Source organism: Haliotis rufescens, unplaced genomic scaffold, assembly GCF_023055435.1.
Source record: "Haliotis rufescens isolate VD_foot unplaced genomic scaffold, xgHalRufe1.0.p SCAF_15, whole genome shotgun sequence".
In the NCBI taxonomy this organism is placed as follows: Eukaryota; Metazoa; Mollusca; class Gastropoda; order Lepetellida; family Haliotidae; genus Haliotis; species Haliotis rufescens.
The window spans coordinates 12,319,978-12,592,117 of NW_025963835.1; the positions used below are offsets into that span (position 1 = coordinate 12,319,978).

At 42.1% G+C, this 272,140-nt stretch overlaps 8 protein-coding genes and 5 long non-coding RNA genes across 14 annotated transcripts; 5 read left to right on the top strand and 8 right to left on the bottom strand.

Moving 5' to 3' along the window:
* Window positions 1–10,669: 10,669 nt before the first annotated feature.
* LOC124111349 (ATP-binding cassette sub-family C member 9-like) lies at window positions 10,670–89,369 on the bottom strand. The gene is made up of 32 exons (XM_048396151.1): window positions 88,173–89,369; window positions 80,882–81,061; window positions 71,510–71,566; window positions 68,859–69,065; window positions 67,380–67,523; window positions 66,389–66,544; window positions 65,383–65,517; window positions 64,029–64,191; window positions 63,299–63,339; window positions 62,503–62,757; window positions 61,540–62,111; window positions 60,841–60,936; window positions 54,438–54,522; window positions 48,791–48,871; window positions 47,696–47,833; window positions 46,546–46,670; window positions 44,895–44,964; window positions 43,235–43,352; window positions 42,373–42,626; window positions 37,577–37,737; window positions 36,436–36,505; window positions 33,729–33,886; window positions 32,522–32,614; window positions 31,260–31,362; window positions 29,720–29,833; window positions 29,226–29,346; window positions 27,807–27,937; window positions 26,372–26,559; window positions 23,304–23,407; window positions 22,893–22,942; window positions 22,359–22,508; window positions 10,670–21,355 (listed from the first exon to the last, which is right to left on the bottom strand). The coding sequence occupies exons 1-32, from the start codon at window positions 88,734–88,736 to the stop codon at window positions 21,215–21,217; spliced, it is 5,025 nt and encodes a 1,674-aa protein (XP_048252108.1). The 5' UTR covers window positions 88,737–89,369; the 3' UTR covers window positions 10,670–21,214.
* A 10,869-nt stretch (window positions 89,370–100,238) lies between these two features.
* Window positions 100,239–104,557, top strand: LOC124111348 (transcription elongation factor SPT4-like). Its single transcript, XM_046471006.2, has 4 exons — window positions 100,239–100,392; window positions 102,302–102,408; window positions 103,668–103,723; window positions 104,337–104,557. The coding sequence occupies exons 1-4, from the start codon at window positions 100,324–100,326 to the stop codon at window positions 104,453–104,455; spliced, it is 351 nt and encodes a 116-aa protein (XP_046326962.1). The 5' UTR covers window positions 100,239–100,323; the 3' UTR covers window positions 104,456–104,557.
* An 8,224-nt stretch (window positions 104,558–112,781) lies between these two features.
* Window positions 112,782–119,138, top strand: LOC124111318 (glycine N-acyltransferase-like). 2 transcript variants are annotated; one of them, XM_046470970.2, is made up of 5 exons: window positions 112,782–113,066; window positions 113,534–113,650; window positions 113,942–114,050; window positions 117,369–117,483; window positions 118,300–119,138. In XM_046470970.2, exons 1-5 carry the CDS (start codon window positions 112,989–112,991, stop codon window positions 118,709–118,711), a joined length of 831 nt encoding a protein of 276 aa, XP_046326926.2. In that variant the 5' UTR covers window positions 112,782–112,988; the 3' UTR covers window positions 118,712–119,138. The 2 variants fall into 2 exon arrangements, with proteins under 2 accessions (XP_046326926.2, XP_046326927.2); XM_046470971.2 differs by lacking the exon at window positions 113,534–113,650.
* Window positions 119,139–130,414: 11,276 nt separating this feature from the next.
* On the top strand, window positions 130,415–138,698 carry LOC124111347 (fatty acid-binding protein, brain-like). The gene is made up of 4 exons (XM_046471005.2): window positions 130,415–130,615; window positions 133,451–133,620; window positions 136,617–136,727; window positions 138,463–138,698. Exons 1-4 carry the CDS (start codon window positions 130,504–130,506, stop codon window positions 138,511–138,513), a joined length of 444 nt encoding a protein of 147 aa, XP_046326961.1. The 5' UTR covers window positions 130,415–130,503; the 3' UTR covers window positions 138,514–138,698.
* Window positions 138,699–140,997: 2,299 nt separating this feature from the next.
* LOC124111346 (fatty acid-binding protein, adipocyte-like) lies at window positions 140,998–147,946 on the top strand. Its single transcript, XM_046471004.2, has 4 exons — window positions 140,998–141,355; window positions 143,134–143,303; window positions 144,825–144,938; window positions 145,950–147,946. Exons 1-4 carry the CDS (start codon window positions 141,244–141,246, stop codon window positions 145,998–146,000), a joined length of 447 nt encoding a protein of 148 aa, XP_046326960.1. The 5' UTR covers window positions 140,998–141,243; the 3' UTR covers window positions 146,001–147,946.
* Window positions 147,947–152,665: 4,719 nt separating this feature from the next.
* Window positions 152,666–172,970, bottom strand: LOC124111299. The gene is made up of 10 exons (XM_048395915.1): window positions 172,680–172,970; window positions 162,335–162,467; window positions 161,222–161,364; window positions 160,576–160,675; window positions 159,976–160,100; window positions 158,633–158,723; window positions 157,120–157,283; window positions 156,527–156,638; window positions 154,285–154,466; window positions 152,666–152,911 (listed from the first exon to the last, which is right to left on the bottom strand). Exons 1-10 carry the CDS (start codon window positions 172,729–172,731, stop codon window positions 152,853–152,855), a joined length of 1,161 nt encoding a protein of 386 aa, XP_048251872.1. The 5' UTR covers window positions 172,732–172,970; the 3' UTR covers window positions 152,666–152,852.
* Window positions 172,971–195,003: 22,033 nt separating this feature from the next.
* On the bottom strand, window positions 195,004–210,950 carry LOC124111345 (protein GUCD1-like). The gene is made up of 9 exons (XM_046471003.2): window positions 210,752–210,950; window positions 209,060–209,165; window positions 205,131–205,196; window positions 203,289–203,388; window positions 201,204–201,295; window positions 200,537–200,639; window positions 200,053–200,098; window positions 197,512–197,589; window positions 195,004–196,709 (listed from the first exon to the last, which is right to left on the bottom strand). Exons 1-9 carry the CDS (start codon window positions 210,780–210,782, stop codon window positions 196,588–196,590), a joined length of 744 nt encoding a protein of 247 aa, XP_046326959.1. The 5' UTR covers window positions 210,783–210,950; the 3' UTR covers window positions 195,004–196,587.
* A 1,195-nt stretch (window positions 210,951–212,145) lies between these two features.
* LOC125380013 lies at window positions 212,146–213,066 on the bottom strand. The gene has a single exon (XM_048395980.1). The coding sequence runs from the start codon at window positions 213,064–213,066 to the stop codon at window positions 212,146–212,148; it is 921 nt and encodes a 306-aa protein (XP_048251937.1).
* Window positions 213,067–220,452: 7,386 nt separating this feature from the next.
* LOC124111317 lies at window positions 220,453–222,074 on the bottom strand. Its single transcript, XR_006857422.1, has 3 exons — window positions 221,954–222,074; window positions 220,948–221,077; window positions 220,453–220,527 (listed from the first exon to the last, which is right to left on the bottom strand). It is a non-coding gene; the product is annotated as an uncharacterized LOC124111317 (long non-coding RNA).
* Window positions 222,075–229,910: 7,836 nt separating this feature from the next.
* LOC124111316 lies at window positions 229,911–232,296 on the bottom strand. Its single transcript, XR_007220976.1, has 3 exons — window positions 232,162–232,296; window positions 230,391–230,520; window positions 229,911–229,985 (listed from the first exon to the last, which is right to left on the bottom strand). It is a non-coding gene; the product is annotated as an uncharacterized LOC124111316 (long non-coding RNA).
* A 5,393-nt stretch (window positions 232,297–237,689) lies between these two features.
* Window positions 237,690–239,895, bottom strand: LOC124111315. Its single transcript, XR_007220977.1, has 3 exons — window positions 239,746–239,895; window positions 238,174–238,303; window positions 237,690–237,764 (listed from the first exon to the last, which is right to left on the bottom strand). It is a non-coding gene; the product is annotated as an uncharacterized LOC124111315 (long non-coding RNA).
* A 23,874-nt stretch (window positions 239,896–263,769) lies between these two features.
* On the bottom strand, window positions 263,770–265,643 carry LOC124111344. Its single transcript, XR_006857429.2, has 2 exons — window positions 265,525–265,643; window positions 263,770–264,494 (listed from the first exon to the last, which is right to left on the bottom strand). It is a non-coding gene; the product is annotated as an uncharacterized LOC124111344 (long non-coding RNA).
* Window positions 265,644–267,761: 2,118 nt separating this feature from the next.
* LOC124111314 lies at window positions 267,762–271,686 on the top strand. The gene is made up of 3 exons (XR_006857419.2): window positions 267,762–267,919; window positions 271,010–271,130; window positions 271,624–271,686. It is a non-coding gene; the product is annotated as an uncharacterized LOC124111314 (long non-coding RNA).
* The last annotated feature ends 454 nt before the right edge of the window (window positions 271,687–272,140 follow it).

Sequence of the window (272,140 nt, forward strand, 5' to 3'; positions counted from 1 at the left end):
CTGGTAGCGGCACGATGTCTGTCCGCCATTTTCATCGGCGGCGTCCGATTGATCCGATTGCGGTCGGATTGTAAATCGAGGGTGACCTGACACTAATCTGACACTTCCAACACTCTCCCGACACATCGGTTACTATTCGTGGGTAATCGGACCCTGAGCCAATACTGGTCGGATTTGTCCCCAAAATCGTCAGTCGAGTATAAAAGCGGGCTGCACCTCCTGACAGTACTAGACATGGATCAACTTCTTTGCAACGCTGCAGCCCTGGGCTGTGTTTTTATGCTCCAGCAACAAACTATGCAACAAGATGCAGGGAGAGACGTGTGGCTGAGCAGTGATTGGGGCCTGAATAGGCCTATCCTCCGTCTCTGCATCTTCAGGAGGAGGCACAGAGGAGTCTTCTGGCACTCGAGATTGTTGAGGAGTGCTGGGAGGTCTCTTCTTTGCCTTCTGTCCTCCAACATGTCTGTTCTTTCTTGGAGCCATCTTCAGGATCTTGGTGCTGTAGTGTCCGATGAAAATCTGCGAAGTGAGTGTCGGCTGACCTTCCTTTCGTAGTCCGATATGTGTCGGATGGCAGTTGAGTTAATGAGCGATCACCCTCACAACGTCACAACGATGTCTCCGATGAGAATCGAATTGGTGATGGGCGGCTATCAGGCGCGTAGGGCACACCGCAGATTGCAATCAGATGAGCGTCAGTCCACTGTTAATTATCGGACACTCATCAGATTGCCGTCAGACGTCGGCTAGACACGTCCGATAGTTGCACATCACGATTCTGACACACATCGGACTGACTCGACATTCATCCGACACTGACTCGATTTGCGACCGGAAATGGCGTCCGATGGCGAACTAAGCTCTGAGCTTAGTTCCTTCATCGGACGATTTCGCCTCATCGGATCCCATCCGACACGTCGGACACTGACCTGACAGTCGACAAACACAAATCGGATTCATCTGAGTGTGATACGATACTCTTCGGTGGGTTACCAGAAGTATAAAACTTTGCTTCCGATGAGTGACCGATGAGCCAAAATTCTCTGTGGAATGGGGGTATAACGGATTGATCCCATTGCGTTGTCCTGCTGTAGGCCTTGCGAGACGCCGCAAACACAACCGGAATGTGTCTTGTAGCATCAGGACTTCCTCCCAGTCTTAGTACTCAGGAAAACTCCAGCAAAGAAAATGGTTGATAACACTCTTGTGATTCGCGGACTCACTCGGATGTGGCCGCGATTTTGAATGTTGTTTATGGTTGGTTTGTTGTTTAACGCCGCACTCAGCGATATTGCAGCTATATGACGGCGGTCTGTAAATAATCGAGTCTGGACCAGACAATCCAGTGATTGATATCATGAGCATCGATCCGCGCAATTGAGATACGATGACATGCATCAACCAAGTCAGAGAGCCTGACCACCCGAATGTGGATCTGTACCGAACTCTCGTTCAGAGTGTGTGGGTTTAACGCCGCTTTTAACAGTTTTCCAGTTATGTCACGGCAATACAGCTTACCGTTGGAAGAAAAGCCTGAAGTGGTGCACCTCTCAGACATTTACCACTTTGGTGAAACCAACGAGCACTGGCATTATGCTGACAAAACCAGAAACATAATCGGGAAGAACCGGGATTCAAACCCTTTGGTTCAGAAGAGGTAGTTGATTGCAAGCTCATCTATCTTCCCGAGGCAAAGGAAGTTAACTGACCATAAAAGTGAAAACTGGACTTTTATAGTCAGACAACTCCCTTGCCTCGGGAAGATGAAGCTCATGAGGATGAACCCACTTCTGTGTTAATTTACTGATAAGAGAATTCGTGATCACTCGTCATTGCGGCCTTAGCCGAATGGCGACTTGCAGGTTACCAAAAGATGCGAATGGTGACGAATGTGAAAAGGTTGATGACGCTGGTAACTTGATTTAAGCAAACTTAATTCGGGGAAGCAAATTTATCAAGACAGAACATAAACTTCCTCATAAACAATCTACGCCATTTCTCATGAACGAAAATCCCCAAATGCAGTATTTTGGGGGTTTCATACTGTTTATGAATGAAGGGCCCGTTAAAATCCTAAATATGTGTTGGTTGTTTAACGCCACACTCCAGCTATATGACGGCGATCTGTAAATAATTGAGACTGAGCCAGACAATCCAGTGATTGATATCATAAGCATCGACCTACGCAGTTGGGATACGATGACATGCATCAACCATGTCAGCGAGGTTGACCACCCGATCCCTTTAGTCACCACTTACAACACACATGGGTTGTTAAAGACCAATTCAAACCCGTATCTTCACTGGTGAAATCATAAATACATTTCAGAGATGAAGTGAGGTTACATGTCACATTCAAAATTATTGCAGTTATATAGTGCCGTGCATGCACGTGTATATGATTGCTTGTACTACTGGTCCGGACTTGTGCTGGTTTTATAGTGTCATTGCAGTTGAACATGGGAATCAAACTCAGACACCGTATACTGACTCCGAGCCGAGGACGGGATCGTCAAACCAGTGACGGAAAATCTCTATTGAGACATCACGACACGCATTCAGCATCACCTGAACGAGGTGACCGAAAAAAGGAAATGGCCACAACTGTTATTATCATGAAAAACAATTTATTCAAACATACCCATAAAACACCATACAGGACAGGTACCGTTTGAGACATCTGACAGTAATATGGACATATAAATATCGCAGAAGTCAACACAATATCTAAAAATAATAAACTATGTAAACAAACTAAAAACTATCAAGTTCTACTTGCGACCCTACTTCTAAGTAAGAAATATTTGAAAAGTGCACCTTTGATGAGGAATGGAACAAGTCGATGGAAACATACGCTAAAGACAAAACGAAAACAATAATTGTGTCACAGATTAGCATGCCCATAACAGATAAGAGTTGGTAAAAGGTAAAAAAACCCTTTGTGTTTGTTTTTACTTATTCTGAGTTACGTTGTCTGCCTGAGTGTCGGCACTCAGTAATATGACAGTGGTCTGTACATAATCAAGTCTAGACCAGACAATCCACTGATTGACATCATGAGCATTGATCTACACAATTGTGATACACTGATAAACCAAACAAGTAAGCCTGGCCACCCGGTCGTCGCCTAGTTTGCTGAAAACCAATTCTAACCCGGATCTAGAAGGGGTTCTTTGATACCTCTCATCACGATGATAATACGTCCCCCTCAAATATAGCCATTGAAGGGTGTGTACACTATTTCCTTACAACATACAAGCTACCCATCAGGGAACTACAGTGTACACTGTACCCTGAATGGCCAAGGAAGGTTGGCAATATATAGTTGTGTGCTTACTAAATATACTTGAACAGTTAATCTCACCAGGACGCTAAATATGTATGTATGAATAAACATACTGATTGAATTTACGGATATAAGGGTAGTTAACCAAGGCTTAATCAATTAAGGACAAAATTTATATATACTGCCATAATTTCATGCTTAACAGGGTTTTTAAGTAATATCCATCAATCAATGACAATCTTGTTACCCTACCAATGCCAGACAGCAATAGTTGATAGGTCAGTGGGATCCAATGACAATAGTTGATTGGTCAATGGGATCCAATGACAATAGTTTATTGGTCAGTGTGATCCAATGACAATAGTTAATTGGTCAGTGTAATCCAATGACAATAGCTGATTGGTCAGTGTGATCCAACGACAATAGTTGATTGGTCAGTGGGATCCAATGACAATAGTTGATTAGTCAATGGGATCCAATGACAATAGTTGATTGGTCAATGGGATCCAATGACAATAGTTGATTGGTCAATGGGATCAATGACAATAGTTGATTGGTCAATGGGATCCAATGACAATAGCTGATTGGTCAGTGGGAATATATGACAATAGTTGATTGGTCAATGGGATCCAATGACAATAGCTGATTTGTCAGTGGGAACCAATGACAATAGTTGATTGGTCAATGGGATCCAATGACAATAGTTGATTGGTCAGTGGGATCCAATGATAGACAGCAATAGCTGACTGGTCAGTGAGAACCAATGACAATAGTTGATTGATCAATGGGATCCAATGACAATAGTTGATTGGTCAATGGGATCCAATGACAATAGCTGATTGGTCAGTGGGAATCAATGACAATAGTTGATTGGTCAATGAGATCCAATGACAATAGTTGATTGGTCAATGGGATCCAATGACAATAGTTGATTGGTCAGTGGGATCCAATGACAATAGTTGATTGGTCAATGGGATCCAATGACAATAGTTGATTGGTCAATGGGATCCAATGACAATAGTTATTAGGTCAGTGGGATACAATAGCTGATTGGTCAGTCGTATCCCATTTCCAGCGGAACCTGGTAGCTAGTGGACACACCTTGCTATTATGCAGCACCTCAGGTTTGATAGTATCTAAGTGATACTGTAGAGGTGCTTGCTACTTGCCTCTACAGAGACCTGAATACTTTGACGTTTCGTGAAGAAACTTACATTGGACACCTATGGTGGGTTTAACATGAAACAAAGCAACAACAAGCATTACATTGTGGACCATGATAAAACATGTCTTCATGGTCACCTAGAGTAAGGGACATGAAGGTCAGGACATACAACCACAGGCACTTGACAACTATTGGTACATTTGAAAGACAAGAACATGAATCATCTGGAGTTAGTGAGGATGATTTATCAAAGCAACATAACCGCACGGTACACAAGAACTGAGTTTCACACACTGTACTCATTGTATCAGGAATTGAACCTGGCCTTCAATGTGAGGAGCGAACACTTTGTCTACTACCTGAAACTGACAGGACAGTACTAATCTAAGTAGTCGGACTAATCTGAATTCTTGTAACCTCTGTTATATATCTTCAGCATGGAAGCATTCATTCACATTGTTTATTGCTTAACACTGCACAGCAATATTCCAGCTGTATGACGGCGGTCTGTAAATAATTGAATCTGGACCAGATAATCCAGTGATTGACATCATGAGCATTGATCCATGCAATTGAGATACAATGACAAGCATCAACCAAGTCAGCAATCCTTACCACCTGATCTGTTACTTCTATTGACAAGCATGGGTTGCTGAAGACCTATTCTAACCCAGAACTTTCTTATTGGCTGTAGAGAGTGTGAGTATTATTAGAAAACTTCAACCTGTATTTTGTTGTAGTCCCAATTGAGTGGATCGAGGCTCATGATATCAATCACTGGATTGTCTGGTTCAGATTCGATTATGTACAGACTGCAATCATATAGCTGGAATATTTGCTGAGTGCGGCGTCAAACAACAAACAAACAAAACTTTGTTGAAGTCAGCACTATTTCAGTTACATCTTGATTCACGTAAGAATTGTAATAAAAGTTCATAATTAAACATAAAAATGTGATCAGCTTGTTGCTTTTCACATTGGAAAATCAATATGAAAATATGGAGTGTCAAGTGCTTTTGCACACACCTGTAGACAGAGACATTGGCAGACTGCACATCACATACAACTGTTCAGTGCTATGCAATGTTTTCCAAGAGTAACAACTAGAGCATTTCAATACAAGTGATGGGGCAATAATATGAAAATATGTGTTTTGCTTAATTTCTTAGAGTATCATAAGTTGATCTTCTCTACTTCCTCCTGTATGTATTGCATACTGAGAATGTCGTCAGCACCTGGTAACAGGGCAACTCATGGTAACACAGGGCAACACATGGTAACACAGGGCAACACATGGTAACAGAGTAACACAGAGTAACACTAAAACACATATGGTAACACAATGGCAACGTAACATATGGTAATATAGAGTAACACAAGGGTAGGGTGACAGAGGGAAAGAAGTGTAACACTAGAGAAACTGGACAACACTCTGTGTGTGTGTGTGTGTGTGTGTGTGTGTGTGTGGTGCTGTGTGTGTGTGTGTGTGTGTGTGTGTGTGTGGTGCTGTGTGTGCATCACTTTGTTACGTCTACCAGGTCAGGGCATCACTATGTTACATCTACCAGGTCAGGGCATCACTATGTTACGTCTACCAGGTCAGGGCATCACTATGTTACGTCTACCAGGTCAGGGCATCCTTATGTTACGTCTACAAGATCAGGGCATCACTATGTTACGTCTACCAGGTCAGGGCATCACTATGTTACGTCTACCAGGTCAGGGCATCACTATGTTACATCTACCAGGTCAGGGCATCACTATGTTACATCTACCAGGTCAGGGCATCACTATGTTACATCTACCAGGTCAGGGCATCACTATGTTACGTCTACCAGGTCAGGGCATCACTATGTTACGTCTACCAGATCAGGGCATCACTATGTTACGTCTACCAGGTCAGGGCATCACTATGTTACGTCTACCAGGTCAGGGCATCACTATGTTACGTCTACCAGGTCAGGGCATCACTATGTTACGTCTACCTGGTCAGGGCATCACTATGTTACGTCTACCAGGTCAGGGCATCACTATGTTACGTCTACCAGGGCAGGGCATCACTATGTTACGTCTACCAGGGCAGGGCATCACTATGTTACGTCTACCAGGGCAGGGCATCACTATGTTACGTCTACCAGGACAGGGCATCACTATTTTACGTCTACCAGGTCAGGGCATCACTCTGTTACGTCTACAAAGTGATAGCATCACTGCAATATAACCTCAAAAGAATGATGGCATCACTACTACATATCCTCTAAAAAGTGATGGCATCACTCCTACTTGACCTCCATTCTACATATCCAGGCCTACATAAAGAACTTATGAAGGAAGGCACAGTCGGATAGAAAATGATTTCATGTAAAAACGTATCAGAAGATGTTCCATTGACATGACATGATACACAAATGGGTGGCACCAGTCTGGCACCATGAAAATAAATTACTACACGGAGACATTATGTTACCACATCTTTCCAAGTTAAAATATCATGTTGCAACATCTACATACGGAGATATTTGAGATATCTTGTTACCATATTTTCCAAGGTTAAGGGAAATAAACTTACCAAGCCTACCTAGGTAGAGATATTATGTCACCAAGTCTGCCTAGGTAGAGATATTATGTTACCAAGTCTACCTAGGTAGAGATATTATGTCACCAAGCCGACCTAGGCAGAGATATTATGTTACCAAGCCTACCTAGGTAGAGATATTATGTTACCAAGCCTACCTAGAGAGATATTATGTCACCAAGCCTGCCTAAGCAGAGATATTGTTACCAAGCCTACCTAGGTTGAGATATTATGTCACCATGCCTACCTAGGTAGAGATATTATATTACCAAGCCTACCTAGGTAGAGATATTATGTTACCAAGTCTACCTTAGCAGAGGTATTATGTCACCAAGCCTACCTAGGTCGAGATATTATGTTACCCAGCCTACCTAGGTAGAGATATTATGTCACCAAGTCTACCTAGGTAGAAGTATTATGTTACCAAATCTACCTAGGTAGAGATATTATGTCACCAAGCCTACCTAGGTAGAGATATTATGTCACCAAGTCTACCTAGGTAGAGATATTATGTTACCAAGCCTACCTAGAGAGATATTATGTCACCAAGCCTGCCTAAGCAGAGATATTGTTACCAAGCCTACCTAGGTTGAGATATTATGTCACCATGCCTACCTAGGTAGAGATATTATATTACCAAGCCTACCTAGGTAGAGATATTATGTTACCAAGTCTACCTTAGCAGAGGTATTATGTCACCAAGCCTACCTAGGTCGAGATATTATGTTACCCAGCCTACCTAGGAAGAGATATTATGTCACCAAGTCTACCTAGGTAGAAGTATTATGTTACCAAATCTACCTAGGTAGAGATATTATGTCACCAAGCCTACCTAGGTAGAGATATTATGTCACCAAGTCTACCTAGGTAGAGATATTATGTTACCAAGTCTACCTAGGTAGAGATATTATGTCACCAAGCCGACCTAGGCAGAGATATTATGTTACCAAGCCTACCTAGGTAGAGATATTATGTTACCAAGCCTACCTAGGTAGAGATATTATGTCACCAAGCATGCCTAAGTAGAGATATTGTTACCAAGCCTACCTAGGTAGAGATATTATGTCACCAAGCCTACCTAGGTAGAGATATTGTTTCCAAGCCTACCTAAGCAGAGGTATTATGTCACCAAGCCTACCTAGGTAGAGATAATATGTTACCAAGTCTACCTAAGTAGAGGTATTATGTCACCAAGCCTACCTAGGTAGAGGTGTTGTGTTACCACATATTATGGTTACCTATGTACAAATCAGAAGTTACCACATCTTCCTGCACATATAATTTAGCCACTCTAGGACCAATCAAGAGGAAGAGGTCTTGATGCTTCATTTTACAATAATGCATTGAATAAAATGTTAAAATACTTCTGAAATAAAGAAAAGAAGAACCTTTAAAAAAATTCCAATATTGATCAAAATAAGAAAATAGTCTTGAATCCTTGATAAATTCAAGAAGACGAGCTCTCATAACAGTACAGCTCAGGGATGTCTATTGTCTGTGTCTGAATCCTACACACACAGGGTACTTCCTTGGTGTATCGGCAAATACACAAACAGTTCTGTTGCACTGTAGCCCAAGCTGTTCGGACACAAACCTGTTGGTGTAGTTGCAGAAATATGCATGGGGACAATGAACTCACCCCACTCCAGGAGGGTTAACATATATGTTCTTTTTTAATTCACTATGATAAGTATGAATCACAGCTGATAAAAAAACCCAAAACGGACAGATTTTCTCACCAAAACATTTCCCGTAAAACAATAAAAAATTATCTTTTTCCTCCACAGTGCCGTGCTGGAGTGAGTGAGTGATTTGGGTTTAACGCTGCTTTTAACAGTATTCCAGTTATATCGCAGCATGTCAGCTTAATGTGGGAGGAAAGCCCGAAGCACTTCAGTGAAACCCACAAACACGGGTATGGTGCTGACAAACCTAGAAACATAATTGGGGCGAACCGGGATTCGAACCCACAATCATAGGTTTCTGGTGTGCCCAAGGGACGAATTCTGCACAGCGAATCTCGGCGCCTTAGACGACTGGGCCACCCGTGCCCCCCCGTGCCCCCCCGTGCTGGAAGAACAATGGTTGGTCATTGTTAGTGGTTGATAATCTGAAAGGTTTGTATGCCAGGCAAGAAAATAATTCACGTCAGGAATTGTAGCATCAATTTACATAAATATCTTCACATAGCATCATAACAAAAGTATGCGTGGCAACAATACTGTTAGCATCATCAACTATCCAGTGTTTCTTGTAAGCAAGGATTATATCCTACCTAAATATTATCCTGGGGGAAGTTTTACTCTAGAGTTTAGTATCTATAGGATTAAACACACTGGTATGGGTTCAAATTCACTAGGGAGTATCATCCTGACACAAGAGAATTTCATCCCCAGGATAAAAAGAGGGTAGGATAATATTCACTCTTACATATCATACCTACATTCTATTATGATATGCATCTTGGACCCATCCAACAACTAGCTCCATTTTGAGGTCAGTTTGAAAAAACCGATGCTAAATCTAGAATCCAATCATATTTCACCATTCTTCCATAATCTTAAGCAGCAATATCAACAGTACTCAGCCTGACTTTAGCATGCCATCACAAACACAACATCGTGTAGCATTAGGACTTTCCTCCTGTCTTAGTACTGAGGGAAACATCCTTTCAAGTTATATTTTTTTTGTATGACAGTTCTGTGATTCATTTAAATATATTGAGGTGAAGTGAAATGCGGTTTAACATTGCATCCAAGATTATTGCACTTATATAGCGACGTGCATGGTCATATGTTTGTGTGGCTGCTCGTACTAGTCCGGACTGATGCCGATTTATAGTGCTAGCTCAATGAGATACCATGCCGCAGTTTAACATGAATACCCCACTCAGACACTGTATACTGACTCCAAGCCGACCGGTCCTTGTTTTAGCCCTTTAATACCGAGCGCAAGACAAGGTAACAACAAGTACCTTTTTTTAACGTCTTTTGGTATGACGCGGCCGGGGCTTCAGCTCTCCGGGAGGATGCTCTACTACCAGACCACTGAGGCGGTCCTTAAAATATATTGAGGGCATGATCGGATAATGTGGCCATTTTGAAAACAAATTTAAGCTGAACTCTTGTTTTGAAGCATCTTAGTTTTCCTTCGTTTCAACCAAATGAGAAACGGAAATTCTGTGCTAAGTTAGTGAGTGGCAATAGCCTGAGATGGATAGGGACTGGCAGGTTATGGAAAGAGGCTGTCGTGATGACTGTGATGAGACAGATGGCGTTGGTGACGTCACTTCTAAAACAAAGCTATAGTGTCGACTGGGTCCTGGGTATTGATCAAAATAGGACAGGGATACAATACACTGGATTGCTGAGGAGTGGGACATCAAAGTTGATATCAATAATTTTCCCCATCATTAACAGAATCCAGCTAAATGTACATCAAGATTTACGATACATGATAATCTCAGTTATTTGAAGAATCTATCTATGAACAGATGTTCTGTTTTCAACACTGTACATCTAAGGCAGCATCAGGCCCTCACACACACTATTCACCTATCAACATGCACTGAACACTATACTGATAGATAAAGGTCTGTAATACCAGCTGGTGACTGATAATAAAACAAAAACAAGATAGATAAGGTTGCAAAAACAAATATATTACACTTTGGACCGACCTGGTAATTTTGTATCGTCATTGCAACAGCCAAATTTGATTGGTCACAGCAGAGCACACGTCATTGAGATACACCTCAAATCTGAGGTATTAACAAAACATTCATTTCCTACTTCCAACTGTGACCCCATATGCATGTTAAACATGTTGAAATCTGTTGTTAGAGTGAAAGAAAGTTTATCATTCCTCCATGTAAGAATGATAAGATCTGATTGGTTCACATCATCTATATTAAATACTATGTATCCCGCCTTAAAGGGAAATAAATTTTCCGCTAGGGAGAATAAATCCCTTATACCCCGCCAAGAAGAACACAGGCTGCACGTGTATTTCTGGAAGGGGGAATAAATCCCTCATGCATGCTTTTTACAAGTCAATGAAAGTCATATGACATAGCACAAATTAACCTCAGCTCAATCAGCTGTTTTCTATCAATTTTGAATTTGTTTTAATTCTTTTACAATGTCAAATTAAAACATGTCAGTAAGATAAATTCTTTGTAGCAGTGTCACGAGGGGTACATGGGGTTTTATGCGTTGTCAGGTTTTATACCCTTGCCTCTGGCTCGTCACATGAAACCTAACAAGGGACACACAAAACCCCAGGTACCCCTCATGGTACTGCTACAACATATAGGGTGCTTGAAAGCTTTATTCCTAAAACAACTGATGGAGGAATGTCAACCTAGACCTCGCAAATAGCATGTACTTAATTGTCCATGATGTATCAAAACTGCTGGAATAAAATGTTGTAAACAAATGGTAAAATATTGTTCCATTGCACAATTCCCAGGTCCTGTCAGCATGCATACAAACCCCATACAGTGGGACCCTGCTTATCTGGACTCCTGTCTCCAACAAATCTCCTTATCAATGAATATGTTGAAGTCTGTCACTTATAACTGCTAAAACATGCTAACAATGACTCAACACTGAAGTCAGGGCAAAACTACCATTTTAGCAGAAAAGCAATTGCTTATACCTAAAAAAGCACATTTATAACACCTGAAATAACACAAATTTTTCAGAAGTAACCTAAGTTTACCATCTATGCAGTGAATTATTAATTCAAATTCTACACAGTCAAACATGATATTTATTGTCTAACTTATTCATTATAATGATAGGTCGGCTCACATTCAAATATGAAAAAATAAATAACCATCACATACTACGAAGTAATATTATCGACTGATTTTGATGTTCAAATTTCATTCGTCATCATAGCTGTTTCTTGAATGAAAGTTGATTTGGTGTTGGTGAGACACGTATATATATTACAAAAAAGGAAATTAGAATGAATAAATTACTGATATTTGTTACAAATAAAATCTAACATGAACGGTCCCAAAATGAAGGAAATAGCCCGTAAGAGCATCTAATTTAGTAAAGAATTCTCGGGGGAGCATGTCCCCAAACCCTCCTAGCGCGCCCTACACTTAAATTAGCCAGGTGCGCCCCTGGAAGTTTTGAATTTACGATTTTAAATGAAATTTTATAATGGTCAGATCACTTTTTGTCTTAATTATCTCATCAGTCTGATAATTTCCAAATGTATAAAAGAATTTAAATTTTATTATCGTGTTTGAATTTTGCTACAACCTTTTCGTAAGCTTTAGAAAAACAATTTCTACAAGCATCATCCAGAATACAGGAATTCTTGATAACAAAGTGTGGATATGTTGGCATGCGTAAGTATGGTTTTACACCGCTTTTAGCAATAATCCAGCAATATCTCGGCAGGGTCACCAGAAATGGGCTTCATATATTGTATCCATGTCAGGAATCAAACCCGGGGCTTCGGCGTGACAAGCGATCGCTTTAACCACTAGGCTACCCGACCGCCCCGTGGATAGGTAGGGTGTCACTGTGTATTGCTAGAGGCTGTATGAAGGCGGACAGGGCAGTGTAAGCAAATCACCTGGGGAACATTTCACAAAGCGATCTTAGCGCTATGACTGACATAGGTCTACGTTAAAGTATGGGAGTAATGACACCTTAGTACTAAGATCACTTTGTGGAACGGCACCCTGGAGCATGTGTGACGGCCTGGGCCAGACGTTCACACATCGCTCCCAAAGGTGATATACATGTTTGCTGGTGAGTGGTTCAGCTCCGAAGTGTGTCAACAAACACAGATTATGCACACAACCATTTCAGTGAGGATTTCATAATAAACAACCCGTCTATCTTCAAATATAGATACACCAAAATGCTTCATCTGACACTGACATTTGTGCTATTTTTTAAGCAAAAATAGCCTGGTTAAAGAGAACATTAAAACCCCATTGTCCCGGTTTTAACACACAATGATAGATATAGTACAGACAGCACAGTTTTGAGGAGAATAAAGTGTCTGTTACACCTACTCTTTGTGGTAGAAATATTCAGTTAGGAACTGACATACAAACTTTTGACACAGTCCCCGGCTGTAATGAATGTGTTCCACTTCACTCTCCACTCGGGAGGAACACATTGTGTTCTCACCCCAAGATGGAGTGACCCGTTTACAAGATTTACATCACAAATTAGGTTTAAATGGAAAAGAATATCACTAACAACTAATGTATACTAAATACATAATTAAGTTAACAATTGTACAAATGTAAAAGTATTAAAATGTCATGAAAAATGCTAAACTATTACGCTTTGAACACATCTCAAAACACAACATACTGAATGTTCAACAAGCCATCACAGCATAATTGGAGTTGGATTTCAAATACTGGATATATGAACACAACAGAGGCTCTATTTTCAATATACTTAACTGGCACTGTGACTGATACTATACACAGCATCAATCTACAGTCCAAGTCTTGTAGGATATGTTGTAGCACTTGTATATACACAGACCAAAGAACAGAGCCAAGCATCACTGCTTATACTGAGACTGAAGTATCACTGCTTATACTGGGACTGAAGTACCACTGCTTATACTGGGACTGAAGTATCACTGCTTATACTGAGACTGAAGTGTCACTGCTTATACTGGGACTGAAGTACCACTGCTTATACTGGGACTGAAGTATCACTGCTTATACTGAGACTGAAGTACCACGGCCTTACTGGGACTGAAGTACCACTGCTTATACTGGGACTGAAGTATCACTGCTTATACTGAGACTGAAGTACCACGGCCTTACTGGGACTGAAGTACCACTGCTTATACTGGGACTGAAGTACCACTGCTTATACTGGGACTGAAGTATCACTGCTTATACTGGGACTGAAGTATCACTGCTTATACTGGGACTGAAGTATCACTGCTTATACTGGGACTGAAGTATCACTGCTTATACTGGGACTGAAGTACCACGGCTTATACTGGGACTGAAGTATCACTGCTTATACTTGGACTGAAGTATCACTGCTTATACTGGGACTGAAGTATCACTGCTTATACTTGGACTGAAGTACCACTGCTTATACTGGGACTGAAGTACCACTGCTTATACTGGGACTGAAGTATCACTGCTTATACTCGGACTGAAGTACCACTGCTTATACTGGGACTGAAGTACCACTGCTTATACTGGGACTGAAGTACCACTGCTTATACTGGGACTGAAGTACCACTGCTTATACTTGGACTGAAGTACCACTGCTTATACTGGGACTGAAGTATCACTGCTTATACTGAGACTGAAGTACCACTGCTTATACTGGGACTGAAGTACCACTGCTTATACTGGAACTGAAGTACCACTGCTTATACTTGGACTGAAGTACCACTGCTTATACTGGGACTGAAGTACCACTGCTTATACTGAGACTGAAGTACCACTGCTTATACTGGGACTGAAGTACCACTGCTTATACTGGGACTGAAGTACCACTGCTTATACTGAGACTGAAGTACCACTGCTTATACTGGGACTGAAGTACCACTGCTTATACTTGGACTGAAGTACCACTGCTTATACTGGGACTGAAGTACCACTGCTTATACTGGGACTGAAGTACCACTGCTTATACTGGGACTGAAGTACCACTGCTTATACTGAGACTGAAGTACCACTGCTTATACTGGGACTGAAGTATCACTGCTTATACTGGGACTGAAGTACCACTGCTTATACTGGGACTGAAGCATCACTGCTTATACTTGGACTGAAGTATCATTGCTGAGAATAGTCAGGTAGAGTGAGAAGGCATAGTCAGGAAGAAGGAATAGGAAATTGTAGGGCGAGTGAGTGAGTGAGTTGGGTTTAACGCTGCATTGAACAGTATACCTGTTATAGCACAGCCTGTCAGCTTAATGTGGGAGGAAAGCCCGAAGTGATGCAGGTCTCGAACATCTACCACATCAGTGAAACCAATGAGCACGGGTATGGTGCTGACAAACCTAGAAATATAATCAGGGTAGCCAGGATTCGAACCCACAATCAAAGGTTTCTGGTGTGCCCAAGAGATGCAACAGTGAACTTAGATGTCTTATACGACTGGGCCATCGATGCCCATGGGTGGGGAGAGTCACTTCAGTCATTTAAATTCTGATTTTCTTCACATCCTTTTGAAACACATATTTAAGATATGAACTTCTGTCATTCTGAAGTTGCAGACCACTTCAAAATAGCCCTCTGTGCCATGACTGTTATTCATGACAATCAAATAATGCTGACTAACCAAGAAGAGGATGAGCAGCAGGACACAAGGGGGGAGGTCTCCAGCACCAAGATCCCCCATGTCCTAGAACGATGCTACTTAATACTAAACAAAACTAAACCTCTAAACTAATTAACACATGACCAGCAGTTCCACAGATAATGCATACCTTGATTATGACATTATTGAGTGACAATGTGTTATCTAGTACATAGGCGCCATATTTTGAAAGACATCAATCAGTTTGATTCTTAATCTGACTGGAGCGTCAATTTATAGCCAAGGGCACACAGCTGCAAATCCTGATACTATATAAAAAGACATCATCATACTAAATAAACCAATACCCAGATACAAAATGATTCTTTTTTAAACTCTGAGGAAGACAGCTTAATAAATTATAACATAAATATATTAGCTAAATAAATTATTTCTAACTATTTCTCAAGTTAAAAAAAGTTGTGAAAGTATAGTGGTCTTTAATAAGCGCAAAAACCTTGGTAAGATCTGTTTGAAAATATATTTGCCATTAGGAATATAAACTACATGTATATCAACTGTAGACATGTTTTCATTTCCTGGACAAATGCATTGGAAAATGTTTAAAATAACAAGAACACACTAACATAGTTGCCATAGTAACGATAAACATGAATTTGTACAGTACAACATCATAAAGTACAACCACAATAGAACAATCATACAACTAATACACAACAATACTACTTGTACAACAACTGATGAGTAGTCAGGTACAAATCAATACTACTTGTACAACAACTGATGAGTAGTCAGGTACAAATCAATACTACTTGTACAACAACTGATGAGTAGTCAGGTACAAATCAATACTACTTGTACAACAACTGATGAGTAGTCAGGTACAAATCAATACTACTTGTACAACAACTGATGAGTAGTCAGGTACAAATCAATACTACTTGTACAACAACTGATGAGTAGTCAGGTACAAATCAATACTACTTGTACAACAACTGATGAGTAGTCAGGTACAAATCAGTACAACATCCACCTCTCTCACTATCTCAAGAACACTATCAACTAAAACACTAAATATATTCTTGTACTGTTCACTACATATAACACTTTCCAGTAACATATTTAACACATATTAAGATTTGGCAAACAACATTCCGATGTCAGTGACAGAATTACTGTCACAAATTTTGGTTAATTCATTTTGTGCGGTTAGTGGAATATCATACTCAGATTAATTACTACAAATATCATAATCATTTGTATACTGCTCAAAAGAAGTTGAGGATCACACAATTCTTTCATATTACTATAATTAATCTGTCATGCCATGAGAGAATAACTATAACAATATGAAAATAATCACTGTCCTCAACTTCTTTGAGTAGTATATGTCGTATGGAAACATGTACATTTTGTGTAACTTCTCATATTCATAAAAATAGTCATTTCTTCAAGGGGAAATTGCATCTAAGTGATCAGTGATAACATTAAATGCAAAGAAAATGTCGGATACGATTGAATTTTTTAACTAAAAAATAGATAGCCAATTAAAATATATATTTGGTGTTAACACGTGTTGGTTACCATTGATCACATGCGTAGTAATTTACGTAATGAGAGCAGGAATTTAACCAGAATCGGACTTAAAAAAAAAGTTGTTTGTTGCATCATGAATAAATTATTGAACTTGTTCCAGAAAAAAGTAAAATGATTATCTCTGCTTGGTGAAGTAATCTTTCTTCATGATTGTGCTTTGCTATGATGCCATTATCAGAATCATCAGAGTCAGAAGCATCCTTGTAGGATAAATTAAGGGCAAAAAGAATAAGTCCCTTGATTTGCCACATAACAAGAGTCAGCTGTTTTTGAACTAGTAAATAGTTCCAGCATAAATTAACTCCTATATTAAATGCTGATACAAAATAGATACTCTACAAGTACTACATGATAACCGATACTCTCCTAAATCTACTAATAATGGATTTCTACATAGCACCATCGGTCTGAACTCCTATATAATTGTTACCATGGCAACAATGCCATGATAATATTTCATGATTATTATGTAATGGCATCACACATGCCCCAGGATTTCAGACTGTTTTCTCAACATACCTGTCAGTGACGTTGCTATGTATACCATACTGTGTCAGGTAAAGGATCAGCATTTTGAAGAGTTTCTCAAACTGTTTGCAATTATAAACATTTTGAGCCTATGAAATGGGTATACATGCACATAAATGAGTTAAAAAAATCAGAGATTTCTAATGAATTCTGAATTTTTAAAATCGAATTAATGCACAAACAATATCAGAGAATAATTTTGACAAGATATGTGATATATTTTATATTAGGTCCTCCAACTTTACTCGAAGTCATTAGCTATGTTTTGATTGAGGCTATCCTTTGATTGAAGAGAATTTTTTCCCCCTGAAAATGCATTCCTGTTAAATTACCAGCTAGATCATAATGAAGACTTAAACATATTTCCATGGTAACGTCATACATGTATCAATAATCTCCATGGATACCATGAAAACGTCAGAATGTGGCGACTGTAAACAATCAGCTGTTAGCTCGAGTACCAGGGTTAGTTGAAGTATCCTCGATGACCCGAGTCATCAAGGTTATCAGGTACACACCTTCGTTTCCGACACTACTGGATGTCCTATGATAGGTCTTCCTCGTCATGGCATACAAAATATACATAAATTTCATGAAGCCAAAACAAATTGATTATTTATTTTTTTTGCATACTGGGTCCTAATTGATTATTGAGGTGTAAATTTTAAATTGGTTCGCAATGTTTCTTAAAAGATTTCTCTTGTTCGCCAAATATATAAATATGTATTTTTTCTGTCCCTGGACATATTTATGAAACCATTGCCCATGATAAAATAGTGAGGTCTTGCACTTTCTTCCATTACAAGAAGCTTGGTGAGTGGGCTTCAATGATGAAGGATGTAAATTTGAAGCTTAAGATAAAACCAGGCACGCCATCCCACTTAAAGAAGAGTTAGTGAGTTAGGTTAAAAGCTGCTTTGAACAGTATTCCAGTCCTATGACGGCATGTCAGCTTAAAGTTGGAGGAAAGCCCCAAGTGATGCAAGTTATAGATGTTTACCACGTTGGTGAAACCCACAAGCACGGGTATGATGGTGACAAACCTAGAAACATAACTGGAGTGAACCGGGTTTCGAAAGCCATGACAATAGGTTTCTAGCATGCCCAAGGGACGCAACTCTGCACAGTTAACTGCAGCACCTCAGACAACAACTTTAAAGAATTGAAACAGAGACAGGGATGCTATGAATTAAATAATCAATTTGTTGTGGCCCAATACATATTTGTTTCATTAATCCTTGTTAAAGGCTTCGGTCATTACCTGATAGTGAATAAATGCAATGTATCTCTAAGATGAAGGGTGCTGTTTCACAAGGCGATTGTAGCATTTCAACTTTTGTAATTCCTATACTTTGGCATGGCTATATGACAATCGTAGCGCTTCGGTCACTTTGTGGAACACGGCCCAGATAAAGGTTGCATCATAATGAGTCAAACATGTTCACAAATAACTTCTTTGAGAGTCATTTTAGTTGGAGTACTAAGTAAGGATAACATTAATGGATGAACAACTTCTTTATTACAATTAGGAGCAACGTTTCAGTGTTGGTTCTAACACCGTTATTACCTTCTTGATAACCGTGTTAGAACCTACACCAAAACATCTCTCCTAATTGTAATAAAGAAGATGTTCATCCATAAATCTTATCCTTAGTAATGTTCACAAATGTCAAGCCAAGCCGCACATCCACAAGCCACACATCCACAAGCCACACATCTTCACAACGGCAGCTGAACATGTCGCACCATTCACTGTGAAGTACTTGACAGCAACACACTGCTGTCACTAACATTTGAAGCACATACTGTCCGTAGTCTACACCACTGTGATATTCCTCCACATGTCTGTGGTAGAAAAGCTATGACTGTCCTAGACACCCCTGTTTCCCACCTGTCCTAGGCAATCATGTTTCCACCTGTCCTAAGCAATCACGTTTCCACCTGACCTAGACATTGTAGGATTCGTCCACAAGTCTTCCTGTAGGCCCATGTTGTAGGATTCATCTACAAGTCTTCCTGTAGGCCCATGTTGTAGGATTCATCCACAAGTCATCCTGTAGGCCCATGTTGTAGGATTCATCCACAAGTCTTCCTGTAGGCCCATGTTGTAGGATTCATCTACAAGTCTTCCTGTAGGCCCATGTTGTAGGATTCATCTACAAGTCTTCCTGTAGGCCCATGTTGTAGGATTCATCCACAAGTCTTCCTGTAGGCCCATGTTGTAGGATTCATCCACAAGTCTTCCTGTAGGCCCATGTTGTAGGATTCATCCACAAGTCATCCTGTAGGCCCATGTTGTAGGATTTATCTACAAGTCTTCCCGTAGGCCCATGTTGTAGGATTCATCCACAAGTCTTCCTGTAGGCCCATGTTGTAGGATTCTTCCACAAGTCTTCCTGTAGGCCCATGTTGTAGGATTCATCCACAAGTCATCCTGTAGGCCCATGTTGTAGGATTCATCCACAAGTCATCCTGTAGGCCCATGTTGTAGGATTCATCCACAAGTCATCCTGTAGGCCCATGTTGTAGGATTCATCCACAAGTCTTCCTGTAGGCCCATGTTGTAGGATTCATCCACAAGTTTTCCTGTAGGCCCATGTTGTAGGATTCATCCACAAGTCATCCTGTAGGCCCATGTTGTAGGATTCGTCCACAAGTCTTCCTGTAGGCCCATGTTGTAGGATTCATCTACAAGTCATCCTGTAGGCCCATGTTGTAGGATTCATCCACAAGTCATCCTGTAGGCTCATGTTGTAGGATTCATCCACTTCTTCGCAGTGTGAAATATGTTGCCAATGCTATTGCACATCAATTGTTTTTAAAATGATCATGAATTTGACACTGTCCAGGGTAAGCCATCTCTGCCACCAGTAATATCAGAGAACATTCACTCACAGTAAGCTTACATCAGGTCGAACGACATCTCCTTGATCCAACCAATGTTTGGTGACAGTGTTGCAATAATCATTTGGTTACCTCACAGTTGCTCTCCCATCCAGGGACAAACAGAGTCACACAGTCCTCATACCACAATAGCGGGGAAGATGTTGTCACTGGCTACAGAGCGGAAACTGTTGTGGATGGAGATGCACTCAAATGTTGATGAAGATGATGATGACAAATCTTTGTCAACATGGTGCACGTCCTGGTGATGCCTCAGCAACAGATGAGTGTGTATCTTCTCGGTCTTCGTCTGTGGCTCTGGGGCAGCATCACTGCTGTCAGGGATTGAACTAAACATGTTTGTCGGTGAACTAGTACTGATGATGGGATGGGATGTCACAGACAAACATCACAACACGGCTGGGCTAGCATTGCATGATGGGATGGGATGATGTCACAGATAAACATCACTAGCATTGCATGATGGGATGGACGACAGAATCACAGACTGTCAGCATCACAACACATCTGGAAGTCTGTGTAGATTCAGTATGAGACTGCTTCTGAGGTATATGGAAAAAAAATTAACTTATTCTATTTACAGCAATTTCCCGTCTTGATCACAAAAACAACAATAGTGCTATAACACTACATCTCCCCACTGGGCATCCATAGTACCTTTGTGCTTGTATGGAATTCTATCAACACAAAACAACTTGTACACATGTACACTGCTGAGTGTTCTGTTGTCATGGTAACACACAAAAATATATTATCCCGCTTGACATTTCATTATCGGTGGATGGATTTCTAAAACGAATTGAGACATCATTCATAATATCTGATGAAGTCAATTCCTCTGTTGCCATGGATACCAAATGATGTAGTGATGGTTACTTGTTAGTTTGGTGTACAAGGGAGGCATATACACTGTCTTCCTCGTCCCTGAGTACATCTGGTTTATCAAACTCCACCAGTTGACCTTGGTCAAGAACCATAACTCTGTCATAAGAAGCAATAGTTGCCATTCGATGCTGAAAGAAAACAGAGTAGAGATTTAGGCCACAAATTCAACAGTTTGTTTGTTGTTTAACGCCGCACTCAGCAATATTCCAGCTATATGACGGCGGTTTGTAAATAATCAAGACTTGACCAGACAATCCAGTGATTGATATCATGAGCACTGATCCACGTAATTGGGATACGATGACATGCACAAATTCAACAAAAATGTGTCAGTATGTTGTGAGTGAGTTGAATTTAAAAGTAAGATAGAATAAGATAACACTATATTATCATAAAGGATATTTGGGTTACATCAGCACAAGGTCTCAGCCTATTGATAAACACACATTAAATAAACACGAAGATCACAAACGTAATTAACATTAAATGTGGCACTGGTGAGTAAGTGCTTAACGAGTGTTTATCACAAAACTTATTCTAAGACCACCAGGCCAACTGTGCCACTCTCAGCTGATGAAAAGTAAAGGAGTGCATCAGTGAGATTTCATTGTCAACCATCACACATACTCGACCGTGGCCGGCAAAGGGGGCAACTCCAGTAGACTTTATGAAGTATGAGCACCAGCCCAGGTAATCTGACACACAGGTCAGCAATGGTTTTCAATGGTCACCCATTCCTGCAGCCAATCATTTTCACATAGGTTGTGCTAATAAAAAAATCTGTTAACCTGGAGTGCCTATCTGACCACAGGGAGCACGGGTGTCCAAGTCGTCGCAATTCACTGTGAAGAGTTGTGTCCCTTTGGCATGCCAGCAATCGATGATTGTGGGGTCAAATGTTGCTTCACCCCTGTTATGTTTCTAGGTTTGTCAGCACCATACTCACATTTGTGAGTTTCACCGAAGTGGTAAACGTCGGATACTGCATCAAATTGGACTTTCTTCCACATTAAGCTGACATGCTGTGATATAACTTGAATACTGTTCAAAACGCGGTGTTAAACCCAACTCACTCACTTTCTGACCACAAACACCAGGAGCTATATTGCTGTTCTGCGGCAGGCTACTCACTGCGATGGTGAGGATGGTCTTGTCCTTGAAGCCGTTCTCATGAACAACCTCCTGCAGCTTGGCGTCCGTCTCCATATCTATCGATGCCGTGGCCTCATCCAGGACGATGATACGCGAGTCTCGCAAGAATGCTCGAGCCAGACACATTAGCTACGACAGAATCAACAAATCAAATGAGTTGCAGGATTATCATAGGTATTTGGAGTCTCCTGCTCTTACAATATATACTATTAGTCAAAAGTTAAGCACATTTGTATATATCTCAATCAAGAAGCTACGTTAACTGCACCTTAATAACAAATTATCAGCAAAATTTGGTTTCTTCAAACTGTGACATTCAGGCTAAAAAAGTGGTCTTTTGGTTCTAAGGTACTGCCCACATCATCATACAGTTAGCTGCATGTTTCGTTTTTATTTCCATTATAGAAAATACAATAAAAATCCTTAAATATTCCAAGTCCAATGGCAGTCAAATACTGTATTAAAGTATTTTTACTCATCAAGGAATACATTTATGAAACCATGGAAACTCACCTGACGTTGTCCCATGCTGAAGTTGTCTCCCCCTTCCGACACCTGAGCATCTGTCAATCAAGTGCGACTAGGTCAATACAGACACAGTACTTCATTTGGGAGAGAAACCTACTGTGTTTTGAAATTTGAAGGTGTCTCAAGGTAGATTCAATTATTTTTATTTGGAACCATGATGTGTAGCAAAAAACACATGTTCCCGTATCAAATGTATGTGTACAGTTCTGACAAATAACAGGCAGCCAATTTTGTATGGAGTGATAGGTAGGAGATCAATGTATAGGTTTTTGTGTGAAAAGGCTTAATTTAGAGGTATCAAATGGAAATTAACTGATTCATGTGTAATGCTTCTTCAATATGTTGTTTTTTAATATTTAGTTTCTTGCTCAACAGGCGCCATGTGTAACTGTTTACCGAGAGTTGCCGGCAGTGCTGCAACTGTCTCCCGGAGGTGGACGGTGTCCAGTGCCGCCCACACAGCCTCATCAGACTTCACCCCACTTGGGTCAAGGTTGTACCTGGAAAAAGAGGTGAGGTGAAATGGGTTTTAGTATTGTGTACAAGGTATTTTACTTATACAACAACATCACAAGTCACTAATGTTCCCATTTCTTTCTGACTATGCACCCATTCCTTCTGACTTTTATATGTTTGAATAAAGATAAAACTCCATGCAGTAAACTTTAGTGTATGCATGACCAGATTGTTTTACACATGTATTTAAATCCATTTTTCCAGGCCATGGTCAAACTTTTCCAAATCGTACAGTTTGTACCTATCTCTAAATATCTACAGTGGGTACCCGGGTAGGGTCGGGTAATAGGGTGGAGGGTACACGGGTAGTAAATTTGGACTCGTCCCAGCCCTAGGCTGAAGGCTTCCCAATGGTATGATGTCTGTAAAATTCTTGGAAATCCAATATAATGTGCCACATGAATTCCCTGTTTATTCCCAGGTCAATATCAATAGAAAACAATAAAATTACCATCCATAAAGCAAGGCCTGAAATATCTCATTACATAGCCTTTGATCCCAGTTCTCTCATTATCACAAACATTTTTATGACAATAATATCTAATTGATTTGAATTTTTATTAATAATGTCGTGAACATGAAACCATTTTATCATAAACCTATCCATGATGTAAGGCATTTTGCATTTTGAATAGCTGACCAATATCAGCTCAGTTGTTTGATAGGCATTACTTAGAAGTTGACAGATGACAAAAAGACACAATTTATGGATAACAACTTCTTTAATACTGTTACGGCAACGTTTTGGTATAGATCCTTATACCGTTGTCAAGCAAGTCAAGAAGCTGTTATCCATAAATTGTGTCTACTTTGATATCAGCTCGGGTGGTAAGACATGGAGTTATGTCCCCTGTTGTGTCATCAGCTTGGCCAGCTTTCCTGTGACGGGGTGTGCAAAATATGGTGAAAATATATTATTTACACTTGCAAATAGATAAACTTTACAATTTGATGTTATGGTATATGATATAGAGGTTATCACGCGAGTGTGTTTGGGGATGGTAAATATCCTGCATTAGGAATAAACATTGTATTTAGCGAGCCTTGGCAAGCTAAATACAATGTTTATTCCTAATGCAGGATATTTACCATCCCCAAACACACAAGCGTGATAACCTCTTTATCATATTATGTCATTCTTTAATTCCGTGCTTCAAAATCGCTTTCCCTCTCTCACAAACATTACCGAAACATTGCGAGTTTTCCTGGAATGCGCGCATTAATATTTATTACATCACAGGGTAAGTGATGTGTCAGTCGGACAGTGACAGTAGCCAATATAGTTCCAACTGAAATCTGTTTCTTATACAGTGGCGAAGCAACATATACGCAAAACAACAATTGTTTTTAATTGCCTTTCGAGGCAATCCATCGGTCTGTCCGCTAGAGTAACTGCCCTTTGTCAAAGGGAAGCTACTCTAACCCTAGTCTATGAGAGTGAGACGTCACGGCCACGGTCAGACGTTGTTGACAGTCGGTCGGTCCTGTCATAACGTTAAGAAGTGTAGTCAGATGTACACACAGCAGCAAAACCAAACAAGGTAACAATTCAAACATATTTCGGCCAAATCCAACTATTTTAATTTGTGGAGAAGGTTTCAAGCTGCAGAGGTCTACAAGCACAGATATTGCTACTGATCCCGCTTGGCTAGGCCTCGTGCCCTCGCAAAATTGTTTCGAAATTTATATCTCCAAAGTTGCCAAAACTTATAAAATGCCTTAGCTACGTCACAGTTATACACTGATTTTTAGCATATAAGACTGTTCTTTTGATAATGATAGCAATTATACCTGTAGTTTATCCAGATTCCCGATGGTTAATTCTGACTCGATTGCCAAATGACGAGGGCGACGCCATGTTTGTTTATAAACAGTGAAAGTAGTCCCTACTTGACCTTTGATATTTGCATCTCTATCTGCATATGACCTATGCATATAAGACTGTTCTTTTGATAATGATAGCAATTATACCTGTAGTTTATCCAGATTCCCGATGGTTAATTCTGACTCGATCGCCAAATGACGAGGGCGACGCCATGTTTGTTTATAAACAGTGAAAGTAGTCCCTACTTGACCTTTGATATTTGCAACTCTATCTGCATATGACCCCAACGGATATGGTTTTTATCCGTTGGCTTTATCCTGCCGAGAAACCTACCCATTATATGATAAATAAAGGTTATTATAAAGCAGTTTTCATAGCATCTCGTATATCAACCCTCAACCCTCAACCCCCTCATCAGAACTCTGGTCTTTGGCCCCCGAGCTGCTATGGGGGTCGAGGATTGATACTAGGGCTGGGACGATACACCAACTGTGCCATCTGATACGTATCATGATACCTTGCTCACGATCCAATACGTATCATGATACTTGCATATGCTCTTATCTGTGGTGCGTAAGCCATCTTTATTATAGACAGGATGGCCAAATACACTGACAAATTACAGTTTTCAGTGTAAAGTAAAGCGCAATGGATGAAAATATGTATGTTTTCACTACTCAATTTCACTGGTAATTAGTGCTTGGTGTAACATTTATTGAAGATTACATTTAAGGTAAGAATCGATATTTATTACTTTGCGTGTGACTGTGATCCATACTTGTATCAAGAAGTAACAAATCGTGTTCCACCGATGCATCGGTGTATCGTCTCACTACTAGTTGATATGGGGTATGATATGATCGTTTGTTTGTTTGTTTGTTTGTTGTTTAACGCTGCACTCAGCTATATTCCAGCTATATGATGATGGTCTGTAAGCAATCGAGTCTGGCCCAGACAATCCAGTGATTGACAACATGAGCATCAATCCGTGCAATTGGGATCTGCCATCTCATAAACTCAAAGTATCATATATCACATCACATGATATATAAATACATCAAACATACTGCATCCTTTATCATACACATGCTAAATAACTGAACAGACAAGTCTTCAGTCTCACCTCACAGAGCCATTAAACAAAACAGGATCCTGAGGGATGATAGACAACCTTGACCTCAATACACCAAGGTCAACCCGGGCAATATTCTGACCATCAATAGTTATCTCCCCTGATGACACCTCCAGCATGCGGAATAGTGCCAGAGTGAGAGACGTCTTGCCACTGCCCGTCCGACCACAGATCCCGATCTACAAGAGAACCAGTCAGTTAAGTGGGTCAAGTTATAGGAGAAGTTATATGCAACACTGAAAGGCCACAGGCCCATAGTACAGTTCTATTTTCGGGGGTGGTTGCAGATATGTTTAACAGTTCATATTCCAATTAACATAGCATGATAAATAAACATTGATAGTTGTTTAAGAGTATGATTATCAGTTGTTGACATGATCAATATATTTTTTTGCTAAGAGGGATGTACATAAAAAGGCAGTTCTATATATTTACTTTTCAAATCGTCATATTTCGGAGAAACTAACAGAAAATGAAACTCATCTTCAATCACATTTAAATCACATTGCTCACATATTCTCAATTCTCTGGCTGTTTCTGGGTCTGCCTTCTTCAATCCAAAGTCTAAGAGAGTTGCATCAAAATAGTATTCTGGGGAAATATTTGTCCTCCAAAGCTTGTCATAACTGCATTTTTCTAAACTTAAAACGTGCGATGACCATTTTTGTAAGTTGGTTTGTTGTTTAAAGTCGCACCTAGCAATATTCCAGCTATATGACGGCGGTCTGTAAATTATCAAGTCTGGACCAAACAATCCAGTGATTAACATCATGAGCATCGATCCACGCAATTGGGATCGATGACATGCATCAACCAAGTCAGCAGGCCTGACCACCTAATTCCGTTAGTCGCCTCCTACCACAAGCATAGTCACCTTTTACGGCAAGCATGGGTTGCTGAAGACCTATTCTACTTAAGTTTTTGGTGTATAGATACCAAAACTGTGGTGCAGGTCGATCTTTGATGTTTACCACTATGGTGAAACGCACGAGCATGGGTATGATGCTGACAAACTTTGAAATATTATCAGGGCGAACTGGATATTCGAACCCATAATCATAGGTTTCTGCAATGCCTAAGGGACTATAACAACTTGGCTATCTCTGCCCACACCAGCAGTATAAGCAACCGACAAGAGAGAGGTCATTCCATAGAGGAGTGAAAAATAAGGGTAGGCAAATAGACAAGGGAATTGCCAAAATATTTTCGATATTATGTTTTAGGTGTATGTCACACTTCATGTGGTGTCAGATTACACTGGCATTCCAAACACTATACAATAAAGTAGAACAATTTGGGATTGTGTATGCCTCGTATCTGAATCAGAGGCTTTGGGATTTCAGAGATGTTTTGATGGAAACACAAAATGCTGTTCAGGGTAGGAAAAACTAATTATGTTGATAGAATATGAAACAAAGCTTCCTACCTTTTCACCAGCTTTGATGGAGAAAGTAACATGATGGACGATGTCATCAAGGTGACTGTCATACCTCAAGCTGACTATGTCAAACTCGATTGCACCCTGTTCTGGCCATGAGTCTGACACCTGGATATTACCTGAAATATATGTGAACATCTGGTCAGTCTGTGAATGAATGGTCAGTTGGTGAACACCTGGTCAGTTGGTGAACACCTGGTCAGTCTGTGAATGAATGGTCAGTCTGTGAATGAATGGTCAGTTGGTGAACACCTGGTCAGTTGGTGAACACCTGGTCAGTCTGTGAATGAATGGTCAGTCTGTGAATGAATGGTCAGTTGGTGAACACCTGGTCAGTTGGTGAACACCTGGTCAGTCTGTGAATGAATGGTCAGTTGGTGAACACCTGGTCAGTCTGTGAATGAATGGTCAGTTGGTGAACACCTGGTCAGTTGGTGAACACCTGGTCAGTCTGTGAATGAATGGTCAGTTGGTGAACACCTGGTCAGTCTGTGAATGAATGGTCAGTTGGTGAACACCTGGTCAGTCTGTGAACACCTGGTCAGTCTGTGAATGAATGGTCAGTTGGTGAACACCTGGTCAGTTGGTGAACACCTGGTCAGTCTGTGAACACCTGGTCAGTCTGTGAATGAATGGTCAGTTGGTGAACACCTGGTCAGTCTGTGAACACCTGGTCAGTCTGTGAATGAATGGTCAGTTGGTGAACACCCGGTCAGTTCGTGAACACCTGGTCAGTCTGTGAATGAATGGTCAGTCTGTGAATGAATGGTCCTGTTGGTGAACACCTGGTCAGTCTGTGAATGAATGGTCAGTTGGTGAACACCTGGTCAGTCTGTGAACACCTGGTCAGTCTGTGAATGAGTGGTCAGTTGGTGAACACCTGGTCAGTCTGTGAACACCTGGTCAGTCTGTGAATGAATGGTCAGTTGGTGAACACCTGGTCAGTCCGGGAATGAATGGACAGTCTGTGAACACCTGGTCAGTCTGTGAATGAATGGACAGTCTGTGAATGAATGGTCAGTCTGTGAACACCTGGTCAGTCTGTGAATGAATGGTCAGTTGGTCAACGCCTGGTCAGTTGGTGAACACCTGGTCAGTCCGTGAATGAATGGTCAGTCTGTGAATGCATAGTCAGTTCATGAACACCTGGTCAGTCAGTGAACACTCTGCCAGTCTGTAAACATTACTGGTATTGAAAATACTATTTTGCTATCACCTTTTCATATTCTAAAAGCAATATTTCATCAACTCACTGAAATCTGTTTAGGTTTATTTATAACTGTAAAATATGCTACCGCCAAACACATCCGTCACTTTCAGGGAATACGATGACGTATTTCTTCTAAACATGCAATATAACATGCCATCAAAGCTGATAAATTAACTCTATAGAAAGTGCGAACTGACCATCCTTGTGTTTTTGGAACTCGGTGGTCAGCTGTGTGTATTCCCGTATCCTCTCTACAGCATTCATGTTCATCTCGACCTCCGCTGTCATCCGCACCAACCAGTTCAACAGTGCAGAGATCTGACCAAACATCAAAAGCATCACATGACCCACCATCTACTGATATGGCATCACTGTTCACTGACGTAACACCAAAAATCATGTAGTGCACTCTCTTAATAAAATACAAACACATTAACAAAAACAGACCCGTGAAGATCTGGGGTAGAATAGGTCTTCAGCAACCCATGCTTGCCGTAAAAGGCGACTAACGGGATTGGGTGGTCAGGCTCGCTGACTTGGTTGATGCATGTCATTGTATCCCAATTGCGTGGAACGATGCTCATGATGTCAATCACTGGATTGTCTAGTCAAGACTATTATTTACAGACTGCCGTCATTTCATATGAGTGCAGATACTCAGTAATCGTTGTTTGGAACGGATTCAACTCACCATGAGGGCATACATGATGCACAGCCCGATGAAGGCAGGGTTGGTACTCCCCAGGGCACCCGCACTCAGACTGGCGATGGCCGACAGAAACACAAGGAGGCAACCCAGATAATCCTGAAACCCAAATCTCCAAATCCTAATCGTGTGTGATATTATGAGCACTGAATGTTAATGACTGTACTCACTCAAGTAACCACTGCTGCTCAATTTAAACGAAATTAGGAAATTAATTTTAAAGGTAATGCAGCTCTACTTTGAAAAGGCAGTATGTTTATCTCCATTCCACCGTGACTGAATCAAACGTGAACTCTTCGGTGATATTGAGTGATATTTATGAAATAAAGGACAAAAGTATGCAATAACAGTCAAATGTTACTAAAAAAGTTCAAAATACAAAACAGACGCCGGTTAAAAAATACACAGTTGAATTTAAGGTCAAACGTACGCAATATAATAGTCAAATGTTACAAAAAGATGTCATATGAAAAGAAAAAACAATGTGTACTAAAGAGCGTCACACTACTAAAGGACACTGACAATAAAGAACGCCAGACGGCATTGCAATTTGTAAAACATTCTGAGTTTAATCGGCTTGTTCCAATGTGTATATGATAACTGCATGCTGAGATCCACAATGGATTACATCATTTTCATGACATCTGGAAAGTGAACGTTGTGCGAGAATTGCGCTTACGCTGTACTGTGCCAACCTAACACACGTTAAAACTACTTTCCTGCCTGATGGTGTGGTATAAATGTAACTGCAAGTATTAAACCAATTTGAAAAAGAGACACTAAGTGTTTGAAATTTTGTTATGCGTAACAAAACAGCAAATGTCACCACTTATTATCCTACATCGATATATGTACTGTGCAACATTTGTTTTATTTCACAGCTTCTCTGAAACTGTAAGCAAACAATATGCTGCCCTATTTCTTAACACAAAAATATATATCAATTGGATTTGTATGCATATGTATAACTTTGTACATTTGATAGGAAAAATAGCTTGCCATAAATGATGTTGAGACAGTGCACAATTCTCCCACAATGTTCACATTTCAGATGTTATGAAAATGTGCGTCTGAAACATAACTCTGCATCATAACACCCTCGTGTTGCACCAATTCAAAAAGGCCCTTTCCCGGTGACGATGCATAAACGAAACGAAATGTATACATTATACATTACACATATGTGACGTCAGACGGTGGGTGCACGAGGAATGACGTAATACATTGTGGATCTCAGCATGCAGTTATCATATACACATTGGAACAAGCCGATTAAACTCGGAATGTTTTACAAATTGCAATGCCATCTGGCGTTCTTTATTGTCAACGTCCTTTCACAGTTTAGTGTCCTTTCATGCGCAATGTATGTTTAACCAGCGTCTGTTTGTTTTGTATTTTGACCTTTATTAGTAACATTTAATACTTTATTTGTAACATTTAACTATTATTTCAACTTTGTATTTTATGACCGAATGGCCGCCCATAGAAGTGGCATGGTTTGAATTCAATGTTTTGTGGAACTCACCAGTCTGATCCCCAGCCACCTGTTGATGGTGTGAATGTACAAGAATGGGGCTACATTTGAGTCGATGGTTGCAAACGCTTTCCTCCGGAATGCCACTTGACACCTAGAAAACAATGACAGAATGTCAATACTACCAGTCATTAGTTTCACAATCTGTATGTTCTTCACAGATGACTTTCATAAGACATCGTCTGAATATTCCAAGGTAAAACTAATCTTACCACATACACCCTTCTCATGACCTTACAACACAAACTTCTCCCTCCCCTGCAAAGATCCATGTTAGATTAGTCTTCAGCAACCCATGGTTATCGTAAGAGACAACTTTCGGAATCCGGTGGTCACTCACAGGTTGATGCATGTCATCCATCCCAACTGCCATCTATGCTCATGACATCAATCTCTGGATTGTCTAGCCTAGACTTAATTATTCACAGAACGATTCCATATAGATGGAATATTGCTGACGTTAAACAACAAACAAACAACATACTGTATATGACCGTAGATAAGCTAATCTCATGGGTAAGCCAAGGTATTAACTTGGTCCCTAAAATCTGTATTAAAATGATATGTGTACCGTCTCGCCATGAGAAATGGAATATCAACAAGTCCATATTGAATTACGCAAGTTAATGTCGTTACACCATCGGTAATAAAAACTGTTCACTGCACATCTGGACTCTTGTTTGTAATCTACAGAATCTATTTGATTAATTTGAATCAAAATTTCATTAAAAAATATTGACATTAATTTCGGAGAAATTGTGTATCCCTCCGATCCTTACAACTTCTGTTTGCCTCGCTCCATAAGGTCTGCTTTACCACATACTGTGACAGCACCATCTCACCGTTATTTACAGCAACCATGATCATATTACCGCTAATGACACCTTGAAATGAACCTTAGTTGACAGAGAATTGAAACATATATTATAACTGCCATACTTTGACTCGTTAAAAGTAATATTTGTTGTAGTTGGCAGTTAAATGTCAACATATTGTTTTTGTGATGGAAATAGCGGCATCACACAAAACCTCAAGAATGATTTGTCAAGTCATTCCATGCGAAAAAAGTACCCAACAATACACAAAACAATACACAACTCCCAAACCTTAACATAGGCTTACGACGGTCGTAGCGCTAAAGTTGTTTTGTACAACGACACCCTAGGATATATCTAGGCCTGCTCAGAGGCTGATCTTGGACCCCAGTCTCCAGTAAATATTTGTAAATATTTGTAAATATACCCTGTACTGACCTGTACGCCCTGATAGTCTGCAGGCCGCCGAGGGTCTCGCCGAAGTGAGCGTATACAGGAGACTTGGTGACACTGTCAAGACGCTGCAACTCTCTGAAGCCACAATGACAAACACATACATCTGAAGTGATGGAGTGAGTTTAGTTTAACACCACTTTATGAATATTTCAGTAATATCATAGGGTGTCAGCTTGATGTGGGAGGAAAGCTCCAAGTGTGATGCAGGTGTTGTGAATTTACCACTTTGGTGACACCCACGAGGAGGGTATGTAACTGACAAACCAAGAATTGTGTGAGTTGGGTTTAACGCCGCTTTTAACAATATCCCAGTTATCGCGGCGTGTCAGCTGAATGTGGGAGGAAAGCCCGAAGTGATGCATGTCTCAGACGTTTACCACTTCGGTGACACCCACGAACACGGGTATGGTGCTGACAAACCTAGAAACATAATCGGGGCGAACTTGGACTCAAACCCTCTATCATATGTTTCTGGCTCAACTGAAGCACACAACTCTCCACAGAAGATACAGGCAGAGCTGCAAACAACTGGGCCACCTGTGCCCCACATGCATCTTGACATTTTGAGAAGAAAACTTTCAGTTGACCTGGATGGGTTTCATTAAAACAACTAAAGGTAATAAATGTTATATTTGGGATGACACTTTCTGAGTATAGTACAGATTCTCGTACTGTTTTGGGTTGAATCCCATCCGGGATTCGAACCCACACTGCCAGTGAGGCACCTAATCGCCAGCACACAAAGTCAGCGATCTAACCCACTCAGCCACTGAGGTTTCCACAAAAATATGGTGGTCCAGATCACATACTTTGTGTACCCCTCTGACAAGTGTAAATTGGCATGTCTCCCATGGCCGAAAGCTATGAACACACAATGCCATTTAGAAAGTGGTCAAGCGCCATATTTGGAATGACATAAAAGATTCAGGAACTGTGCAAGTGGGTGCATTAGCATGAAAAATCTTTTCATAATCACAATTATAGCATACAAGTGAGTAAAAGCATTGCAATTTAACGCTGCTTTGAACAGTATTCCAGTTATATCCGGCGTTGGAGGAAAGCCCAAAGTGACGCAGGTCTCCGACATTTACTTTAGCATACAACCATGAGACAGCTTTGTACAACGAGGACCAGGCAGACAGTCAAGGTTGTAACACTTTGTTCAGTTTGTTCCAGAATGACCACTGACCTTGATGTGTTCCTGAAGAACCTTTGGAGGAAATAGTACAGGAGAACCAGAGGAAGAGCTGCGAGGATGAAGAAGGGTGTTGCGATGCTGTTCACAACAATGGCCGAGAACGTGTACAGGAGACATCGTAAAGAACTCTCAAAACTTGCTGCCAATTTCTGAAAAACAAGTTAGCCTGTTGATGTTTTGAGATATGGGAACTAGAATCCATCTCCTCCTTCTACCCATCCTAACTGTCCAGACCTCCTTCTACCCATCCTAACTGTCCAGACCTCCTTCTACCCATCCTAACTGTCCAGACCTCCTTCTACCCATCCTAACTGTCCAGACCTCCTTCTACCCATCCTAACTGTGCAGACCTCCTTCTACCCATCCTAACTGTGCAGACCTCCTTCTACCCATCCTAACTGTCCAGACCTCCTTCTACCCATCCTAACTGTCCAGACCTCCTTCTACCCATCCTAACTGTCCAGACCTCCTTCTACCCATCCTAACTGTCCAGACCTCCTTCTACCCATCCTAACTGTGCAGACCTCCTTCTACCCATCCTTACTGTCCAGACCTCCTTCTACCCATCCTAACTGTCCAGACCTCCTTCTACCCATCCTAACTGTCCAGACCTCCTTCTACCCATCCTAACTGTGCAGACCTCCTTCTACCCATCCTTACTGTCCAGACCTCCTTCTACCCATCCTAACTGTCCAGACCTCCTTCTACCCATCCTAACTGTCCAGACCTCCTTCTACCCATCCTAACTGTGCAGACCTCCTTCTACCCATCCTTACTGTCCAGACCTCCTTCTACCCATCCTAACTGTCCAGACCTCCTTCTACCCATCCTAACTGTCCAGACCTACTTCTACCCATCCTAACTGTCCAGACCTACTTCTACCCATCCTAACTGTGCAGACCTCCTTCTACCCATCCTAACTGTCCAGACCTCCTTCTACCCATCCTAACTGTCCAGACCTACTTCTACCCATCCTAACTGTGCAGACCTCCTTCTACCCATCCTAACTGTGCAGACCTCCTTCTACCCATCCTAACTGTCCAGACCTACTTCTACCCATCCTAACTGTCCAGACCTACTTCTACCCATCCTAACTGTCCAGACCTACTTCTACCCATCCTAACTGTCCAGACCTACTTCAAACCATCATTACCTAATGAGCTACCAGTAATTAAATCCTAATTGTATATCAAATTAACATTTCATTTGTTACTGGCTGTATTAGTGTGGCAGTTACAGGTTTTGTTTAACTGTCAACTAACCAGTAATATACCAGTAGTATAAAGTGAATATAATACATAGTGTAGTTAGTATTAGTATTAATATTAGCATTAGTTATTTGTGTCAGTATTAGTATATAGTGTAAATAATACATAGTGTAGTTAGTATTAGCATTAGTATTATTATTAATATTAGTATTTAGTATTAGTATTTATTATTAATATTAGTATTTAGTATTAGTATTTTTTATTAGTATTAGTATTATTATTAATATTAGTATTTAGTATTAGTATTTATTATTAATATTAGTATTTAGTATTAGTATTTATTATTAATATTAGTATTTAGTATTAGTATTTAGTATTAATATTAGTATTTAGTATTAGTATTTAATATTAGTATTTAGTATTAGTATTTAGTATTAGTATTTAGTATTAGTTTGCAGTATGGGTTTTAGGGATTTTAATGAAGATTTGATACAATACCTTTTAACTTAGTTATGCTTGGGTCAGTCACTACCCTATCAGCTCCTTTGTGTCAGCCAGGGCAAATGTTCTGGTTGAGTGGTTCCCTATTGTTTTCCTTAGGGTCAGCTTTGCATGCTTTTTACCCCTCACTTGCACCTCAGTCACTACACAGACAAGTCACTGACAGACGACAGCAAGTGGGCATATTCTATAGATTTTGTGAAGTCAAGGTATGTTTCCAATTAAATACTCAAACATATATAAATCTATCTTTTCATAAATAAGATTATATAAATAGGTGTACGTTAAATAAGGTATTTGTTATGATGTGTGTGAGATTTAGTCAATGTCTGATTCTCCTGGACAGGGTGTTGTTTGAATATGTTTATGAGGCTATTATCATATATGTGTTCAGTATTGGAGAAAACACTTTCCCTCGGTTTTGGTAGACATAGCATGCCCTGGGGAGAGGGAAAAACCAAGGGGGCGAACAGATCATGTTGGGAGAATGACAACCAGCAGCCATTGTGTACAGCCAATGGTGTACAACAACTTCTTTATCTGCCCATATCGCCATTAAATGAGGCAAATGGCATGGAAGTCAAGATTTAATCTCAGAGTGCAAGAAAAAGGTTTATGGGTGTGGTGTTCTGAAATTTCCAGAGCCCTGCAAACTGGCCAATTCGTGGCCTCCTCCATTTAGTTGTAGGCCAGTTTGGAGAAGGGCCAGAAACTTGAGAAGTGAGTAATCCCTGCTGGCTGAATACAAAATTGTTGTTAAATCTACCCCTGATGTCATCTGTGGGATGACTCCATGCCCTGCTACATGTGCTGTAGTTAAGCTGTGAGGCATACAAGACTGACCAGGTCATCTGTGGGAGGACTCCATGCCCTGCTACATATGCTGTAGTCAAGCTGTGAGGCATACAAGACTGACCAGGTCATCTGTGGGATGACTCCATGCCCTGCTACATATGCTGTAGTCAAGCTGTGAGGCATGCAATACTGACCTGGTCAACAGTGGCTACATCGGAGGTGAATCTGTTCAGCACCCGTCCACTGGGATTTGTGTCGAAGAATCTGAAACAGAGTGCCATGACAACTGTGAATGTAGATAATTTGTAACATACTACCCACTATTTTGAGTGAGGTTGGGTGAGGTGAAATGGGGCTTTACATCGCATCCAAGATCATTGCACTTATAAAGCGACATGCATTCACGTGTGTGCTTGTACTTGTCAGACTAAAGCTGATTTTATAGTGCTAGCCCACTGAGATACCATGCCGCAGTTTAACATGAAACCCCACTCAGACACAGTATACTGACTCCGAGCTTACAAGTCCTTGTTTCAGCCCCTTAAAGTCGAGAGCTAGGCAGGGTAACAACTATACCACTGGACCACGAAGGCATTTTGAGAGGCTGAGGATATAGATGAGGATGGCATCATCTACACATGACCTTGGTCACCTGTGAAGATTCGGGTAAGAATAGGTCTTCAGCAACCTATGCTTGCCGTAAAAGGAGTCTACCCTTGTCGTAAGAGGCAACTAACAGGATCGGTCGGTCAGGCTCGCTGACTTGGTTGATGCATGCTCATGATGGCAATCACTGGATTGTCTGGTCCAGACTCGATATCTACAGACCGCCATCATATAGCTGAAATATTGCTGAGTGCGGCATTAAACAACAAACAAACACATGATCTTGGCCTCATTCCACAAGTAGTCCAAATGCTACAACAGTTGCTGAAATCCTTGCACAATTGACCAGCACAGGATTCACACACAACTTTCCAGTCTTCTTCAGGTGAGTATGGGTAAGCTGTTCCATGCATTACTGGGAACAACTTTCTTTCTATTAAACTCTCATACCCGACACGGGACACCGAAATGTGCGGTGCAGAGTTGTATCCCTTAGGCATGCCAGTATCAAGTGATCATGTGTTTACGCAATCACCACGCCTCACTAAAAGTCTTCTATTCTTTGCTGTGTTAACCGAACCTACACAATCACCACGCCTAACTTAAAGTCTACTATTCTTAGCAGTGTTAACCCAACCAGTCAATCACGCATGCCTAACATAAAGTCATGTTGCCTAAATACTTTGTGAGCCCGCCACCTGGTCTGGTCGGGTGTTGAGATGTGTGTACCTCATGTTGACGTGAATGACATTGTTGAGCATGTTCTTGAAGAGTGACCTTGCCCCTTGTAGCCCGGTGAAGTAGAGAATGATGGATGCCAGCAGCGCCCCCGCCAAGGCCGACAGCGACAGTGCTGCGTACAGCTTCACATGCGGGGTACTGTCGAATACCTGGAGAAATAAAGGTAAGAGTAATCTTGATCAGAGCTCCAGGTATACAGCAACACAAACACTGAACCTCCTGACTTTCCATATTACGGGGGTTAGAGTATTTCAATAAAAATGGTGGGAAATATTTTGCCAGATGGACTTATTGACACAATAGACTTAGATGGTGGAGGTGTTAAGGGTGGGGGAGGGTGGTGGACAGACTTACTGGCACTGTAGAGTTGGGTGGCGGAGGGTGGTGGACAGACTTACTGGCACTGTAGAGTTGGGTAGGGGAGGGTGGTGGACAGACTTACTGACACTGTAGAGTTGGGTGGCGGAGGGTGGTGGACAGACTTACTGGCACTGTAGAGTTGGGTGGCGGAGGGTGGTGGACAGACTTATTGGCACTGTAGAGTTGGGTGGGGGAGGGTGGTGGACAGACTTACTGGCACTGTAGAGTTGGGTGGGGGAGGGTGGTGGACAGACTTACTGGCACTGTAGAGTTGGGTGGCGGAGGGTGGTGGACAGACTTACTGGCACTGTAGAGTTGGGTGGCGGAGGGTGGTGGACAGACTTACTGGCACTGTAGAGTTGGGTGGCGGAGGGTGGTGGACAGACTTACTGGCACTGTAGAGTTGGGTGGGGGAGGGTGGTGGACAGACTTACTGGCACTGTAGAGTTGGGTGGGGGAGGGTGGTGGACAGACTTACTGGCACTGTAGAGTTGGGTGGCGGAGGGTGGTGGACAGACTTACTGGCACTGTAGAGTTGAGTGGCGGAGGGTGGTGGACAGACTTACTGGCACTGTAGAGTTGGGTGGTGGACAGACTTACTGGCACTGTAGAGTTGGGTGGCGGAGGGTGGTAGACAGACTTACTGGCACTGTAGAGTTGGGTGGTGGAGGGTGGTAGACAGACATACTGGCACTGTAGAGTTGGGTGGGGGAGGGTGGTGGACAGACTTACTGGCACTGTAGAGTTGGGTGGGGGAGGGTGGTGGACAGACTTACTGGCACTGTAGAGTTGGGTGGGGGAGGGTGGTGGACAGACTTACTGGCACTGTAGAGTTGGGTGGGGGAGGGTGGTGGACAGACTTACTGACACTGTAGAGTTGGGTGGCGGAGGGTGGTGGACAGACTTACTGGCACTGTAGAGTTGGGTAGGGGAGGGTGGTGGACAGACTTACTGGCACTGTAGAGTTGGGTAGGGGAGGGTGGTGGACAGACTTACTGGCACTGTAGAGTTGGGTAGGGGAGGGTGGTGGACAGACTTACTGGCACTGTAGAGTTGGGTAGGGGAGGGTGGTGGACAGACTTACTGGCACTGTAGAGTTGGGTGGCGGAGGGTGGCGGACAGACTTACTGGCACTGTAGAGTTGGGTGGCGGACAGACTTACTGGCACTGTAGAGTAGTGGGGGGGAGGGTGGCGGACAGACTTCCTGGCACTGTAGAGTTGGGTAGGGGAGGGTGGTGGACAGACTTACTGGCACTGTAGAGTTGGGTGGCGGACAGACTTACTGGCACTGTAGAGTTGGGTGGGGGAGGGTGGCGGACAGACTTACTGGCACTGTAGAGTTGGGTGGCGGAGGGTGGTGGACAGACTTACTGGCACTGTAGAGTTGGGTGGGGGAGGGTGGCGGACAGACTTACTGGCACTGTAGAGTTGGGTGGCGGAGGGTGGCGGACAGACTTACTACACTGTAGAGTTGGGTGGGGGAGGATGGTGGACAGACTTACTGGCACTGTAGAGTTGGGTGGGGGAGGGTGGTGGACAGACTTACTGGCACTGTAGAGTTGGGTGGTGGAGGGTGGTAGACGGACTTACTGACACTGTAGAGTTGGGTGGTGGACAGACTTACTGGCACTGTAGAGTTGGGTGGCGGAGGGTGGCGGACAGACTTACTACACTGTAGAGTTGGGTGGGGGAGGGTGGTGGACAGACTTACTACACTGTAGAGTTGGGTGGGGGAGGGTGGTGGACAGACTTACTGGCACTGTAGAGTTGGGTGGCGGAGGGTGGTGGACAGACTTACTGGCACTGTAGAGTTGGGTGGCGGAGGGTGGCGGACAGACTTACTACACTGTAGAGTTGGGTGGGGGAGGGTGGTGGACAGACTTACTGGCACTGTAGAGTTGGGTGGCGGAGGGTGGTGGACAGACATACTGGCACTGTAGAGTTGGGTGGGGGAGGGTGGTGGACAGACTTACTGGCACTGTAGAGTTGGGTGGGGGAGGGTGGTGGACAGACTTACTGGCACTGTAGAGTTGGGTAGGGGAGGGTGGTGGACAGACTTACTACACTGTAGAGTTGGGTAGGGGAGGGTGGCGGACAGACTTACTGGCACTGTAGAGTTGGGTGGCGGAGGGTGGTAGACAGACTTACTGACACTGTAGAGTTGGGTGGGGGAGGGTGGTGGACAGACTTACTGGCACTGTAGAGTTGGGTGGCGGAGGGTGGTGGACAGACTTACTGGCACTGTAGAGTTGGGTGGGGGAGGGTGGTGGACAGACTTACTGGCACTGTAAAGTTGGGTGGTGGACAGACTTACTGGCACTGTAGAGTTGGGTGGGGGAGGGTGGTGGACAGACTTACTGGCACTGTAAAGTTGGGTGGTGGACAGACTCACTGGCACTGTAGAGTTGGGTGGTGGACAGACTTACTGGCACTGTAGAGTTGGGTGGCGGAGGGTGGTGGAGGGTGGTGGACAGACTTACTGGCACTGTAGAGTTGGGTGGGGGAGGGTGGTGGACAGACTTACTTGCACTGTAGAGTTGGGTGGCGGAGGGTGGCGGACAGACTTACTGGCACTGTAGAGTTGGGTGGCGGAGGGTGGTAGACAGACTTACTGGCACTGTAGAGTTGGGTGGGGGAGGGTGGCGGACAGACTTACTGGCACTGTAGAGTTGGGTGGTGGACAGACTGACTGGCACTGTAGAGTTGGGTGGTGGACAGACTTACTGGCACTGTAGAGTTGGGTGGCGGAGGGTGGTAGACAGACTTACTGGCACTGTAGAGTTGGGTGGCGGAGGGTGGTAGACAGACTTACTGGCACTGTAGAGTTGGGTGGCGGAGGGTGGCGGACAGACTTACTGGCACTGTAGAGTTGGGTGGGGGAGGGTGGCGGACAGACTTACTGGCACTGTAGAGTTGGGTGGCGGAGGGTGGCGGACAGACTTACTGGCACTGTAGAGTTGGGTGGGGGAGGGTGGCGGACAGACTTACTGGCACTGTAGAGTTGGGTGGGGGAGGGTGGTGGACAGACTTACTGGCACTGTAGAGTTGGGTGGCGGAGGGTGGTGGACAGACTTACTGGCACTGTAGAGTTGAGTGGCGGAGGGTGGTGGACAGACTTACTGGCACTGTAGAGTTGAGTGGCGGAGGGTGGTGGACAGACTTACTGACACTGTAGAGTTGGGTGGTGGACAGACTTACTGGCACTGTAGAGTTGGGTGGGGGAGGGTGGTGGACAGACTTACTGGCACTGTAGAGTTGGGTGGGGGAGGGTGGTGGACAGACTTACTGGCACTGTAGAGTTGGGTGGTGGACAGACTTACTGGCACTGTAGAGTTGGGTGGGGGAGGGTGGCGGACAGACTTACTGGCACTGTAGAGTTGGGTGGCGGAGGGTGGTGGACAGACTTACTGGCACTGTAGAGTTGAGTGGCGGAGGGTGGTGGACAGACTTACTGACACTGTAGAGTTGGGTGGTGGACAGACTTACTGGCACTGTAGAGTTGGGTGGGGGAGGGTGGTGGACAGACTTACTGGCACTGTAGAGTTGGGTGGCGGAGGGTGGTGGACAGACTTACTGACACTGTAGAGTTGGGTGGTGGACAGACTTACTGGCACTGTAGAGTTGGGTGGGGGAGGGTGGTGGACAGACTTACTACACTGTAGAGTTGGGTGGCGGAGGGTGGTGGACAGACTTACTGGCACTGTAGAGTTGGGTGGCGGAGGGTGGTGGACAGACTTACTGACACTGTAGAGTTGGGTGGTGGACAGACTTACTGGCACTGTAGAGTTGGGTGGGGGAGGGTGGTGGACAGACTTACTGGCACTGTAAAGTTGGGTGGCGGAGGGTGGCGGACAGACTTACTTGCACTGTAGAGTTGGGTGGGGGAGGGTGGTGGACAGACTTACTGGCACTGTAGAGTTGGGTGGGGGAGGGTGGTGGACAGACTTACTGGCACTGTAGAGTTGGGTGGCGGAGGGTGGCGGACAGACTTACTGGCACTGTAGAGTTGGGTAGGGGAGGGTGGTGGACAGACTTACTGGCACTGTAGAGTTGGGTGGGGGAGGGTGGTGGACAGACTTACTGGCACTGTAGAGTTGGGTGGGGGAGGGTGGTGGACAGACTTACTGGCACTGTAGAGTTGGGTGGTGGACAGACTTACTGGCACTGTAGAGTTGGGTGGGGGAGGGTGGTGGACAGACTTACTGGCACTGTAGAGTTGGGTGGGGGAGGGTGGTAGACAGACTTACTGGCACTGTAGTGTTGGGTGGGGGAGGGTGGTGGACAGACTTACTGGCACTGTAGAGTTGGGTGGGGGAGGGTGGTGGACAGACTTACTGGCACTGTAGAGTTGGGTGGGGGAGGGTGGTGGACAGACTTACTGGCACTGTAGAGTTGGGTGGGGGAGGGTGGTGGACAGACTTACTGGCACTGTAGAGTTGGGTGGCGGAGGGTGGTGGGTGAGATTCTGCTGGAACCTGTTGGCGCTGCTCGACCAGATGGACAGGGAGAAGTTGGCGGAGACCATGAGGCTGTGGTGGAGGAGCTGTAACATCAGTGTGAGGACGCACAGCGCCACACAGCATGCGCGGAAGTAGTACATGTACACCAGCGCCATCACAGCCCCCTCATCCTTGTGCTCCTTCTTGATCAGCTTCCCAGACTCCTCCTGCATCTCCTCTGAGGAACAACACAGCATGTTATGAGACATTCTAACAATGGCTCGGGGAAATATTCATTCTGATTGCTCATGCTGTTTCAATCAGAGGCGGTTATTGTGATTTGAACCCTGATTTGAACGCTCTGATGTTTATCCACATCATTATCAACACAAACTAGGCCTGAAAACTCCAAGCAGTTAATGGGTTTCGGATTTAGATTACATCCTTATAGTATGGATAGACCTACATCCTTATAGTAGGGAGTCAGGTTTCAAAGACTCACGACATACTACTCAGAAATTGGGAGGGATAATGATATTTCATACTGTTATTAAACAAGAAGAGAGCCGCATATTCAACCAAACTTATTATTAATTTACCTAACATGAAGCTGCACTTGTTTAAGTTCCTTGGCAATATTGTATACTATTCATATGCCAATATCTCTCAGAGGTCAGTCACATTCAATCCCAACAATCTCATTACAAATATCCCTTTTAAAAAATGTGTAGTATATGTGAGGGGAATGACAGTAGCTTGAAGAATGAAAGTCGAGATGGTAGATGATGGCTACTTGCATCCTGGCTGAGCAGCACCGAGCTGAGGTGCGTGTCAGGTGGTACTGACCTTGCTTTGACTTCTCTCCTTCGTCCTCGTCATTCCTGTCTTCGTTACTGGCCTCTGTCATCACGGACATCTGTGACCGTGAGATCTGACGACTGAACACAGTCAGACTGAGGTTGGACTGCAACATGATGGAGGACATGTCAGAATCACACAGGGGCTGCAGGGAACAACACAACCACATCATTCTCATTCATTATTTCTTTGGCCATGACCACTCAAATGCAGATTACCACATGAGGTTGTTGTTTGTTGTTTAATGCCACACCTCTTATGACAAGCATAGTAGCCTTTTACAGCAATCATGGTTTGCTGAAGACCTATGTTCCCCTGGATTTTCACAGGTCATACAAGGTGAACGAAATGTGGTTTAAAGTCTCTTAAAAAATTAGTGTGTGTGTGCGCGTGAGAAAGAGAGTGTGTGTGTGTGAGAGAGAGAGAGAGAGAGAGAGAGAGAGAGAGAGAGTGTTTGTGTGGGAGAGTGTGTGTGTGTGAGAGAGAGTGTGTGTGTGTTGGGGGGGGGGAGCGTGTGTGTGTTTGTGTGTGTGGGAGAGAGTTGGTGTGTGTGAGGGTGTGGGTGTGTGTGTGTGGGTGTGGGTGTGGGTGTGTGTGTGTGTGTGTGTGGGTGGGGGTGGGGGTGTGTGTGTGTGGTAGTGTGTGTGTGGTAGTGTGTGTGTGTGTAGTGTGTGTGTGTGTAGTGTGGGTGTGTGTAGTTGTGTGTGTGTGTGTGTAGTGTGTGTGTGTGTGTGTGTGTGTGTGTAGTTGTGTGTGTGTAGTGTGTGTGTGTGTAGTGTGTGTGTGTGTAGTGTGCGAGTGTGTGTGTGTGAGAGTAGGGGGGGGAGAGAGAGTGTGTGTGGGAGAGAGAGTGTGTGTGGGAGAGAGAGTGTGTGTGGGAGAGAGGCGAGAGTGTGTTTGTTGGAGTGTGTGTGTGTGTGTGGGGGAGAGCGTGGGTTTGTCACTGGACTGTGGGATGCAAAATGGGACGGCTGTTCAAATCAGTAAATTATCCAAAATAGCCCAGGATGCCAGTGGGTGACTGAGATCAACCACAGCAAAACCAAAGCTTCTGTGCATGTGCAGTGATATGACATCAGTGAAACTCTGGGAAATCAGGTGAAGCATGCCACATATTGCCAGCATCGGACCATCGTGTTCATGTCTTTGACCCCAAAAATATATTACCGTATTCGACGTAACAAACGCACAGGGCGCTCTCAAAATTAGAAATAGGAGGCTCTTATTAAAATATTATTTTGGTGGAAAAAACAGAGTTGAAAGATAAATTTCGGGGTTTATGCTGACAGCCTGAAATGTTAATATATGACAGATATATTTTTCCAGAATTTAATTGCCCATAATTAAGGGTGCATATAACACACGAGTGCGTATTATACGTGAATAAATAAATCTTGTGTACATTGATCAATCAGAAGGGGTACTAACTGGGATTGTTCACCAGCAATATATTAGCAAATAACGCCACGGGAGCTTATTAGAGCACGCCGCTTATTATGTTGAATACGGTATACTGATATTCCTTGAATATTGCTGACAGTTGGTGTTAAACAACAAACAAAACACAGGTGTCAGTTTCTCTTTTGCTCTTGATAGTGGGGATCTATTCTGCCCCAGAATCCCCACAAGGGGCAGTTTCTCAAGGTACCTGGACAGACGGGGGTCTCTCAGTCAAGCTCTGTCTCCTGTCTCCCTCCAGGTCCGACTCCTTTGACAATCTGTTAATAGAAAGAAGTCGTCCATGCTATATCAGAACTAAACGTCTACTACAAGCTGGGCTTAAGAATAACTTGTTTGCAGCTTTAAACAACAGACAAGCAAACAACACTCAGAAATATTCCAGCTGTATGACGTCTGTGAATAATTCTACCATGAATTTGGAATTTACCCGATTCTGATTGGTCAATCAGAGGGTATTAAATCACAATAACCCCCTCTGATTGAAAGAGATGGTTTGACGGCTGCATCACCGTGGAAGCTAATATTCATAGGATATTTTAACAATCATATTTACAATTACACAGGTTACAAAATGCACAGATGCGGTTACTACAATATTCAAAGGATGTGTGGCAATACATTTCGAGCAGAAAACATGATAGAAATCTACAAAGGGAATGTATTTATGTTTTGGAGACAAGAGAGAGCTTGAAATTTTGGCGCTTTTCTATATATGACTTTTGCATCACAAGAAGCGATATGATGTCATAATGGTGACGTGCGATGTAGAGCGAAAGCCTTGCAAAGCTTGCTTTGTTTTCTTTAGGGATGCCCACCTCATGTTAGCTTACCAAGTTGCCGTGTTTATATGCTTTCAATGCCTGTCATATGTTTCGAGTGAAGTATTACGATGTAAACAAACTGCTTGAGTACATACAGAGCCATATTTTGTTCGGTGATTCCGTAAATCAGATCGATAACCCACTCAAAACACAGGACTCAACCCATGCCGCTTCACTCAATATATCTGGTAACATCAAAGAGTTCGCGTTTTATTTAGTCATGGTAGAATGGAGATAAACATACTGTGTTTTCAATGTAGAGCTAGGTTACCTGTAGATTTAACCGCTCTAAATTTGACCTTTGAAACCTCATGCTGCGCGTTCAGTTCCAAATTCAATTTAGTGGGGTTAAATCTACAGGTAACCTAGCTCTACATTGAAAACACAGTATGTTTATCTCCTAATTGAATCTGGAAGGGACAATCCAGTGATTGACATCATGACCTTCAATCTACACGATCAACCAAGTCAGTGAGCCTGACGACGAGCATGGGTTGCTGAAGACCTATTCTAACCCAGTTCTTTACGGGTCTTAAAAATCAATATTTAATTTAAATTTACACAGACTTTTCACAACCTTGAAATACATCGCCTTTCTTTATCATATAATTATATCATTTAAAAGGCATATTGATTTCTAGTTTAGAAATCATTCACACTGTTCCTTCTGAATATATTATTATTTGTGTAATGTTTACAGTCCTCGAGTTAGCCATAACAAAATGCACCAGTGCAACTTTTTACTTAAAGATGCAACATAACATCTACAAGTGCAGGTCCAAAAAATTCAAATGTGCGCCTGACCGACCCTTACTTGTCCACACAACATCAATCGTTGACCATACTATTATCATCACTAACCTTATGTCATGTGTAATTCATGACACAGTCATCACAGATTTTACATATTTGGACTAGTTGATGCATCAACTTTGATAAATTTATGGGACCAGTAAGCAGACTATCTCAGATTTCACTGTACTTTCATCCCTCACCAAGGGCAGTAGTAGGACTTACTTCACGTCAGTAGGCTTTGCATCTTTTAAGGCCTTCTTCCAAGAGTCGTAGAGATCCTGGTCGTACTTCTTGACATCTCCAGGCCGACCCTGGTACACAATCTCCCCCTCCTTCATCACGATCACCTGGACAACACAAACCTGGGGTCTCACAAAGTAAAAGTTTTACAAAAAAGCCATTTTCCAGTTTCGCCAAATGGGTCTGTTTATTGTGATGTCCCTTTGCAAAACCATGTAACCATAGACACATTGTCAAAACATCTAACAAGAATGAGTGTGGCATACCAATGTTAAATATACATTTAAGTGTAAATATAAAATAATTTTTATTCATATAACAGTTAAAACCGAAAACAGTTGAAAATCTGGTTGTGCGAACATTGACATTGTTGACCGAGGTTGAACTACACTTGACACTTGACTGTTGCAACCTGACTGACACATCCAATATACTGCAGCTGTATTACCTAACTGACACATCCAATATACTGCAGCTATATAACCTAACTGACACATCCAATATACTGCAGCTGTATAACCTGACTGACACATCCAATATACTGCTGCTGTATAACCTGACTGACACATCCAATATACTGCAGCTGTATAACCTGACTGACACATCCAATATACTGCTGCTGTATAACCTGACTGACACATCCAATATACTGCAGCTGTATTACCTAACTGACACATCCAATATACTGCAGCTATATTACCTAACTGATACATCCAATATACTGCAGCTATATAACCTGACTGACACATCCAATATACTGCTGCTGTATAACCTGACTGACACATCCAATATATTGCAGCTGCATAACGTAACTAACACATCCAATATAATGCAGCTGTATTACCTGACTGACACATTCAATATACTGCAGCTGTATTAAATGACAGACACATTCAATATACTGCTGCTGTATAACTTGACTGACACATCTTGTATACTGCAGCTGTATAATTTGACTGACACATCCAATATAATGCAGCTGTATTACCTGACTGGCTTGTCCAATATACTACAGCTGTATTTCCTGACTGGCTTATCCAAAATACTGCAGCTGTATTACCTGACTGGCTTGTCCAATATACTACAGCTGTATTACCTGACTGGCTTGTCCAATATACTGCAGCTGTATTACCTGACTGGCTTGTCCAATATACTGCAGTTGGTGCGTCACAAGGATCACGGACCGCTTTCTCCGCAACAAACGCCGCTGTATTGCCTCCTCGAACACATGGCGTCCCACATGAGCATCCAGTGCCGAGAACGGGTCGTCCTGGACATGAAAGGAAGAAACTTTCAGGACATGAAATTAAATTGTTTAACTCAGCAACATTGCAGCTAAATGACGGCGGTCCAAATGTAATCGAGTCTGTGTTCTGACTAATGTGTTCAAAATGTGTTCTGACTAATGTGTTCAACATGTGTTCGGACTAATGGGTTCAACATGTGTTCGGACTAATGGGTTCAACATGTGTTCGGACTAATGGGTTCAACATGTGTTCGGACTAATGGGTTCAACATGTGTTCTGACGAATGGATTCTGATTAATGGGTTCAACATGTGTTTTGACTGATGGGTTCTGACTAATGGGTTCAACATGTGTTCGGACAAATGGGTTCAACATGTGTTCTGAAGCATGTGTTCAACATGTGTTCGGACTAATGGGTTCAACATGTGTTCGGACCAATGGGTTCAACATGTGTTCTGAAGCATGTGTTCAACATGTGTTCGGACTAATGGGTTCAACATGTGTTCGGACTAATGGGTTCAACATGTGTTCTGACGCATGTGTTCAACATGTGTTCGGACTAATGGGTTCAACATGTGTTCGGACTAATGGGTTCAACATGTGTTCTGACGAATGTGTTCAACATGTGTTCGGATTAATTGGTTCAACATGTGTTCGGACTATTTGGTTCAACATGTGTTCGGACTAATGGGTTCAACGTGTTCGGACTAATGGGTTCAATATGTGTTCGAACAAATGGGTTCAACATGTGTTCTGACGAATGGGTTCTGATTTATGGGTTCAACATGTGTTTTGACTGATTGGTTCTGACTAATGGGTTCAACATGTGTTCGGACTAATGGGTTCAACATGTGTTCTGACGAATGTGTTCTGATTTATGGGTTCAACATGTGTTTTGACTGATGGGTTCTGACTAATGGGTTCAACATGTGTTCGGACTAATGTGTTCAACATGTGTTCTGACTAATGTCGTCCACTCACCAGGATGACGGCGTCCGCGTCGGAGTAGATGGCCCGGGCAAGACACACCCTCTGCTTCTGACCCCCACTCAATGTGACGCCCTGCAAGACACAGGTATTCATAGAAACCACACCTTTCTCTGTGTACAGATATTTCATTATCAAATTGCCACTGTGGAAGGAAGTACACTTGAGATCCATCGAGTCGCCTCTTGTGACAAGCTAAGGTTGCTGGGGACCTTTATTCTAACATGGAATCCCCTCCGGCAAAATGCAGTATGAGAAACAAACTATCCACCATGTTTGTTTGATGCTACTAATAAAGCTGCAAAAACAAAAAACACAAAAAATGGTGTCTGAAACCGTTGCTAAAGAAGGAGCGTGTATACATCCCTTACAAAAATGGCAGGACGTGTCTGCTATACTGCATCTTCTCTCTGAACTTTGTAATTCACAGAGGTACTAGAGAGTTCATGTCACATGACATATCAACACTACCTTCTCCGCAATCTCTGTAAGATCTCCAGCAACAAGAATGTCAATGTTACATGACATAACAAACACTTCCTTCTCCCCGATCCCTGTAAGATCTCCAGCTACAAGAATGTCAATGTTACATGACATAACAAACACTACCTTCTCCCTGATCCCTGTAAGATCTCCAGCTACGAGAGTGTCAATGTTACAAGACATAACAAACACTTCCTTCTCCGCAATCTCTGTGAGATCTCCAGCAACAAGAATGTCAATGTTACATGACATAACAAACACTTCCTTCTCCCCAATCTCGGTAAGATCTCCAGCTACAAGAATGTCAATGTTACATGACATATCAAACACTACCTTCTCACCAATCTCTGTAAGATCTCCAGCTACAAGAATGTCAGTGTTACATGACATATCAAACACTACCTTCTCACCAATCTCTGTAAGATCTCCAGCTACAAGAATGTCAATGTTACATGACATAACAAACACTACCTTCTCCCCGATCTCTCTAAGATCTCCGGCTACGAGAGTGTCAATGTTACATGACATAACAAACACTACCTTCTCCGCAATCTCTGTAAGATCTCCAGCTACAAGAATGTCAATGTTACATGACATAACAAACACTTCCTTCTCCCTGATCCCTGTAAGATCTCCAGCTACAAGAATGTCAATGTTACATGACATAACAAACACTTCCTTCTCCCTGATCCCTGTAAGTTCTCCAGCTACGAGAGTGTCAATGTTACATGACATATCAATCAATACCTTCCCCCGATCTCTCTAAGATCTCCAGCTACGAGAATATCAATGTTACATGACATAACAAACACTACCTTCTCCCCGATCTCTGTGAAATCTCCAGGAACAAGAATGTCAATGTTACAAGACATAACAAACACTACCTTCTCCCCGATCTCTGTAAGATCTCCAGCTACAAGAATGTCAATGTTACATGACATAACAAACACTACCTTCTCCCCGATCCCTGTAAGATCTCCAGCTACAAGAATGTCAATGTTACATGACATAACAAACACTACCTTCTCCCCGATCTCTGTAAGATCTCCGGCTACGAGAGTGTCAATGTTACATGACATATCAAACACTACCTTCTCCCCGATCTCTGTAAGATCTCCGGCTACGAGTGTGTCAATGTTACATGACATATCAAACACTACCTTCTCACCAATCTCTGTAAGATCTCCGGCTACGAGAGTGTCAATGTTACATGACATATCAAACACTACCTTCTCCCCGATCTCTGTAAGATCTCCGGCTACGAGAGTGTCAATGTTACATGACATATCAAACACTACCTTCTCCCCGATCTCTGTAAGATCTCCAGCTACGAGAGTGTCAATGTTACATGACATATCAAACACTACCTTCTCACCAATCTCTGTAAGTTCTCCAGCTACGAGAGTGTCAATGTTACATGACATATCAATCACTACCTTCCCCCGATCTCTCTAAGATCTCCAGCTACAAGAATGTCAATGTTACATGACATAACAAACACTACCTTCTCCCCGATCTCTGTAAGATCTCCGGCTACGAGAGTGTCAATGTTACATGACATATCAAACACTACCTTCTCCCCGATCTCTGTAAGATCTCCGGCTACGAGAGTGTCAATGTTACATGACATATCAAACACTACCTTCTCACCAATCTCTGTAAGATCTCCAGCTACGAGAGTGTCAATGTTACATGACATATCAAACACTACCTTCTCACCAATCTCTGTAAGTTCTCCAGCTACGAGAGTGTCAATGTTACATGACATATCAATCACTACCTTCCCCCGATCTCTCTAAGATCTCCAGCTACAAGAATGTCAATGTTACATGACATAACAAACACTACCTTCTCCCCGATCTCTGTAAGATCTCCAGCTACAAGAATGTCAATGTTACATGACATATCAAACACTACCTTCTCCCTGATCCCTGTAAGATCTCCAGCTACAAGAATGTCAATGTTACATGACATAACAAACACTACCTTCTCCCCGATCTCTGTAAGATCTCCGGCTACGAGAGTGTCAATGTTACATGACATATCAAACACTACCTTCTCCCCGATCTCTGTAAGATCTCCGGCTACGAGAATGTCAATGTTACATGACATATCAAACACTACCTTCTCACCAATCTCTGTAAGATCTCCAGCTACGAGAGTGTCAATGTTACATGACATATCAAACACTACCTTCTCCCCAATCTCTGTAAGTTCTCCAGCTACGAGAGTGTCAATGTTACATGACATATCAATCACTACCTTCCCCCGATCTCTCTAAGATCTCCAGCTACAAGAATGTCAATGTTACATGACATAACAAACACTACCTTCTCCCCGATCTCTGTGAAATCTCCAGCAACAAGAATGTCAATGTTACAAGACATAACAAACACTTCCTTCTCCCCGATCTCTGTAAGATCTCCAGCAACAAGAATGTCAATGTTACATGACATAACAAACACTACCGTCTCCCCGATCTCTGTAAGATCTCCAGCAACAACAATGTTAATGTTACATGACATAACAAACACTACCTTCTCCCCGATCTCTGTAAGATCTCCAGCTACAAGAATATCAATGTTACATGACATAACAAACACTACCTTCTCCCCAATCTCTGTAAGATCTCCAGCTACAAGAATATCAATGTTACATGACATAACAAACACTACCTTCTCCCCAATCTCTGTAAGATCTCCAGCTACAAGAATGTCAATGTTACATGACATATCAAACACCACCTTCTCCCCGATCTCTGTAAGATCTCCAGCTACAAGAATGTCAATGTTACATGACATAACAAACACTACCTTCTCCCCAATTTCTGTAAGATCTCCAGCTACAAGAATGTCAATGTTACATGACATATCAAACACTACCTTCTCACCAATCTCTGTAAGATCTCCAGCTACGAGAGTGTCAATGTTACATGACATATCAAACACTACCTTCTCACCAATCTCTGTAAGTTCTCCAGCTACGAGAGTGTCAATGTTACATGACATATCAATCACTACCTTCCCCCGATCTCTCTAAGATCTCCAGCTACAAGAATGTCAATGTTACATGACATAACAAACACTACCTTCTCCCCGATCTCTGTGAAATCTCCAGCAACAAGAATGTCAATGTTACAAGACATAACAAACACTTCCTTCTCCCCGATCTCTGTAAGATCTCCAGCAACAAGAATGTCAATGTTACATGACATAACAAACACTACCGTCTCCCCGATCTCTGTAAGATCTCCAGCAACAAGAATGTTAATGTTACATGACATAACAAACACTACCTTCTCCCCGATCTCTGTAAGATCTCCAGCTACAAGAATATCAATGTTACATGACATAACAAACACTACCTTCTCCCCAATCTCTGTAAGATCTCCAGCTACAAGAATATCAATGTTACATGACATAACAAACACTACCTTCTCCCCAATCTCTGTAAGATCTCCAGCTACAAGAATGTCAATGTTACATGACATATCAAACACCACCTTCTCCCCGATCTCTGTAAGATCTCCAGCTACAAGAATGTCAATGTTACATGACATAACAAACACTACCTTCTCCCCAATTTCTGTAAGATCTCCAGCTACAAGAATGTCAATGTTACATGACATATCAAACTCTACCTTCTCCCAGATCTCTGTAAGATCTGGAGCTACAAGAATGTCAATGTTACATGACATAACAAACACTTCCTTCTCCCCAATCTCTGTAAGATCTCCAGCTACAAGAATGTCAATGTTACATGACATAGCAAACACTACCTTCTCCCCGATTTCTGTGAGATCTCCAGCTACAAGAATGTCAATGTTACATGACATATCAAACACTACCTTCTCCCCGATCTCTGAAACATCTCCAGCTACAAGAATGTCAATGTTACATGATATAACAAACACTACCTTCTCTCCAATCTCTGTAAGATCTCCAGCTACAAGAATGTCAATGTTACATGACATATCAAACACCACCTTCTCCCCGATCTCTGTAAGATCTCCAGCTACGAGAGTGTCAATGTTACATGACATAACAAACACTTCCTTCTCCCTGATCCCTGTAAGATCTCCAACTACAAGAATGTCAATGTTACATGACATAACAAACACTACCTTCTCCCCAATCTCTGTAAGATCTCCAGCTACAAGAATGTCAATGTTACATGACATATCAAACACTACCTTCTCCCCGATCTCTGTAAGATCTCCAGCTACGAGAGTGTCAATGTTACATGACATAACAAACACTACCTTCTCCCTGATCCCTGTAAGATCTCCAACTACAAGAATGTCAATGTTACATGACATAACAAACACTACCTTCTCCCCGATCTCTGTGAGATCTCCAGCTACAAGAATGTCAATGTTACATGACATAACAAACACTTCCTTCACCCTGATCCCTGTAAGATCTCCAGCTACAAGAATGTCAATGTTACATGACATAACAAACACTACCTTCTCCCCGATCTCTGTAAGATCTCCAGCTACAAGAATGTCAATGTTACATGACATAACAAACACTACCTTCTCCCTGATCCCTGTAAGATCTCCAGCTACGAGAGTGTCAATGTTACATGACATAACAAACACTACCTTCTCCCCAATCTCTGTAAGATCTCCAGCTACGAGAGTGTAAGTGTTACATGATATATCAAACACTACCTTCTCCCTGATCCCTGTAAGATCTCCAGCTACGAGAGTGTCAGTGTTACATGACATATCAAACACTACCTTCTCCCAAATCTCTGTAAGATCTCCAGCAACAAGAATGTCAATGTTACATGACATATCAAACACTACCTTCTCCCTGATCCCTGTAAGATCTCCAGCTACGAGAGTGTCAATGTTACATGACATAACAAACACTACCTTCTCCCCGATCTCTGTAAGATCTCCAGCTACAAGAATGTCAATGTTACATGACATAACAAACACTACCTTCTCCCTGATCCCTGTAAGATCTCCAGCTACGAGAGTGTCAATGTTACATGACATAACAAACACTACCTTCTCCCCAATCTCTGTAAGATCTCCAGCTACAAGAATGTCAATGTTACATGACATATCAAACACCACCTTCTCCCCGATCTCTGTAAGATCTCCAGCTACGAGAGTGTCAATGTTACATGACATAACAAACACTACCTTCTCCCCGATCTCTGTAAGATCTCCAGCTACGAGTGTGTCCATGTCTTGTTGAAGGGCACAGGCTGACATCACCTTCTTGTATCTGCAACACAACATAAACACATACAGAAAGGTATCTATCTATATCTATAATACATATTGCAGTTGTAATATCTTAGATGCAGAATGAATAAATAGGCACATCAGATGGAACATATATCACAAAATGCTCCCTCAAGACTATAATTTTGTAGAATTTTCCTATTCGGAATATTCTATAAGTAATACGTTACCACTGTTATACCGAGGCTGTTGTCTCCCACAACTGCTGCTATAGCGAAATCTACCACAGAGATCTCAATTACCTCATGCAGCACGTGTGTAGCCACCTAGCTGCCATGTGACACCCTTCACTCTTGTCTCTTGCGAGAGCAAGTGCTCGGGGGACGGACGGGCGGGCAGCAGCCCAGTGGTAACGTATTACTTATAGAATATTCCGAATAGGAAAATTCTACAAATTACATTAAGTAATACGTTACCACTGTTATACCGAGGCTGACTACCACAGTAGGGGGTGGGGAGCACCTACAACCCGAATCCTGACTGCTAGCGTTCCTTCCGACCAGCGGAAGTAAACACCAAGGCGGAAGCACTCGATGCGCATGCACCTAGCTAGGCGTTACCCTATAGGAATACCAAAGCACTGTCAAGCGCGATTGGTGACTCCAAACGGCCCCACTGGATAGGTATTTCATCGCCTCAGCGGATGAGAACACTGTATCCGCGTGAGCTTAATCTTAGATCAGGTTAAACAGTCGAAAAGAGGGAAATTAATTTCATTCAGACCGTATATCCCAGAGCAAGCCTACTTAAAGTATGCATTAGGCGCGTGACCTAATTCCAGTATTTGTAAGCATGCATCACAAGGTTGGGATACACGACAGACAATTAAATACATAATTGTCAAAATACAAATAAGGACAAAGCACACAAAAAGCCGCCCTCACCTGTGGTGTGAGTGCGCTGGTTTGCGGGACCCCAACTCCTGTACCCACGGCAGTGGGAACATTGGAGTCGACCCAGATTGACCACCGTGCAAGGTCAGACGCCTGAGGAGTTCAGAATTGCGCTGGGCACACCCCTTAGGTGCCCGCTTGCGCCGCGATCCGCGGGCCAAGACGGTGCACACTCTCCACGACGGCATCAGCGACCTGTTTGAGGTAATGATTGGCAAAAACCGAGTCAGAACGCCAGTAACAACCTCGTAATATTCTGCGAACAGAGATATTCGAGTGTAGGGCAAATGTTGCCGCTAGCGCCCTGATCTCGTGCGGGTTTGACTCCGCTACCGGTAACCCCCGAGACCGGTACGCCAGATTGATGACAGAACGAAGCCACAACGCAATCGAGTTGCGAGTTATGTCAACCGTGCGATTAGGGTTACACGATATGAACAGACGGTCACGCCCTTGTCTCTTTTATTCGAAGCCTTAAGATAATACTTAAGGGCCCTAACCGGACACAGCGCTCTGTCCTCAGTATCAGCAGGATGTAAGATTTCTTTGAGTGATCTTACAGTGAATTCTCTCTCTGTTTGCCCGACTCTCTGATTCTTGGCGACGAAGCCCATGAGCAGGCCCAGGCGGACCGCTCCTTCGTCACCCCTATCGAATCGTACCTTGGCGACATCGAGTGCATGAATTTCGGATACACGTGCCGCCGTGGCAAAGGAGAGGAGAAATGCTGTTTTCCAAGTCACATGCCGGAACGAAGCACTATGCAAGGGTTCATACGGAGCTTCCGTAAGTGATTGCAACACTAGGGAAAGATCCCAGGCCGGTGCCCGAAGGCGGCCCTTCTTAAGATCGTGCTGTTTGAAACCCTTGATAATACCCCATATCACCGGCTCTTTGGAGAGACTGGTACCCATAGCAACGTCCCGTACCGTAGCAACGGACGAGACATAGTTGGCAATGGAACCCCCGGAGAGTTTTTCGGGTCTCTCGCAAGTGAGACATGAAACGAGCAATATCCTGCACAGATACCTTATCTGGCGAATGAATGTGATGTGTACAACACCACTTCGTGAAAATAACCCAACGTGCATTATACACCTTCTGGGTAGAATCACGATGCATACTAACGTATGCCCGAGACGCCCGGCGAGAAAAACCTTTACTCCTCAGACACTCGGTGACAACATCCACGCGTGCAGATTGAACTGCCCTGCGTTTGGACGAAGCTGACGGGTGTGAGGGTGGATCAAGAGATCCGGTCTCACAGGCAGTGGGAGTGGCGACTGCGTGACCTGGGTCAGCAAGTCGGGGTACCACGATCTGTTCGGCCACATGGGCGCGATCAGTAACATTCGACAGCGAACTCCTCGGAGCCGGCTTAGAATGTGTGATATCAACGCTGTCGGCGGGTAAGCATAAGCGTCCAAGCCCTTCCAGTCTAACGCGAGAGCATCGTGAACGATGGCCCTCGGGTCCGGGACTGGTGATACAAACAACGGGAGTTGATTGTTGAACCGCGTTGCGAACAGGTCGACCATCGGACGACCCAAACGTTCGCACAGCCACTGAAACACTACTGGGTTCAGCATCCACTCTGTGGGGCTCGGTTCCTGAGGCCTCGATAGAGCATCGGCCAGTACGTTCCGCACACCTGGGATGTGACGGGCGTGTATCTGGCACGGGACACTGTCCACCAGAGCGTAAAACTCGAACGTGAGATCGAGTAGCGAGTGACTGTGGGTTCCCCCCAGTTTGTTCACATAGGACACTACCGTCGTGTTGTCGGTCGCCAGCATGAGCCGGGCGTCGACGAGGCGATGCTTCCAGTGATTGACTGCGTTGATCACTGCCTTGAACTCGAGACAATTGATGTGAAGACCTAGTTCGTCTACGCACCACAGCCCCGAGCTCACCTCCCCCTCTAGATGGGCGCCCCAGCCCACTAGAGAGGCGTCTGTATACAGGTTCAACATGGCCCGGTAGGGCCGCATAGAGACTCCTGATAAGACATTGTAAGGGACCGTCCACCACTCCAGATGCGGTCGGAGCCGATCCGGGAGGGCGACGGTCGCACTGTTCACCTCCGTTGCTAACAACTGGATTAAAAACCGTTGCAGCGGGCGGAGTTGGAGACGACCCCGTTCGGTGCAGTCCTGGGCTGATACAAGTAGCCCTAACAGCTGTTCCCAAAAGTGAACAGTCTGTTGCACCGCTAAGACTTTGGCAATCATCGCCTGAATCTTGTGCCACCGGTCTGGGGGGACAAAGAGGCGATGGGACACCGTGTTGAACCGACCTCCGATGAACAGCAAGTTCTGAGAAGGGGTTAACTCGCTCTTGGGGAGATTGATAATCCACCCCAATTGCTCCAAGAGCCGACGTGCGAAAACGAGATGGCGTGACAGGGTGTCCGTCATTCGATTTGCTACTAGCGAGTCGTCCAGTAACGCGAAGTACCGGACACCCCTCCTGTGGAGGAACCCCACTATGGGGGTGGTTAACCGGGTGAACAGCCAGGGAGCGGACGTGTGAGTTCGGCACTGTCCTACTTGGGAACGAGAAATATCCTGGAGTAAAACCCCGGTGTTATTTCTGGTAGAGCTAACTCCCGTACTGCCCCTTCTCCACCAACCTGCCAATGGCATCGGAGAGGATGAGAAGATCGGTTTCCGAATCGAAACCTGCCAACGGGGCAACGGTGAGCGGCGGATTTGCTTTGAGATCAAGCCGATAGCCGTACCGAATCGTGCTGACCACCCACGGGTCGTCGAACACTTGTTCCCAATTCTCCCAGTAAGTCTGGAGTCTGGCTCCCACTGGGGAAGGAGAGGGGGCCCTGACAGGCTGCCGCAGGCGCAACTGTCCAGGGCCAAGTGACTCGGGTTCGCCTAAGGGCCAACCAAAGTTGGCGCTGTCGGCATACGAACCCCTCCAATGAAAGTCACCTGGAGGGGCCCTTGCCGTCCGTCGACGACTTGGGCTTCCCCCAGTTCCCCGTCTTCCCGCGAAAGGGCAGCTGATTGCCCATACCGGAGCCCTCAGGGCGGGGCTACTTCCCAGAGGAAGAAGAACCCGACCCCTTAGACCTACCGGCTGCAGCAGCCTGGGGCGCGCTCCGGTTAGGAGCGGCACCCAGGTGCCTATGCAGGGACCCAACAAGAGCAAGTGTGTGCCGAGAGTCCTCGGCAACGTACTCCAGGGAAGCATTTAAACTGAGCAGGCAGTTGTAAATGCGCTGGTCACGGTCCGTGGGAGAACCTTCGACCAGACGGGCCGCTGCAGCCAAGTAAGTGTCTCCGTGAGACATGGAGTGCCGAGCGAGGGCGTCCACTGAAGTGGCCGGGGACGGAACAACCAGCGGCCTATCCGGAGATAAGGCCGCCAGCTTGGAGTCCACAAGTAATGCAAGTAATGCAGCGACGGAAACCCCGGACAGCCCACGGGCCGCCAAGGGATCCGCCGCAGCCGTGGTGGTGGTACCCGCAAGGGGACCCCGACCGGACGAGCCGGCCACCACAGGGGTGGAAACGGACTGCACATACAGCCGGTAGCGCTCGCTTGCGGCACACCCCGCAGCTCCTGGTTGCGGGGGTAGAGGGGGTGGAGGACGGCGAAACATCCATGTCAGACATTTTGTTTGTACTATGAACAAAGAGCAAAACATGGTTACAACACACGCACCACAAATAGTCACAAACGAGTATTTTCACAAGAAAATAAACGAGCAATGGGAATATAGAACATACACATATAACATATAGAGGAATAAGTGATGTAAAAAACCCAAGATATACTAGAACAGGGGAACGAAAGACGCAACGTGCATACGAGACACCCCGCAAGTATATAGAAAAAAAGGGCGGGAAAAATATTTCCTTTTGGCGGGAAAAATATTTCCAAGCGTAGTTACAGCAAACGCCCCGTAAAAGCACAGTTTATTAGAGAGAATAAACAGTAATAAATATCACCGAATGGTCGGAGAAACAGGAACGCTTGAGCAGTTTATTGTACGTCTTGCTAGAGCAAGCGAAGAGACAAGAGTGAAGGGTGTCACATGGCAGCTAGGTGGCTACGCACGTGCTGCATGAGGTAATTGAGATCTCTGTGGTAGATTTCGCTATAGCAGCAGTTGTGGGAGACAACAGCCTTGGTATAACAGTGGTAACGTATTACTTAATGTAATAAGAACTGACTTTCACTTTGTGTGAGTTCATTGGAGTACGAACCGTCATAGAGTGAGGGACAAACTTTATGAACGTCGGAGCTTACTAAACATCCCCTACTAAGACCAAAACTTTACATGAGATCTGATTGGTCCGCGTGATGTTGATAAAATACTGGGACTGAAATAAATTTCTGAGAGGGAGAATAAATCTTTTATACACCACCATGAAGAAAACAGGCTGCATGTGGATTTCTCAGCGGGAGAATAAATCCCTTATACCCTGTTTTGAAGCAAGAAGCCGCATGCTTTCCACCCCACCCACCCCTCCCCGAGTCAATGAAAGTCACATGACAAGTTAACCTCAGCTAAATCGAACAGCTGTTTTCTATCAATTATTAATTTGTTTTAATTCTTTCACAATTTCATTTCGGTGAGATAAATTCACTGTAGCAATATCACTCGGGGTACATTTCTCTTGATATTAAACCTGACGCAGGATGCATAAAACCCCATGTACCCCTTATGATCGGGCTATAACTTCTATATTAGCTAAAATGGATAGAATTATCATTAAACCGCCCGCATGTTATCAGAAATCAGCGGGCCACTGTAACTTGATAATGCCCTCATATTGCTTGACGAGGGGCCATTATCATGCACGTTTTTAGGTGACGTCATAGGGTAGGGGTAGGTGACGTCACGTTCAATAGTGACATCATCTGGTTTGTTCTGTGACGTTTCCATATTTGTAAAAGTTGGTCAGTGACATTTGTGTTCATTGCAGTAAATGTTGAAAAAACGATATTGTTGTTTCTTTTTATTTGATAACAAATTCTATCCATTTGAGCTATAATAACGGTAGCGCTATTTCTCAGGGCATTATCATTTGCAGAAGCGCTCAGTCTTTTCAACTTCCCTCCCTCGTCGGGCAGTTAATGGAAAACCTCAGGCTTGTGCAAATGATAATGCCCTGAAATATAGCGTTACCCTTATATTATCAGAATAGTTTTAGTTTCATGACCATTTGAAGTATGTTTGTTCACTATCACTCAATCTCTGAAAATAAAGTTAACTCTTTCTCCATGGTTTTAATAAGTGTCCAGATTTTCTAAGTCCCCAGGGTGCTCTTTACAGGGAATATGGTAATTTATTTTAGACTTTCCAAAGAATATGCTACTGAACCTGCCAACTTGGTCAAGGAAAGTACCAGGTTCACTGTCAGTTTACACCATGGCCGTACCTTCTCCAGATGAAGGGGTTGCCGAATAAGACATTGTCCCTGACCGATGCATTAAGCAGCCATGCCCTCTGTGGAGCATATGATATCCCAGTGTCTCTGAAATAGCAATAAATGAGGTGAGGTGAAATTGGGTTTAATGTCGCGTCCAAAATTATTGCACTCATATAGCATGCATCTGTGCGTGTGTGTGTGTGTGTCCGGACTGATGCCGATTTACAGTGCTAGCACACTGAGATACCATGCCGCTGTTGAACATGAATACTCCACTCAGACACAGTATACTGACTCCGAGCCTGACTTTTAGCAATATTCCAGCAGTATCCCTGCGAGGGACACCAGAAATGGGCTTCCCACTTTGTACCCATGTCGTGAATCGAACCCGGGTCTTCAGCGTGACGAGTGAATGCTTTTTTAACCACAAGGCTAAACCACCACCCAATATCCATGATAGGTTTATAACAGGAGTGAAATCAGCAGACATCTGGACCATTCTGTTGGTAGCCCACTAAGCGTTTGCTCTCCACACCAAAGACCCAGTTTTATTCAAAATATGGGCACAAAATGTGAAGTCAATTTCTGGAATACATAACAGTGATAGATATATGGCGGGTAAATTTTCTAGAAGCTGCATGAAACTAAACTCACTCACTCACTCTCACCCATGCATCCCAAAACCCGAGAAACCACTCACTCACTCACCTGGACCACTCCACTATGCCTGATGCAGTGACCATTTCCCCCAACATGGCCGCCAGCAGAGATGACTTCCCTGACCCGACAGGCCCCACTATCACTGTCAACTTCCCTGTGGGGATCTTCAGACTGATATTCTTCAGGGAGAGAGCAGAGCGGTCCAGCTCCCAGCTGAAGTTAGCCTGGGATATTTCAAGCACTGTGCGCAGCTCAATCAACAGGCATTCATCAGCAAATTCATCCTCATCCTCTGTGGAAAAGCCGCTGTGATTCCGCTTCCGCCTGCGATCAGCGGTGGTTTCCGTGTGTGATCCGATGACCGGCGCGCTCGTCTTGCGTACCAGAGCTAATGGTTTAACATCCAGATAGTCAGAGCTGGTGTTGTGGGTGAGGCTGAGACGCTTGTTGTCGAATATGTCCATCAAAGAAGCTCCGCTGTTCTGCCTGCTGTGTCCCGGGGTGTGGGAGATGTGACTCCCTAGGGAACTCATACTGCTGCAGAATGCCTCGTCCTTCGTCAGGGTTGTCAGGGGTAGGCCCGTCTGGGCATCATACTGCACCATTGAGTCCTGCTTGGCCTGTACAAAATACAGCCTTGTCAGCAGAAAGGACTATCCACATGGGATGGATGGATGGATGGAGGATGGTTGTTGAATGGATGGATGATGGATGGGTGGTACTAACGTGGGAAGAATTGATGTATGTATGGATGGATGTATGGTACTCACATGAGATGGATGGATGGATGGACGGACAGACGGATGGTTCTCACATGGGATGGATGGATGGTACTCACATGGGATGGATGGATGATGGATGATGGATACATGACACTATTCACAATGTATGGACAAGGAAACATCCAACTGTTAAAATTATACATAACAAAAGTCGGAAACAAAAATATTGCAAATATTCTCAACATGGATCACATCTCTATTCCCCTCCACCATCAAGGACAACACCTACCTCCTCCTCTGCAGTGTCTATGCCAATGTTGTGTGTCTTCGTCTTGTTGTTGCCAGTGATGTGAGGGCCCTCTACTTCCTGTGACAGCAGGTAGGGCACGAGTCGGGCACCGCTCACCTTGGCGTTGGCAAACGATGCAGCAAATATGGTGAGCAGCTGGAGAGGACTGGACAGCATGTTGAAGAGTGCCAGAGTGGAAAAGGTGCGGCCAGCTGTCAGGGGCTCCGTTTCCAAGTATGGGTAGATGATAAATGTCTACAAAATATAAACATAAATTGTCAATGCAAGAGAATGCCCAGTACTCCTGCCATGTAAATACAAGACAATCAAGTGATCAGTGAAGCAGAGAATCCAGTGACACATTAGTGCATTTACTGATATTGTTGAAACTAATAAAAACGATACATTGATTTTGAATTACGTCTGCAGCTGTACAAGTGCAGAGATACTGCTGCTTGTAAGTAAAGAATAACGTTTTAGAAATATATTTGTTTTGCAACACAGTGGGGGACAGTTTTCATGTCTCAGCCCAAACATTTCTCTGTAGTTGACTACAAAACATCCACAGATTAACTTCTGTATCACAGTAATTATATTGACAAGAAAATAGTCCACAACTTATATAGTTTTGTTTCTTTGTTTTCTGCCACAGTCAGCAATATTCCAGGAATGGTGCCATTTTTATTCCTAATGTATGATATTTTGGATACAAAAAAAACAAAAAACACTCGTCTAATAATCTCTACATACCATGCAAAAATTAAGTGTTCCTTATTATTGTGACTGGGCTGCTTACCAATATTGCCCCAACAGCCGGAGCAGCCATTCCAAGAAATCCTGAAAGAACAACAGCATTTTATTTAGTTATCAAAACAAGAGGACAAAGTCATTGATATCCCCCTCAATTTTAACTACTTGTCATCAATAAGTCAACTAGTTATAGGGATTGCACAAATTCCTGCATTTTCTGTCTTAGTCAAAGTTGTTGCAATGGAAACACCAAAAATTAATTCTTCAAAACTCCCAAACAACAAAAAGGCATAAGTTCACCACTAGACCTATCAGTGTGCCAAATTTTTCTTTTACATTAATGAGGGTAATGATATTCTCTTTATATTTAGATCTGTAAAATTTCATATGAAATATGTATGAATTTTGACATTTAAGTAAGAACTGATGGTATCATAAATAACTCTAGCCACTGATAAAACTTGCAGTCATACAAACAAAACAGACAGGTCTAGTCCTGATGAATAGTGTACCTCTCCTGATAATATACCACATGACAATAACTTTTCAATGAGAACCTAGTCATATGACCAATACTGACCAATGAGCCCCTGATGAGTCATATGACCAATACTGACCAATGAGCCCCCTGATGAAAGTCACATGACCAGTACTGACCAATGAGCCCCCTGACGAAAGTCACATGACCAGCACTGACCAATGAGCCCCCTGACGAAAGTCACATGACCAATACTGACCAATGAGCCCCTGACGAATGTCACATGACCAGTACTGACCAATGAGCCCCCTGATGACAAGTAGAGGGAAGAGGAGGTGCAGCTCCTTCTGCCTGGACTCTGTGACACTGCGAGTGAAGATGTCCTCCCACGCCAGCAGCTTGATGGACTTGATGCCCTGCAGCATCTCATTCACCTTCTTCACCCGACTGTCTGACTGAACCTGGCCACAAACAAAAGGTACATCTTCCCAAACCATCCTCAACTACCACTTTAAAGGACTAATCTGCATTCTTCTGTAAGATTTGTTAACATGCTATGTTTGGTGTTACATGCTGACAAAAGTCAAAACTCATGGTCTGCATGTATATAATCAGCATCCCCCTCTCCATCGCTGCACTTATGGGGAAAGTGTGCATTAGGAAAATACAGTATCCAGTGTGTTATACCTCCAGTTTAAATGGACAAATACCTGGACCTATTCACTACCATAGCTTCACTGGATAACCAGGAATGATGTCAACTTCAGACAAATTTGAAATATTTGAACTTGCAGTGAACATAACAATTGATATTTCACTGCAGTGAACATAACTCTTTGACGAAACTATTGTCATACAAGAGTGACCTCCCTCAAATTGTCTCCCTTTATCGTAAGTGTCCAGCAGGTACACGAACTGTTGACTTCCTTTTTGTTCGTTCCACATTGACAAGGCAAAATAATGACAGATGGTCATTGGTGAAGTTGACATCGCTTCATGCCCTTTCTTATTCTCTTGAAAATGATTCGTTATAAACTGTAAATATATCACGTAACTCGTCAATTGAGACCGTTTGTTTCGCAGTGTGCCATTTTTGTTACTTGACCAGCGTGTATTCTTTCGCTTCCAACAGCGGTCCCAAAGTTTTCAAGAATATTTTTTGTTAAAGTTGATTTGGCACATAATCATATCTATATGTATGATACAGAATTTTAATGTTTGTTACTTTTTTATATATTTTTTATGATTTTGCAAACCCTCAACTACTTTTTTAGGGGTGGTGACCCGTCCCTGTGTGTTAGGTAGGGAGAATTGACGTTTCAAGGTTTTACGTTTGTAATGAAATAATTAATTTTCCAGTAAACAACGACACAAAAAGTATATAATAAATAGGACATTCCATGTGTCTCGTGAAATATCATGTTTCTCTCATCTTGTGACGAGGGAAAAGGAGATATTTTCACTCGTGGCTATGCCTGTAATGAAAGTAATTATCAAATCTTACAGTACAGTACACTACACCATTTCACCATTCTCTATAAGGACCCTTGAAATAAGTAATTTAGGGTTCTCTGGACTCCTACTTTTATAGGTGCAGGAAAAACTCTGTTGAAAGTACAATATCACACACAACAATCTGTCAGACAGCCTACCAGGAGCTTTTTCTGGAGCCGCGACAAGACGACACCGACGATGTAGATGAGCGGGCCACACAAGACGACGAACATTCCACCTATCACAGCGCTCCAGCCCATCCGGAAATACAGCAGGATAATAGTCACTAACACCTGCCAAGATACAAAAGTTTCATGTTACAATTGTCATCCAAATTTCATATTCATAAACATAATATTGCTGTTGTCAATTGGAATCATTTACTGATAAGAATATTAGTTGTCATTAGACTGCCAAAACAAGGTTCATACAGATATGGAACACAAATCAAGGCCTTTTCCAGGGTTTCCAAGGCTTTCAACTGTAATCATTAAGGCTTAGTTGGGTTATTTGTCTTAGCCTGTCAATATTTTGTTTGAATCAAGCATACTATATATTAGTCGTAAGGCCTAAAATGCAGTATGAAAATAACAAATTTTCAAAGATTTATATCCACAAACAACAAACAAAATAAAGTAAGTCTGTCATGAATTCTTCATGGTCTTTGGTACACCAATTTATCACTGTGACAAAACACATTTAAACATTCTTGGTAAAATAATTCTGCAGAACGTATACCTGGAATTTACCTGGAATAAAGTGTGAAATGTTAACCTGGAATTTACCTGGAATGAGCAGTGAAATGTTAACTGGAATTTGGTATGAAACGTTTTCTTCGAATGGTTTGAAACGTTTACCTGGAATGGTATGAAAAGTTTACCTGGAATAATATGAAACGTTTACTTGGAATTGTATGAAACACTCACCTGTAACAGAATGAATGGAATGATATGACACACTCACCTGGAATGGTATGACACACTAACCTGGAATGGTATGACACACTAACCTGGAATGGTATGACACTCACCTGGAATGGTATGACACTCACCTGGAATGGTATGACACACTAACCTGGAATGGTATGACACACTCACCTGGAATGGTATGACACTCACCTGGAGTGGTATGACACACTAACCTGGAATGGTATGACACACTCACCTGGAATGGTATGGCCCAGATGTAGTGGATGAAGAAGAACATGTGCATGAGGAACATGGAGTCCACTATCATGTGGTTCATGATCTGACCAATGGTCATCTTGCCCTTACTGAGCACCATGGAGGACAGCCTCAGGGCCTTGTCGTACACCAGAGTCTGAAACAGAAACAGTGATGTCAATCATCTTATTCAACTCATCTTTTGGCCCCTTTTGCCACACGGGGGCACGGGTGGCCCAGTCGTCTAAGGCGCCGTGATTCGCTGTGCAGAGTTGCTTCCCTTGGGCACGCCAGAAACCTATGATTGTGGGTTCGAATCCCGGTTCGCCCCGATTACGTTTCTAGGTCTGGCAGCACCATACCCGTGTCTGTGGGTTTCACCGAAGTGGTAAGCGTCTGAGACCTGCATTACTTCGGGATTTCCTCCCACATTAAGCTGACACGCCGTGATACAACTGGAATACTGTTAAAAGTGGCGTTAAACCCAACTCACTCACTCTTTTGCCACACCATGTCTTCAATAATCATAAGGTCTCTGGTGAAAACTGTAAAATAAAATCATGAATATTTGGAAAATGGTGTGTGCTATTTATCATTTGGCAATTCTTGTTCAGTAATCGTGTGATTTGAAAATAAATCCTTGACAAGAATGCTTCACCCTCTTCCTGATGCACATGCAAAACATGCTACTTGGACGGTTTTCTTTGAATAACAAGTGAAAGAGTTACTTCCCTTTGCATCAATACAGATGGAAGAATAAATGACTCTGAGAGTCTGATCAAAGCTTATTTTCTTTCCACGTTGGTATCATGAATATTAATGAAGGTTAGGTTTGTATATCTGTCACTGATACAACCCTTAGAACTAACTGCAGTCAATAATGACAACCTAGACCAAAGTCCAATTCCACAAAGCAGTTTTAGTGCCACGATGATACGTAAGTCTGTGTTAGAGCATGGGACGTACGACTTGGATTAATTGTTGTGAGTTACCTGTATGGCGGTCCTGAGTCGGATGCCCTCCCTGTAGACGAGGTAGTTGTGGTTCTGCAGCAGCGTATGCTGCAACACCGTAGCCAGGAACAGAACAACAGCCAGGACATACCCGTTCCACACGAACTGGTCCACTTTCACATACTGAAACATAACGTTCACACTGATGATAACTCCTGCGTGTACATGATACAGGTGACAAGGTTCGGCCTGTTCACGAGCGTCTATGCTTGTCAAAAGAGGCGACAAACGGGATCGGGTGGTCAGACACGCTGACTTGGTTGAAGCATGTCATCGATCCCAATTGCATGGATTGAGGCTCATGATGTCAATCACTGGATTGTCTGGTCAGACACAATTATTTACAGACCGCCGAATAGAAGGCCAAGATTGTATGGCAGTACTTCCCACAGGCTATGCAAAATCTCTCCTGTTCAAATGTTTATTACATTGAAGCTAGAGACAGACAATGATTTTGACGGATTAAATCGTAAAGCCTTCACTATCAATCAGAATGCCCAATGTCAAATCGACTGGATAGAACCTGCGATGTCTCGCGTGGAAGTCAGTTATGGATGATAAAACAGTATCTCAGTTTTGGAAGTCCAAACATCTCATATTGAAAGATTCCGAATGTAACAGTTACTTCAATTCCTACAAAAGGATTATTTTTCATGTTCCTTGACACCATATTGGTACCATTTTTATTATACATGCTCCGTGCATGAAAAGATGAAGAGCTGACTACAGTCAAGAACGACATAAGCCTGAGGTGTATCCTAGTATTCATATGTCCATGCACCAAGTATATGTACACAGATTAAAAATTTGTGTCTAACCTTTACTTGTCCATACAAAATCAGTCTTTGAAAACAATCAATATCTCTGACGATTATTTGTGACTGACGACTTAGTAAGGCTTAAAAAAAGTCTTGGTTCTCAGGCACCTTCCGCGTCATCATAAAGTTCGCCGCCATGTTTCGTTTTTATTGCCATTTTCAAAAATAACAAAAAAATCCTGAAATATTCCAAGTCCAATTGTAGTCCAATACTGTGTTCCAGTATTTTATTCATCAAGGAATACATTTATGTAGGGAGGCCCTTTCCCAGGCTGATTGTACACAATCCAATATTTGGTTACACAACTGTTTATTTGGTTACATACTAGTTTGAACAACAACAACAAAAAAAGACACCAGCCTCCCACACTATATTTGCCTGAGAACCAATTCTTTTCCATTTTTAAGCCTAAAGATACCACGTTTTAAACTACAGTCATCGTTGTTGTTATTATTGACAAATGATATAAGACGAAGTGTAACAATATGGACCTCTGACAATGATTTTGCTGGAGCAAAAAGTCATCAGAACAGTTTCGAAATTTACAGACAATTGTGAAAAGAGTGTTCAGCCTATGCATGGTAAGGATGTTTTGAATACCAATCAGTCAATGTCCGACAGCATGAACAGCACACGTACATATATGGCCGTCTTGTTCCTGCTGTGGAACTCTGGGTCTGTGATGTCGTAGGCGTAGTCCACGATGTACTGAATGATGACTGGGCCGACAAACGAGAGCGAGTCCCCGAGGAAGCGATACAACGCTGCCAGAACCAGCATAGGCCAGAAGGCTCGCAGGTAGGTCTTGATCAGTGATGGCTGCCCCCCCTTCTGTGTGGCCTTAAACTGGAAGAAAACATTGGAAGAGTGTCACCACATCTGTAGTCGACATCCCAGAACAAATACTGTATTCGACGTAATAAGCGCCCATGGTGATATTTGCTAATATATTGGCTAGTGTACAATCCCAATTATCACCCCTTTCCAATTGATCAATGTACACAAGACTTATTTATTCGTGTATAATACACACTCATGTGTTATATGCACCCTTAATTATGGGCAATTAAATTCTGGAAAATATATCTGTCGTGTATAATACGCAACAACTTTTCTTTTGTATCATTTCAGGCTGTCAGCATAAACCATGACATTTACAATCTTTCAACTCTGTTTTTTTTTTCTCACCAAAATTATATTCTAATAGGAGCCCCCTATTTCTAATTTTGAGAGCACCCTGGCCGCTTATTACGTCCAATACAGTAAAGGACAACTAAAATAAGAGCCAATACTGCAAAATAAACGTTGAATGTTGTGGAAAGACAGTGAAATATTGGTGACATGTAAGAAGTGATTTCAGTTTGGGGGCGTTAATCGGGTACAAACCTAACAAACAGTGTGCACACTGTGTAAATAATACAATTTGTGAAAATCATCTTTGGTCAAAGACTCGCTCCTGTTCAAGAAGTAGAAACACACTTCCTTAAAACATGCAACATCAGACGGTTTAACCATGTTGGCCTATTTTAGCTTTACCTATGCATATAGGTGGTTATAAGTCCTATACACGTAGGGGTTAAAATTAACAAAGTAAAATTCTAATTCATATGACGTTATTAACTATTTGTGAAAGTTTTGCTAAATTCCATAATTGTGCAGATCCTTTGGGTCAAAAATGTCTCTTTTCAACATCATTTCCTTTGGAAACACACAGGGATGGATTTAACCATATAAAACATGTACCAGTGCATCCTGATCTTGAAAGATGCAACCTAATATCTAGTTCTGCATGCACCTAGTGCATGTCAAAATTGTACTAATTTGTAAATGCTTTCGACACAACACTGATCTTAACACATTATTTAGCATCCAAACCACTTTTCCCAGTGTTATGTGTAATTTGTCATTGTTCCTTGGGCTTGACATCATCAAAGTGTCGGTACTTCATGATTACCGGTATGTGCACATATACTTGTGATGAATTACAGCAATACACCATTATGTTTTGTGAAAGCTGACCAGCTGGCTAGGTACCATGAGTGCAACCTTGTTTAGTCCGGTGCAACCTTGTTTACTCCGGTGCAACCTTGTTTAGTCCGGTGCAACAAGGTCTTGATGTCAACATGCACCATCAGTAATGGATCAGTAATCAGAAACTTCTGTCTGCTTGATGTTCAGGGAGTAGTTCTACCAAGCTAATAATTGGATACTAGCAGAGTCTGATGATCAATATATAGAGGATGTTTCATGTGTTGAGTGAAATATCATGTTTCTCTCATCAAGTAACGAGCAGAAAGGAGATATTTTCACGAGAGGCGTAGCGAGATGAGAGAAACATGCTATTTCATGAGCCACATGGAATATTCTATATATTATATACTTTTTGTGCAGTTGTCTACCGTTAAATTAAAGGTATTTCATTACAAATATAAAACATTGAAATGTAAATACTCCCTACCTAATGCGCAGGGACGTTTCACCACCCCTTGTAGTTGTGACTTAAAAAGTAGTTCCGTGTTTGCAAAATCTTAAAAAATATACACAAAATTAACAAAAAAATATTTGCGGTTACTAAAATTTTCTTATCATATATTTGGATATGATTATATACAAACTCAATTAAAAAATATTCTTGAATTCTACGAGACCCCTGTTTGAAGTGAAAGAATACATGCTAGTCAAAAAACAAAAATGGCGCTTTGCAAAATGAACAGTCTCATTTGCTGAGTAAATCAGAATTTACAGTTTATAACGAAACATTTTCACGAGAGACCATTTGTCATTATTTTGCCTTGTCAATGTGAAACTAACATCAAAATGAAGTCGACAGTTTGTGTACGGTCTAGACACTTACAAGAAAGGGAAACAATTTGAGGGAAGGTAACTCTTGTATGAAAATTGTTCCATCAAAATGTTATGTTCACTGCAGTGAAATAAATATCAAGTGTTATGTTCATTGCAATGAAAATATCACTTTTCTCAAGTTAGGAAATCTTGATCATTCACAGTGAAGTATATAATAAAATCTGTGATTGTATGAACCCTATACCATGTACACCAGTACAATGATCAACTTGATAATGATTGACCTCACCTAGTTGTAGTGAGAAATATTCTTTCAATCGTAACTTTTAGGTTTTATCAACTAACACAGGTTTGAGACAAATACCAATTTGGTGACACCCACATGCACGAGTACAAAGCTAACAAGCCATCATCAATATGTTGCTAGGATTCAAACCCACAGCTTTCTGAAACAAATTAGAAAATGGATTCCGAGATCGTTCTACCTTTTCCTCCTCAAATGCAAACTGTAATTTCTTGAACTGGGTTTGTGCTTGTTCACTCTGAAACATAAAGACAGCAGCATATATATATACATGATGAGTCCTTTACACAAGGCAGGATTAACATGATTAATATACAAAGATAACAATAAAATGACGAAGCCAATGAGTTAACAGGAGAAAAGCCCATTATCTTGATTAAGTACAATGAAGGTGTGATTATAGGGTTGACTGTGGTATCGGTTTAGGTTAGGTCTACTATTGCCTACAGTAACAAACGCCTACACAGAATAATAGCTACAGACTATGCTGACTATGTTTCTAGTAAGTGAGTGAGTGAGTGAGTGAGTTGGGTTTTATGCCGCTTTTAACAGTATTCCAGTTATATCAAGGCGTGTCAGCTTAATGTGGGAGGAAAGCTTGAAGTTATGCAGGTCTCAGACGCTTACCACTTCGCCGAAACCCATGAGCACGGGTATGGTGCTGACAAACCTAGAAACATGATCGGGGCGAACCGAGATTCGAACCCACAATCATAGGTTTCTGGCGTGCCCAAGGGACGCAACTCTGCACAGCGAATCGCGGCGCCATAGACGACTTGGCCACCCGTGCCCCCATGTTTCTATTGAGAACAGATATGTTTTCATCTATAGCTGCAAAACCAGATATTCTTTTAATTTAGACTATGAGCCAAAGTATTACACTGCATCAATGTGATTGGTGAACTGGAAATTCTGTAGAATTGTTACTGTGTATGTATAGCTGTCTTTATACGTATCATTTTCCCTTTCATCCCAAATTTTAAAAACAAGTCACCCAGCTTTGCGAAATGGATACCACATTTCAGATTTCATCAATATTTTTCAGAACATTCTGCGAACCACGTGGGTTCAGTTGGCATGTTCATCCTTACAACCAGAAACACAAAAAGCACTACACTGTAATCTTGAAATGAAACCTGAGTCTTTCATGCGACTTACTCACTGCCCTTGACAATGTGACATGTGGGACACCAACACATCACCATCCCAAAATCTACCACAAGCACCATGCTGTAATCACATTTGGAATAAAACCTGACTCTTTCAAGTGACTAGCCTTGACCATTAAACTTACTCACTGCCCTTGACAACAACAAATGCTGACACCTACACATCTCCTTTCCAACATCTACTACAAGCACAACACTAAGGGCCTGGCTGTCCCCACAGGGCCCCCACTACAGCAGGTTCAGGCTTCAGGCTCAGGATCAATAAACACTCCCGGTTTTGCTCTCCAGAATGACACAGTTCTCAGTAAGCCAGGCCTCTGTTGTGGAACATGACAGGTGACATTTACATCGGTGCGATCCATCAGGTGGAAGTGTATACAAGTGATGCTACACCAGGGATGCAGGCGCACTGCATCACTGGTTACAGGGACAGTGTCCCATATCTCCACACACAGAACATAACAACAGATTGTTAGCCAAAGGACATTCTTCAGCTTGAAGAACACTGTGGCCGCTATTTACTGCATGTCTTTGTACTGTAGCATCAGTGCACATGTTATTCGTGAAGTAAGTCTCAGCAGAGTACCTCAATATTCTTGATGCTTCAGGCTAGTTCTTTGTGATAGAGTTCATGACATCAATGAAGAAAGACAATCTCTTGTAACACATCCTAGATTATATTAAACATGAGGTGAGGAACATTGTGACAACTCTGATATCATCCCAGATGTCAGATCTTATCCTGCTATGGGGTCTATGTCATATCATTCCAGATCATATCCTGCTAGGGGGGTCCATGTCATATCATTCCAGATCATATCCTGCTAGGGGGTCCATGTCATATCATCCCAGGTCTCAGATCTTATCCTGCTACGGGGTCTATGTCATATCATCCCAGATCATATCCTGCTAGGGGGTCCATGTCATATCATCCCAGATCTTATCTTGCTAGGGGGTCCATGTCATATCATCCCAGATCTTATCTTGCTAGGGTGTCCATGTCATATCATCCCTGATCTTATCTTGCTAGGGGGTGCATGTCATATCATCCCTGATCTTATCTTGCTAGGGGGTCCATGTCATATCATCCCAGATCTTATCTTGCTAGGGTGTCCATGTCATATCATCCCTGATCTTATCTTGCTTCGGGGTGCATGTCATATCATCCCAGATCTTATCTTGCTAGGGTGTCCATGTCATATCATCCCTGATCTTATCCAGCTAGGGGGTCCATATCATCCTTGATCTTATCTTGCTAGGGTGTCCATGTCATATCATCTCAGATCTTATCCAGCTAGGGTGTCCATGTCATATCATCCCTGATCTTATCTTGCTAGGGTGTCCATGTCATATCATCTCAGATCTTATCCAGCTAGGGTGTCCATGTCATATCATCCCTGATCTTATTCTGCTAGGGGAGCCATGTCATATCATCACAGATCTTATCAAGCTAGGGGGTCCATGTCATATCATCCCAGATCTTATCCTGCTAGGTGGTCCATGTCATATAACCCCAGATCTTATCCTGCTAGGTGGTCCATGTCATATCATACCAGAACTTACCATCTGAAAAACTCAATACAAAGTCACACCAGTTATGTGCCTGGTGTTGGTCATCTGAGGCCACACCCATGATGTGCCCAGTGTTGGTCTTCTGCAACACTCAATAAAAAGTCACACCAGTGATGTGCCCGGTGTTGGTCATCTGTAGCCACACCCATGATGTGCCCAGTGTTGGTCATCTGTGGCCACACCTGTGATGTGCCAAGTGTTGGTCATCTGTAGCCACACCCATGATGTGCCCAGTGTTGGCCATCTGTAGCCACACCCGTGATGTGCCCGGTGTTGGTCATCTGTGGCCACACCCATGATGTGCCCAGTGTTGGTCATCTGTGGCTACACCCATGATGTGCCCAGTGTTGGTCATCTGTTACCACACCCATGATGTGCCCGGTGTTGGTCATCTGTAGCCACACCTGTGATGTGCCCAGTGTTGGTCATCTGTAGCCACAACCATGATGTGCCCGGTGTTGGTCATCTGTAGCCACACCCATGATGTGTCCAGTGTTGGTCATCTGTGGCCACACCCATGATGCGTCCAGTGTTGGTCATCTGTGGCCACACCCATGATGTGTCAGGTGTTGGTCATCTGTGGCCACACCCATGATGTGTCCAGTGTTGGTCATCTGTGGCCACACCCATGATGTGTCCAGTGTTGGTCATCTGTGGCCACACCCATGATGTGCCCAGTGTTGGTCATCTGTAGCCACAACCATGATGTGCCCGGTGTTGGTCATCTGTAGCCACACCCATGATGTGTCCAGTGTTGGTCATCTGTGGCCACACCCATGATGCGTCCAGTGTTGGTCATCTGTGGCCACACCCATGATGTGTCCGGTGTTGGTCATCTGTGGCCACACCCATGATGTGTCCAGTGTTGGTCATCTGTGGCCACACCCATGATGTGTCCAGTGTTGGTCATCTGTGGCCACACCCATGATGTGTCCGGTGTTGGTCATCTGTGGCCACACCCATGATGTGTCCGGTGTTGGTCATCTGTGGCCACACCTGTGATGTGCCCGGTGTTGGTCATCTGTGGCCACACCCATGATGTGTCCGGTGTTGGTCATCTGTGGCCACACCTGTGATGTGCCCAGTGTTGGTCATCTGTGGCCACACCCATGATGTGCCCAGTGTTGGTCATCTGTAGCCACACCCGTGATGTGCCAAGTGTTGGTCATCTGTGGCCACACCCATGATGTGTCCGGTGTTGGTCATCTGTGGCCACACCCATGATGTGTCCGGTGTTGGTCATCTGTGGCCACACCTGTGATGTGCCCGGTGTTGGTCATCTGTGGCCACACCCATGATGTGTCCGGTGTTGGTCATCTGTGGCCACACCTGTGATGTGCCCAGTGTTGGTCATCTGTGGCCACACCCATGATGTGCCCAGTGTTGGTCATCTGTAGCCACACCCGTGATGTGCCAAGTGTTGGTCATCTGTGGCCACACCCATGATGTGTCCGGTGTTGGTCATCTGTGGCCACACCCATAATGTGCCCGGTGTTGGTCATCTGTAGCCACAACCATAATGTGTCCGGTGTTGGTCATCTGTGGCTACACCCATGATGTGTCCGGTGTTGGTCATCTGTGGCCACACCCATGATGTGTCCGGTGTTGGTCATCTAGTGGTGTAACGATACGGCGATACAGTATTGTATCCCGATGCACAGCCCACGATATGATGCATCGATTTGGAAAGCATGTATCGCGATACATACAATATTTTCATAACACAGTTTTACTTACGTAATTTCTTGAGTGTAGTGCACACTTTTTCCAAAAAGCACAGCTGTGTAGAAGGGGGTCGGCATAATACACGAATTAATGAGTTTTGATGTTTTTTTCCCCCATTGAAAGACATTACCGTGAGCACGTAACACCGGAAATACCATGTCAACAAATCCATACTGAAGTTCGCAAATTATTAATAAAATTGCACTGTCTGTCTATAAAAAGTGTTCATTGTATATCTGGACTTATGTTTGTAACTTATTTCATTAATTTTATTCAAAATTCCTTTAAATATTGTTTTAATTAATTTCGGCATGTGTGAAGCGATCGGAAGATCGCACAACTCAACGTTATTTACAGCAACCACGGTCAGATTATTGCTATTGACGCCTTGAAACGAACTTTAGTTGACAGAGAATGGATACATATATCATAAATGCCATACTTTGATTTGTTAAAAGTCATATTTGTTTTTTTGGACGATTCTATGTCAACACGTAGTTCTCGCGATCAGCTGCTATGCTTAGGGTTATTATTATTTTAAATATGTTTAGTAAAGGCTGCATATAATTAAGAAAATAATGGAATATATTATTCCTGATAATAAAAATAGTTTCAGATACAATTTTTGCCGATCCTTGCATTAAAAATCCTATAAAGTTATATCATTGGGTGTGTCTTGACCGAATCACCAGTAGATTCCAAGAATACGTGTGTACAGCTGATTGCTGTGTCCGGCTTAGTTTACGAGAAAATACACAAGGTAATCTTAATCCCTGGATATAAAACAATGCCTAGCTATAGCTGAACAAAAAATACAATTTAAACAGTAAATCAACATGTCTGGTGATTTTTTATCTCAAATTTCAAATTTGTACTGACGAAGTTTCTCGTCACCTGTTCGTTTGCCGGACTTCGCTGAACTTTTTTCTGCGCATAATATTAAAATTTCTTTTTTTCATTGAACCCCCTAGAGCATGTAGAGGGGGGTGCGCATTATACATGGGTGCGCATTATACTCAAGAAAATACTGTACTTTGAAACATGAAATACGTTTAACAGTTTCAAAGCCAGTTTGTTGTTTCAGTAAAACATACTGTATTGCTGACAATTTGCTATAACAGTAAATAAACACCATATATCTTCTTCAACTGTACTTGTCACATCTTTTAGAGAGCAGAAAGACATCAACTTGGCTTAGCTTGTACCAGTAAACACTGTATCGTGATATGTATCGTATCGCGACCCCTGTATCGCGATACGTATCGTATCGCGACCCTTCCGTATCGTTACACCTCTAGTGGCCACACCCATGATGTGCCTGGTGTTGGTCATCTGTGACACTCAATACAAAGCCACACCCTTTGTTTTGCATGGTGGAGGTTATTTGTGGCTGCAGCTGTGCAGGAAGTATAATGGGAGAAACAATGCAAAAAGTATATCAATTTGAGTGACCATATGTTATTTACCACGTGAAATTATGAGATATTGAAATGATCATATTAGATTGCACAAATCTATTTAATATAATTTTATTAATCATATTCTCATGAAATACACAGCAAACATAATCATTTTCCTGTTAATATATTCATCATTTCCAAACTATATACGCTGTGCTCAAAATTAAGAGATCTGAGATCTTTAACATAAGGATTATGATGTTTAATTAAGACACAATTCTGAAGTTTTTGGTAAAACTAAAACTGAGGAAGCTTGTTATGAATCGTCTAAATGCAAGAAATACCAGAAAAAATATGAAACCATCAGGATGCCTCATCATGCTCATAGTGAAACATTACCATGATTACAGTAGTCGCAATACAAAACAAATCCAAAAAACAGTTGGCCAGAGAAAGACAGTGTGCAGCATGCTGAAGTCAAGATATGTAAGATTGAATACCCTTCATTACCTGCCCTGGTGGCTCAGGGGGAAAACACTGGGTTACTATTTAAACACGATATGACTGGTTGCAGGTTCAATTCACATCGTGGACTTTTCATGTGAAAGAAATTGTAACTTTTAACCAGTAAAAATCAAAATCAGATACATATTGAAAAGCTGTTTACATTATTCAACTCTAAAACCTAGGTCATGCTATTCAAATGTAAAACCTCCAAGCAGTTCTGACTTGAAAGTAGAACCACTCACAAGATTTCTATGAGATACACGATACCTACAATACTATAGGCAATAGTGGCAAAAGGATTATAAAAGGAACCCTTGACTTTCATGTTTAATTTTGACCAGTGACAAAGAAACGGTTTAGGGTATAGGCCAACCTCAATCCAACCCTTTCGATTTAGGATTCTAAAATGTGGTGTTAATTAAAATATTGTAGCAAAGTTACTCTCTAGAATGAATGGTTGCACTAGGCATAAGGTTGCCATGGTTACCATGGTTACCTTGATTTTAATAAAGACCAGATATCATTTGTTCCACAGAAAGATTTATGTGACTGCGAGCCATCAACCTGAATCACCACACACAGCTGATCAAAATTTTATTGCATAAGGCCATCCTTCAAACAGCACAATCATCATGATCAGCACAACCTGGATAAAGAGAGTCTGGTCCTCGTTCTAATCTCTTGTCTATCCTACTTCACATCTGTAGCAACAATCAGCCAGTGCACTCCACCACTGGAGTGACGTTCACACGATGTCTTGCACATCCAGAACTAGGCCAGTCAAGAATTGGAATGATGTGAAAGATTAGCAAACAGCAAACGACTGAAGAACCTGGCCCCAGTTATGAAATGTAACTAGATACAGGTTGCTCATGGTCCTGTGTACAGAACACAGGTCACAAATCAGGTTAAGTTGAGCAATGTTGGTTGTTGGATGGGTGACCACATTTGCCGGCTTGACTTGTGAGACTTTCTACGGCTTCGGTACTGCCCCACACTGCAGTTTCTCCTTATTATAGCGACTTTGTTCGAAATATGCCTCTGTTCTCCCAGCAGTGAATGGGTACCCGGTAGGATGAGATGGCAATGTGACCTTCTAGTCCCCCACAGACAGTATGGACTGTACACTCCCGAGGGAGCTGAGAATGAAAATGGAGTGCACACAGAGCCACTGACCAGGACAATGATGCAGGGCTTTGAGCATACTGAGCCTTACGGTCTGGAACTCAAGCATTACAAATATGCACATTATTACATGAACTTGGGCGCTCCCATGTCAACGCCAGTCACCACCAATAATGGAGAGACATCATGGAGAAATATTCAAAAACATTTCCATGTACCAAGGGGGCTAGCAGATCAGTACTAATCTGAGATTTACCTGAGTGACTTATTTGGAGGGTCCAGGCTCAAAGCCTTCAATTGTAGGGTTCCCAGGTTAAAAAGTGGGGGTTCCCAGAGAAATGTCAAAACTTGAATACAGTACTCCTGTCACAAGTGACATGAGATTGTGCATGCTTAGAGGTTGTCAGTTAAGTATAGATATGGACTTCCCCAACAGAAACAAATCTACAAGAGCTGCCGCTAGAAGGTCATGAGGCTTTCAACTGTGTGCTGTGTTTTTAAGATGGTTACGTACAGCAATTACTTTTAAGTGGTACCAAGTTAGGAAATAACAGCATACATTTGGAATTTCCTTTACATCCATACAAATACTCTACATACACCGTATACCTACTCCGAGCCGACCAGTCCTTGTTTTAGCCCCAAAATGCCAAGCACTAGGCAGGGTAACAACAAGTTCCATCTTTTAAACATCTTTTGGTATGACGTGGCCGGGGATTGAACCACGAAGTCACTGAACCTGACCACTTGATCCATTAAGTTACCCCTTACGACCTGCATAGGTGGCTGGGGACCTTAGCTCACCTGGAATCCTGAGGGTCACAATAAAATGCATAATGCCATGGGAACAAGTCTAAATTCACAAGTAAAACACAAATTAGTTATCGCAACAACCTCTTGTTAGCATGGTTAGCTGGACCACTCTGAGAAATTAAAGCCAAACGGCATAAATCAAGTATCATGATTCGCGATATGTATCAATACATGAGGTAGGCATATTATGACACCCGTATTCAACACACAAAAATCTCACTACAAGTGGTGTTATGATACGGCGATACAGTATTGCATATTGATATGAAGCCCACGATACCTCGATAAAATGATATTGTAAAAACATGTGATAAAGAACAGAAACTGTTCAACCATTTACGCATTTTCTCTGATATTTCCCAGTAGGCTATAAATAGCTTTCACTGTGTCATTTAACCTATATATTTCTGCCCCATAATATCCCATCTTCAATCTCTGAATTTCAAAAACCAATGATGCAGGGTTGTGATTCAACTGCAAAACGAAAGAATATCAACTTATGAAATAAAAGTACTGAATGGGGATGTGAATTCTATCGCACCCGTTGAATACATACATGAAGGGTACATATCGTATAGCAATCCCACTGTATCATTACACCTCCAGGAACAATCTCATTCAAATCAGATCTTAGTTCTCGCTATCTCTAAACAAAGATCTGAGGACATCCCATTACAGGTCACGTCAGAACGACCTTTCATCCGACCAATCAAAGCGTTGCTTACCAGATCATGAAAGTGACAGTCGGAATGTGTTTCTGATCATGCAACCTCAAAAATGTTAACACGGGGTATTCCTAACGACAATAACGGCCCGTACGACTGATTCCGTCAAAATTATCGTCTATCTCTCGCTTCCATGGTTAAACATTTGAACGGAGGAGGCGTTGCACAGTACGTGGGAAGCACTGCCATACAATCTGAACCACATATTAGACATTCCAGAATGTTCGTTTGTTCAGTTTTTAAAATTTAAATCAAGAACCATGTCAACATATTTTTCAAGCGTAGTCTGAAATGGAAATCACCAGGTTGAAATGAGTGCCGTAAGCTGGAGAAAGCTGCTTTCTAATTGGCTGATGTCGACTTCTTGCTTGTCATTTCAGTGGTCGGTCAAAGTTCGCGAAAGTTCATTCTGACGTGACCCGTAATGGGATGTCCTCAGATCTTTGTTTAGCGGCAGCGAGAACTTAGATCTGATTTTAATGAGATTGCTTCCAGCAACTACTTTCATTGACCTTACCTCTGGTACTCGTCCTAGATCTTCAAACTGCAGTGGGTGTTTGTAGCCCTCCACCATGAGGTCAGTGACCCACCAGAACACTGCCTTGGACAGGAAATTGACGTACGAGTGGGCATACCGCGTGTGCTCCAGGTCTTCCGGGGGCTGCTGTAGTCGAGGGCGTTTGAAGAAGTAGTACCTCTGGAACAGATTGTAGGACAACTACATTTTTACTTTGAATCTTTTGGTGCATCTTCCTGATGCAAGGGAGTTAACTGACTATAAAAGTCCAGTTTCCACCCTTGCTGGACTAGGCTGGAATTCCGTAGTCATAGTTTGGCTGGTCTATTGATTCTATGCATAGTTCAATCAAAATCGCATAACTAGACATCCAGTTCGCAAACAACATGTTTTTTAACATGCAGATTTCAATCGAGTACAAGATTTGTCAAGCATGTGTACACGGGTGACGACAGACATTTTCCAAATCTTTTCATGTTATTCATCAAGGTGCTAACGTGTATTGATGCACTTCACGAGGTAAGACCCAATTTATTAAAACAGATCTTGATTATTGATTAGATCGTCTTGACTGGGTGCTGCCATATTGTTTGAAGCAAGAGCTCAGTGTTATATGAGAGGTGGAACCTGATTGGTCAAAAGGAGGGACGTAGAAGGGACATATCTCGTAATAGGCACTGGTGCCAATACGATCAAGCCACAAAATTCCAGCCTAGACTTTTATAGTCAGTTATCAGCCCTGCCTCAGAAAGATGCTTTTAGTGGTACAAACAATAGGAGTGGATCCAGTCAATAATGATGTTACAACCAATTCACTACACTAATTGTGATAGGAGTGGATCCAGTCAATAATGATTTTACAACCAATTCACTACACTAATTGTGATAGGAGTGGATCCAGTCAATAATGATGTTACAACCAATTCCCACCAATAATTATCATGGGAGTGATCCAAACATTGATAATGATTTTACAACCAATATCCAACACTTATGTAATAAACTAGAGTAAATAAGTACAATCTCAGATCTCTGATGACTATTTTACATAAATTAATGATGTACTGCTGTTAATGTAATTGGAACATATAATTAAGTACCCGCACTTTGATGACATATAGAGCTACATAGAGCCCCGGAAATAGAAATTAAAACTGACAAAATAATTTAGCTGGGGAAGAGTAATTCGTCACAAAGGTCCACAACATCAGCTCACAATGACACAGGCCAGGTGAGCTGAAAATAGTTTACTATAAACATGCTAAAAACAGAGAGGTCAAGTTATAGGACAAAGATAAAAGTTTTACGACATAACAATTGATAAGTTAATCAATCATAAAGGAGTAACAATATATGATATGGAGTAAAAATTAGGTCAATATGCAGATAATACACAGTTATTTTTCGATGGAGCTGAAGAGTGTCTTAGAGCTGCAATTGATACTTTGAATCTATTTTATAGAATATCTGGCCTTTAACATGTTTAAGGTACGTATTGACAAAACTAAAGCTATATGGATAGGTTCAATGGCAGGAAGCAGCATCAAACTCTGTGAGGACATAATACTAGACAGGCATGAGGGAAACTTTGAAGTCTTGGTAATAATATTTAATGTCACATTACATGATCTATGGGTAATAATTACAAGAAAAAGACTCGAACATATTAATAGATTACTTGGAAGCTGGAAAAAAAACCACCCACCTGATGATTTTATTGGAAAATTGAATAAACTATTTTATACAATCATTTGGAATAACAAACCAGACAAAAAAAATCTACTTTTTTAAGGAAATATGAAGAAGGTGGTCTGAGAATGATAGATACCTGTTAATTTATTGATTCATTGAAATTATCATTTTTAAGGACAAGTTTACAAAAACAGACTTTGTCAACATTAAAGAACTTTCAATCAAAACAGATATTCCTTTTGGGGGCAAAAATTTATAAGTTTATTACTTTGAAAAATACCTTTTGGAGGGATATAGTATATATTTGGGGTAATTACTACAGAAAACATAAAGTTGACAAACAAATCATTGAAGACATTTTATCAGAGCCAATATGGTTCAATCACCAATTTAAAAATAATTTCATTCTACAACATTGGTTTAATAAGGGTATTCATAGTTTAAAAGATTTATGTAGCAACAACAGATTTGTAACATTTGAAGAATTACAAAACAAATTTCAAATTAAAGTTTTACTTGACTACAACATGTACAACAGAGTAATGCTAAATATCCCTAAATCATGGAAAAAAGCAATAAATGGCAGATTTTGTATCACAACTAATTTATACATAAATTTTTTTTTGAGAGACTTGTTGATGTGAACAAAGGGCTACAGAATATTTTATGATAAACACATGGCTACAACTAACTTTCCTCTGATGTGTGATAAATGGGAAAATGAACTTAATCAAAGCATTTTATGGAATAATGTTTCCTCTAATTGTAGACATGGTAGAATGATGTTAAACTAATAGATTTCCAGTACAGATTCATAAATAGAGCTCTTTATACCAAAATGGAATTATTGAAAATGAAGTTAATGGATGATGATACACTGATCCCTCGCTATTGTGCTCTTCGATAAAGCGCTACCTCGGTTACTACGCGCGGTAACGCATGGCTCCCAAAATTTATGTACACTTTTATTACTGAGAGTTTTACACAGACATAATTGTATTGTTGTTCGTTGTTCATTTGCACATAACGCTTTTCATTGCATAATCAACGGTTTATCGCTGAATGGAGTTCTAATAATCTGTTTGAAAACATCTGCGGCAAGTCCCAAGTGTATATACATGATGATATATGCTCTTCTTGTGTCTCTGAATCTGAAAACTTATACCATTGGATGTGGAATGCGTTTTTGTAAAGGAATTTTGGTTAGAAATTGAAATGTACCTAAACTCGAAACTTGCATAGGATATTCATATTATAATTGCCATTCTTGATAAGTTATTTTACTACAACAAAAACAACTATCTTTTCAACCATATAATTCTTCTTGAAAAGAAAAACAATCACCAGTCAAGCATTAAGAAAACTCCATTATGCTTTCCTTTCTTCATAAAAATATTGAAAGATGTATGTAAAATAGAAAAAAATATCGCTATGAAAAATAGCAGCATTAATAAATTTGACAGCAAATGGAAGGAATTATCAGCCTACTTAACATGCTTAATATAATTTTTCAGTCAATCAATATATGTACATACCCATATCTGATCATGTTTTAAGATTCTATGAATTGCTCCACTTGTATACCTCATGTACCAATGTTACATTTATGTCTACTGAACATGCTGAATTGAAATAAAAATATTAATAAAAAAGTAAAAAAGTTTATCAATCATACTCTATGTGTACAGACAAATATCCAGACCTGTAATTAATCAATTTACTGCTAATTACGAACTTGGCTGATCCCTTAAATGGTCTCAATTGAATGTTATGTCTCTTATCATCCATCATAACCATATTGTTAACCATGGCAATTTTAATAAATATAAACAATCCTATGGCAGTGAATTATTAATTTAGTATCAATGTTCATAACTTTGTTCTGATGAGGTATCAACATTAAGAGCTTATCTGTAGAGTATCAATATTAAGAGCTTATCCATACAGTATCGATATTAAGAGCTTATCGGTACAGTATTGATATAAAGAGCTTATCCGTACAGTACCGACATTAAGAACTTATCCGCACAGTATCGATATTAAGAGGTTATCAGTACTGCATAGATATTAAGAGCTTATCGGTACAGTATCGATTTTAAGAGCTTACCCGCACAGTATCGATATTAAGAGGTTATCGGTACAGTATCAATATTAAGAGCTTATCCATACAGTACCGATATTAAGAGCTTATCTGCATAGTATCGATATTAAGAGGTTATCAGTACAGTATCGATATTAAGAGCTTATCCGCACAGTATTGATTTTAAGAGCTTATCAGTACAGTATCGATATTAAGAGCTTATCCGTACAGTACCGATATTAAGAACTTATCTGCACAGTATTGATATTAACAGCTTATCCGTACAGTATGGATATTAAGAGCTAATCCATACAGTATCGATATTAAGAGCTTATCTGTACAGTATCAATATTAAGAGCTTATCCGTACAGTATCGATATTAAGAGCTTATCCAGACAGTATCGATATCAAAGAGCTTATCCGTACAGTATCGATATTAAGAGTTCATCGGAACATCAATATCATGATATCCGATGACATCCCTACTTGTGATATCTATACAGTTTGTCATTAGTATTCCAACCAAAGAGAATATTTAAAGATTCAGTTAGTTTCTCTGCAATATGCATACTCTCAGTATTTTCACAAGACAGTTTCGTAGATGGAAAATATTCCATGTTTCACTGCTATATGAAAAACCTGTCTACATCTTCTCTTTTAGGCTAAAAAATATAATAGTCTTGGTTCTCAGACACCGCCTGCATCATCATAAAGTCTGCCACATGTTTTGTTTATATTTCTATTTTAAAAAAAAATATATAAATCCTAATACATAAAAACAATGCGCTCCAATATAGCATGCAATTACTTCCTTTTACAAGCGCACTGCTTATGGTCATGGCGGCAATAGGAGTTTGTATGCTTTTTTATGCAGGGAGGCCCTGTCCCAGGTTGATGGTACACAACTGTTTATTTGGTTACATACTAGCTTGAACAAGCAAAAAAAGAAAAAAAGCACCGCCCGCCCACACTATATTTTCAAAAGCCATTGCCTGAGAACCAATTCTTTTATTTTTTTAAGCCTTACTGATAAAGTGTCACAAAACAGTTTTACTGCCTTTGATTGGCTATGTGACATGTGTGTGGCTGCTTGCACTAGGCTGGGATTCAGCCGGTTGAAAAGTACTCAAGTACTGGCCCACTGCGATACCATGCTACAGTTTGATGTAGATACACCACTCTGAGCCGACCACTCCTTGTTTCATCCCAATAATGATAAGTTTCAGCACAACAAGATGCAACAACTCATTATGATGACCTTTGCTATTTGCATGATTCATTTCCTTGGGAAACTGAAGAGCAATTAACACATTTTCTTCTTCAAATGGAGAAATTGACGGATCCCTGTTTATTGCTGATGGGTTGAGACTTGAGAGTTATGTGAGATGTTGCCAGGGCTCGATTTAAGGTACTTGATTTAACTTGCACTATGTGTATGTTGACATGGAAACCAGGTTGCATCCTGGTCCCATAAATTTATCAATGTTGAGACAAGTGCAGATAATCTTGAAGTACCCACCATTTGATGATGTCATGCCCCAAAAAGCATGTCAAATTACGCATAACACGGGGATGGATGATGTAGTATGGTAAATAAAGCTTTGAGGTATTGTTCAAAGATAGACACAAGTTGGTGAGACAAATTGCAAAGACTTTGACATGCACTTGGTGCATGTGTAGACATAAATGTAGCGGCCATAAAATTTCCGAGTCCCGTGATTCGAACCACGGACCTTCTGATCCGAGGTCGGACGCCTTGTACACATGACCAAAGAGGTTAACCCTGTCAGCAAGCTGACAAGGTAAGGATGTCATCTGTGGGATGACTCCAAGCCCTGCTACATAAATATAATGTTAGGGTTATCAGAGATCTGTGATTTAATTATTTAGACTAGTTAATGCATCTGAGTTTCAACTTTGATAAATTTATGGGACCAGGGTGCAACCTGGTTTAGTCTGGAGCAACTATGTCTTCACGTCAACATGCACCTTGTGCAGGTTAAATCAAGTTCCTTAAATGAAGCCCTGACTTTATATTCAACATGGGCCATGGCCTCTGTTGAAACATATATAATGATATAATATTGACAGAGAGGCAACAGACAGCATTCAAGAAAGGCTTCCACTTATATAACATTTGTTACATTTCTAAATGTCATTGTGTGTTATTTAAGATGTTATAGTTACCTTTTTTAGCATTTTGAGTTTTACATTTGTGTTTTTTTCTAATCCATCAAACATTGGGACTTGCAAAAGAAGATCAATTGGACAAAATATATCAGGAACAGGCACTTTTTCATTAATCATTAAAATAAAATTTAAACATCAGTTCTAAACAAGCCATCTGTGTTAAACATTCGAAAAAATATAAGGCCACACTTTCTTTTATTTCATTTTTCACAGTTCATTCCAGCTTTTCCACCATGTCCACAGGTTGGTTGAAAAAAAATTGAATAGCTATGCCTATTCTTTATTTATTGATATCAAAGTCCTTCTGCCGGGGAGTAAAACTGCAGGTGGCCTCTTGAATCACTGATACTATGTGATAGTGGTGTAGAGTGTAGACATGGAATTTATATGTAAAGAATCTCACCGAAGTCTTTTGATATCACATATATCAACACTAGGCTTGTCAAGGATTTTTTTCACTTTTATCAACGAGTGTTGATATATGTGATATCAAAAGACACGAGGGTGAGATTATATTTATCATCCAACATCATTCTTCCAACTTTTTCAGTTTGTAGACAGTAATAAGCAGTGTCTTATGTGTAAAAAGTTCTGCTTACAGCTTCAGTAGCAGAGCCATTAGTGATGTCATTTGATTGTGACGTCATGGTAACCAATGACGTCACAATGGTCTGCAAAGCATTGTGATGTAATGTCATTGATCTCAGCGTTATCTCCTGTGGGAGCCAGTTTGGGATGATAAATAACATTTTACATTGTATAACAGGGTCCATATTACTAGAAGGATACAAAATAAAAATATTTTATGATTAATTATTTCTGGATCGGCCGCTTTTCAGTAGGGTTGCGGGCCCGTGAAACAATATGTTTTAATAAAATGTGTGACCTAAAATGAAAAAAGAACTTCCAACATAACAAAGATATAATGATGTTTAAAATCACTTTCAAGACTATGTCACTCATTCAGCAACATCGTGAGACGCGACTAACAGGATCGGGTGGTCAGGTTCGCTGACTTGGTTGAAGCATGTCATCGATCCAAATTGCGTGGATCGATGCTCATGATATCAAACACTGGATTGTCTGGTCCAGAATCGATTATTTACAGACCGCCGTCATATAGCTGGAATATTGCCGAGTGCGGCGTAAAACAACAAACCAACCAACCAACCAACCATTCAGCAACATGCATGCATCTTGAACACTAAAAGAATGGTTGATTAAGTTAGCACAAGGACCAGCATACCATAAGCAAAATAAGTGTAGATACAAAAATATAAACTAAAATGATAAAGTCACATGTGAAAAAAAAGAAACTAAAAAGCATACCTGCACTCGCAGCAAGTTCAACTCCACCATAAAGATGACGAGGTATGCTGCAATAGCCATCCACAGCAACCAGGGTTTTAGATAATCTAATGTCAGGTTGTTTTTGTAAAGTGAAAATGCTTTCAAAACTTTGAGAGTGATTGCACTTGGCCAGTACACCATCAACACCAACAGAAACTTCGGTGAATTCCACATTTCCACATTGTGGTAGTAGGTGATGCCGACGATGGTTCCCACCGTCACAACGCACTGAGGGATGAATGTATGGTAGTTCACTGTATCAGGATCATTGGAGTCAGAAATCACTCCCTCGGCAATCTGTACGATGTTGATGATGAGGAGAGCGAGCGTTGCAATCCATCGAAGATTGTGCCCCTGGAAGTGCACCCATGTTTTCACTTTGATCTTTCCCATCACTGAATGGTTCCACACCGTGAGGATGAAGATGCAGATGAGAGCAAGAAGAGCATGTGGAATCATGTTCAAAACATCCACAAAACAGGTGTTCAGAAGAACACCGTTTTTGACGCTCATTGCATCTTCTTTGCTTCCACAGAACCCCATTGTTGAAGAGTGCTTTCACGTTTCTAACCTTACTTTCTGACCATAATTATGCTTTCAATTCCAGGGCCAACATCGTTTTCAATGTATATTACATTTTTATATATTTCTAAGTACTGCTATAATCACTTATTTGATTTCACAATACAAATTATTGCTGATAGTTTCATTGTTTGTCAATATATATTCCAAAATAACGTAATTTATAATCAATGTATCCTGTCAAAGATGATGTCAACAATTCACTGTTGCCACAAAACTTTTAATTAATTACTACCTATCAAATAACAAACTACAGAACAGGTAATTTTTTCTGTTTGAAGAAAAAATGTTGTTTTCCAGAATCATTATGAAATCACTGTCACGTTACTGGCTCTCAATATATTCCTCATCTCAGATATTAATCGTACAGTGCATCACTTGACATTTTCTCAGCCTCCTCATCTTTTTGTTCTGCAGCCCACGTTCCATCAGTCCACCTTGCAAGATATTCAATCAGCTACACATGCAACAACTCACTATCACTACAATCCAAACCGAATTTTCCAATAGTCAGCTTATAGTAAAATGCACACACTACACTGTAGTCTACACAGGTACCCTCTTTCAGTCCTTAACTGACAGCTCGCGACACACCTGGGCTGCTGCCCAACAACACACTGATTTATAGTCCAATACGCTTTCCGGTATGAGAAGAAAAGTAGTTCCCTGCCAATAACGTGTTTATGTTACACATTGTCTGTTTAAGAGTGATCTCTTAAAATAACAAGCTTTAAACGAAGAATATTGCTGTAATGTGAAATATACATGTAGATTAGAGAATATTTAGAAAACCACGGGAATTCTATATTAATACGCTATGTATATAAAGCTGGTATTTAGGAAAACTAAAACGGAAAACATATTTACGAATTGTAGTCAACAATACTGTTAATGTGCAATGTGTTAAATCACGGTTCTTGTCTCTCTTTAATAATTAAAAATATATATTCCATGCGAGACAAGAAAATCGAGATTAAAAAGAAGTAATATGTAAAACAATTCAATAAACATGTGTCAAAATAAGTTTGACGAAACACGCGATTATTTTCTCAATCAAAATGCAAATTCTGGTTTTCTTACATATATGGCTTTGGCTCAGAGGGTACTCTTTTCGCATGTGTACTAATTGATTATTGTGAGCCCGTTCATGTAAATCGGTGCTTTCTCGTCTGGAACATATCCATGTAATTAAGGGTGTAATTAGGCAAAAAATATTTATCTATTGGATTGGAAGCATATATCTCTCGTGCAATACAAAAAGGTAGCCCCGGGCTCCCTGTTCCTACTAGCATGAAAGTGTAGGGTTTATTGTCACATTCAACAATATCAAAGACGTATGTTCACAGTATAACAAGTAATATGTGACAGCAGAGGCCGTAAAATAGAATAAAATAAAACAAAAGTTACAGTCAATGTGTAAAATTACTGAAATTACTACTACGGCTAAAATATGTCAGTCATTTTAAAATTATTTCCCCGTCAGATTGACTTAAAGTCATTAAGAAGTCAAAAGGGCTTAAAGGGCAACAACACGTACTCCAACTCTTCGCCCGCGTAATCACCAGATGCAATTAGCGTCTGCGTCCCAACAAACTGGGCTTCGGACCGCTTCGTTGACATCGAGACGGAATCCCCTTAAATCCTCGCATTTGTTTGGATTATGCGAACTAACCTTGCAAAATTCGCCTGCGTTTTTAAATGTGTATGCACAATTATGTAGATTTGTATGCAACAAAAATACGTGTATGTATTATTTTTGCAACAATGAAGCTATAATTAAGTTCATATACAGCAACGACCCTTATTTTTAGGCAAATTGTATATAAATAAAAGTGACAAAACCCTTTCCACATTCATAAGCAAATAACAGAGTCGATTGTACGACTATATATGGTGAGCATGTGTTTATGAACCATATGAAACAGTGATGACATGAGGTGTTCGCGAAATACAACACTTATTACTCCCTTCTTGTCATCCATGTTTCATGTTAAAACCCTACACCTGTGTATGTGTCGTCTTTGTTACAGGTAGAATTTGTGGTAGAACCACAGCGATTACCGAACAAAGACTATATGCAAAATAACTCACTAACGTTTACCCATGCCTCTGATGGTGTCAATGATATATATATAGTGATCACGGTTCGCATTTTGCATTTCTCGTGTCTGGGGTACTTATTCAATCTAAGATTGGGTTATAAACCTAGTCTGATGTGGTGAATGTATTACATGTTATGTAATATGCTCGTGGCAGCGCAGCAAGAGAGGAATGGTCAATTGAATTGCTAAAAAAACATTGATCAAAGGACTTATAACCACCAATACGTTGATTGATTAATCACTGTTATTTTGCCCAGTGCATTTGTCAAAAGTAAGTGTTTATATATAGAAGAAAATTGTTTTATTTAAGTGTCACCCGGCGTTGTATACAATAATATTTCAATTTGGTAAAATACAGGCATATATATATACATTATATATATAAAGAATAACGTCAGCGGGCCTATAAAGGCCATTGAGATACATGTTTCACAATAAAAAACCACTTAAGTGCATTTGAAATACTAAGAGAATTAGAGTTACGAACCATGGGGTTTTATAAATTATGTAATGAGGGACTTACGACGGTTATACATTTTAGACAATGATACGGCTATTTTCTTACACAGGGAATCATTGGACATAAGGTAGAGCAACTGGTCAACTGTGGATAGCTGAGGGAAAGAAGGATTGAGAGTAGAAGCAAACTGAAAGAGGTCGTAAAGCAAATCAGCATACAGTTGACAAAACATACGAAAATGAAGTTCATCTTCGACAGAATTACAACTTACATATTCTCTCCCCAAGGGGGATAACTGGACGTGAAAACCTACCCAGTTCCACCTGCAGCGGGAGTGTTCCACAGCGGAGGTTACTGAGTATACTTCTCTCGCTTCTATCAAGAGGAGAATTGACATAAGTTGTAAACTATTTTTAAACAAACGATATGTTCGTAGTTTATTTCCAATAACGTTTCCTTTGTCATCCCATAATCGGGTAAACCAGTTAATATAATCAGCATAGATCAAACCCTGTTTTGAAAGATCAAATTCACATGGCGAAATGTCATAAATATTAGAAACAGGCATCTCCCAAGATGAAACGATATATATAATACATTATGTAGGTTTACTAAAGCAGACGGAATACACCTGTATCTGGGCTTGAAGTGCCGATGTAAAAACAGCATACTTTGTTCAAAGGATTAACCGATAATACGTTGATTGGTTACTTGTTGCATGTTATCTAATTCAGGGATGTTTTTAAAGAACCGCGAACATTATGCATATATATGTCACGTGTGCTATCTCTATACTGACGAATGAGACATATGGCACCCACGTGAAACACATGAAACAAACTTACGTTTTAATTAAATTTTTTTATCATAACAAAACGAAGAAAATGCTACGAGTATACAGCGTTGGACATGAGCGCCTGCCCGTACGCCCGTGGCAGGCAGATCTTGTGTAGGGCTCGTAGTTCAAGTTTGTATTGGTCCTCATGGCCAGCGGTAATTTTACGTGTCAATTTATTTGTCACAATAAGCAGTAATGTTTTTTATTTAAATCAGGGCATGTGGAGATTAGTCAGGTCCTGCAGCTTTTAAAGTCTGTGGGTCCTGATGGAAGCTGGGCGATGTGTTTTATTTCAAACACTGCGAGTATAGTTGTGTGGGTTTGGAAAAGGGATTTGGGAACAGCTACACATGTGCGTAATGACAGTGATGTTTTTGCAATAATACCCGGACAACTGCAGGCTAAGGTGATGTATGATTCCAGGAATCACACAAAGAAGCGAACGAGAAGTAGAAATGAAAACATCAAGATGCTATCTTGTCAACAATTGCACGCACGAATGCATGTACACGCACTCACTCACGTACGCAGGAATGCATGTACGCGCACTCACTCACATACGCAGGAATGCATGTACACGCACTCACTCACATACGCAGGAATGCATGTACACGCACTCACTCACATACGCAGGAATGCATGTACGCGCACTCACTCACATACGCAGGAATGCATGTACACGCACTCACTCACATACGCAGGAATGCATGTACACGCACTCACTCACATACGCAGGAATGCATGTACGCGCACTCACTCACATACGCAGGAATGCATGTACACGCACTCACTCACATACGCAGGAATGCATGTACGCGCACTCACTCACATACGCAGGAATGCATGTACACGCACTCACTCACGTACGCAGGAATGCATGTACGCGCACTCACTCACGTACGCAGGAATGCATGTACGCGCACTCACTCACATACGCAGGAATGCATGTACACGCACTCACTCACATACGCAGGAATGCATGTACACGCACTCACTCACATACGCAGGAATGCATGTACACGCACTCACTCACATACGCAGGAATGCATGTACACACGTTCTCACACACGCAACGTATATATATAATACATATATTTGAATCATCATGTAAGCTAAAGATACTTAAACGTGTTATGTAAATGCATCTTCGACTATCCAGGGTATTATCCATTCTATTACGATTAATACCCTGGACCCATTCGATACTTTAGCTAAACATGCGTTGCAAAAGAGTCTTCGATGTTCAAGGGTACCATCATTTCTATTTGGATAAATCTACCCTGCGCCCATAAATAAGCCACCATACATTCGTTTTGAGGCCGACTATGGGGCATGCAGGACCCAATCAAATTACTCTACGACTATAATACCCTAGATAATCGAAGATGCATCGCACGTATAACTATGGTGTGTTTGTTTGTTGTTTAACGCCGCACTCCAGCAATATTCCAGCTATAGCAATTGGGATACGATGACATGCGTCAACAAAGTCAGCGAGTCTGACCACCCGATCCCGTTAGTCGCCTCTTACGACAAGCAAGAACGGATTGCTGAAGACCAATTCTAACCCGGATCTTCTCGGGTGGATCCAGGGTATTTATCGTAATGGAGTCCACAGACTAAATACACTGGGTTGTCGAGGATGTTTTAAATGCGACGATATTGACTTAAGTCAGTTAAATAACCAACCTCAAATATGAAAGTGGTGCCCCTTTTCACATACTACACTTGTGAGCCACAGTGTTAGCTTTTTGGAACTGTATACGAAGAATCAATGTTTACGATATTCGTTTGAACTGAAGTATCTATAATCTAGACACTACCCGGTTTTGCCATACGCTCTTCACTGCTTCGTGTACCAATTATAGAAGTGTAGCGTCACGTCAGTCTAAGTAAATACACTGGAATGAAACAATACCATTATGGGATATCATTCTGTCAGATCATCCGATCTTAAATTATTTCCAATTCTTATCGAGGTTGTCTTGACCTGTGTCGCGTGAATGTATTGTTCTAGAGCAGGGAACATTAACCCTTGACCTGCATGGTGTACTTTAGTCTATTGTAGAGAGTTCTATGGATGTCAGTTACTGCACCCATCACTGACGATACAGATAAGGACGACAAATCACATCGGAAATGTTGGTATCACGTTCAATCACGGCGTGCAAGCTAAATCAGGGAGGGGTTTTAAAGTGATGTGGATCGTAGGGACTTGACAGACCGGGGGCGATTATCATTATATAAGATTCGTCCTGACACACACTTCATCATACGACAGACACTTCAAAACCTGACACACACTACAACACCTGACAAACACTTCAAAACCTGACACACACTTCATCATACGACACACACTACAACATCCGACACACACTTCAAGACCTGACACACACTTCATCATCCGACACACACTGCAACATCCGACACACACTTCAAGTCCTGACACACACTTCATCACCCGACACACACTTCAACATCCGACACACACTACAACACCCGACACACACTTCAAGACCTGACACACACTTCATCATACGAAAAACACTTCAAAACCTGACACACTTCATCATACAACACACCCTTCAAAATCCGACACACCCTTCAAGACCTGACACACCCTTCAACACCCGACACACACTACAACACCTGACACACACTTCATCATACAACACACCCTTCAACATCCGACACACCCTTCAAGACCTAACACACACTTCATCATCCGACACACACTTCATCATCCGACACACACTTCATCATCCGACACACACTTCAACGTCCGACACACACTACAACACCTGACACACACTTCAAGACCTGACACACACTTCATCATCCGACACACACTTCAAGTCCTGACACACACTTCATCATCCGACACACACTTCATCATACAACACACACTTCAACATCCGACACACACTACAACACCTGACACACACTTCAAGACCTGACACACACTTCATCATACGACACACACTACAACACCCGACACACACTTCAAGACCTGACACACACTTCATCATACAACACACCCTTCAACATCCGACACACACTTCAAGACCTGACACACACTTCATCATCCGACACACACTTCATCATACGACACATACTTCAAGACCTGACACACTCTTCAACACCCGACACACACTACAACACCTGACACACACTACATCATACGACACATACTTCAAGACCTGACACACTCTTCAACACCCGACACACACTACAACATCTGACACACTCTTCAACACCCGACACACACTACAACACCTGACACACACTTCATCATACGACACACACTACAACACCTGACACACACTTCATCATACGACACATACTTCAAGACCTGACACTCTTCAACACCCGACACACACTACAACACCTGACACACACTACATCATACGACACATACTTCAAGACCTGACACACCTTTCAACACCCGACACACACTATACAACACCTGACACACACTTCATCATACGACACACAGACTGTGACGTCCAAACAGAAGGTACACTCCATTACATAAAGCGTTCTATTTCTTGTTCATAATCACTATCTTATCAATGTTCTAAAGACAGGTGTCGGTTCAAGGGGCTCAAAACCAGTTTAGACCAGAAAAAACCCAACAAAGTACTAAAGTGAGTCAGCTGTTAGCATTGTTCCAATTCCCACAACTTTGAAACAGTGTGGGTGAATGAATGTTCTTTTATGCCGCACATTACAGCTACATCATGCCGCTAGGATATGATGGAGTCAGGCCTTGTATCACCAACACTTCTCAGGTCTGTATACACTACAGTCTCCATGGACTGGAGAGACGGTCCATACACACATGTGAAGTATTGACTACGCGGTTTAGTTACCAATCACTGTACAGAAATAACATTCTTAAAGATTAGAAAAAAAAGAAAATGTGAAAAAGAAAACAACAGTCGTCAGTGATTTCCAAGTTTTCATCCCATACATGTTGCACAGTATAGAATTTCAGTGGGAAATATTTTTTATAAAAACATTTTCTTTTTTAATCAAATGTCGTACAACACGATCGCTTGACACCGTCGTCTCCATATATAGTCGTTACAGTTGTTGACTGGAATAGATATCATTTTTTGTCCGACTTGACTGCGGAATGTTGTCACGCACTAATACTGGCATATTTCCACTGTAGGTATAAGATCTAATCGGGTTAGATACTAGACAGGGAAATACATTAGCCATTGTTAGTGATATCTGAAGCAGAACTGCCTCGCTCGGGTCAACAGCCTTGACTTACATTACCAAATGTTATATTTATCTATATAAGTAGTCGTGCCATTGAGATAAGTTTGGTTGGTTGGTTGTTTTACGCCACACTCAGCAATATTCCAGCTGTATGACGGCGGTCTGTAAATAATCGAATCTGGACCAGACAATCCAGTGATTGATATCATGAGCATCCATCCACGCAATTGGGATACGATGACATGCTTCAACCAAGTCACCAAATCTGACCACCTGATCCCGTTAGTCGCCTCTTACGACAAGCACGGGTTGCTGAATACCTATTCTACCAATCTTCACGGGTCCAAAGTAATGCATCTTAAATTATCCACATAGTAATAAATACACACTTCATATAGTGTACGCATGGTTTCCAAAAAGACGTCAAACACCATTTCACAAACTGTGTCCAGTGAAGGCCGAGTCGCAAAGACATATGGTCTCCAAGGACGCCGGTTCTCCGACAGACCTAAAGGACCCCAATAGACGCCGGGTACAGTAATACAACTAATGAATGGTCTCCATTTGTCATTTCTAAACTATGTAATGATCTGTTCCTAACTTTCTGTGCCAAAACAAGTACGTCTGGGGCGGCGGGGTAACCTTGTGGTTAAAGCGTTCGCTCGTCACGCCGAAGGCCCGGGTTCGATTCCCAACATTGGTACCATGTGTGAAGACCCTTTCGGGTATCCCCCGCCGTAACATTGCTGGAAAATTGCTAAAAGCGGCGTAAAACCAGACTCACTCACTGGGGCGGATGAGAAAACAGTCTTTAACAGTGGTCTTTAGGAGGTCCGAAATAAAACACCAGGCGCGTCTACAAGACGAAATACGGTATGCATAGGCAAAAGGTAAGAACTATATTTCACAAACGTCCCGCTTCTAAACGATTCTTTCATCGTACAGAGACATGATACATAGAACATACATTATTTTAAAACAATATTATTAGGTGGAGCCAGTTGGGTCTTTCTTGTATGTCTTCTGCCATAGGCTCTCGGTGGGTCATGATCAGGTGGATTAATTGACAGCTCAATTCCCAATGGAGATCAGTCGCCATGACCAGGATCCTGGCCATCTCGAGTGTCAGGTGTATTTTTCACATGTCCTGCTTAATGACCTTAACCTCTTGTCGACACCACGCACGCACGTTCACACACTGTCGATCTGCATGTCAGCACCCTTGCTGCACGGGCGGGCCTGCTTTCCCTTCACAACCCAAATACAACGCAGCGCTGTATACCCAACGTTCACACACTGTCAATCTGCATGTCAGCACCCTTGCTGCACGGGCGGGCCTGCTTTCCCTTCACAACCCAAATACAACGCAGCGCTGTATACCCAACGTTCACACACTGTCGATCTGCATGTCGGCACCCTAGCTGCACGGGCCTGCTTTCCCTTCACAACCCAAATACAACGCAGCGCTGTATACCCAACGTTCACACACTGTCAATCTGCATGTCGGCACCCTGGCTGCACGGGCCTGCTTTCCCTTCACAACCCAAATACAACGCAGCGCTGTATACCCAACGTTCACACACTGTCAATCTGCATGTCAGCACCCTTGCTGCACGGGCGGGCCTGCTTTCCCTTCACAACCCAAATACAACGCAGCGCTGTATACCCAACGTTCACACACTGTCAATCTGCATGTCAGCACCCTAGCTGCACGGGCGGGCCTGCTTTCCCTTCACAACCCAAAAAAAACGCAGCGCTGTATACCCAACGTTCACACACTGTCAATCTGCATGTCAGCACCCTTGCTGCACGGGCGGGCCTGCTTTCCCTTCACAACCCAAATACAACGCAGCGCTGTATACCCAACGTTCACACACTGTCAATCTGCATGTCGGCACCCTAGCTGCACGGGCGGGCCTGCTTTCCCTTCACAACCCAAATACAACGCAGCGCTGTATACCCAACGTTCACACACTGTCAATCTGCATGTCGGCACCCTAGCTGCACGGGCGGGCCTGCTTTCCCTTCACAACCCAAATACAACGCAGCGCTGTATACCCAACGTTCACACACTGTCAATCTGCATGTCAGCACCCTTGCTGCACGGGCGGGCCTGCTTTCCCTTCACAACCCAAATACAACGCAGCGCTGTATACCCAACGTTCACACACTGTCGATCTGCATGTCGGCACCCTAGCTGCACGGGCCTGCTTTCCCTTCACAACCCAAATACAACGCAGCGCTGTATACCCAACGTTCACACACTGTCAATCTGCATGTCAGCACCCTAGCTGCACGGGCGGGCCTGCTTTCCCTTCACAACCCAAATACAACGCAGCGCTGTATACCCAACGTTCACACACTGTCAATCTGCATGTCAGCACCCTTGCTGCACGGGCGGGCCTGCTTTCCCTTCACAACCCAAATACAACGCAGCGCTGTATACCCAACGTTCACACACTGTCAGTCTGCATGTCAGCACCCTAGCTGCACGGGCGGGCCTGCTTTCCCTTCACAACCCAAATACAACGCAGCGCTGTATACCCAACGTTCACACACTGTCAATCTGCATGTCGGCACCCTAGCTGGACGGGCGGGCCTGCTTTCCCTTCACAACCCAAATACAACGCAGCGCTGTATACCCAACGTTCACACACTGTCAATCTGCATGTCGGCACCCTTGCTGCACGGGCGGGCCTGCTTTCCCTTCACAACCCAAATACAACGCAGCGCTGTATACCCAACGTTCACACACTGTCAATCTGCATGTCAGCACCCTTGCTGCACGGGCGGGCCTGCTTTCCCTTCACAACCCAAATACAACGCAGCGCTGTATACCCAACGTTCACACACTGTCAATCTGCATGTCAGCACCCTAGCTGCACGGGCGGGCCTGCTTTCTCTTCACAACCCAAATACAACGCAGCGCTGTATACCCAACGTTCACACACTGTCAATCTGCATGTCAGCACCCTTGCTGCACGGGCGGGCCTGCTTTCCCTTCACAACCCAAATACAACGCAGCGCTGTATACCCAACGTTCACACACTGTCAATCTGCATGTCGGCGCTTTCCCTTCACAACCCAAATACAGTAAAAGAAACAGAGTCAAGGGATTTACCCTCACAGATATGCATATAGATTAATTATACTGCGATGGTTAAAACTAAAACTGATTTTTTTTAGATTAGTACAATTGTAAGGAATGTTCAGTACAAGGCAGACATAATGGTGTCTTGTAATCTGAAGTATTTAAAGTAAGTAACTCTGTCACGATTACGAAACCATACGTATCATCAAGGGCAAAATCATATTTACATAATAATCATAACGGCATAATTGATAATGATAATAAATACAAGTATAAACTTTGTGAGCTCCGTTCGCTGGAGGGCCAGACAGTAATTATCATTGAATGAGCGAATTCATCATTGTTGTCGACTGAAAATGTTCAGTTAACTCGGCTGTCGGCAATTGACATGCATCAACCCGATCCCGCTAGTCGCCTCGGAGCTTAGTCGCCTGTTACACCAGCTTGGGTTGCTGAAGACCTATTCTCTATTCCCAGATCATCATTGGTCTCAAAGCATGTAACAATATTTTGTACAAAAATATAAACAAAATTGTCTTCAGGAAAAAAACTCATGTCTTTGAAGTTAAAATGCTTGTGCAAACGCAATTTAAGCAATCTCATTAAAATCAGATCTTAGTTCTGGCTACCGCTAATTTGTTCAGGGGTAGCGAGTACAAAGATCTGATTTTAATTAGATTGCATTTAAAGAGACACGTTTGTTCCACTCAATTCGCTGTTCCTACTTTTCGAAGAACTGGGCAACCGGAAGTTGTGCTGAAAGCAAGCGGATTTGATCAGTATTGATAGGCCTAAAGCACACATATTTCACCTGTTTAAACATCATGTCTTTAGAAACTGTTCCTAAAGACATAAGAAACCTGAGGGCATGTTTACTGTGTGCTCTGGTGAAGGTAATACATCCATATTAGATCGGTCATATCAGTCTGTATCGATTTCTTTATCATTGTCCGGTTTTCGGTAGCCTTTGAAAATCGTGAAAATATGACTCTGGTCGGAGATAACCACAGTCAGATAATACGTCATTGGAAGTCGAATACCCCAAACGGCGTATTGTTGATACCCAGATCGGCGTATAATGTTATACCATGAAAGTTATGATCAGCTGATGGTCAACAGTGCTCATTTCTAGTAATCTTATAATCATAATCAGATGATGACACTTAGGCCTACATTGTTTGTCTTGTTCGTAAGCAAAATGTTTTATTTTTATTTCGTGAAATATTTGTCAGCACAAAGTGAACAAAACATCTTCCCATTATATTAACATAAGAATGTGTTTCCCAACTGATAAGCAACTGAAATAATGCAAGTTAGTTTTTTTTACGTTGGTTGATTTGGGTATGATTTGTTTGTTTGTTTGTTGTTTTACGCCACACTCAGCAATTTTCCAGCTATATGACAACGATCTGTAAGTAATCAAGTCTGGACCCAGGCAATCCAGTGATTAATGTCATGAGCATCACATTTTACAGCAAGCATGGGTTGATTTGGGTATGAGCATATAACCGGTTATATTGGTCTGTGGTATAAGATACTGTGCCTGATGTATACTACATCACTGATCACTTTACCTACTTTACCCAAGCCTGCTGTTATACGTCGCCAAAAACATCTGACATCAAACATACCATATTTCCTCTATTTGAAGCCTGGGTCTATTAGTTTTGCGTGAGAACCTCGTCTACAGGTTAGAGTTAATTTGTACTGGCCATCAGGAATTTGTACCAGCCCAGAGCTAGAGTTAAATTGTTACCCTGTTATACTGCCATGTACACGGGTTCTTTGAATATACTAAAAGTACCCACAGAGTATCAAAACTATCCCTGTACTCTTAAATGTACCCAGCAATTACTTCTTTGTGAGGCATTTTTCGACATTTCTTGTTCCTTTCCCAACTTTGGCAATACACTCCGTTTTATTGACTGTCCATAATCCATAGATCGTGCAAAACTGAAAGAAAATGATCTACATTTAGCTGGCGTTAGGCTGAGATGACAGAAGGCAGATGGTGGCCATATATATGGAGACGACGGTGTCACACGATCGTGTTGTACGACATTTGATTCAAAAAGAAAATGTATTTATAAAAATTATTTCCCACTGAAATTCTATTCTGTATGGGTACATTTAAGTGGGCTGTGGTCGTTGTGAGACTATGTGGGTTCTTTTTAGTGTACTCCAAAGTACCCTTGTACATATCAGTATAATTGGCTTGCCGAGGATTTTTGCCATTTAATCAACGAGTGTTGATATATTTGATATCAAAAGACACTCGGGTGAGATTTTATTTATCATCCAACATCATTCTTCCAACTTTTTCAATTTGTAGACGGTAATTAGCAGTGTCTTCAGTGTAAAGAGTACTGCTAACAGCTTCAGTAGCAGAGCCATTAGTGATGTCATTTGATTGTGACAGCATGGTATTAGGTAACCAGTGACGTCACAATGGTCTGCAAAGCATTGTGATGTAATTTCATTGCAGCGATATCTACCGTGTAGATATCGCTTAATCTAATCCAAGCGATATCTCCTGTGGGAGCCAGTTTTGGATGATAAACAACAAACCAACCAACCAACCCTTCTACTCTGGAAAGCTTACCTTATGATAATCTATAACAACACTAAAATCTACTGACAAAGATGCCAAGAGCCAAGCTCTGGCTGGTAGATTCAAAAGTATGTAGCACTTCTGTTTATTGTTTTGCATGCAGTATCAGTAATTGTAATTCTGGGCATAGTAGGTGGGATTATTGAATATTCAACAAGATCAAGTGCAATTTCTTCTTTTTGTGTTGGCAGACTCTGGACCAGTTTGCATATGATGGGTGTGACAACTGTGAAGAATATCTCCACATGAAGAACAACAGGGATGCTGTGTACGAGTGCACCAGCTCCAACTTTGACGGGTGAGTGCATAGTTTCATCTCAGATTCTAAAGTGTTGGGAAACAAGCATTCTTCGAATTAGCACTTTATAAAATTCTTATTTCTAAAATAAACTGATATTTCTATCTGTATATTCTCTCAGCCATTGTCATATAGCTGTTAAAATGCCTGTTTCAGCCCAAAATTTGGATATTGACCTCCTTTAATGCCCATAATTACTTTTATATATAGTAAAGAGACAAAAGCAGATTCAAAATATTTATAGGAGATTCCAACAGTTATGGAGAATACTACTTCAGGGTAATTTCCAGTCTATATTTAGTAAATAGTCAATACCGTAAATCAGAGCTATGGATAAGCTGCGTTTTTGCGTAAAATACCCCCCAAACTATTTAAAACCCAATTACTTTCAATGAACTTGCGTACAGAAATGCATGCATTAAATTGAAAAACTCAACTGTTTGAAAACAGCACACGTAAATACCCAATGAAGCTTTTTCAGCATGCGTACAATGGACCTTATTTCCGAAACACAATTACGAGCAAATTTCAAAGTCAAGCCTATATTTATGAACTGTTATATACATCTGAAACATTATGTCATTTTGTTTTAATCTCAAAATGCTTACACATTTTGGAAAACCCAATAAAGTGATGAATGGATGAAAAGTGTAATAACACAATTAAAATCGAAACCTTAGGGTAAAAGCTCAATTGCTCAAAAAGTTATCTGGAGCTCTGGTAAATTATGAGGCCTGACTTGGAGTCATTATGTGTTTGTATCAAATGGCACAAGACCGTTTCCAGGCCAATGAATAATTGAATGTGTCTGAATACTTTGCTTTACATAATACAAATCATTGTTCATTGCTGGATGTGATGTCAGTGAAATTACTGAAATACCATTAAGAGCTGACCGTCTCCATAGCCTCGTGATAGAGTTACTGCTTGGAGAGCGGAAGATCCGGGGTTCGATCCCCGGTCGCGTCATACCAATAAGCGCTAAAAGATGGTACTTGTTGTTACCCTGTCTGTTGCTCGGCATTTGGGGTCTAAAACAAGGACTGGTCGGCTCAGAGTCAGTATATGGGTCTGTGTGGGGTATTCATGTTAAACTGTGGCATGGTATCTCAGTGGGCTAGCACTATATACATCGGCATCAGTCCTGATTAGTACAAGCAGCCACACGCCCACGTACGCACAGACACACAAAGGTGCATGCACATCGCTATATAGTTCAAAGTGGCATTATACTCACTCACTCATTTCACTTGTTGCAGGTTGATAGCGATGATGAGCCCAGAGGACAGCTGGGTGTCCAAGTGGCAGAGGATTGGTAAGTACACCCGTCTCGGACACTTGTAGAAAATGTTAATCTAGCCCTGCTTGGACTCCATTTACCTTTTTATCTGGTATCCGAATACTAAGTCCGACTGTATAGATAGTACCATTAACTGCTGTCATATAGCTGGAATATTGCTGAGTGTGGCGTGAAACAACAAATAAGAAAGTACTATCAGAACAAACCTATGTTACTGTATTAAGCTCCCTTGTTGCAGTAAAAGCACCCTGAGGAATTTCTAGACCAATCTGTGTGTAATACTTATAAGTGCTGACCACAAGCCTAAATATTTACATGCCAGACCAGATTTTCATGTGTATATTCCGTAGATTGATGCTCATGATATCAATCATTGAATTGTCTGGTCCGGACTCGATTATTTACAGACTGTCGTCATATAGCTGGAATATCGTTGAGTGTGGCGTTAAACAACATAATGCTCAAGGAAACTTGCTGTGTAGTATGTTTCATTAAATGTCAAGAGTTTTTTTTTATTTGATTTAATGCCCTGTTTAGTACATATAAAAATACTTACGGTGGATAAAATCTCTTCTTATTTTGTGATTTAACATAGTCAAAGATCTTTACCGGACTGTGTCCATTTCAGCCCGGTTTGCCAAAGGCTGCTATGCAGTGTCTGTGACGGGGAAACTGCCCCCAGGCATCGTGCGGGAACTCAGGGGCAAGGGGATCATGTACCGCCCCAGGGACGTCAGCCAGTCATGACGACCAGTTGTGTGGACAGGTGTATTTACTGGACAAGATGGCCGCCACATGTGGGTGCTTGTGGCATCAGTTGATATGAACTGAGCTTAAAATACAAACACATTTGATCCTTGGTTGTTAATCCTGGTGAAGGAAAGGCTCGTTGTCCAGCAATACACACAGAAAAAGGCAGGATAACGACATGGACATAACAAGGAGTTTACATTTGGATGAGGAGCAATACTTTTCCCCCACTGCAGCCAGGTGGCATGTAATTTGTAAAATCCAAGCATGCTCAGACATGTAAAGGAAAAATGCAATTGAATGAATGCAGTCATTAATATGATGTTCAAATGATCTTTCAAAAAACAGAAGCATACAGGGCTTCCAGAAAATAAGATGGCACGGGCTCCTGCTTCCTATGGAAGACTTTTAGGGCCATTTGTTTCTTTCTTGTTTTCTTGAAATATGCTAAGTTAAAATTTCAAGATATTAAGTTGAAATTTTAAGATAATGATCTTGAAATTTCAAGATACTAACTTCATATTTCAACTTAGTATCTTGAAATTTCAACATAACATCTTGAAATGTCTACTTAGTATCTTGAAATTTCAAGAAAAAACAACAAAAACAAATGGCCCTAAAAGGTTTCCATAGGAAGCAGGAGCCTGCACCATTTTATTTTCTGGAAGCCAGATGAAATTGAAGAAGGTGACCCGGGACATATTACCACTAATTAAGTCATGCATTTGGGATTGTAATTTTATTTTGAGGAGGTGGGGAAAAGTACAAAAATGTGTGCATGTTTACATGAAAGGAAGTAGTGAAGCGTGTGAGGGTATATTTTACGGATGCTTCAGTGAATGTGTGCCGGATGAGTGTCGTGTGGAAGAATCCTGGAGAGTTGCGGCACCAGGGACATCACATTTGCCATCATTCATCCCATTATGTACATACAGTTCATGTAGAATACTTACAGCCTGGGAGTGCTGCTCTGGCTCTAAAATGTGAACTTGAGTTTCTCCCCACACTAAAAATCACAAGAAATAATTATATACATGCACATCAAAGGATTGAAATTACTTGATTTACTGACAAGATATTTTTTAGGTATCTCCTGTTTGGTGAACCCTATGTAGGTTGATGGACAGATGTTGGTATTCATCAAGATCCTGATTTGTCGACCCACCACATTTAATAGGGGACCAATCATTTGATATTTCTAGGGGCTGGGATTTGCCGCAGAATATAAAAAAAAAATGAAAATGCTTCAGACTGTTGAAAAAAATGATATTGCCTGCCACAAAAATTACATTGTTGCAAGGTGTTTTTCTTTAAAAAAACATAGTTCTAAAAAAATATATATCTGGTTTGGTAGCTGGTCTCATACGAAATCCTATGCCCCCTGAATAATATGAAATAGTCGGTCTCTAAGTTGTTACAGATAGGGGACACCAATACTAGTATTGTAATTGGTTGAAATCTTTTCAGGGGCTAAACTTTCATCAAACATGTTTGAATCTTGTTTCTAAAGGATGCTTTGCTTGTTTGCTATCACAAACCACTGAAATCATTCAACCTATGGTTTAAATACTAATGATATAAAGAACCCTGAAATTGATGTATATAGAGAATCTCACCCACGTGTCTTTTGATATCAAATATATCAACACACATTGATATAAGTGGAAAAACTCAAGGCTTGCCTCCTGTGGAACCAGTTTTGGATGATAATTTACAATATCACTCAAATAACTGACAACTGGCATTTTCTCTTCTTAATTGTTTAAAAAACAGATATATTGATTGAAGTAACTTATTATATAATGACTAGATGTTTCCCCAAATGTCTCAGCTGTGGTCTACTTCAAAAGTAATCAGTCCAGCCAAAGATTTCCTGTGTTAATATATATTCCAAAAACTCATGATTATATCCCTGAACTGTAAATGTTTGTAACAAGCCCCAAACATGCAAGGAAATGTTTGGCTGTCATTCATATGGACACATTCAATGATTTATTAAACAAAACCTGCTGTTGACAAAGTTCCATCTGTTGTAGTAGCTGGTCGGTGTTAATCTGTAATTTCATTTGTCAAAATAAATATTTTGAAATAAAATTTATTCGTTTCTATACTTTGAGGATATTTCTACTCTGTAGGCACAGAGGCCGGTGAAGATCCGGGGTAGAATAGGTCTTCAGCAACTCATGCTTGCTGTAAATGGTGACTATGCTTGTGGTAAGATAACGGCGGATCGAGTGGTCAGGCTCGCTGACTTGGTTGATGCATGTCATCGTATCCCAATTGGGTGGTTCGATGCTCAAGGTATTAATCACTGGATTGTCTGGTCCCGATTTGATTATTTACAGACCGCCGTCATATAGCTGGAATATTGCTGAGTGCACAACAAACAACCAACCAACCAACCAACTGTAGGCACAGTATTCCTGTTATATTTGGTGGAATTTCAACAAAGTGGTAAAGATTTTGTGGCCATGCCTGCTTCCCAATTTTAGTGGACCGCCTCCCTGGTCTAGTAGGTAGAGAGTGGGACTTGAGGGCGGAAGGTCAGTGGTTCGATCCCCTGGCTGCGTCATTCTAGAAGACGTTAAAATGTGGTACTTGTTGTTTAGAGATTGAATATTCAGATAAACCTGGCATCACCAATACGCGTGCATAAGGTAAGAGGGTGTTTGCTGTACATATGTGTAAAAATGTACAGGTCTCGGGTCCGTTTTTAGGACATTGTAAATGAAAACCTTGACACCGTTTCTTAATGTATGAAAAAAAACTAAAACTGTCTACTTGACTGCCGACATCTATAGTCAATCTCATTAAAATCAAATCTTAGTTCTCGCTATCGCTAAACAAAGATCTTTGTTTAGCGGCAGCGAGAACTTAGATCTGATTCTGATTTTAATGAGATGGCATCTATAGCCTACTGAGACACCATGCCAGCGTTTAATACAAATACCGAGCCGGACAGTCCTTGTTTTATCCCTTTTCAAGCTGAGCGCCAGGCAGGGTAGTCTGTCTTACAGACCCTGATACATATATATCAACTACAGCCCATGCAAGTCTATAATGTTTGGCAAGTCTAGGTTACTGCAGTATCAGGAAATGAAGAGAATCACTGGGCTCCCTTTTTATTAGATTTTTATTAAGATAACTGAACAACTGTTTTTTCTGTATGATATGTTCATTTCAGAGACTATATGTTAGTCTACAGGCAGGGTATAACAAGTACATCGTTTAACGTCTTTTGGTATGTCGACGTCGCGTTTGGAGTATCGAACCAGCGACCTTCCTCTCTCCTGTTAGATCGGCAATCCAATAGACTCGCAAGCTGAGACAGCCAAATCGACCCCTTCCTGGTTTTAGATTCGTAATTATATCCAGATTCTGGAGCTTATTCATGTGGAGGCCGGAGAAAAATTGGCATTGAACCTCAGCACATTCGTCGTCAGTACTTCTTGAATTTGTATGCACTAGCAGTCTAAGTTCCTCCACCACGAGGTTGTCGTCTGGTAAGTAGCGACACGTGTCTAATTTACAACTCGGGGTCACAGGTGGCCAGTCGACTTCGGAGCTGCAATTCGCCGTGCGGGGTTGGTTCCTTGGGCACGCCAGAAACCTATGATTGCGGGTTCGAATCCCGTTTCCCCGATTATGCTTCTAGGATTGTCAGCACAATACCCAAAGTGGTAAATGTCCGAGACACGATAAACTCATAAACTCTCATATGAGTTTGATTGATTTAAACAAAATGGCGGCGCCTAGTCAAGACGATCTGATCGATAATCAAAATCTATACTTCGAAAAAAAGAAGAAAAAAAGAAACGCAGAACGGATATTTTTGGCCATAAAAGCACCCACTGCATTAACAAAAGGGTCATGGAGCTGCAGGCACTGCACGTGAAGCAGCACTATGAACGGTATTAAAGTGCAGGGTTTTCGATTGTCTGGCATCTGCATCAATCGAAGGGTGACAGTTCAACAACATGCCATGATTGACAGAAGTGCAAAGAAACAACGTCATAGGGCCTCTTGCAGGCAGGGCCGCCTCCGTGGTCTTGTGGTAGAGCGTCCGCCCGGAGAGCGGAAGGTCCGGGGTTCTATCCCCGGCCGCGTCATACCAAAAGACGTTAAAAGATGGTACTTGTTGTTACCCTGTCTGGCGCTCGGCATTAAGGGGCTAAAACAAGGACTGGTCGGCTCGGAGTCAGTATACTGTGTCTGAGTAGGGTATTCATGTCCGGACCAGTACAAGCAGCCATGAACACACGTGCATGCACGTCGCTATATAAGTGCAATAATCTTGGACGCGACGTTAAACCCAATTTCACCTCACCTCACCTCTTGCAGGCAGGGGAATATCGATCATCTGTTGCCAGGGTTTTCAATGTAGCGCCAAGCACCATCACATGGCTATGGGATTGGTCTCATATGTTCTTATCGGTCAACACGTGATCAGCCAAGGCCGGTAACCACCCCGCTCAAGATAGCTACATCCGACTGCACCACCTACGTGAAAGGACGACCACAGCCACCTCAACCGCATCCCTAATGCCCGGACCGCGCAGAATCTCCGATCAGACCGTACGAAACCGTTTAAATCAGCAGGTCTACGAGCAAGACGTCATGTTCGACGCGTCATTTTGAGTCGACAACATCGTCAACAACAACAAAGTTTTGCTAATCCTGCAATCGACCGAAATCTGCACGGCAGTCGCCATGTTCTTTACGAAACGGATGTCTAGTTTGTTACGCGATTTTGATTGGACTGTACAATGACTCGTTAGTCCAGCCAAGTTCAGCAACGGTGGACATTTAATTATTATACTTCCTTGCCTTGGGAAGATGGTAAAAATCTTGTTTAGAGGGAAACAACACTCCAAGTTGGAAAGTCCTTGAAATATATCGGCTTTTTCGGGTTCAAATTTAGAAACATGAAAGGATTTGGAACATATCTGTTGACGCCAAGTTGGCGCGGAACACATACAAATCCTGCTATCGACCGAAATCTGGACGGCAGTTGAGGAACCGGATGTCAATTTCATTAGGCGATTTTGATTGGACTATGCACAGACTCGTTTGTCCAGCTATAATTCCAGCCTCGTTCGGCAAGGGTGGAACTGGACTTTTATAGTCAGTTAACTGCCTTGCCTTGGGAAGATGAGCAAACTTAGAATACCGACACTTTCATCGATGACTGGTCAGTGCATATGCCTTTTTAATTTTCTGTATTTAGATACTGTTTAGGGAGAGATCTCTATATGAATGTTATACATTTTGGTTATACTGTGTGTGAAATAAGAACGTTGCAACACAATGTATACGTTTTTGAAACAGCGACGTGATCACACTGCGGCACTGTTGTTTATTTGTTGTTTAACGCCACACTCAGCAATATTCCAGCTATATGACGGCGGTCTGTAAATAATCGGGTTTGGACCAGACCATCCAGTGCTTGACATCATGAGCATCGATCCGTGCATCAACCTGCATGAGCGGTATGCAGAGCCAGCTGACGGCCAGGCACCATGAGGGTTAAACTTTGACAGGATGGGACTATAAAACCGGTATACTCGTAACACGAACCACGCACGCGTGAATGCACGTTGCTGTATAAGTGCAATAACCGTAAACGTGTCGTTAAACCCCATTTCAATTATATCGGATAGATATTATCTTCAATCAAATCTTTGAGCCTAAATATTCTTTTGTAATGTTGTGGCATGCACAAAATGTAATTTTTGTGGCATGCAATTTCTTTTCTTTTTTTACAACAGTCTGAAGCATACTTATATTCTAGAATTGTCTCTTAATAAAGTCTCAGCAAATTTTAAGCTATGGCCTACCATTAGTATTTTCAGTATCATCTGATGCAAAAATAGTTGGATTTATTGTTTTAGTTACTATCAATATGAATGACTAAACAATATCAGTTATAATCCTCTTTCTACCATTGTAGGGACACGGGTGGCCGAATCGTCTAAGGCGCCGCGATTGGCTCTGCATAGTTGCGTCCCTTGGGCACGCCGGAAACCTGTGATTGTGGGTTCGAATCCCGGTTCGCCCCTATAATGTTTCTAGGTTTGTCAGCACCATACTTGGTTTCACTGAAGTGGTAAACGCCTAAGACCTGCATCACTCACTGTAACACCATTGTAACACAGGAGGGACACATATCCTATATGTGTCTGTAAATAGCCTAGTCTGGACCAGACAATCCAGTGATTGATATCATGAACATGATTGATATCATGAACATCATTTGGAAACGCGATGACATGCATCAATCAAGCCAGCGAGCTTGACCAGCCGATCCCGTTACAGCCGCCTCTTACGACAAGCATGGCCGGGTTGTTGAAGACCAATTCTAACCCGGATCTTCGCAGGTGACCATGATGTAACATAACAATTCATCCATAGTACTATATAGCAGAATGGACGCTTGTCCATTCGGATCAGTCCATATATGGAGCTCCTGTGACTGGGCCATAAAACTGACCTAAATAACACTTGGAGAGCCGGCCTTCATATACAGGACCATGTCACTAATAATAATGATAACGAACAAACTCTCAGACGAGGCCAAAGTCCTGTGATACAACATATTTTCGAGGTCAGTGGAACACGGCACTGACGCAAAATATATATTGCGGCCAGCATTACGGCTGTGCATTGAATTCCATTGCATTAAAATACTACAGTATTAAAATAATGCAGCCTTGATGCAAATTCTCCGACATGCTCATTTTGCTTCAACTTTGTTTGCTACCAACGTGGCTGTATCACAAATATCAAGACATGTGAAGATCCGGGGTAAAATAGGTCTTCAGCAACCCATGCTTGCCGTCAATGGCAACTATGCTAGTCGTAAGAGGCGACCAACAGGATCGCATGTCAGCGTATCCTAATTGAGTGGATCGATGTTCATGATGCCAATCACTGGATTGTCTGGTCCAGACTCGATTATTTACAGACCGCCGTGATATAGCTGGAATATTGCTGAGTGCGGCGCTAAACAGTAAACGATGTGCGTTGCACCACAAAGGCATGTAACGCAAAAATTAGCAGCAAGATATATCCGGTCACTAACGGGGTCAAAGTACTATGTAACGGGAACACCGAATCATTGCGCCGTGTAGAGGTTACTTTAGTTTTATGGCAGGTGTGTCGCCATTTTGGTTTATTGCAAATTAAGGCCACGTAGTTACAGAAACGAAACATACAAATCATGGAGATGACATGTTAATGCCACTATATTACAGCATTACGATATACTCCCAAATCATCTTTATGTAGCTACTTGCTGCAGCATCTGACTGTTTCTGGTAATTAACCCTTGATGTAATAATCCTATGTCGTTTTTTCTCTCAAGGACTCATTTTCCGAATGACAACGTGTATACAAAAAACGAACTATTATCCGGAACTCGCCATTAACAACATTTCACATTCCTAAAGAATCAAATTATTATTTTTTTTAAATTTGTTTATTTTCAATGAATGTTGAACACTGACATCTTAGATTACATGTAATATGGCTCAATTTCACACACTACACTTTTGATTGATGTTTGGATGCTTATGTTCACAGATCATATTTTGAATTGCTTTGTTCCATATTTTAAACTAATCCAGCCCCCCTTGGGTTTGTACGCAGTGCAACGAACAGGGGCTTGTAACGGAAAAATTAGCAGCAAGATATATACGGTCACTAACAGGGATCATGGTACAATATAAAAGTACGTATCCCAATTACTTACATCGAAGCTAATGATATCAATCCCTGGATTGTTTCACACAGACTCGATTATTTACAGATCACATATACATGGAATATTGCTGAGAGCGACGTTAAACAACAAACAAATAAAGAAACAAACACACAAACAAAGAGGAATAGGTAGGGTGATACCGGGTTTCCCTGTCTACAACCCCTTTCTAAAATGAAAAAATATGGAAGAACCCATTTTGTTTAACAGATGTTGATTTATTGGCAGTTAAAATCTTTCAATTTTTTCCAGTATTTGTTAAATTGTTTAGAGACAATGTCATAATCATTTTCAAAATCAATTTATAAAAGTAGGTCTGGCTTGTTTAATCTTCTAGTTTCAAAGATATCATCAAATTATTTATTTAAATATTTACATTTATACATCTTCCCGGCATGGTATCTAAGTGGGATCGCTTATATAAAACCGACATATAAAACATACACCGACAAATAAAACACACAGTGACACACACAAACACGTACGCACGCTGAACACCATTTCAACAGAATCGGCCTGGGGCAATCGACTCGAGTATTTGTATATTAGCTGTGACAGTGTAAATATCACACTGTCCCCCGAAGTCCGCCGCGATAGCCTGTGTCGTGGCTGTGGCCCTTGTTGGGAGTTTTTAAACGTGGAAAACCTGACAGCGTTAGCCGTTCCAACAGGTAGTGTCAATTAGCGTTGTATATGTTTGATTGATTTGTGTACGTGGTAGTGTCACAGGATTTGATTAAAAGGTTTGTCGCTGAAAACGCATCTCGCAACATGGCGCCATATAAGCTGTCCTGCGAGGATTGGAAAGACGCCGCCATGAAACTGAGGGACCGTCACAGAAGTATTATGGTAAGATATTGTCACTGGAGGAGTGTTCATTTTTCAAGAGGCTTTTCAGTCTCGGAACAATAATATGTTGTGTTATTAGGTATTTGGTGATGAGATAATGTATCTATCTGAAAATATTTAATACTTATGTCACTGGACTTAAATCACACGTTCCTTCACTTATTACGGTGTATGGTGTATTTATTTTGAAGGTGTACAGTGTATGTGGATTACAGGTTACGGATTAGGTATTATATGTGTATGTTGTGTTTGAGTTAGGGACCGACCATTTGATATAAATAAATTGAATAAATTCTTGAACAAAATATAATTATGCTTCATACTGTTGGAAAAAAAGGAAATTGCCTGCCACAAAAATAACAGTGCGAGGTGTTTTTCTTAAATAAAATCAGGATCTAATCTGGTTTTATGGTTGTAGCTGAAACATATCTAGTCTTGATACAGGTCACGGTATGTGCACATTACAGGTGTATGGCTTGCTCACAAAGCTGCTGAGGGGAAAGTGGGAAGGGTTCGAGATCTGGGCGGATAGCTGGCCTGAGTTCAAATCCCTCGTCGTTAAACCATCCGGCGAAAAACAGATGGTAAGATGTACTTGGAAGAAAGTGTCTCGTTCCGAGCACAGACATATGTTAGCCATGTCCTCGAATCTGTCATATTTAAATTTTATTCGAACTTCGAAAATTGTTTACCCATGAACAATCATGTTATTCGAACTGTACTTCGACATGGAATTAGAGGATCATTCTCGACAACTCTGTGTTTCCGTGTCTAGCGATTGAGTGGTGACGGATGGTTGAAATGGGAGAAAGTAAGGAGTTATTAACGATGAATCTTTATGTTCAGTACAGCGTCGTTCATCCGCCATTTTGCAGGATCCCTACACTGGGAAGTTTTACTTCGTAGACAGTGAAGACGTGGCGAGTATGACGTCACTCCTTGATGACCCGCGGATTATTACGTGGAATGATGACATCAATCTCTGTACGTATAACAAACATTCACGTACGAGTTCAGAGAAGTGTAACTCACATATATGCCCTTTCACTTACATACTGGCATTAAAATCATCTCCAAATTTTGTTTGCACAAATATATCTTCTGTTTAAAGCCAAATATATAAACGCTATACAATGAGACACAACCTCAATCACATAACACAGTTTGTACCAACAACACCAATTGAAACAAGTTGTGTGTTGAAACGGACCATTAGGTTTCGTCAAGTCTAGGCCTTGGCGTCGTGTTTATGTCAGAGTATCCTGCCAGAACTTTAAGGGAAGTAACTCTGTACGGCACCTCCAACTACCGGGGTACCTATGTATATCAGTTAGACAGTGGCGTGTTTCAAGTATGCAGACCCACCATTTTGTGTACACCACGTATTAAGGGCGAGGCTGAAGTTGAACACTGTCCAATCACAGCCACCACACACAGGTCAGAGTATCATCTAAAGGGGGCTGGCGGTAGTCAGTTTCTGTGTAGGTCTAGACTCTGTAATGGGGGAGTTGGATTGAGATGAGACACTGTTGTTGTGTAATAAGTAAGTCAAACGGTTAATGACTATACTAACAGGGCCAAATCACTCAGACCCAGTTCTTTATGCTAGCCCGGTGTGAACGTAGCCATATGTTTTTTACTGCATGACAATATATAACAAGAAAACATTGATGCAGAGCATCAAAGTTCCCCGCCATATGTGATGCCTCACAAACGCATAATTATGATGTTACTGAAAGGCATGAAGGAGCATAATTATATTAACCACAAATAACACAACGTTGTTGTGGAAAAAAATATTATTTATTTTGAGTATTGGGCAATACAGTATCAACTGTATTGTCCAATACTCAAAATACAAAAAATTTTTTTGCATAGGGTAGGTATATTTAAAAATAGTTTCTTGTTTAACGCCGCACTCAGCAGTATTGCAGCCATATGACGGCGGTCTGTAAATAATCCAGTCTGGACCAGATAATCCAGTGATTGACACCAAGAGCATCGAACTACGCAATTGGAATATGATGTTATGCATCGACCAAATCGGCGAGCCTGACTACCCAATCCTGTTCGTCGCCTCGTACGGCAAGCATGGGTTGCTGAAGACCTATTCTAACCTGGGTCTTTATTTAAAAAGTAGATCGAAGGAAATGGAAGCAATTTCTGGCACAAATGTAAACATGAGGAAATAGTATCAAAACTGCCAACAACATTGGCAGATGCACATACTCAAATAATAGATCACATTCTTTTTACACTTGGCATTTGGTTATAATAATGTAAATGAAAATACTAAGGGCTCCATATGGCAAAAAAGTCATACTAGATAAGGTCTTTTAGTCACAACCACAGATGCACATACTCAAAATATTATCACGTAGTTGGAGAACATTTCAATACCGGGACTAATCAATAACGGAGATTCCTCGTCTCTTGTTTTACGATTTTTGGTCAGTTTCTTTTTTTGTATTTCTTTCTTTCAAAGAATAGTAATTGTGATCATGATGAGTTGAGTTACTTGGTCTTTTTCTATGTACTGTTTTATATCCAGTGTCAGTAACTGTTGTGTAATGTGGTTTACTTGTAACAATGACTGGTTTGAGTTCATATGATGATGATTGATTGGTTTGTCGTTTAACGCCGCACTCAGCAATATCCCAGCAATATGACGGCGTTCTGTAAATAATCGAGTCTAGACCAGACAATCCAGTGCTTAATATCATGAGCATCGATCCACGCAATTGGGATCGATGCAATGCATCAACCAAAGCCTGACCACCCGATCCCGTTTGTCGCCTCTTACGACAAGCATAGTCGCCTGATATACTGTTAAGATGTAACATAACAATTCATCCATACTACTAAACAGAAGTAAAACCGCTTGTCCATTCGGATCAATCTGACCCAAACCATTCCGCTGATGAGAGTCAAATAATGCATACGAATCAAAATCCGTAAAAATTGCAATGGAGACATCATTAAAAGTTACCAAAAGTGACGGGGATATCAATATTGCTTGTTGAAATGATTCTATGAAATTTGTTTTCCCTGCTTCAATATTTGGAGCACCTGTGACGGAGCCATAAAACTGATCTGTTATGTAGACAATATCGCTTGAGGCTGTGGCTGCTGGGAGCTGATATGACCTAAATACCCCTCATAGCCTTCGGTGTTAACTATGTGACTGTAGGGAGCTGTGCCTTCATCCAACAGATTATCGAGGTCAGTGGCACACGGTACAGATTTGAGCCATGGGACACAAAATATATGAGTGACCAGAGCTACGGCTGTACATTGAATTCCATTAAACGGTTGAAAAATACTACAGCCTTGATGCAAATTCGCCGACACACTACTCCGATTTTGCTTTGACTTTGCTACCAAACGTTTCACATGTGGCTATGTGCGGTGCACTGATTAAAAAAACACACGGGGAACTGGGTTAATTCAAAATAAGAAATATAACTATTCCAAATATTTCCATTGAACATGAGCATCCAAACAATCAAAAGTGTGGTATGTAGAATGCGGAATTCAGCCATATTACATTTAAATTGAGATGTCGTCGTTGTTCATGAATAAGCATATTCAGAACATATTTTATATTATGCTGTTATTTACGATTTCCGGAGTACAGTTCTTCTTTTGTATACACCGTGAAAACCAGAAAATTAGTCCTTGAGGAAAAAAGGACATCGGATTACACATGAATGGTTTAATAATGTCAGCTAATGACCAGAAACGGTCAGATGCATCAATTAACTACTAGTATATAAAGACGATTTTGAAGTATCTCTTATTGCTTGAAAAGAATAGCATGAACATTCCACGCACTTGATTTGTATGTTTTGTTTCCGTAAATGCGTGGCTTGAAATTTCAATAAACCAACATGTCGACATACATGCTACAAAATTAACGTTTCCCGTATACTTCCCCGCCTTCAGGGCGGGAAGAATAAACGTTGTAATGTGTTGATAGGAAAAGGGATACAATGTTCGTCATTCTTTGTGTTTTTCGGTGTTAGTGGTTGGGTGCGTAGCCTAGTGGTTAATGTGTTCGTTCGTCACGCCGAAGACCCGGCTCGATTCCCCACATGCATGGGTACAATGTGTGAAGCCCATTTCTGGTGTCCCAAGCCGTGATATTGCTGGAATCTTACTAAAAGCGGCGTAAAACCATACTCACTTTCTTACGAAAAGAGGTATCATTACCGTCTGGAAGATCTGATGTTTATGAGATTGAAAACGTGGGAAGAATCTTATATATCTACAAAGAATAGTGTATTTGCTGTACTTTCACAGGCGTGTCCGACACAGTCTGGCCTCTGGTGGAACAGCGGGCCCGGGAGCGAGGCAACATCCGCTGGGTGGCAGATGCGCCGATATATACTGTATCACGTGACACATTAGTCGACATGTACGTCCTATGTTTTGTATAACACTATGACTGTATATATCACACTTATAACGGCTTGTTGTAGCTAAACGTCGTTGAACTCGGGTTTACCGTTGCTTAAACGTATTTATAATTCAACTGAACTCACTTCAATCGACTTTCTGTTCTTTCAAGTTTTTGTAGATCCTCTCGATGCAACTCTGTGTCCGTGTGTAACATCCGCCTTCTAATCTGACCAATTCTTTGTCCTTAGAGACATCCGTAGTCCACAAACGATAATTGTTTGCTATCAGCAGGGAGTCTCATCTGCCGGGCAAAAGAAAGTTTTTGTTTTTTGTTTAACGCCCATTCAGCAATAATCCAGCTGTATGATGGCTGTAAATAATCGAATCTGGACCAGACAAACCAGTGATTGATATCATGAGCATCGATATACGCAATTGGAAACGTGATGGCATGCATCAACCAAGTCAGCGAGCCTGACCACCCGCTCCCGTTAGACGCCTCTTACGAAAAGAAAGTATTGACGCATTATGATGGTGGCAAAAACGAAATAGATAAGAAATGTTTATTCGATGGTGATGTATTTAATACGGATACATTTTTGCGTTTTGGAACTTAATTGTGCAGTGTTTCGGCGAATGTTTTCAGCCTAGTAACGTTTTGATAACGTTTGTAATTTTTCGGTCAAATCCAGTTTTCAAGCCTATACTTTCTTTTGCCTGGTAGTTCATATGTGGTACATATACATTACCTGCTATCATGTTGAAGTATTCTATCCTGATCTAATTCTAGACATGATAAGGATAATCTCAGCGAAAATCTTATTTTTCACAGAAAACCACCTGATGGATTTCAAGAAGTGCCAATGAGTGCTGATGCCATCTCGCACGTGAGTGAAAACTGGACGTTCAAGGTGTCCGGTATTGACCAGTTTACGCAGCTGTTGGTCGAGAGGGAATATCCGACAGTTTGTTTCCGAGACCCGACAGGGGCATTGGCTGCGTACGCCGCGACTCAGTTCCACAACTTACTCGGAATGCTACATGTTCTTCCTGCATTCCGTGGAAAGAAGTTGGGCTCGGCTGCCATGAGTGTACTGGCTCGGAAAACCTTGGCGGAAGACGCCGTTGTCGGAGTGCTCGTGAGTGACAACAACGCTGTCTCCATCCACATGCATACGAAACTCGGGTTCAAAGCCGTACCGGGTAGTAAGGTGAATTGGTCTTTGTACACCTGTTCCGGTTAGGCTCACAGGGTTTTTTTCACCCAAATACTAGTACTTACTGTGGATATAAAGAAAGTCCTTTCTTGATTGTATTAAGGATTATGTTTCATCCTTGAGTCAGGGATTTGGTTTTCTTTTGCTGGACCGAGCAATATACCTCTTTTTGTACGGATTGTTATGGAGCGTTGGAATCCAGTACAAAAGAGGTGTGAACATGTCTTCAGGTTTTAGAGTCAAAAGTTGACAGTACTGATGCATAGATTTGACAGATTTCCTCAGGTTACATACTGGCCTTATATGTGGCATTACGAAAGAAATGGGCTTCACACATTGTACTCATGCCGGGAATCGAACCCGGGTCTTCGGCGTGACGAGCAAACGCTTTAACTGGGCTACCCGGCCGCCCCTCGCCGATACCAAGTTCTTTGATTAAACATTTAATGTAGTGATTCTTACATATAATGGTTCTGTTATTTGTACTCTCTTGAAAATCACATTGGTGAAAACGGTTGAGTAAACTAGAGAGATCATCTTTGGTCTTTAATATTACTTACTGAGTTTTTTCAGGATTATACAAATATTTGAAAACATCTTATAATTAATTTCAACGTTCCTGTGTAGCAGAGGTCGACTGTTACGTGTCCTCAAAATATAGGATGCTGGTGACACAAGGTTTACAACAATAATATAAATAATTCACTTTAGTTAAAAAAAACAATATCCGTTAATTCCAAGTTTATATAACTGACAACTGACTGTCCATTCGTGAAAATAATGGATCATTTTAACAATAGAGTAGCGTAAAAAATATGTTTAAAGTTAAGAGTCAACATCGTTAAAAAATGTAATCATTTTAGAAATTCAAAATATGAATATCTGTGTGTATTATTTCATATTTTTTGAAAATGTTCATATGCACATAGCACAAGTTGTCATGCTGGAATCAGTTTTGATTTGATTCCCTAATTTAAAGCTGGGGTACCAGAGATATACCAGTAACAAGGGTGATTAAAAATGTAAGTCTCTCCAACTGATGCATAGTCGTCATGGACCGAAGGATACCAGAGTGGCCGATACCACAGTGGGGCAGGATACGCTCACCTTTTGGCGAAGACCTGGTATCATCACTAAAACACTTTGTATTACTTCTGGACATGTCACTGTAAAGCTTCTCCCGGTAACATCCTCACAGCCAAATCTCTGTTCAAACATCTACAATTCATGTCTGTTGGTTGTTGTTGGTTTGTTGTTTAACGCCGCACTCAGCAATATTCCAGCGGTCTGTAAATAATCGAGTCTGGACCAGACATTCCAGTGATTGACATCATGAGCATCGATCCACGCAATTGGGATCGATGACATGCATCACCCAAGCCAGCGAGCTGACCACCCGATCCCGTTAGTCGCCTCTTACGACAAGCATAGTCGCCTTTTACGGCAAGCATGGGTTGCTGAAGATCTATTCTACCCCGGATCCTCACGGGTAATGCTTTGTTAGGGGATACTTTTGGTTTGTTTTACAGATTACGAAATTTTGGTCGGTAGGTCGAAAAATATTTTTCTTAAAATTCCAAAAGAAAAGACACTATGATTTAGAATTTGCAAACCTTTTAAAATAACGCTGCATAATATATAACTATAGTTTAAACCAAACGCATCAAACATGAAAAAACTCCCAACAAACATGCCAATATTATCACCTTAACAGAGAAGAGGTAGCAGCATGATACAGATGGGGGCTGCCCATGACCACGTGGCAACAACCTTGGGCTGTGTGCGCGTCACAATCACCAGAGTGATGACTGACTCGCTTCCACCTAAATGACAGTACTGTACAGGCGTAGGCGTGGTAGATCAGCCGTGACAAGGCCCAACGAGGACCACTACCTCAGGGACACATGTTTGGCTACAGGTTCTACTTCACCAAATCAGAACCAGTTTGTTCAACAAGCAGTGTTCGTAGCCTTCAGTGCAGATTGAACCATCTGGCAGCTGTGATTGGATGATTTTGTATAAGCTTTTTATGTTTTTAAAAGGTACATCCATTCAGAAATTAAAACTGATCATGTTTTTTCTATATTTAGAGCTCTCTTTTCAACATGATGTCTTATGCTGAATGTGACCACATATATTTTCAAGCACGTGACATTTGGTGCGAAACTGGGGGTGGTGTGTTTAGCTTCCTGTACTCGGAAAAGGAGCTGGCTGAGCTAGTCATTTTTTTTATTGTTGCTCTAAGGACAAACTGTGCACACACGTACAGGTAATAGCTGTTGAATGCTCAGTTATGTTTGAAATAAATATAACGTTACTATAGAAGTCTATGAGAAAACATTTGGTTGTGTGTAACCATCAGCGGCAACCATCATTGGTCGACCAGTCAGGACAGTGTCAAGGTGATTGAGGCTGCATGCTATTCCGGCGTATAAACAGTTCCGAGAAGTGGGTCTTAGAGGCCAACATCGTCGACCTCAGAGATTGAGACTGGCATGTCAATGGCAGAACAGGAACTGACAAAGAGTTACCTTTTCTGATAAGAATCGGTTCTGTCGTAACTGCGTTTTGAGCTTAAGGGGACCCTACAGCAGATACCTCAGCGTATTGCCGTTCACTGTCGTCATGGTGAGTAAAGCCATCAACAACTCACCTGGACGTCGGAGTTTCTCTAAGTCAAGGAGTGAGGGGTCATTCGGCAGTTACTCCTACTTATTCCACCGACATTCATGTCCTGGTCGGCTAAAACCGCACTCTCCTCTCCTAATGCTGACGGTATCATTTTAAAGTGTGAACGACTAATCAACCCCCCCCCCCCCCCAAAAAAAAAAAAAAAAAAAAAAAAAAATTATAAATAAAAAAATAAATAAAAAAAAATAAATAAATAAATAAATAAATAAATAAACAAAAAACATGGAAGAATTGCTCGTTTTGTCCGAGAATCCTGCCGGAAAACGTTAGCATGAGGAATTTAAATGTATTTGTAGACATTTGTCCAGTACGCGAGCAACTCTCGTTCCGCCTGCTTAATATATCCCTCTAGCGCGGCGACGGAATAACAATGTTGTGGGTAGGTACATACAACTCCCCTTGGAAGTAATAGGTCCGTATGCACGGAACTATCCCGATTCTGTATGCTGACAAGCGCCAAGGCCCATACTGGTCGGAGGAGGCCTCTGGATTCTAAAATTCAAAGAAATAAGTACATAAACATAAATACTAACTTGAAACTAAATATTATGTATCATCCATGTTTCATAAGAAAGGTTTCCATGGATTATGAAACCTAGTAAGTGTCCGACTGCATTTATCGCGAATCTTGACCCGCAAGTAGTAACCGACTGTATCTTACACAGTATGATAATAATTGTCACAAGTGGGCTTGTTTGTTAATACTCGAGTCTGGACCAGACAATCTAGTGATTGACATCAGAAGCATTGATCCACGTAATTGGGATACGATGACGTGCATCAACCAAGTCATCGAGCCTGACCCTGCACCCGATCCCGTTAGTCGCCTCTTACGACAAGCATGGGTTGCTGAAGACCTGTATTCTACCCCCATCCTCACGGGTCTTCACAAGTAGGTGACGGTCACCTCACGCTAGTAACCATGCGAGTAAGCAACATCTTATGATAGTAAAAGTCGGTATCAACATGTACCATCACAACATGTTTCACGGTCGTCCGTATATTTGTACAACATAACCATGAAGCATTTAATTCTCATGACTGTATTTCGATTCTCATCATTGTATTTCACGTCACATGACTGTATTTCGATTCTCATCATTGTATTTCACGTTATATGACTGTATTTCGATTCTCATCATTGTATTTCACATCACATGCCTGTATTTCGATTCTCATCATTGTATTTCACGTCACATGACTGTATTTCGATTCTCATCATTGTATTTAACGTCACATGACTGTATTTCGATTCTCATCATTGTATTTCACGTCACATGACTATTTGAATTCTCATCATTGTATTTCACGTCACATGACTGTATTTCGATTCTCATCATTGTATTTCACGTCACATGACTATTTGAATTCTCATCATTGTATTTCACGTCACATGACTGTATTTCGATTCTCATCATTGTATTTTACGTCACATAACCGTATTTGAATTCTCATCATTGTATTTCACGTCACATGACTGTATTTCGATTCTCATCATTGTATTTCACGTCACATGACTGTATTTCGATTCTCATCATTGTATTTCACGTCACATGACTGTATTTCGATTCTCATCATTGTATTTCACGTTATATGACTGTATTTCGATTCTCATCATTGTATTTCACGTTATATGACTGTATTTCGATTCTCATCATTTTATTTCACGTCACATGACTGTATTTCGATTCTCATCATTGTATTTCACGTTATATGACTGTATTTCGATTCTCATCATTGTATTTCACGTTATATGACTGTATTTCGATTCTCATCATTGTATTTCACGTCACATGACTGTATTTCGATTCTCATCATTGTATTTCACGTCACATGACTGTATTTCGATTCTCATCATTGTATTTCACGTCACATGACTGTATTTCGATTCTCATCATTGTATTTCACGTCACATGACTGTATTTCGATTCTCATCATTGTATTTCACGTTATATGACTGTATTTCGATTCTCATCATTGTATTTCACGTCACATTACTGTATTTCGATTCTCATCATTGTATTTCACGTCACATGACTGTATTTCGATTCTCATCATTGTATTTCACGTTATATGACTGTATTTCGATTCTCATCATTGTATTTCACGTTATATGACTGTATTTCGATTCTCATCATTGTATTTCACGTTATATGACTGTATTTCGATTCTCATCATTGTATTTCACGTCACATGACTATTTGAATTCTCATCATTGTATTTCACGTCACATGACTATTTGAATTCTCATCATTGTATTTCACGTCACATGACTGTATTTCGATTCTCATCATTGTATTTCACGTCACATGATTGTATTTCGATTCTCATCATTGTATTTCACGTCACATGACTGTATTTCGATTCTCATCATTGTATTTCACGTCACATTACTGTATTTCGATTCTCATCATTGTATTTCACGTCACATGCCTGTATTTCGATTCTCATCATTGTATTTCACGTTATATGACTGTATTTCGATTCTCATCATTGTATTTCACGTTATATGACTGTATTTCGATTCTCATCATTTTATTTCACGTCACATGACTGTATTTCGATTCTCATCATTGTATTTCACGTCACATGACTGTATTTCGATTCTCATCATTGTATTTCACGTCACATGACTGTATTTCGATTCTCATCATTGTATTTCACGTCACATGACTGTATTTCGATTCTCATCATTGTATTTCACGTCACATGACTGTATTTCGATTCTCATCATTGTATTACACGTTATATGACTGTATTTCGATTCTCATCATTGTATTTCACGTCACATTACTGTATTTCGATTCTCATCATTGTATTTCACGTCACATGACTGTATTTCGATTCTCATCATTGTATTTCACGTTATATGACTGTATTTCGATTCTCATCATTGTATTTCACGTTATATGCCTGTATTTCGATTCTCATCATTGTATTTCACGTTATATGACTGTATTTCGATTCTCATCATTGTATTTCACGTCACATGACTATTTGAATTCTCATCATTGTATTTCACGTCACATGACTATTTGAATTCTCATCATTGTATTTCACGTCACATGACTGTATTTCGATTCTCATCATTGTATTTCACGTCACATGATTGTATTTCGATTCTCATCGTTGTATTTCACGTCACATGACTGTATTTCGATTCTCATCATTGTATTTCAATTCACTGTAAGCATGTTGTAGAACCAGACGACCCGTTGTCGTCATATTTTGTAGATTGTAATTCATTTCTTTTATTGTATATACACGCAAAGAGAACAATGCTTTGTAATGTCCCGCGAAATATTTACAACGTCCCATATGGACATCGCGACCGTGACCTTCTCGTAGAAGTCATAGTAGTTTAGGAACGTAGAGCCATGCGACCGTTTTATTATACACGCATAGAGAACAATGCTTTGTAATGACCCCGAAATATTTACAACGTCCCCTGAGGACTGAGCGGCCGGTAACTTTATCGTAGAAGTAGTAAGGGCAATTTGACCCGTGAATATGAAATATATTATCAACCAACACATAACTGTAAATAATCCAAGTATTCTAAATATTTTCAACAAGACATTTAACAATAACCAGTACACATTCTCAACATATACGCACGATTATATTTTCCTGTATCCTTGTGACAACTTAATACTCTTAACACCGTAGTAAATGTTCTACAGCATAGGCTAGGTCCATTCACATTGCATAATGTAATGATAACCCTTAAAATAAAACACATACGAAATCTGCAATGTCTGAACTGAAAAGGAAACGAAATCTGCTGTGTCTGAACTGAAAAGGAAACGAAATCTGCAGTGTCTGAACTGAAAAGGAAACGGAATCTGCAGTGTCTGAACTGAAAAGGAAACGAAATCTGCTCTGTATGAACTGAAAAGGAAACGGACTTGGTTGATGCATGTCATCGATCCCAATTGCGTGGATCGATGCTCATGATGTCAATCACTGGATTGTCTGCTCCAGAATCGAGAAAGGTGTCCTCGGTAGAAGGGAACTCCGAGCTATGGAAATTTGTCTCGGAACGACAAAAGGAAAAAACAACAAATTTTCGGATCGTCTTAAACATTTTGTTCAAGAAAACCCCCGCAGATTCCACCATGCCGTACCTGCGTTTTGAGCCAAAGGCCTCATCACATTGCCGTTCCGTGTCGTCATGGTCAGTTAAGCCATGATTCTGAAACTCACCTGGTCATCAGAGGTTCTCAAAGCCAAGGAGTGAGGCGTTGTACTGCCTTCCCCAAACGTGACGTAGGTTCTGGCAGTCATCAGTTTACCGCTAAGGCACAGTCTTGTAAACTGTTGTTATGCAATAAGGAAAGCACACGTGGGGACATTTACTACCGTGTGGTAGATCATAACTTTATAGAAACAGGAGTCATTCCAGCATGGCATAAACACTGAAAGAAGCGTCAGAGAAATCATTAAGCTTATCCCTATACAGCAAAACATCTATTAAAACAAAACCTATGTGGAGATTTTACGTGCGCATCATACAATCTACACGTGGTTTCTGATGATAATTTGATTAAAATTTTCACATACTGAATATACACAAACATAGCATAATTAATTTACATTTAAAACATAATTAAAAGGTTCTAAACGATATAGTTGATAGACATGTCCTATGGATGACTGAAATTCGACCTGATACAGCATGCATTGCTGAAAACCAATGTAGGGAACCCATAGAACCTTTGTCGCTGTTGCGACCGACATACGTAGAACGAACGTTCTAATTCTAGCGGGGCGGTCGGGTAGCCTAGTGGTTAAAGCGTTCGCTCGTCACGCCGAAGACCCGGGTTCGAATCCCGACATGGGTACAATGTGTGAAGCCCATTTCTGGTGTCCCCCGCCGTGATATTGCTGGAATATTGCTAAAAGCGGCGTAAAACCAAACTCACTCACTCACTCTAATTCTAGCACTTCCAGTCCCAAACTTGCAAACCACTAAATAAAATACTTCTATTACATGTAACGGCATAGGGGTGATTGGATAATCAAAGTACACCGTCGACGAGGATGACGGCAGGTACGTTGTTGTGTTCAGGAGGAAGCGCCGTATGGTGGAGGTAGCGTCATGCTGTGTGGGGAGGAATCCATGGTGACGTCAAATCATATTTGGTCGGTTTCGAGTGACCGGGTATATTGACCGGGTACTTCGTCCGTTGTTCCGCCTATTCTGCAGCAGACCCTTAACTACCTGTCCCATAACGCAAGACCGCACTGGGTAAGGATTACGACCAAATGTCTGCACGTCAAACACGCCAACCTCTTGCCCTCGCAGGCAAGATCTCCCGACATGTCCCCTGAAGTTAATATGTGAGATTTATTTTCTGGATCGCCTTATAAGAGAACGACCATTTCCTCCACTCATAAGTGAAGGCACTGATCAGGCACTGGTTGAGGAAAGGCGCCGGATCCCGGTTGCTTTCGTCAGACCTCTACCTTCTCGAGTAGCCTGTTTTCCGTGTCAATGGAGAACACGCATTATTGACTGATCGTGTGATTTCAGTGCCCGGGACGCCATCTGTGACAATTATCTGTTAAAATTCTTCACACATAACACATGACACATGACATCAAACATAACACATAAAACATAAACCATGACACACGACGATGTGCGTTTTGAACAGCTTTAATATCTTTTCGGAAAATGCAGATTTCTTTCTTATGCCCGTCAGTGTAATCACTGTATATTTTTATTGCCTCATGATGTAGGTAGTAAAAAATAAATGAAGTGGGGGCTGGAGCTTTTAAGATACAATTTAATCAAGTTACATAACGTATTTATATTGATATCATTTTATTTATTTCAGATCGACGAAATAAAAACATCACTTCATTATAAGTTTTTAATTAAAAACAGAACAATTCTCATTTCAGTTCATCGGAGTCGGCGGATCCATAAACCAAGTTTTAAAAAAACCCGTGAAGATCCGGAGTAGAATATGTCTTCAGCAACCCATGCGTGCCGTAAAAGGCGACAATGCTTGTCGTAAGAGGCGACAAAAAGGATTGGGTGGTAAAACTCGCTGACTTGGTTGATGCAAGTCATCGTATCCCAAATGCGCAGCGCATGATATCAATCACTAGATTGTCTGGTCTCGAATATGTACACAGACCACCTCCATATAGTTGGAATGTTGCTGAGTGTGGTGGCGTTTAAACAACAAACCAACAATTATGTCATGACTATGGACTAGCACTATAAAGCCGTCATAACTAACACTCCGCACAACTAACAGACCGGCGTGATACAGCTGGTATATTGCTGAATGCAGCGTACAAACAATACAAAACCCCGTCTGGACTCATCAATCTATTACTTTGAACACATGGCTCCAAGCTGCGACCAATTCATAATACAAGGAGCCATGCATTATACAACACTTCAAATATCATCTACCCGTTTAAACATTCTCACAGACGCTGTTCGTCACAGTTTTTGACCTTAAACATGAGACTCTTTGGTGTGTGACACAGACACAGGCGTACATATGCTTTGCCGTGAGGCCGGTTTCGCTGAATGGAGATTGGTGACGTAGCACCGGGTTGTTGTCGTTATTGCAGGGCAACGTCACTTAGCAGCACAGAGGAACACGTTTGTAATCTCATCATATACATCCATGTGCGTTTGTACCCTACAAAGGGACGCCTTATAACGGGTGGCGTGGCACACTAACGACTGTCCCATGTGTTGTGGTAATACATGGAGTACGCTTGTACTCTCCAGAAGGGCACCTTATAACGGAAGGCGTGGCACACTAACGAGTGACCCAGATGCTGAAATAATACATGGAATACGTTTGCAGCCACCGAGAGCACAAACTACTACCCACCAAGGATCCATAGCTTTACCCACAAAGAACCCAGAGCTTTGCCCACCTAGAGCACAAACTACTACCAACCAAGGATCCATAGCTTTACCCACCTAGAGCACAAGATCCTACCCACTAAGAACTCAGAGCTTTATCCACCTAGAGCACAAAGTACTACCCACCAAGAACCCAGAGCTTTACCCACCTAGAGCACAAAGTACTACCCACCAAGAACCCATAGCTCTACCCACCTAGAGTTCTGAGTTTTATCCAAACTTCTGTCTTTCCTGTCAACATTTGTAGCACATGTTGCACGACAGTCTTCGTGGTATAGTGGGCGGTGCCTCTGCCTGGACATCAGAAAGTCAGTGGTTCGATCCCCGGCCGCTTTACATTTAAAGACGTTAAACGATGGTAGTTGTTACCGGTCTATCCAACTGTGCCCAACTTTGGGTGTGGAGGATTAAGGGATTAGGCTATAGTCTAATAAATCACATCACATAAATTGCATGTTGTTCCAACTTGGCTCCAGCGATCCACTTCAACAGGAAGCCAACGACAAGATGTTTTGAAATGAATCAGTGAGAACCATTATTTCTAACATAATTCATCATAATATTGCTCAGCTACAAGTTTGGATTAAAATATTCTATACCTTACAGCTTTTGATGATTCAAACATTTCAGATGACCATATTTGTAAATACTGATCTTGTAATCTATTTGACACAATACATTAGTGAATGGACAGAATTAAAACAATGTGAATGCCATATATACGTAAAACCAATCCTATTAATATTAAATTCAATTGACAATAACCATTTATTCGTATTGCCTTCAGCAAGCTGGTCATCTAATAACAGTTTGTACAATATATGAGAGATTTTAGTTGCTTTTCCTGACACGATACGGGGCCCAAAATGACACCATCCGTGCATGTATTTGGTTTGGTTGGTTTGTTGTTTAACGCCGCACTCAGCAATATTCCAGCTATATGACGGCTGTCTGTAAATAATCAAGTCCGGGCCAGACAGTCCAGTCCAGTCCAGTCCTACGTCAAAACCCATTTCACCACGCTTGGTTTATGTAAATTATAGTCATTGTATAAAGATCACGATGGCATGTTTCTGCTGAAAAGAGGTGATTTTAGGTCCGCTTCGATTCACAGGACTACCTCCTGCTCATGGTTTTAGTATTCATTCCTATTTCCATTTTTGCTTCTATTTTTTGTTTGCTTGTTGTTTAACGCCGCTCTCAGCAATATTCCAGCTATATGTAAATAATCGAGTCTGGACCAGACAATACAGTGCTTGTCATCATGAGCATTGATCCACGCCATTGGGATCGATGACATGCATCAACCAAGTCAGCGAGCCTGACCACCCGATCCCGTTAGTCGCCTCTTACGACAAGCTTAGTCGCCTTTTAAGGCAAGCATGGGTTGCTGAAGACCTATTCTACCCCGGATCTTCACGGGTTCTGGAATTAAGGGATTTTCTGCCACGTTCCCCGCATATCATATATGATGAACTGAACTAAACTGAACTAAACTGAACTGAAGTTGATTACACTCAGTCTGCAAACTGCAGCTTAATAGGTACAGTATATATACAATAGTATATGTACTTTGTACATACAGTATAAACATTGATGCGGTGCTCTTTTTTTATGATTAAGTTTAACTGATATGAGGTCAGCAATTTTCACATGAACAATTTTCACATGATTATGATTTCAACTCATTAGTTAGTGCATGTGATCACGGTGGGTACTGTCACCAGAAACTGACTATAACTAATCACCTTTTGTTCTACGGTCTACTGCTTGCTGTTTTTAAATGTCGGGAACCCTTGTTGTCCTGCCTCGCGCTCAGCATTAAGGGGCTAAAACAAGGACTGGTCGGCTCGGAGTCTGCATACTGTGACTGGGTGGGGTATTCATGTTAAACAGCAACATGGTATTTCTGTTTGTTACTTTTGAACCAGCATTAGTCCGGACTAGAACAAACACATACACACTAGCATGCGACGTCGCTATGTCAGTGCTGTAAGCTTCATCGCAACGTTCCCCCTCCACCTCGCCTCACCCGTGACGGTCAACAGAAGTCGATATCGCGATCGACTGTATCACGTTCATTGATCGGCGGGTGGGGGGTCTAAGCCTAAGGGAGGTAACTGTAATAGATGTAGCTGTAGATATAAGTACCTCGGGTGTTCAGGTCTTCGTCTCAGTCGAATAGATCCGTCAGACTCGCAGGGTATTGCAAACGCCACACATTATAATGGCTGAGTCTCAGTCTAATGCTGATATCATGAACGAAATCAGGACGAAATTTGTGGGGAACTGGAAAATGGTGGAAACCGTTAACTTCGATGCTTTCCTCAAAGCAATGGGCAAGTATTTATCTTCATAAAATATTCATAATCATTTACCCAGTTTAGATTAAAAGGTACATAATGTAAATAAATAGACCTGGATAAGATGAAATTATTAGGGGTGCGGACACATTAGCCGAGAGCCGCGATGGGGTCTCAAGTCTTGACTGTAGGACCCCACATAGGGGCTCTCGCTACGGTCACATGTGAGTGGATATGACACGTATTACTTCTGATCTAGTTCCAATGAGAAGCAACGATATATACTGTTTAAACATTGAAACTGAAACTCCAAGAAACCGACATGACTAATGATTTGGTTGGGTCTGTTTATTTCTGGGCTGGTGGAAAACCCCCATCTCTGATCCACTCTTCATAAATGACAATCTCTGAGTGTTATTTTCGAATTAACACTCTCAGTGAACTAGGTATATCAACTGGCCGTGATGATCCTAACATAAGTAAACACTAACTCCCTTAGGAGGCAGAGGGTTAATATAAACACAGTGAAACGCGATACATGACGCATGCGGTGATCAATCCAGTCCTACGCCCGAATGGTAGAACCAAAAGTGCATTCACGCCTCGCCTGAACGCAGATCGACCCAGATTTTGACCTCTAACCTTAGACTCATACACGGCCCATTTCATTGTTATGGTGGTGAAACACGGCGATTTCATCACTGACGCAACTTCAGCTTGGTTTATTTGTAGATTGAATGTCAGATTTTAAACTTCAGTGCCTCGCTGTTGTAGCCTTGCTATGTTTGAAGTCTTCATTCTTCTGTATGTATGCACAGTGGAGATCCCTGGTGTTTAATCTACATGTGCGTTACTGATGCATCGACCAGTATCGTTGTTGACAATGCGCACTAGGTGGCTGAAGGCTTTGTAAGCGTGTTGATCAAGGAAACATAGCAACCGCCGATGCCAAAATAGCACCACTCTTCTCTTTATGCGTATTGAAAACATTCCACAAAGATGCGTTATAACGATATACTTCAGGGCTGTTTAACACAAAAAAATATGTAGCGGAAAATGCCCTTTTGACCCGGCTACTTCCGTCCTATATACACTACATTGCGCAATGATACGAAGATCTTAATGCAAAAGGTAGATTTGTATCTATTTCATGTTCAAAGGCGAATGGGATGTGCCAGCAGAAGTCTTGGCCTTAACAGTAGTGATCGAATAGTAGAAGTAGCAGTATTAGTAGTAGAAATAGCCCTGTTAGTAATCAAAGTAGTGGTAGTAGTAGCAGTAGTTTTGTTTGTTTGTTTGTTGTTTAACGCCGCACTCAACAATATTCCAGCGATATGACGGTGGTCTGTAAATAATCAAGTCAGGACCAGACAATCCAGCGATTGACACCAAGAGCGTCGATCCATGCAATTGGGAAACGATGACATGCATCAACCAAGTCAGCGAGCTTGTAGTAGTAATAGTAATATTAGTAGTGTCAGCAATAGTAACAATCAGATAGCTGTAGTTAGGACGAGTGGAAGTTGTGCCATAAAACAATGCCGGGAGAATAAACCATGATGGTCGAGTTTATGGTACGACAAACAACGACCACGTGTCGGTTTTTTTCTTCTATGAGATATCAACATCATGTACAGCCTTCTCAATATAATGTACACGCTTCAAAAATGTTTACTCGTTTTTAGATAATGACGACTTCCTGAATAGAATCCGACCTCGGCAATGTCCATTCTATGAACATGGGGCTACGTTTGGTATTTCCCTAATATTGTCACATTTTTCACATCGTATATCTGTACCTTTTCACCAAATACCGTTTGTCATATCTCTCCCACTTTTGGGTGCGATCGTTTGGTCATTGCATTTGTCTACGTTGCCCAGCTACATCTAACTCACTACACACCCCCTCCTCAAATATAATGTCGTCCATTTTACGACGTCATGAAGTTGCTTATCTTCTTCCCAACTATACCCATATTCTCCGACCCAACAATACCTATAATCTCCGTCCCAACAATACCCCTAATCTCCTTCCCAAAAATACCCAGAATCTCCGACCCAACAATACCCTTAATCTCCGTCCCAACAAAACCCCTAATCTCCGTCCCAACAATACCCCTTATCTCCTTCCCAACAATACCCAGAATCTCCGACCCAACAATACCCAGAATCTCAGTCCAAACAATACCCCTAATCTCCGTCCCAACAATACCCAGAATCAACTTCCCAACAATACCCAGAATCTCCGTCCCAACAATACCCCTTATCTCCGTCCCAACAATACCCCTTATCTCCGTCCCAACAATACCCCTTATCTCCTTCCCAACAATACCCAGAATCTCCGTCCCAACAATACCCCTAATCTCCGTCCCAACGATACCCAGAATCTCCGTCCCAACAATACCCAGAATATCCGTCCCAACAATACCCCTTATCTCCTTCCCAACAATACCCAGAATCTCCGTCCCAACAATACCCCTTATCTCCGTCCCAACAATACCCAGAATCTCCGTCCCAACAATACCCTTAATCTCCGACCCAACAATACCCCTAATCTCCTTCCGAACAATACCCCTAATCTCCTTCCGAACAATGCCTATAATCTCCGACCCAACAATACCCTTAACCTCCGACCCAACAATACCCATAATCTCCGACCCAACAATACCCTTAATCTCCTTCCCAACAATACCCCTAATCTCCTTCCGAACAATGCCTATAATCTCCGACCCAACAATACCCTTAATCTCCGACCCAACAATACCCATAATCTCGTCACAACAATACCCCTAACCTCCAACCCAACAATCCCCAAAATCTTTGTCCATCTTTTGAGACGAGGACACTAATTGTTGTCACGCTTGTCTGCAGATGCTCCATTCCTTGGACGTAAAATGGCGGGCACCCTGAAACCAGACTGTGAAATCAGCATAATTGACGACCAGGTCCGCATCTACATGTCCACGGCGGTCAAGTCACAAGAATTCCTCTTCAGATTCGGAGAAACGTTTGACGCGGATATCATGAAGAATAAGAATAAGGTAAGCCAAACGTTAAGGCTGACTGCGGCGTCAAACATACCCATTCACTCACTCACTAACTCCATTACGCGATTAGGTTCAAGGTATAAGAACTTAATCGGATCATCTCGATCATAGCTTTTCGGATTTATAGCTCGTATCTTCTGAGCACCCGTGTGACGGAGATTATGTACTTGTAAGAGTTGAACAAATGAAATTTATCACGACAGGAAACAAAATATACACTCGGACAAAACAAAATAGATTCAGAATTCGGAATATAAGTAAGGATTAGACTCAATAATTTGCCGGGCCCAAAATGCAAATCTAGTTACAGTTGTGACAATTTAGAAATACTTTATATTGTGTTAAGGAGGTCAAATATTTCAAATGTGTTCTTATAGACTAATTAAATGAAAAGAAAAATGCGGTAATTGACAACTAAAGCAAATGCTCAACCCGTTTTCAACAAAGCTAGTCCATTACTGAAACAACCACTAACTCTTGTAAATAAAACCACAGTCAGCTAATTAAACCACAACTAGCTTAACCATTTTAACCATAACTAGTTAACCATTTACACCCCAACGAGCATACCATTTAAACACGAGCTAGTATACCATTTACATATCGGCTAGTATACCACCTAAGTAACAGATAGTATGCCATTTAAAGAAAGTTAGTATACCATTTAAACAACAGTCCGTATACCAATTAAAGAACAGTCAGTGTGATATTTAAACAACAGTCCGTGCACCAATTAAAGAACAGTCAGTATACCATTTAAATAACAGTCATCATATCGTTTAAACAATAGTCAGTATACCATTTAAACAATAGTCAGTATACCATTTAAACAATAGTCAGCATACCATTTAAACAACAGTCAGCATATCATTTAAACAATAGTCAGTATATCATTTAAACAATAGTCAGTATACCATTTAAACAATAGTCAGTATACCATTTAAACAACAGTCAGTATATAATTTAAACAACAGTCAGCATATCATTTAAACTATAGTCAGTATACCATTGAAACAACAGCCAGTATTCCATTTAAACTATAGTCAGTATACTATTTAAACAACAGTCAGTATACCATTTAAACAATAGTCAGTATACCATTTAAACAATAGTCAGCATACCATTTAAACAACAGTCAGCATATCATTTAAACAATAGTCAGTATATCATTTAAACAATAGTCAGTATACCATTTAAACAATAGTCAGTATATCATTTAAACAACAGTCAGCATATCATTTAAACAATAGTCAGTATATCATTTAAACAATAGTCAGTATACCATTTAAACAATAGTCAGTATACCATTTAAACAACAGTCAGTATATAATTTAAACAACAGTCAGCATATCATTTAAACTATAGTCAGTATACCATTGAAACAACAGCCAGTATTCCATTTAAACTATAGTCAGTATACTATTTAAACAACAGTCAGTATACCATTTAAACAACAGTCATCATATCATTTAAACAATAGTCAGTATACCATTTAAACAATAGTCAGTATATCATTTAAACAATAGTCAGTATACCATTTAAACAATAGTCAGTATACCATTTAAACAATAGTCAGTATATCATTTAAACAACAGTCAGCATATCATTTAAACTATAGTCAGTATACCATTGAAACAACAGCCAGTATTCCATTTAAACAATAGTCAGTATACCATTTAAACAATAGTCAGCATACCATTTAAACAACAGTCAGCATATCATTTAAACAATAGTCAGTATATCATTTAAACAATAGTCAGTATACCATTTAAACAATAGTCAGTATACCATTTAAACAATAGTCAGTATATCATTTAAACAACAGTCAGCATATCATTTAAACTATAGTCAGTATACCATTGAAACAACAGCCAGTATTCCATTTAAACTATAGTCAGTATACTATTTAAACAATAGTCAGTATACCATTTAAACAACAGTCATCATATCATTTAAACAATAGTCAGTATATCATTTAAACAACAGTCAGTATACCATTTAAACAATAGTCAGTATACCATTTAAACAATAGTCAGCATATCATTTAAACAACAGTCAGCATATCATTTAAACTATAGTCAGTATACCATTTAAACAATAGTCAGTATACCATTTAAACTATAGTCAGCATATCATTTAAACAACAGCCAGTTTACAGTATACCATTTAAACAATAGTCAGCATATTATTTAAACAACAGCCAGTATACCATTTAAACAATAGTCAACATATCATTTACACAACAGTCAGCATATCATTTAAACTATAGTTAGTATACCATTTAAACAACCCACCTCTAATTACAGTGCCACCCCACTTTTTTGAGAATGTATATATGTTTTACTGAAATGCCCACCCATAATTACAGTGTCACACTAGGGTTGTGTGAATGTATGTATGTTTTACTGAAATGCCCACCCATAATTACAGTGTCACACCAGGGTTGTGTGAATGTATGTATGTTTTACTGAAATGCCCACCCATAATTACAGTGTCACACCAGGGTTGTGTGAATGTATGTATGTTTTACTGAAATGCCCACCCATAATTACAGTGTCACACCAGGGTTGTGTGAATGTATGTATGTTTTACTGAAATGCCCACCCATAATTACAGTGTCACACCAGGGTTGTGTGAATGTATGTATGTTTTACTGACATGCCCACCTCTAATTACAGTGTCACACCAGGTTTGTGTGAATGTATGTATGTTTTACTGAAATGCCCACCCATAATTATAGTGTCACACCAGGGTTGTGTGAATGTATGTATGTTTTACTGATATGCCCACCCCTAATTACAGTGTCACCCTAGGTTTGTGTGAATGCAAATGTTTTACTGAAATGGCTACCTCTAATTACAGTGATACCCCAGGTTTGTAAGAATGCAAATGTTTTACTCAAATAGCTACGTATACCTATAATTACAGTGTCGCCCTAAGTTTGTATGAATGTACATATGACTTAATTTTATGCCCATCTCTTATCACAGTGTCATCCCACGTTTGTTGACGGGAAGATAGTCTTCGATATGGACCCCGCGGACTCGAAGAAGAAGAAGCACAAAATGACTCGTGAGGTCAAGGACGGTAAACTTGTCCTTGTAAGTAGTTCCGCCTTATTATCCTTGTGTAAATTACAACAGACCAGAGTGATTAAACATATGTGGTTGGTAAGGCAAGGGATACAGTAAGAAAGTCCATATGTGTGCCTTTATATAACCCGACCTTGACTTCACAAGACCAATGGCCGTCTGCAGCCCTTTGATGAGGACCCCTAACCCGATAGTGGAACACTTCGAGATTGTTGTCGGTCCTGGGGCCTTGTGTTTCATGATGGTTCCACACTGGTATCCAGAAGCTAGCATCATCGCCGTCCCAGTGACTACCATGTAGTCGTAGAACTGCACAGCTCGAGGCACGTCAGGGGTGAAGTTCATGGCTTCTCTCCACGGGTCTTGGACCATGCCTGGTTGGAGAAGGGTCAAACCAGATGCTCTCTCGGTATAGAACCGCCAATCCTATGTCTTGATTCTTCCTCCAGATAGCTTGAGTGAAGTGGAAGTAGCATCCGTTTTATTCAGCCTGAGGGAATTCTGTCTGAACGGCTCAAATGGCAGCAAGTTCAGCAAGTGAATACAAACATATTTACAGATTAACCAAGCCGTTTAAAACTTCAAAGAGAATGCCTGTGTCTGGGTCATATCATTATAAGTAGAGGGGTGTGTGGCAGCTGAAAAGTATTTTACTGTCTGACAATGGGAGGACCCGAACCCGATAACTTACTTAACCCTATAAGCCTTACCCTGACCCTGATAATAACCCTGGGTACATCTAACCCTTACCCAATTGATGTACCGTGGAAGCTGCTTAAAAGTATTTCCATGAATTATTGCATCACAAGTACAGATTTCCCTTACATATTCTCATGAAAGCTGAAACGCCCTGATGTACCATGCATACTGTTCACAGGGATATAAAACCGATCTCACTCATTTCAATTAAAGATAATTACAGTTTTCCCAATGAACTTTTACAATTGTAAATATAATACAGTGCTGTACTGTTGCCAGACACAAAGCATTATTTCCGTACATCGACAACACATTTCCATGTTTTACAAAGGTTCTTGTTCCACGAGGGCACAGCTGCATATACGGGTTAATAAATATTTCAATATGTCATTATAAATAAAGCATTTAGTAAGCAATGCTATTTAGTTGAAGTGTGTCATGAAAGAAACATTAATATTAATTTATCCTTACCTTTGCAAATGGCCCCTGTCATTTCTACCATGAATTTGGAACGTTTTTGATTCCGATTGGTCAATCAGAGGTTTCAAATTACAATAACCACCTCTGATTGACACAGTCGTGTTTAAAATCCTTGGCAGATACATATTCCACGGGTTAATTATGTAGAACGAATTAGATAGTCGGTAAGCACATGGGTCTCACAAATGAGTAAGCGAGTGTGGTTTTACGCCGCTTTTAGCAATATTCCAGCAATATCACGGCGGGGGACACCAGAAATGGGCTTCACACATCATACAAATGAACGATACACATGTACTATACCTTCTTTTTAGGTTCAGCTTTAGGGAAAAATTATTCGAACACAGGCCATGGTGTGAAAACCGATTGATGTATGGAGACATTCTGGTTGTGTCTTGTTTACCCAGTTCATAACAATAAGAAATAAACAGTTCGTCAGCGATGGTGTTCTAGCTGATGTGTAGGGGCCTGGTATTCGAATTCAAAGATGCATTTGAAAGTATATTCTTTTCAGTTGTGTTTCCATTTTTTATGTTACATATATATTTATTTTTGTTACTTTCAGACATTTGAGGTTGGGGACGTCGTAGCAACAAGAACATTTGAGCGTGCTTAGAGCCGCCATTGCTTCACGTGGCAAGTGACAACGCTGTGATCACGAATATAGATGAATTAGGCGCACTCAAAAAAACTCGGGAGATACATGGCATTTCCCACATACATGTGAAATATATTGAATATTGAAACAAACAGTGCATTGTTTTTGTGTGCACAACAGTATATAAAGTTTATACAGACAAACGTCCTTTTTGTGTTCTATTTTTATCAGACGAACATGGTACTGACATCATTAAGACGTATATGTAATTTGGTGAATCCCGAAATTATAGTTTAAGACATATGTGTTGATTATGACCAAATCCAAAACTTTATTTCTTTTTCTATAAGACAAAGAAAATCAAAGTTTAACTTATAAATACTTATCATCGCTTCATTTGTAAAAGAACTATTTACCTCTCTTGTTGCGTCTTGCATCAACCTAGGAATGTGTCAAGGCTGTGTTCGTTTGTTTGTTGTTTAACGGCGCACACAGGAATATTCCACCTATACGACAGCGGTCTGTAAATAATCGAGTCAGGACCAGAAAATATAGTGATTGACATCATGGACGTCGATCTACGCACTTTGGATACGATGACATGCATCAACCAAATCAACGAGCCTGACCTCCCAATCCCGTTAGTCGCCTCTTACGACAAGCATAGTCGCTTTTATGGCACGCATGGGTTGCTAAAGACCTACTCTATCCCGGAACTTCACGGGTCCGGTCTGTAAATAATCGAGTCTGGGCCAGATAATGTAGTGATTTACATCATGGACATCGATCTACGCAAATGGGATGACGTGTACCAACCAAGTCAGCGAGGATACCACCCGATCCCGTTAGTCGACTGTGGAAACTGGACTTTTGCAGTCAGTTAACCACCTAGCCTCTTTCCAGCATAGTCGCCTCTTACGACAAACAAGTGTTACTGAGGAACAATAATTTTAACCCTGATCTTCAGGGCAGTCAAGGCTGTGTCGCATGTCGGCGTGGTTTGCTGTTTAATGACGGTGCCAACCCCCTTCCTCCTCTGAATCTCGAATACCATCTACTTCTTGTGTCATTGCTCACGCCTGAATTCTGAATATTACGTCACACAATTCTCAAAAGTATAGAGCCAAGGGTTGCGATTTGAAGATAAATTACTGAATTAAAAAAATAAATAATCAATCAATATACAGGCAACTTTTACGTACACCATTATTGTTAGTTAGATGTTAATTCTGCCAAATATTTAATTTAATTTGCGTTCCGCGTACCTCACTGTTGAGTCCCAAATACTCTCTAAATAGACCCCGAATCGCGAATACCAAAAGTGGGTTGGCAGGCTCTTTAATAATGAACTGTCGGCACCTTTGATCCCATCCAAACCCAGTTCAGAACGTACATGTCATAACTGTTTACACCGTTTGTGTGAAGTCAGTGTATATATTGCAAACACATACTAAATCACATACATGTATCTTACTTGAATATTTAACAAACAAAAACAAATGAATTAAAGCCCGAAGTGATGCAGTGTCGTTTGTCGCGTGGGGGGAAATTTAGTAAGAATAAATGACACGGAGGGGCATGGCGTAGTCTCTCCCAGACCCGAGAGAAAAAAAATTAATAAAGGAGTGCAACTCAAGTCTAGAATGACTTGGCAAGTGTAGATTGCCTCCTGATATAAAGGATTGTTCTGAACTCCATTTGGATTTTATTTATTTTTAATTTTTTAGATATATAGAGGATTCATCACTCGTGTTTTTTAATATGGGAAATATCAACCGAGTCTTAGTTAATCGGTATTTGCCGAGCCTTTGGCGAGGCAAATACCGATTAACGGGACGAGGTTGATATTTCCCATATTAAAAAACACGAGTGATGAATTCTATTTATCATTTTCAAATTTTTGCTTCCAAATTAAGGAATAATTGCATTAAACATTAACATCAGCAACTTGTCGAAATCTTACGTATAGATCGTGCGTAGTGATACATGTTTTCCATAGCCATGTAAACCAAAATAAACAATTCGCTGAGAAAAAAAGTTCCTCGGATTATTTTAAACAAAATACTTGAACAGACTTTTGCAGAATAATTGAAACTTTAATAACGGTAACAACAACGATTCTGTGTAATCTGATTATATCTCTGGTGTAACTTCACTTATAATATATAGTTTCAAATCAAACCGCTCCCTCTTCTGGTTATCTAATTTGCATATCTAATTTGCATACTTATGTCATTGGGGTATGACATACATGTTTTTATGTCATAAGCTTATGTCATGGATAAATGCTTAAGTTAAATGATAAATATTTTTAAGATAACTTTATTTCTGGGGACTAAATGTAATTGACTAAATCTAAGCATGGCGGGGCGGGACGGGTCCTTCTGGTTTCAGGGCGTATAGGTACACAAGGTCGAGTGAGACACAGTCATGTCACTGTGTGCTTACAGTTGCCGGACCTGACAAAATTAGCACAGCGGACCTCGGAGAGACTTGTAATCATGTGAGGATGCGGCAGGTATCCCGTGGCTCGACTCGCCAAGTGTGAATGATCTAGTCGACAAAGTATACACATTTTATCGACACGTGCATGAGAGTATGCACGTATGAGTGACAAAGGTAGATAACTGGTGTGAGCGTGTATGCTACGTCGCAAATAGAGACTGTGTGCTCACGAGCGACCTGTCCACGGTATAGCGAGTGTGAGTTGGCCGGACATCTTTCTCGTGATCTCCACATTGATACGTTATGGCGGAGTCCCAGTCGGAATCGGATAATCTTCGGGAAATCCGGACGAAATTTGTTGGAAAATGGCGACTGGTTGGAAGTGAAAACTTTGAAGATTTCCTAAAAGAGATGGGTAAATATATCAACTTGAATATGATTGCATCGGCCTTCCATTAACCCTATATGAGTCAAGTGTGTTGTTTACGTGTGGACAACATACCAAACAAGTGTATATTCCAAAGTACGGAGATGACTATTTAATGAACGTATATCATATTTGAATCATCAGTTACCTTAACTAATGATCTCCGATGCATACATCCGTCTTCGGCATGAACTGGAGCTTGTACTTGTGTATAACGAAAGAGCTTCTCGCGCTATAACGAGGAGGTAGTGTTGAAGGTTTTTGACGACGTTGTCTATTCATCATCTGTAAAGAAATCGACCCCTGAAGTTGACACAAGCAGTTACACCCCCATCTTACATACTAGTATCAGTAGGTTAACGCGGACTAGGTGATGGGTCAAAAGGTTAACATACCAATTAGCACACGTTTGTATATATATACCTAAACAACATTTATGTGACTTTGCAGTTTATTTATTCTAAACCTGTGCATATTTTGGTGATGTAAGTTGATCATAGTGTGTTAGTTTTAAGTCGTATCATCTTTATCATCAGCCATGACGAGGTAGGTATCCCTGACGTGATTGACAGCTACATGTAGACTGTACACTGACTCTAGACTCTTGATTGACCCTAGAGGTCATGCGCTTGCCATGACCAAAATGAGTATTTCACGAGAGAAGAGAGAGGGCGAGAGAGAGAGAGAGAGAGAGTGAGAGAGAGAGAGAGTATTCAAGTCTCTTCGGTTGTACAAAACACTTGCTTTTTTATTAATATTTATTTTTTATTAATATGCCCCAAAGATGTACAAGGGCCACCCATTATGAGAGACCAATTAAAACATTAAATAACATATTATTAATAATAAAATACTATGTAAAAAAAAGACATCCATCACATTAAAATATACATTACTACAATATAACAATCTTACAAATACCATTTACAGCAGCAGATCACATGTCAATGTACTGATTTCATTAACCAAGAACATCCCATACACGCCCAAGTAATACAAGGTGCAAAAACACATCTCCAAGAATAGACAGATGCACGTTCCATTAACCGACTAGAGTCCGTGAATACTGTTTGATGCAGCAGTATTCCAGCTAGGTCACGTCGACCTGTAATTAAACAGTCTGAGCCCAACAAGCGATCTGCACGCAGCATACACCAGGGATGATTCACCTATAGAGGGTTAAACTGATGATGGCCGTTATCGATATCCGCCGCTTTGATAATGCTGCAATACTTACGTGACTTATCGCGGGCGCAGCTGTGATAGACAAGCTCTTTCCGAGCACCATACTCGATTGTCTAGTGTGTTAATTATATATCCATACTGTGATTCGTCATTGTGAGGCAATGTAATTGTTTACAACACATTTCGAGGTGTAGACAGGTATCTGTGGTCATTTAGGTTTGCGGTAACTGAAAGAAATATATAATCTTGAGAAATTATATGACCAGTTTCATCTATAAAATCAATAATATGACATGTTCTACTGCAAAGTAGGGGATTCAGTGTGGACATTATGCAATAGGACGTGCATGCGAAAAGTCCCCGCCTTCAAGACAAATATCCTCTGCTCTGAAACCATTGGCTGTTGTATTTTCAAATGGTTGGAATAGTTGTATATATGAGCTTAGCCCCTCTCTAAAATGTATATATAAGTGCATTCGTTTCCAAACATTGGTCTAACACATGATGGGTTGTCCGAAATCTGATAAATATGGAAGTTTTATAACCTGTTATTATCCCAACTGTGTGCTGACTGTCGGCAGGTGCCCCCTACCCGGCTCGGAAGATGGCTGGTTTCAGCAAACCCGACTGCGAGGTCAGCATCATTGACGACAAAGTGAAGGTGAACACGACGACGACCTTCTGGTCACAAGAAGACATCATCCAGTTCGACGTTGACTACGAGAAGGAGATCCAGAAGACGAAGATGAAGGTTCGCAATCTGGCTACATTTTGTGGTGAAAAGTGTCCATGTTAATACAAGTTTTGTATACATAGTGGATATTTCATGTGTCGAGTGAAATATCATGTTTCTCTCATCGAGTGACAGGGGAAAAGGTGATATTTTCACGAGTGACAAAATGGAATATTCTATTTATTATATACCTTTTGTGTAGTTGTCTACTGGATCAATATTGTGATATTATTTCATTAAAATGTAAACCTTGAAACGTAAATTCTCCCCACCTAACACACAGGGACGGTTCACCACCCCTTGTGTTTGAGACTAGAAAAATAGTTACGTGTTAGTAAAATCTTTAAAAATATAAACAAAAGTAACAAAAAATATTTAGAGGTCACGAAAATTCTGTATCATACATAGAGATATGATTATATACAATATCAAGGTTAACAAAACAATTTCTTAAAAAAAATGACACAGCTGTTTAAAGCGAAAGAATACACGCTGGTCAAGTAACAAAAATGTCTCTTTGCGAAACGAACAGTCTCGATTGACGATTTAAATGAGAAATTTAAAGTTTATAACGAAACATTTTCAAGATAATAAGATATTAACTCCATCAATGACCATCTGTCATTTTTTTGCCTTGTCAATGTGGAACTAACGTAAAAGGGAAGCCAACAGTTTGTGTATGGGCTAGACACTTACGATAAAGGATGACAATTTGAGGGGAGGTAACTCTTGTATGACAATAGCTCCGTCAAAGTGTTATTTTCACAGCCATGACATATCAAGTGTTATGTTCACTGCAATGAAAATATCACTTTCTCAACTTCCGAAAACTCGGTCTTTCACACTAAGGTATATAATAAATGTCTAGATTTGCTAGGCGACTACGGGATCTCCACCTATATTCAAGCACGTGAAGATCCGGGGTAGTGAAAGGCGACTATGCTTGTCGTAAGAGGCGACTAACGGGATCGCGTGGTCGGGCTCGCTGACTTGGTTGATGCATGTCATCGTATCCCAATTGCGTGGATCGATGCTCATGATATTAATCACTGGATTGTCTGGTCCAGATTCGATTATTTACAGACCGCCGTCATATAGCTGGAGTATTGCGGAGTGCGACGTAAAACAACAAATAAACAAACAACCTACATTCATGTCATCACCATCCAAATGGAAAGTTGATCGGATGGCCACAATGGCCGATGAATACACAACCTACTGTAGGCACTCCCTGTTGAGCAGCGTAATAGAAGCCGGGCCTACAATAGACGCCGGGCCTCTAGTAGACGTCGGCCTCTTATAGAAGCCGGGTCGATTGTTCAGTGCAAAAAATAGAAGCCGGGCCTCTAATAGACGCCGGGTCGATCAATTGATACAATTAATGATCCCTGGGTATGGGGGTATGGGGGTATTAATAGAAGCCGGGCCTCCAATAGACGCCGGGCCTCTAATTGACGCCGGGTCAAAGGCCTGACTGAAATTAATAGAAGCCCGGACGTCTAACAGAGGAAATACGGTAGTTCCCCTGCTGTGTTTCAGTGTCACGCCAAGTATGAAGGAGGCAACATCCACATGACAATGGAGCCCATTGACGGCTCCAGCATCAAACCTCAGAAGCAGACACGCTATATCGAGGACGGCAACATGGTCTTGGTAAAACAAACTTTACATAACGGGCTGTGAGTGAGTGCGTGTGTTTGTGTTTGTGTGCGTATGTTATTGTGTGTGTGTTCATGTTATTGTGCGTGTGTGTGTGTGTGTGTGTGTGTGTGTGTGTGTGTGTGTGTGTGTGTGTGTGTGTGTGGAGAGGGATAGATGCTGTTTAAACAAATATTATTCCCGTATAAAGTGAAAATGATTAAAATAATGATTAAAATAATATAAAAATGAAAAAAAGGTTTAGATCATCTTGTAGCTCATCCACTAACAAATTTCCCTTTTCTCATCCCCCGCACACAAACACAACCCGGATTTTAAATGGTAGGTCCTTAAAGGTGAAACCTAATTGCAGTTAAGACAGTTCAGTTTGGGAAATATGTCATACAACCAACACACATGGTTGAGAGCTATTGCATACACACCGCAGCAATCACCCTCCTGGAGATTCATCGTTGTATAGCGATCACCGCACCGTGGTGGAGTGAGTGAGTGAGTTGGGTTTAACGCCGCTTTTAACATTATTCCAGTTATATCACGGCGTGTCAGCTTAATTTTTGGAGGAAAGCCCGAAGTGATGCAGGTCTTAGACGTTTACCACTTAGGTGAAACCCACGAGCACGGGAATGGTGCTGACAAACCCCTAAACATAAACGGGGCGAACCGGGATTCGAACCCACAATCATAGGTTTCTGGCGTGCCCAAGGGACGCAACTCTGCACAGCGATTCGCGGCGCCTTAGACGACTGGGCCACCCGTGCCCCCGCACCGTGGTGGAACAGTACCCCGATACACAGATACTCTGTGGAATCGTTACAGCTGTATCGATAACACAGCTCTAGCAATAGCAGCGTAGTACCAGGTTTTATTTCTTGTGTGTGTCTTGGTGTCTAGTTCTGTTTGAAAAGTTGTTTGACATTCACAAACTACTTATGTTTTGGCCATCGAAATAATCTGGATATAATCTCCACACCATGTCTAACCAACCGTTGTTTTGTTCAATTTTAGAAAATCGAAGTTGGGGACGTCGTTGCCAAGAGGATATTTGGACGTGTATAGTCAAGCAGTACCTACCTTCACGCCAAGTCGAACTGGCCATCATGTCATTTCTTCTGATATTTATCTTTCTTCTTTAATTCTGGTGTCCCGCGCCGTAATATTGCAGGAATATTGCTAAAAGCGGCGTAAAACCATACTCGCTCACTTTCTTCTTTAAACAGGGACACAGGTGGTTCAGTCGTCAGGTGCTGGAGTTGTGTCAGTGTTACGTTGCCAAAAACCTATGGTTACGGGTTCGAATCCCATTAGATCCTGATAATATTTCTGATGCATCGACGACTCAGCCACCCGTAAAGTAAACCCAAGTTCGTTGTTTCACTAGAGTGAGTTAGCTTTGGACAGTTTTTCAGTTACATCATGGCGTCAGTTGGATGTGGAGGAAAGCTCGATGTGATGCAGGTCTCAGACGTTTTCCACTGTGGTGAAACCCACGAGCACGGGTATGGTGCTGACAAAACTAAACACGTAATCGTGGCGAACCGGGATTCGAACCCACAATCCAAGGTTTTCACTAGGTCCCAAGGGATACAACTCTGTACAGCAAATTGCGGGGCCCTAGACGATTGGGCCACCCCTGCCCCTACTTGACTGGTAAAGGTGCAAGACGTGCATTACTTCAGGCACTCCTCCTGTATTAAACTGACACGCGGTGATCTAACTGAAATAATGTCAGAAGGGCGTTACACTTGTAACTCACTCACAACACTCATTTTATGTATGGTTATTTAAATTTTATTCCGAACAAAATATGATTGTGTGATAAACTGGATCGATATTGTGATATTGATATGATCAAGTGTGGTGATATATCAGCGGTTGTGATGTTTTTAAATGAATTGATGAATGTATGTCATCTGTGTGGGCATGCATGACAAACTGTTTCATCCTTGTTTTCACATCTACGTGGACAGTTATTGACAGAAATGTAGACAGTTATATATTTTGTTCTCAACACTAACAACCTCTCGGTGGCCATTTTACTCACTCTTGGGGCGGTGGGATAGCCAAGTGGTTTACATGTTCGCTCGTTACGCCGAATGCCGGGTTTGATTCCCCACACGGGTACAATGTGTGAAGCCCATTTCTGGTGTCCCTGCCATGATATTGCTGGAGCATTTAAAAGTGGCCTAACCTATACTCACTCACATACTAACTCACTCTTGATACTCAATGTTGAAATAGCATTTAGGAACATAAGTATTTCAGGGTCTGACAAAGACCAAATAGTCAGTTCCCAGTGAATATCGGTTGTGGAAAGTAGGTTTCCAAACTGTTTTTTTTGCTAAAATAGATTCGTCGCAATAAATTGCAAACATGCTTTTTAATTCTACACCCAATATGCATAAAATTAACTTACTCTTCAATACTCCACGACTAGGAGCAATGAGAAAATTGTCCCAAGACAACGCTTCCGTGGATTAAATACAACCTAGGTATTTGCAAGTACTTAATTCTAACGGGTCATCCTTTCGCTGACCATGTGGAATAAATCATCCTTGTAACATATAACGCATTTAAGAGTGCTTACATATATTTTACCGTATATAACAAAATAAATCGGCCTGAAAAAACTGTGTCCGATCCTTTAAGACCTCCAGGACACGAGTACCAATAACAGAACACGGCGACATTTCTCGAATTCTTCCCGCTTATACAACTCTACTCTACATTATTTATTTTAACGTAACAAGGTTCATACAGTGATTTTCTGCTAAAATGTGATTGTTTATACATACTAGGCTGAGTGTAAACAATGTGTTTAGATCGGGCAGAGATAGTATTAATGCATGGTTAGCTGGCCAACCAGGTAAGAACGACCAGACACTCAGAGAAGGAGCGAGGGTTGATTATTTGTATATGACTCACAACGAAGCAATAGTTGTCGTTGTCCTATTCTTTCTACTGTTTGTACGTTTTTCAATAAACCTCATTATCTGTATACTTAAGTACGTGTCGTGTTGTGAACCAGCGAGATCAGACTATGATGTTGCACGTCTCATCACTTGTTCCACCTGCGTGGTCTAGTGGTAGAGAGTCTATCGGAGAGCGGGAAGTCGGTTGTTCGATCCCTAGCCACGTTACACCAAAAGACGTTGAGATAAGGTATTTGTTTCCCTGCATGGTGCTAGGTAGTAAGGGGCTGAAACAAGAACTGATCTGCTCGGAGTCAGTATACTGTTTCTGAGTTGCCTGTTTAACTACAGTACACATCTTAATGGTCTAGTACTATACAATCGGAATAGTACAAGCGAGAAGCATATATATCCGTCCGGACTATCAGCCACACAGTGAGTGAGTGAGTTGGGTTTGACGCCGCTTTTAACAGTATTTCAGTTAAATCACGGCGTGTCAGCTTAATGTGGGAGGAAAGCCCGAAGTGATGCAGGTCTCAGACGTTTACCACTTCGGTGAAACCCACGAGCACAGGTATGGTGCTGACAAACCTAGAAACATAATCGGGGCGAACCGGGATTCGAACCCACAATCATGGATTTCTAGCATGCCCAAAGGGACGCAACTCTGCACAGCGAATCGCGGCGCCTTAGACGACTGGACTACCCGCGCCTCCTCATCCACACAGCCACACTGGTACATCTGCATGTACGTCGCTATGGGAGTGACATCATTTTGAACTCTACTCTTTATATACTCTTCGAAAAAAGAAACTTGACACTGACTTTCCAAATGTAATATAATGCGATTGTTTCAAAATAGGACACAGAAACCATAATTGAAACACTGTTTGAAGATCAATGTACATAATGTTCAAAACATTAATCGTGTCACCTAGACAGACACACGTACACGATACAGTTAATGTCACAGGGGTACAGAAAATGTCAGTATCGGTTGTGCCCACCACGTGCATCAATCACCGCTTGACACCGACGACCCATAGATGCAATCAAGTTGTCAATAACACGCTGTTGGATGTGCTGCCATTCATACTGAAGTGCATCAAGAAGCGCCGGAAGTGTTTGGGGCGGTGGATTCCTTCTGCGAAAGCGTCGATCCAACTCGTCCCACAGATGCTCAATCGGGGACAAATCTGGTGACCAGGCTGGCCAAGGTATTGTCTGGATGTTGTTGTGCTGTAAGAAGTCCTGACAAACACGTGCAATATGCGGTCGAGCGTTGTCCTGCTGGAACTGTCCGCCATGAACGTTGACGTGAGGAAGAACGTAAGGCTGTAGGATCAAGTCTCTGTAACGCACACCTGTCAATGCACCTGCCACATGCACGAGAGGCGTCCTACCACCGTGATGAATTCCGGCCCATACCATGACACTCCCGCCGCCAAATGGGACAACCTGCTGCACACAGTTGGGGGCGTAACGTTCGGCCCGACGTCTGTAGACACTAGCGCGCCCATCAGCACGTGTGAGTAGGAAACGGGACTCGTCAGTAAACAGTACATTTCTCCACCTTGCAGGTGCCGATCTAACCCTCTGTTGGCACCAAAGCAGACGGTCCGCCAGATGACGTGGGGTCAATACATGACGTCGAACAGGTCTTCGTGCAAAAAGTCCAGCCTCTCTCAATCTGTTGCGTACCGTTTGATCTGATATTCTGCTTACCCCAGGGATCTGTGTGGTTGTAGACGTGGCTGTGGTAGTGCGGTCTCGGAGGTGTCGCAGCCGGATGTATCGATCTTGTGCTTGGGTTGTCACCCTTGGTCTTCCTGACCTTGGTCTGTCGTCAACTCTGTTGGTGTTGTTGTATCGGGTCCACAGTGCGGAGATTGTCTGTCTGGATACGCCAAAGTGCCTTGCCACTTCTTGCTGAGTTGCTCCAGCTTGTAATCTCCCAATGGCGTTGTTCCGTTGAGCTGCATTCAGTCTTGGCATTCTGTCACCGCCTCTACTGCCGTTATAAGGACTGTATGAACCGCCGTTGATGTGGATTTTTATACCCATTCAGCAGGGGGGCCTGCATGCCTAAATGCAGGATCCTGTGCTGCACGTTTTTTTACAGGCGGTTGCGTTTGGATGAAGCCGTAAAATTGATCCCCAAACGCTACGTTTATGTGCTTTGCATGTGTTTTCGCGAATTATAGACACATCATCTTTCTGTTTGACTTATTTTGTTCTCATTTAATGTAATTATTTTAGATAAAGTGGTTTTACATCTGTCAAGTTTCTTTTTTTTAATATATTATATATTGTACTGTGTGCCTGTAGCCCCCTAACAACGTTAAACCCCATTTCATCGAGCCTCACCTGTTTGTAAATATTCTCGTGTGTATTTGTGGGCGGTGGGGTAGCCAACTGGTGAAAGCGTTCGCTCGTCACGCCGAAGACCCGGGTTCGATTCCCCGCATAGGTACCATGTATGAAGCCGATTTCTGGTGTCTACCGCCGTGATATTGCTTGAATATTGCTAATAGCGTCGTAAACCGGTACTTACTCACTGTCTGTTGGAGAAGGCGATATCTATGTTTTACAGCGTGAGTCCGACCATTGTGTTTTCTGACAATTAAATAAACGATAGACTGTGGACGTTACATGCTACGTCGGTTGCCCGTTGTCCGCACGTCGCAAACATCTACTACGTCGACATCTCTAAAACGTCAAGGTCTATTCGCCTGATACCGCGCCCCTAAGCACGGTTGACTGTCTGTTGTGTCTGTTGTGTTTGTTTGTTGTATAACGCCGCACTCAGCAATAGTCCAGCTATATGACGACGGTCTGTAAATCATCAAGTGTGGACCAGAGAATTCACTGATTGACTTTATGAGCATTGATCTACGCATTTGGGATACGATGACATTCATCAACCAAGTCAGCGAGTTTCCCCACCGGACATGCATCAACCACCGATTCTGTTAGTCGCCTCTAACGACAAGCATGGGTTGCTGAAGACCTGTTGTAACCCGGATCTTCACGGGTCACCATCTGTGAAATGAGGTAATGTTTTCATTAATATTGTGCGTTTGTGGATGCGCATAATATCAAGGTATGCTGTTTTGAATATGACCCTTGACCAAGTGTTTTATTTCCACACATTATTTTTAATACCGCCTCACTCGAACGCTATACTATACAAACAAGTTATGGTGATACTCAAATCACCTTTGAAATGAATTCATTTATATCTACTCTAACACCTTTGAAATAGGAAACAGGAAACCTGTGAAGATCCGGGGCTAGAATAGGCCTTCAGCATCCCATACTTGCCGTAAAAGGCGACTATGCTTGTCGTTAGAAGCGACCTACGGGATCGGGTGGTCAGACACGCTGACTTGGTTGATGCATGTCATCGATCCCAATTGCGTGGATCAATGCTCATGATGACAAGCACTGTATTGTCTGGTCCAGACTCGATTGTTTACATATAGCTGGAATATTGCTGAGAGCGGCGTTAAACAACAAGCAAACAAAAAATAGAAGCAAAAATTGAAATAGGAATGTATATTAAAACCATGAGCAGGAGGTAGTCCTGTGAATCGAAGCGGACCTAAAATCACCTCTTTTCAGCAGAAACATGCCATCGTGATCTTTATACAATGACTATAATTTACATAAACAAAGCGTGGTGAAATGGGTTTTGACGTATTTTGTGTGTGTGTGTGTGTGTGTGTGTGTGTGTGTGTGTTCGTGTGTGTGTGTGTGTGACTATGGACGTACGCCGGTTTTATAGTGCTAGCCAACTGAAATACCATGCCACAGATCAGCATGGATACCTCCTTCGAAACTTTCTACAGACCCTGAACCGACCAGTCCTTCTTTTAACCCCTAAATGCCGAGAGCCAGACTGGGCATTCCTCTTTACCCATCGGAATGGCACATACGCCAAATATACGATACCCTGCAAGATACGCACGGTATTAGCTCGAGCTACATAACATTTGCACTATATTTAGCTTTGCAATTCGATTATTGAATTCGTTGTAGCGCCCATGTGATCAAATAATCACTTCAACCTCAGCTGATTTCCTGTTTGTTGTTAAACGCCGCAATATTCCAGCTGTATGGCGGCGAGTTGTAAACGGTCGAGTCTGGGTCAGAAATCAAATGACTGACACCATGAGCATCGATCTACGCAACTGGAACACGAAGACATACATCAACCAAGTCTGACCAAACGATCCAACTGCTGAAGATCAATTCTTACCCGGATCTTTGAGGTTATTCTGATCAAACCATCCCATGAGGATTCCGGGACAGCATTGACACACAGACCCCACTACCCTGTGCTTGTAAAGTCGTCTAAATGCAGGAGCGGGCAGTGTTTGAAATATAAAAAACATATTGCCAGACTGCCATCAGGACCCACACACTTTAGAAGCTGCAGGCCCTGACTAAACTCTTCAGGCCCTCGTAAAAATACCCTGCAGCTCATTCTGACAAATATATTAATACGTAACCTTATTACAGGCCGTAAGGACCAATACAAATTTCGAAGGACAGGTCCGACATAAGATCTACCTGTCACGGGCCTACGGGCAGGCGCTTGTTTCGGACACTGGTAGCAGGTGGTTGAAATATAAACTCTGATTCTGTGGCCTTGTAACCCGACTGCGCTGATCATTTCTCATGCTATCAACCACTGGTTTACGTTACCAGGATACGATTATCTTCACGCTTTGGCATTCCTCCCACATTAGGCTGACATTCCCATGACAAAACTGAACTGTTGATTAAACAAATAAATCTGAATCAATGTAGAAACATATCATTTATTTATAACAAATGTGACTTCTAAGGGCATACAATAAATTATGCAAAATTATATACAATATTTTATATCAAATATACAAATACTATAAATGAAGCTATGTTTACAGCTGTCTATTCACATATGTACAGGCACGTCGGGGAGGCACTTCCGGTAGACTGGGTCCGGAAGCTTTCAGAGTAGACTCGCAGCCCAGGACACCACAGCCACACCCACCACCAGCAGGAGGTTCACTGAAACACGGACACGGAGACTTACTTACACTGTATACATTCAATAACATGCATGGTTTAGTGGGGGCACGGGGGCCCAGTCGTCTAAAGCGCCTCAGTCGTCACCCACAGAAAGTCTTAACGCTTTAGCTGACACCCGTGATATAACTGTCATACTGTTCAAAGCGGCGTTAGACCCAACTCACTCACTCACTGATATCAGAACACATTCCCTTTCATAAACGCTTGCCCCCAGACAAACATACCCGGACGAACGGACATTCTAAACTGTCAAGCAAAAGAAAGTATATACTTGACATTTATGAGTGACCAAAAATTACTAACGTTATCGAAGGTCACTATCCGTACCAAATACATCCCATCGAATAAGCATTTCTTGTTAGTTTCGGTTTAAGCCAGCATCACATATGCATGGTTGCATACTTTCTTTTGCCCGGCAATTTTGTTGGGATGCTGAGTATGTTCGTAAGAGCATTTTCGCGTATGATGAGGACAGGGTGTCGGTCAGTGCCGAAAGTCATACCATTGTTTTCTCTCAGGCCAGCGAACAATTATTTTGTTTTGAACTTAGAAAAGAAAAGTTTCTATATAGTTTTTTAAATTCTTCAGGCAAAGATTTGTTTAGCGTATTTTCAGTAACAAGATATTTCAGAACATATCCCAGCTCACCCCGATTAACCCCATCGTTTTGCGTTTGTGTTTCCATAAAACGTAAAATATATAGGCCACGTCTACTAACAGGGTACTGTTTCCTGATTGGCTGATAATAGAATTGGTGGGGCTTGTACCGTATTATTACGCTGAAAGATGTCCCTGATTTCGAATTGTTGTCTACATGTTTATGTTAATGATTAAATAAGAGCCTCGGAAATATTTTTCTTGACGTGAAAATTTATAAGAATTTACTTTAATATGTATGTGCGTTAATGGAGTTATAGTGAGTGAGTGAGTTGGGTTTAACGCCGCGTTTAACAGTATTCCAGTTATATCACGGCGTGTCAGCTTAATGTGGGAGGAAAGCCCGAAGTGATGCACGTCTCAGACATTTTCCGCGAGCACGAGCACGGGTATGGCGCTGACAAACCTAGAAACATAATCAGCACGAACCGAGATTCGAACCCACAATCATAGGTTTCTGGCGTGCTTTAGGGACGCAACTCTGCACAGCGAATCGCGGCGCCATAGACGACTGGGCCACCCATGCCCCTTAATGGTGTCATAAACGTTAAAACCGGTGTACACACTTTGCGTAAATCCGCAACACAGAATGCACACTGGACTTTACGTTTTTACCGCAAGAAACGCAGGAAATATTGATGTGAATTCTCAGATAGAAGTGGGAGGGTAGCTCAGAAAAGGGTGTTGCTGCCTACCTGTGGTCACCACCCCGCCAGCCTCCATCTGCCGCTGCTGGGTGAGGAAGTCAGCACACTCGTCCTGCAGAACGTCCATGTGGTTACGGCGGTTGGAGGTCATGTTGTGGAAGAACTGACGCAGGACGCTGCACCGATGGAATCCGGCATGGTCAAGACAACGAAGTCCAGTTTCGTAGTCCCTGTGAATCAGATACACATAAATTGCATGTGATTCCGTGGCATTTGATTGGCTAGTCCCTGCTAGTTGACCTCATTTGCATAATTATCGGATCTGTATACCACGGTTATCTGATTAGTTTATGGCATGGAAACTACCATCTACATGCTAAAATAAAATATATCACATTATTTCTTGAATACATTTAAGGACTTACGATGGTCAAGAACCATATTTAACATATTCTTAGATAGGTATTTATAGGTAATGTAACGGATATATACTAACTATATATATACGACCTAGGGATCGCTGTTCATATTGTCTTGACTCAATAATTAACTACCGCTTGAATTACCCACTTTACGATAGAGGCACATAGGAACACCACCCACAATGTTTATGAAGGTATTATCAGAAGGAATAGACACTCTTTTCTTAAAGAATTTTGTAAATTTTTCATTTCTGTATACATTGTGTAATTCTCTATATAAGCAGTATATGTTACAATAAAATACATAGTTATGTTGCTACTTGATTTGAGTTTTCTATTCCATAGACAGTAAACTATGGTTATAACGAACTCAAAGGGACCGCTAAATTTAGTTCGTTATAACCGTAGTTCGTTATAAGCACATATACAACATATGAACGGGATCAAAAAACGATTCGTTATATCCGCCAGTTCGTTATAAGCGTGTTCGTTAGAAACGTAGTTTACTGTAACATATTTCTGCGGACCAAGTCAATTTGTTATGATCCATGGGGGATTTTAAAACTCAGCCATGCTAAACATTAGTGTTTTTAAATAGTGTATGTGATGATGATGTGAATGACACTCTTAAATAGGTTAATCACGAATGGATAAATCGTTCATGTAAGAGCGCTTAATTTAGAAAAATTGAAACGTTCGTACTTGACTTTAATCCCATTGACCTGCACCCACAGGGATAAGTGAGTGGGCTGATGATCCCACGTCCCTCTACGTCAATGATGCCATGTTCAAAAGAATATTGATAACCGAGATGATTCAGAACTAAACGAATGCCACTTTGAGGATGTGATTGCAGATATTTTAGATTACCACATAACAAGAACTGAAATATTGGACAGTATGTATGGTTTGATAAATAGAAAATCAGCAGGAATTGATGATATTCTTTCGGGATATCTTAACCATTCCTAAGATATAGTTATTTCTTATTTAGTCATTATTTTTACTAACATTTATGAGTCGGAAATATTCCCGGAAAAATGGTCTACGGGAATAATGTTTCCTCTGCATAAAAAAGGCGAATTCTCAGTTGCAGATAATTACCGGCGATTACTTTGTTGAGTATATTTTAGCAATCGCATTTTTGGCAGATGCTCTTGATAAATTGTCAATCCGGCTTTAGAAAGGGTTATTCAACTATGGATAACTATTTTGTTTTAAATACCATTGTTGAACGTCATCCTTCACGTAGAGGGGGTAAGCATTTCGTGGGTTTTGTCGACGTTTCACAGGTCTTTGACACTATACAGCGGCATCTTTTGTGGAATTTATTGTATAAACATGGATTAAGCTAAAAAAGGGGAAGATGTTGCAGTCAAATATGATAGTGTCAAGGCTTGTGTGAGGTCAGATAATAATATGGCCAGTATTTGTTATTGCTCCATGGGCGTAAGACAAGGTTGTGTGTTAAGCCCCTTCCTCTTTCAGATATTTATCAACCAGTTGCTTCTCATCCTCTGTATCTCCTGGGCTCGCATTTTGGTACACCTGCACTAACCCTGGAGCCATTCCCGTGGTTCTCTCAATCATAAATTAACCGCCCCTGATTTCCATTTGCCAATTTGATTGTCTATGCTACTAGGTCTAATGGACCAATCAGAATGCGTGTTACAAACCAGCCTCTATGTTTGGTTGGCAATATTAACAACATCGTGGCCATTGAATTTGACCAAGTTTGCGAGACATATACTAATTTTACTCCATCACTTCAGTTTAGTTTCTTAACATTCCCCTGTCAACACATACATGTTAGGCAGATTGTTAGTGGGAGGTGATTAATTAACAAAAATGTGGTACAATATTCTCACCTGCACTGCTGTTCTGTGATTTCCGGTTGGTTGACAGACATCGGCCATGAAAGTGCAAGTACCCGAATGCAGTGCTGAACTCTCGCTTGGCCCCGTGAACCACATTCGTCTCCTGAAATTGTCAAGAGTTAATAAACCACACACAAGAATCGATGTAATTCCAACATTTTAGACAGACTACTACACGTATTATGGGTTGAGGCATACTTACACTACAGTGTTAAGACCTGACCTCCGTCAGAGAGGGTGAATGAGTAAAATTAACGCCGCTATGAACCCTATTCCCGTTACACCACGACGTGTCAGTTTGATGTGGGAGAAAATCCCGAATGATGCAGGTCTTAGACGTCTACCACTTTGGTGAAACCAGAGAGCACGGTATAGTAGTGACAAACCTAGAAATATAATCAGGGCGAACTGGGATTCGAACCCAAGATCATAGGCTTCTAAAGGATGCAACTCGTTTTGAAACGTTTTCAAAGACTGGACCTGCGTCAGAAAGTAAGGTTCATGTCTGCGATATTCGAAACGGAGAAAGAAATCTGACTGTAAGTCAACGGATGCGATTGATGTTGGTAAGAAGTGTGATGTACCGTCAGGTTCTGTTTCCGACGTCGTAGTGTTGTCGATGCCGCACTGCTGTTCGTACAGGCCGAAGATATGTTGGGGGTAGAGCACCTGCAGCAACGCCCCAAACATCGGACACGTCACCGGCACTCGCGACGTGTGCAGACACGACTTGAATTGTTGATAAGACCTGGAAACGATAAGGACGTAGTGATGATCATGGCAGTGGGGTGTTTCTAACACGGCAGAATGGTACTGTCTTGAAGTATACTGCTATGCGATACGCTGAGTGGACTTGATTGTCAAATGGTGCCCTTTGTGGTCTGCTTGCATGTGGTGCCCTGTGTGGACTTGACTGTCACGGGGTGCCCTGACGGACTTGACTGACACGTGGTGCCCTGAGTGGACTTGATTGTCATGTGGTGCCTTGTGTTGACTTGATTGCCATGTGACGCCGTGAGTGGACTGGATTGTCATGTGGTGCCCTGAGTGGACTGGATTATCATGTGGTGCCCTGAGTGGACTTGATTGTCATGTGGTGCCCTGTGTGGACTTGACTGTCCTGTGGTGCCATAAGTGGACTGGATTGTCATGTGGTGCCCTGAGTGGACTGGATTGTCATGTGGTGCCCTGAGTTGACTGGATTTTCACGTGGTGCCCTTAGTGGTTTGCTTGCATGTGGTGCCCTGACTGGACTGGATTGTCATGTGGTGCCCTCAGTGGACTTGAATGTCATGTGGTGCCATGAGTGGATGGGGTTGTCATGTGGTGCCCTGAATGAACTTCATTGTCATGTGGTGCCATGACTGGGCTGGATTGTTATAGTATACCATGTGTGGACTTGATTGAATCCCTGAGTTGACTTGATTGTCATGGGATGCCCTGAGTGGAGCTGATTGTCATGTGGATCCCTGAGTAGACTTAAATGTCACGTGGAGCCCTGAGTGGAGCTGATTGTCATGTGGAGCCCTGAGTGGACTTGAATGTCATGTGGAGACCCGAGTGGACTTAAATGTCATGTGGAGCCCTGAGTGGAGCTGATTGTCATATGGAGCCCTGAGTGGACTTGAATGTCATGTGGAGCTCTGAGTGGACTTGAATGTCATGTGGAGCCCTGAGTGGACCTGAATATCATGTGGAGCCCTGAGTGGACTTATATGTCATGTGGAGCCCTGAGTGGATCTGAATGTCACGTGGAGCCCTGAGTGGACTTGAATGTCATGTGGACCCCTGAGTGGAGCTGATTGTCATGTGGTGCCGTGAGTGGACTGGATTGTCATGTGAAGCCCTGAGTGGAATTGATTGTCATGTGGTGCCCTGAGTGGACTTGATTGTCATGTGGAGCCCTGAGTGGAGCTGATTGTCATGTGCAACCCTTAGTGGATGTGATTGTCATGTGGCGCCCTGGGTGGACTTGATTGTCATGGTGAGCCCTGAGTGGAGCTAATTGTCATGTGCAACCCTTAGTGGATGTGATTGTCATGTGGCGCCCTGGGTGGACTTGATTGTCATGTGGAGCCCTGAGTGGAGCTGACTTACTTGCATGCGGTGTCCAGGTCCTCCGGCAGGTCCATCACGTGCGCCTTGCAGGTCTCCAGCACCTCCATAGCCTCGTCGAAGTTAGCACAGCCTGGTGGGGCAGATAGGGTATACACTGTGTTACATGGTGCATAGTCGAGTCAGTCGTTATAAAGGAATGTTAATGACTTATTTCCTATTGTATGTAAAGCTTTACGCAAATGGTTCTGTTACCGGTGTTTGCTGCACTCCTACTTCAAAGCTTTGTGATTGACACATGGCAAAAATGTTCGGTACTGAATTGAACAGCTCTGACCTACTCGCCAGCAGTGAAAACAGTATTACCCCACCCATCCACACAAACCATTTCACCCCACCACTTGTAATGTTTAACCACCCAGACCAACAGTACAGTGTTACACCCACCCTGAATACCCAACCAACCGTTTCCCTGACTCTCACCGGTCTACCTACAGGACCCTCTCCCCGACCCTCCCCCGACCCGACCCCACATACCGCCAGCACAGATGGTGTTGGCGGTCTGGTCTACCCACTCCAACCTCTCGCTGACCCCACTCACTGGTCTTCCCACTCCACCCTCTCGCTAACCCCGCTCACAGGCAGTAGAAATGGTGTTGGCGGTCTATTCTACCCACCAAACCGCCCCGCCCCTCCCCCGACCCAACTCACCGGCAGTACAGATGGTGTTGGCGGTCTGGTCTACCCGCTCCAACCTCTCGCTGACCCCGCTCACTGGTCTACCCACCAAACCCTCCCCCTCCCCCGACCCAACTCACCGGCAGTACAGATGGTGTTGGCGGTCCAGTCTACCCACCAAACCCTCCCCCTCCCCCGACCAAACTCACCGGCAGTACAGATGGTGTTGGCGGTCTGGTCTACCCACCAAACACCCCCTCCCCCTCCCCCGGCCCAACTCACCGGCAGTACAGATGGTGTTGGCGGTCTGGTCTACCCGCTCCAACCTCTCGCTGACCCCGCTCACTGGTCTACCCACCAAACCCTCCCCCTCCCCCGACCCAACTCACCGGCAGTACAGATGGTGTTGGCGGTCCAGTCTACCCACCAAACCCTCCCCCTCCCCCGACCAAACTCACCGGCAGTACAGATGGTGTTGGCGGTCTGGTCTACCCACCAAACACCCCCTCCCCCTCCCCCGGCCCAACTCAACGGCAGTACAGATGGTGTTGGCGGTCTGGTCTACCCGCTCCAACCTCTCGCTGACCCCGCTCACTGGTCTACCCACCAAACCCTCCCCCTCCCCCGACCCAACTCATCGGCAGTACAGATAGTGTTGGCGGTCTGGTCTACCCACCAAACACCCCCCCCCCCCCGGCCCAACTCACCGGCAGTACAGATGGTGTTGGCGGTCTGGTCCACGCCCTGGGGCAGAAGGTCATAGAAGAGACGGGCGAACATGGGGCATTCCGCCGTCACCTGCGCGGCACACTCCAGACTGTCGTTGAGAGACCTGCAGAAAGGGAGGGTGATTACGTCATTGACAATCCCCAGCAAGCCGACGGTACGCCGATACATTCCAGACAATTGCATTTAATTAACTCACGCAAAAGAACATTTATCGTGCAAGATGTGTGATCGCAGTTTATTGGCCTATTTATCGCCGCACTCCAATATTCCAAACATAAATATTCGAATGTGGACCAGATAATCCAGTGATTGATATAAGGATCACCGAGCCACGATACGATAACATGCGATCAAGCAGGTCACAGAGCCTGACCTCCCGATCCATTTGACCGCTTCTAAGGACCACCATAGGTTGCTTGGGTCCTTTTAATAACCCACCCACACAGGCTTAAATTCGTAAGAGGTTTTCCATTCATTTTGCTTTACAACTTTTACTTATTGGTAATAAAACTGAGACTTTCCTTGAGGCACTAGTCTGGAGCATCTAGAACAAATGACCAGATGTTCTCAGCACCTACCTGCAGAAGTTGCCGAAGGACGACTCGTAGAGGGAGTCAAATCGGATGAGACTGGTACACTGGGTGATGTTGATGGTTCTCTCCAGGAAGCTTGGGCAGGCTGGAACAATGCAACATCGTCTCGGTGAGGGACAGATCAGCTAACATACCAGGGGTGGTGTGGGATGGATTTGGGTCATAAGGAATTTTCTTGTTAGACACTGGATATTCATACACTGGTTCAAATATATTCGCGAGTAACTCTCGAGTTACTCCGAGTTGCGTCCCTTAGTCGTACCAGGATCTTCTGAACACAGGTTTGAATCCGAGATTCTGCCTGATTATGACCACTGGTTTGTCAGCACCATGACAGTGTTCGTGGTTTAACCAAAGTGGTAATTTCAACTTGACCCTACTGACCCCAACAGCACGCCTGAATTCGGCCTTACCAAACTCATACTTCCCTTGACCACACCTAAATTCAACTTGACCCTAACTCACCCCACATCACATCTGAACTCGACTTGAATCCTCTCACCCCTAAAACGACTTGACCCCAGTTACCCTGAACCCCATTCTCCAGACTCCGTTACCCTGAGACCTCTGTCCGCGTTCCCCTGAGACCCTCACTTCCGTTCCCCTGAGACCCCTTCCCCTGACCACTCACCCCCGTCACACAACTTGTAGATGTCCTGCATGACTCTCTCCCATCTCTGCATGGTCCACGTGGGCGCCTCGTCGCCCTGGATGTTGCAGCCGGCGGTGGCGTCGATGTAGCACTGCGTCAGGTTGTTGCCCTTGATGGTGTCCCTGAACCACACGAACATTAAACAATACATGTAATATATACATTAGAGACAAATAACAGATTGAATCGATGTTTTAGTTGTATCATCTAGTACATCCCCATCCATTCAAGGTATAACCATCGGTCTTCATATCGTTCAGTGCAGTCGTCATTAAATATTTTAGGGGAAGCAGGGATTTTCTGCTTCAAATCACTCACTCAAGAAATATTTCTGTGGAAGAAGCCATGCAATATTTTTTTCACAAGAAATGTTTTTTCAGGACATCCCGCGAACACTTATCGTGCTCGTAAAACGTGAGGTCAAATCATGGTTTTTTTTCGTTTTCTGGAGCAATGTGTTTTTTAATATAAAAGAGCCTCGCCCGCCCCCAATATCAAATGATTGGGCCTACAGTGTAAATGTTTGTCTAAACCAGGACTTGTTTCTTTAAGTTACAGCGACTTTGCACACATCGAATACCGGGGCACAGTTCAAAGTCTTCCTTTCTACAAAGCCAAAAAGTAGAGTTTTCTTGTGTTGCGTTCTAAGGTGACGCTAAGCTATACTGACACACTCACTCACTCCTATGCTGTGAGTGAGTAGGGTTCTAATTTGCACTCAGCAATATTCAGGCTGTATGACGGCGGTTCTGTAAATATTCGAGTCTGGACAAGACAATCTAGCAATTCATATCATGAGCATCGATCTACACAATTGGGATGCGATGACATGCATGAGCCAAGTCCACGAGCCTGACCACCCGATCCCGTTAGTCGCCTCTTACGACAACCATACTCGCCTTTTATAGCAAGCATGGGTTGCTGGGAACCTATTCCAACCCCGATCTTCACGGGTCGAGTAGGATTCTGGCGTGACGAACCAACGCTTTCACCACAAAGCTACCTCACTGCCTATTTTGTACAGTCACTAATAGAAATTAGTTAAACAAGGTTGTTGTCATGCTTCAGCTGAAAATTTGTTTTTCTACTCACAGACATATTTTCTCGAGTGTGCCGACGGCGGCACCTCCCTCAGTCGCCGTCTCGATGACCTGGTTCAGCACCCCCTCCATCTCCCGCACACACACCTCCGCGTGCGTCGTGTTGCACGTCTGTGACGTCACACCTACACGTGCACAATAAACAGTCAATTCATGTGCTGAAAATTGTCCATGTTCAACAATCAAACATCGATTTCACCTTTGTTTGTTTGTTTGTTTGTTGTTTAACGCCGCACTCACCAATATTCCAGCTATATGACGGCGGTCTGTAAATAATCGAGTCTGGACAAGACAATCGCGTGATTGACATCATGAGCATCGATCCAAACAATTGGGATATAGTGACATGCATCAACCAAGTCAGCGAACCTGACCACCCGATCCCGTTAGTCGCCTCTTACGACAAGCATAGTCGCCTTTTACGACAAGCATGGGTGATTTCACCTGGAATACTGAAAGCTGTTACGGGGAATATAACAAATATGTACGGTGCACACTTTGGATGTTTGCGTTTTTGTTGGGAGCATGAGGTTTCTGTAACGTGAGCAACACACAATGATTGTTTGGCTGTCAGGTGCTCATTGAAACACTTTTGTTCAACCGTAAATAAAGCTACCTTAATGCAACGACTTGCCTAAAATCAGCGTCTACGCGCCGAAGATATGCATCTTCCCGAGGCAAGAGAGTTAACTGGATAAAGTCCAGTTTCAACCCTTGCCGAATAAGTGGCGATTACGAATTATGTCCCTTCTATGTCCCCCCTACTGACCAATCAGATTTCACCTCTCCTTTCACTTGCAATTGCTTCAAACAAAATGGCGGCGCACAGTCAAGACGATGTGATCGATAATCAAAATCTGTTTTAATAAAATGGGTCTTACCTCGCGAATTGCATCAAATCAGTTTATCACCATGTTAAAAACATGAAAAGATTTGGAAATATCCATCGACGCAAGTTGACGGTACACACATGCTTGGCAACTCTTGCAGTCGACTGAAATCTGCACGTTAAAATCTATGTTGTTTACGAACTGGATGTCTAGTTATGCGATTTTGATTGAACTATGCATAGACTCAATAGACCAGCCAAACTATAATTCTGGAATTCCAGCCTAGTCCGGCAAGGGTGGAAACTGCACTTTTATAGTCAGTTAACTCCCTTGCATCAGGAAGATGCACCAAAAGATTCAAAGTAAAGATGTACTTGTCGAACAATCTGTTTCAGAGGTACTACTTCTTCAAACGCCCTCGACTACAGCAGCCCCCGGAAGACCGTGGTACGCCCAACCCTACGTCAACTGAATGAGTGTGGGAGTGAGTATGGTTTTACGCCGCTTTTTGCAATATTCCAGCAATATCACGGCGGGGGATACCAGAAATGGGCTACACACATTGTACCCATATCGGGAACCGAATCCGGGTCTTCGGCGTGACGAGCGAACGCTTTAACCAATAGGCTACCCACCGCCCCGTATTTATATGAAGGACAGTTACTTTTTTCCTCTAGTATAGTGCGTATAATACGGCGGTCGTTTTTGAAGGCAGATTTTCCTGTGTTTAACACACTATGAAATGAAGTCAAAGGCAAACGGAACCAATTTGCAGTTGATAAGTTGTCCACCGGTCTCTAGAGGGACGTGTTTTAGGTGAACTCGACAACGACCGTATCTCACCGCACATCCAATTTATTTTTCTATATTGCAGGTAAGTCTTACGCATGCAGACTTTGATCCCACTCGATAAGAATACCACAGTTAGGCATTTATCCACTTCGTTCATTTTTCACGACAGAGACAAACTTAGAGTTATTCCCCCTAGATCTATTTCATTCGGATTTTTTTTGTAAATATCCGCAGAATGGCCTCTTACATCATTAATTCTAATTCGAGAAACAAGACTGTGGTTGGTATGTTGAAAATATCATACAAATATTTCGGCAAATCGAGTTGGGAACATATGAAATGTACCTTACAAATTAGTGAGGTACATTCACTACATTGGAAATAATAGAATGGATGTCAGCCAATCTGGAATCAGACATTCGTGTGTAAGGTAAGATTAATAAGATTAATACGTTGTGTTGTGTCGTGTCATGTGCTAACCACGTGCCCAAAAGTAGTTCAAGATCCCTGACAGTGCCGGCGCAGGCCATTCCTGACCAACTCGTGTTATTCCGGGACAAGCGGAAAGGGGCGAGTGGTGACGAATGGGCCCAGGCCCTTCTGGCGTGAACGGTGCCAGTGGGTCAGTTAACACAGTAGATGGCGCCACAGCAGAGCGTAATGTGGGTCCGCCCGTATGTACACAGGTCCAGCCAGGGCGGGGTCAGAGCCTGCACCGACAGTCAGCTGGATAGGATTCTTTATGCAATGTAAACTAATTGCTATTTTCTACTTTGGGATTAGACGGTAATTAGCATGTTTGCCTGAGCCATCAGGGCTCCATTCGGAGTGGGCAGTGTCAACAGTGACAGTATGCTGTCTGTTGAGGCCGTATACTGCTCCTAACACCCCTCGGTCTGTCGGTTACCCTCATCCAGGCTTTCTATCACTAGGCTGGGGAGGGGAGGCGACGGAGGGGGAAGATGGGGGATAACTGGGGGATAACTTAACGCCACTTTTAGAGATATTCTAGCGGTATATACCAAGACTTTACTTCTTGTACTGAGTGAGGGAGTTAATGTGAAATGAGCTTTAACGTAGCGCTCAAGATTATTGTAGGAATATAGCGATGTGCATGCACGTGTATGTGTGTGTGTGTTTGTGTGTGTGTGTGTGTGTGTGTGTGTGTGTGTGTGTGTGTGTGTGTGTGAGAGCTTGTACTTGTCCGGATTTATGCCGGATTTATAGTGCTAGCCCACTGAGATGCCATTCAGGCTAAAGTTTAACATGGATACCACTCAGACACCTTATACAGCCGACCAGTCCTTGTATTATACCCTAATTGCATAGCTCTAGGTGGGGTCATAACAAGCACCATCGTTTAACTTCTCTTTGTATGACGCGGCGGATCGAACTATCGACCTTCCACTCCCCGGGCTGACCGTTGGGTGATTGGGTGAATGTTTTGACATTACATTACAGCTACGTCATGACAATACCCGTGAAGATCCGTTTCAGAATAGGTCTTCAGCAACCTACACTTGTCGTAAAAGGCGACTAACGGGATCGGGTAGTCAGGCTCGCTGACTTGGTTTATGCGTGTCATCGCATTCCAATTGCGTAGATCCATGTTCATGACATCAATCACTGGATTGTCAGGTCCAGACTCGATTATTTTCAGACCTACGTCATATAGCTGGAATATTGTTAAATGACAATTAATATTCATCGGACTATTTACCCGGCCAGACGTGGATATATAAACACGGTTTATCATCATCTGAAAGCAACAAGTATGCCATCCTATGTTATGCATACTGCCTATAACAATAATTATTGGCTACAACGTGGGCACTGATAACTGTTTACTACAGCAAAGCTGTACGAGTTTAAACGATGTCACCAGTACTGAAATATCTGCTCCCTACGATTTAAAGCTGCTGAAGAAGCATCATTAATATGAAAATATTTAATTCTTAAATAGTCTGCGTATTAGCATTTTGCTAATGGTTGCTGCCAGAAGCAGTTGCATAGTATCAGTGTTCAGTGGTACACAAGTTTATATAAACGAGGTAAAATAGCAACAACTATATTTATTGTTGGTATCTGCAGGTGGTTTAAGTACATGACATCTAAGATCCGAGCGGTAACAAGTAAAGTTAAGAAGTAACATTTACATTTAAGCCGTGTAATTAGTCATGTACAAACAATCTGTTTCTCTAATCCCAAGGGTAAATAAACTGGTGTAAACAAGTGTTTAGTTGCTGGTCAGAGAATCTGGATGTCCCTCCCGCGGCATCTGGTGAAACAAACCGTAGTACTAGGATAGGTGGCGCTGTCTCGAGTCACGTGACATGGGACAGACGCAGCGGTCCCGTCATTGTACATGCGCTCATTCACGAATACGTGTTGTTTACACACAGTTATATTTGGAGTGAATGACGAAATGGGCTTGTTCGTGTCGCCTTCGTAACAGTCGCGTCTTTCCGGAAGCGGTGTCCGGACCATCCCGAAATGACACAACAGGTTTCCGACAATCAGCTGTCTTCACCCCAAAGCACGTTCGCAGACCCTTGTTTCGGCATGCTTAATAAAATGGTATTTTCATATCGTTTTGCCGCCGTATTTGATGTTTTGGTGTGTTTCTACCCCGCTGGGATCGTCTGGGACGCCCGTTTAATTGAGATAACCATTTAGTTGGATACTTATTTTAAGTGAGTGAGTTTTATTTTACGCCGCTTTAAGCAACATTCCAGGAATATCACGGCGGGGGACGCAAGAAATGGGCTTCACACATTGCACCCATGTCGGGAATCGAACCCGGGTCTTCGGCGTGACGAGCGAACGCTTTAACCACTAGACTACCCCACCGCCCCACTTATTTTCACAACAATATGTGTTCTTAAATATCAACCACAACATGTGGGACAATGTTCAATTTGTTTGTTTTCTAATATACATTGACAGTGTCAGAGCGGCGACTGTTGTGCTGACTACACAGTGACAGTGTCAGAGTGGCGACTGTTGTACTGACTACACATTGACAGTGTCAGAGCGGCGACTGTTGTACTGACTACACATTGACAGTGTCAGAGTGGCGACTGTTGTACTGTATACATTGACAGTGTCAGAGTGGCGACTGTTGTACTGTATACATTGACAGTGTCAGAGCGGCGACTGTTGTACTGACTACACATTGACAGTGTCAGAGTTGCGACTGTTGTACTGACTACACATTGACAGTGTCAGAGTGGCGACTGCTGTACTGTACACATTGACAGTGTCAGAGTGGCGACTGTTGTACTGTATACATTGACTATGACAGAGCGGCGACTGTTGTACTGACTACACATTGACAGTGCCAGAGTGGCGACTGTTGTACTGTACACATTGCCAGTGTCAGAGCGGCGACTGTTGTACTGTACACATTGACAGTGTCAGAGTGGCGACTGTTGTACTGTATACATTGACTATGACAGAGCGGCGACTGTTGTACTGACTACACATTGACAGTGTCAGAGTGGCGACTGTTGTACTGACTACACATTGACAGTGTCAGAGTTGCGACTGTTGTACTGTACACATTGACAGTGTCAGAGTGGCGACTGCTGTACTGTACACATTGACAGTGTCAGAGTGGCGACTGTTGTACTGTATACATTGACTATGACAGAGTGGCGACTGTTGTACTGACTACACATTGACAGTGCCAGAGTGGCGATTGTTGTACTGTATACATTGACTATGACAGAGTGGCGACTGTTGTACTGACTACACATTGACAGTGCCAGAGCGGCGACTGTTGTACTGTATACATTGACTATGACAGAGTGGCGACTGTTGTACTGACTACACATTGACAGTGTCAGAGTTGCGACTGTTGTACTGACTACACATTGACAGTGTCAGAGTGGCGACTGCTGTACTGTACACATTGACAGTGTCAGATTGGCGACTGTTGTACTGTAATCATTGCCAGTGTCAGAGTGGCGACTGTTGTACTGACTACACATTGACAGTGTCAGAGTTGCGACTGTTGTACTGACTACACATTGACAGTGTCAGAGTGGCGACTGCTGTACTGTACACATTGACAGTGTCAGATTGGCGACTGTTGTACTGTAATCATTGCCAGTGTCAGAGCGGCGACTGTTGTACTGACTACACATTGACAGTGTCAGAGTGGCGACTGTTGTACTGACTACACATTGACAGTGTCAGAGTGGCGACAGTTGTACTGTATACATTGACTATGACAGAGCGGCGACTGTTGTACTGACTACACATTGACAGTGCCAGAGTGGCGATTGTTGTACTGTACACATTGACAGTGTCAGAGTGGCGACTGTTGTACTGACTACACATTGACAGTGTCAGAGTGGCGACTGCTGTACTGTACACATTGACAGTGTCAGAGTGGCGACTGTTGTACTGTACACATTGACAGTGTCAGAGTGGCGACTGTTGTACTGTATACATTGACTATGACAGAGCGGCGACTGTTGTACTGACTACACATTGACAGTGTCAGAGTGGTGACTGTTGTACTGTACACATTGACAGTGTCAGAGTGGCGACTGTTGTACTGTAATCATTGCCAGTGTCAGAGTGGCGACTGTTGTACTGTACACATTGACAGTGTCAGAGTGGTGACTGTTGTACTGTACACATTGACAGTGTCAGAGTGGCGGCTGTTGTACTGACTACACATTGACAGTGTCAGAGTGGCGACTGTTGTACTGTACACATTGACAGTGTCAGAGCGGCGACTGTTGTACTGACTACACATTGACAGTGTCAGAGTGGCGACAGTTGTACTGTACACATTGACAGTGTCAGAGTGGTGACTGTTGTACTGTACACATTGACAGTGTCAGAGTGGCGGCTGTTGTACTGACTACACGTTGACAGTGTCAGAGTGGCGACTGTTGTACTGTACACATTGACAGTGTCAGAGCGGCGACTGTTGTACTGACTACACATTGACAGTGTCAGAGTGGCGGCTGTTGTACTGACTACACGTTGACAGTGTCAGAGTGGCGGCTGTTGTACTGACTACACATTGACAGTGTCAGAGTGGCGACTGTTGTACTGTACACGTTGACAGTGTCAGAGTGGCAACTGTTGTACTGACTACACATTGACAGTGTCAGAGTGGCGACTGTTGTACTGTACACGTTGACAGTGCCAGAGTGGCGACCGTTGTACTGACTACACATTGACAGTGTCAGAGTGGCGGCTGTTGTACTGTACACATTGACAGTTTCATATTAGTGACTGTTGTATTCGCCACAGACAAGCAAGTTTCTCAGTGTAATGTCAGTGTTTATCCTGGTGATTTATATTTAGGGGACACGTGTGATAATCAAGAATATGTTAGCTTGATCAAACTGAGTTACCGAACGTCATGACAAAAATGCTCGATTGACAATCCTTATTAATCTTTGAAGAGAACGACAACGACAACGACTCCAAACCTACATTTTCTTCAAGGACAAAAACACTCCCAATTCATCAGTAACATATTGATTGTGAACACATCCCGTCCTAGAGCCGTCAATACAGGTCGTGACGTCACCACAACACTGACAACATCTATTTGTTTGCAAACATTTCACGAATACGAGGCATCAACGATCACGTGATAACGAACATGCGCACTGATGCCTGTATGTTGTGCTGTGACACTGACACCAGTAGCCGAAGTCTTCCCACGCCGACTATCGGGGTAATCGTATGGATGTCAGCATTCCACCTTAACTTAAATCCACAACAGTCTTGGCTTTTAATCAATTTTTTTAACGTGTCATTATTTTTCAATACCAAATAATCTCCCTGATTGTGTGGCTTGGCTTTTTCTGACAACAGAGTCTCTTTGTAAACCAAAGCGAGTGAAAAAGTCGATAAACTATTTTGCATGTTCCGAAAACTATGTGAACTCGTTAAGTCGGTTTAAGGAAAGCGCGAGTCGTGGCGCTTGCTCGATTTGAAAAGAGGTGGTAAACGTTTGGCATGGAAGTAAATAATGAGGCTGGGGTTCCCCGTCGCTGATGTTGTTTGGTCTGTGCTAATTGTCACCCGCGAAGACGAGGTAGAGGCTTAAAACGTCGCCAAAACCTCTATACGTCGCTATGTTCATTAACTCGACAATCACGTGTTCTCGCAATGAGTTACAATTTGAGAGTACTTTTCAACCCTTCAAATGTCACGTGTTTCAGACAAGTCTACTCGCCGAGTCCGATGGCCTATAAAATATGTACATGACAAAAACAGAACGAAAAGAAAAAGAAAAAGAAAAAGATTTCACCTTTTTTATAATAAAGGGGTAATTAAATTAAATAAATACACAAGTAAGTCATCAATATTAAACTTGTATTGATAACGAAAACAAGGCCGTGTCATGTTACAGTTTCAAGAAAATGGAGCGATGCGTTTTCAAAACAGTGGACTCAATACTCTAGAAATAACCCTGCCCCCATGACTGAATGAGTGAGCGCGTGTGGTTTTACGCCGCTTTATTCCAGCAATATCACGGCGGGAGACGCCAGAAATGGGCTTAACACATTGTACCCATGTGCGGAATCGAACCCTGGTCATCGACGCGACGAGCGAAGCTTACATGAGTAACGCATCGGGTTTGATATGGTCGGTAGGGATGGTGTGAAGGAAAAAAGTACAGAAATTGTTTAAAAGAATAAAATATGCGATTTTCAGGATATGGAATCAGACAAGAATTGGGCACAATACACTACGTGTAACTATGTCAGTCCCTCATGAAGACTACCCAAAGAAACAGTCAATACATTGTTTCAGAGGGTAAACCTGAACTCATTATAACTGACACACGCAACCTTTTGTAAGTCTTCGCGTTAAGAACATAAATGCCATGAAACTGGTGAAAAGAAACGGACGTAGAAGACGCCCCTGTCGCACCGACTCTGAGGCCTATGATATAGCTGTGGCATTCTATTCAAACGAATGCCGTGACAGAAACAATAAGAATATTGTACGTAAAAACACATCTGCTAACAGCCTTTACCTCTTGGCCACATGAACAAAGGACCAAAAATGGTCAGGTCTTGATGTCAGAGGTTTTTGTTTGTTTGTTTGTTTGTTTGTTGTTTAACGCCGCACTCAGCAATATCCCTAGCAATATGACGGCGGTCTGTAAATAATCGAGTCTGGACCAGACAATCCAGTGATTGATATTATGTACAACGATCTATGCCGTCGGGGTACTATGACATGCAATAAACCACATCATAGAACATGACCACCCATCCATAAGTCGCCGCTTACAAGCATCATAGGTTGTTGGAGCACCTTCTGCCCTGGAATCCCATGGGATGATATAAGAGGGAATAACGTCATGGCAGTAAATTGCTGATATCCACCCTCAATTAAATTCTCACTATATTTATTTCTACGTTGTTTTAAAATAGATGAAATGATGTGTCAATTTCTGTATGGCTGTTTCCTTTTACTAAACGCCAAAAGAATATTTCAGTATTTTCCCATTTGGTGAGAATGAAGCAGATAGTAACTTGTTTCTGTGTTCTATTATTCGATGCCAGAAATAACATTCTTAGAAGAAAAGCTTACTTCAAATAAAAAAGAAATCATCAGCTGCGCTCTAAACTATTGGTAAATGTTGCCACCGTAAGCACAAAATGGCCTTTGGAAAATATTTGACCTTTCTGCAAGGAATAAACGTTCAAGGATAATTTGATCTTTAACAATATCCAACAGATAACAAACAAAACTGAGCCGCAAGTTGTGCCAAAAATATGTTACCTGTGCGAGCTGCCAAAATAAACCTAAAAAATAATACCTCCAAAATGTTCCCTTGCATGTCTCAATGCTTAAAAGAACAAAAACTAAATAATTAATCCATACCGATTAGGTAAAAAAGGACGTTGTTTCACCGTCGGTGTCGTATCACAACGTTAATCCCATACAGACAGACGCACATCCTAACTGGCTTCCTGGATATATCTTCCGCTTATCAACATGACGCTTATCCTAAGACTACCGTTGTTTGGTCGAGATAACGATAGGTATTCCAGTAAAATATGTTTGATAGTAATTAATTATACAAAATATTTGATGAGAATGCATTGTTTCCCTGATAAAGTCTTATCCATGGTAGACATGATAAATGTAAATACACTTTCGATATATTTCTTTTATAATTTTACTGATGAATGAATGAGAATGGGTTTACGCCGTTTTTAGCAAGTATTCCAGCAATATCACGGCGGGGAACACAAGAAATGGGCTTCACATATTGTACCCTTGTCGGGAATCGAACCCGGGTCTTCGGCGTGACGACGCTTTAACCACTAGGCTACCCGACCGCCCCTACTGATGATAAACATGAAATTTTTAATATACATTTGTAAAACATTAAACAAATGTTTACCTTTTAACGAATAAATATAAAAATGTATTTGACCAAAAATATTGGTTACATCAATAAAGCTTCATTCATAATGTACACTTTTGGCATGATTATGCACTGAATTTATAATTTAGAAAAATATGTGTATAATTTTCTATGTCACCTTAGCGAGGTGTCAACTTGAACCACTACACGACAGAGATGGGTGCTGTAGCGAAATATTCCGATAACAATCTGTTATGAAAGCTGGCATAAAACACGTATATATAAATGAGTATCAGTGATTTCACGCAAGAAAAAAAAGAAAGGAGAAAAAAAGTAGATTTTTTGCCTACCTTGAAATAGAAAACACATTATTATAGTAAATCCCACTGTTGAGCGATCCATGATACTTGGTGTGAGGAGAGAGCGAGATACAATCCGGCGTAAGTGAGCAAGGTTGACCGAATGACGAACCAGCCGAAACACTCGGCGATGCCTTTCCTGCTGCTCGGCACACTGCGTATCACAGCGAAGCCCGCTGCTAAATCCGGGTCCTTCCTCCCTCGCACGTCTTCCGCGCCGCGTGCCGCTAGCGGACGTCGGAGAACTTATTTTAGAACTTCGAAAATAATCCAAACTCTGTAAATCCCTACACTTGTTAAAATGTTGAGCGGTCAAAATAGCCGAGATTCTCGTTGTGGTTGACATTGCAGATACCTGTTACGGACTGTGCTCTGTTTGTGTTGACGTGAGAGCGTATGGAAGGATAATGTATTGAAATAACGTTACGTTTTTACGCTTCTTGTGCAAACGTACGTTAAACAAATTTGTTAGATGCATTAGAGAGCTATAGCTAAACCTATATTTTGCTGGTGGCACTTGGTACTGTGGTTACGCGCTATACCTGGGACTGTTGAAGGAAAAAGAAAAGACTTAGGATCGGTACTTCAAACTGCCTAACACGAGTCGGTACATGCATTATTTTAGATATTACTGATAAAGCAATGTCCAATCTTCATTTTTACAGTAAAACAATAAAAAAATCATTTAAAAATTACTTGAGTCGGCGGTTATATTGGTACAAACATGTTGAGACTAATCTTGAATGTTCGATACGTGAGGTGAAAAAAAATCCAAAACGGGGGACAATATCATAGTATTGTCCTTAACACCCACCACCAACTCCACGTCAGCCAACACCGAAAAGTTGCCTGACCATAATCCAAGTCCAACAGACAGAAAATAGTAGTCATATAGAGTCCCATTACACACCACGTCAAATGTTTGATGAAAACGATTTTTCAAAGTTGACATACACCAAGAACTAAACGAACGTTAGATATACATCAGATCAAGAATCTGATGTTGACTAAGGACTTCAGGTGGAATATTTGGAGGTCTCGGCTCGTCACGTCTTGGAGGAACTTGGCTGTCGGTCAGAAGGGGAATGTGGTATGGGGGACGTCAATCCAGGGACTGACCCCTCGCGTGTCGCCATCTCACGAGGCCGGTTTTAAACGTGCAGTGAGTTTTACGAAAAAGAGCGAAAACGGCAGAAGGTCTTTATGTGTTGGGATGTGTTTTACACACGTTTCTTCTGGGAAAAAAGGCGACAAAGCCATTTTCATAATCAAAAGAAATCTCCATCTTACGATTTCTACAATATCATACGCATGTCAAAGTAGACACAATTTGCTTGACAACGGTATAAGGATCTATACCGAAACGTCGCCTTTACAGCATTAAAGAAGTTGTTATCCATAAATTGTGTCTACTTTGGCATCCGTCAACTTCATCCGTGCTCTGTGCGCTGCAAATGAAACTTATAGAAAGTGAATTTTTAAAACAGCTGGGTCTTGATGTTTTTTCTTAAATCAGGAGAGTGACTAGAAAGTCTTTATGGAGAGAGGGAGTTCTTCCCACTTGGAGCTTGCTGTGTAGGCGAAGGAGCTCACATTTTCGGATATGTCACATATACCAGGTTCTTTAACAAAATATTACTGTTGTAAGGGTTGCATATAATGGATATGTTATTTTAGGCCTTGTCAATGATAACAACCACAGACCTCTGAAGAACACGTGATGATGGATATAGTGAACTGTGAAACACATAGTGTACTGCGGCTGAGGACTTGATCATAGTGAACTGTGAAACATATATTGTACTGTGGCTGAGGACTTGATCATAGTGAACTGTGAAACACGTGGTGTACTGTGGCTGAGGACTTGATCACACTGTAACCTGACACAAATATTATACTGTGGCCGAGGACTTGATCACAGTGTAATCTGACACAAATATTATACTGTGGCCGAGGACTTGATCACAGTGTAATCTGACACAAATATTGTACTGTGGCCGAGGACTTGATCACAGTGTAATCTGACACAAATATTGTACTGTGGCTGAGGACTTGATCACAGTGTAATCTGATACAAATATTGAACTTTGGCTGAGGACTTGATCACACTGTAAACTGACACAAATATTGTACTGTGGCTGAGGACTTGATCACAGTGTAATCTGATACAAATATTATACTGTGGCCGAGGACTTGATCACAGTGTATTCTAATACAAATATTGTTCTGTGGCTGAGGACTTGATCACAGTGTAATCTGATACAAATATTGTTCTGTGGCTGAGGACTTGATCACAGTGTAATCTGATACAAATATTGTTCTGTGGCTGAGGACTTGATCACACTGTAAACTGATACAAATATTGTACTGTGGCTGAGGACTTGATCACAGTGTAATCTGATACAAATATTGTACCGTGGCTGAGGACTTGATCACAGTGTAATCTGATACAAATATTGTACTGTGGCTGAGGACTTGATCACAGTGTAATCTGATACAAATATTGTACTGTGGCTGAGGACTTGATCACAGTATAATCTGATACAAATATTGAACTGTGGGTGAGGACTTGATCACAGTGTAATCTTACACAAATATTGTACTGTGGCTGAGGACTTGATCACAGTGTATTCTAATACAAATATTGTTCTGTGGCTGAGGACTTGATCACAGTGTAATCTGATACAAATATTGTACTGTGGCTGAGGACTTGATCACAGTGTAATCTGATACAAATATTGTACTGTGGCTGAGGACATGATCACAGTGTAATCTGATACAAATATTGTACTGTGGCTGAGGACTTGATCACAGTGTAATCTGATACAAATATTGTACTGTGGCTGAGGACTTGATCACAGTATAATCTGATACAAATATTGTACTGTGGCTGAGGACTTGATCACAGTGTAATCTGATACAAATATTGTACTGTGGCTGAGGACTTGATCACAGTGTAATCTGATACAAATATTGTACTGTGGCTGAGGACTTGATCACATTGTAATCTGATACAAATATTGTACTGTGGCTGAGGACTTGATCACAGTATAAACTGATACAAATATTGTACTGTGGGTGAGGACTTGATCACAGTGTCATCTTACACAAATATTGTACTGTGGCTGAGGACTTGATCACAGTGTAATCTTATACAAATATTGTACTGTGGCTGAGGACTTGATCACAGTATAATCTGATACAAATATTGTACTGTTGCTGATGATCTGATCACAGTTGATTCTGACACAAATATTGTACTGTGGCCGAGGACTTGATCACAGTGTAATCTGATACAAATATTGTACTGTGACAGATGATTTGATCACACTGTAAGTCTTGTACAGCATCATTGCTAATCAACGTCACCCGATGAGTCAAATGATCCAGTTCAACTCTCTATAAAAACACGAAACCCCTTGATGCACACTCAGGGGGATTAGAATATCTTCTACGGGTTCTGCAATGCTTGGTGCAACGTTAAATATTACCGACGTGATATATCTGTGGCGCAACTCGGAGACAATTTCAAGAGAAAAGAGCAAGGTTTGTGTGCTTAGAAATGCTGATTATATATAAGATGTCATGTCGTCATAAGATGGCATTTGTGTCTGTGGTACAGCCAGCAGATATCGGCGTTTTCGTCACACTCTCACGCCAACACAACATCAAATCATCACACTCACGCCATCTCACTTTCGCATCATCACATTTCCCACTATATACACTCACAAAAGACATGGGGGTTGTTGATGGGATGCACTGAGGATAATATGTAGTCACTGAATGAGTGAGTGAATGCTGTTTGACGTAGAAGTCACTAATATTAACGAGGCCCTGGAAATATTGGAATCTGGACCAACCAAACCAATACTTGAAGCCATGAGCAACGATTCACTCTTTGACGAGCAATGACGAGTTTGTAATATAGAATTAATTATAATTCACTTCTTGAGTAATACTAAAGATAAAATCCTCATTCAAACTGAATAGATTATTGAAAATATCCTGATTAGTTAACAGACTAGGCGGAACACGGGTGGTCCAGTCGTGTAAGGCGCCGCAATTCTCTGTGCAGAGTTACGTCCCTTGGCAATTCATAAACCTCTGATCGCGGATTCGAATCCCGGTTCGCCCTGATTATGTTTCTAGGTATGTCGGCACCATACCTGTTTGTGGGTTTTACCACAATGGTAAACGTGAAATGCTCGCATCTCTTCGGGCTTTCCTCCCACATTAAGCCCACACGCCGTGACATAACTGGAATACTGTTCAAAACGGCGTAAACCCAACTCACACACTGGCTCACATACTAGGCATTTTTCAAATATTTAAAAAGAAGAAGTTTCATTCATCAATGGCAGATGTTCGGACCAGTGTTGTTATTTCATTTTCCAAAATAATAAAAAAAGGTTCCGCCTTTCTATATATACATGCCAGGCAACGCCTGCATGGCGATGTCTCACAAAGGTCACCGGCCAATGGGTATTGTGTTTGTATCCATTGCTGATCCCATACGGTCTGTGGCTGATACTTGTCTTGTAAATAGGACTAAGCCACGTGAACATATGTATGCTGTGTTTCCTCTGGGCCAGGTAAACGTGTGTATATGAATGATCAATATTCTTGTCAATGCTTTCATCTGTTGACCTCTGACCCAGTAGATACTCACACGTGCGAGGCTGACACTGAAGCACTCTAGAAACGCAGCTGGGATGAAGAACGCGGGTGTTCATGACTTCATCACTCCCTAAGAGCTCAGCAGAATCATTTTGTTCTTCAATTTCTCATCTTTTTATGAACGCCTTAGACTTGAATCATTTCGGGCTTTCCTCCAACACCAATTGATGGAGTGACGTATCTGGAATACTGTCCAGTAGGCGTTAAACCCAATTGTTACTTTAAAAAATAAAATAACATATAAACACCTGAAAAAAGGATAAACACCACTCCTTATTCATTTTCATATCCTCAACTCCCATGTTACTTAGTAACGATAGGATATATGGATGAACTTCTTTATTACAATTAGGAGCGACGTTTCGGTGCTTGTACCTTCATCGAAACGTCGCTCCGAACTGTAATAAAGAAGTTGTTCATCCATATATCTTATCCTTACTTAGTACTCTAACTTCTTAATGCCTCTCAAAGACGTTTTCCTTGTAACTTTAAGAAACAATCAAATGTGACAGTGGTCTCATTCTAATAAATGTATATTTTCATGTGTATATGTTGAAGTTCCGTCCTTGCCAAAGCAATGGTAGCGTAAGAGGGGTTGTCTGCCTTGTACACTCATTCTCAATACCATATCAGTTTTGTTTGTTGTAAGTTCGTAGTTTAACGCCGCACTCGGCAATATTCCAGCTATATGACGGTCTGTAAATAATCGAGTCTGGACCAGACAATCCAGTGATTAATATCATGAGCATCGATCCACGCAGTTGGGACCGATGACGTGTATCGACCAAGTCAGCGAGCCTGACCACCCGATTCCGTTAGTCGCCTTTTACGGAGACATTCCATGAGGAACCACGAGAGACGATTATGTATACAACAAAACAAACTATGAACTAAGGGTATTAGATAAAACCGTAAACAATAACAATAGCAATAAACGTTACGTAGGAATATTGGCTGCACGTTTTTTTAATGATATTATGGCAGGTTTTGGCCGTTAAGGACAGATCAGGGTATGACAGTATAATACTAACCTTGTCTTTATCGCTCAAGGACATGAAACATTCTTCAAATTGAGTACACATGTTGAAAAGGTTAAAGCTTTCAACGTGATATATACATTGCAGTAAAACGTGACATTCGTCTTCAATAAAGGTTTACAATAGAAACAAATTCTTTCATAAAATTCACAACCAAATTCATATTTAAAAGTAGAATGGGTTCTTAGTTTGTTACCACCTCTTTCGGTTTTACTGCCAGCTTGTGACACTTCATTTTTCCATTTATGTACATTATCATTAAAATAACATCAGTAATTTGTGATGACATGCATCAGCCAAGTCAGCGAGTCTGACCACCCGATCCCGTTAGTCGCCTCTTACGTCAAGCATGGGTTGCTGAAGACCTATTCTACACAGGAGCTTCACGGGTCATATTAGGATAATTATATTCGTATAACCCAGGCGGGTAGACAAGCATGGGGTACGAGCCGCCTGTTCTTGCTGGAACCAACACGGGTAAACAAGCATGGGGTACGATAAGCCCGTTTTGTCTGGAACCACGCGGGTAGACAAACATGGGGTACAAGGAACCCGTTTTGTCTGGAACCAACACGGGTAGACAAGCATGGGGTACAAGAAGCCCGTTTTGTCTGGAACCACGCAGGTAGACAAACATGGGGTACAAGGAACCCGTTTTGCCTGGAACCCGCACGGGTAAACAAGCATGGGGTACAAGCCGCCTGTTCTTCCTGGAACCAACACGGGTAGACAAGCATGGGGTACAAGGAACCCGTTTTGTCTGGAACCAACACGGGTAGACAAGTATGGGGTACAAGGAACCCGTTTTGTCTGGAACCAACACGGGTAGACAAGTATTGGATACAATAGGGAGCTTGTTTTGTCTGGAACCAACACGGGTAGACAAGCATGGGGTTCAATAGGGAGCCCGATTTTCCAGGATTTTGAATGTGTCACTGTCATGTTTGTTACAAGTGATACGAGAATGACGTTTCTAAGAAAATAAGAGTTCCCTAATTCGCATTCCTCGCACCGTTTCTGACACAAGTGTCCTGACGCTGCCGATACGGTGTCTGTGTGAGGCCGTGTCTCTCCACTGAGGGGGTCGAAGTCTGTCCCCAGTCAAGAAGTCAAGCCCTGCCTGTTGCCGTGTGTTGACAGTTGACTGTCTGGGGATTGTCGTAGGAGCCTGCTTGTTAAACACGGACATACTCTCAGGCCCGTGATAATCCCCGGCTCTTCTTGTGAGTGGTTACAGTCACCTGCTGTGTGTGTCCACTAGCCAGTGTCCACATGTAATGTATGGGAAGAGTGTACGGAAGTCCTATGATAAGACTGGACTTTACTGTGGTAAAACGTCATAAAAGTCTGGCTGTCCTTAAATAAAACAACAACAAACAAAAACACCAAATATGATCCTATCATTAATTTATTTACGAAATAGAGACTGCTTTCAGTCTAGCCCACGTCATGTATTATTATCTGTTGTAATCCTCTGTGCAGTTCCGAGTAGGAAAGTGGAGGGTTTTCAATTTTCAACCATACCGTCTTGGACGACACCAAAATTGAGCTTCATACATTTTGGATTGTTTGATTTGAACAGGTCATCCTGCTTAAGTTATATAAGAGGCTAAATATTTGTATCCCTAAAGCACACTAATGTCGGTGACCGCCACCGTGGTGTAGTGGATACAGCGTCTGCCCGGAGAGCGAAAGGTCGGTGATTCGATTCCCGTATGCTCCATATAAAATACCTTAAAGATGGTACGTGTTGTTACCTTGCCTGGCACTCGGCATTTAGGTGATAAAGCAAGGAACGGTGAACGGTTGCTCGAAGCGAGCATAATGTGTGTGATTAGGGTATCCAGAACACACACACACACACACACACACACACACACACACACACACACACACACACACGGTTGCAATCTCAAGGATCCTCAGTCGCATATTCACGATTTGGAACCACCGGTTTGTGCGACCTGACAATAGATACATGACTGAGGCTTTGAGAGCTGATAATTACTTGTTGTCTCACTCACTCTGATTAAAAGGCTTGTCACAGTTGTATGGTCTGTCCAAGGATGGACTGCTCAGATCCTAGCCGAGCAGCAAGATAATGCACGGCACTGTGACCTCCGGGAACATCCGGGTGACATGCGCATATCACACGAGGAGATATGACAGGACGATAAGACACGTTGGGTAGGCGTCTGTTGTTTCGGAAGCAGTGCTTTTTAAAACATATTGTGTTGAATTAAAACAGGAACATACGTGATATATGCATGGCGGACCAGTAGTTTCAGGAACATAATTCACGTGTCCAACTCGAGGTCTGGGTCCAGTCTTGCAAATTCTGGTATTGAATAAGTAATCAAACAGAGACAAAATATAAATGTCTTACAGCTCATGGGTGATAGTGTAGACACAAAGATGAGTTTAGGTGTAATGGAGTTTAACGTCGCGTTCAAGATTATTGCACTTACACTTTTGGGTGGTGCTTGTTCTAGTCGGGGCAAATGCCAGTTTTATAGCGCTAGCCCACAGAGTTTAACATGAATACCCCACTCAGACAATTGAAAGTATATTGGTTTTATAGTTGATCTCCTTATGCTGACCCCGATTATGTTTCTAGGTTTGTCAGCACCATACCCGTGCTCGTGGGTTTCACCGAAGTGGTAAACGTCTTAGACCTGCATCACTTTTGGCTTTCCTCCCACATTAAGCTGACACGCCGTGATATAACTGGAATACTGTTAAAAGCGGCGTTAAACCAAACTCCCTCACTCACTCCTTATGCAGAGCCCCAGGCAGAGCAACAATTAGTACCGTCTTTCAACGTCTCGTGAAATGAAGCTATATGCTATATGCTCCACCATATATCCACCATATCCTTCACCCAGACTCTTAAAAAACAGTAAAATATATTAAGCAGTTCTCAGTCATTGAAAGGCATTTAGTGATACACATAAGGAAGAGAATGTATGGATGTCAGCTTCTTTGTTATAAGGAACACAACGTTTCGGAGTATATGCTTACTCGTTGTGTTCCTCACAATAAAGATGTTGACATCCATAAATCCTCTTCATTAGTTCTCAGTATTTTAACTTTCCAAATATTAAAAACAAACTCTTGTGACCTTGCCATTTACACGTGAGACACGTGGGATATGGCCATATATTAATGCACCGGATAACGTATTCCGCATATTATATATGTTTGTGAAGAAAAACAAAATTTAAAGTGAAAAGACCCACAATCAGCACGATATTGCAAAGCTTCAACTAATTTAGTCGCCATGGAGATGGAAATGTCCACTTGGCGACCAATATTATTTTAGCAGTCGCTATTTGGCTGCTTGGAAAAATCAATCTGTCGACCTGATATTACTAACTGCATAATATTAGAGACAGAAATACATTACATTAATAAATACTGATTGATTGAACTAAAATTTTATTTTGAAAAATCTGAAAATCAAACATGAGAATTGTGGGGTAAAAAGTTAATCAATAATCTTGTCTTGTATTTACAACAATGTAAATAACAACAAATATTGTAATACCAATGGTACCAATATGTATTGCTGCAGTTATGATCTTGATGTTTGACTTCTTAATTTTTCACCTGGCCTCTTGAATTTCACATTGGCTCCTTGCAAGCAATTGTTAGGGGCCAATGGCTCCATAGGAAAAAAGTAAACTTTGAGGCCTGTATTGCTAATGTGGCGCAAAATGTATCGATGTGAAACGGGATATCACGTGAAAAGTCTAAACCCGTGGTCCAACTGTAAATCTGATTTTGTGACGACTTTCTGTATTAGGTCCTAATGTCCAAACAACTAGCTGTGTGTACACGAGTTAAGACGGCATTTAATCATGTTAAGTCTACACCTGTAGTTAGGGAACAATTCCCGTTCTAACGTGTGACGAAGCAACGCTGACGTGCTCAATAGTCGTGGATATTTACGTCAGCTATGTAGCGGCCATGGTTGGTATGCCGGAAATGTGATTGAACACAAATTATATTGGTCGTTCGAACAAACACCACCTATTTATTTTCACAAGAACTCCCCTTAAGCCCCCGGCAGCGCATTCGCGGCCGTTCATTGACAAAGTGTGAGGGTTGGTGGTGATGTGATGGGCACGCATCCTTTTTGTGGACTGTGCAAAGACTAGATCAATGATTGACATGGACACATAAACACTGTGTCAGGTTAAAGATACACAACCCATTTGCAGATAAAACATCTACATATTTCTATTATTACTTACAAAGTTGATATACCCTTAATCAGCATGTGGTAATAATTATCAGAGGAATCTGGGTTAAATTAGCTTGTTCAACTATTTCAAGTGCAATTACAGAAAGCTTATTGACCATGTTCATATGACAGCCAACTTCTTTCTTTCTGATATTTCCAAAGGACAAGCTATAATAAGTGCACCTTTTCGCCCGACCCGTGAAGATCCGGGGTAAAATAGGTCTTCAGCAACCCATGCTTGTCGTAAAAGGCGACTATGCTTGTCGTAAGAGGCGACTCATAGGATCGTGTGGTCAGGCTCGCTGACTTGGTTGATGCATGTCATCGATCCCAATTGCGTGGATCGATGCTCATGGTGTCAATCTCTGGATTGTCTGGACCAGACTCGAATATTTACAGACCGCCGTCATATGGCTGGAATATTGCTGAGTGCGGTGTTAAACAACAAACAAACAAACGAAACAAACAAACCTTTTCGCCCACGGGTCGACTAACATCTGGTCATGAAACCAGCAACGAGACTTGCTTCATTTTCAGTAATCTAGACTTGCCACCTAGCAGAGATTTGATTTCAACACTTGCATGTTTGCCACTCTTTTTTACAATATATGGATAGGTAATGCCTAGGTGTAGCCCAGCTATATGTCTGTAAATAATCGAGCCTAGACCAGGCAATCCAGTGATTGATATCATGAGCATCGATCCTTGCAATTGGGATACGATGACATGCATCAACCAAGTCAGTGATCCTGACTACCAAATCCCGTTAGTCGCTTCTTAAGACCAGCATGGCTTGCTGAAGACCTATTCTTAGCCGGATCTTCGAGGGTGTATTGGGGTTATAAAACCAAGATGAGAACAATAAGATTGTCATATTATAAATCATAATAATAACAAGCAAAACAATGAGAAGTATAAGTAATTGTTTATTTACAACATATAAATGGAATACAGTAGTAAATGTAACGCCATATTCAAGATTACCAGAAAATCATATGATTGTTATCATTTCGCTGTTACACGTGAAGTGATATGAGTTTTAAATGACACCATTGTTTAACTTTTAAGCATCTTACTAATTTGTATAATAGCAATAGAGGAACACAATGGTCATGACTGAACAAAATCGCAGCAGTTATGGTGCACGCTGGTCCTCGTGCGATCTCATTAAAATCAGACCTCAGTTCTCGCTACCGCTGAACAGAGATCTGAGGACATCCCATTAGGGGTCACGTCAGAACGACCTTTCATCCGACCAATCAGAGCATCGCTTACCAGATTATGAAAGTGACAGTAGGAATCATGCAACCTCGAAAACTTTACTCCGAACGATAGTTACGGGTTTAACGACTGAATCCATACAATCTAGACCATCTATTAGCCATTCCAGAAGGTTCTTTTGTTCAGGTTTCAAATAAGTAATCGAGAATTTGTCAAAATATGTTTCGAAGCGTTAGTCGCCAATTTGAAATTAGTGCCCTGAAGCACGAGAAAGCTGCCTTCTGATTGGTCATTCCACTGGTCGGTCAAAGTTCGTGCAAGGTCAGTCTGACGTGACCCGAAATGGGATGTCCTCAGATCTTTGTTTAGCGGTAGCGAAAACAAAGATCTGATTTTAATTAGATTGTTCTTCGTGCACCTCGCGCTGAACACTGCTCATGGATCAGTCTATTCTACTGCCAAGGAGAGGCCAATAGCGCGAGTTGTCTCCCATATTCGAAATGATCCTCCTAATCATTGTCAGGTTAATTTCTGTCTTATGTTTGCTTACTTAAGCTTCATTGGCGTGTATGCATAATAACTAATGCCCATCATTTTCTCCAGATAACATTGGCACAGCTGGAAAGAACAATTAGGACGAACGTAGGATCTCCAAAGAATTTCCCGAGAAAACTATTTCTGATGAACTTTCAAACAATCGGGTCCGTTTGCAATGTCGACTTTGTTATTGGTCCGCAAAATGGCATAACACCAATCATTGACAGGACAGTTTTCAAACGACTACACCACCGGCAGTAAGTTAATGAGTTCTGATGTACGTTAGCAGGTCCTCGCGTAAATGAACAGCAGTACCGAGGCATGTTAACATCCCAGCAGTACCGAGGCATGTTAACATCCCAGCAGTACCGATGCATGTTATCGTCCCAGCAGTACCGAGGCATGTTAACGTCCCAGCAGTACCGAGGCATGTTATCGTCCCAGCAGTACCGAGGCATGTTAACATCCCAGCAGTACCGAGGCATGTTATCGTCCCAGCAGTACCGAGGCATGTTAACATCCCAGCAGTACCGATGCATGTTATCGTCCCAGCAGTATCGAGGCATGTTATCGTCCCGGCAGTACCGAGACATATTAACATCCCAGCAGTACCGAGACATTTCAACATCCCAGCAGTACTGAGGAATGTTATCGTCCCAGCAGTATCGAGGCATGTTAACATCCCAGCAGTACCGAGGCATGTTATCATCCCAGCAGTATCGAGGCATGTTAACGTCCCAGCAGTTCCGAGACATGTTATGGTCCCAGCGGTACCGAGACATGTTATCATCCCGGCAGTAGCGAGGCATGTTATCGCCCCGGCAGTACCGAGGCATGTAAACGTCCCAGCAGTACCGAGGCATGTTAACATCCCAGCAGTACCGAGACATGTTAACGTCCCAGCAGTACCGAGACATGTTAACGTCCCAGCAGTATCGAGGCATGTTATCGTCCAAGCAGTACCGAGACATGTCAATATACCAGCAGTACCGAGACATGTTATCGTCCCTGCAGTACCGAGACATGTTAATATATCAGCAGTACTGAGCTTGGAACAGTGTTTCAGTTACATGACTGCACGTCGCCTTTAAGTGGCAGGACAACCCAATCAGTGGCGTGTTTTTGATGTGACACACGAGCACCGGCAGGTTATCACTGCTGATGAAGCCGGCATCATAATCCGAGTGAATGGGGAATCCTAACAAGTAAACCTGACACAGATGGTTTGATAGTCTTCATTACAAGTTAATATTAAAAAAAATCCAATAATTCACAAACGAAAAAATGTCAGAACAAGAAACGAACAAGAATTCTTTCTAAAGTCTCAGCTGCCAATAAATATTGGGACTGAACTCTCATTCACGTGAACATCCACATCATTGGTCCAAATTAAGTTAAGGCTCTTCTCAAACACGACAAGGAAAGACATTAGCAAATAACAATGTCTTACATCAGATATAACATGAAATGCGGTATAAACGTACAGCATACAAGCATCCTCTTCCCACAACATGGCAAGTAAAAACATAGGAACAATCATAAGGGCACAACAAAACACAAATATAGCCTTGAGCATACTGATAACTAGAGGTGTCACGATACACCTACCTCACAGTACATATCGCGATACTATAGTAAGGATACAATATATATTGCGATACTATCTATAGTCACAATATGATATAGGTCGCGATGTTATTGCCACAATACGACATACATCGCGATACCATTGCCACGATACCTATCGGATATCAACGACACCATACGATAATGACGTGATACCATTGGCACGATACCTTTCGGATATCATCACCCGATTCGATAATGACGTGATACTACTGGCACGATACATATCGGATATCAACGGCCAGATACGATAATGACGTGATACCATTGGCACGATACCTATCGGATATCAACGACCACCATACAATAATGACGTGATACTATTGGCACGATACCTATCGGATATCAACGACCACCATACAATAATGACGTGATACTATTGGCACGATACCTATCGGATATCAACGACCACCATACAATAATGACGTGATACTATTGGCACGATACCTATCGGATATCAATGGCCCGATAGGATAATGACGTGATACCACTGTCACGATACATTTCGGGTATCAACGACCACCATACGATAATGACGTGATACCATTGGCACAATACCTATCGGATATCAACGGCCGCAAACGATAATGACATGATACCACTGGCACGATACCTATCGGATATCAACGGCCGCAAACGATAATGACGTGATACCATTGGCACAATACTTACGGATATCAACGACCACCATATGACGTGATACTATTGGCACGATATTTCGTATTATGCTATAGCCTCAAAATATGAATCGATACATGGTTTATCGTACAGTCTTACATGAATTCGCTTATATCGATACATTGGTGACTCGTGACATCCCTAATACTCCGGAGAGTGAGTGAGTATGGTTTTACCCCGCTTTTAGCATTATTCCAGCAATATCACGGCGGGTACTCCGCAGAGCCAACTCGGGCGTACTGAAACCTCTGCCTAAACATCCTTACATACCGAAACATCCAACACAATTTCAGATAAACAGATGCAACGAAATCAATACATGTATATTGAAACAAAAGCGAAATGCCAACGTCAGCAAATCGGATACATCGAATACCGAATTTTCCGAAGTAACAAAAATATATATTTATATGTCATATGGTTTTTATTTTTCTTCACGAACTTCACATCAAGTTGTGTTTGAGTTGTAATATCCCGAGTTGAGTGTATTGCTCGCCATCACAATGATGACGGACACCGGCATAATATTTAACTTGTATGCATACCACCACAACTGCACTGACGTTAAATTCATAATGAAACAAATGATAAATGCCATCGCCACACTAAAGTAATCAAACTTTCCACGCTGTGGTTGGAAAAGACATTCATAAATACTAACGAAGAGACCCCAACACCAACTGGTACAGAAGGAATATATTTGGAACCTGTCCACAAACTTTACAAATCGATGAGATGCTTCTAACACCATCAAAATAATACATGAATCATAAACCACAAAGACAACCAATATCACCAGTCGGGACAGTGCAACTATGTATGTCACTATATCTTTATATACGAGTTATTATGTAGCTAAGTTGCTATAAATAGGCATGCATACATGACTAGATGTTTGTCTTTATATACATTGATACTTGACAATCTATATATGTAACATGAATTCTAATTGTATTTACATAATCATGTTTGTTTCACGAAGACAACAGTACTTTAAGTTATTGTGGTATGGTGTATGAGATGGAGTCAGTGTCAAGGTTGTTTCCTTCACGTGGACATTGACTCCACAGAACGGCACAAGGCTGTCACAAAGATCATCTGCTTTGCGGGTTTGCATACAACACGTCCCCCAACTCTCCAAACATATGGCCAGGTTTCGGTGTAATGGCGCATGTTTATTATAAATAACGCTGAAATGAGGCCGTTTATAACTTATGGAGTGAGTGATTTTGGTTTTACGCCGCTTTTAGCAATATTCCAGCAATATCACGGCTGGGAACACCAGAAATGAGCTTCACACATTGTACCCATGTCGGGAATCGAACCCGGGTCTTGGGCGTGACGAGCGAACGCTTCAACCACTAGGCTACCCGACCGCCCCTTTAACTTATGGAAGTCTGTGCAGTAACGTTATGCAAACCCTATAGTCCAGTCGAAATAACGTTAGACTAACGCTTCATCTCTGAAAATATATAATTTTGATAGAAACAAGAAACAGCATATAATTGAAAAGAGCCCAAATGAGTTTGAAGATTCAGAACATGTAGAAAGTCTTGACCTGCTTCATTTAGATCTATAGAATTACAGGGCGGAGAAGGGAAGATAATATAGTCCAGAGACCGTCAGACAGATTAAGCAAACTCTTCCGTTGCCCATATTGAAGCACTGTCCAGAGTAGAGGCTGCAAGGCTATGGAACAGTTGCCGATGTAAAGTGAGTGCATATTGGTCGGAGGCCTCGCTGGAACCACGACGTGGCTTGATCAGTTGGTACAAAAAGTGACCAAACCGAAAATGTGTTTATGTATTCACGGGGCGGTGGAAGAACCTAGTGTATGCCAGTGATGTACTGACGATGAAAACTTGAAGAACGACTATTTTCGTTCTTGGCCTAGCCATACATTCGACACAAGGGAAGATAACCCCACTTTCTTGCTGCAAAATTGTTCCTGTCCTCAAGTGTTCATAAGTGACTGAATATTTCAACTGCACTACCAATTTAAACTTTAATCTTTTAAAACAAACTGTGTTACTGTTACATAGGATTCTGATGCATGCCTAACTGTCCCCTCAAACCAGAATCCTATATATTGTCCCTTCTCTCAAAATGCATAGATTTCCAAACTTCAGTTTAAACTTATTTTCATCTGAATATGTATTGCACTTGTGAAAGAAAGACATTCAAACATCTCCATGGTGATACATACATCATTCGTGACCAACTCGTGTTATTCCGGGACAAGCCGAATAGCGTCTCGTTCCCCTGTCGTGGCCATTTTTGCGACTGGGTTCCGTCTAAGCGCAAACGGCATAACTAAAAGAACTGCCAATTCGTTGCGTAATGATTCAGGTATATTCCCCATATCATATATATATTCCAGATGCTGTAGAAAACACCGGGGCTTACAGTATTATACAGTATGATTGAACACATTTAACTGTACCTTAACTGTAACTGTATTTTTTTAATGCAAGACATACGTAAAATCAAAAATTATTCCCAGGGGATTCTTTGACCGAAATACTTGATTAGTTGGTTGGTTTGTTGTTAAACACCACACTCAGCAATTGTCCAGCTATATGGCGGCGTCTGTAAATAATCGAGTCTGGACCAGACAATCCAGTGATAAATGAGCGTCGATCCTTACAATTGGGATCGATGGCATGCATCAACCAAATCAGCGAGCCTGACCACCCGATCCCGTTAGTCGCCTCTTAGTCGCCTCTTACGACAAAGTACTTGAAGTCATACGCGCATTCTGATTGGTTTGTCGTATGTTTGCACATAACATTCATTGATAGCGGGACGAGTCTTCTTGCAGGTTACGGAAAGGGGTGAGTGGTGCAACTACACCACTACACCACATGGTGTGTGGGGGTGGGGGGTCAGAGGAGAAATCCGGTGAAACTGGATCCTGATAGAGTCATGCATTTCCCATTTTGAAGCAAAGCAAAACAAATATTAAATATTTCTTGAAGCCTGACAATGGATTGACAAACATTGCATGATATAATGACACAATGGCTCAATTTGATTAAAAAGACAACACAAATGGTATCAAAGTGTTATACAAAAATAGCAACAAAAATGTATTTTGATAAGATAAGCAGTGTTATACAAAATATGTAATGAATGTGGTTTTTGAGATATGCATGAAGTAACAGTTCTAAAGATTCAACAGAAAAACGTTAATTACATCTTGACAAATTAATTCACAAATGCCATTTACAATAATGTGGTATGGAATAACATAATTCTCTTGTTTCTGTTTTTGGCTTTGAACAAAATCAACACAAAGCTGTCTTTTTGTCCATTTTTTGCAAGCAAATTAGTTCTCGAGTCAGTCACACAAGTATATGTCAATATACTGTTAAAGTTTAATAGAGTTATCTGCCCTTGTTCTACAGGCGAAATGTGAATGAAAAACAATGAGTGAAAGTGGGCGCGATTGAGAAATAATACAGGTATCTTTGGTCCTCTAATATTTGGCACAGTATGTCTTCTGGACAGTGGCAGTTACATAATACGTTTGTTTACTCTGTATCGTATCGATACTTTACAGTGGATTTGGTGTGCGTGTGATACTTCCACCATGAGGCCCTTACGCCCACCACCCTACATCATGAAAACTCACCTACACAAGTAGACTCACCAACACCAAGATGATGTTCCATGATAAATTACATTTTCAACAATAATGATAAAATTGAACGATAAATTACATTTTCAACAATAATGATATAATTGAACGATAAATTAGAAACAATTTTCATTCATATTTGTTTCCAAAACTGGACTAATAAAGAGCTTTAAACAAGCATGAGTTAGTGAGGAGTTAGCGGACTCCCCCCCCCCAAACAAGCATGAATAGGATGAGGCATTAGCGGATTCACCCCACTCCCAAACAGGCATGAGTTAGTAAGGAGATACCAGACTCCCCCTAAAACAAGCATGAGTTAGTGATGAGCTACCGGAATCCCCCCAAAACAAGCATGAGTTAGTGAGGAGATACCGGCCTCCCCACAAAACAAGCATGAGTTAGTGAGGAGATACCGGACTCCCCACAAAACATGCATGAGTTAGTGAGGAGATACCAGACTCCCCACAAAACAAGCATGAGTTAGTGAGGAGATACCGGCCTCCCCACAAAACAAGCATGAGTTAGTGATGAGCTACCGGAATCCCCCCAAAACAAGCATGAGTTAGTGAGGAGATACCGGCCTCCCCACAAAACAAGCATGAGTTAGTGAGGAGATACCGGACTCCCCACAAAACATGCATGAGTTAGTGAGGAGATACCAGACTCCCCACAAAACAAGCATGAGTTAGTGAGGAGATACCGGACTACCCCCAAAACAAGCATGAGTTAGTGAGGAGATACCGGCCTCCCCACAAAACAAGCATGAGTTAGTGAGGAGATACCGGACTCCCCACAAAACATGCATGAGTTAGTGAGGAGATACCGGACTCCCCACAAAACAAGCATGAATTAGTGAGGAGATACCGGCCTCCCCACAAAACAAGCATGAATTAGTGAGGAGATACCGGCCTCCCCACAAAACAAGCATGAATTAGTGAGGAGATACCGGCCTCCCCACAAAACAAGCATGAGTTAGTGAGGAGATACCGGACTCCCCCCAAAACATGCATGAGTTAGTGAGGAGATACCAGACTGCCCACAAAACAAGCATGAGTTAGTGAGGAGATACCAGACTCCCCCACAAAACAAGCATGAGTTAGTGAGGAGATACCGGACTCCCCCTAACAGAAGCATGAGTTAGTGAGGAGATACCAGACTCCCCACAAAACAAGCATGAGTTAGTGAGGAGATACCAGACTCCCCACAAAACATGCATGAGTTAGTGAGGAGATACCGGACTCCCCACAAAACAAGCATGAGTTAGTGAGGAGATACCAGACTCCCCACAAAACAAGCATGAGTTAGTGATGAGCTACCGGACTCCCCACAAAACATGCATGAGTTAGTGAGGAGATACCAGACTCCCCACAAAACAAGCATGAGTAAGTGATGAGCTACCGGACTGCCCACAAAACAAGCATGAGTTAGTGATGAGCTACCGGACTCCCCACAAAACATGCATGAGTTAGTGAGGAGATACCGGCCTCCCCACAAAACAAGCATGAGTTAGTGAAGACCACCGTGTCCCTACAGGGAGGAAGGAGATATGTCCATCAAGTGACTATTGCTTGAAGCCACACATTGAATCTGTACTAAATGATAAAATGTTGCCTTGGTTCCTGAAACAATGACTAGAATTCACAAACAGTTCAACCAGGCAATGTGTATTCATTGTCAGATCCTGAAGTTGTATTGACATAGAACTTTAAGAGCACATATATCTAAATGTTAGTCTATCAAACAAGTTGCATGACAAGTGACAAAACCATCCCCATGTTCAAAAACCTGTCACTTTGTCAAGCATAACTTCACCCAAGCTTTTACGCTACCTAGAATGTGCATCCAGTATGCACAAATGTATAGAGTGGATGCAGAAAAAAATATACATTGGTTCCTGAAACACGTCATCCCTTGGGATGCAAAATAATATTCATTGTACCAAATTCTTGACAAGAAATATATAAGTTCCTGTAATTCAAATAACTACTAAATCTTACACTACAGTTGTCACTAACAATACAATTCTATAGAGGACCCCCATACCTCCTCTGGGAACCCTTGAAATCAGTACTTGGCGGTCCCCTGGTCCCCTGGACCCCTAGTTTTGCAGGTCAGGATAAAACCCTGTCTTCATCATTTTAATGATACAATGACCTGATTTGGTTCAATTTTGTACTTTGACACATCAATGCACCCAACTAAAAAGCTTAGTAGAATAAAAAAATTGGTTATCAGGAAATGGCTTTTAAAAATATAGTGCAGGCGGGCGGTGTGGTTTTTTTTGCTTGTTTAAACTTGTATGTAACCAAACAAACAGTTGTGTACAATCAATCTCGCTATATCCATTAATTCTTTGATGAGTATAATACTGGAATTATGTAATAGACTACTGTTGGCAGTGCCGTAGCCAGCCGGGGGGGGGGGGGGGGGGGGGGTTTGCCCCCCTGGATTTTTTATACAAAACAGTTTTATTTGAATCATGAAAATACAAGTAGGGGACAAGTGATACTTGTACAAATATTTCCACCCCCCTGTCAAAAAAAGTTAACTTCGGCCTTGGTTGGATGTGGAATATTTAAGGATTTTTAGTTTTTTTTAAAAAGGGAAATATATAAAAATGAAACGTGCGGCGGACTTTGTGATGAAGCAGGCGGTGCCTGAGACCTAAGATTTTTTTTTTAGCCTAAGGGGAGATAACTTGGAAGGAGACTCATATTTCACCTGGGTGCGTATAGGACTGCTTTTGACCCAAGTTTAACCACAATCCAAATACAACAAGTAGTGACATTGCATCAAACTGACACATCCTCACAATAATATATCAGACATACACTGTATACAGAAGAAACACTGACACAAACATTACATCTGCATCACTACATACATTAGAAATATTGTTCTCACTGACACAAGCATTTAACAATATTCACAAAAACTTCAACAAAATATTCCAAAGAATTTATACATGCTCAAATAACATTATCAACCAATTCCAGAATACATAATTAACAATCAAATAAACAAAACAGGTTCATGGCTCACGTACACTAACACTTCCCATACAAACAGTTACACTATGGAAACAGACACGACAGACCAGGGGGTACCTCTGTTAAAACATTGTGGATGTGTCAATCTCATTAAAATCACATCTTATCCTCTGCTGTGATAACTCCCCATGTGAAGACCTGACTCACTGCTGTGAGTGAGTAAATGTGGTTTTATGCTGTGTCAGCAATATTCCAGCAATATCACGACAGCATGTGAGTCTGGGTCAGGTAAACCAGTGGTTGATAGCATGAACAACAATTCACACAGCTGATGTACAATCAAAATGTAACCAGTGATCATCATCTCTCGTTGGTTGGTTGGTTGTTGTTTAACACCACACTCAGCAATATTCCAGCTATATGATGGAGGTCTGTAAATAATCGAGTCTGGACCAGACAATCCAGTGATTGACACCATGAGTATCAATCCACGCAATTAGGATGCGATGACATGCATTAAACCAAGTCAGTGAGCCTGACCACCTGATCCCGTTAGTCGCCTTTTACGACAAGCATAGTCGCTGAAGACATATTCTACCCCAGATCTTCACGGGTCTCATCCTCTGTCACCTTTTACTGTACTCTGCCCTCAAATCCACACTTTTAAGCTGGTATTGATAAAAAAACATCTTATATATCTGATCCATCAAGTTTATACATTGGCAAAAGTTGTTCTTACACAAGTAGTATCAGGAATTACATTCGGAATGTTAAAAGCCACTATCTTTGTCCGCTAGTTCAAAATCATATGAAAATGTACATAATTTAGTGTGAGTGATCAGTATTTGAGTCCTGTCACGGCATGTAAGCTTGATGTGGGAGGAGAGCTCATGGTGATGCAGGTCTCAGGCGTTTATTCAAAGAATACAAAGTTGAGGAGAAACTAAAGAAGGAAATTACTTTGTTGTGTGTTTAACATGTACCTGAAGTGATGCAGGTCTTAGATGCCTACCACTTGGGTGAAACCCATGGCCATGGTTCATCTGTGACAAAACTTTCACTCCCTAACAGCTGGTGCTCATTCACCATGCACTTGAATGATGTGCCTGAAAACATCCCTGATGAAACAGAGGTACCCCATGTCTGACGCAGCTGGGTGATACAGACGACATGATTATCAAGCAGTATATCAATCTCATTATTATCAGATCTTAGTTCTCGCAATCGCTAAACAAAGATCTGAGGACATCCCATTATGGGTCACGTCAGAAGGACCTCTCATCCGATCAATCAAAGCGTCGCATACCAGATCATGAAACGGACAGTTGGAATGTGTCTTCTAATCATGCAACCTTGAAAACGTCAACAATGGGTATTCAGAACGACAGTTACGACCGCGACCGATTCTGTCAAAATTATCGTCTAGATTCGCTTCAGTGGGACAAACATTTGAACAGAGGTGGCCTTGAACAGTATGTGGGAAGCACTGCTATACAATCTAACCCATATATTAGACATTCCGGAATGTTCAGTTTTCAAAATTTTAATCGAGAACTGTGTCAGCATATTTTTCAAGCGTAGTCTGAAATGGAAGTTGCCAGGTTGAAACGAGTGCCATAAAGCTCAAGAAAGCTGCTTTCTAATTGGCTGATGTCGACTTCTTGTAAGTCATTTCAGTGGTCGGTCAAAATTCGCGAAAGGTCGTTCTGACGTGACCTGTAATGGAATGTCCTCAAAACTTTGTTTAGCGGAAGCGAGAACTCTGATCTGATTTGAATGAGATTGGCAGTATATGTGACAAATGATGGATCCCAGTCAGGGGGTTGTTTTGTCCATACTGCACTCATAGACTCCCTCTCATACAGGCACTAAAACAAAATATTTGAAAACGCTGCAATTCTTTGGTAAGTCAACAGTGTAGATTTCTTCACTTTCCTCATTTTGTGGTGGTGTTTCTGTATTAAAGCATTTTTTTTTTCATTTTTGGCTTTTTTCCCCATCTTAAAAAATAATTTGTTTTAGTTTTCTGATATTTTCAAAGAAGTACAATGAACTTTATGAATACGACTGTGAAAGTGGACACACTCTTAAGCACACACTTGTCCTCACACTGTACAGTGTCAGTGACTGATCCATCTCCACCTCTACAAAGTGGACACTCCCTAAAGCACACACCTATCCTCCCATTGTTCAGCCTCAGTGACTGATCCATCGCCACTTCTACAAAGTGGACACTCCCTAAAGCACACTCCTGTCCTCACACTGTACAGCGTCAGTGACTGATCCATTGCCAACTCTACAAAGTGGACACTCTCTAAAGCACACTCATGTCCTCACACTGTACAGCATCTTGGATGTCAAGTTTTAGCAACCTATGAATTCTTCTGCTTTCATCTCACTTTCTGTATTTTGTGTCCACTTGTTTGACTGTTGTTTAACACCCCACTCAGCAATATTCCAGCTATATGACGGCGGTCTGTAAATAATCGAGTCTGGACCAGACAATCCAGTGATTGATATTGTGAAAAACAATGTGACACCATCAACCAAGTCCCCGAGCCTGACTACCTGTTCCATTTAGTCCCCTCTTACGACCAGCATAGGTGGCAGGGGACCTTCTTTCTAACCCAGAATCCTCACAGGGTGACACTTCTATTTTGGGTAACAAAATTATAGTTTGACAAATATTACAACCATATTCTGATGAAGCAAGACAGTGACACAAACAAGTGATTATCTGTATAATGCCATAGTTTGATGGATCATGTTGACCCATAAAACTGAATAATCTGATAAGTATATTTGACAAAATGCAAGTATAAAATAAATAATAAAAATAAAGAATTCAGTTCAAATTTGACACATCATTAGGGTTCAGAAGTTGGCACCAGCTCAACATCAAGTGAAACAGTATGAGAGCTGAGAATGACTTGGGCCATTCAACAGTCTTGTTACACACAGACTGATCCCATGAAACAAGGGAGATAACTCATCGTGCAGTCCACATTCCCATGCATACATTTACAATTCTAAACATGTTATGAATGTGAAATATCACATCAAAAAGGCAAAAATCCCCAAAACATGTAAAGTTTTGATACAAAGAAATCTCAGCAAAGAAATGTCACCATTTTGGGGTAAAAATGGTTTGATTTTTTACTTTGACAAATGCTTGTAATGGCATTATGGATCAAATGGTTTGATCGTGATGATGATTCTGCCTAATCTGATTCTGATCTGTCAGTTATTCCATCCCACTCTTCTCTTGCTCGGTCTCTGTTTTCTTGAATATGAACAACAAGTCCTCGTCTGTACCAAAGCTTTTCCTGGCCTTGTCGTACTGGCTGAATCGGCTGCAGCACATGTCTGCAACACCAGTGTTAACCATTATAAGACCGACCATGTTAGCATCAAACATCCTACCAAACAGTGCTCTTGTATTTACTTGTTCAATAACGATCTACAACATTAAGGCTAGACTAATGTCCAAATGAAATATATCAAGTTGAATATACCCCCACAACACAAGGCACCCCACAACATGATATACCCCACAACATGATATACCCACAAAGCATGATATATCCACAAAACATGATGCACACCCACAACATGATATACCCCCACAACATGATGCACCCCCCGCCATGATTCCCCCCACAACATGATATACCCCCACAACATGATATACCCACAAAGCATGATATATCAACACAACATGATATACCCTCACAACATGATATACCCCACAACATGATGCGCCCCCACAACATGATATACCCACACAACATGATATACCCACACAACATGACATACCCACAAAACATGATGCACCCCCCAACATGATGCGCCCCCCCCCCCCCCCCCCCCCCCCCCCCCCCCCCCCCCCCCCCCCACCCCCCCCCCCCCCCCCCTCCCAACATGATGTACCCCAACATGGCTCCCTGGTCTGGGTTCCTGTAGTAGATGTGACCCTTGTCTATGTTGTACCCACACAACACAATGTACTCACCTGGGCCTCCCTGGTCTGGGTTCCTGTAGTAGATGTGACCCTTGTCTATGTTGTACCCACACAACACAATGTACTCACCTGGGCCTCCCTGGTCTGGGTTCCTGTAGTAGATGTGACCCTTGTCTATGTTGTACCCACACAACACGATGTACTCACCTGGGCCTCCCTGGTCTGGGTTCCTGTAGTAGATGTGACCCTTGTCTATGTTGTACCCACACAACACGATGTAGTGACCTGTAATGCGGAATAATAAGTGTGTTGAGTATGGGATGTCTCAAGAGACTTCTCATCTGGCAGATGTCCATTCCTGACCTGGACTTGCTATTAGTGGTTTGTGTAGGGTCTCTGTGTCACAAAGGTACTGTTTATAGCTACACAACATCATATTTAAGGTAGCAGACAAACAATATTGTATATTGACCTGCCATCCTATATTAACCTGCTATTCCTATATTGACCTGCTATTTCTGGCAGTTTGCCAGTCTAGTCCACCTTTAACCGTTAGTTGAGCTTAAAGACAAGAGAGGTCAATCAGGGAATTTATGATAAACTAGCAGACAAACAATACTCAAAACCAAGTGTATGTGAAATTCATTTTTTCTGATCCAACACTGACCAATACTTAGTGAACTACTGTTCAGTCATACCAGCTCACCATGTAAACATGTCTATTTCGAAAGAGGGTCACTTGGTGGCGTTTCCACTAGGGCTGGGACAGATAACTCGGGTACCCGGGTCGGGTGGGTACTGAGTAGGACCTGGGTAGCCACAGGACTACCCGGACCCGTGGTTAGTCATGTGCTATATTGTCTAATGATATCATCTAGAACTCTATGGTTACACTACAAGTCATTAATGTTTGCTTTTCTTTCTGACTATCCACTCATTCCTTCTGATTTTTCATATGGTTGAATAAAGATATAACTTAAGTCAACTTCAGTGTATGCATGACCAGATTGTTTAATACATGTATCTAAATACATTTTGCCAGGGCTATGCTAAAAAAGTTCCCAATCAGACATTTGAGACATCTCCTGAGACCTACAGTGGGTAATAGGGGGTTAGGTACCCGGGTAGTAAATTTGGACTCGTCCCAGCCCTAGTTTCCACCTTACATAAAGTATGGCTGTTGAAATGAATGTGTTGCACTTTGTGGCTGATGGATGTCTTCACAGCAACAATAAAGAAGTATAATCAGCCGTCCCCTACTGAGAAAGGAAACATTTGGTTGTTTCTCGATCCAAACCCTATAGAGAGTTCCCTGGCTACCATATATGAAAAACTGCCCCCGTGGTCTAGTGGATAGAGCGCCTGACCACAGAATGGAAGGTCAGTGGTTCCATCCCCTGGCTGCGTTATACCAAAAGACGTTAAACAATGGTACTTGTCTAGCATTGAGGGGATAAAACAAGGGCTGTTTGGCTCAGAGTCAGTATACTGTATCTGAGTGGGGTCTCCATATTATACATAGCATGGTACAATCTCTGATGAAACAGAGGTACCCCATGTCTGACGCAGCTGGGTGATACAGACGACATGATTGTCAAGCAGTATATCAATCTCATTAAAATCAGATCTTAGTTCTTGCTACCACTAAACAAAGATCTGAGGACATCCCATTACGGGTCACATCAGACCGACCATGTGCAAACTTTGACTGACCAATGGAATGACTGACAAGAGGGTGACATTAGCCAGTCAGAAGGCAGCTTTCTCGTGCTTTATGGCACTAATTTCAAATTGGCGACTACCCTTCGAAACATATTTGGCAAATTCTCGATTAACTATAGTTCGGAATACCCCGTGTTAAAGTTTTCAAGGTCACATGATGAGAAATCACATTCCAACAATCACTCTCATGATCATGTAAGCGATGCTCTGATTGGTCGGATGAAAGGTCGTTCGGACATGACAGGTAATGGGATGTCCTCAGATCTTTGTTTAGTGGTAGCAAGAACTTAGATCTGATTTTAAAGAGATTGAGCATGGTATGTCCGTGGGTTAGCACTATCAACCGACTCCTACAAGCACGCACGCACGCACGCACCCATATTAGTGCAATAATCTAGAGCGCGACGTTAAACCCCATGTTAGTCACTCAAATACCCCTGGGTATCAGGTGCAGTTGGGTAGACTACTGATTAAAATGTTGACTTGCAATAACCTTGAATGTGACATTAAACTCCATTTCATCTCACCTCACCTTGACTCACTATTCAAACTCTTTCTTAGCACTCACCCCAGATTGTTGAATTATCTTTATTTATATATGTGTGGTGAAGAAAACACAACCAAATCTGATCTTTTAGTCACGAGTATACATACAAAGATATATACAAGATTACTGAGTTCACATCGTAAGGTGTAAATACAGTAGAACATGGATATAACAAACTACCAGTGAACGGAGAAATCAGTTTGTTACATACGTGTTCATTATATACGTTTACGCTTGGAAAGGTCTGCCATCTTGTATAAAACAAAACACAATACACATAACTGCAGTAATGACTTGTATTTGCAGTGATCACTTCATAGCATTCATTTGATAACATTTCATAACATTCATTTATGACATTAAATACATAACATAATCATTGTATCCGTTTGTTCGTTGTATCTGTTTGTTCGCTCTATCCATGTTCGTTATCTCTGTGTTCTGCTGTATTCGTGAATTATTCTTGACATGTGACTTACCTTGATATCCAGCACAAAGGTCCAAGCAACACAAACAACCTTTTCGCTGAGAAATGAAAAAAAATATCAAAACATTCAGTTCTCAAGACATGGACAAAATTATTATTCCTTCAGCAATTTTCTTTCTGCACAGTGTGATTCTGATCTTAATCTGGATTCTTTTTACATGTTGTTTGGAGATGATCCTTACATTTTGTTTGTTTGTTGTTTAACGCCGCACCCAGCAATATTCCAGCTATATGATGGCGGTCGAAAATAATCGAGTCTGGACCAGATATTCCAGTGATTAATATCATGAGCATCGATCCAAGCCAAGTCACCAAGCCGGACAATTTGATCCATTACGTCGCATCTCACGGCCAGCACAGGTTCCAGGGTACCATTCTCACCAGGAATCCCCATGGGGTCAATGAATATTGAAAGTCTGCATACATTTTATTCTCAAGGATTGAAGTACATGTATTATGCAACCACTGATACTGACCACTGAGTCACACCAGATACACTCCATCTGCGTCCAGTTGACCAGACTAATGACCAGATTGTTAGTCTTCAGGTGACAGATGATGTCGTCAACACTCAGCGTCCTGCACAGAAAGTCAGAACTGCCATGTACGGTATTCCAAGGTTCTCTTGTTTTACCTTCAACACTTGCTATGAATGGAGATACACTACTCAAACAGATTAACTGTAGTAAGATTAACTATAGTAATATGAAAGAATAGGGTGTTCTTTAACTTCTTTTGAGTTACATATTAATCTGTCATGGCCTGGCAGATTAACTACAGCAATATGAAAGAAACACTTTTTAAAATTTCTTTTGAGTTACATATTAAGCTGTCATGGCTTGGCAGATTAACTAAAGTAATATGAAAGAAATGGGTGTTTTAACATCGTTTGAGTTGGATAATGTATTCTGCAGTACATGAAGAATATTTGATGTAATTTTACTTTTGTAAGATATCAAATAAATTTTCAGAATTTTGATTATTCATCTTTCCTGTTATTTTGTTTCTATCAAACATAACATGTGCTACAGAAAATTAAACTCAGATTTATTCACATACATTGTACCATGCATCTGTAAGAGAAACTCACACAAGTTGTCTCCCCTTAACAGAGCCTTGCTGCTGAAGCCACCCATAACTTACTTTTGCTCCACAATGATGCCATTAGCCTTGGCATCGTCAAACGCCTTGTTGACCCGAACTGACTCCTTGTCATAGTTCCGGCAGTAGTAGGCCTGCACCAAGAACACATTTCACTGTTAACATGGTCAGCAGAGTGAGCAAGTCTGGATGGCCCAGTCAACTTTATATAATATGTATATGCAGCTAAATACAGCTAACAAAAGTTACATTTGGGACAACACTTTCTTAGTAAAATACAGATTGTAGTACTTTTGGGGGTTAAGTCCCATCCAGGATTCTAACCCACACTGCCAGAATGAGGCACCTAATCACCCGGGCCCACCTGCACAAAGCGATCTTAGCACTACGACTATTGTGAGCCTATGTTAAAGTGTGGGAGTTACTATCATCTTAGCACTAAGATCGCTATGTGCAAGTGAGCCCTGCACACAAAGTCAGTGGTGAGTGATGAACCACCGAGGCATCTGCAAAAATGAAAGTCTGACACCTGGAAGTCTAGATCACATACTTTGTGTACCTCTCTTGGGAGAGGGAGGGATTAAGGGGGGAGGGGGAGGTAGTTTTGGTGTTTTTGAACTTGCGCTTTCTGACCTTATGCCGGCCAGGCCAATTAGTGGTTTCACCGAGGAGGGTATGTCCGAAAAGGAAGGGCCAGCTGGGGGTCTTTAGGTTTGCTTATTTAATTTTGGGGAAATTTGGAATTTTGAAGAATGTCGGGGATCTAAGCAAGTTTGTGTGGTTGTGTGTTATTTTGGATTTTATTTATTTTTATTTATTTACTTTTTTAGTTTTTTAAGGGTTTTAACATGGTCCTAGAATGATTTTGTAGTTTATTAGATGGGGCCTAGTAGGCCTGTTTTAATTAGGAAAATGCCTAATGCCTTGAAGTTTGTAGGTCATTTAGTGGGTTTAGAAGTGTTGCCAGACACATTTGGTTGTTACTGTTTATTGTGGATTTGAGGGTTGTTCTGTGTTGTTGGTGGTGTGTGCAGTGTAATAGTGCGTGTTCAGGTGTTTCTAGTTGGTTACAGTGAGGGCATTTACCTGTTTGGTGTTTTCTGATTCTGTGTAGGGGAGAGTTTAGTTTAGTGTGCTCTGTCTTTAATTTGATTATTGCCCTGTCAATTTTTTGGATTGATGAAGAATTTGTTTTTTTGGAGTGGCTTTTGGAGCACCTGTTTTAGTTTACAGTTTGATTTCTGATATTGGTTTTGCCACTTTTGGAGAATTTTACTCTAAGTGATATTTTTTATCTTGTTTTTACATATTGGTAGGTTGATACTTATTTCTTCTTATTTTAGTGATGCTTTGGCTGCGTTGTCGGCGTGTTTGTTACCAAACACTCCGACGTGGGCAGGGATCCTTACCAATTCTATTTCTTTACTCAGATTGCGGAGCTTGTTGAAGCTTTTGAGTATCTGTTGAATTAATTTAGGTCGATTTTGTTTGTTTTTTGTTTTTAATAGCTTGGAGTCAACTTAGTGAGTTATGTAGAGCTGTGGCCATCCCCATTAATTCGGCCATGTAAATTGATGGATTATTTGGGAACCTACAGCATTTAGTTTTTTTTGTGGGTTGGGTTACATGAATGCCGAATCCTGTGTGTTTCGAGCCCGTGTTGGAGATCACTTTGTCCTCAGTCAGTGAGTTTTAAACTGTTGATGCATGTGTTGTTGTGGATGACAAGGGGTTGGAGTAGCGTGTTTATCTAACAGAATAGACTGGCTGGCGATTACTCAGTGTTATGTCAACAACTTGACGAGTGTGCCAGGTTAATGAACTTGGACTAATTAGACAATTGACACAAAGTGATAATGTGTAATTTGGGGAAAACAGGATGTGAGGGATTATGTGTTTAATCCTGTACTGGCTGGTTTGGCGTGTGGAAGTGAATTCAAGAAATATGCCTCCTTACGTCTTTTGTTTGTTGTTGATCTACCGCATCATGGAACTATTGCGAGTGAGCGTTGCTCGCAGTTTTCACAGTACTTTCCTGCTCGCAAAACATTCTAGATTTACATTGTGAGTGAGGTATTGCATCGGTGTTAAAGATCTGAACTCATATCAGATTGACCCCCCACTCACCTGCTTGCTGTAGTTCTTGTCTACTCCCAGGGTGGTGGTGAAGTAGTGGTGGGGGATGGCATACCGCTTCAACAGGTACGTCAGGTCAATAGTCCACACGCTGAAGCACAACAACATTTCTGTCATCATAAACTACCATACTGTGAAAAGGGAGGTAAGTGCTGCAGACATAAATAACAATTCACTTTGGTGAACCCTAGGAGCATGAGCACTGATGAATTAGGGAACATCCCATGTTTACTCGGGAAGAAACTTGAATAAAGTTTTCTTTCAGTTAATGAATACTATTTACGGTAGCAATATATACTCACGCCAAAAGAAACGCCAACATAAAATCATATAGAGAAGTATGTATGTTAAGTAGAGATGTTTCCAATGTGTACCACTTATTGACAAAACTAACAATCAGTAAAGTGTTACCACAGAGTGTCTTTATTCTTATCAAGATGTGCTGCGTGTGATTTCCCAACTTTACATGCTAATCCTGCATGAGACAAATGGTGCATCTCGAGTCATGGATCTATGATGTCACATGTGATGCGTTCATGAGCATCGGTTCACACAACATACCAGTGTTTGATTGTGCATCGAACCTAACTAATATCTCTTAAATATGAGTAAGTCTTCATATATTAACCAACATGTATTCGCATTTCTCTTGGTGGTGAGTGTACTTTATGAAAAGAATTTTTTTTCCCTCATATTTGCATAAATAATAGCAACCGTATACATCTGGAAATGTTTGCTTTGTTGTTTTACGCCGCACTCAGCAATATTCCAGCTACATGACATGGTCTGTAAATAATCAATTTTGGAGCAGACAATACAGTGATTGATATCATGAACATCTATCGATGCAATTGGGATACGATGACATGCATCCACCAAGTCAGCAAGCCTGACCACCCGATCCCGTTAGTGGCCTCTTACGACAAGCACGGTCGCATTTTATGGCACGCATGGGTTGCTGAAGGCCTATTCTACCCCGGAATCTTCCCGGGTGTCATCTGGAAATACAGCCATCTGCCTATTCTGTGCATATACTGTTAGGAGGATCATCTCCATAATAACAATTAGTGGTGTAACGATATGGCGATACATAATTGTATCCCGATGCACAGATTTGGAAAGCATGTATCGCGATACATACGATTTTTTCATAACACACATAAGTACTTTTAAACATGAAATACGTTTAACAGTTTCAAAGCCAGTTTGTTGTTTCAGTAAAACATACTGTATTGCTGACAATTTGCTTTAACAGTAAATAAACAACTTATATCTTCTTCAACTGTACTTGTCACATCTTTTAGAGAGCAGAAAGTCATCAACTTGGCTTAGCTTGTACCAGTAAACACTGTATCGTGATACGTATCGTATCGCGACCCTCCCGTATCGTCACACCTCTAATAACAACGAGTGAGTGAGTGAGTGAGTTGGGTTCAACACCGCTTTTAACAGTATTCCAGTTATATCACAGCGTGTCAGCTTAATGTGGGACGAAAGCCCGAAATGATGCAGGTCTCAGATGTTTACCACTTCAGTGAAACCAATGAGCACGGGTATGGTGCTGACAAACCTAGAAACATAAATGGGGCGAACTTGATTCGAACCCACAATCATAGGTTTCTGGCGTGCCCAAGGGACGCAACTCTGCACAGTGAATCGCGGTGCCTTAGACGACTGGGCCACCAGTGCCCCCTAATAACAAAGAGACAGTATTCTCTTGACATGCTTTTGCCTTCCAGAAATATATTGATAACTACAATTTCATTAGCATCTTGTGTACAGGTATACACACATTACTGTCATGGGAGGGCAACTACAGACAGAGGACCTCACCTCTCTCCACACTGCAGGCTGTCCAGGTCGGAGGTGTACACCTGGTCACTGGGGATATCAAAGTATCTGCAAGGACAACACAAGTGGTTTAAACATATTTTTATTTCAAACGAAATCTGGATCGGTAAACAAGCAAAACTTGCTTATGTAAATACCTCTCCAGGTAATAACTTAACAGCTGGTTATATATAAGATAGTCTAAACATAAACATACTAAATGCACAAATGAAATACTTGAAGCCAATACATTGAAGCAAGTGGTGTCTGTGAAATAAATAATGCAGTTTTCCATTACTATATGCATAAAATTAAGCTACGCGAATCTTTGCTTTTGACAATGAAATCGTTAACTGATTTAAGAATAGCCATGTTTGTAGAACTGCTGACTGAACAACTGCCATGTAATATCGTTTTTAAATCATACCCATGTGTGTAGAAATACATAGTGTTTCTGATATTATGGTATTTTTGACAGGTATAGAAAAAGTGAATTGCATCTTCAAAGTGATATCCACAAGTGCAGTCTGGTATGTCGTCTAAACTATCAGCGTTTAATTCACTGCAGCCGAGCCTAAGGCGACAGTGGACAATTTGGCATGATTTATGTCCGTATTTTAAGTTAAATTATTAATAAACACAAGTCAGTCATGTTGTCTGAACTATGAACCCCATCAGGCATCTTTCTCACTACACAGTTATCTTAAACTGACATGAGGCCACACTTTTAAAAGTTTATGTTTCATGGCTTTATTTCAGCTTTTCCACACAAGGTTGCGAGAAATAAAAATAAATGTATTTACATGGAAGACATCCTGCTGGAGTTAAAACTGAAGCTGGCCTCTTGAATCACTGATAGTGGTGTAGATATGAACTTATATATAACATTTATATTGTATGAGAGGGTCTTTATTACTTGGGGAAACATAATAAAAATAAATAGTTTTATGTCTAAGTTATTTCTTAGACCGGCTGCTTTTCAGTAGAGGTGGCAGGCCTGTGAAATGAAAAATAAAAAGTGTGTGGCTTGAGGGTCAGAGTGAAGTTCTCCAGCTGAAATAGAGGGCAGGCAATCATATACATGTATGACTTTTTGTAGACAAGGAATAAAATCAGTGTCCCTCTAAGAATATTCCTTTGAAGAGCTTCCCACATTTTGTACCCAACTCTTGGACCTACAGTAAATTTGGTCTCGTTCCCTAATGTGTTTCCCACTTTTTCAAATGCTGGGTCCGCCCAGTGTTCCCTTTTACCAGTAATTACGTCTGTAGCTACGTCTGGCAGGTTACATGTCACGAATATTGCACATACATAACAATGTGCATGCATTTGTGTGTGTGTGTGTGTGAGAGAGAGAGAGAGAGAGAGAGAGAGAGAGAGAGAGAGAGAGAGAGAGAGAGAGAGAGAGAGAGAGAGAGAGAGAGAGAGAGAGAGAGAGAGAGAGAGAGAGAGAGAGAGAGAGAGAGAGAGTGTGTGTGTGTGTGTGTGTGTGTGTTCAAGAATATTGCACTTTTATAGCAATGTGCATGGACGTGTGTTCAGTTTGCCCTCCATCTCAGACATAGTTTACTGACTCCAAGCCATCTATTTTATCCTCTTTAATGCTGAGCATCAGGCAAGGTAACAACATGTACTATCTTTAATATGGTCTTTTGGTATGGCACTTTTGAGGATCGAACCACCAACTGTTCCCATGAAGAGGTACCAAGCAACCTATGCTGGTCGAAAGAGCTGAATAAATCAGTTGTGTGGACACCTTAGAGCATGGAACACTCATATTATCAATCACTGGATTGTCTTGTCCAGACTCAGTTATTTACAGGCCGCCATCAAATAGCTGCAATATTGCCCAGTGTAGCAGAAAAAAACACACAATCCAACATGATCTGAGTGAATAAAAATAAACAAGGCATAAAGTGGAAGGGCTCACTTTGCCCTGACTTCGACCCCAGCATATTTCTCAAAACATGAAAAAAGCAATATTTTCTCAGAAAATACACATATCGAAATCAAACTTTTCACTGCACCTCTTCTATTAGTATAGAAAGTGTTGCTTAAATTTGAAAAGAATCCATGATGTAGTTCTCAAGTTATAAGCTGCACAAATGTTGAAGTAAAAAGATCCTAAGTAAAAACATGAAAAATAGCCGTATTTCATTTCAAAAATCCAAATATAGAAATCAAACTTCTCCCTGCAGTTCTCCTATTGGTAAAGAATGTGTTCACCAAGTTTAAAAGGAATCTATGCTGTAGTTTTCAAGTGATGGGTCGCACACAAAAGGAGGAAGGAAATCCTTGGTATAACTATATCACCCAATCCTTTTAGATCAGGAGTATGATAAAACAGCATACTTTCCCCATCATTTGAAACAGGGACTCATAATGATGGATCATACTCAGTTTTGTCATCTCCCTACTCCCACTGCACCAACATAACTGTAAATAGATCACAGAACACATGGCCACTTCCTGTGTTGGAAACCCTTCAATCATCAATGAAGTCGATCAGTGAATAACATGATCAAAGTTTCAAAATGTGTTACCATGGCAACCCTATGCACCTACTCATCGTAAACATAAAACCTCAATATAAAACAGGAGGAAGGAGACAACAAAAACTATATTACAACAAAAAATAAATTCTTCACCAGATTAAAACATGCCCCAGCGAGAGGTAGGAGAAGGACATTCTCAACAGGATTATTAACATAATGCGACCATCGTTTCCTCAACAAAACTTGTAATGTGATGAGAGAGAAAGAAATGAAACTCATTCGCTGATTAAAATATCACAACACACCTACCAGTAAATTAGTTGCTGTGAAGTGCATGCTGACAGACACTTGACAGCACTGAGACAAGGAATTCTTAAACTTATCAAAGAATCTTAACCACACCATTCTTGTTGCCTCTACCAGGCTTGATGGACAGAACACTGCTGAGACAAAAGTCTTAACATCCTTAGCCTGTTTGAGTAACTGCATGCTAACACCGCAGTCAGCAATGTTCCAGCAGCAACACGGTGACCTGTAAATATTCAAGTCTGGAGTAGGCAGTGTGTGGTTGTTGTTTATGCCTACACAGCAATATTCCAACGACATCACAGTGACCAGTACCAGACTTCTCAATTCATGGACATCTATCATTAATATAAGTAATACCGTATTCGATGTAATAAGCGCCCAGGGCGCTCTCAATATTAGAAATAGGGAGCTCTTATTAGAATATTATTTTGGTGAAAAAAAACAGAGTTTAAAGATAAATTTTCGTGGTTTATGCTGACGGCCTGAACTTTTTATATACGACAGATATATTTTTCCAGAATTTAATTGCCCATAATTAAGGGTGCATATAACACACGAGTGCGTATTATACACGAATAAATAAGTCTTGTGTACACTGATCAATCGGAAGGGGTGCTAATTGGATTGTTCACTCGCCAATATATTAGCAAATATGGCCGTGGACACTTATTATGTCGAATACGGTAATTCATTTTTTTATTATTTTGTATTATGTGAACACTATATAGTAATAAAATTACACTGTCTTTCACATTTGAAACAACTGGCAATATTACCAGTTCTCAACTCCCCATTACAAAAGCAACAAAGATCTTGCAACAAAAAATGACCTCCCTCCTTTCGCACCTATCCAGTTACAACTCTCTTCTGATTCGATTAAACTTATCAAGGGAATATGAACGTCCGGACGAGGTCGCAAGTTGGAATACAGACCTGTGCTGAACCTGTATTCTGGACCGTCATTTTGATTGGATGTTGATTTGAAGCTACTGAGCAAGAGACATTTTGTGCTATAATGATGTAGGAGATTGAGTTACGTCCAAATCGAAGCCATAGTGTCGATATCCTAATAGAATTGAGATTTAAAGCACTGAATAATCTAGTATACACTATCATTGTTTGACTCACTTGAGCACCATGGATACGCAGGCAAGTCCGCAGTCCCAGTGGTAACACTGTTGTACGTGCGGCACGTTGATCCTCCGGAGGTGTGAGTCGCTCTCATCTCCTCCTCCTGTAGACAACAGCAGATTTTCATGAAGCAAGACCAAGAAGACAGTATTGCCAATCATATAGAAACGGGTACTAAGGTTGGTTTTCAAACTAAGACAAGTGTCAGGCAATTTGACAAATATTTCCTGGATAACTCCGACAAAATCATGAGCTCATATCTCTTGAGTCATCTCATGTTCTTTGTTTTGAAATCTTACTAATTTAACATTTTTTGTTTGTTGTTTATTTCAGCAATATTCCAGCAATATGATGACAGTATGTAAATAATCAAGTCTTGGCCAGAAAATCCATTGATTGATATCATGAGCATTGATCGTCGCAGTTGGGATACAATGACGTGCATCGACCAAGTCGACAAGCCTGATCACCCGATCTCCTTGGTCGCCTCTTATGACAAGCATGGTTGTCGAAGACCATTCTAACCTGCATCTTTGTGGGTCCACCACTATGTTAACATGTTTAATACCAACCGTGCGTGTGATACAGAATATTGTCAACAAACCCCCATCCATAAATGAGCCTTTTATGTAGAGTATGTTAAAATATCACTAACATGACATGTATGAAGCGGTGACAATGAGAATATCATAGTAAAAGTTCAATTGTCAAAAAATGGCATATATCAAATAGGAAGTGAACATATCTCTACTTTACGACATATTGCTTTCAGCACAGCCAAGGTTGTTCAGCTAAAGCCTCAGTCACACAGACAATGCCACTGCGATACATGCGATACAACCTCCTGGTGACCAAAATATTTGACAATCGCAATGAGGTTGCAAGGGTCTCTGAAAGGTTTCAGTGAGGTCCCCACAAGGTTTCAGAGCGGTCACAAAACCCATTCGGTCGCAACCAGTCTTTAGAACATGCACAAAAGACTGGCTCCGACCTAATAACTGAATCATGATTAACATAAAAAACTGATTCTGGAAAATAAATATTTTTTTCCCCGTTTGTTTCACATGTTGTGTCTGAATAAAAACACCTTTTTTGGTAGTCATTGTGTTATGTGAATCATCACAATATATGTTGCAAAACAAAGTATTGCAATGCATAACACATTAGGATATGTTAGACTGCCAAACAAGTAGAGATCTCATTGGAATTTTGACATGTGACACAATCTCAAGATACTTAAATTAAAACATTGCTATTTTCACACCCAAATTCATTAAATTACCCCCCTGATCAGTTACTCACTGGCATGAATTTTACAATATGACCTCTGAATGGATAACTTTTGTGATAAACATGACACACATAAACAAGTCAATAAGACTTAATTTAGTGTGAGGCAATAGCCATCATTTGATTTTTATACACTGTATATGAGAAAATAAATTGGTTTCCCGTCGCTTACAGTGACAGGTAAATGTTGCAAGTGTGAGCATATATAAATATTTAATAAAGTTAAAAGACCTTATTGGCGAAAAAAATGAGCCTTACTGTTAGTCAGCGGCCAGATTGGGTCTCTCTGTTTGCTTTCAGTTGACTGAAATATCTAATAACTCAGGTAGATTCACTGACTTTTTAAAAATATTGTGTGTATTTACACTGTCTGTGAAAAGCAGTGAAGAAAAGAAGTACCGTGTCTATTGCCAAGTCTTATTTCAGCCATTTCCTCGTGTGTTGATGTGGTGATACCGGCGGATGATGTTCCATCACCAATGTCGCCTCGACTGCCTCTGACGGTTTGCCCAGTCGATGTTTACTAATGAAAGACAGGAAGAAACGACAAACACATGATGTTTACCCCGGAAGTGAGGCTTGTCATCTAAGGGAAATAATCCGTGGCATAAATTGCATACCACATTCAAAGAATTGACACAGATCGACTGTTCAAGAATGGTTTCTGGGTTGGTGAAAAGGGTATGAATCAATATGTCTTGATTTCTTTGGAATCTCTAAACTCGTCTTTATAAATCGATACCAGTTTACAAGATAAAATAATAAACAAAAGGAAAGTATATGCGTCAAATGAAATGTCATGTTTCAACACGATTCGACATCACTGGTTGGATATTGTGTTGCACAAAAGGAGTGATGACAGAGTAGTCTGAATCGAGGTATGACACGTTGTGCCACCTTGCACATTGAACTTAGTGTTGCCAGCCATGAGCCGCTCTCATTCACAGCGAAGGTGCACAGCATCAGCCTCGGCTTCGCCTGCCTCAACACACCCCACTGGACCTATTTCTGGTGGCCCACCCCCTGATCACAGGGGCCCCCTGCTAGAGGGTTGATGGCTTGTCTCTCAGACCTTCCCACGGGCAGTAAGCAACTTGTGCTTGTGTGTAGCCCCTAACGCAAGCTTTGCCACCACTCCGGCTTATAACCGTTCAATTTGGTTTATACTGGGCAACAAACATGACCGGTTCTCAAAAAGGTGTGTTTATATTGACATGCATCTTAAATTTCCCCTTGCATGAAAAATTAATTTCCAATCTATACCCTTTTTGTGTGTAATAATATTTGTATTGTGGTTTATTTGTCGTTAATCTAACACTTTATTAACATGCTGGGCGAAAAGAAATATATACAAAACATTACATTTGGTGTGTGTGTGTTATCAGCTGATACATATGAAGAAGGGTTTCAGATGTTTTTCGTATCAACCGTCATTAGGATTTGTAAAACAGTGGACAAATCCTTCACCAGGAGGACTGTTACATTGGTGTCTTCTTCCTAAGACTTAACCCCTCGTGAAAACCCAGGTTAGAATTAGTTGTCGGTAACCTATGCTTGTCCCAAGAGGGGAAAATCGGGTGGTCAGACTCGCTGCATGACTTGGTTGATGCATGTCATCGTATCCCAATTGCGTAGATCGATGCTCCTGATGTCAATCACTGGATTGTCTGGTCCAGACTTGAATATGATTTGATTTAAACATATTTTATTCACGAGTGAACGGGACTAAAGTGAACGGGACTCGAGTATTTACAGGCCACCGTCATGAAGCTGGGATATTGCTGAGTACGGCGTTAAACATACTCAGTGGCCAGACACCTCATCAGGACGACTAAAACAATGGCCAGACACGTCACCCGGACGACTAAAACAATGGCAAGACGCGTCACCAGGACGAGTATTACACTGGCCAGAAACCCCACAAGGACGAGTAGAACAGTGGCCTGACAAGTCACCAGGACGAGTAGAACAATGGCCAGACACGTCACCAGGACGAGAATTACAGTGGCATGACACGCCGCCAGGACGAGTGGAACAGTGACCAGACACGTCACCAGGATGAAAATTGCAGTGGCCACACACGTCACCGGGACGAGTAGAACAATGGCCAGACACGTCACCAGGACGAGTAGAACAGTGGCAAGACACGTCACCAGGACGAGAATTACAGTGGCATGACACGCCGCCAGGACGAGTGGAACAGTGACCAGACACGTCACCAGGATGAAAATTGCAGTGGCCACACACGTCACCGGGACGAGTAGAACAATGGCCAGACACGTCACCAGGACGAGTAGAACAGTGGCAAGACACGTCACCATGACGAGTTGAACATTGACCAGACACGTCACCAGGACGAGTAGAACAGTGGCAAGACACGTCACCAGGACGAGTAGAACAGTGGCAAGACACGTCACCAGGACGAGTAGAACAGTGGCAAGACACGTCACCAGGACGAGTAGAACAGTGGCAAGACACGTCACCAGGACGAGTATTACAGTGGCAAGACACGTCACCAGGACGAGTAGAACAGTGACCAGCCACGTCACCAGGATGAATATTGCAGTGGCGAGAGACGTCACCAGGACGATTAGAACAATGACCAGACACGTCATCGGGACAAGTAGAACAGTGGCAAGACACGTCACGAGGACGGGTAGAACTGTGGTCAGACACGTCACCAGGAGGAGTATTACAGTGGCCAGACGAGTCATCCGGGCGAATAGAACAGTGACTAGACACCTCATTAGGACGAGTAGAACAGTGATCAGACACGTCATCAGGACGTGTAGAACAGTGACTAGACACCTCATTAGGACGAGTAGAACAGTGATCAGACACGTCATCAGGACGAGTAGAACAGTGACCAGCCACGTCACCAGGACGAGTAGAACAGTTGCCAGCTACGTCACCAGGACGATTGAACAATTGCAAGACACGTCACCAGGACGAGTTAAAAAAGTGACCAGACACGTCACCAGGATGAATATTGCAGTGGCGAGAGACGTCATCAGGACGATTAGAACAATGGCCAGACACGTCATCAGGACGTGTAGAACATGGACTAGACACCTCATTAGGACGAGTAGAACAGTGACTAGACACCTCATTAGGACGTGTAGAACAGTGACTAGACACCTCATTAGGACGAGTAGAACAGTGACCAGACACCTCATTAGGACGAGTAGAACAGTGACTAGACACGTCATCAGGACCTCAGGAACAAAGGCCATCATCATCACTCAGCTTCATTACACATACGTTTACATATGTAAAGCATTATGGAGATGGAGATTTATGAGTAGAGAGGCATAGGCAGTTACAGTTACAATCCAGCGTATTAATTATACATATACATATAATACACATATATTTACACACACGCACATATATACACATACATTCATGTAGTATTACTAGTATGTATCTATTTACATACCCAGTTATCATCTCGTGAAGATCCGGGTTAGAATAGGTCTTCAGCAACCCATGCTTGCCGTAAAAGGCGACTGTGCTTCTCGTAAGAGGCGACTAACGGGATGGGTGGTCAGGCTTGCTGACTTGGTTGAAGAATGTCATCGATCCCAATTGCGTGGATCGATGCTCATGATATCAATCACTGTATAATCTTTAAAATTTAATAATATGTTATGATTCTTTGTGCCCAGTTTAGTCTGTAGCCATGGAATATTGAAATGTGATTTCACATAAAGGTAAGTGACATATTTAGAGGAAGATGCTAGTTTTTCATTCATGTATTGGAGCGACTGGTTGGAAATTCGTAGATTAACTGCATGTTTAAACCATATGGGGGAAATAATATTTTGTGATTGCCAGATATTTGATAGTCCAAGGTCATCCAGAGACACTTTAATAAACAGGAGCCTTTTAAAGTGGTAGTCGTGTTTCAGTGAGTTAGTCAGTGCTAATTGGTATGATTTTGTTTGGGTAGAGTTACATTTTCCGGATACTATTTAAACCAGTAAGCAGACCGTGTGCGAAATACGCATCAGTCGGAAAGCGCACGTTAAATCTCCAAAGTAAGTAAGTATGAGTAAGAGTTTAGGGTGAACGACGGGTTTCGCCGTACAATCTGTTGAGGGAGTAAAACGTGTTAGAGTAAATATATGTCACAGAAAGTCGGTCTGTATCATTTCGATGACACTAACATTTTCGAAACCCCATACAGAGCTCCAGATAAGCTGCGTATCTGCGTAAAATACGTATCAGAAATGCAGAAATACGCAGTGAAATAATATTCAAGCGTATCAAATACGCAACGAACATTACAGATACGCTACACAAATTAAACTTGTGCGTATCATCAAAATATTGAGAAGTAACCCTGCGTTTTCGATTAGCAAATCAGCAACTTATTTTGAAATTATATCCGGACATTCCGTCAACCTTGCCAAACTCCACGATGACAGTTACATCATGATCATTTGCCATCACACTTTCGTGTGGAAGTATCGCGGTATTTTTGAGTCCTATAAAGCTCTCGAACCCACACGACACCAGTTTGCAGGGACAAGATGAATAGTGTTTTTAAATATTTAACTTAAATACCCAAATGTGTAAAAACTAGAGGGTAACAGAAATTTGAATACCCAGATAGAATTACTGATACCCAATGATTTTAAAATGCATGGGTAAAATACCCACAACACCAAAAGCTTATCTGGAGCTCTGCGGCCCATAAATCACACCCGTATAACAAAATAGGACATGCAGTGTGGTCAAATATATAAAATTTACGTTCAATGAATGCTTGGTTGACAATACATTTCCTGGCGGTGGCATACTTGTAAGCGGTTACTGCTGAAGATCAGATCAACGCATGTACATTGATTTACAATCTAAACAGGTTCATTACCAACTTTTTAAGCAGTATTTACTTACATGTTTTCTTCTTTGAAATATATTTAACCATTGTCGTGTTTTCCTCGTGAATTGCCAGGTTGTTTATTTTACAACAATTATTAAGGAATCTGGTGAATTCTATATTTCATGAGGGCTAACAGCTAGAATGACGGATTCGACCGTGATACTGCTAGAATATTGCTAAAAGGGGCGTAAAACCATATTCACTCACTCGACCGCATATAACAGAACACCGTCTTCACCTTGTGATGAGTATGTATGAGTGAGATTGGTTTTACGCCGCTTTTAGCAAAATTACCGCAACATCCCCGCAGGGGACACCAGAAGTTGGCTTTACATATTGTACCCACGTGGGGAATTGAATCTAGGCTATGGGGTATACATTCCATGTTATTGAATATAAGAGATTTTGCAAAGACATTTTTGTATTATGCAAAATATGTGTCGATAAAGATTCGCCTTGTCTAACACGATTTTTTCAAAAAAAGAATCATAAGATTTTATACCGTGTACATAGGTTTGATTACATTAAAGAGGTTATCGTTTAAATTATAGTTAAACGTTTTCTCCAGAGACTAGTTCTCCAAACATTATCGAAAGCCTTACTGAAATCTATGGAAGCTAAATAGAGTTTTCGTTTGCTTGATTTTAGTATTTCAGAAAATGTATGAAGCGTACATAGGTATCTCTCATCGAAAATCCCTTCCTAAAACCAGCTTGGTTGTCAAGTTGGACACCTGTTGATTCTAAGTACTAACTTAATCTGTCATTGATTATATATGTGAACAGTTTACTGATACAGTTAACAGTGTTACTAGGCGGTAATTGACAGGGTTATCTTGTTAACCTTTGTTTTTTTAAATAGGCTATTTCTCAGGGAAAATCCCTGTGCAAAGAACAAGGTTAAATAGTTTTTTTATTGACAGGTGAAAGTAAACATTTTGAGGATTTTATGTACTCGTTACACACAATATCGATACCACGGGCCTTGTTTGTTTTGAGTCCATCGATCGCTTCCACGATCTCTTCTTCTAACTTAGTGCCTTCAGTAGTGACCCCGTCGACGTCCACATCATCATCGGGGCAGTCGTCGACATCCTTGAAGAAGGTAATTAATTTGTCAAGAGTGATTTTTGTGTTTGGCTGCTTGTACACATGTCGATTTTATAGTGCTAGTCCACTGAGATACCACGTAGAAGTTTAACATGAAATTCCCCACCCAGAGACACTAAACTGACTCCGAGCCGACCAGTTCTTGTTTTTAGCCCCTTAATGCCGAGCGTCAGGCAGGGTAACAACAAGTACCATCCTTTAATGTCTTTTGGTATGACGCGTCCAGGGGATGGAACCACTGACCTTCCGCTCTGTGGTTAGGCGCTCGATCTACTAAACCATGGAGGCAGTCTCGGAGCGTCTCTTGGTGTGACGGGGCCGTGGATCGAACCCCGAACCTTCCGCTCTCCGGGCGGACGCTCTACCACTAGATCACGGAGGCGATCATTTGAAACAGACAGATTGAAATGCGAAGCGTTTGTTTGTTGCCACATCGCCAGATGACAAGTTGTTGAAGCTCTCTGTATCTCGTTCACGGAAAGCCAATGTTTATATTACACATTACGCTATAACGTTTGGCTATCAGGATCTTGAATTGTAGAGAATATAGAGATATGCGAAACGTCTGTTGCTACGACCGGTCACACGTTTCCAGTTATAATCGCTTGACAGTGGTACACGTAAAACGTCATTGACCAATAAAATACAAATATTTTACATGTTATCTATACAGGATATTTCATGTGTCGATGTCAACCAATAAGCATATAAGGCTTTGTCGTTGATTCGAGTAGAAGTGTACACATTCGTTATGGCAGGGGAATGTAGCCTTGTTTTTATTATCTCAACTATCCCTGCATGCTTATCAGTGTTGTGATTCTTCGTGCGACAGACAGGTGTGAGGCAAGTCTTATTAATAGACAGTAAAATCACGAGTCTTGTGAATTGCATGAACATTCACTGTTGATTGTGACAAATTATATGTGACAACAGTTTGACAAACACCTGTTAAAATCACACATTTGAACTGGGTCGTGGCAATAATGTTAGCTGAAGTTCTACATGTTTAGGTACACGTTTCAGTAGGAATCTGACAAATGAATACAACATCCATTTTTGTTTTAAAAAAAAATGAAATAAATTCAAAGGAATAAATTGCTTTGATCTTTGTCTGTGCTAGTCACCTAGCTGTCTTCAATTTGCTCTTTGCTACGTCCATTATTTCACCTATCAGTGCTAATTACCCAGGCCTCCCGTTTGCCCAGTGTCCATTACCTATTACTTATCTATGGAACTTAAAACAAGTGTGGGTAGAGTTGTGTTAATGTTGAAGTGGCAAATTATTTTCCCTAATGTTGCCAATCATGAGCCTTCTGAATGAAGGCCAAAAGGGAGGTCGTGTAGCCTAATGGTTAAGGCGTTCGCTCGTCACACCGAAGACTCGGGTTCTATTCCGCACATGGGTACAATGTGTGTAGCCCATTTCTGGTGTTCCACGACGTGATATTGCTGGAATGTTGCTAAAAGCGGCATACAACAATACACATTCACTCACTCAATCAAGGCCAATATGTACAGTATGGGCTGAAGCATCGCCTGCCTCAACACACCTTACAGGACAGCACTGGAACTCCACCTCTCATTATAGTAGTGTTTTAACTTGATCACAAGGAGAATATCGTTGGAATGATGTATATCAGGGTGGTCAGTCTACAAGAGATGCTTGAGTGCAGCAAGCATTTGTGACCCCATCTTCAAAATATTTTTGTATTGACAGGCATTATAAATGTTTGTTGTCTCAGACAATGAGTCAGTGAGTTTGGTTTAACGTCGCTTTGAACAGTATCCAAGTTATATCACGGCGTGTCAGCCTTGTGTGGGAGGAAAGCCCGAAGTGATGCAGGTCTTAGACGTTTACCACTTTGGCCAAACCCACGAGAATGGGTATATTGCTGACAAACAGTATTCCGGCGTCAGCCCGAAGTGATGCAGGTCTGCAGGTCTTAGAAGTTTTCCATTTCAGCGAAACCCACGGGTATAGTGTGGACATACTTAGAAACATAACCGGGGCGAACGTGTATTCGAACCACGATCATAGTTTTCTAGCATGCCCAAGGGACGCAACTCTGCACATCGAGTTGATGCGCTTCAGACGGCTGGGCCTCCCGTGCCCCCGTCTCAGACAGAGAAGAATAGTTATTTGTTGTTTAAATAACGCATCAAGCAGCAATGATGCTCAATCAGAGACAACTCATGGATCAATTATTCCATCCCGTAATCTCCACGGGGTGGAAAGGGAGGACAGTTCGTGGATATGAAGGGTATGGCTTACAGAAACATTGACATTTATCCAAATACAACATTGTTATAATGTCTGATGCGTGCACGTATTAGACTGGGCCCTGAACGCTACTTTAAAGCACCAGGCAAATGCCCCACTGACTTACTAGTTACAGCTATCATGTTCTGATTAAAAAGGGGTAGCTTAACAAGGTATAGCAAGAGACAACTAGTCAATCTACTCAGATTTATTTACATGAACATCATATAGGGATAGGGAGCTAACAAATATATACAACAATGGTGAACAAAAAATAGACTTCCCAGGGACGGGAACACGTTTGTAGACACTGGTTGCTTTAAATGTTTAAGAGGACGCCTTCTGCCTTAACAATTTCAGCTGACCTGTCGCTCTTTGGGAGTAGGGTACACATAATAGTGGGAATTTTTGTACTGATAACATTTTTGATTTTGCATTGATAAGATTTCTGTTTTCGTACTGATATTTCATTTTTGATTTCTAGAAATTGATAGAATTTCTTTGGCTGCTCTGTTTATATAGGTTCGAGTAGCTGACCATCTCTCAGAAATAGAGTTAGTTTGGCCTTTGCTATTGAGTCTCTTGGCTTTAGGAGATGTACAACAGATGGCGGATCTAACTGCAATTCATGTTTTTGACGAGCCTGGCTGGGGCATGGTCTTGGCATTCCAGTAACAAGTGAACAATGAATTCAGGTTGATTGCAAGATGGGCATACATTGTCATAGTGCTTTTGGTGGCAGAGTCTGAGGCGAGAGATGGCATTTTCAACCTTCCTTTCATTTGAGTATGAAGAAGGCTTTTTGTGGATCTTGGGTTGCATTTTGTTTAGCCACCTGCCGATCTGACATGTATCACATTGGGCTTGCCATTTTGGGCTATGGATGCATTGCTTTTGCTTTTTATCTCTAGTTTGCTGAAGGTAAAAGCCACTATCTACGCTTTGTCTAGGGCTAGTTTCCCCAGTGTGTGCCTTTTCATTTCCATGAATATCTATGTGAGATGGGATCCACTACAGCTCCACCTGTTGCCCTTGGCCTGATAGTTTTGTATATTCGTATACACTATTATTGACTAGTACTGTGTTTGGTCTCGAGTTTGAGTTTCTGCCACTGAACTGCCTTTGCTGCCTATAGTTCCTGTATGGGCTTGAGTGCTTGAATTCCTCCAATTCAGCAGTGAATACTGACTGACCATAGGGGAGGCGGACCGAATGTGCTTGGGGTTTGGAACTATGGCTAGGGATCCCGTAAAGGTTAAAGGTTTTCTAACAGTTATTATAGTTTTAAGTTTGAAGCACTATTCACAATTTATGTTCCTATCTAATGCCCATGATACATCTATGGGTGATTCAGTAAGGTGAGTTTGCAGGTTTAATTGTTTGAGGAAAGACAGAGGTGATGCAGGTCTTCATGTACTTTGACATGGTGATGTGGTGTTGACAAATTAAGTATTAATTAGGGCGAATCTGAGATTCGAACCCACAACTATAGGATACTGGTATGCCGAGGGGACTTAACTATGCACAGCTAACTGCTAACACCTTAGACGCCATGAACATCCGCGCCCCAAGAATACTGCTGCACCAGTCCACTCATGGTGTCCCATGAGGTGTTAGTTGAAAACCACTCATTATTGCACATTGTCACACAGCAGCCCAGGGGCGGTCGGGTAGCCTAGTGGTTAAAGCGTTCGCTCGTCACGCCGAAGACCCGGGTTCGATTCCCGACATGGGTACAATGTGTGAAGCCCATTTCTGGTGTCCCCCGCCGTGATATTGCTGGAATATTGCTAAAAGCGGCGTAAAACTTACTCATTCATTCATTCACAGCAGCCCAGAGAGATTCTTGTTTATATCATTTATTAACCCTTGGTACAAGGTGGCAGCTTATTCAGCAACTCTTCCTAGGATACAGCACCTGAAAATAGAAATTCTCATGAGCTCAAAACTATTTTATTCTATTGGGCAACAGCTTCACAAGAACCATTGGAAGAAGCACAGGAACACCTGTAGTAGTAGTAGTAGTAGTAGTAGTAGTAGTAGTAGTAGTAGTAGTATTAAGAATAATTATAATAACATTTTCCATTTTCTATTTCACCTTCATTCAAACAACGAGAAACGGATTTTATCTGTTCTCCAAGTAAGCACCTGACGTTTTCATGTCAAGATCTTATGTACTTATCAACTTTAGTTGGTTTATTTATAAAAACAGAGTTGCCTGGTCTTACGGCACCATACCCAAGTTCATGAGTATCACAACCTTTGTCACATGTTGTCATAAGTGAAATACTTCAAAGCAGTCAAATCCTATACTCATTAATTCACTTGCTGTACTTACTAATGACGACATACACAAGCGCCAACGGCATCATCAGGGCGTCTGGTACACTCCCCTCCAACGGGGCATAGGTTTTGGCAGTGTGCGCATTCCAGGTCGTTGTGGCAAATGCCGTTACACTGGGCATCAGCTGTAATGTAGAAATATACATGTATGGCATGTCACACGAAACAGAAGATGAAGATGAAGCCACAACATTGACAATCAACACTCAAGAATCAGCGGAACGTTTGATTGGTACCCTCAGTTTTGAAGACAATGGAATTTTATGAATAAACAGTCAATCTTAATTAGTTTTGAGCTCCAACTGTCTTCATGTAATTGCTTCAAAGAGTTAGAGCTTTGACCAAAAATACATTTTCTCCCATAGTAGTTGAACCATAATTTTTAAATCTTAATCAATGAACATATTATTGTGATTCATTCCACTAGACCGCAGGGATGTTTTTACTGTTTATGGTACAATCATAACTATAGCTACGGATGTTTTATGTTCAGATAATGTCTTCACCACAGATCACATTACAGAAGATGGCACACAGGTCCAGTGTGTTCGTCTAGGGTCAACGTCGTTTGATGGGTAAAGTAAAAGCCATGGAAGTCTTCATTTAGTTCATAGAAAATTAGGAATTTTCAATAGTTGTTTTATGATTCTCTGTACTTGTTATAGAATAGTTATTTTGTGTTTGCTGTTTAACGCCGCACTCAGCAATATTCCGACTATATAGTGGCGGTCTGTAAGTTATCGAGTCTGAACCAGACAATCCAGTGAATGACAACATGAGCATCGATCCACGCAATTAGGATCGATGGCATGCATCAACCAAGTCAGAGAGCCTGAACACTCGATCCCTTTAGTCGCCTCTTACGACAAACATAGTCGCCTTTTACGGCAAGCATGGGTTTCTGAAGACCTATTCTACCCCGGATCTTCGAGGAACAAAAATAGTTATTGAATGTAGTTTGGGAAATGTCAAGCAAAATAAACATATATTAAGTTACTCACCGACAAACGCTGCTCCGATGAGCAGGACAGAGACGAGGAGAATTAGATAGGCAGCCTTCATGGTGGATGAATGAATACCCAGGTATCCCAGCAGTTGCCTTTATACATTGTTGCTCGTGATAAACAATCCTTGTTTTGATTTTGTCTACAAAGTGTTATCTTTATCTGTTACGACGACCTTAGTAATCATAGACCACGTTTCACATCATGATTTCTATTTGTTGCAGTCACATGCACGTTTTATCTGTGTGTTTCATGGAATGAACTACTTGATTTGGAACAAGTAACATAAATTGCTCAGTTTGGAGATAAATATTTCGTTTTGTAAGATGTGCATGATGTTATGCAGAATGGATCTTTGGAATTTTTTCATTTGGACACTATTTACAGGGTTGTGTTCAAATGAAACAAAATCTGAACATCCATTCAGCAGAACATTACGCAAAACATATAAAACGAGATATCGACTTTGTAACATGAACGTTATTTAAAATCAATATTTAGGAGAATCTATTTTATTGAGCGCATGAGGCAACAAAACTGTCGTTGGTAATACGTCTCCTCGTCCTTACCTTCGGCAACATGCATGCTATGGGGTGCCGCGAAACTGATCACTGGTTTCGAGGTACTCCAATATTGATGGTTCATTTTATGAAAGGGGTGATTACATTTTCACTCCCATTTGTCAGAAAACAAACAAACAATAACAACAACAACAACAACAAGAACCACAACAGCAGGAAACATAAATTTTCTACTTTTTTATCACAGTTATTCTCACGTGTAACTTGTATATAATAATGCATATCTTTAAGATACAAATTAATCAAAATTAGAAAAGACATAGGTATTGTTTGGCTCCCATCCAAGATAGTGTCATCTCGCCTGAAACTGAGGTGGTGACAAGTGACGTCAAAGATGTGTGAGATTTTGGACATGCAGCCTAGTTGGGATGGAAAAAGGTTTTTAATGTTAAAGCGGAATTACATTTGTGAAAGAGACCATGGGAATTAGCAGAAGAATTAATTATTCACCGCTATTCACCGGAGCAGTGGACGGTGGCAGGCTAGTTCCATTGGAAAGGAACCAAACTACGTTCGTTAGCGACCTGCTGCAGTCCCTGAAGGATGCTCGAATAGTGTCGTGTCAGAGCCGAGCACGAGTCAGTGGAATATGACTCCAGCGATTCATCGGTTTCGTGGCGGGTTATTTAGCAAATCTCGCGATTTTCAATACCTGCGTTTGAGAGCAAATTGATGGTAGTTGCCAGAAGACAATGGATTGTGTAAACTTTATTGAGACCAGCGTTGGTAGAAATATCTTTCATCATGTTGCCTATGACATTTACACCAACGGGCCTAGTGGTGTACCATTTGTCGTTGACGTGATCTCGACTCTTGGGGCCTGGTAAAAAGTACAAGACAGAATTGGTACTATCTTGCATAAATGCGTTTGTTTGGCCCATTTGACTCTTTTCATTTGAGAAGCAGAGAGCTGGTTGAACTTCAAAACCAGGCCATTCTGGAAGTGAAAAGATTGTGTTGCCAGGGTACAAATGTCACAGTAGGTGGGAGTAGTTTGTTTATCTTATGGCGTCATGTCCGTACATCCATACATAAAATGATTCAAATCTTATAAAACAAAATATTTAATTTATGTTTAAGATTTTTGTCAAACTCGTTTTATTTTTGCCAAATTTTGTGATAACACATTGGCCATGCATTAATCGCAATGTTGTAAGGGAGGGAACTCTTGCTGATGTTGATCGAATCTGGTTGGGAATTTTATGTTTATGTATAATCTGTCTAATAATTATGTATTATTTGTAGATAATACAGTAGACTTGTAGAGCTTTCAATTCGTGATATGCTGTACTGCTTTTGCATCAAGGGACGTGAAGTGGTCACTGGCGCCCCAGAGACGCTGACTGTACTTCTGTGGGCCGTCTCAGAACGATTTACAGCTTCAGCAGCTGTTGTGAGTAATAATATCAAAACTAGGTGGGTGTATGGAAAAAAACAAACTTCCTTCAACATCTTGAATTATCTCAGAAAATGTCATCCCATTCACTAATTACTTCATCCACATCTCTGATGTTGAAGTCGGGGGAATTTCAATTGATTCAGAAACAGACAGATGTTTGAGCTTGAGGCTCAAAGTGAGGAAAGAAAGTTAGAGGCTGAAAGAGATGAAGGAACGATAGAGGCTGAAAGAGAGGAAAGAAAGTTAGAGGCTGAAAGAGAGGAAAGAAAGTTAGAGGCTGAAAGAGAGGAAAGAAAGTTAGAGGCTGAAAAAGGAAAGTTAGAGGCTGAAAGAGAATAAAAACGATAGAGGCTGAAAGACAAGGAAGAAGTTAGAGGCTGAAAGAGAGGAAGGAAAGTTAGAGGCTCAAAGAGAGGAAAGAAAGATAGAGGTTGAAAGAGAGAAAGGAAAGTGAGGAGGCTGAAAGAGAGGAAAGAAAGATAGACGCTGAAAGAGAGAAAGGAAAGTTAGAGGCTCAAAGGGAGGAAAGAAAGATAGAGGCTGAAAGAGAGGAAAGAAAGATAGAGGCTCAAAGGGAGGAAGGAAAGATAGAGGCTGAAAGAGAGGAAAGAAAGATAGAGGCTGAAAGAGAGGAACATGAGCTCAAGTTAAAGGAGTTGGAAGAGAGACAAGGTAGAAGTCAGGATAGTGCGTCTGACAGAGTCAAGATAAATCATTGTTACCGGTCTTTATCCAACATTGATGAATCTGAGGTAGAGGGTTTCTTCGGTCAGTTTGAAAGAATATCGTCAAAATTACTTTGGCTAGAAGAATATTTGCATATTCACATTTAGTCTTGGTTTAAGGGGAAGGCAAATGTCGCGTAAAACTCATTGGACGATTGTCAACCCAGGTATTATCAGCAAGTAAAATCAACAGTTCTCAGAGCTTATGAGGTGAAAAGCGAAGCGTATTGTGAGCAACTGTGAGGTATCAAAAAGGCAGGCTATGAAAGTTACACTGAGTTTAATGCTAAAAAGGACAATTTGTGTACAACTGCAGAGTCTATTAAGGTGTTGTCTGAGGTTAGAGATTTAGAAGAGGTCAAGGATAGTAGTTGCCTGGTTTGAAAATTATCTTGTCAGATCAGAAAGTAGGGAAAGTTGAAAGAAGTCACTGAGATGTCAGACAATTATGTTCTAGTACACAAGGTTCAGTCATCAGACATATTGACATACTAATGGCATCGGCAGAATGGTAGGAAGGCTATTTAGCAAGCTGTTGTGGTGGCCAAGGTGTGGCTTCCAGAGTGCCTTAGCCTCGGTGCAGTTATTGTGACATGTCCAATCACTTGGTTGTAGATTGTTTTAAAAGAAAAAAACCCAATAATAAGTCGTCAATAGGCTTCGTTCACACTGCAGCAGGCGCGGAAGGTAGTGAAATAGTCGGTCCAGTTGATCGCTATGGTACATATGTGCATAGTGGTGCTGTGTCAGATATGTTCCGTAGGAATTAGTCGAGTCAGGTGTCAGTGTATCGGACAAGGGACCGTGGCAATTACTTATGCACACCTCAGCTGTTTCCAGCTTCAGTAGGTCAGCGACCGGTGATTTCGCAATTGTTAGTGGAATAGGTAAAGGCTGTGTCTCTGTACCATCACACAAAGAATGGCTCAAAGGCAAGTTTGTTACTGGTGAAGTGATTGTTGGCGTCACGGACGTTTTGACAATCTCAGGTGTTGATGTCTGTTGACAACTTAACAGATAATTGTTGTTCAGGATGATGCAATCAGGCTTTAGTGGTTAACCAGTTTCCAGTCGTGGCTAGTCTGGGGTTTTTCCCGATTTGCGTCATTACTCAGTCTATGTCCAAAGTCAGGCAGTTAAATGAGGTAATTGATATATCCGACTCCTGTGTGTCTGCTGTATTTGATGAGGCAGATGTTGTTACTAGTGTTAATCAGGAAGTCACACAGAATCTTGTTGATAAGGCCGAGGTAGACAAGAAGGGTGTTGTTCATTCAACATTCGCCCAGGAGCAGGTAGCCACGCCCAATGTGACAGGGCTGGCGAATGATAGGGATTAATCAAGTGATTACAATTGACCTGGGGCGGTATTAATCAGGAGTCGCTGTGTAGGCCTCAGAAGGTGGATTTAGACAATGGAGCTCATGTCATAGGCAGGGGATCAGAATTCTGGGTATTACTTTGTTCATTGGGGCTCACTTTGACAAGAAGGCTTGTGCCAGAGAATTTGAAGCTGGTGTCCAAGTGTTGCTGTCCATAAAAAATCCTCCCTCAAAGCTAAATACTTACCGAGTTAAATGCCAGGTTAATGATGTAGGGTATACTATCAGTACACCAGATCACATTAATTTGCTGAAAGCATACCAAGCTAGACCTACCACACAACCAGTCTATGTAGTAACTGACAAAGAAAATGATGATCAATGAGAAGTTATGGAAACCAACTCTGTAACAGTGAAGTCCTGATTTAGAGAGCAAGCTGAAGCATCTTCTCGATCAACAAAGAGAAGACATGCAGACGGTGATCACTGATCACATGGGCTTGTTCCAGGATGCTCCTGGTATTACCAATGCCATGGTATTAGACGTGGACGTGGGCGACGCAAAGCCAGTTAAGCAGCGCCCTTACAATCTCAACACTCACAAGAGAGCCTTGCTGAAGATATCAAAACCATGCTGTGCCAGGGAGTGATCAAGTCCAGGAACAGCAAGTGGAGTTCCCCCTGTCTGAAGGTGCCCAAGCCTGGGAATCAGTTCCGTGTTTGTGCCGGCTGCGAGATAGTTGAATGCTCATGTGACTCACATGTTCTGCAACGCATCGACGACTGCATCTACAGCATCGGTCATGCCACCTACATATTGAAGCTGGACCTTCTTAAGGCTTACTACTAGATTCCCATCTCAGAACATGCGAGGAGGATACTCACAATAGCCACCCCAGACTGACTGTACCAATCGGTGCCCTTCGGTATGAAGACGGTCCCAACAGCCTTTCAGCATCTGATGAATCTAGTTCTGGAGGACATCCCCGAAGTGAGTGTGTACTTGGACAACATCATCATCGCTTCAAGCCCACAATCTGAGGATCCTTGCATGTCTTGGGGACTCCTCTCAGCGTTCTGAATCATGTTAGACGACTCCTACCAAAAGTTCAATGCAGTCAACCTAGTACCTCTGACATAGACCAGAGAGGAGTTGGTCTCACAGTCCCTGAACCATATAATTTTCCCTTCCGCCCATTGCAAAAGCCTTAAATGAAGCAATTCTAGTTTTTCCTCTCAAGCTCCCATTTCACTGGGCTCCTTTTCAAATTAAATGGCGTTATTTGTTTCAATCCACATTTTTTCAGAGACTCAGCATTCATCTAGCCAGAGATTATTTACATCTATTTCAATTTTGTTTCATAACATCTTCTTCAGTCCATTCAACAAAATACATGTTTTACATCTATTTCACATTTTGATTACATATGACATGAAAACTTTCCTTGAGAAAATATCCTAAAAGGAGAAAAACTATTTCCATTTGCGTATTTATCCTCTGTTACAGTGGTTGTATGGTTCCACATAGAAGACATTAAAGCAATATGGAGAGCTAGTGATGAAGCAGTTTTGTTGTGTACCATGTATTGCCATACTTCTCAATGTCACAGACGTAGTGACTAAATTATTATACAAAGGCTTCCACTAGGCTTGACGGCTCACACATTGGGTACATCACACCATATACCCCTCAAAATAGGTTGAGAACTTTTAATATCTGTAGAACGTAACACCGAAACACATCCTTTAATTTGCACGTACCTCACGCAGTAGCGCCACATATGTGCGCAGGGTGCCATTCCAGAGTTTGACATTTTCAAGGAAGGTCGATTAGTTTTTGTGGACCATTATGTCTGTCAATCTTATTGATTCTGCTAATCACACAGTTGTGATTGACTTGATTTCATTCATTGTTTGTGAATGAACTAGTCATGCGGTGTCTGCATCGCGCGGATCCTCTACGGTCTTTTGGCATGATGGAAACTGGCAGAGGTCAGCATGCTGTGGTCAATACATTCAATGTTTCACAGTCTGTGATTAACAGACAGGGTATGACGCGACCAGGTTTTGCCAACAGACGTCAATGATCTAGACGTCGAAACTAGGTTAATCGTTGCTGGTCACATGTGGTGTTTTCAGATGAGTCTCCATTCGCTTTGCACTTCCTTGATAGACGTGGTCATGTCTAGCGTCGTTGAAATGAACGTCAATCGAATGTCAACCTGAGACCTCATGACAGATTTGGCGGTAGATCGGTTATGGTGTGGGATGGCATCACTGCACCAAATCCCACTCCATATTGCGCAAGGAAAGGTCAAGGGACAGTACTTCCGGGATAACATACTGACACCTTGTATTGTCTTGCTTGAAAGGCGTGTCGGTCGACGTTTTGTGTTTTAAGACGACAACGCCAATGCCCACCTCCAGCAGCACAACATCCATAGAATGCCATAGCCAGCAATGAGCCCAGACCTTTCCCTTACTAAACATGTCTAGGACATGAAAGGGAGACGTGTGAGTCAGCATGACAGGCCTCTGACCATGTTGGCTGACTTTGGTCAGGAGCTGCAAGAGGTGTGGACAGACTCCCTCATATTGACATTGGGAGACTAATACGTAATGCTTGCCATAAAAGGTGACTGTGATTGTCGTAGGAGGCGTCCAACGGGATCGGGTGGTCAGACTCGCTGACTTGATTGTATCCCAATTGCGTAGATTGGTGGTCATGATGTCAATTACTAGATTGTCTGGTCTGAACTCGATTATTTTCAGACCGCCGTCATATAGCTGTCATATTGCTTAATGCTGCGTTAAACAAGAAACAAACAAACAAACAAACAAACAAACAAACAAAACAAAACCTGCACAAGTAGCCTCAGAGTTGCATGGTTAATCTATGTCCGGGATGTTTGGTTACAGTTCCTGTGGTGTCTATATGTCAGACGAATATTCTAAAGACATCATACGACTAAATCATACGGTTAAATCATTCAAGGCCTTAGTAAAGCTTTCAATTCGTTTATGGAGACATGTGGTGGACATTTCCAAATTTGACGCATCTGTGACCAAATGTCCGATGCAATTTTGACTTGCAACATATGTTCCCACGCTTCTTTTCAGGTAAAGACTTGGTGAACTGTTGAATTGCCTTTGCTTGTCCTTTAGACGAGTGCCACATGTGGGGCAGGATACGTTCACCTTTTAGTAAACACCTTGTATCATCACTATTTGATACTGATTCATAAACAAATTTGGTGAGTGTCGGGTGCTTCCAGTAGAACATGACAAGCTTTTTGCCAAGACCCAGTGTCATCACTGATTTTCAGTTAGCCATCACTTTGTTTTTTCCGCCCAATGAAATCTGTTTCGGCAGATGATCGTGACCAAGTTTTCTCTGGCATTGACATTTTAAATCAATCTGTATTAGATGAATTATCTTTTACTGGTCTACTCTAGCGCTATTCTTGACCACCAGAAACTGTTTGCAAGACACTCAAAACAAGTCAGGGAATTTGTTCCTGAGCAGATAATTCGATATACTCTAAATGATATAGCCAAGACAAGATTTACTTAGTGTGGAGCACTGGGGGTCCAGCCGTCTTAAGTGCCATGAATTTGTTATATAGACTTGTGTACCAGTGTTGTAATACCCGATGTCTGCACGTGTTAAAGAGAGGCCAGAACCTGGCGAGTGGTCGATTGCCTCACTACCACTAGAGGTTTTGTGCTTTGAACTGCAGCACCTCAGATGGCCGGAACACACTGTCTCCACACTACTGCTCTGACCTGGCACCCTCGTCAGTACAGTCACGGTGTTATTTCTAAAAGCAGTCGAGAACCGCAGAACTTATTCCACATAGTCACACCTGCTCACAGAGGCCAAACTGAAACCGTACAGGTTTAGCAATCACCATACACAGAACACAATTCTCATTGGTATCATTTATTTACACTTAGTACAAGGTAGCCGTTTATTCAGCACCTCTTCCCAAGATGCAGCACCTGAAACAAACATATACATGAATACAGAACTGTTTTATAAATACTTAGGTAAATACAGCTTGGAGGAATGCGATTATACAGTTTTTCAGCTACGTTCAATGAGTAACACATTTTATCCCTTCTTCAACTGAACATTTATTGTTTTACAGATGAAGACTTTATTTATGCGCTTTAGTTGAAAATGTGTGAAACATCTCTCGGGTGAAACCCCAGTTGTATCTCCATGCTGTGTCAAGGCAGCATGTCTTCGGTTCGAGTACCGGGTTTGCGCTAATTATACTTGGTCCTCCAGCCCCATGCTCAAACTTGTGGGTATCACCAAAGAGGTAAATAGCCTCATCGTGCATAACAGAACGACTTCAATGCAGTCAAATCGGATAAGCATTATTCACTGGCAGTACTTACTAATGACGACATGTACAAGTGCCAGCGACCTCATCAGGGTGTCTGACACAATGATGTCCGTTGTGGCAATGGTCGTGGCAGTGTGAGCAATCATGGTCGTTGTGGCAAATGCCGTTACACTGAGCATCAGCTTTAATGGAGAAAATTAGATCAACGGAAAAGTGAAAGTAGGAAGCATGATATATTAATTCATGGAATGTCAAACGAAAAGTTACCAAGGTGAAGTCTCAATTTCAAGAATGATGGCAGGAATGTGTGAATGTTAGGTCCCCTGAGTTTAGAATTCAATGGAGGTTTATCAATAAACAGTGGCAGTGATGGCAGTCGTTGTTGTCGTGGCAAATGCCGTTACACTGGGCATCAGTTTTAATGCAGAAAATTAGATGAATGGAAAAGTGGAAGTAGAGTATTAGTTATGGTGTCTTTAGTTGCCGTATTACGGTGTCATATTAGATTAGCAGAAATATATTTGGCTAGGCGTGTTTCTGCTAGCCTAATATGACACCGTATAGGCAACTGCGTCAGCCTCGCCCAAACCTTTTCTGCTAACCTAATATGACACATATACGGCAATTAAAGACACCATAACGAATTTATTATGCCGAAAAGTTTACACTATTTGGTATCTTTGTCGCACATGTCATGTCAAAACTTAAACCTCAAAACTTAACACTTAAACCTGTGACGTTTAGGGTCAAAGGGAGGCTGCTCTTCAAACGTTTTTGATAATTTTAACTTTATATGATCTTATTAAAGTCACGAACGTGATCCAAGAAACATGATCGTCCTTGCACATGAAAATTAATGATATCAAAACACAAAACAGTGTCGAATCACGAATTTCTGTACCAGAATTTCCATGTGAAATATGTGAGGTGGGTGTTGAAAAATCCAAGATGGCTGTCACTGACGGTATACGGTTTCATATTAGGTCAGTATCAAGTACTATCAACCATCTTGGATTTTTACTGACGGTATAGGGGCTCATGTGGGGTTAGTAGTTCTGCTCACTGATTGGTCAATCTCACTTTGAGGCCCAATAAAGCATGATATGACGGGTGTGGGGTATTCCTACAGTGCCCACGGGAAAAGAAACCAAGATGAAGGCACACATTCGTCAACCAACACCTTGGGATCATGGCAGGGATGTTTGATTGGTCCCCTGATGTTTGAAGACAATGGACGTATGAATAAACATTTCAAGAATAGAGTCTAGCTTAGTTAGTTTCAAGGAAACCACTATGTCAATGCCAACTCTCTGCACATAATCCCTTCCATTTTGTTAAATTTGTCCTTGACCAATTACCCATTTTCTCCAAGAGTGGTAAAAAAATGAGTCTTTTATCTAAATCTATGACATATTTTTGTCCATGTGCTTGCTTTGACAAAGTCATCCCACAAGATCACAGGGATCATTTTACACTTACAATCACCACTATGCGTGAAGAGGGTTTTTGTTCAGGTACATTCCAGAAACTAGCACACAGTCCTACGTGAGTCTGTCTGGTAAAGATCATACAAGAAGTGACCCCACGGTGGCAAAATTGCTAATTCAGCAATATTAATTCATTCATTCTCACGGGTAAAGCCAAAGTCCCGGAATTGTCCGTTAGGTGTTGCTGGTCACTGAAAACATCTAGAAAGTTCAGAATTTTCAATCGTCGGTAGATGACCCTGAATGCTTAAGCTTGTTACTATATATTATGAGTTATTCAATGTAGTGCAGTGGAGGCTTGGAAGCGTCAATCCAAATAGACATGTATTAACTCACCGACAAACGCTGCTCCGATGAGCAGGACAGAGACGAGGAGAATTAGACATGCAGCCTTCATGGTGGATGAATGAATACCCAGGTATCCCCAGGGTCGCTTTTATACAGTGTGGCTCGTGATCAACAATCCCTGGTTTTTCTTGCGTTATCTTTATCTATAATGTAGGCCTTAGAAGTCACAGACGAGTTTTCACATGTTTATGATTTTGTATATGTCGCAGTCTCACGAACTTTTTATCAAGGTGAAGACCAATGAAGACGATATAATAAGAACATTGAAAAAGTTGCTTAAATATGTCACAATACAACCAAATGTCTTTTGTGATGTTTTAAGCCATTTTTGACGTCTTAATACTGTGTGTAATTAATACATGGACATATTTTTCAGTCAATTTACTTTTGACAAATCTACTGTGCAAGATAACAGTGATTAATCAATGACCGTATTTTCAGTAAAACGACTGATCATTCCTCTCTTGCTGCGTTCTCACGTGCATATTACCTTACATACATTTCGCCCATTTCAAACCTGGAGTTGGATTGAATAATTACCCAGACACAAGAACTGCCAATGGGAGCCTTTGTCAAATAATCGGAGAAGTGCTTCCACTAACGAAGCATCAAGTCAGCAACAAGTGCATGACGACAAATACACAGGTGTAGGGTTATTCCAGGAAACATGGACGACAAGGGAGTAGTAATCGTATCATCCATGCAATCCGAAATCCGAAAATGCTTTCACTGCAGGGATACAAACAACGACATCTAATAAGCTTCCACCATTCTTTTTGTCTGTTTGTTTAGCTTAAAGAAATTAATTAACATGCGCCCTTTGTAGTATTACTATCGAAATCTTCATAGATCACAGGTAACCAATCTAGATTTTGCCTCAAAATTTATTACAAAGAAGTCCAGTCTCTTTTCACACTAAGTTGCGCTAGCGAGCAAATCGACTAACGACCGCTAGTGAGCCCTAGCGGGCAGTGTTAGACAACCGGGAAGAAGCCATAGATTAATTACTGCCCCTTTAACTAACGAATCTGGCCTGGTTCCGGCGAGAGGGAAACCGAGTGCTATAACCGGAGACTGCTCGGTAATATTTCTCACAGACCGTAGACTCAACGGTAGGGTTCCCGTACGCGTTGGGATAGGTTTCACTTGACGTCCGTGGAACCTAGGAATCCTAGTATCTGATGTTATTCATCAGACATGGAACGAGTGTTACATAGACAATTTTACAGATAGCATGGAGCGGCATATCCAACAGTGGCAGGGCAGAAACAACTCGAGCAGTAACCGACTATTGACTGTAATATATTGTAATACAATAGCCTTATACAAGTTGGTCCAGAACCTGAGAACAAAATTCATATTATTGATTAATTTGAAATTGAAAATTGTCGCATTTATTCTGCTCCTCTATACATATTGCCCCCCTTGGAGAGTCCGGGGCAGAATAAGCCCCCAAACCACACTTGAAGCAACATTTTCCCACATTATTAAGAAAGGGGAAGAGGGAAAACCGATATCTTGAGCATGACGAGCGGCCACTTTAACCACCAATATCTCCCACCGTGGCAACCAGTAACGTTTGTCGTGAGACTCAAATGTTCAGCTTGATGTAATACATTGATATGTCTAATAGTATGCTCCCCTAGGAACAATGTGACATGCCATATGTCTTTACTGCTTTATGTCGTGAGTATAACTAGTAGTATAGCTAGTTCCGGTAGAATTGTCTTGAAGTCTTGTTAATGTAACAACCATGGGTTTAACCAATAATCTATTCTTCAAACAACAAACAGCAGGTATTATTCATATGAGCTGTCATAAAAGGAAAGAAAGCTTTTAGATTCAAAACTATTCAAGCATTTGAGTAATCTAATGTTTGCATTAACAGAACTACTTAATGTTAAAGACTTTGCCATGTTTCTTTGAGAAAATATACTCACCGACAAGAGAAACACAAATACCATACATGTTGGTTAATATATATATGAAGAATATCTCATATGTAAGATGCTTTAGATAGGTTCAATGCACAAACAAACAAGACTACTCAGGGTAATCAGTAAATGGGAATGTGCGTGAATACGATCTTCCCGGATTCTATCCCATTGCATATGGTCAATGCAGCTGTAGTGACTAAGGCTCTCATGAACTGCTTCACTATAACAGGGTACATCAGGTCAAGTCAAGTGCATATCACCCTCAAGGAGTCCAAATCAGCCTAGAACATTTTCATCACAGTTTGAAAAGTATGTTGATGTGAGGGACTTGGATGCAGGAATCCTATATGCGTTGTTCACTGCTAGGGATGCCAGACAGGAATATCTAGGATTTTCCCAATTGAGTTGGTCTATGGTCTATGGTCATACCCCAAAGGGCCCCTTGAAGTTGGTAAAAGACAAGTGGTGAGCGATAATCCATCTGAGAATTTGCTAACCTATGCTACCAATTCAGCAAAGCAACACTTGTTCGCTGCTCAGTGTAAGCCTGAGGCTCACTTTGACAAGAAGGCTTGTGCCAGAGAATTTGAAGCTGGTGTCCAAGTGTTGCTGTCCATAAAAAATCCTCCCTCAAAGCTAAATACTTACCGAGTTAAATGTCAGGTTGATGATGAAGGGTATACTATCAGTACTCCAGATCACATTAATTTGCTGAAAGCATACCAAGCTAGACCTACCACACAACCAGTCTATGTAGTAACTGACAAAGAAAATGATGATCAATGAGAAGTTATGGAAACCAACTCTGTAACAGTGAAGTCCTGACTTCAGAGTGAGCTGAAGCATCTTCTCGATCAACAAAGAGAAGACATGCAGACTTTGATCACTGATCACATGGGCTTGTTCCCAGATGCTCCTGGTATTACCAATGCCATGGTATTAGACGTGGACGTGGGCGACGCCAAGCCAGCTAAGCAGCGCCCTTACAATCTCAACACTCACAAGAGAGCCTTGCTGAAGAAATCAAAACCATGCTGTGACAGGGAGTGATCAAGTCCAGGAACAGCAAGGGGAGTTCCCCCTGTCTGAAGGTGCCCAAGCCAGGGAATCAGTTCCGTGTTTGTGCCGATTGCAAGATAGTTGAATGCCAACAGAGCGTGAACTTGGACGACATCATCATCGCTTCAAGCCCAAAATCTTAGGATCCTGGCATGTCTTGGGGACTCCTCTCAGCGTTCTGAACTATGTTAGACGACTCCCACCCAGAGTTCAATGCAGTCAACCTAGTACCTCTGACATAGACCAGAGAGTAGTCCGTCTCACAGTCCCTGGACCATATTATTTTCCATAAAACTTTCCTTTAGAAAATATCCTAAAAGGAGAAAAACTATTTCCTTTTTGCGTATTTATCCTTTTTTTTTACAGTGGTTGTATGGTTCCACATAGAGACATTAAAGCAATACGGAGAGCTAGTGATAAGGCAATTTTGTTGTGTACCATGTATTGCCATACTCCTCAATGTCACAGACGTAGTGACTAAATTATTATACAAAGCAATTTTTAAATCGCTACGAGTGAGTGAGTGAGTGAGTTTGGTTTTACGCCGCTTTTAGCAATATTCCAGCAATATCACGGCGGGGAACACCGGAAATGGGCTTCACACATTGTACCCCTGTCGGGAATCGAACCCGGGTCTTCGACGTGACGAGCAAACGCTTTAACCACTCAAACAGGGTATGACGCGACCAGGTTTTGTAAACAGACGTCAATGATCTAGACGTCGAAACTAGGTTAATCGTTGCTGGTCACATGTGGTGTTTTCAGATGAGTCTCCATTCGCTTTGCACTTCCTTGATAGACGTGGTCGTGTCTAGCGTCGTTGAAATGAACGTCAATCCAATGTCAACCTTAGACCTCATGACAGATTTGGCGGTAGATCGGTTATGGTGTGGGATGGCATCACTGCACCAAATCCCACTCCATATTGCGCAAGGAAAGGTCAAGGGACAGTACTTCCGGGATAACATACTGACACCTTGTATTGTCTTGCTTGAAAGGCGTGTGGGTCGACGTTTTGTGTTTCAAGACGACAACGCCAATGCCCACCTCCAGCAGCACAACATCCATAGAATGCCATAGCCAGCAATGAGCCCAGACCTTTCCCTTACTAAACATGTCTAGGACATGAAAGGGAGACGTGTGAGTCAGCATGACAGGCCTCTGACCATGTTGGTCAGGAGCTGCAAGAGGTGTGGACAGAATCCCTCATATTGACATTGGGAGACTAATACGTAATGCTTGCCATAAAAGGTGACTGTGATTGTCGTAGGAGGCGTCGACCGGGATCGGGTGGTCAGACTCGCTGACTTGATTGTATCCCAATTGCGTGGATTGTTGGTCATGATGTCAGTTACTAGATTGTCTGGGTAAACTGCGTTAACTGCGTTAAACAACAAACAAACACACAAACCAAACCAAACCTGCACAAGTAGCTTCAGAGTTGCAACGTTAATCTATGTCAAGGATGTTTGGTTACAGTTCCTGCGGTGTCTATATGTCAGAAGTTTTGAGGTACAATATACGAATATTCTAAAGAGCATCATACGACTCTTGCTCAAACGTTGTTTGATCAGGGTTAAATCATTCAAGGCCTTAGTAAAGCTTTCAATTCGTTTATGGAGACATGTGGTGGACATTTCCAAATTTGACGCATCTGTGACCAAATGTCCGATGCAATTTTGACTTGCAACATATGTACCCGCGCTTCATTTCAGGTAAAGACTTGGTGAACTGTTGAATTCCCTTTACTTGTGCTTGGGACGAGTGCCACATGTGGGGCAGGATACGTTCACCTTTTAGTAAACACCTTGTATCATTACTATTTGATACTGATTCAGAAACAGATTTGGTGAGTGTCGGGTGCTTCCAGTAGAACAGTACATGCTTTTTGCAAAGACCCAGTGTCATCACTGATTTTCAGTTACTCATCACTTTGTTTTTTCCGCCCAATGAAATCTGTTTCGGCAGATGATCGTGATCAATTTTTGCCTGGCGTTGACATTTTAAATCTATCTGTATTAGATGAATTATCTTTTACTGGTCTACTCTAGCATTATTTGTGACCAACAGAAACTGTTTGCAAGACACTCAAAACAAGTCAGGGAATTTGTTCTCGAGCAGATAATTCGATATACACTTGTCTAACTAATAAAGCCAAGACAAGGTTTTCTTAGTGTGCAGCACCGGTGGTCCAGCCGCCTTAAGTGCCATGAATTTGTTATATAGATTTTTGTACCAGTGTTGTAATACCCGATGTCTGCACGTGTTATAGAGAGGCCAGAGCCTAGCGAGTGGTCGATTGACTCACTACCACTAGAGGTTTTGTGCTTTGAACTGCAGCACCTCAGATGGCCGGAACACACTGTCTCCACACTACTGCTCTGACCTGGCACCCTCGTCAGTACAGTCACGGTGTTATTTCTAAAAGCAGTCGAAGAACTTATTCCACATAGTCACACCTGCCCATAGAGGCCAAACTAAAACTATACCGGTTTAGCAATCACCATACACAGAACACAATTCTCATTGGTATCATTTATTTACACTTAGTACAAGGTAGCCGTTTATTCAGCACCTCTTCCCAAGATGCAGCACCTGAAACAAACATATACATGAATACAGAACTGTTTTATAAATACTTAGGTAAATACAGCTTGGAGGAATGCATGTAGAATTCATTTTTTCAGCTACGTGCAATAAGTAACAAATTTTATCCCTTCTTCAACTGAACATTTATTGTTTTACAGATGAAGACTTTATTTATGCGCTTTAGTTGGAAATGTGTGAAACATCTCTCGGGTGAAACCCCAGTTGTATCTCCATGCTGTGTCAAGGCAGCATGTCTTCGGTTCGAGTACCGGGTTTGCGCTATTTATACTTGGTCCTTCAGCCCCATGCTCAAACTTGTGGGTATCACCAAAGAGGTAAATGGCCTCAACGTGCATAACAGAACGACTTCAATGCAGCCAAATCAGATACGCATTTATTCACTGGCAGTACTTACTAATGATGACATGAACAAGTGCCAGCGACCTCATCAGGGCGTCTGACACAATGATGTCCGTTGTGGCAATGGTCGTGGCAGTGTGAGCAATCATGGTCGTTGTGACAAATGCCGTTACACTGAGCATCAGCTTAAACGGAGAAAATTAGATCAACGGAAAAGTGAAAGTAGTAAGCATGATATATTAATTCATGGAATATCACACGAAAAGTTACCAAGGTGAAGTCAAAATTCAAGTATGATGGCATGAATGTGTGAATGTTAGGTCCCCTGAGTTTAGCATTCAATGGAGGTTTATCAATAAAGAGGGCATCAGTTTTAATGCAGAAAATTAGATGAATGGAAAAGTGGAAGTAGAGTATTAGTTATGGTGTCTTTAGTTGCCGTATTACGGTGTCATATTAGGTTAGCAGAAATATATTGGTCTCGGCGTGATTCTGCTAGCCTAATATGACACCGTATAGGTAACTGCGTCAACCTCGACCAAACCTTTTCTGCTAACCTAATATGACACCATATACGGCAAATAAAGACGACATAACGAATTTATTATGCCGAAAAGTTTACACTATTTGGAATCTTTGTCGCACATGTCATGTCAAAACTTAAACCTCAAAACTTAACACTTGAACCTGTGACGTTTAGGGACAAAGGGAGACTACTCATCAACCTTGTTGATAATTTTAACTTTATATAATCTTATTAAAGTCACGAACGTGATCCAAAAAACATGATCGTCCTTGCACATCAAAATTAATGATATTAAAACACAAAACAGTGTCGAATAACGAATTTCTGTACCAGAATTTCCATGTGAAATATGTGAGGTGGGTGTTGAAAAATCCAAGATGGCTGTTACTGACGGTATACAGTCTTATATTAGGTCAGTATCAGCCATCTTGGATTTTAACTGACGGAATAGGGCTCATGTGGGGTTAGTATTTCTGCTCAGTGATTGGTCAATCTCACTTTGCGGCATAATAAAGCATGATATGACGGGGTAGGGGGGGGGGGGGGGGGAGAAGAAGGGTCGGGGTCGGCTGGCTACGGCACTGCTGCATATAATCCCTTCAAAGAGTTTTTTAAATTTGTCCTTGACCAATTACCCATATTCTCCCTGAGTGGTCAGAAAATGGGTCTTTTATCTAAATCTATGACCATATTTTTGTCCATGTGCTAGCTTTGACTTGGTCATCCCACAAGATCACAGGGATCATTTTACACTTACAATCACCACTATGCGTGAAGAGGGTTTTTGTTCAGGTACATTCCAGAAACTAGCACACAGTCCCACGTGAGTCTGTCTGGTTAAGATCATACAAGAAGTGACCCCACGGGGGCAAAATTGCTAATTCAGCAATATTAATTCATTCATTCTCACGAGTAACGCCAAAGTCCCGGAATTGTCCGTTAGGTGTTGCTGGTAACTGAAAACATCTAGAAAGTTCGTAATTTTCAATCGTCGGTAGATGACCCTGAATGCTTAAGCTTGTTACTATATATTATGAGTTATTCAATGTAGTGCAGTGGAGGCTTGGAAGCGTCAATCCAAATAGACATGTATTAACTCACCGACAAACGCTGCTCCGATGAGCAGGACAGAGACGAGGAGAATTAGACACGCAGCCTTCATGGTGGATGAATGAATACCCAGGTATCCCCAGGGTCGCTTTTATACAGCGTGGCTCGTGATCAACAATCCCTGGTTTTTCTTGCGTTATCTTTATCTATAATGTAGGCCTTAGAAGTCACAGACGAGTTTTCACATGTTTATGATTTTGTATATGTCGCAGTCTCACGAACTTTTTATCAAGGTGAAGACCAATGAAGACGATATAATAAGGACAATGGAAATGTTGCTTTAATACGTCGCAATACAACCAAATGTCTATTGTGATGTTTTAAGCCATTTTTGACGTCTTAATAGTGTGTAATTAATACATGAATATTTTTGACAAATCTACTGTGCAAGATAACAGTGATTAATCAATGACCGTATTTTCAGTAAAACGACTGATCGTTCCTCTCTTGCTGCGTTCTCACGTGCATATTACCTTACATACATTTCGCCCATTTCAAACCTGGAGTTGGATTGAATAATTACCCAGACACAAGAACTGCCAATGGGAGCCTTTGTCAAATAATCGGAGAAGTGCTTCCACTAACGAAGCATCAAGTCAGCAACAAGTGCATGACGACAAATACACAGGTGTAGGGTTATTCCAGGAAACATGGACGACAAGGGAGTAGTAATCGTATCATCCATGCAATCCGAAATCCGAAAATGCTTTCACTGCAGGGATACAAACAACGACATCTGATAAGCTTCCACCATTCTATTGTCTGTTTGATTAGCTTAAAGAAATTAATTAACATGCGCCCTTTGTAGTAATACTATCGAAATCTTCATAGATCACAGGTAACCAATCTAGATTTTGCCTCAAAATTTATTAACGCTGTCCTTACATCCTTAAGTTGCGTTAGCGAGCAAATCGACTAACGACCGCTAGTGAGCCCTAGCGGGCAGTGTAAGACAACCGGGAAGAAGCCATAGATTAGTGCCCCTTTAACTAACGAATCTGGCCTGGTTCCGGCGAGAGGGAAACCGAGTGCTATAACCGGAGACTGCTCGGTAATATTTCTCACAGACCGTAGACTCAACGGTAGGGTTCCCGTACGCGTTGGGATAGGTTTCACTTGACGTCCGTGGAACCTAGGAATCCTAGTATCTGATGTTATCCATCAGACATGGAACGAGTCTTACTTAGACAATTTTACAGATAGCATGGAGCGGCGTATCCAACCGTGTCAGGGCAGAATCAGCTCAAGCAGTTACCGACTATTGACTGTAATATCTTGTAATACAATCGTCTTATACAAGTTGGTCCAGAACCTGAGAACAAAATTAATTTTATTGATTAAATTGAAATAATTGAAAATTGTCGCATTTATTCTGCTCCTCTATACATATTGCCCCCCTTGGAGAGTCCGGGGCAGAGTAAGCCCCCAAACCACACTTGAAGCAACATTTTCCCACATTATTAAGAAAGGGGAAGAGGGAAAACCGATATCTTGAGCATGACGAGCGGCCACTTTAACCACCAAGATCTCCCACCGTGGCAACCAGTAACGTTTGTCGTGAGACTCAAATGTTCAGCTTGATGTAATACATTGATATGTCTAATATGCTATGCTCCCCTAGGAACACTGTGACATGCCATATGTCTTTACTGCTTTATGTCGAGAGGATAACTAGTAGTATAGCTAGTTCCGGTAGAATTGTCGCGTTTGTTTGTTTGTTTGTTTGTTTGTTTGTTGTTTAACGCTGCACGCAGCAATATTAAATAAATAATCGAGTCTGGACCAGACAATCCAGTGACTGACATCATGAGTATCGATCCACGCAATTGGGATACGATGAGATGCATCAACCAAGTCAGCGAGCCTGACCACCCGATCCCGTTAGTCGCCTTTTACGACAAGCATAGTCGCCTTTTACGGCAAGAATTGTCGTGAAGTTTTGTCAGTGTTACAACCTTGGGTATAACCAATAATCTATTCTTCCAACAACAAACAGCAGGGATTATTCATATGAGCTGTCATAAAAGGAAAGACAGCTTTTAGATTTAAATCTATTCAAGCATTTGAGTAATATAATGTTTGCATTAACAGAACTACTTACCGTTAAAGACTTTGCCATGTTTCTTTGAGAAAATAGACTCACCGACAAGAGAAACACGAATACCATACATGTCGGTTAATATATGAAGAGTGTCTCATATGTAAGAGATTTAAGATTGGTTCGATGCACAAACAAACAAGATACGTATGTTGTGGTGTGTGAACCGGCGCTCATGAACGCATCACATGTGACGTCATAGATCCATGACTCGAGATGCACCATTTGTCTCGTGCAGAATTAGCGTATAAAGTTACGTTCAGCATATTGTGATGAGAATAAAGACACGCTGTGGTAACACTTAACTGAATGTTAGGTTTGTCCTTAAGTGGTACACATTGGAAACATCATTTCTTAACGTAGATACTTTTCTAGATGTTTCTAAAGTTCCCGATTCTTTTGGCGGTGGGCCTAAATTTCTCAGTCTTAAGAATATTTTGTTTGTGTGGGAAGTAGCCTCTCATACCAGATTTACACATTGCCATGGCCAAAATTACATTAACCGTCATTACATCGCCGCTTTTGCCTCTGCCAGACTGCACCCTCCTCAGAAGGCTGCATGACGGCGGAATATGTGAGTCGGATAGATGAGGGGATTCTGTGAGTCGGATAGATGAGGGGATTCTGTGAGTCGGATAGATGAGGGGATTCTGTGAGTCGGATAGATGAGGGGATTCTGTGAGTCGGATAGATGAGGGGACTCTGTGAGTCGGATAGATGAGTGGACTTGTGAGTCGGATAGATGAGGGGATTCTGTGAGTCGGACAGATGAGGGATTCTGTGAGTCGGATAGATGAGGGGACTCTGTGAGTCGGATAGATGAGGGGATTCTGTGAGTCGGATAGATGAGGGGATTCTGTTAGTCGGAGAGATGAGGGGATTCTGTGAGTCGGATAGATAAGAGGACTGAGAGGGATATATGACGGCAGTATCTCTGAGTCGGATAGATGAGGGGACTCTGTGAGTCGGATAGATGAGGGGACTCTGTGAGTCGGATAGATGAGGGGATTCTGTGAGTCGGACAGATAAGGGGGTTCTGTGAGTCGGATAGATGAGGGGATTCTGTGAGTCGGATAGATGAGGGGACTCTGTGAGTCGGATAGATGAGGGGACTCTGTGAGTCGGACAGATAAGGGGGTTCTGTGAGTCGGATAGATGAGGGGATTCTGTGAGTCGGATAGATGAGGGGATTCTGTGAGTCGGATAGATGAGGGGATTCTGTTAGTTTGATAGATGAGGGGATTCTGTGAGTCGGATAGATAAGAGGACTGAGAGGGATGAATGACGGCAGTATCTCTGAGTCGGATAGATGAGGGGATTCTCTGAGTCGGATAGATGAGGGGATTCTGTGAGTCGGATAGATGAGGGGATTCTGTGAGTCGGAATAGGGGACTGAGGGGACAGGAGTATTAACACGTGCATAATATCATATAATATAGACTGCCAGTTGTGCATATTGCACACATACCATGCATGTAAAAGTCCTCTCAGACTTCTGTAAAAGTGTCTCGGTGCGTTAGTAGACATTAGTAGATAATGAATTTGGCATTGTCATTCCAAATATTAATGCGTGACATTCCGTATGGAGCTTCTGCTTGATGGGCACATGTCACAGCATGGTAGTCCTGATCAAGTTTCACATGGCACTAAAGTATTCAACATTATTGCAAGAAACAACAAAGTTTTTAACAATGGTCAAACTTCAGAATGTGACGAAGAAGTCATGCTGTCAATTCAATGTAAATGCGATTCATTGTCAGTATCGAAATAATTTCTCCATTCCAATCGTTAAAACTCAGAGTTTAATATAAGCGTTTTAGTCACAAGTGACTTGGGGTTTACGACGCTTTAATATATCAACGTCCCAGCAACATCAGGATGGGAAAACACCACAAATGGGCTCAACACAATGTAACCATGTGGAGAATCGAACACTGGTCTCGCCGTGTAGGAGATTTCCTAGGAGATTGACCTATCGAACATTACCATCTAACTCTTCATTCTAGGTCTTATTTGCAGACCCCTGAATCCCAAATACCACTTGACACACACATCTCAAAAGCACATGTTAGAATTTACTCGAAGGCAGAATGCCAATGACAGACGAAAACCAATATAGAACGCGTCCTATCAGTTTATAAAAGGGTGCGACGTTAAACCCCATTTCACCTCACCTTATAAAAAGGTGCAATTTAAAGTTATATCACTGATACAAATATAAACATATAAATATGTAAAAGAACGTTTTACCTACACAATCATTTTGTTTTAAACTTTGAATCTTCGTGATAAATATGATTATCTTTGCGTCCCTCTACCCCGCTAAAGGCACCACGAATCTTGCACACCAAAAGGCGGTTGGCAGACGCAACTGCTTTGAATCAGTATAGATCGAAGTTGACAACCACATCACCGAAAATGAAAACGTTTAATTGAAACTGCATACTCCATTAAGCTTCCTGATGTTGCAAAACACCAGGTTTTAGTACCAGAAAAGTCACATGTGGCATGCTTTGAAGTCAACCAAAGGCTATTTGACTATAACAGTGGTTTGTAAACTGCAGTGACACCACTGTTTCTCTGTCACATAATTTTAAGTCAGGTTTAGACGCTTTATTGATTTGCTTTATACCAAAACAATTCAAGGAAATTATTTCTTGGTATGACAATTGTATGCAATCCTATGTACTAAGTAATCAAGTCTCAATCATATGATGTAAAATTACTGATTAACATTCATGGAACAGATGTGAGGAATGTGTGTTATCTCTAATATAGCCTCCACCGTTGTTTGTGTGTGTGTGTTTTAATAGCTTGGGTACTTTATGACATTACTGGGTACATATTGTGAACGTTTTTCAATATAGCGCCAGGGGGTGTTAGAACGCACAGATCAGAGTCAGGTCCATAAAACACTCAAGGTTTTAAGTACTTTGAGAAATAACTAGGTGAAAGTTTCATACCTGTTTTATAGTCAGTTGGCCACCAGCGGAAAAGTGGCTTAGTTTAGATTTTCGTTCCCACATTTTCCTGTATACCTTAAACCTTTTCTATTGGATAAAGGAGGTATCTGTACACAATTTTCATTGGATAGCAAGCTTGCAAGTGTGTGCGTGAATTTTCAGGGGGTCAAAATTGCAGAAATTGAAGGACAAATGCATAATTTGACAAAAGTGGCTGTAACATTTTTATTAAGTCATTAAACTATCCAAATTATGTCTTTGATTACAGGTTATATGTTCGGCTATCTGAATACGGCAAACATTTTGTTTCATTTAACTGTTATTCTAATTCTCAGTGGAAACATTGGTAAAAATCATGTTTTTTTACTTCATTTTCAAATCTTGGGAGTAGGTAAAACTCTAATTCCATTGAATTCTGACAATAAAACCACTATAACTGGGTATTAAAATCTGCCTTAACCATTGTACTATCCTATACAAAAAACAAAATGAAAATATATTACATAGGGATTGAGATATTGTATACAATGTTACCCCACCCCCAGAAACCAATTTTGACAAAAATTGCTTACTGAGATATGGTAGTAGATGATGTTGCTGTAGTGGATGAGTGGGTTAAGGCAGATTTTAATACCCAACTTGCGACGTTCGCGACACATTCGTATGTGTTCTTGGATGGTATCAATGCTTTGAAGACGAAACAATATTTTTAAACTCAAAATACCATGCCAAACAAACATTTCAGCTCAAACTATGCCGTATATGTCTACAAGACATCACTTATTCATCACTTCTGTTCCAACTCCCGAAGCTGCATTAAGTCTTGTATGGCCTTGGAGGATTTCTAAGTGAGGTGTCAGGTTTCCCGATCTGTTCATACATGAGTGAGTGAGTGAGTTGGGTTTAACGCCGCTTTTAACAGTCGTGTTGTTCATGGCTTCAAAGAAATGTCTTTTTCAAGTATTGGAATTGAGATGTGCATGGACACATGCAGAGGGAACAGTGCATGTTTAAGTATTCAATACAATATTGACACTCCGACCTGCCGACTATCTGGCGATGCTGTGCAGAAGGAGGGATTCACCATGCACCTAAAAAGAACCCGGATGTGAGTTTCTTATGCAATGTGTTGTCGGTACGTGAGAGCAATAGAACCCGGTGCCCAATGGGTGAAATGGTCAGACAAAGTCAGAGGCGTGGCCACCATGGGTTTGAGTGCTATAACCTATTACAACCAATTGGCAGCTAAATGTTTGAAACAAAATATTTTTCATTACTGTATTATTCAAGAGCTTTCTGCTCAGCTGTGAGGACACTATGTGAGTTCCCTGCATGAAGTATGTGAAATGTGTTTTCAGAGCCGTTTGCACACGTGTGCACTTTTAGCAAGTAACAAAAGTACATTGATAGGGTTTCATAAAATCTGATATTTAGAGTATTTATGGCATCTAAAACTTGTCATATAACTGTCTAAAGTCCACTTTTTTTAAGGCTTAATATCGATTTTTGTTTTTAATGAGTGAGTATGGTTTTACGCCGCTTTTAGCAATGGTCCAGCAATATCACTGCACAGAAATGGACTTCACACATTGTACCCATGTCGGGAATCGAACCCGGATCTTCGGCGTGACGAGCGAACGCTTTAACCACTAGACTACCCGACCGCCCCTTGCTTTAAGGAAAAATATATTAAGTTTTGGGAGGTACAAGTTTTGTGCCCCCACAGGGACCACCCGGAGGATATTCCGCCAAGGTCTGCAGCTTCATGAGTCGTTGCTTGGTGAACCGTCGAGGAAACGCAGTCTGTTACCCAGTCGATGAAGCGGTGGTGTAAAGTGAGTAAATGTCTATGCAGTAATGAGTCATGTTTGAGTCATGATCACCTTCATGAAGGTCGAAAATGCCACAGCACCCCTTAAGTGGGGCCCTGTAATTAAGTCGAGTAACGTCGTTAGTCCGGGCCCTGTTAGTCCAGAAACCCCGTTAGTCCGGGCCCTGTAAGTCCAGAAACCCCGTTAGTACGGGCCCTGTAAGTCCAGAAACCCCGTAAGTCAGGGCCCTGTAAGTCGAGTAACATCGTTAGTCCGGGCCTTGAAAGTCCAGAAACCCCGTTAGTCTGGGTCCTGATAGTCGAGTAACGTCGTTAGTCCGGGCCCTGTAAGTCGAGTAACGTCGTTAGTCCGGGACCTGTAAGTCGAGTAAAGTCGTCAGTCCGGGCCCTGTAAGTCGAGTAACATCGTCAGTCCGGGCCCTGTAAGTCAAGTGACATCGTTAGTCAGGGCCCTGTAAATCGAGTAACATCGTTAGTCCGGGCCTTGAAAGTCCAGAAACCCCGTTAGTCTGGGTCCTGATAGTCGAGTAACGTCGTTAGTCCAAGCCCTGTAAGTCGAGTAACGTCGTTAGTCCGGGCCCTGTAAGTCGAGTAAAGTCGTCAGTCCGGGCCCTGTAAGTCGAGTAACATCGTCAGTCCGGGCCCTGTAAGTCAAGTGACATCGTTAGTCCGGGCCCTGTAAATCGAGTAACGTCGCTAGACCGGGCCCTGTAAGTCGAGTAACATCGTCAGTCCGGGCCCTGTAAGTCGAGTAACGTCGTTAGTTCGAGCCCTGTAAGTCGAGTAACGTCGTTAGTTCGGGCCCTGTGATAAGGTAGATTAACGTCGTTAGTCCGGGCCCTGTAAGTCGAGTAAAGTCGTCAGTCCGGCCCTGTAAGTCGAGTAACGTCGTCAGTCCGAGCCTTGTAAGTCGAGTAACGTCGTTCGTTCGGGCCCTGTGATAAGGTAGAGTAACGTCGTTAGTTCGGGTCCTGTAAGTGGAGTAACATCGTCAATCTGGGCCCTGTAAGTCGAGTAACATCGTTAGTCCGGGCCCTGTAAGTCGAGTAACATCGTTAGTCCGGGCCCTGTAAGTCGAGTAACATCGTTAGTCCTGGCCCTGTAAGTCAAGTAACGTCGTTAGTCCGGGCCCTGTAAGTCAAGTGACATCGTTAGTCCGGGCCCTGTAAGTCGAGTAATGTCGTTAGTCAGGGCCCTGTAAGTCGAGTAACGTCGTTAGTCCGGGCCCTGTAAGTCGAGTAACGTCGTTAGTCCGGGCCCTGTAAGTCAAGTGACATCGTTAGTCCGGCCCTGTAAGTCGAGTAACATCGTTAGTTCGGGCCCTGTAAGTCGAGTAACATCATTAGTCCAGGCCCTGTAAGTCGAGTAACGTCGTTAGTCCGGGCCCTGTTAGTCGAGTAACATCGTCAGTCCGGGCCCTGTAAGTCCAGAAACCCCGTTAGTCCGGGCCCTTTAAGTCGAGTAACATTGTTAGTCCGGGCCCTGTTAGTGGAGTAACACCGTCAATCTGGGCCCTGTAAGTGGAGTAACATCGTTAGTCCGGGCCCTGTAAGTCGAGTAACATCGTTAGTCCGGCCCCTGTAAGTCGAGTAACGTCGTTTGTCCGGGCCCTGTAAGTCGAGTAAAGTCGTCAGTCCGGGCCCTGTAAGTCGAGTTACATCGTCAGTCCGGGCACTGTAAGTCGAGTAACGTAGTTAGTTCGGGTCCTGTGATAAGGTAGAGTAACGTCGTTAGTCCGGGCCCTGTTAGTCGAGTAACATCGTTAGTCCGGGCCCTGTGATAAGGTAGAGTAACGTCGTTAGTCCGGGCCCTGTTAGTCGAGTAAAGTCGTCAGTCCTGGCCCTGTAAGTCGAGTAAAATCGTCAGTCCTGGCCCTGTAAGTCGAGTAATGTCGTTAGTTCGGGCCCTGTGATAAGGTAGATTAACGTCGTTAGTCCGGGCCCTGTAAGTGGAGTAACATCGTCAATCTGGGCCCTGTAAGTCAAGTGACATCGTTAGTCCGGGCCCTGTTAGTCGAGTAAAATCGTTAGTCCGGGCCCTGTAAGTCAAGTGTCATCGTTAGTCCGGGCCCTGTAAGTCGAGTAACGTCGTTAGTCCGGGCCCTGTAAGTCGAGTAACGTCGTAAGTTCGGGCCCTGTGATAAGGTAGAGTAACATCGTTAGTCCGGGCCCTGTGATAAGGTAGAGTAACGTCGTTAGTCCGGGCCCTGTAAGTCGAGTAAAGTCGTCAGTCCGGGCCCTGTAAGTCGAGTAACATCGTCAGTCCGGGCCCTGTAAGTCGAGTAATGTCGTTAGTTCGGGCCCTGTAAGTCGAGTAACATCGTCAGTCCTGGCCCTGTAAGTGGAGTAATGTCGTCAGTTTGGGCCCTGTGATAAGGTAGATTAACGTCGTTAGTCCGGGCCCTGTAAGTGGAGTAACATCGTCAATCTGGGCCCTGTAAGTCAAGTGACATCGTTAGTCCGGGCCCTGTAAGTCGAGTAACGTCGTTAGTCCGGGCCCTGTGATAAGGTTGAGTAACGTCGCTAGTCCGGGCCCTGTAAGTCGAGTAAAGTCGTCAGTCCGGGCCCTGTAAGTCGAGTTACATCGTCAGTCCGGGCCCTGTAAGTCGAGTAACATCATTAGTCCAGGCCCTGTAAGTCGAGTAACGTCGTCAGTCCGGGCCCTGTAAGTCGAGTAACATCGTCAGTCCGGGCCCTGTAAGTCGAGTAACGTCGTTAGTTCGGGCCATGTGATAAGGTAGAGTAACGTCGTTATTCCGGGCCCTGTAAGTGGAGTAACATCGTCAATCTGGGCCCTGTAAGTGGAGTAACATCGTTAGTCCGGGCCCTGTAAGTCGAGTAACATCGTTAGTCCGGGCCCTGTAAGTCGAGTAACATCGTTAGTCCGGGCCCTGTAAGTCGAGTTACATCGTTAGTCCGGGCCCTGTTAGTCGAGTCACGTCGTTGGTCCGGGCCCTGTGATAAGGTAGAGTAATGTCGTTAGTCCGGGCCCTGTAAGTCGAGTAACATCGTCAGTCCGGGCCCTGTGATAAGGTAGAGTAACGTCGTTAGTCCGGGCTCTGTAAGTCGAGTAAAGTCGTCAGTCCGGGCCCTGTAAGTGGAGTAACATCGTTAGTCCGGGCCCTGTAAGTCGAGTAACGTCGTTAGTTCGGGCCCTGTGATAAGGTAGAGTAAAGTCGTTAGTCCGGGCCCTGTAAGTGGAGTAACATCGTCAATCTGGGCCCTGTAAGTGGAGTAACATCGTTAGTCCGGGCCCTGTAAGTCGAGTAAAATCGTTAGTCCGGGCCCTGTAAGTCGAGTAACATCGTTAGCCCGGGCCCTGTAAGTCAAGTAACGTCGTTAGTCCGGGCCCTGTAAGTCGAGTAACGTCGTTTGTCCGGGACCTGTAAGTCGAGTAACATCGTCAGTCCGGGCCCTGTAAGTCGAGTAACATCGTCAGTCCGGGCCCTGTAAGTCGAGTAACGTCGTTAGTCCGGGCCCTGTAAGTCGAGTAACATCGTCAGTCCGGGCCCTGTAAGTCGAGTAACGTCGTTGGTCCGGGCCCTGTGATAAGGTAGAGTAACGTCGTTGGTCCGGGCCCTGTGATAAGGTAGAGTAACATCGTCAGTCTGGGCCCTGTTAGTGGAGTAACATCGTCAGTCCGAGCCCTGTAAGTCGAGTAACGTCGTTAGTTCGGGCCCTGTGATAAGGTAGAGTAACGTCGTTAGTCCGGGCCCTGTAAGTCGAGTAACATCGTCAGTCCGGGCCCTGTTAGTGGAGTAACATCGTCAGTCCGAGCCCTGTAAGTCGAGTAACGTCGTTAGTCCGGGCCCTGTAAGTCAAGTGACATCGTTAGTCCGGGCCCTATAAGTCGAGTAATGTCGTTAGTCAGGGCCCTGTAAGTCGAGTAACGTCGTTAGTGCGGGCCCTGTAAGTTGAGTAACGTCGTTAGTCCGGGCCCTGTAAGTCGAGTGACATCGTTAGTCCGGCCCTGTTAGCCGAGTAACATCGTTAGTCCGGGCCCTGTAAGTCGAGTAACATCATTAGTCCAGGCCCTGTAAGTCGAGTAACGTCGTTAGTCCGGGCCCTGTTAGTCGAGTAACATCGTCAGTCCGGGCCCTGTAAGTCCAGAAACCCCGTTAGTCCGGGCCCTTTAAGTCGAGTAACATTGTTAGTCCGGGCCCTGTTAGTGGAGTAACACCGTCAATCTGAGCCCTGTAAGTTGAGTAACATCGTTAGTCCGGGCCCTGTAAGTCGAGTAACATCGTTAGTCCGGCCCCTGTAAGTCGAGTCACGTCGTTTGTCCGGGCCCTGTAAGTCGAGTAACATCGTCAGTCCGGGCCCTGTAAGTCGAGTCACGTCGTTAGTTCGGGTACTGTGATAAGGTAGAGTAACGTCGTTACTCCGGGCCCTGTAAGTCAAGTAACATCGTTAGTCCGGGCCCTGTGATAAGGTAGAGTAACGTCGTTAGTCCGGGCCCTGTAAGTCGAGTAAAGTCGTCAGTCCGGGCCCTGTAAGTCGAGTAACATCGTCAGTCCGGGCCCTGTAAGTCGAGTAATGTCGTTAGTTCGGGCCCTGTAAGTCGAGTAACATCGTCAGTCCTGGCCCTGTAAGTGGAGTAATGTCGCCAGTTCGGGCCCTGTGATAAGGTAGATTAACGTCGTTAGTCCGGGCCCTGTAAGTGGAGTAACATCGTCAATTTGGGCCCTGTAAGTCAAGTGACATCGTTAGTCCGGGCCCTGTAAGTCGAGTAACGTCGTTAGTCCGGGCCCTGTAAGTCGAGTAAAGTCGTCAGTCCGGGCCCTGTAAGTGGAGTAACATCGTCAATCTGGGCCCTGTAAGTGGAGTAACATCTTTAGTCCGGGCCCTGTAAGTCGAGTAACATCGTTAGTCCGGGCCCTGTAAGTCAAGTTACATCGTTAGTCCGGGCCCTGTAAGTCGAGTAACGTCGTTGGTCCGGGCCCTGTGATAAGGTAGAGTAACGTCGTTAGTCCGGGCCCTGTAAGTCGAGTAACATCGTCAGTCCGGGCCCTGTGATAAGGTAGAGTAACGTCGTTAGTCCGGGCCCTGTAAGTCGAGTAACGTCGTCAGTCCGGGCCCTGTAAGTGGAGTAACATCGTCAGTCGGGGCCCTGTAAGTCGAGTAACGTCGTTAGTTCGGGCCCTGTGATAAGGTAGAGTAACGTCGTTAGTCCGGGCCCTGTAAGTGGAGTAACATCGTCAATCTGGGCCCTGTAAGTGGAGTAACATCTTTAGTCCGGGCCCTGTAAGTGGAGTAACATCGTTAGTCCGGGCCCTGTTAGTCGAGTAACATCGTTAGTCCGGGCCCTGTAAGTCGAGTAACATCGTTAGTCCGGGCCCTGTAAGTCGAGTAACATCGTTAGTCCTGGCCCTGTAAGTCAAGTAACGTCGTTAGTCCGGGCCCTGTAAGTCAAGTGACATCGTTAGTCCGGGCCCTGTAAGTCGAGTAATGTCGTTAGTCAGGGCCCTGTAAGTCGAGTAACGTCGTTAGTCCGGGCCCTGTAAGTCGAGTAACGTCGTTAGTCCGGGCCCTGTAAGTCAAGTGACATCGTTAGTCCGGCCCTGTAAGTCGAGTAACATCGTTAGTTCGGGCCCTGTAAGTCGAGTAACATCATTAGTCCAGGCCCTGTAAGTCGAGTAACGTCGTTAGTCCGGGCCCTGTTAGTCGAGTAACATCGTCAGTCCGGGCCCTGTAAGTCCAGAAACCCCGTTAGTCCGGGCCCTTTAAGTCGAGTAACATTGTTAGTCCGGGCCCTGTTAGTGGAGTAACACCGTCAATCTGGGCCCTGTAAGTGGAGTAACATCGTTAGTCCGGGCCCTGTAAGTCGAGTAACATCGTTAGTCCGGCCCCTGTAAGTCGAGTAACGTCGTTTGTCCGGGCCCTGTAAGTCGAGTAAAGTCGTCAGTCCGGGCCCTGTAAGTCGAGTTACATCGTCAGTCCGGGCACTGTAAGTCGAGTAACGTAGTTAGTTCGGGTCCTGTGATAAGGTAGAGTAACGTCGTTAGTCCGGGCCCTGTTAGTCGAGTAACATCGTTAGTCCGGGCCCTGTGATAAGGTAGAGTAACGTCGTTAGTCCGGGCCCTGTTAGTCGAGTAAAGTCGTCAGTCCTGGCCCTGTAAGTCGAGTAAAATCGTGAGTCCTGGCCCTGTAAGTCGAGTAATGTCGTTAGTTCGGGCCCTGTGATAAGGTAGATTAACGTCGTTAGTCCGGGCCCTGTAAGTGGAGTAACATCGTTAGTCCGGGCCCTGTTAGTCGAGTAACATCGTTAGTCCGGGCCCTGTAAGTCGAGTAACATCGTTAGTCCGGGCCCTGTAAGTCGAGTAACATCGTTAGTCCTGGCCCTGTAAGTCAAGTAACGTCGTTAGTCCGGGCCCTGTAAGTCAAGTGACATCGTTAGTCCGGGCCCTGTAAGTCGAGTAATGTCGTTAGTCAGGGCCCTGTAAGTCGAGTAACGTCGTTAGTCCGGGCCCTGTAAGTCGAGTAACGTCGTTAGTCCGGGCCCTGTAAGTCAAGTGACATCGTTAGTCCGGGCCCTGTAAGTCGAGTAACATCGTTAGTTCGGGCCCTGTAAGTCGAGTAACATCATTAGTCCAGGCCCTGTAAGTCGAGTAACGTCGTTAGTCCGGGCCCTGTTAGTCGAGTAACATCGTCAGTCCGGGCCCTGTAAGTCCAGAAACCCCGTTAGTCCGGGCCCTTTAAGTCGAGTAACATTGTTAGTCCGGGCCCTGTTAGTGGAGTAACACCGTCAATCTGGGCCCTGTAAGTGGAGTAACATCGTTAGTCCGGGCCCTGTAAGTCGAGTAACATCGTTAGTCCGGCCCCTGTAAGTCGAGTAACGTCGTTTGTCCGGGCCCTGTAAGTCGAGTAAAGTCGTCAGTCCGGGCCCTGTAAGTCGAGTTACATCGTCAGTCCGGGCACTGTAAGTCGAGTAACGTAGTTAGTTCGGGTCCTGTGATAAGGTAGAGTAACGTCGTTAGTCCGGGCCCTGTTAGTCGAGTAACATCGTTAGTCCGGGCCCTGTGATAAGGTAGAGTAACGTCGTTAGTCCGGGCCCTGTTAGTCGAGTAAAGTCGTCAGTCCTGGCCCTGTAAGTCGAGTAAAATCGTCAGTCCTGGCCCTGTAAGTCGAGTAATGTCGTTAGTTCGGGCCCTGTGATAAGGTAGATTAACGTCGTTAGTCCGGGCCCTGTAAGTGGAGTAACATCGTCAATCTGGGCCCTGTAAGTCAAGTGACATCGTTAGTCCGGGCCCTGTTAGTCGAGTAAAATCGTTAGTCCGGGCCCTGTAAGTCAAGTGTCATCGTTAGTCCGGGCCCTGTAAGTCGAGTAACGTCGTTAGTCCGGGCCCTGTAAGTCGAGTAACGTCGTAAGTTCGGGCCCTGTGATAAGGTAGAGTAACATCGTTAGTCCGGGCCCTGTGATAAGGTAGAGTAACGTCGTTAGTCCGGGCCCTGTAAGTCGAGTAAAGTCGTCAGTCCGGGCCCTGTAAGTCGAGTAACATCGTCAGTCCGGGCCCTGTAAGTCGAGTAATGTCGTTAGTTCGGGCCCTGTAAGTCGAGTAACATCGTCAGTCCTGGCCCTGTAAGTGGAGTAATGTCGTCAGTTTGGGCCCTGTGATAAGGTAGATTAACGTCGTTAGTCCGGGCCCTGTAAGTGGAGTAACATCGTCAATCTGGGCCCTGTAAGTCAAGTGACATCGTTAGTCCGGGCCCTGTAAGTCGAGTAACGTCGTTAGTCCGGGCCCTGTGATAAGGTTGAGTAACGTCGCTAGTCCGGGCCCTGTAAGTCGAGTAAAGTCGTCAGTCCGGGCCCTGTAAGTCGAGTTACATCGTCAGTCCGGGCCCTGTAAGTCGAGTAACATCATTAGTCCAGGCCCTGTAAGTCGAGTAACGTCGTCAGTCCGGGCCCTGTAAGTCGAGTAACATCGTCAGTCCGGGCCCTGTAAGTCGAGTAACGTCGTTAGTTCGGGCCATGTGATAAGGTAGAGTAACGTCGTTATTCCGGGCCCTGTAAGTGGAGTAACATCGTCAATCTGGGCCCTGTAAGTGGAGTAACATCGTTAGTCCGGGCCCTGTAAGTCGAGTAACATCGTTAGTCCGGGCCCTGTAAGTCGAGTAACATCGTTAGTCCGGGCCCTGTAAGTCGAGTTACATCGTTAGTCCGGGCCCTGTTAGTCGAGTCACGTCGTTGGTCCGGGCCCTGTGATAAGGTAGAGTAACGTCGTTAGTCCGGGCCCTGTAAGTCGAGTAACATCGTCAGTCCGGGCCCTGTGATAAGGTAGAGTAACGTCGTTAGTCCGGGCTCTGTAAGTCGAGTAAAGTCGTCAGTCCGGGCCCTGTAAGTGGAGTAACATCGTTAGTCCGGGCCCTGTAAGTCGAGTAACGTCGTTAGTTCGGGCCCTGTGATAAGGTAGAGTAAAGTCGTTAGTCCGGGCCCTGTAAGTGGAGTAACATCGTCAATCTGGGCCCTGTAAGTGGAGTAACATCGTTAGTCCGGGCCCTGTAAGTCGAGTAAAATCGTTAGTCCGGGCCCTGTAAGTCGAGTAACATCGTTAGCCCGGGCCCTGTAAGTCAAGTAACGTCGTTAGTCCGGGCCCTGTAAGTCGAGTAACGTCGTTTGTCCGGGACCTGTAAGTCGAGTAACATCGTCAGTCCGGGCCCTGTAAGTCGAGTAACATCGTCAGTCCGGGCCCTGTAAGTCGAGTAACGTCGTTAGTCCGGGCCCTGTAAGTCGAGTAACATCGTCAGTCCGGGCCCTGTAAGTCGAGTAACGTCGTTGGTCCGGGCCCTGTGATAAGGTAGAGTAACGTCGTTGGTCCGGGCCCTGTGATAAGGTAGAGTAACATCGTCAGTCTGGGCCCTGTTAGTGGAGTAACATCGTCAGTCCGAGCCCTGTAAGTCGAGTAACGTCGTTAGTTCGGGCCCTGTGATAAGGTAGAGTAACGTCGTTAGTCCGGGCCCTGTAAGTCGAGTAACATCGTCAGTCCGGGCCCTGTTAGTGGAGTAACATCGTCAGTCCGAGCCCTGTAAGTCGAGTAACGTCGTTAGTCCGGGCCCTGTAAGTCAAGTGACATCGTTAGTCCGGGCCCTATAAGTCGAGTAATGTCGTTAGTCAGGGCCCTGTAAGTCGAGTAACGTCGTTAGTCCGGGCCCTGTAAGTTGAGTAACGTCGTTAGTCCGGGCCCTGTAAGTCGAGTGACATCGTTAGTCCGGCCCTGTTAGCCGAGTAACATCGTTAGTCCGGGCCCTGTAAGTCGAGTAACATCATTAGTCCAGGCCCTGTAAGTCGAGTAACGTCGTTAGTCCGGGCCCTGTTAGTCGAGTAACATCGTCAGTCCGGGCCCTGTAAGTCCAGAAACCCCGTTAGTCCGGGCCCTTTAAGTCGAGTAACATTGTTAGTCCGGGCCCTGTTAGTGGAGTAACACCGTCAATCTGAGCCCTGTAAGTTGAGTAACATCGTTAGTCCGGGCCCTGTAAGTCGAGTAACATCGTTAGTCCGGCCCCTGTAAGTCGAGTCACGTCGTTTGTCCGGGCCCTGTAAGTCGAGTAACATCGTCAGTCCGGGCCCTGTAAGTCGAGTCACGTCGTTAGTTCGGGTACTGTGATAAGGTAGAGTAACGTCGTTACTCCGGGCCCTGTAAGTCAAGTAACATCGTTAGTCCGGGCCCTGTGATAAGGTAGAGTAACGTCGTTAGTCCGGGCCCTGTAAGTCGAGTAAAGTCGTCAGTCCGGGCCCTGTAAGTCGAGTAACATCGTCAGTCCGGGCCCTGTAAGTCGAGTAATGTCGTTAGTTCGGGCCCTGTAAGTCGAGTAACATCGTCAGTCCTGGCCCTGTAAGTGGAGTAATGTCGCCAGTTCGGGCCCTGTGATAAGGTAGATTAACGTCGTTAGTCCGGGCCCTGTAAGTGGAGTAACATCGTCAATTTGGGCCCTGTAAGTCAAGTGACATCGTTAGTCCGGGCCCTGTAAGTCGAGTAACGTCGTTAGTCCGGGCCCTGTAAGTCGAGTAAAGTCGTCAGTCCGGGCCCTGTAAGTGGAGTAACATCGTCAATCTGGGCCCTGTAAGTGGAGTAACATCTTTAGTCCGGGCCCTGTAAGTCGAGTAACATCGTTAGTCCGGGCCCTGTAAGTCAAGTTACATCGTTAGTCCGGGCCCTGTAAGTCGAGTAACGTCGTTGGTCCGGGCCCTGTGATAAGGTAGAGTAACGTCGTTAGTCCGGGCCCTGTAAGTCGAGTAACATCGTCAGTCCGGGCCCTGTGATAAGGTAGAGTAACGTCGTTAGTCCGGGCCCTGTAAGTCGAGTAACGTCGTCAGTCCGGGCCCTGTAAGTGGAGTAACATCGTCAGTCGGGGCCCTGTAAGTCGAGTAACGTCGTTAGTTCGGGCCCTGTGATAAGGTAGAGTAACGTCGTTAGTCCGGGCCCTGTAAGTGGAGTAACATCGTCAATCTGGGCCCTGTAAGTGGAGTAACATCTTTAGTCCGGGCCCTGTAAGTGGAGTAACATCGTTAGTCCGGGCCCTGTTAGTCGAGTAACATCGTTAGTCCGGGCCCTGTAAGTCGAGTTACATCGTTAGTCCGACCCTGTTAGTCGAGTAACGTCGTTAGTCCGGGCCCTGTAAGTCAAGTGACATCGTTAGTCCGGGCCCTGTAAGTCGAGTAACGTCGTTGGTCCGGGCCCTGTGATAAGGTAGAGTAACGTCGTTGGTCCGGGCCCTGTAAGTCGAGTAACATCGTCAGTCCGGGCCATGTGATAAGGTAGAGTAACGTCGTTAGTCCGGGCCCTGTAAGTGGAGTAACATCGTTAGTCCGGGCCCTGTAAGTCGAGTAACATCGTTAGTCCGGGCCCTGTAAGTCAAGTTACGTCGTTAGTCCGGGCCCTGTAAGTCGAGTAACGTCGTTTGTGCGGGCCCTGTAAGTCGAGTAAAGTCGTCAGTCCGGGCCCTGTAAGTCGAGTAACATCGTCAGTCCGGGCCCTGTAAGTGGAGTAACGTCGTTAGTTCGGGTCCTGTGATAAGGTAGAGTAACTACGTTAGTCCGGGCCCTGTAAATCGAGTAACGTCGTTAGTACGGGCCCTGTAAGTGGAGTAACATCGTCAATCTGGGCCCTGTAAGTGGAGTAACATCGTTAGTCCGGGCCCTGTAAGTCGAGTAAAATCGTTAGTCCGGGCCCTGTAAGTCGAGTAACATCGTTAGTCCGGGCCCTGTAAGTCAAGTAACGTTGTTAGTCCGGGCCCTGTAAGTCGAGTAACGTCGTTTGTCCGGGCCCTGTAAGTCGAGTAAAGTCGTCAGTCCGGGCCCTGTAAGTCGAGTAACATCGTCAGTCCGGGCCCTGTAAGTCGAGTAACGTCGTTAGTTCGGGTCCTGTGATAAGGTGGAGTAACGTCGTTAGTCCGGGCCCTGTAAATCGAGTAACATCGTTAGTCCGGGCCCTGTGATAAGGCAGAGTAACGTCGTTAGTCCGGGCCCTGTAAGTGGAGTAACATCGTCAATCTGGGCCCTGTAAGTCGAGTAACATCGTTAGTCCGGGCCCTGTAAGTCGAGTAACATCGTCAGTCCGGCCCCTGTAAGTCGAGTAACGTCGTTAGTCCGGGCCCTGTAAGTCCAGTAATGTCGTTAGTCCGGGCCCTGTAAGTCGAGTAACGTCGTAAGCCCGGGCTCTGTAAGTAGAGTAACATCGTTAGTCCGGGCCCTGTAGACGGGAGAGAGAGCTTTATTTCAGTAAAGGGGCCACCCATTATACAATACATGATATCAGAATTAGACAATTTCAGCGCCAATGAGAAAGCTTTTACGCTTTTTAAAAGCAAGAAATATAAATGTAGCTGAAGCATCAATTATGCATGGGATTTAGAGTGTTAAAAATACATCAAAAGTTACATTTGTGTAAAAATAATAAGGTAGAACATTACGTCTCGGTCATCATATGGACATTGTAAACAAAAATGATATTCAGATTCCACTTCAGGTCTTACACAAAATGAACATAGTCTCTTGGTTCTAGGTATACTGTATGTCCTTCCATTTTCAATTAGCAAAGTATGACCAGAACATCTAAATTTACTCAATGCAATACGATAGGCACTAACTGAAATACAATCTAGAAAATTTTCAAAAACATCATATTGCTTTATACAAGAATAAAAAGAAAGTTTTGAGTTAGTTCTTAAACTACTAGACCACTGTTAGTTATTTAAACTAAGCGGCCAAATAATTGGTGAAACAGGTTTCCCGCCAATGGCATAAACTGCACGTGCATGTTAGCTGTATAAATGCGTTCGTCTGCAGGGTATAACCACACGTGATGAAAGCATACAAAAGAAATGACCGTGACAGGAGCAGAGAAATTAGCCATCGGTATGGCCGAAATAGGGGCAACACAGGTCCAAATTGCCAGAAGGTTTGGTTGTACAACATTGACACTAGCCAGGCTGATTCAACGGTACAGGCAGACAGGGAGGACACAGGACAGGCCTAGAACCGGACGACCCCGAGTGACAACACCACTGGAAGACGGTCAGATACGGCTCATTCACCCGCGAAACAGATTCGTAACGGCGGCGGCGACGGCAGCAACCGCGTTGGGACATCCCATTAGCCAACGTGCAGTACTACGACGACTTCGTGCTGCTGGAATCCGAGCGTATCGTCCTTTCCGAGGAATGGTACTGACTGCTCAACATCGACGCCTGAGACTGAGATGGGCGAGGCAGGTTCGACGCTGGCAAGTGAGAAATTAGCGTCGAGTGCTGTTTACTGATGAAAGTTGGTTTAACTTGTTTCGAAATGACGGCAGAGAACGAATATATCAACGCAGAGGGGAACGTTTGGCTCCGGCGTGTATTCGAGAGGTCCATCCATTCGGCGGGGGAGGTGTCATGGTGTTGGGCGGTATTTGTGGAGATCAGGAGACTGATTTGGTGATTATACAGGGGAAACCTGAACGCTGTGCAGTACAGAGACCAATTGTTGCAGCCAGTTGTGCTTCCGTTCTTACAAAACAAACAGCAGGTGACATTGTTTCAACAATGGGGACAAATCTCCCATATTGTAAAATATTCTTATAGAATCTATCATGTACATTAATAACATCTTGAGACGGTGAAAGCCCCATATCTCCGAGCAGTAGAGAAGAACAGGTAGTATTTTGACATCAAATATCTGTAAAAGTACATAAAGAAGTTTCATAAAATCCTTTGAGCCTTATTTTCAAGCGAGACGATATTTCGGCGCTTGAAGTGCTCGTGTCTTCTGTGTAAAGTACCAACTACAAAGGCTGATGAAAGATGAACACCTAATTACTTATTATTATTACAAGCAGGAACAATTTCTATAATGTCAGTGCCAAACCAAAACTTTCCATATCTTCGAAGACGACCTCTACGCCTAAAGACTATAACTTTACTTTAGCTTACAGTAGTGGACAATTTCCATTTATTACAATAAATCTTCTTTTTGTCGAGGTGTCTTTGCAACCCCACGACTGTACTATCGAATAAGACCATATCATCTGCAAACATTAGAATAAAAAGTTCAATCATTCCTAGTTGGATATTCCGTTGCCCGTCTGAATTAAGAAAATCGACAATATCATTTACAAAGAATGAAAACAGAAAAGGAGATAACTCACATCCCTGTCGTACACCTGACCTGCAATGAAAAAGGTCTGTTTTGCCACCATTAACAAATATACAAGATTTGATATTTTCATACATATTTTAAGTATTCTAAATATTTTACCATTAACGTTACCTATACAGAGTTTGTAAAACAAACTTGTCCTACACATTGAATCGAACGCTAACTTATGATCTACGAACGCACAATAGCATCTACTTTTATGTAACAATACGTATTCTTCAATAAAAGCATTGATAACATTAACATTATCAGATGTTCTAAATCCCTTTCTAAACCGAGCCTGCTCAAGTACTAAAAAACTATCTTGATCCGCCCAATCGTTTAAACGTTTCCACATAATTTTAGCAAATATATTCCCTGAACACTCAAGTAAAGAGATAGGTCTATAATCAGAAGAGTTGTTTCTACTGCCCTTTTTAAGAGATACATAATTACATCTAGTGACCAGGCTTTAGGATAAACACCACTATTTAAAATGAGATTAAATAGTGAAAGTAACATTTCATATGGTAGGAGAATTAAAAACAATTCTATCACAATTCCACTATAACCAGGTGATTTACCATTTTTTTATATCATTTATAGCATCAACTATTTCACTGTGAGTAATATCTATATCAAGTTCACTGTTTATATCACTATTATCTTCAATAGAAGAATCAGACAAGGATAACACAAAAAAGGTTTATGTAATTATCAAAGTCTTGCCGCTCTTCGTATAGAAAGTTATTATTGAACACAATCTTAAAATGATTCACAAAGTCAGATGGTTTTATGTTATCCAAACAAAGTTTTTTTCATCCTTTCAATAATTTCCAAAAGTCCACATGTTGAGTTTTAATGCTGTTTTTAATCTGTCACAATATGTATTTAAAGCATGTTTTGACTTCTGGTTGCAGAGGTGTTTATAGTAGTTCCATGACTCGATGTATTCACGCCGTGCACGAGCGTTGTTGGCAGCATGAAATACACAGCTCGTATCTTGCATGTGACCTTGCGTTTCGGCATTCGTCGTCATGCCAGTTGCTTCCCTTCGCAGAATTTGACGTTTTCGATTTTATCTTACAGTCATTTACACAAGTTAATAACTTATTTTGAAATTCTTCATATACACTGTCTACATAACCAGAAAGTTCAGTTTGGTTGTTATCAGCATTCCAGTTACCTGCATATTTTTCATTAAAGTTCTGTCGTCAGGTATATCTAACTCTTGGAAACACAATAGATCTTCAGCAACCCATGATGCCGTGAACAGCGACGTAAGAGGCGACTAACGGGATCGGGTGGGCAGGCTCGCTGACTTGGTTGATGCATATCATCCTATCCCAATTGCGTGGACCGATGCTCATGTTGTCAATCACTGGATTGTCTTGTCCAGACCCGATTATGTACAGACGGCCGTTATTTAGCTGGCATATTGTTGAGTGCGGCGTTAAACAACAAACAAACAAAATAGTATTCTATTAAATTCAATTTTGTTTCAATAGTACTGTGGTTTTACACATATTTGGTTTCTTTTATGTCTGAAAATTTTTGTGTTTTGAGAATTATATATGAAATCATATCTTCTCTATCAGGAAAGATTGAGTCTTGATATCAATTTTATATTATGAGGTCACTTTTCCATCAGTTGCACATTTTAAGACTTAATAAGAATCTGTGTGTGTGATAACTTCCCTAACAATTTTTAAAAGTGTTGCCCAGGTCATACATTATGTAGATCCTGTTGGCCATAAAGGGCTTTCATCATACCTCTCCCTTTACTATCTCTGTGTAGGGATTATTATTTGAGAGAACATCGATACAATACAATGCCATGCATATATCAACAGAAATGTTAAAACTTGAACTTGACATCTGAATTGCCTGATGGCTTTACAAAAAGTAACCCGTCTATATGTCTCTCTGCTAATAAAGAGGGGCGGTGGGTTAGGCTGGTGGTTAAAGAATTCGCTCGTCACGCCGAAGACCCGGGTGCGGTGAAATCTGATTAAACGTTGCGTTTTATGGTGCACTCACATAGCCACGTGCATGGAGTTTCTGTGTGTGTGGCTGCGTGTACTAGTTGTGACTGATGCCGATTTCATAGTGCTACTCCACTACGATAATGTCCCGCAGTATAACATGGATACTCCCATCAGGCATAGTATACTGACTCCGAGCCAACCAGTCTCTATTTTATCCTGCGCCAGGCAAGGTAACAACAAGTTCCATCTTTGGTATCGAACCACCGACTTTTCTCTCTGTTGTCGGACGCTCTATCCACTAATCCACGGAGGCGGTCCTATCAAGGGTGATGATACCAGCCGACAAAGTGAGCGTATCCTGCACCCGTCACAAACACATGCAAAGTTAAATCAAGTTGTGTGATATGTGGATGATCATCATTAAAGAGCTTGGTGTCTTGTAATTATATAAGTTGCAGTGTTGTGGTAACATTAATAATTTTCTGTTTCATTAAAGTGCTCAAAAAACCTCATACAAGTTTTTTACTTCTTAATTAAATAATTCCATTTTATTATAGACCTTCACAGGAATTTAACAAATAGGACAATGTCGCTTTCCAATATGATGTTCGATGCTGTCCCACACTATTACCTTTCCATGGACATTTCATACTGGCAGTTTATTAATGAAAATTGTATGAGTTTTGGATACTACAGCAAGAACAGGAAGTGTCTAATCTTTTTGTCGTCAACCCGTTGTCCTCATTTATTTTCCATTTACATAATATTTTATACAACTTTGCCTTTTACGTTCTGTGGAATCTGTTACAGCAGATATTCCAGTCTTATATTGTCTGACGTTTTGAACGCACGTGGAAGGAAGACTCGGGAACCCAGCAGTCTAATTAAAAACGTCAATTCGTTGGTGCAATATCTTTATTCGTATGTCCACTCGCGAATCAGTGTACAGTTACAGTCACGACGTCAGGTGTATCACATACTCGTTGGTGACAGGAACCAATTTGTATGGCCAAGACACGGCATCTTTACCCATATCACACGGGGTATGAGAACCAGCGCTCTATCTAAACTTAAGGAATATCCCCCCTTAGTCGTATTCCACCCTCAGCCAAAAGTTGAAAACTGAACATAAGAGCGTTCTGTAAGGTCAAATAGGTGACCGAGGAGGTATGGCAGTACTTTCCACTGGCTATGCAAAGTCTCTTCGGTTCAAATGTTTATGTCATTGAAGCGAGATAAAGACGATAAGTTTGAGGGAATCAGTCGTACAGCTCGCAACAGTCGTTCGGAACGCCCCTTGTTAACATTTTCGTGGCTGTATGATTAGAAAACACACACTGCCACTTTCCTGATCTGGTAAGCGAGGCCCCGATTGGTCGGCTAAAAGTCGTTCTGATGTGATGTCCTCAGATCTTTGTTTAGCGCTGTCAAGAACTCAAATCTGACTTTAACCAGATTGGCTTAGTACCATAGGTCACAAAAATGGTCATATGTCAAAACAATGATCATACGTCACAACAATGGTGATTCCAGTACATTTTATTTTCAATAACTACAAACACCAGAATGTCTTTCAGTAGAGAACTCGAAGCACAAGTTTGGCCCCTTTCATGTTCAGCAATCCACAGAAAAAAAGAAAGATTCACTGTCAAATAACATTGACACCCATTTGTATCCTTCTTTCACTGGTACCTTAGGATAACGATATATAATTTTATTATTATTTATTATTTATTTATCAACTATAAAGTCCACTCATTGGTCAGTTAATCTGTTACTCAAGGGTCCACGAACAAACACACAGTACTCTCCGAACCAACTGCCATCTTAACCATCTTTTAAGAACGTCTGCATTTTCAACAAAATATCGTTTTTGGCCAAGAAAGATAAAAAAAGAAATAATTCAGGCTGGCCTTCTTAATCTTTGTTGTATAATATTCATGCGGTAATACAACCAGACCATTACACTTGCAACCTGTCCCTTCATGAAACCGACCATCGACTACCAAGAATGCTTATCCCAGAACAGATAGCAACAGAGTGTAATGCTAATGATCAGTCGGTTAAAGCATCAGTTTATACAGGTGGAAAGTGTAGTTTATACGGAAAGAGTCTGTACCAGTGACATGCGCAAGTGCCCGCCACGCCGCCATGAAAAACGGAACAATGTGAGCTACAGTGGCAGTGGGCACAGTCAGCATTGTTGATGCAGGATCCGCTGCATGTCTGCGCCTTGGCTACATCAGCTGAAGTATACAGAAAGGTAGGTAGGTACACGGAGGTAGGTACATGTACATGTATGTCTCTTGTTAGGTAGGTATCGCATCGTGTCATCGCAGCGTGCCTTCGTGACTTGTACTATCGCCCTCATATAAATCACGCTATGATACAAAGAAACGAAATCACAGAAATTAGCGAAAGATTAACATGTCCAGATTCTCATGTCTCTCGCAATGATTCAAAGTCGATTTACGTTTACCTTAGGTAGGTAGGTAGGTAGGTAGGTAGGTAGGTAGGTAGGTAGGTAGGTAGGTAGGTAGGTAGGAAGGAAGGTAGGTAGGTAGGTAGGTAGGTAGGTAGGTAGGTACAAGTACATGTATGTCTCTAGTTAGGTAGGTATCGCATCGCAGCGTGCCTTCGGGACTTGTACTATCGCCCTCATATAAATCACGCTATGATACAAAGTGAGTAAGTGAGTGAGTATGTTTTACTCCGCTATTAGCAATATTCCAGCAATATCACGGCGGGGGACACCAGAAATAGGTTTCACACATTGTACCAATGTCGGGAATCGAACCCGGGTCTTCGACGTGACAAGCGAACGCTTTATCCACTAGGCTCCCCGACCGCCCCTCTATGGTACAAAGAAACGAAATCACAGAAATCAGCGAAAGATTAACATGTCCAGATTCTAATGTCTCTCGCAATAATTCAATGGTCGATTTACGTTTACCTTAGGTAGGTAGGTAGGTAGGTAGGTAGGTAGGTAGGTAGGTAGGTAGGTAGGTGGGTGGGTGGGTGGGTAGGTAGGTAGGTGGGTGGGTGGGTGGGTGGGTAGGTGGGTGGGTGGGTGGGTGGGTAGGTAGGTAGGTAGGTAGGTAGGTATCCAAAATAGATAAATAGATGGTGATACATACAAATAGTTGGATAGATACACACACATAGATACGATCACAAGACACAATCAGACATAACGAGACATATAGACAGACATATTAACATACAGACAGACACACAAACATTCACAGAGATTGAACTGCAGACCAAACTACTCACTAACAGCTCCGAGGAGGAGAATGGAGGCGAAAACGAGGAAGAACACAGCTCTCAAGTTGCACAGAACAGTCAATGCTGATGTTTGCAAACACCAGTTGTTTATATACATACCCTAATCCGTCACTGCTCATGGCACGTGTTGGTTCCCACTGCAGTGACCAATCCTGTGCACGACACAGGGCTAAATTTGGGCCCTAAGATCGGTGCAAACAGCTCATTTAAAAATGAAGTTTCATTTACATCAGAATTACGTACGTTTATAAAACACGAATTGTCACCCTGTCAGATTATTTCTTTGGCAATCAGTAACTGTATTCTGGAGAATACAGAGAGTCGAAGGTTTTAATTGTTTTCGTCGTGTTTCTCAGCTTAATACATGTGGGATGACATGTCGTATATATACTAAAACTACCGGGCATAAGAAAGTTTTCCCTTTTAAAATAGTTGTATAAAAAGCAAAAAAGCTGGTACAGATTTGAACCCCCGCAGAAAACATTCGCCCAAATGCAACATGACCACAACGCAGATTTTCGAACACAGCTTTCCAATTCATGCATTGTTGAAAACGTGCAAAACGTGATTTTGAGACATTGGTCCAAAGTCACGTGCGTGATTGTGGCATAAATACCGACGTTGGACAGAGCAGGCATTCAGTAAGCAAAATACCACCAAGAATATGCCCAGACTTACACAAGCGCAACGAGACAGAGCGATCGGTATGGCCAATATGGGGCTACTCAACGTCAGATAGCCAGATCCTTCAACTGCTCCCAGACCACCATCAGCAAGTTGATAATCCGCTACCAACAGATAGGACAGACTCAAGACCGGCCAAGATCGGGAAGACCGAGAGTGACAACACCGACCGAAGACCGCTACATCTGGCAGATTCACCTCCGAAACAGATGTGTGACGGCGACGTCAACGGCGGCAACAGCACTAGGGCATGCCATCAGCAGACGAACAGTCCTTTGACGACTTCGTACGGCTGGTATACGAGCCTACCGACCCTTCCGTGGAATGGCCTTGACCCGTCTACACCGTCAACGCAGACTGCAATGGGCACGAACTGCACGTCGGCGGCAGCGACGTGACTGGGCGAGAGTGCTCTTTACAGATGAGAGTCGGTTCTGTCTGTTCAGGAACGATGGCAGAGTTCGTGTTTTTCGACGAAGGGGAGAGCGACTGGCGCCAAACTGCATCAGAGAAGTTCACCCGTTTGGAGGTGGAGAGGTGTCATTTGTGGCCAGATTACAACACGGCTGGATATTAGCCGAGGGAACCTGAATGCTCAGCGATACAGGGATACAGTGTTGAGACCTGTTGTGGTGCCCTTTATTCAACATCAGCCAAGATGATTAATTTTGCATCAAGACAACGCAAGGCCTCACACCGCCCGAATTGTTCAAGACTACCTGAACAACGTTAACGTCAACGTATTGCCCTGGCCACCTTGTTCTCTAGACAAGAACCCCATTGAACATCTCTGGGATCATCTTGATCGTCAGCTGAGACCGAGAGGAACTTAAACAGACTCTAATGGACTTATGGAGCAGGATTCCTGTTGACGTTATCCGCCGACTGACGACGTCAATGAGGAGGCGTGTGTTGGCGTGCATGGATGCCCAGGGTGGTCACACTCGCTATTGATGACGTGTTACCTGACTATTGTGTCATTAATGGACTATTCATGCACTTTTTCAATGAACTCTGATTTGTGTAATTTTTAATTTGGATCCCTTCTCTATTTCTTTGTGTATTGCGTAGAATGCAATATCGGCATTACAATGCATTTTCATTCTAATTCATGGAAATGGTTTCTGTTTATAAATTAATCATCATAAATCTCATATATACCTTTGTTTTTGGTGTTTGGTCAAGTGAAGTCGGTGAAAACTTTCCTTTGCCCGGTAGTTTTAGTATGTAATGTAAAATATTAGTCAACACAATGTCTCGTGCATAGACGGTTACATATTTTCTCAAATAAGCGCTGAATAGAGATAAAAAACTGTTGGGCTTATTTCCTAACCATTTAATTTTATATTTATTTAATTTGTATTTTATCCTGTGTATAACATATATCTTATCACATTAAGCAGAATGTCAGGGCCGAATCGTGATGCCTTATGTTTTGCATCGTGATGCCTTATCTCTGGCGTCGTGATATGCCTTATCGAGATGCCTTATTGCGTCGTGGTGCTGTTCTGGGTACAACTATACATTTGACGGGAATCATGCAATCTCAGACACAGAAATAATTGTCAATCACGTGACACATGTAATTGCATAAATACTACGAGCCCTTCAGATGAGTTTCCAAACATCTCATCCACTATGAAGGCTGTGTGTCTGCTTCTCCTCGTCTCTGTCCTGCTCGTCGGAGCAGCCTTTGTCGGTGAGTATTTACATCTCCCGAGGTTTCACTGGGTTTGTAAGGCGCCGAATTGGTAAGGGCTCAGTCACACATTCAGGAGTTCTACTGCCGTCCTTGAAAGGACCATTCCCGATTCAAATTTGTCAAAAGTCTGATCAAGAAATTCGTGGCAGGTAATTCAAAATCTGATGTTGTTCAGGAAACGTCCCGATTCATCCGTTTCCAGCCGAATTCGTCCCGATTGTCCCGTTCTCAGTCCGAATTGAGGTTGTCATGGACGTTGGGATGATGACTGACACCCATATCAATGATAATACATTCAATATTTAGCCATATCTTATGATGAACACGAACATTTCCGATAAAATCAGCTTCTTGTATCCACAAATGGTTGTTATGTGAACAATAGAGGTAATCATTGGTGGAATACGTATACAGTAAACTAAACACGAAATCACAAAGGGATCACTATTTTAATACGTTATAACCGCAGTTCGTTATAAGCATATGTACAAAATATAAACAACAAATGGACAGGATCAAGAAATAGTTGGTTATATCCGTCAGTTCGTTATAAGTGTGTTCGTTATCAGTTAACTGTAGTTGATTTCGATGAAGTCCAATATGCATGATATCCGACGACTTCATATGTATAGTTGACTGAGGGGTATGGGAATAGTTTAGTGGGTAGTGTGTTCTGCTGTCACGAAGAAGCACTGCGTTCGAATCTCAAACTGGTCTAACCTGTCTTGATAATCCAATTGTTGACACTATTTGCAGGTGCTCAGTAGAAATTGCATATTCTTTCTTGCACAAGCATATCTTGTTACATGTTACGATTCCAAAATTGAAACAATATGTTAACCCATGAATCTGTACGTAAAATAACCTAGTGTAAAACCAACAAACAACCAACAAGCTGTATACAATTACCAAAAGTGTTACAAAAATTAACTAGGTTACAAATCAATACAAAGTACTGCACATCACTTACAATGCCAGTACACAATAGAGTGGTAGTACACTATTAAATGGCAATAAATAGTGATGGCAGTACACAATAGAGTGGTAGTACACTATTAAATGGCAATAAATAGTGATGCCAGTACACAATAGAGTGGTAGTACACTATTAAATGGCAATAAATAGTGATGCCAGTACACAATAGAGTGGTAGTACACTATTAAATGGCAATAAATAGTGATGCCAGTACACAATAGAGTGGTAGTACAATATTAAATGGCAATAAATAGTGATGCCAGTGCACAATAGAGTGGTAGTACACTATTAAATGGCAATAAATAGTGATGCCAGTACACAATAGAGTGGTAGTACAATATTAAATGGCAATAAATAGTGATGGCAGTGCACAATAGAGTGGTAGTACAATATTAAATGGCAATAAATAGTGATGGCAGTGCACAATAGAGTGGTAGTACAATATTTTAATGGCAATAAATAGTGATGCCAGTACACAATAGAGTGGTAGTACACTATTAAATGGCAATAAATAGTGATGGCAGTACACAATAGAGTGGTAGTACACTATTAAATGGCAATAAATAGTGATGGCAGTGCACAATAGAGTGGTAGTACACTAATAAATGGCAATAAATAGTGATGCCAGTACACAATAGAGTGGTAGTACAATATTAAATGGCAATAAATAGTGATGGCAGTACACAATAGAGTGGTAGTACACTATTAAATGGCAATAAATAGTGATGGCAGTGCACAATAGAGTGGTAGTACACTATTAAATGGCAATAAATAGTGATGGCAGTGCACAATAGAGTGGTAGTACAATATTAAATGGCAATAAATAGTGATGGCAGTGCACAATAGAGTGGTAGTACAATATTAAATGGCAATAAATAGTGATGGCAGTACACAATAGAGTGGTAGTACACTATTAAATGGCAATAAATAGTGATGGCAGTGCACAATAGAGTGGTAGTACACTATTAAATGGCAATAAATAGTGATGGCAGTGCACAATAGAGTGGTAGTACAATATTAAATGGCAATAAATAGTGATGGCAGTGCACAATAGAGTGGTAGTACAATATTAAATGGCAATAAATAGTGATGGCAGTGCACAATAGAGTGGTAGTACACTATTAAATGGCAATAAATAGTGATGCCAGTACACAATAGAGTGGTAGAACACTATTAAATGGCAATAAATAGTGATGCCAGTACACAATAGAGTGGTAGAACACTATTAAATGGCAATAAATAGTGATGCCAGTACACAATAGAGTGGTAGAACACTATTAAATGGCAATAAATAGTGATGGCAGTGGGCAGTACGAAATGCAAAAATACAGTGGTGACAGCAAGAGTCAGTGATAACAATATATATATTCACCCAGTGGCGACAAAGGTCAATCGTAAGAGATAAGATAAGTTAAGACTCTATTATCCCAAGGGAAATTCATATTGCAGAGTTGATTAGCACTAAAAAATGAAACGGAAAATATAGGATATTAAAAAATGTGAACAAGAAAATAGGAGATGGCTAGATAGGGAACCGGGTATGATGAGAGCTGGTTCCGATGTGATGAAAAGGCGTGAGAGATGAAAAAACCCTTTCCATAGCCAAAATGTCTCTGCATAAAAGCAGAGTCGATTGTACGATTCCGACAAAATCATGAGCATGTGTTTATGAATCACTATGAAATAGTAATGATACCAGGTGTTCGCGAAAAGGTGAGCGCATCCTGTCCCACCGGTGGCATCCGTCATTAACACATGCAAAGCCAAGTCAATTGTACACCTGAAAAAACACGGAAACATATGGTACAAGTCAAAACAGGGACTTACATCGGACATCATAACCTAATATGTCTAAAATATCTATAACGTGCCCTCATCGCATAGAACATTACAGAAATATCAGTAACAAACTATCACCGCCCGCGGTATATCGGAGCGGACGTTTACATACCACACTAGTATCTGAATATAGTAACTTCCTGACGACTGATTACTGTCCCAACACAATGCAATGAGCGTCTACCGAATCCAAACAGAAACAAGGCAACCCAGCTACAATTAAACAACAAAATACACTGCCATCTTACAAATCTTGTTCATCCTTCGTTGTAGCCGACGCTCAAACATGCAACGGCGAGTGTAACAACAACAGCGACTGTAACCACTGCCACTCCTGTACCTACCATTGTAACAAGAGTTCCGGCGCCGTCGTTGGACATTGTACTTGTTCCTAGTAAGTATCATTCAACAGATGGATCTTAAATACTCAAAGCGATTTTCAGCTAGGGTGAAAATAACTCTGAATATTTCACTTAAACGTAGACTGATATGCAAAATGGTCATTTTGAGCCACTTTCATTATTCTTACACGTAAGGAATAAATGAAATGGCTATTCGGCAAGGATTGAAGAATAATGTCTTTGGTTGTATTGTAGAAATGTAATCTAATTAGTATAGCTATTTTAGCATGCACCTTGAATAATAATTAAGAGATATATTTCATATACATTCTCGAATTCCACACGGACTTTCATTTACAGGCGTATAAGCTGTTCCCAAAACATATTTCGCTATCTAGATCTAGAGACGATATATATTATTCCGCATTAACGATGTGCTTCAAATTGGCATCGGTAAATGATTAGATTAATAGCAAGATTGTCTTGTTTAAGGTAATGAAAATGTTTTAAAGAATTAATGATACATGTATGTTGCGTTTGTTTCAGAACCCCAAGCAGGATCGTCCACAATGTTGCTGATTATTGAATAAAATGGAAATGGTTTCTGCACATTTGTATTATATTTCTTGCACCACATAGATCATATAGCCTAACTTACTAAATATCAGGTATTGTTCTCATTTTGATGGTGTTTTATTCTGCAAATAATAGCTATCGGCGACCATGGTGAATATTTACGTTAATAGGCTCAAGCTGAGTCATGTAAATATAAAATGTCAACGCCAGGGGACAACCAGTCTCGTCTATCTGCCGAAACAGATTCCTTTTGTCAGTGACGACACCAGGTGTTCGCGAACACCTCCTATATCAGTAGGGCCAACGTGGCCTGGTCGCCTTGAGCGCCGCAACTCAATGCACGGTGATGCGTCGCTATGGAGATAAAGATGATGATCCTTGGATTGTCAGTGCCACACCCGTTTTATGAAAGTGGTCCTCGACTTTGCCCTCCGGTACTTACTGTTATAGTTGTCATTATCCGAGCTGATTGAAATGGGTTTTTTTA

Bases quoted from the DNA above. Each gene is read 5' to 3' on its own strand.
- LOC124111349 (XM_048396151.1), bottom strand. From the start codon at position 88,736: ATGGGGTTCTGTGGAAGCAAAGAAGATGCAATGAGCGTCAAAAACGGT. The intron at 62,758-63,298 runs GTAAGCAGCCCA...TATATTTTGTAG, and splicing joins CGGCTGTTGGGGCAATATTG to ACATTTATCATCTACCCATA. The intron at 23,408-26,371 runs GTGAGACTGAAG...CTCTTTTTCCAG, and splicing joins TTGTTTAATGGCTCTGTGAG to GTACAACCTTGACCCAAGTG.
- LOC124111348 (XM_046471006.2), top strand. From the start codon at position 100,324: ATGTCTTTAGAAACTGTTCCTAAAGACATAAGAAACCTGAGGGCATGT. The intron at 100,393-102,301 runs GTAATACATCCA...TTGTGTTGGCAG, and splicing joins TACTGTGTGCTCTGGTGAAG to ACTCTGGACCAGTTTGCATA. The intron at 102,409-103,667 runs GTGAGTGCATAG...CACTTGTTGCAG, and splicing joins ACCAGCTCCAACTTTGACGG to GTTGATAGCGATGATGAGCC.
- LOC124111318 (XM_046470970.2), top strand. From the start codon at position 112,989: ATGGCGCCATATAAGCTGTCCTGCGAGGATTGGAAAGACGCCGCCATG. The intron at 113,651-113,941 runs GTAAGATGTACT...GCCATTTTGCAG, and splicing joins CATCCGGCGAAAAACAGATG to GATCCCTACACTGGGAAGTT. The intron at 114,051-117,368 runs GTACGTATAACA...GTACTTTCACAG, and splicing joins GAATGATGACATCAATCTCT to GCGTGTCCGACACAGTCTGG.
- LOC124111347 (XM_046471005.2), top strand. From the start codon at position 130,504: ATGGCTGAGTCTCAGTCTAATGCTGATATCATGAACGAAATCAGGACG. The intron at 130,616-133,450 runs GCAAGTATTTAT...GCTTGTCTGCAG, and splicing joins TGCTTTCCTCAAAGCAATGG to ATGCTCCATTCCTTGGACGT. The intron at 133,621-136,616 runs GTAAGCCAAACG...CTCTTATCACAG, and splicing joins TCATGAAGAATAAGAATAAG to TGTCATCCCACGTTTGTTGA.
- LOC124111346 (XM_046471004.2), top strand. From the start codon at position 141,244: ATGGCGGAGTCCCAGTCGGAATCGGATAATCTTCGGGAAATCCGGACG. The intron at 141,356-143,133 runs GTAAATATATCA...GACTGTCGGCAG, and splicing joins AGATTTCCTAAAAGAGATGG to GTGCCCCCTACCCGGCTCGG. The intron at 144,939-145,949 runs GTAAAACAAACT...GTTCAATTTTAG, and splicing joins AGGACGGCAACATGGTCTTG to AAAATCGAAGTTGGGGACGT.
- LOC124111299 (XM_048395915.1), bottom strand. From the start codon at position 172,731: ATGGATCGCTCAACAGTGGGATTTACTATAATAATGTGTTTTCTATTT. The intron at 161,365-162,334 runs GTGAGTAGAAAA...CGTGTGGTTCAG, and splicing joins ACACTCGAGAAAATATGTCT to GGACACCATCAAGGGCAACA. The intron at 160,676-161,221 runs GTGAGTGGTCAG...GCATTGTTCCAG, and splicing joins CTACAAGTTGTGTGACGGGG to CCTGCCCAAGCTTCCTGGAG.
- LOC124111345 (XM_046471003.2), bottom strand. From the start codon at position 210,782: ATGGCTGAAATAAGACTTGGCAATAGACACG. The intron at 209,166-210,751 runs GTACTTCTTTTC...TGTTGTCTACAG, and splicing joins AAGACTTGGCAATAGACACG to GAGGAGGAGATGAGAGCGAC. The intron at 200,640-201,203 runs GTAAGTTATGGG...CTTTCTGTGCAG, and splicing joins GGCATCATTGTGGAGCAAAA to GACGCTGAGTGTTGACGACA.
- LOC125380013 (XM_048395980.1), bottom strand. From the start codon at position 213,066: ATGACTCGTCTGGCCACTGTAATACTCCTCCTGGTGACGTGTCTGACC.